Here is a 284409-nt window from a genome sequence, read left to right on the forward strand (position 1 = left end):
AGTTCTTTGTTCTGAGTTCTTAAGCCTAGAGGTAAACCATGACCACTTCCTTTGAAAATTCATGATTTTAGCTTGCTTAAGTCACTAAAAGAGAGAAATTTGATTGTTCAAGTTAAAATTTGTTAATCCATGTATGATAAGTATTATTGAACCTTTGTTTTGATGAAAAATCGGACCTTGGACCTTGGGGAACCTTTGGGGTCGCGGATTATGCAGAAAAATTCTGCAGAATTCTGTTATGTCCGCGTGGTAATCGATTACCTTTCGTATGTTAATCGATTACCATGTTCAGTAATTGATTACTCTATTTTGGAAAATCGGTTACCATGTGGAGTAATCGATTACCGCCTGTCAGAATGACCAGAAACCAGTTTTAATGCGTGGAAAAGTTCCCATTTGGGCATGATGTCCTAGGAAGTCAGTGTTACTATTGGGAAACATTAATACCTAAATAGTGAGGCTTAATACTTGATAGTTATGAATTAGAAAGGATGTAAACGAAAAAGAAAACGTTGCATAATGATTATGAAATTGAGAATTCTGAATATTAATATGTGTATTCATACGAACAGATTACAATTGACGTGTGGTGAGACTATTGGGTTGTCTGTGTTTACCGAGCCTTTGGATAGGGATTTTGGCACTGCAGGTAAGCTTCGTGACCTCGGTTTTGTCCATTGTTGGTTCCACCATACCTCATGGAGGGATGGTTTATATGCATGTTGTGTTTTGGTATGAAAATATGAGATGATTATTGATATGCTATTGAGCTGTTTATGAGTGCTAATATCATATGATATGTATGTGATGTTCCACCTAGACTGTAATCCCTGAGTATGTGGAGACATACAAGATGGTAACTCTGTGGGTGAGGTACAAGCGAGAGGCTTGTATTGTAGGTTGTAGACGTATGTAAACCCTACCTTTATTCTCTGGCCAGTAGGATGCTTACACACATGACATGGATATATGCTACAAAGTTTTTGGAAATTTTATTGTTGTTATTGTTTTAGAACTTATATTGCACATGTAAGTGAGCTTGGGGTGGAGAGATCCTTGAGGACCCCTTGTCTTTCTCACATGTATTGAATGCCACTTACCTCGGGGGTTGATACCTCTAGCAGCAGGAAGCCAGAGTTGAGTTGAGCTGATTATACATGCTGTTTTACTGCCATGTTCAGATAGTGAATATGTTTTATGTTCAGTATAATGTCATATGATCTGAGACTTTGTTTGGCTATGTTTCCTTATTTGACGAGTATGGGGTTGTCCATGCCACATTGATGTTCAGTATAATGTCATACTATCGTATTAAGCTGCGCTTAATTAAAAATGCGGAATATCTTTTTCTTCTCAATTATGAAGTCATTATCATTACCAACTTGCTTATTAATCAATTAATAAAATATCGCTTGTATGCAATTGCAATAAAACAGCTAACTAAAATACCTCATTAATTAAAACAACAATAATGTATGGCTCTAGTCACGGAACTACAACACGTAGACCGGACCAACTATCAGATTATACAACTCAACTCAAGAGTACTAACAACATAGTGGCATGGACAACTCTCATGCTCACCCCAAATAAGGCAACAAAGCCCAACATAAGTCTCAACATCAACAACATATAATAGTGCGGAAAACATAAACAGCATCCAATCCAATCATGCTAGCAAATAAGCAGTAATATCTTAATCAGCTAAGCTCTGACCTCTTGCCGTCAGAGGTATCAGTCCCCATACTACCTGAACCTGAAATAAGCATTTCCCAAACGTGGGGTGAGATCTCTAAACAAGAAATCTTAGTAAGGCAAGGGGTCCTCAAGGATCTTCCACCCCAAGCTCACTTACATGTGCAATATAAGTTTAAAAGCAGTTCATCAATATCATTTCTGAAACAGTGTAATGCAGCAGATAATCATGTCATGTGTGTCAATACTATTCTACTGGCCAGAGAAATGCAGTATTTATATACGCCAAATACCCACACATAGTGCAAGACGCCACTTGCATCCACCCCGGACCACCGTATCGTATGACGCCACATACTCAGGCTCCCCGTCAAGATGGAACAACACATACATATTAAAAGTCATTACACATAAAGTTCAACAGCATTTCAAATATATCCAAAGCATGTAACACAGCATGCATACAACCATACCCCCATGGAACATGGTGGAACCACAACATGGCTAAACCGAGGACACGAAAGCTTATCTTGCAAGCTAACACCCAAAGCCAAGAGTCCACAGCTCAAAGTCCAAACACAGCAGATTCACAATCTGTCATGGACCAATAATATATCAATAAACATGCACCGCAAGCATACAATATTAAGACAATGCCGTTCCATTGCGTTTTACGTCTTAAGGCTTCACACAAGCCATAAGCCCTTAATCATATGATTCTGACTTACACTAATTAATTACAAAAGTTCAACTTCCTCAAACTAGGGTCCACAAACCCATAGATCAGTTCTGGATATACAGTACGCTATTGTTCCTCGCAAACCCAGAATATCTGGATATTCCTCGGGTACATATCCGGATATCCAATATCCGGATATCACTCTGGAAATATCCGGATATTTCGCGACAGAATGCAGTTTCTGTATTTCGCGAAGATATCCTTCCAAGGTTCCATTTTTAACACTTTCAAACGTTAAAGCATGCATCTTTAGGTTCATTGAGGTTCATACAACTGTTGGTTATTTATTTAACACATTAAACATGCAAAGACACCTCTTTTACTCATCAAAACATATGATCAAAGTTGGTACAACTTACCAAAGTCCAAAACAGAGCAACAATGGCTCTTGGAGCTCACCACACTGCCTCTACAGGTCTGACCTTCAAGGCACACGAAAATGACAACACAAGCAAGGTCTTTTGTGCCAAAAGGTGGCTTCTTGAAGCTCAAGAAGCCAAGAACAAGGTCACACAAGCCCAAACTCCACAAAACAGCCCCAAGGTCAGCAATTTCACCTTACCACAAGGCCACAAACTCAGAATGAAGCTCTCAACACACTCACTCAAGTATTTCCCACTCACCCAAGGTGTTTTGGTGAAGAAACTAGAGGAAAAGATGACAACTTGGTTGAGTTTCAAAGGAAACAAGGCAAGGCATAAAGGAGGCTGGTCACCAGCTCCAAGGCACCAACTTTCATGTTCAAATGGCTAAGTATCAGCCTAGGTTAGTGTGCAAAAGTTGTATTTATAGCCCACTTAAAGGAAAACACACAGTATTAGATTTAAATGCTACGCTTAGCATTTTAATCCCAAACTTTGGATTCTTAACCTACTTAATTTTACAAGAATTATCATATTTTTCTTATAATTTTCGGAGAACCTTTCCGGTACGCGCTTTTCATAGCCAATATCAGTTTCTGGCACCAGTTCTCATTATTTGGACTTGAAACTCGTTTTACAAGTCCTATATATTATTCTTGTAATTATCAAGCACTTATTATAATTTTATGGGATACTTTTTCGGTACGCATTTATACCGACTAGTAGAACCGGTATCTGCATTTTTCTTCCGAAAAGCGACTTTCAGCATTCTTACTCACTTACTATAATTATTAGAGCCTCATAATAATTATTAGGGTCAATTATGGAATTATTTCCTAATTTCACATAAATAATTAATTAAATCCCTTAATTAACGGTTTAGGTTCTTACACAATATGTACTACATCTCTCTTCATGAATGCATTTAAAAATAAATAAATTGCCCCAACGGATTCTAATTCATTTCAAAAATTAAATTTGATTGATGTCAAATGATTTGTAACTGCCTTTTTTAACACAAAATTAATAACATATAAATGAAAAAATTAATTGCACATATTATAATACGATGTTATATTATATTTCTAAGAATTATTAAATACATTTTGTTGGGAGAGAGATGAATTTGCAACTATATGAAAATGTATTCCTTTGCCTTCTAATCATTAAGAAAACCCCATAATTTCAAAATTATGTTGTTTGTTGAACCAATAAAAACTATAAAAATGCAATTGTTATATGTTATGGCTAAAGCTTCAAAAACATGAGAGTTCAAAAGCTTAGGCAACCCCAAAAACTAAACCAGATTTTGTACTTTCATCATTATTTGTTAATGAAAATAGGTTGTAAGTATAATCTTTTTCTCTCTCTCTATATATATATATATATGAGGTAGGATCCTTTGACACCGGTGTTGAAATTTGATACCTCATCTGATAGCCGTTAGATTAAATAAGATCAATGGTTCACATGCTTACAAATCAGAGTCGTTGATGTTTTTTGATCTAAGGGCTCTTAGATGAGGTGTCAAACTTCAAATATATATATATGAGAAAAATATTTCTAAAGCAGCTTGAGATATATTTATCTCCGTCTACCCAAAAATTACATCGCTTTGTTTATTTATTTTCTTATATTAATTGATTCACCTTTGAATGGTTATGATTTATTGTTTCTCTCTCACTTCCTTTATCACCATTGATCCATCTTTGTACGGTCAAGATTTAGTAGCCGAAGATAACGTTCTAAAGTAACTTGAGAAACAACAAGCCCTATATATATAGGGATAGATAAATTCTGCCTACTCTTATTTTGCCTACCTTTGCCTATCTCTCTGAACACCATTATATTAGAATGTCATCCAATGATGGAGATTTACGGCATAAAATCAACCCTTTACCCCTTCTTCTCTCCCACTGCCCCTCACCCTTTCTCTCCCATCCCTTTTTTCTCTTCCTCGCTGCGGCATCAAAATATTGAAACAATTTTACAATTTCTATTCACAAAAGCGGTTCTGAAGGGCGTCAAGCTTCGCTAATTCAATCACAATTTACTTGTAATTGACAATCTGTTGTTAATTGAATTTTTATAAAATATTATGTTGTATACAAAATAAGGATCAGATTCATGGCTTCATCCCATATCATTACTTTTTGTGAGCATTACTTTTTGTGAGGGTATGAATTAATAGAACTAAACAATTATGAATAAATATATATTGATATGTTTCATTTATGAACCATAAGAAAGGATCGTCCAATTTATTCACACAAAAAAAAGGATCGTCCAAATCCAGATTTGAGGTTCCAAACTGTTCTCAGTGATTCATACCCCAATCTAATTTATCGTGTTGTCTTCTGATTTTGAATATGTCAATTACAAGTGTATCAAGAAGGATGATTGCCGCAGCCGAGGAAGAGGGAAAATGGAGGAGAGAGAAATGATGAGGGGCAATGGGAAAGAAGAAGGGGTAAAAGGGTTGATTTTATCCAACAAATCTCCATCATTGGATGAGATTATAATCTAACGGTGTTGAGAGAGGTAGATAAAAATAGGCAAAATAAGAGTAGCCAGAATAATCTATCTCATATATATATATATATATATATATATATATATATATATATATATATATATATATATATAGGAAAATGTTATATTTACAAACTTTTATTTACAAACTACATTATGTCTGACCGGTAAGACACTCTTGAGTAAAGTCTTACCGGTCAGACATAGTGTAATTTGTAAGTTTGTAAAAAAAAAATTGTCAATATAGCCCTTCTCATATATATATAAATTAATATATCGAAAAAATATTTGTCACACACTATGTACTTCCCTGAGTACATAGTGTAACTTTTGAAATGAACACTATTTTTATGGGATCCACTACTTCTTTTGTGGTTCCACTCCTTATTTTGTGAGAGTGTCGGCAACCTTTTTTTGCAGTAACTGCAGAAAATTAAAAACACACACACACACACACATATATATATATATGGATAGGATCCTTTGATATCAGTGTCAAATTTAAAGTTTGACACGTCATCTGCGAACCATTAGATCAAAAAAGATCAACGACTCTGATTTGTAAGCATGTGACACCATTGATCTTTTTTTATCTAACGGCTCTCAGATGAGGTGTCAAACTTTAAATTTGACACCAGTGTCAAATGATCCTATTGTAAAAACCTGCATCGATAAATTAAGAATTTAAATGATTAATTATGAGTTTAGGAAATAAATTCCATAATTGACCTTGAATAATTATGAGTGAGATTAAATAATTAATATAAGGGCTTAGGAACGTTGAGAGTCGCTTTTCTGACGAAAAGTACAGATACTGGTTCTGCTTCGCGGTATAAGTGCGTACCGGTGAAGTATCCCGAAAAATTATAAAAAGTATGTATATATTCCTAGAATAATATTTAGGACTGGAATATCAAGTTTGAAGTAGAAATAATGAGAACTGATGTCAGAACTAATACCGACTGCGTGAAAATGCGTACTGAAAAAGTGTTGTGAAAAATTATAATAAAAATATGACAACTCTTAGAAAAATGGTTAGGTTCAGGATATGAATTTTGAGATTAAAATGATAAGCGTGGCTATTAGCGCTAATACTAACGAATTAAACTTAAGCGTACTATAAATACTAAATGCACACTTCCCTAGGTCAGATTTCTCTCCTCCTACATGACATTTTCTGAGCTTTTGGTGGCAGCCACCTTCCTCCACCTTCTTCCCTCCAAAGAAGCTCCAAGAGACCATATTTTCTCTTGCTTCCTTCACAAAAAGTCCTTGGGAGGTTGAAAGGTGCTCCATTTCTGAGTTGAGCTTTTGAGTTTGGTGAGGCTTTGGGGTTGAGTTTCTGAGTTCTTGGGGAGGAGGCCATTTACTTGGCATTTGAAGCTTCAAGGTTCCATTTTGGTTGAGAAAGAACCAAACTTTGATCATCCATTTTTGTGGCCTTGTGTAAATCTGATTTTTGGGACTGTTTTGAGAGCTCTGAGAGCACATTGTTCTGCTATTTTTGAGACTCCATAGATATACCATCATCATTCATCTTGAAATCCATGATTTAGCTTAATTAAGTCACTAAAAGAGGGAACTTTGGTTAATCAAGTTAAAGGTTGTTAATTTATGCATGTTTAGTGTTGTTGAACATCCGTTTTTGAGAAAAACCGAACCTTGAACCTCAATGTTTGGAAATTGTAACGCCCAGCCGCTTCAAGAATCAATGACTATCCCCACATACTAATACGAGACTTTTCAGTGTGCTTTTTTCTCACTCGTACACTTCCCGGGAAAACTTCCCAGGAGGTCACCCATCCCAGAATTGCCCCAAGTCAAGCACGCTTAACTATGGAGTTCTTCCTTTCTGGGCTACCGAAAAGTAGATGCATCTTGTTAGTATAGGTAGTACCAATTAATTCTTATAAGTTATCCCAAACTGTGCACTCTCATACTTGCACAGTCTTTGGAATCCCTCTCTTTCGGGTGTCGATTCGATTCATTCATGCATGTAACCCCTTCGCTGGAAGCCTGTCAGGAGCCGCTCCTTGTTCGTGCCTCTTTGCACCGGCGATCACTCCCCGCCTTCGTCAGCGCTCGGGATGTTACATGCCCACCAGCTTTCGCCTGGTTCGTCCTCGAACCATACCGTACTGGATGAGAGGCCTTGCTCTGATACCACTTGTAACGCCCGGCCGCTTCAAGAATCAATGACTATCCCCACATACTAACACAAGAGTTTCCAGTAAGCTTTTTCCTCACTCGCACACTTCCCGGAAAAACTTCCCAGGAGGTCACCTATCCCAGAATTGCCCTAAGTCAAGCACGCTTAACTATGGAGTTCTTCCTTTCTAGGTTACCGAAAAATAGATGCATCTTGTTAGTATAGGTAGTACCAATTAATTCTTATAAGCTATCCCAAACTGTGCACTCTCATACTTGCACAGTCTTTGGAATCCCTCTCTTTCGGGTGTCGATTCGATTTTTTCACGCATGTAACCCCCCGCTGGAATCCTGTCAGGAGCCGCTCCTTGTTCGTGCCTCTTTGCACCGGCGATCACTCCCCACCCTCGTCAGCGCTCGGGATGTTACAGAAATCGATTCCTACCTGTTAGAATGACCAGAAACCAGTTTTTATTGCGTGGGAAAGTCCCCATTTGGGCATGAGGCCCTAGGAAGTCAATGTTACTGTTGGAAAACATTAATACCTTTAATTGTGGGACTTAATGCGTGATAATTATGAATTAGAAAGGATGAAAACGAAAGAGAAGACCTTGTTTAATGGTTACGAAATTAAGATTTCGGAATATTAAATTGTGTATTCATAACGAACAGATTGCAATTGACTTGTGGTGAGACTGTTGGGTTGCTTGTTTTTACCGAGCCTTTGGATAGAGATTTTGGCACTACAGGTAAGCTTTCGTGTCCTCGATTTTTTCCATTGTTGGTTCCACCATACCTCATGGAGGGATGGTTATATGGATGCTGTGCATTTGTGAAAATATGAAATGATTATTGATATGCTATTGAGCTGTGATATTGAATGCAAGTGTCATATGATATGTATGTGGTGTTCCACCTAGACTGTAAGCCTGAGTATGTGGCGACATACAAGATGGTGATTCTGTGGGTGAGGTACAAGCGGGGTCCTTGTACTGTAGGTTGTAGACGTATGTAATCCCTATATTTTGTTCTCTGGCCAGTAGAATGTTGACACACATGACATGGATATATGCTGCATTGCACAAAATTTTGGAACTTATACTGTTTTACTGTTTTAGAACTTATATTGCACATGTAAGTGAGCTTGGGGTGGAGAGATCCTTGAGGACCCCTTGTCTTACTGAGAATTTTTTTTAGAGATTTCACCCCGTGTTGGGGCACATTTTCAGGTTTAGGTACCTAGGGGTTGAGACCTCGGGCGGCAGGAGGTCGGAGTTGAGTTGACTGATGCATGCTTATGATTTAGCTATTTTGCATGATTATGCCTAATTCTCCTCTTATACTATTGTATTGAGCTTGATGTTATGCTTTTTATTTGGAGAGCATGGGGGTTGTCCATGCCACGTTGATTTCAGACTTGTTGGTTTATGTTGGAGTTGTATAATGTATCAGGATATTGCTCGGTCTACGTGTTGTAGTACCGTGATTAGATACATAGTTATATTTTGAGGTTATTCAGCTAGTTGTTTAATTGCAATTTATATACAGGTAATGTTTTGAAAAAGAAATAAGTAATCAACTCGGTTAATAATAATGACGTCATAATTGAAAAGAACAAGTTAGCTTCGCATTTATTTAACTGCGCTTAATACCGTAACATGATAACAATCCGGGTATACACGAGGTGTTAAACCTATCCCATACATATTTAGGGTTCGGTGGATGTCCTTTAAAAGGACATAAACTTAAGTCCTTTCAGTGACTTACACAAAGTCTTACTTGTAAGATTTTGTGTAAATATGAAAAGTTACTCTTTTTTTCACTTTACAAGTCAGCAATGTGACTAAGTAGAAAAAAAAATAACTTTTCAAATATAAAAACTATAAGTTATTATAAATTATACAATAATATAGATAATTCCAATATCATTTATGCAAAATTGTGAGCAATTCACACTGCAGCAATCGTAATACCCGTACCGCAACTTAAAACTTTGGTATCATCAACGTTAGGTGCCATCTGCCAGCAGGTTGAGGCAAAAGGGAAATACTACTTTCACACATTTTCTCCATTTTATTTTGCTAAGTAATATCCAAATACAGAAGCTGCAGACAGTGGCAGATGAAGTACACCTGTTCTGATCTTCACTTTCTGCCTCAGAAAACATGATATTTAGCTTCAGAATGAAGCTATTCCTGGATCAGTTTTTCTCTCTTGCTCAACTGTGAAGTCTCTGAAGTTCTCTTGTAAGAGATCCACACGTTCTTGCACTCAATTTATTCTATGGGAACAAAGTCAAATGTTTTTTTATTTTTTTATTTTTCTTTAATAATACCTGATTATTTTTTCTTCTCTCTACATGGAGCTAACAAGGTTTGGACTGAAAAAAACAACAATACATAAAGAAAGCTCCATGGAAGGAAACTATCTGAACCGAAACACTCATAGAGAAGATAGCTTTGGCTTTGAGGAGCATTCATGGGGAACTTCATGGCCAGCAAGAAACTATGCCTGCAGCTTTTGCAAGAGAGAGTTCAGGTCTGCTCAAGCTTTGGGTGGACACATGAATGTTCATAGAAGGGATAGGGCAAGATTGAGATCATCTTTATCTTCATGGGTTTCTGAGTGCCCTAAACCTAACCCTAGCACTAACCCTAATAACCCAACTCTTCTTTCACCCTCTTCACAATCTCCTTTATCTGATCATGAGTTTTTGAATAACACACATCCTTCTCCACTTTATAGTCCATGTCTGACTTTGTCTTCTTCTTCTTCACCCTCTCCAGCTTCTACCAGTGGAGATAAGAAACCAAGACTCACATCTTCTCACCAGTTTCCTCTTTTGTGTCCTCAAAGCAAGGAAATAATTAAGATGAGTAAGAACACAAGAAGTACTTTCGGTGTTGAGGAAATGAGTCAGGGTTATGTTGATGAGGACGAGCACAAGGTTTTCAAGAGTAATGAGCAAAACATTACGTTGGAATTAGGAATAGGGTTGTTTAAACACCAAGAGGAGAAGATAGATTTGGAGCTTCGACTCGGGAATTTCTAGCTATATACCTAGCCAGGTGCAATTTATAAAACAAATATATGGCAAGCATTGCAAGTCAGAAGCTCCATATTTGTTTTAATTATTTATATTAATTCTGCATTTTAAGGATCTTATCTCATTTTGTGTGTTTTTGTAATTTGGCATTGAAGTTTGATAGCTATCTTATTTCTTGATTATTCTAGGTATTGAATGGTTGATCCAATGTGCGTAACAAACTAATTTGCAAGTGTTAAAAGCCATAAATCACAAAAAAGAAGGTGATAAATCTTCAAGATATATGCCAAATTTTCATAATATTGTATAGTTCTTGTTAACTGGCTCCGATTTTTGCTCTTGTTCTTCACTCTTTCTTACCTGAAAGCCAATGAGCAGAGTTCTTTTTTAGTTTGAGTGAATGTGATTTCCTATATATCAAAATTTCCTCAGCCAGTCTCTCTAGTTAGATGAACATGTGACTCAAATAAAAATATTCCTCATAACACCTAGGTAAATGCACCCGTAGCCTTTAGGTTTCTTGGGGGTATTTTCTGTCATGTTCTTTCTTGGAAACACACTACCACATTGAATCAGAGATCAGTATGAGCAAAAATTTATCATAAAATTCTCAATAATATTGATTATATGTGTTTATATATATATATATATACACACAGGGAGCATCTAATATATGTTGTAGGAAATACTCCTCTCATGTCATAGACTCAACACATGGTGGTCCCACCATGTGTTAAAAAATAAAAAATAAATAAATAAAAGACACATTTATCGATGTATCTACAACATAAGATAACTCTCTCCTATTACATGAGAGAATAATTTTTCATATATATATATATATATATATATATAAACAAATATAATAAATTAACAGAACATTTTCGTTTCAAAACCAAATGTTCAATCAAATACTTGAATGCTTGGACCAAAACAACCTACTACTGTATTTTCTTAGACACCAATGCTAATCTTTTCCTTTATATATAGACATCATAGAATAAAATAACAAGTTCAAACTACTCTCTCTAATTTTCCCTTCTTATATGTATGTGTGTGTAGCATGTATTTAATGCTCTTGCTTTTGGTATGTGATGATAGAAGACCAAAAAATATACGAACAAGAAACAATCATATATACGATTACGTAAGCATAATATAAATAGGAGTAGAATGAAAAGGAAGAGCCAGAAATGATGTCAGGATGAGGGACATTCAACAAGTTATGAAATTGATGTCTTTTTCAGATAGAAATGTTAAACAGAACAAAGAGGATAGAGAAAGCAAGGCGAGAGAGAGAGAGAGAGAGAGAGATGAATGCGTTGCTACGAAGTATAGTTGTAGCTAATTATTCATAGAAGGATAGATGGGAAACTCAACAACTGAATTTTTTCCTTGTCCAATTTATTAAAAGTGGTAGTTTTGGTGTCTAACGTGAGCCTTGTGTTTCCCAGGATTAGATATTATATTGCATGTTCCCTATGTGATGTGGTTCCATACCATGATGACCTTTCCCTAAAAAGAAACTCATTGTTTTTGGCAGTACCAATCAAAACAAGAAATGCTTCTTTCTCTCTCTTGATTGGTATGTGAAATTCAGTACCCGAAGATTAAATTAAATTAATTTCATGTCATTGTAAATTTGTAATTGTGTAAGAAGAAGTTTGAAACCGTAAGGGAAAGGGGTTTTAGTTTGAAGAAATAGAAGTGTAGATAGTGCAATGATGTCACTAAAGTATGAATGAGGAATGAAGGTGGGGAAGATGGAGATATATATATGTGTACAACAAACACTGCTAAAGTGCAGTTCTAGTGAAAGAAGAAAGAATGGGATAAAGTAACCTAGTCGGCGCACGTCACTATCCTCTACCATTATTCATCCTCATTTACTTTTCCTTCACCCAAACTACCTTTGCCATTCAACGAGTACCTCTCTACCTTTTCCTAAACCAGGTAAGGATTTTTTTTTTTTTTTTTTATATATATATAATATAAAATCATTCAGGACCATTACTTACCAGCTTTAATTATCACTTTTCGACTAGTTAGGTCAAAATATTGTCAATTGTACACGGTTTTACCCTTTGAATCCTTGATCTTCTAGTTATAAACAATAATTTTATCGCCCCTTCAAGATTTTTCCTCACCTTTCCCCCAAGAAAGGGGGAAAATAAAAAATAAAAACTACCTTTGTCTCTTTTAAATAATGAATCATATACACCCAAATGTACATCGTGTTTTTCTCTCACCAATTTGCAGTTAAAATTCTTCTAGACTTGGGAGATTTGATTTTATGCTGCCTTGTGATCACATTATGGTGGCTTGTGGCACAACTAATTGGTATGGACCAAGTAGCTTGCACATTTCTAATTTGGGCCTCGTGACATTGGGGTTTTGATCTTCACCAAAAATGAAAGTCCATCTAGGCTATTGTAATTTGTGAAAGAAGTCTCTTAAGGGAAAAATATTAAGGAGTATATTCATACATCAATTTGTTAAAAATGTTGTTACACTATAGTGGTCTCTTTTTTCTCATGTTGCAGGAATTTTTGTAAAAAAAAAAAAAAAACTATATATTACAGGTAATACATAGTTATAAGGAGTATGCATTTTTTTTTAATATTATAACTATGTACTACCCGTAGTACATAATTAATTGTTTTTTACAGAAATTTATAACTATATATTACTCGTAGTACATAATTATTTATTTATTGCAGGAATTTCTGCAACACGAGAATTTTTTTTGCCATAGACTTTTTACATTCATTATGATTGAACAATTTTACTTTCCAATTTTTTTTAATAACTAAAATTATCATTATTCATCAAACTTAAAAAATTTTAATCATCTATCATCAACGGGGAGCTTATTTACTTTCTCGTATGTAAAAATATTTTATTTGATAATACATTTTGATTTGTTAAATCTAAACAATATATTATTCTAAGTTTTTTCTGGGCACAAAACTATCTCAAAATCATAAATGAAAATGTGCATATATAGGAAATAGGCAAAAATATATATTAAAATATTACTATTTTAAGAAATAATTATGAATATATAGTTATTTTGAAACTATTTACGGATCTATAGCACTTTTTCACGCCTAATTTGGACTTGAATGGTCACGCCTAACTTAGGCGTGACTCAGGAGACATTCACACCTAATTTAGGCGTGACTCATGTAACACCATGTGTGCACCCAACGTATTAAACATATATATGGTAATGGCGCAGCTAAATAAATACGGAAGCTAACTTTTTCTTTTCAATTATGAAATCATCATTAATTAACCAAGTGGATTACTGATTCTTTTTCAAAATATTGCCTGTATGTAAATTGCAATAATAACTACACTGAATATACTCATAACATAAATAGTATCAAGTCACGGAACTACAACACGTAGACCGAACCATATCCTGATATATTATACAACTCAACATAAACAAACGTGTCTGATAACAGTGTGGCATGGACAACCCCCATGCTCACCAAATAAACCAAAAAGATCATCAAGTCTCAAATACAATAGTCATAAAATGTAAAGCAGACATAGTCATGTGATATAGAGAGAAACAGTAAGCATGCATCAATCAGCTCAACTCCGGCCTCCTGCCACCAAAGGTCTCAACCTCAGAGGTACCTATACCTGAAAATGTGTCCCAACACGGGGTGAGATTTCTAACAAGAAATCTCAATAAGACAAAGGGTCCTACAAGACTCTTCCGCCCCAAGCTCACTTACAAGTATATATATAAGTTCAAAAGCAGTAATTGCAATGCATGTTCATGTTAAGGGCAGTTAAATCATGACAACATATCTTATGCTCAACGAGCCAAATACTACAACTCATATCTCATGTGATGTATACAAGTGTGGTCCAACTGGCTAGGGAACAAGATAGGGTTTTGTAACACTCCGTGTATACCTAGTTTGTTAACATGCCATCTTATTAAGCCACGCTTAATTAAAAATGCGAAATATTCTTTTTCTTTTCAATTATGACGTCATTATCATTATCAAGTTGAATTACTTAATTCATTTCCAAAACATTGCCTGTATGTAAATGCAAAAGCTAGATATCTATACTAAATAACAACATATCATAAATAAGATCATTAACTGAGTCTCTAGTCACGGCACTACAACACGTAAGCCGGACAACCCTGATAGTTTATACAACTCAAATCTAAACAATGATACATAATCAAATGTGGCATGGACAATCCTCATGCTCACCAAATAAGGAAACAAGGCCCAACAAAGTCTCAATTCAATAATATAACATGAAACTAAAAGCATAATAGCAACAGGAATAATCCTAGCGAGTGGTGATGTCTCCGTGTGATTCCACAGCCAGATCCTCGCCTTATATATCTTTTTACAGGCAAGGAGAGCCTTGAGTGCAGGGGCATTCAGATATGTCTGTTGGGAGGTTGGGTGAGTGGGACACAGGAGGATCTCACTGGCAGTCCTGTGGTGAAGGAATTCCTCGAGGTGTGTCCTGAGGAGATTCCTGAGTTCTGCCATAGAGGGAGATAGAATTCTCCATTGAATTGTTGCCTGGTGTGGGGCTTTGTTATTAGCTCCCAACCAGATGTCGCCACCAGAGTTGGCTGAGTTGAAGTAGCATTCTGAGGGTCTTTCGGCGAAAGACTTTTATCGACCTAGCGTGTCTCCTAGGGAACACCGGTCATTTTTGTTGTAAGGTAAGATGCCTTACGCCATTACTTAAACGTGATGGTGCTCTGTTTGAGGATGTGAAATTCTCTTCAAGAAACTGAGTGTGTAACACTTGGAATTTGTGGCAAGGCCACGCGCGTTCTTGTATATGCAAGTTTTGTGCATGTTCAAGTAGATTATGAGTTGAGTGGTCTCCATGACTCTAGGTTCGTATGTTGATTATTGATATGCTTAATAAGTAGTTGGCGTGTTAACACCATGGGCAGTGTAAAGCATGAAATAAGTACGATAAATTATGGTAATGTATCAATGTCATTTCACCTTTATATGACTTCGATTTTGCAGATGCCGTGGAGAGTGAGGTATAATATTGCATAGAGTACTTGATTTATTGTGTTATTAAAATTAAAATTTTGCAGGTGTACGTGAACTAAGGTACGTTACTATGTGAATGAGAATGTTAACTGACATGTATTGGTTGAAATGAACATGATTATGATTTCGGACTATGAAATGAATATGAATTTACTTCGAGGACATTGATTTTATATTGTAAGTCTTGTCGAGGTTAGAGTCATGGAATAGGACCAAACTCACTCAAGTCTTGTGTGGATTAGAGTTTGTGGGGTTAGGTCACCTCTTTTGAGAGAGTGACTAGGAATCCCAGTGAATCGAATGACGTTTTGATGTCATTGTGAAGTTTTGAGTTCTGTCGGTGACCTCCTTGTTTGGGGGTGCACTTGTAATACCCCATATTTTCTTTTAATAAAATAATAATAATAATAATATAATAATAAATATTTTTGGATAATAATGATATTTAGTATTTTGTAATTAATAATATTGGTATTTAATATTTTTAATTAATGAGTTAATAATAGTTAAAATAATAAGAGGTAAGATAATAATAGTAATATTATTTGATTTATGTGATAATATATAATTATATATATATATATATATTAGATGATAAATTATGATTAATTGATTTATTAATTGATTGATGATTTATGTATTTATGTTTGATTAGTAATGATTGATTAGTAAATTGTTTAGATATGATGAGTCAACAAACATAAATTGTTTAGATATGATGAGCCAACAAACATAAATTGTTTAGATATGATGAGTCAGCATTGAGTCAGTAATGTGTAAGCCCTAAACTTCAACTATAAATAGAGGTCTAGCCTAACCAAACCAATTCAGTCTTCAACATTTCTCCTCTACTTTTCTCTCTTCTTAGTTCAAAAACTTAGTTTATTTTATTTTATATTCTTCTGGTTACCAACCGGTTTTCTGCCCCAAATTACTCTTTTCTTCTAGAAGTTAGCAAAAACGGAGACCAGGTAATCCTAATATCCTTAGGTTATAATTTTGTTTGAAGTTTATTAATAGTAATCTTAATCCCTAGAGAGTCATAGGTTATATTGATATGAATTTTGATATATGTAATCCTAATCTCTAGGTGTTCTTAGGTTAGTTTTATATGATATTATTTATATCACGATTCTTAAATTCGAATTATTACATGTGATATTTAGGAAATTTTTATTGGAAAAATAATAGAATTTTTATTTTGAGAATAAATGGATATGATTGAATTTTCATATTTTTATGATTGAATAATTATGATAATTGATGTGGTGTGATTGTATGAATGACGATGATTAGATTTGGGTTTTACTATGATAGATGTTGAAGATTTGAATTGTTATATCCTTGAATAAATATGAAAGTTATGATGACCTTGAGTAATGGATATATTGAAAGAAGAAATTTTCAAATGTGATATGATGATTGAGTGTGATTGTAAATAATTAAATAGTGGGAGGATAGCTTTGGGATGGTACCTCCCAAGGTGATGAACACAACTTTTGGGCTTTATGCCTCCGATTTGAAACTGATGTGAAAAAGATTATATCTGTTCTTCCCAAAGTGGTGTCTGGCAGGGTTTCCCGGGATACTAGTAGCAACTTTGGGAAGAGGTGTGCACACTAGGAAGATGTGAATTGATTATGGCCAATGTGATTTGATTGTGACTAGCAGGGTTTCCCGGGTCTACCATGGTTCTCTTGCCACTAAGTACAATGAGCTTAAACATGATTAATAATGAAATGTTATTTGATTTGATTATGATGAATGTCATTGAGTTGTGAATATTACCATTTATGTAATATTATGATTAATGTTGTGCTGAATATGTTAATTGATAATTACTAAATACATTAAATGAACTTAATAAAGATAAATATTATATAATGGAATTTTGATTATTATATTGATATTTGATTTGATTAATGTGGAATTAATTTGAACACTATTTGATATTTGATTTAATTTGTTATTAATTACATTAATTGTATTTTGATTGGGATTACCAGCTTTGCTGACTTTTGTGTTTGTTTGACTGCAATGATCCAGCGACTGCGGGGGAGCAGATTTTCAGTGAAGCATGTTGCAAAGGATGGGGCTAGCTGTGGGCAGTGAGGATCACGACTCAGGATTTCTAGCTGTCATAAATATTATGTATATAAAAAAAACTGTAGTCTTAGATTTTTATTTGAATGTAATAGAGTTAGCCTTGCACTTGTCCCTGTACAGGTGCGGCGGTAACACTTCCCAAATTTGATTATTTTGAACTTCCGCTGTTATTTATAAAATTATTGAATTTATTTATGCTATTATAAATTGTTAGAATTTGGGGTGTTACAGCACTTCTCGAATGGAAACCGTGAGAGTCGAGATGAGCTTGTGGAGAAACCAGGACAGTGTATCTTGGAATGAGTTGGAACTTTGTTGTGAGTGCCCAGTCGTTGTGATGCCCGAAGGTGAAGATCGAACATCAGAAGCCGTTGATGAGCTTCAACCTCTTGATGTACCGCAGTGGAAGTGGAAAAGTATTTCCATGGACTTCGTTGTGGGTTTGCCGAAGACTCAGACTGGCTGTGACTCTTTTTGTTTGGGTCTTTGTGGACGGATTGTCAAAGTCTGCCCACTTTCTTTCAGTAAGGGTGAGCACGTATTGGTGAAACTTTCACTGTCACCGGTGTTGTTCGGGAACTCGGAGCGAGGAAACTGTGGACTTGACTTGGATTGATTGCTTAAGAGGTAAGCTTTTGTGTCCTTGGTTTAGCCATTGTTGGTTCCACCATTTCCCATGGAGGGATGGTTGTATGCATGATGTGTTTTCATGTACTGTTTTATTGAAATGCTATGGAGCTGTTAAGTGCAATTGCTTATGATATGTATGTAGTGTTACGCCTACAGGAGGCCAGGGGGCGATCCTGTGGGTGGGTGCAGCGAATGGCTAGTACCGTGTGGGTTTATGGATTCCTACACTTCTCTGATCAGTAGAATAGTTAACACACATGTCTTGATTATATGTTGCATTGCACTATTTTGGAAATTATATTGTTAAACTGCTTTTGAACTTATATTGAACATGTAAGTGAGCTTGGGGTGGAAGATCCTTGAGGACCCCTTATCTTACTGAGATTTCTTGTTTAAAGATCTCACCCCACGTTTGGGACACTTATTTCAGGTTCAGGTAATTTGGGAGCTGATGCCTCTGGCGGCAAGAGGCCGGAGCTTAGTTGATGATTATTGTTGTTATTATTATATTGCTGGATGCTGGATTTGGATGCTGTTTATGTTTTCCGCCTTATTATTATGTGGTTTGTTAGAACCTGCACCGTTAATTAAGGAATTTAATTAATTAATTATGCAAAAATAGGAAATGATTCCATAATTGACCCTAATAATTATTATAAGGCTTATATAATTATAGTAAGTGATTAAGAATGCTGAAAGTCGCTTTTCGGAGGAAAAGTGCCGATACCGGTTCTGCTAGTCGGTATAAATGTGTACCGAAAAAGTATCCCGGAAAATTATGAAAAGTGCATGATAATTACTAGAATATTATATAGGACTTGTAAAACGAGTTTCAAGTTAATATAATGAGAACTGGTGCCAGAAACTGATACTGGCTATGAAAAGCGCGTTCCGGAAAGGTGCTCGGAGAAATATAATAAAAATATGATTATTCTTGGAAAAATGAGTAGTTTCATAATCCTAAGTTTGAGATTAAAATGCTAAGCGTAGCAATTAAAGTTAATACTGTATGTTTAACCTTTAAGTGACTATAAATAGAGATTGGCACAAAGACCTAGGTTAATTCCTTTGGTCCTCTACGTGGTGGCTGGTCAGCAGCTGGTGCTCCTCCATTTCTTCTCTGTTTTGTTAGCTTTTCTTCACCTTAACCCTTCAAGACACCTCTTTTATGTGAGATTAGTCACCTCTATCCTTGTATACCTTGTGTGGTTGGCTTGTGAGTGAGTGGGGTGTTGCTTTCTGATAGTTTTAGCTGCTGTGTGGGGGTTTCTAGTGCTGAGTTTGAGAGTTTGGGGTGAGGGTAATCTTGTTCTTGGCTTGAAAGGCTTCAAGAAGCCATTTTGATGGTGAAAGGTCAAAGCTTCTTGTTGATTTTCGTAGTCTTGATGGATCATAACCTATGTGCTGTGTAGAGGACCCCTTGTGTGCCTCATTTTCGGAGTTGTGGTGCATTAGAGGTATACTTGATCATAACTCTTGTCATTTTGATGTTTTAAGCTTGTTTAAGCAATTAAAAATCGTAATTTGAACCATTTGATAAAAGGAATGTGTTTCTAGGTTCATAGCATGTTAATAAACATCTGTTTAAGTAGTTCTTGAACTCCAGATCGAGTTTGGATCATTAGAGGTTGATTTTACCTTTAAAACTCAGTTTTGTGCATTCTTTCGAAGAAGTATTCAAATACTTTTTGGGTAGTATTCGAATACTTTTCTGGGAAAATGCAGTAATCGAATACTTCGCGAGTCAGCAGCGACCTAGTTTAGTAAAATTGCGATATCTTGAGCTACAGAGCTCTAAATTGAGTGAGGTTTATACCTATGTGAAGCTAACACATAGGGCTACAAACTTGTAAATTTTCAGATCCATTGGATAAGTTTATTTATCTCAGCGTATGTTTGAAGTCGAGACCCTATTGCTGGAAATTCAGCTTGTTGTAGGAACTTTGCAAAGATCATAACCGGAGTTATACAACTCCGATTGAGGCATAAGATATGTATTTGGAAAGCTTGAGATGTCTAGTTTAACATAGTAAAATCTTAGAGTATTTGGTAAAGAGATGCAAAGGTAGTTTTAATCTGGTAGTCGAATACTCCTTGTAGGAGTATTGGAATACTTTTCTGGGAAGAAAAGTATTCGGATACCTTTGAAGAAGTATTCGAATATTGGAAAGTATTTGAATACAGCGGGGTTTGGTATTCGAATACTGTGGTATTCGGATACTGGGGGAAAAGTATTCGGATACTTGGTAGTATTCGAATACTTAAATGAAAGTAATCGAATACTTTCTGGAGACAGGGAGTATTCGAATACCTCCTGCAGAAAATGCATAAAATGACTTATAATGAGATGGAAAGCCTTAATCACTTAATGTAACCTTGACAGATTATTATTGATGATTACTTATTGTATAAACAGATTGTGATTGTACTGTTTGCGGGCTTTGAGCTAGTGTGGACTCTTGGCTTGGATAGTTAGCTTGCAAGGTAAGCTTTCGTGTCCTCGGTTTAGCCATGTTGTGGTTCCACTATGTCTCATGGGGATATGGTTATATGCATGCTGTGTTACATGCTTTTGATGTTTTGGAAATGCTGTTGAGCTATTGTATGTTAGTGCTTTGTTGATATGCATGGAGGTGTTCCACCTATACGGTAAGCCTGAGTATGTAGAACATACAATAGGGTGAGGCTGTGGGTGATGTGCAAGCGGTGTTCCTTGTACTACATGTAGGTATAGACGTATTCCTACATTCCTCTGGCCAGTAGATAATGATAAACACACATGCCATAGATATCTGTTGCACTACATTCCTCTGGCCAGTAGATAGTGATAATGATATAAATGTTTTTATAACTTATATTGCACATGTAAGTGAGCTTGGGGTGGAAGATCCTTGAGGACCCCTTGTCTTACTGAGATTTCTAGTTTAGAGATCTCACCCACGTTTGGGGCGCTTATTTCAGGTTCAAGTAATGTTGAGACCTCAGGCGGCAGGAGGCCGGAGCTGAGTTAGATTTGCTGTTATTTAAGCTGACATGTTGGATGCTGGATTTGCATGCTAATTATATGTTTATAGCTTTAGTTTATGTTTATGGAGTTTTATGTTGAGACTTGTTGTTTACGCTGTTTATTTGGTGGCATGGGGATTGTCCATGACACCTAGTATTGTTTATGTCTTGAGTCTGTTGGGAGTTGTAATAATGTATCAGGATATTGTCCGGATTACGAGATGTAATGCCGTGATTTAGATACACACTTTATTTATATATTGAGTAATTTCAGTAGATGTCTTATTGCAATTTAAATACAGGTGATATTTTATGAAATTGATTAAGTAATCAACTTGGCTAAGTTTAATGACGTCATAATTGAAAAGAAAAAGAATATTCCGCAATTTTAATTAAGCACCGCATAATACGATGTAATGTTAATATTCTGGGTATACACGGGGTGTTACATGGTTGATGTTGAGACTTATGTTGGGCTTTGTTGCCGTATTTGGGTGAGCATGGGGTTTGTCCATGCCAGTTGTTGTTAGCTCTTTTTAGTTTGAGTTGTATAAACTATTAGTTGTCCGGTCTACGTGTTGTAATTCCGTGACTAGAGACATATTTATGTTGTTTAATTAATGAGGTTTTCTAGTTAGTTGTCTATTTGTAATTTACATACAGACAATGTTTTATTAATTGGTCAAGTAAGCAAGTTGGTAATGATTAATGACATCATAATTGAAAAGAAAAAGATATTCCGTATTTTTAATTAAGCGTAGCTTAATACAATGATATGTTAACAAACCGGGTTAACACGGGGTGTTACAGGTATTTGCACTTTTCGTCATAAAAGCGACTTTCAGTGTTATTAAGCCCTTACTGTAATTATTTAAGTCTTCCCATATTTATTTGACGTCAATTATGGAATTATTCCCTTAACTCACAATTAAATTATTAAAATTCTTAATTTAACGGTGCAGGTTCTTACAACTCGTCTGGTGTTGATTCGTGGTACAAAAAAGTCAACTTACGAATCATAAAACTTTGGAAGGCCATAACTTTTGATTCGGGTATCCGAATCAAGTAAATTTTTTGTTTGATTCCACATGACTTTTCGATATTTACGCAACGACATCTCAATTGACATATTTTATCTCTCACAAACACAGTGTAAATTTACAACTATAGTATTATATAATAGCGTTTAATCTCAGAAGCCTCTGAGTTCTTTTTGAACCAATACCAAACATAATATTCTTTTTAAAAATATTGAAATTGTAAAAAATAGTACAAAAAACAAACATCTAACTTTGTTTCATAGGTATTGCATGAAGAATGACCTGATTTTTTCTTGCAAGCTCCACCACATCCATTGAAGAGAGATAGGAGCTCTATGACATAGTGAGAGAGTGTTTGTATTCTTTATCATTGTTGAGAACAACAATGGAAGTGGAAGAGAGCACGAGCGGGGTGTAGTTTTTTAAAAGGGTTTCTCTTTTCTCATGTCACATGAGGTAACATCTCTCATGTCATAGACATAACAAGTGATGGGCCCTGTAAGAACCCGCACCGCTAAATAATTAGTTAAATAAGATTATCGATGCTAGTGCATGTGATTGATAAAGAGTTGCATGATTATGGTAAGAAAAATATTTAGAAAGACGAATAATGCTTAAAGTCGTTTTTCAGACGAAAAATGAAGATATATAAATGTGTACCGGTGAAGTATGCCAAAAAAATATAATAAGTACATGAATATTCCTAGAAAAATACCTAGGTCAAATATATCAATTTTGGAGTCATAATAATGAGTGCTGATGTCAGAACTTATACCGGCTACGTATAAAACGCGTACTGGCAAAGTGCTGCGAAAATCATAATAAAAATATGATAATTCCAAGAAAAATGGTTAGGTTCAAAATATGAAATTTGAGATTAAAAAGATTAGCGGAGCTATTATAGCTAATACTTATGGATTAATTTAATGCACCTATAAATACTAAATGAGCACAAAACCCTAGGCAGATTATTGAACTCTAGGTGAGTGCATTTGACTGCCACCTTCCTCTCTTCTTGGAGACTTGAGTGTATGCATGAAACTTAGGCAAAAACTTCACCTTCCCCATTGATTCTTCCCGTTCCATTTTGTAAACACTTGAGAATATGCATTGTGAGGGAGAAAAGCAATCTTTTTCTAAGTGGTAGTTGTTGTTTGTTGAGGTTTGGGACTGTTCATCTTTGTTGAGGGGTGTGGGAGCCATTTACTTGACATTTGGAGCTTCAAGGAGCTATTTGGTAAAACAAAGGACCAACCTTGTAGCTCATTTTTGTGGCCTTATACTTGCAGTACTGTAGAGTGTTATAGAAACCATCAAGACACCTTATTTGTTATCTCCTATTGTATGAGAAAATGATTTCCCTTTTCAAAAAAGGTTTTTAAAAAATGATAATATAATATAATGTGGTTTCGTTCTAGTGGTCCCTTTCTAAAACAAAAATTAATAGGTGATTTTTTTGGCTCAAAAGTTCGAATCAAGTGTTTTTTTTGTTCTACATAACTTTTCGATATTTACACATTGAAAAATTTTCGGAGAATTATTTGTTAATGTTGGGAAGTAAAAAATTAAATAACATCATTCACAATATTATACACTATTTTTTTTCAAACACTTGGTAGAAAATATTTTTTTAATATTATATTAAGTATCCTTATTTATAGATGGACTAATCCACTTTGGTGTCATCTTTAATTTAAGACCACGACTTAAAAGATAAAGTCTCAATTCACAGTCATAAGAATACAGCCAATAGGATAGGGATAAGGAGGTTCTAGTAGGCAGAATACTGTGTTTGGTGTTGATTCGGAAAGAATTCAGAGGCTTCTGGGTTTAAATACTCTTATGGTACCATTGTTGCAAATTCCAACTGTGTTTGCGAGAGAGATAAAATATGCCAAATTAGGTGTCATTGCATATATCTCAAAAAGTTATATGGAATAAAAAAATTATCTGATTCGGATATTTGAGTCAAAAGTTATGATATTTCGAAGTTTTATAGATAAAATGTTAAATTTTTGTGCCACGTGTCAATACTAGACGAGTCACGCCTAAATTAGGCGTGAATACCTCATGAGTCACACCTAACTTAGGCGTGACCATTCACATCCAATTTGGACGTGAATGAGTGCTATAGATCCGTAAATAATTTCAAAATAACTATATATTCGTAATTATTTATTAAAAAAATAATATTTTAATTTTTTTGTCATAGGAAACATGGAGGAGGATCTGTTTACAAATTTTTTTTATAAATTTTTGCAAATTACACTATGTACTCTCGGGAGAATATAGTGTAACCTAGTGTTCTCCTAAAAGAACATAGTATACTTTGTAAGAGTTTGTAAATAAAAAATTTGTAAATATAACTCTCCCAAAAAACATATATACCTTGTATTGTGGACCGGGAACCGACCCGGTTCCGTGAGACCCGCTCGATTTTCTTTGGATCCAAATATCTTATAAACAATTTATCATATAATAATTGTAAGTTGCTAAAAAATAAACAATTGTGGGACCTCTTTATTGACATTTTTCGTTTTTTTTTTTTATGTTGTCTTCTTGGACTTTTGGTTGGTCTTTCCTCAACATAAAAAAGTGAAATATCTTTATATTTTGTTAGCACGAGAGAAAATATATAAATAATTGTACATCGTTGATCGATTCTATTTCTTACTGATTCAATGGATATAGAACTTAGAAGCCAGTCGGGTAGTATTTTGACCGTTGACCATGACCATGTGCTCTAGATCTTCTGTTCTCTCCCATCGTTGAAAGAACTTACCTTGTTTTATGACTTAAAAAATTGACGACCTGTGAAACTTCATATACTTGTCATTGCGAAGATATAAATCATTAAAAAAAACTTTCAATCAACACCTTAAGGTTTTTCGTTAAAATAGTTTTTTATATGGTATTAGAGTTTTAGTGAGCTCAAGATCACGAGTTCGATCATCGCAGTCTCCTACTTGTGAAATTAATTAAGCATAAGGTAAAAAAAAAATTGGGCTCATGAAATATCCACGTTTCAAGTCCAAATGGCTCTTACACTAAGAGGTATGGTAGAGAATAATATAAAACCATTAAAATATTTTCACTCAACACCTTAAGATTTTAGATTAAAGTGGTTCTTCATAATGTAAATTTACTATAGTTGTAGAATTTGTTTACAAATAATTATAGCATGGCATCAATTATATATGTGTGTGTGTGAGACATGAAATATACATAGTCCAATATGGAAAAGATTGAGAATCATACCATCCCAATTTCACTTAACCTATGTGTGTGTGACATAAAATATACATAGTCCAATAAGGAAAAGATTGAGGATCATACCATCCCAATTTTACTTAACCTGTGTTTTTACTAGTAATGCCAAGCAAGCAAAGAAAGTGCTTGATAAATTAAACATCAAGGTTATAAAAGTAAAAATCAAAAATTATTTACCAAAAAAAAAATTAAAAATTAAAAATTAGAAAGGGGAGAATTTGGTAGAGAAATCCATGAGACTCACGTTGTTGTCATTCATTTTCTTGTCATTGTCATTGTCTTACATCCCATCTCTTCCTCTTATAAGTTTCTTGTTGATTTTTTTTTTTTGGAAGTTAAGTTTCTTGTTGATTAAGTCAGAAGACTAATATCTAATTGATACCCAATTAAATTAACTCACCATAAGTTTGTATATACTCAGTCTCAATTGCACCATAAGTCTATAATGCACGGGTTGATTCTTAACAATGCCATTAATCACGCATGTACGGACCAATTATGAAATAGAAATCAAAATATACCTAGCTCAAGGCTCAAGCAACTAACTAGAGTAATATACTAAATATACCTGCAACTAATTAATTAATTAACAAAATATTGATGCATTAAGAATTTTGAAGGTCAATTCAATAATTGTTGGCTTTCTTAAAGTTAATAATTTATAACATGGAAGTGTCTGCAAGTTACAGTCGTATTAAACTGTTTTCTTACTATTTGTTATTAAATCTATGACTTGAACTAATTGTGATGTTTGTAAATAATTGCAGGCCAACATAGAAAACCTGTCGCCTATGCCTGAAATGAAAAGCAACTTTGTCTTTTAATATTGATAAATGCGAAAAAAAAAATTGATTTTGAACTGAAAAGAAAAGGAAATTGAACGCAGACCACATGGAATTTTTTAGGGTTGCTATAACTGATCATGCGGTGATACCCCATAAGTAAAGTTAAATAATCCAATCAATAGTATTTGACTTTGCACTTAATCGATCATGTACCCGTTGTAAATAAATTATTTTTGCTCCTCAAATTAAGTGATATAAATATAAATAGAAAAAGAACACTACTACTAAAGAGATTGGTTCAAGTAGTACATGTTTGATTTCACTTATCACCTCGCGTAAAAGATACATGTGATTTATTAAAAAAGAAAAAGAAAAAGGACTACTACACTATGCATATCAATTGGGGGATTTTATGATATTCCTAAAGGGGATTTGGTACCTAACGTACTGTGACATAAAATAAAGTATATCTCACCGCGGGAGTTATAGCAACGCAGGACACGCAACCGCAAACATTACTGGATACACATATACATGATCAATCAGCTAGCGTAAGCATTTTTTGCTACACACGCGCATGAAGAAATAAATGACTAATAATTCAGTTTGGTAATTGGTTAATAATGTATATTACCTCATCCTCAAAGTCAAAATACATGGTAGAGTAGTGCAACCCCTGAGGTGAATTCCCGTGAAAAAGAAGGGAAATGACTGTTATTACATATCACTTTTCTTCTATGTCCTTCACCTCCCGCCCCCCGGGTTAGTAATGAATAAGTTTGTAGATAACAACAAATATTGTTTAATTAAAAAAATAATAATCAATTATTATTATTTCTTAAACCAAATAACACATGTTATTAACTATATATTTATAATTACCAACCGATGTAAAAATAATTTAAAAAAAGTGGTGTGTAAATATATATTTATTAAAAAGAAAATTAATTAAGAGGAGAGTACTTTCATTATCCAAAACGTCATAGGGAAAATATACATATATATGTGTGTATTAAATATGCAATAATATATAATTCAATTGCAAAACTGACATAGACAGGCATCATAAATATAATTAGAGGAACTAGCTTAGGTTGTGGGCTTTTTTTTTTTTTTTCTAACCCCTTGATTAATGATGTTGATTGTGATGACATAATGACGGTGTGCTGACATATTACGAAAGTTTATACCTAAAGACAAGTACAAGCTACAAATGGGCGCATGTTCTCTCTTAATTAGTCTCTTCCACTTGTATGTCAGGAAGGTTCCTTCATGTTTCCGAGCAAATACAACTATATATGGTGAGTGAAGCTCTTCCATATAGCATATAATTTGCTGTACTTTTGAATCTGTTTCATCACAGGATCATAGTTATCATATAGTAAACCAATTAATTAAGTGTCATCTCAATGAGCAGAGTCATGCTGCGTCATACCTAGGAAAAGTCTATGTGGCATCCTTTTCGACAGTGTGTTAATTGGCCCCTCAAGAGGCAAAAGAAGGAAAAAAAAAAATTAACATCTGATTGCTTGGTACAAATAGAGATTGGACATGTAAAATATAAGTTACCACAGTTCAATTTTTCCAGCTTGCTTAGGGGCCTTTGCACGTAATCCTTTCGGTACATGTCGGGGCTGTAACTCTTTTGATGGATACATTTGCTTTTGTTCAAAAATATAGGGTCGCTTATCATGTTAATTACAATGATTACCTATTTCTATTCCTCAATATAATATTTAAGAATTTTACTTTCCTTATGCATGCAGCCAAACTAATTATCAAAAAATACACATGAAAATCTAAAGGATCCATTATAATAGATATAAAACTACTATTGAGGATTCACCTTTTGTCATGGTATCAAAGCATCATTGATCAAGTATATGTAAGATATATCATTTTCATTCCAGTCTTATAAATTAAAATGTTAAACTTAAGTATAAGGAGGATGAAAAGACGTGCTCGACATATAAAATCAAACAACTTAAAATTTTAGAAGAGTTAGTTACCAAATCATAAAAGTTTCAGTTATTAACTAAAAATTTATGAATTATTTAGTTTAATTAAAGTAAAGCAATATTTAGTCCTTAGAGTTTCTTACAATTAGATTTTGATCTCTATAGGTTTTTTCTTTTTACTTTTTGGATAATGTCTTTATATTTCCACTCGTTTAGATTTTGATTTTTAAAAGACCGATATTTTTTTAATAATTTGAGAAACTATAACAACTAAATTTTAATAAAAAAATCTTTATTTTTGGAAACATCAGGAAAGAAAAACAAAACAAAACAAAAACAAACTTGGCATAAAACCTAGGTCAGTGTACTCCCATATTGTCATGCAGAATGACTGACATAATGAGTTAAAATTGTTAGATGCAAGTATAACCAACGACTATTAATTAACGGATGTAAGACTTACATCCATATAAATTCGACATTTTTTATTGTTGGGATATTCAAGTGTGATGAAGTTTCATATTGGTTACTAATGAGTTAAGTGAAGTCGATATAAGTGGGAGGATCCATAAACTCAATACTATAAGATTTTAGGTTAAGACGTGATGTCGGATCAACTTGACGTGACTGATGTAACTTAGTCCATTAATGATTGTCTCCTGCCATGGACTTGGACTAGTCAAGTGTTTGGCGAGAGGCGGATTGAGTACTTGAGTCTGAAGGACTTAGAGAGGCTTCCATTGATCAAGGAGAGCACATCAAATGTGTTAGGGTTGATATGTATCTTAATCTTTAAGATTTTGAGTTGAGACGAAGTATCAGACTCACATGCTATGATTGATGTATCTTAGCACATTGATGGTTGTCTCTCGCTTGACTCGCCTAACACCCATTTATGTATAAAAATATATATGTTTGATAGATTTTTCGGTGTAAGTTAGCTTTAGGCATCTTTGGAGATATATACAAGAAATCACGATATCCATTTACTTCCAGAAAAAGCCATCCGTTTGTGAAAAGTTATATAGTATAGGGGGAAAAAATATTTAATGTTACTTTAAATAATTTTGTTTAGTATTTATCAAAACGATGTTGTTTTGTGGTTGAAAAATTAAAAAATTAAAATGATAAAGACTATTATAACTCTAAAATAAATTAAAATTATAAATATATCATGATTTCTGCATCAAAACGACATCATTTCGGTGAACATTAGACAAAGTTGTCTAAAGTAACTTAAAAAAAAACCAACCCATAGTATATATACTAAAGTAAAAGCTATCAACGTGATTTTGGTTTATTCACAAAGGATTTCGTCATGACAGTTTAGATTTCAATTTAATTTCTATCGATTTAGAAATGCGTGAATCAAAGATATTTAGAAATAGCCAGGTTTCAAAATCACTAAACCCACTCCACCTGCCCCCAGCCTCCAGCTCCCAGGCAATAAGGTTAGGTTGTTTTGATATATAATACAAACTTAATAAAGTAATTAACATGAGGAAGTGGCCAAACATTTTGGTGAAAAACATATTGTTTGATATTAAGGATTATTATATACCTAGAAAAGAGAAGAACTAATCCAATTCGCACGTCCTTCACCTTTGATGGAAGCCTCTCAAGTGGCATGTCTTGGCTTATCTAATTTGCGTGTCCCGCACCTTTTTTGAGAATTAATTCTTCTATGTATGTTCATTCCTCGCCTATTTAACATCCCTGTTCATGTAGAAAGAAGCACTAAAATGATAATTAAATATGTTCCTATTAAAGAATTAGCTAGACGAAAAGCACAAGAGTCCAAATGGCAGACAAATCAATCATAATAAAGAATAATTATCATTAAAAAAATAACCCCACAAAAAAAAAAAAAATTTAATAATAAAAAAAGAAATATTCCTATCTGCTGCTAGCTATAGATGAAACCATAGCCGGCTAACAGAATAAATCTCTAAGCAAACTTCTAAGACTTTTCCACTTTACACCATATTCACTTGACTATCTTTAGGTAATGCCTATGTCCTTAATTTGTCATGTTCTTCAAACCTTCTCCACCTTCTCCTTTCTATAATAACCTTCCCTCTAAGACTCTATTTCTCATATAGATCCCAATTATCATTGTTTGCCATGGAATTCAGCTACCAAGAAGACTCCAAGAGCTCCAGTGAAGAAATTGATCGATCATCTGAACAGAATGATGACATGGGAACTGGAAGATCCTATGAGTGTGTCTTTTGCAAGAGAGGCTTCACCACTGCACAAGCTTTAGGTGGACACATGAACATACATAGAAAAGATAGAGCCAATAACAAGACCAAACCTAATTTCCCTCCTTCAAGTTCAAGCAATAAGGTTGATGTGGACAACTATGCAGATCTAGGGTTCTATTCAGCAATTCCAAGCAATCTTGGAAGAGGGAATTACTATTCCACTGGTCCTGATCATCGTGAGGTAGACATTAATAACAATTACCATCAAATATATTTTCCTGCATACGCATGTGGTACTAGATCACCTTCACATGTACACTATAGTACTGAGGTCTTGTGTGGAGAAAACCAAAGGGATCATCGGGTGCACCTCTTTGGACAAGATTGGAGGAAAAGTGATTTGAGTTTGTACACTAATCCATTATGTGAACATGAAAATAAAGACAAGATTGAAAACAACAGTGAAGAGGATGAACTCGATTTGGAGCTTAGACTTGGTCATCACCCTTAATTAGCAATAGTCCATATATATTCTACTATTTACCTACTAAGTATATATATAATATATATATATATATATATATATATAAGCATGTCTGGTTTTTAGGCCTATATTTTTGGCATGCAATTTTACAGAAAGATGGCTTGCAAGTTGGAAACAGTGGGAAGAAAGATTTCTATAGCATGGGGACTTCTTCAAGGAAGAAGAAAATTAGGGGAGTTATTCGAGTTTCTGATGAGGAAGGTACTCAGTATATACGTTTTCTCCAGAAAATATTTACCCCTCTATTGTCTAGGGTTCTACTTGAAGTTTTTTAATTATGCGAAATGTTTCTTTTGCTACGATCTTTCTTGTTTTAATTTCTGTATGTATCTTCCTATGCTTTTGTTGCAATGAAAACTAGGTTACTTAATGTATATGCGTATGCTATTTTATTTTTATAATAAATTCATAAGCCTCTAATAACTCTAAGCATATATATAATTCCCAAACGTGTTTCCATGATATGAAGGTTCTATCGTTTCTGGTCCATCTTATTTGTATTGTTTGAACTATTTACAAAATCAAAGACAAATGATAATGGAATTAATAAGGAGGGTGTAAAGAACCTTGGGATACACCACCCCAAAAGCTAGCTCAAAGAGTGGGAGTGCCCAAGACCTTATAAACTCCATATTAGTTGCACATACAACCAATGTTGGACTATATATCTCAACATGCCCCCTCACACGAGAGCCCTTTGGGCTTGAAGAGTGGATAATGCAACAGGCTCAGCCTACCTGTGCTAAGAAATTCTACGAGAGAAAGTGGGGGATGGCGAGGCTCTGATACCATGTAAAGAACCTTGGGATACACCACCCCAAAAGCTAGCTCAAAGAGTGGGAGTGCCCAAGACCTTATAAACTCTATATTAGTTGCACATACAACCAATGTGGGACTATATATCTCAACAGAGGGAGTGAATACGATTATTATAGACTCACAATGAGTAATTGCTCAAACCGAAAAACGGTCTAGCTATGTAGTCATCAGTAGGAGATATAGCTCTGTAAAGCTGTTTCTTTATCTACCAAAAAAAAAAAAGTTGTTTCTTTAAATGCAATTTAAGACCATATTCTAGTAGATATGGTTTAAGCCGTTTGGATGTGAACGTATATCTATGTTTACTTAGAATCGAAGCAATAAAGAAAATGATTTATCTTGATTAGCATGCATTTTAGCTCGTAGGATCTTGCACTCATGAAAATTACACAAATATAAATGTTTGTTGCTCACCATTTTTTCCCCCTACAATTTATTTGCCCTTTTTGTTTTGCGAAAAATGAGAAATAACATTTTGTTACAACAATGAGTGGAAATGATATTTATGTTATTGTGTAGGAGTACAATAGTTGCAATAATCTATTGATCTCTTTTTTTTTTTTTTGGATAATATAATCTATTCATCTCTATATCTAAGAAAACATCATTTTGTGTGTGGTCTTTTTCTTGGGGAGTGGGGAGAGAGTGATGTGAGTTGAAGCCTTTGAAACAAGCCCCTCTTAGAATTTTTTCCCCCCCAGGTTGATATCCTTTTCTTTCCCAGGCTGTTTAATAGATTCGGTGAAGCTCTAAATTTCTTTAAAGAAAGAAGATATAACTCCTCGTATAATAATGAAGTTATATTTATGTTCACACACCCAAAATAAATGGCATCTCATACGCGTTATGAAGCACCGATACTCCGAAAAAAAAAATTCAACGTATCCGATACGCGTATCGGAAACGTATTGTATCGTATCAACGAATTAACGGTTGTATCGAGAACGTATCGAAAACGCCGTGTCTGAGTCGGTGCTTCGTAGCTTCACACTGCAAAGTGAATATGCTTGCGGTAAATGCTTTCCTTGGATTTATACATAGAACCTTTTTCAAGTGATAGTTATGTCTTTTTTTCCTCATATCATTCTTTTCTCCATATTTTGTCATATATCAAGGAATTATGTGATTTGAACTATTTAGGTTTATTTTTGATTGAGTATTCTAGCTGGCTTCTATTTGAAAGAGTTATTGTTTAAAGGTGAATAGTGATTATGAATTTGGATTGATCAGCCGCGCGATTACTCAACCAATTCAATCCAAATCCATCTTTAAAAATCTATAAAATATAAATTAGGTTGATAGATAAATTTATTTTTATTTAATTAAAACCAACTCAACCTTAATCGGTTCAAAGATCAAATTTAAAATTTTCTTATCAAATAAAACCATCATCAATACAATCGCCATAAATTTTATATCGAAAAATATTTAAATAAAAGCTAATATTATTGTGATTGTTTTCAAAAAAATATATAAAATAATGTAATTTATTAGAATTTAATTATATAAAAAAAAGGCAGGAAAACGTCAACAACTCAACATGATTATTTGACTCGAACCAACCTAACCAATCTAACCATAATCAGGATTGATCATAGTGGTTTGAGTTGAGAAAAGAAATTTCCTATCCTTGCTGTTTTTTGTAACGAGATTATTTTTTAACTTTGTACGTATCACAAATGGACAGTTATATTAATACTCCAGGATTCCCTCGTAATGAAGTTAAGTTGTATAGTATATTCTTCTTTCAGCATATCCATTTTATTTCACAGAATTCTTTTCATCTCAACTTTTGAGGAGGTTTAAACACGAGTCTTACAGAAAAACAAAATTGGTTTAAATAAGATGTTTAGATAAGGTACAATACTTAATGCAGCTACAAGAGCACAATATTAGAGCTATTATATGGCACATCTTTGCGCGTGTCCTACATAATAGGTAGTATTCATGAAACAACTTCCGTGTACATTAATCAAACTTTCAAAGGATATGAATAATGAAGATGCAAATTATAGAACAAAAGAGAAAAGAAAGTTGAAAGAGAAGGGAGCAAATAGAAGGCGTATATATTTGGAAATTTGAGCAGGCCATGGACGGATCTCTGCTTGACTTGGACTACAAATGTACATTAGTTGTTGCTTGTTTTTAAGTGTATGTCATGCCCGTTTTGGTCATGCTCGTTATTGTGCGTCATTTCTTATATCAGATGCATCATCATGCGTTATTTATTGCCCCGCAATTCTCCCAATCTACCCGTTTATCGTTTGACATCTTTTCGTTAATGTTGGCCTCTCAATTAATTGTAAGAAATGCATTTATTTTTATTTTTTTTTAAATCCTCTATCGTTGTCCCATTTTTGCTGATGTGGTTGGAAAATCTATGGCTGGAATTAGCGAAGTTAAATTTATGGGCATGTACTAACACTGGGAACGTACATAAACATGATCAAATAAATAAGAGTTAGTATTCACGAGGGTTGGACATAAAGGTAAATCAATTATACTTTTTAAAAAAAGCTCTATGTCTTAAAAATGTCACCTGTAATTATTCTATATATGCCTAAAAAACAGTAGGGGTGTAAAGATACTTAAGGGTGGGGTAGGGGAATACATTTGTGAAAGATATTATATTATTTAATTAAAACGACGTTGCTATAGCCGCACCAGTGGTCTAGTGGTAGAATAGTACCCTGCCACGGTACAGACCCGGGTTCGATTCCCGGCTGGTGCATTTTTTCTATTTCGATTGGACTTTTCTATTTTCATTCATATGATCACATCTATTTGTAGAACAAACAAACAAATGGACCCATACGAGTGGGTGGAGATAAAAGACAATTTTTATTTTTTATAGCAAGATAAAAGCAACGCTTATTTACCGTAATGGGAAGCAATAAGTTTCCGCGACTAATGGACCCAAGGATGAAGACAACCTCCAGCTAGAAAAGATGTGATGTGAGTGCTTGGGTTAGTATACCAGTACCATTGTATCTGTACCAAATGACGTAACCTGGCATTAGAATTAAAAACGAATGCAAGTCTAGCTGGCAAGATGAAGCAACATTCATGAGTTTGGCCAAAAAGACTATGTGACTCTTGGTATTGAGCACCAAAAAGACGAAAAGAAAAAACAAGGAATCATCCTCAACATCAAGTACAGACCCCCATTATGACAAAGTAAATATGCCGTTCGGCTAAGGAAGGGAACATGGTCAAGGTTTTGTTTGAATTATTTATGTTGAGTGGAGCGAAATGATATAGAATAGAATGGAAAAGTATATAATATAATAAAGTTTATATATCATTATTTAGATGTTCATTGATGAAATTTGAAAGAAATTTTCAATTGCATGTTTGGGAAATTCTAGTAGAAATGAATAGAATGATAACTATTATAAGTTTATTTTATTCCCGTATTAATCTTATCTCAAACATACTAAATAATAAAACTATGATTTCAATCTATTATTCCGAATTTAGAGAAGGCAAATGGAAAAATCTGTACGGAGTAAGAGAAATTTCTCAAACATTCGTTTCCGTCTCCTTTTTAAGGCTTTTTTCTTTTTTTTAAGCATGTCTTAAAACTGTAATTTTTATGTTCTTATTTGGGTAATTGTTGAACGACTACGTACGAGCATAGCTAAACATGAGACAACAGCTAAACCAAAGATTGAACTAGATTATTCCAGCAAGAAAAAAGAAGAAGATTGAACTAGATTATAAGCTCTCATTTTTTCGATATAACTCGAACAAGTGAAACAATTTGTATTCATCTTTGTATAGTTGTTCACAAATTTGATAAAGTCTTATTTATTTAATGACCGTTGCAAATTTCACCTTCGAGCTTCATTGCCTTAATAATGTCAATGAGCAACTTCGGACGGCTCGCTAAGGAGACTATAGTCAGGAGAGACTTAATACTTTTTAATCAACACATGGACTAAATTCGAATTTTTTTTTTTTTTTTTAAAATTCAAAAGAATGAAAAATACTCGGGGTGAAGGTCTTTAGTCTCCGAAAAATTGAGGAAAAAAAAGTCGGATTCCGTGGGATCAAATCGAGTTTAATCAGGATGAAATTTCAGAACCTGCAGCCCAACCCAAACTAGAGATTTTCAGACCCAAATCGATACGGGTTAAGATGAACAGCGCTGTTCTTTTTTCAGTTTAGTTTTCAAAAAAAAGAACAGCCCTATCACTAAGGGTTCTTACTTCTTACTGCTTTTTTACCCTTATAACCTTTAATTAATAATTAATTACCAATTTGACCTTCATATGAAACTAATTCGAAAATTTAACCCTTTCAGAAAACATAACACCAATCTGCCCTTGTTTGACCGTTGACCATGAAGCCCACCCGGGTACACCCCTCCCTACCCTGGTATTTTTTGAAATTTTTTATCTACCCGGGTAGAGAGGGGTGTACCCGGGTAGAGTTCTTGAATCTGGAAAAATGGTTGAATTAGTTACCCGGGTAAGAAGGGTTGTACCCGGGTAAACATCCAGAGTAGCGTTTTTATATAACCGAGATGCTAAAAAGTTTCTTTTTCCAATTCATATTCTCCTCGGATTTATATTTCTATCAGGTTAATGAAAACGCAAAAAATTGAAGCACCTTCTGATTACAGAAAACAAAATGAAATTAGTAAAAAATTAATACAACATTACCATGTAATTGTATCCCCTAGTTTCTCTAATCTTCCTCAACATCATTTGGATTCAGCTTCCAGTATAAGAGTCCCAATTCTGCAAAACTCACCATTTTTCTGCAACGTCACAACTAAGTAAAACTATAGATAGATAGAGAGAGTAATGACCTGCTAATTGGTTGATGGAAATAAATTCATTAGGGCTGCCATGGCGAGGAAGCCTTGGATCTTCGTTGCTATCGTCCATGAACCATGCCTGTCACAGTTTTTTTCATTTATATAAAAACGCTACTCTGGATGTTTACCCGGGTACAACCCTTATTACCCGGGTAACGAATTCAACCATTTTTCCAGATTCAAGAACTCTACCCGGGTACACCCCTCTCTACCCGGGTAGATAAAAAATTTCAAAAAATACCAGGGTAGGGAGGAGTGTACCCGGGTAGGCTTCGTGGTCAACGGTCAAACAAGGGCAGATTGGTGTTATGTTTGTTGGGGAGGGTAAATTTTTGAAATAGTTTTGAATGAAGGGCAATTTGGTAATTAATTATTAATTAAGGATCATAAGGGTCAAAAAGCCTACTTCTTACCATTCATTGATTTTGGACTAGCGAGTCTTTTAATTTAGGTTCAACAAGTTTGACCACTTGAATTGACTGATCGGATCTGAACACATCAAAAAAATAAGTCATGTGTAATATAAAAATACGTAAAAAAAATTATGAAATATAAAAAGTTCAACGGAGTTTTAATTGATTTGTAGTGACCTGAGAATCAACTTGGTTGAGACAAAGTCATAACCAAATGAGTGTCTAATTCATATTTAGACAAGTAAGACACTAAGGTCTGGTTTTGATAACAATCATGTACATGAATGTTGACACTGGCGGTTGTTCAGTCTCCGCTTCTGGAGGCGGGAGACCTTGGTCGCTGGCGTTTTCTTTTCCTCTATTAATATAATATGTTTGTGTCAGCCCTGATATTGGTTAGTCTTAACATTTATGAGCTGGTTGCTGGACAGAGATGGATGTAAAGTATAAATGAAACATGCATAACTTAAACCAAAGGGAATGAAGAAATATACACAAACTAGATATGGACATTACTTATTGTGTTAAATACCTGTTTAAAAAGTTAAAATCTTTATACAAACATAACGTAACATCTTACAAGTAGCAGAAACATTAATTACAGTAATAGAGAAAGTAGCCTCCCTCCGGATCTAACATAAAGCTGACAGTTGAATGAAAGACCAATCACCTAGTTAAATAGTATATTATAAGAAAAATCACCACAAAAGATGCTACAAGCGAAAACATTCTTCGGCTGGATTTTGTTTCAAATACCTGAAAGTTGATCATCAAAACAGACATGGAAAAATAAAAAAAATTAATCCTGAGAAGGAAGACACAACTCTACCCCCACCCCATCTGTTGTTATTCTTCCCAACTAAAAAGGAAAGCAGAAGATGACGAATAAATAGAATAATGAAAAACTAAATGGAGACAATCCTTAAAAGGGCATACAGGATTAAAGTCTACATACCATTTTGAATTTGTCCATAGTGCCTGAGAGGACTCCTCTTGAAGAATCCATATCATTGCCCTATATGAATACCAACAGATTATTAAAGCAGAATGATACAATCCCCTTAAAAGTGTACTATAGGAAAAGCCGTAGGGAATTATTTAGAGGTGATGACTCAACTGAAAAAGAGAATATTCTAGAGGCTGGGTTGTTGGAGGGAAACTCCCAATTCTGTTAGAAATGCTAAGGTGGCAGTAGAAGGGAGGTAAGCAATTAAAAGGCAGAAGATATGTGAAGGGAGGCTTTGCTGGATTTAGGAGAGATCAGCACCTCTCGAAAGTGTTGAACCAGTCTTTATGTCTTGCATTTGCTAATAGATTTCTGTAATTCGAGTAGTATAGTTTCATCTACTGTAATCTCTGTTTTCAATTGTAATTTGTTTCTCTGTACTCTTCCATTTGGTATTGCCTTTTAGTGAAATATCAGAAAATCCAGTTTATTGGGACCTCTCGAAAGTGTTGAACCAGTCTTATGTCTTGCATTTGCTAATAGATTTCTGTAATTCGAGTAGTATAGTTTCATCTACTGTAATCTCTGTTTTCAATTGTAATTTGTTTCTCTGTACTCTTCCATTTGGTATTGCCTTTTAGTGAAATATCAGAAAATCCAGTTTATTGGGCCCAAAAAGTGTGTTCAGATCCTTTTAATATCCATTCTAAAACCAATTTCACTCTGATCCTAGGAGTGCTTTGAATGGTATTAACCTGCAATATGGACGCTGGATTCAAACCCATAGTAGAACGCTTCCGTCGGAATGACGAAATTGCATAAGAGAGAAGTCGTAGAATTGATCAGAAGTTGATGGAAATCTTACATATCCTTCAGCAGCAGCAGCAAGACGGGGTGGGAAGACGAAGAAGACAAGACAAGCACTATCATGGTGGTCATTCTCGCAAGAGGAGTCGAGATTCCTCTGAATCGGAATCTAGGTCTGAAGCAGATAAAGGCCACAATCACAAAATATTGCAGAGTGAGCGATGTAACAGAGCATGGGTGCATGATCGATTTGAGGTTGGAGGAAACTCTAAATGGGTTAGATTAGGCAAAAATGGCCCACCAGGGTTGACGCATTCAGCTAGCACAACCCAAAATGTTGTTAATGGGAGGCACGTGACTCACTTATCCTGTGCGGCCCATTCAGGTGATGAAATAAAGGCCACACATACTACCTTTGGGACTGACAAGTAGCTCGCCCCCAATGTGGGTGTTAATCAAGTTGTTTATCCTATTTGTTTTGAGAACAGCAAAGGGTGGGGCTTCCAACGGAGCCGAGGGTGAGGAGCATGGGTGTCCGACCCATCGCTGTACTATCTCACAACTCAACCTCTTGGAGATCGACGAAGAAAAGGAAGCAACGGACACTGATGGCACTGGTGATCCCACAACTCAACAACTCGTTGCTAAACATTTGGGGTTACTGATAGAAGATGTTGGAAGATGTTTTTGACAATCAGGTCAGATTGGGACTTGAGCGGATGCAATGTGAGGGATATTTCTGGTTTGGATTACCGAGGTACCCTTGTATTAGTGGTAGGGTTCGACCCATTGCAGGATTGGCAAAGGAGACACTACGAATGGTTAAAAAAATGTGGGAAGGAGGCTAAGGTAATAAAATATCCAAACATGGTTAATACTGTTTACTTCTTTTTAGATTTCATCACCAAGCGAAAGTCAAAGATGGAGTGGGGTAGATTTGTGGACCAAGCCCAAATTACTATCAATTCAGCCCAACTCAATGACAGAGGTTCCTTGGTCTCTGTTTTATGTTATGAATGGGTTTGTGAGAGCCCATCAGTCCATCTGGACCAGAAAATCCTGCATCCAAAAAGTGGGTTAAGCAAGGAAAATTTGCTCGAGAGAATATGAACAAAGGGAAGGTACACCCATGTCAGACAATCTTTTATTACGACTTCAATTTGGTTTAGCGAGCAATGCTCTCAATACATTACATTTTTTTCTTGTGGACGATAGAGCTACTGCAATATGGGAATGGGATCCAGGTGGAGCTCATCATGCACTACATATAAGTTGGCTCTTGCATTTCAAGCAATGGGATCCTGGCATAAGGTTCTTGAGGACTGAAGTTCACCTTATTTTTTTATTTATTTTTTGGCCTAGGGAGGGGAATATTGATACAATCCCCTTCAAAGTGTACTATAGGAAAAGCCATAGGGAATTATTTAAAGGTGATGACTCAGCTGAAAAAGGGAATATTCAAGAGGCTAGGTTGTTGGAGGGAAACTCCATTTCTATTAGAAGTGCTGAGGTGGCAGTAGAAGGGAGATAAGTGGTTAAAAGGCAGAAGATACGTGAAGGGAGGCTAGGATGGAATTGGGAGAGATCAGCACCTCTCGAAAGTGCTGAACCAGTCTTTATGTCTTCCATTTGCTAATAGATTTCTGTAATTCGAGTAATATAGTTTCATCTACTGTAATCTGTCTTTTCAATTGTAATTTATTTCTCTGTACTTTTCCATTTGGTATTGTCTTTTAGTGAAATATCAGAAAATCGAGTTTACTGCACCCAAAAAGTGTGTTAAGATCCTTTAAATATCCATTCTAAAACCAGTTTCTATCACAGAACAAATAAATAGCAGAGCAAATACTTTCAAAAATTGCAGTAGACAGTACACACCATACGATCCAGCATGCGGTTATGACTATCCACCTCCTCATGTATATCACCTGACAACTGTTGCAATCACACCCATTAAAACTTCAATTCTAGTGGATACGGCAAAAAAATTTAAACCATCACAAAACTTCACACCTGTTTACATCTTTACGAGACACATTTACAAACATTCAAGATCTTCAAACACACTACAAGAAAAAGGGTTTCAAGAACCAAATAGATATTATAATACACCAAAAAAAGTGAACAGCACCAGTTACACCATTATAGAAGTGAGATTATAAATAAATCTGGTCAAACAGCGAAGAAGATGGACCCTAATAACAAGATTTGAAAATTAAAATTAATCAAAGCAAATTTCCAATTTTGAAGTCCAGAAGGTTGCAATTCTTGTAGTATAATTTACGTTTAACTTCTGAACAAAAAAAATATAGTTGAAACAAAATGAAGAAATGATTACAAGGTGCATCAATTATTTATGTACAGGAAGAGCTAACTGGGAGTCTAGGGCATGTTGCGAGCGGTAGTGCACTTACTCTTTTCAGCAGATTGACTCTGTCTTGCAATCCATCCACTGCTTGTTCATTATCATGTTCATCAATCTCATGTGAAGAAGTTGATGAGTAAAGAGATGATGCTCTGATGCCACCCTCCTCAATACCATCAAAAAGAGCAACTCTGTTGTTACGGATGTCTCTGTAACAGAAAAAAATAATTTATATTTGATATAGAAAATAATAATAAGAGTGAAAATGGTCAGATAATAAACACAAGCAAGATAATATTCAATTCTAGACATTTGAACAGTTTAGACTTATCAGAGTCATTTAACATCTCCACAATTGCATAAGATATCCGAGTTAGATTAATTTAATATTAAGTAAAAAAAGGCTGTCTCAGCATTTCTAGTATCGGGGGAAAAAGATACATACGCTTCAGCATTTCTAAACAATAACCTTATGAACTGATGAATAGAGACCAAATAACCCCTAACAACTGATCAAAACAAAAAAAAAGAACTAGTGCAGCAGAACCCATTTTCCACCAAATAATCTACTGTACTAGCATGTGTGTTTCTGAAAGAAAGGGAGATAGTAGAAAGAGAAAAAGAAGTTAAGTTTTGGATTTGAGTACAAAATCACTCCTCGCCTCGATCTCGGGGAGCAAAACCCTACAAATCTACATCAAGTAACTCGATATTTGCTAAACAAAGTTAGCAACAAACCAACTTTTATTATGTTACGCACTCGCGTATCCAACCACAACTTCATCAAAGCCTCTTGAGTACAGGAGAATACATGCATAAACTTATTTCCTGATGAACATCAACCACATTGTCATTTTTGGTAGTCATGGCAACAGACTTGTTCTGTCAAGCTAATGTTAGTATGTTTCTTGAATGTTGTCACACAAGTGTTTGATAGGTACCCCAAGCCCATCACCAGTGAACTGATTTTGTAAATTTTCCCTCACATTCAGAGAATAATCTCTCTACTAATGTCCACTCAAAGCCTCCAATGCGTCTATTGACATGGATAGACAAGAGTAAAGGGTTTAACCGCCTGATGGGTCATGCAAGGAAGAAGGGAATCAATTAATTACTAAGAATCGACTGCATCGTGTTATAAAACACCTCACCTCATATTAGGTACAGGAACCTACATGGCACCAATAACTCAAGTCATCATTCATCAAATGATCAAAGCTATTCTTATTCCAATTGGAAGATGCAAGGGATAATTGAATAGAGGAACTTAAGATCAATAAGAGCATTGACGCTCTACCTATAAATCACAGGTATCACCGGTTCACCAACCTCCTTCCACGCAATACCATTTTCACAAAAACAGACTCATGCCAAAATGAAACACAACCAGAGCTAGAATCCGCAATTCACCAATAAATCATACTTATCAAGTCATCAAGAGATAGAAAATCCAAAACCCTCCAACTACGCCGTATACACGGATCTGGAGCAACAAACAACTATCTCCTAGCGTGATCGAATCGAATAACAACCGACACGATTTTTACAGAACTTGAAAGAACAGATTAATCGGAAAGAGTATTTATTAATCCACACGAACCTTCTAGCATTCATGGCTCGCCAGATCACAGATTCTACAAAACCGTTTCGCGAGTTCTCGATCGTGTTTCCTAGCCAAAAAAAAGAAGGAAAAAAAAACACAATCAATTAAATGAAAAGCATCACAAAATGAATAAACGGAAATCAGATCTGAAGATGAAAGGGAGAGGAAGAGGAAGATTCCAGAAGTTACCAGAACCTCTCGGTTTAAAATTTGGATGTGGAACAGAGAAAAAGAGAGGTAGAAGGAGAAAGGAGTGAATCAGAGGTTTATATAGAGTGCGAGCTTACCGAGTGTTACACTACCCGTTTAAGACTATAAAAGAAGCAATGAAGATCGAATTGCATAGGGCCCACTCCTCATGCTCATGTTTATCTGCTTCTCTCTTTTTTTAATTACAAGCCATTATAAATTTATAACACACAGATTTTGTTCATTTCCTAGGGATGCCAAACCCCATCTAGTGTTGTTTTGTTTTGTGATGAAATTGTGACCTTCCTGTACACTTTTTTTTTTTTTTTTTGATAACAATAATTAGGAGAAGAGAGTAAAAGAGAATATTGTAAAGGAGAAAAAAAGAGTAAAAATCCCCCAAAATACAATAATTTCATTTAAAATGACATAATAATGTATCCTTTAAAATAATAAATATTTTTTCCATAAATAAATAAATATGAATCGTTATTTCTCCCATTAGCTCATCCACTTTTACTTTTTCTAAACAAAAGCCTCAGATGTTAGACACTACATGGTTGCATTTGATAGATTAGGAGACACTATATGGTTGCATAATGAAAGGTATGAGTCTGTGAGATTTTTTTTTATTTTAATAAAATCTTGTAACATGTAGAAATATGGGTCGTCTCATGAGTTTTCTCACGGTACTTATTATATTTGAACAATCATAGTAAATTTTTTTTTTTTTTTTTTGGGGTATTATGCTATCCTTATTTTGTTTAGCAAATCAATCGTATACAAGAGAAACGAAAAAGCATATTCTCAAGAAAAATCAGTTTTAGACCTTGGTAAGAACATTTTCATTTTATAAATAACACATTGCATTAGAGTTAGACAAATTATATATCAATATAGTAATTGATAATTTTTTTTTTTCAATTGTTAGAGTAATTTTCAATTATTATTTTTTTGACCTAGACCAAGTTAATTTGCAGATTCTTTCTTTCACATGGCAAATAGCATGTGAATGCTTTTTGTCACGCAATCTTATTGCCCCGTAGTGAATAACGTGTTTATGATGGTCACTCAACCAAAGTTTCCTATTTGAATGGGGTTTGTCTTTAATGTCGGTCTTTTACATTTACATTTACTGATATTATAAGAATGAACAATTATATCAAAAGGTATATTATAGGACATTCCAGTAAGTTCAGAAAAGCAAAATAGAATGCCATAAACGTAGCAGGAAGAATCCATAAACGTGGACTAACACTAGCAGTAACATGAACATGGAAGCCTAAACACAGATTAAACGTTGGTGTTAATCAAGCTCATTGACTTCCTTTATTTGGTGAAACAATGGTTTTTGTAATGTGCAAACAATGAGGAATGTATACATCAGACATCTTAGGTTGCTGTCGGCCCAGACACAGCAAAAGCCCTTCACACTGTTACATTCTAACTAAAGAGTGGAGAAGCCTTGGAAATTTGGTCAATAAGCCATGTATGCATTCAACATGGAATCAGATTGCTAAATCCGAAATAGACAGTTCTTTTTTGAAAGTCATTGATGGCATAATCAACATTTATTTCTGCCCACTGGGTGTTGAACCGAATGCCATACCCAAACCCAAACCCAGATCCCGGTTTACCCTGCCTACGTCCTGGATTTCCTGCAATTCTCATTGGATGAAAATGTTAAAGCAAACTATTAAGATACCACTACAATTCAGCACATATTCAGAGTTTAAAACAAGAGATACTATAAAGGGGATGTCATGGTTTATGGATTAAAGAAATCAGAAGCATGCAATCATGTGTAGTGATATCAAAGCCAGCAATGTTGAAGATATCTAGCCTATTTCAAGGCTGAGGCTACTATTTGTGTTAGTAGTGTGAGACGGGTCCACGTGACGTCTGTGGCGGAAGACTATCACTAATGGGCTAAGTTACGCCAACTGTAACAAATGGATCTGACATCATGTCACAACTCAAAATTTGTAAGGCATTGGGTTTAATGGGTCCATCCACTTATATTTACTTCACTTAGCCCATTACAACCAATGTGAGACTCATCACACTTGAATATATCAACATCTAGTCCCTACAACCATCCTGCCCAAGGCTAAGTACTCACAGACCTTGATTCTTTAACACAACGCTAGGTTAACAATTTGTATATAGCTAAGAACCCCACCTATTGAGAATAAGGCTTGGTTACTGTTGTTATAGATAGCTCCTACTTCGCAATGGCAAAAAAAAAGGTTAATTTAAATTACACACTGCCTATTAAGGTAAGAAATATTTTCTAATGTTGTTTAGGATAATAATTTGTAACTAGATTTCTGAGTGATTCAATGAAACTCACCAGGAACTAGACGACTAGTCCTCAGGTCAGATCCCAAGTCCAGGAAGATAACACCTGTCAGTTTCTTGTTCTGTAAGTAGAGTAAGAAAGGCGGTCAGCAACAATGATTGGTATAAATTATAAATGCTACAAATGCTTAGAAATGAATTACAGTGGATATGTATGGAGATTTCCATCAGTATCATGGGCCAATAGCCAAAAATATTCAAGTACTAGAAATTTTATTTAGAACATTAGAATGTGTTTTATTCTTGACAAGATGATCGTTGATTATCTGACTTTCATGATATATAATGAAGGCCATGCTTCCCGTCACTAACAGTAAAACTTGAAGCAAAGATATTTTCATCCGTGTTTGCTAGCTTTTCTGTAGATTAAGAGAATGATATAAGAAAAAGTCAAACTGAAATTAAATCAAGGATGGAATGTAGCTAATATTTTGGTAATGATTTAAACTCTTGAATATGTAACCTCTCAATGCAAGATTTTTAACTTCTTGCCAAAGGTATAAGGAAAGAGCGGTTTTGACATTAAGTAATGAGGAAGATAATGTTGAGACTTTGAAGTAGGAAGGTGAAGAATGATGCTACATCTGAACAAACAGAACCAGTGACAGAAGGCAAGTATACTCATGAAGACAAGTTGTCTTTGCAAACAATGCTACAAATAGTGTCTGATACTTGCCCCAAGTTGATATCCAAGGTTCCAAAACAATCAATCTAGGACTCCAAATCGGAGGCCATGATTTCTCCAACTGTATGGATAATGACTGATATAACCCAAATCCAACTCGGGAAAATAAAAGCTAAGAACATTTACTAGATAAATACCAATAAATTATAACCTTAGTAAAAGAGCATTCATAATTTTCAGCATGAACTGCCTACATCGTGTACATGGATATCACATAGGGAACAAAATCGGAAAGATAAAAAATAAGGACAAACAATTGGTAGTACTTATTCTTTGTAAAACATGCAAAGTAACCAGCATTTTACCAATGGGATTGCCAATTCACTTGTAGATACTAAACATGATTGTCCAGTAGCAACAGCACCTTCACCATAACCTCGCACGCTACTGGGACCACCGATTGCAAATGCATGATGTGGAGCAAAGGATCCTACAATTGAACCACCAGTACACCTGCCAGATAAGATTGGAAAACTGATATGGGTAATACAAGGAAAGAAACATGGATTTATGTACTCAAATAAGAAGATAAGAAAATTGGAAGTGAATACTATCTCAAGTTGTGATCTGCAGTCATGCTATGGGCTGTTAGCTTCCAGAAGTAACAACTAAATACAAGTGATAAGTTGAAGAGATAAGAGATAGGATTCAGGGATAAGCGAGAAGATTACTTATCCTATTCCCCAACAATTTGACTCCTATAAGGACTCTTCACCTAGAGGTTACTCCTTCTATAAATAAAGAGTTAAACCCATCATGTACACACTATTAACCCCATACTCTCTTAGCTCTTCTTGTACATGCACCCCATACCTTCGCCTATATGCCATTGTTATTGTGCACAGTTATCTGTTCTTGCATAAACTTCCAAAGCGTACTGATCCAAAATACAGATACTAACCTCCAGTTAGACATTCTCCATCCTTCCGGATCAAGATTTTTTTTGGCCCTTCACTTATAATGGTATTGTTTACTTATCACTTCTTATAGTTCACTCAATTGCTTCCATTTCTCACCATTATCAAACCTAAGAGCCTGAGACATTTATCAAACCCCACCCCTCCCTTAATGCTTGAGCAGTGCCCTAGTGGCTAAGGCAGTAATGCATGATAAGCCCTGAACGTGGACATAGAACTCACCTGTAGGAGAGAAGTGCTGGTCCAAGTTTGGTTCCTTCTGAAGCAAAAAATTTAAACCGAAGGAAGGATAGCAAGTTTGGATGAAGTGTAAACCCTTGTTCCACCTGTAAATTGAACTGAATATAGACTAACTTGTAGTTAGTAAATTACTTGTACACAAGGGATGGTTACAATTTTGCATCAGGAGTATCTCTCACTCTTGGATAACCAATGAACATAACTTACGTGAGTAAAATGGCGATCTTTTGCTTCTGCAAATCGAGACTCATGCTTAAGCACTATCGTGCTCTCAAATGGAGTTCCACTATATGGAATTCAAAACTATATGATAAGTAAAAATTATTCAAACGGATTGTCTCAGGAATGAGTATAACAAATTTCATCAACCTGCGAGTCATTGGGAAACCATCCATATCTAAGCTTCTAAGGCTGCCTCCGTCATCCATAAAATGAATAGTCTACACAATTGATCGTGCCAATTCATTAATTCTCATCCCAACAATAATGACCAAGAATCGAAATGCATGGTAATATTTAATGAAAACCAACATTAATTGCACCAACCTTCAAGGATGCAGAGGTTGTATCGATCCAATTAGGGAATGAAGCCTCAGCATTCATATGCAACCCGATTGACAAATTAAACAACCTTAAATCTTGACTTACGGAATGGGAGAAATTGTTCACGGGCATTCCATGGATCCTAACCTCGGGTGAAACTGAATACTGTAAAGGGAAAAAAATTTCAATGCCATGAGTTCCTTGCTATGATGCTATCTTTCTTCCTACAAATGAATACACAATCAAGTTTGAACCCAAATGTAACACAAACCTGAATGGTAAGACACCGCATTCTATCAAATTTGGCTATAGGGAACCTATAAGCAATCAAGATGTTTAAATCATCCAGCCCGTCATCATGCCACCATACATCAAAAATATCACTCTTACCAAACAAGCCAGGGTGTTTCAAGTGAAGGCTGCAATGAATGAATGAAATTGAAAAAAAAATAAAAAAAAAACTTGGTTATGCACTTACACCTCATTATTGATGGAAATACAAGAACCCAATTTGATGTCACTTTCAATAGAAATCAAACCAAATCGCGCACCTGTTACTAGCCAGAGAAAGCAGAGTACTAGATATCCTGTTGGAAAGTTCATGAAAAACATCGTCAGAGAATTATACAAACAAAACATATACAAACAAAACATTCTCAACGTAGTTTTTTTTTTGAATCATGGAGTTGTCATAAACCTGCGATGTGAGAGCATGTAAGAACTGCATAGCTTTGAAAACAAATTAAATCCAAACCTGATCTTCGCTGCCATGCACAAAATTCAGAGTCAAAAGAATTACTTGGTAACGATGTTATGTACGCAAAATCCTAGAAGAAAATGAGAAATAATAAAATAACAACTTTGAAAAAATTGAAGCTTTTCAATGAACCTTTGCCAACATGGATACTTTGATAAGCTCCCATTCCTGAGGGGCACTAGTCTACATTCAAGAACTGCAAGAATGAATTTGGGTAATGATGAAGGTGAAGAGAAGTGGAAAACAGAGAGTTTGTTATGTTGGCGCCAAAATGTATGAATTGGAAAAGGTAAACAGTTACAAAGCTTTGACATTCTTTGTTTTACGTAGTTTACAAGTTTGTCACCTCGTTGCTTACGTGGAGGCCAACAAAAGTGTAACAACATACGTCACCATGAAACTGCATCAACATTATACATCTTTCTTTCTTTTAACATTAAAGATCATTCCCTGTTCTAATATAAGATCCGTTCCCTGGCTACCCAAAATCTCTATCTGATAAATTTGTTTTTAATTAACTTTGAGGTTATTCAAAACAACAATAAATGTGCATAACTTTTTTTCATAAATAAATGTTATTAAGTAAACTAGTCAAAATATATTTGTAGTTGTATAAAGTATGTAAAGTCGAGTCACATAATAATTAAATCTATTTAGATATTTTTTTTGTAAAGACAAAAATATTTTATAAATTTTTTTAATTTTATAATATAAAATAATTTTATCACTCAATTTTAATTATATTTACATATTTTTTTGCATGTGCTAAATTTGATTTCTATTTATTATGTTATTTATATGCATTTGTATATAAATATTATTACAAAGTAGCATAAAAATATATTATCAAAAAAATATGCACAAAATCAAATAAAATTATAATATTATTTTGAATTTTCTTATCATTAGATTTTGAAAATTAAAAATTGAAAGATAATATATATTTATAAATATGTACAATATTTAAATGGAACTTTATTAATATAAAAAATACATTTTTATATATTAAAAATGAATTAACTTTAATTATTAGTTTTAAAAAATAGAAATGAAAATTTTGAAAAGTCAAAAAAGATAATAAAAAGTTTGAAAGAAATGAAAAGAATTATAAAGAATTAAAATTTCAGAAAAAAAATGACATATACTGATTGTAATAAAACAAATATAGAGCATAAACGAAAAAAGAATTAAAAAAAGTTATAAAAAGAATTTGAAAATTAAAACTTTAAAAATGTCACATAAAAATTATAATTAAAAACATATATATATATATATATATATATATATATATATATATATATACCAAAAAAAAAAAACATATATATAAACCCTCGAGGGTAACTCAGTTGGTAACTGAGCTCCCAAGGGTTTGCTTGAGTAAGGGATTCAAACCCTGTCTCAAGCAAATTCTTGAAAAATCTTTGTGGGTCAGAGGATGTGCCTCTTTCCTCGAATGGGAGATTAGTCTCATCCTTTTTAATGAGGGGCTAGCCTACATGGCCGTACCCCGATAATAAGGTGACCGGAAACGAATCGTGTTGGGCTCAATGTAGATAAGTTATCTACATTGATTATAGAAAAAGCAAACTCATATATAATTTACTAAAAAAAAAACATATATATATATATAGCAATATAATAGATAATAGAAAGCTATTGCAATAGAAAAGATTAAAAACTAAACTAAACGATTTTCTAAATTAAAAATGAAAAATAAAATAAAAAAATACACTGAATACTCCTGAGTTCTTTTCTCGTTTGGATACATGGCTAATTGATAATTGTTGCAACCACAGTGGGGTGGGTGAAAGTGAAATTTTTCCTTGATTTTACCAGTAATAATAACCACATCATATTTTTGATATGTCAAAGTTGTTGAACGACGGCTCGCATTCGCACTGTTAATGGATTCGACCTAACAAATCATTCTTCTTCTATCATCGTTAACATGATTTAGTTTGGCTATAATTGCATAGGCATCCAAAGCGTTTGTTGCAGATGATAATGTTCCTCCGTTGAAGAATAGATCACTAGATGCATCCGCATGAACCATCACGAGGATGCAGGGGACTGTACTTTTTATCTCCGATAACCTGTGTATTTTAAACTACACAAGCAATCTCTCTTCGTTGGAACAGAACAACCATGTAACTGACATGGAAAAAGTAGTTGTTGGATCAGTATTTTACCACTTGCTCAAGAACCTTTCGTACCAGGAGAGCCAGAGAAAAGATCCAGCTAGCGTAAAAAAAAACCCAATTAGCAAAATTCAGTTAGTGTCAATGTTGTATCATTTTTAAAAATCTAACCAATGCGAACACTATACTATAATTTTTGAAAATATATAATATTTTTGAAAATCGACTGGTGTCAACACACCAGCTAGCCACCAAATGGCTTTGCCATTGCTTTGGATGCAATTTCTTTTACTTATTTTTACCGGCCCAAATTTCATGGTTCAATTTAACTCTGACCCTGGCATGGGTTTTGTGAAGCCAAGATATTGGGCTCTCTAACAGTAGTCACTTGTCAATTGGTTAGATATGAATCTGCTGAAGTTCTTGGTTTGGTTCAATTACAGGTATTGCCACCAAATATTACTAAATGGTGCGGTCTCTCTTTCTCTCTCAAAGTAATATAATGTGTAATCTATTAAAGACGAAAATGTTGAATCAAATGATATTGAACATATTTCTCATCTCTTCTTGAGAAACAAGCGGTCGTTAGTTCTTTTTATTTTTGGCCTATTCTATTTTCATTTGGTAGTTCGACCGTGGAATTTCTTTGTTTCTTTATTTCCGGAATATGAGTGTGTGATTTGTTATAATTGATCTTGTTCATAGTACAGAGCATAAAATGGATCTGTCGTCTTTTTTCTAGTATCTGGAGCACGGAATATATAAAATTTCTTTTAAAATAAAAATATTAGAACTATGATTCATACCTCATTTCATATTTAGACCTCGCAACCGGACTTAAAAAATGTTACAAGCGGGCTATTTCTTTGCAAAGTTGTGCTCAATTTCATATGTGGCAATTCTGCCAAGATCTCTTCGTTAGTTGGGGGAAGAATCTGCATGAATCGGATCCTCTCATATGAAAAAAAAAAATAAAATGGTCATGTGAAAATATCACAACCATACAAAGATAAATCAACGGTTATGATTTCGTAATTACCTATTTTAACATTTTTTTTCTCTCCTCCTTTATTACCATTGATCCACATTTGTATGATTATGATTCTCCACATGACATGATCATGTGAATTTTCACATGACAAGATCCAGATCCATTAAAGAAAGTTATGTTTTGTGTTGACAAAAGTTTATTAAAGGAGAAGCAAATATTTAGGGTGTTCGCAGTCTAGATTGGATTGGTTTTGGAAGCAAAAATCATCTGATCCAATCCCTTTGGTTTGATAATATAATCATACATTCGGTTTGAATTTTTTTCAAATCTGATCCGGGCCAATTCAATTTTTTCGGTTTGTATTGGATCGATTTTCGATTTTTTGAAAATTCTAAAATTTATTTCATGATTATTGTGCAAATAACATCTTTTGTACAAAAAAAAAATTGAAATACAAAAGCATGAGTAAAGTATAATATAGTTTTTTTTTCTCGTTGCATTCAAGTTTGAACCAAGTAGCTCACTGATTCTCTCAACAACCAAATCTGATTTGAGCTTGTTGGTTTGACAAGATGACAATCATCTCCCACCAAAATGGCGCCCCAAATCAGCCCTTGGAGATCTCCATAGATCTTCTCTTGATACAAGGGATTTGTTCCAACAAGATCTCATCTTATCCTTTTGTTATGGAACAACTTTTCATAGCCAATTCAAATTCGAATTCAAATAAATGGTTAATGGGTCTTGAGTTTAGAAATTTTTGGACTATGATTGAGGAAAGACCCGAGTAGGTAGAGGGGAATTAATATATTGGATCTGTTTGGATTGAATCAGTTTTCATTAACTCATCTAAAAATCGATCCAATCTAATTAAAATTTGCGATTTTTTTTGGTTTTCGATTTTTCGTTTTTCGATTTATTTGGTTATCTTTTTTTCGGTTCAGTCACCGCAGTTTGAATCGGTTTGGATCGGTTGATCAACATCCCTACAAATAATATTAAATAATGTACGAAACTCTTAAAGTGTTCATATGCAACTAAAGGGTTAGTCCCCAGCATTTATATGGAAGTATGAAGATATTAAATTTGTGTTGTTACTATTAGTAAATGAATGAAATCAATGTCTTTCACTTTGATTCTTAAATATATGTTTGTGACCAAAATCTCATTATTCTTGTTTTAATATTGATGAGCTCTGTTTCCTGGTAATCTGTTGTGAGATTTATTTTCAGAGTTTTTGGCTCGTGCCCTTATCTTTCTCACATTTTAGAGCAAATGAACGACATATTCTCTCTCGTCATCTGGAGTAGAGTAGAAATAGTACCTTTCTGTCAATCTAAGTCCATAATGTATGCTAAGCTCCAATTCAATTTACAGAGTTCTGATGAAAAGCTTCATTTATTTTCTTGGTTGTTACAAAGTTGTTTTTGTTCTGCTGACTTACTTGGCTGATAGTAGTTGGCTCCTTGACCATTTATCACTAACTCTACTTATGCACAGTATTTATATTCTACTCATTTACTTTTTGAAGTAGTTACATAAGTTCTTATGTTGTATGCTCTCATTCTTATGTTATAGAGAATCTCTTTTTTTTTCAGAAGAACTACTTTACAGCCTGACTGAAGAACACCCAGAAATATGGTGATCTTATAATTTTTGTTTTCTTTAACCTTTTGAGAAATCAGAACCCTAAGTGCATAAAAGTGTCTTTAGTTAGACAGGTGGTAAGGCAAAAATTAAAATAATAATAATAATAATAAAATTAAATTAAAAAAGCTTTCCTGTTGATGGGGGAAAACACTAATGTGTACTATCCTGTAGTATATAAAAATTGGTTGGTGATGGGGCATGTGGTGTGTAACATCCCGCAAATTTAGGAAATTATATAATTGTTGGTTAGGAACATAGAAGCTTACTTTGAACTCAAAAAATATATATTAATTCGGAGTGGGCTTAACTAAACCACGAAAATTATGCCAATTGTAAACTATGGGAGAGTAGGTGTTTTAGGAATTGAAGCTTTAAGCCAAGAGAATACTATGGACATAATTATGATATATAAATTCTAATTAATAATTAGGAGATACATGAAAACAAAATTTTAGTTACCACACGTAATAAAATCATAGAGGATTCTAGTTAAGAGGATGGAATTAATTTAAACTAGGGAATTACCTCAATTACAATTGGGGGTGAGTATCTATTTTAGACATGTGAAACCCTAGATAAAAGTATAGGGATAATTTAAATGTAGCGTATAGGAATTTTAATGATACTTAGAAGATGTGGGAACTAATGACCTAGTGGGCTAGTTCATAAAATGGTAGAACCTTGGACTTGAATTATTGGACCCAACCACTCATGCAACCGACGGCCCAAAGGCCTTAAGAGGGATATTGGTTCAACCCTTGTTTATTCTAGTTTATCTTGAGAAATCCTACAAGGTGGCCTTTGATTGGCAAGAGAGCAACACATGGCAATACTCACTTTCTTATCCAGCCACATGTGCGCATAGGGCTGCCAAAATTCTGATTACTTGTGAAGATAATTTATCTTTAAAACATGCAACCAATAGGTATGAATTAAACAGGTTGCATGTAAATCTATTGGATAGAAATCCTTCTCCACCCTTCCTTTGTTTTGGGACGCTCGAAAGAGTGAGCTGGCCCTTCAATCAGCCTTCCAGCCCCATTGTTCCTCTCATCCAAGCACGGTTGCAGAGTCTTAAGTGGGGAGTAAATTATCGTGTCCAAACAAAATTAAAGAATTCACCTCTTAAGCTCCTAAAGAGTAACACAACCATTTTTTTTCCACTTCAAGACCGTAGACCTCAAGGAGGGCTTGCAAAGAGTGCATGTCCTTGTTTCTCATTTTGGATTCTCCAAATCGTAACCTGCATACGAAGAAGAACCATCCCCTTGCCCACTCATACTTTCATTTTCCTCCCCCATCTTCGGCCAAACATTCTGTGTTCTAGCAAACTTCCCTGGTTCCCTTCTAAGCCGCAAACTCCATGTGAGAATAGCAATCTAATTAGAAATCTTCCTGCCTAGTTCGGTCCAGCCACATCCGTCTAGGGGCTGTGAAGTCAATTTTAAGGCTTAATAGTTTCCTTGCGTGCAACCGCGACGGTGGGCTTAGGAGAGTAGTAGGGTACGGACCCTTGCACCACTCTTGGAGATACCTATCGAACCGATTGAAGACCCTGTTCTCTTGCAAAGAGGTAACCGTAGAAACTCAAACTTTTTCTTTCCTCGGTTCCAGCCGCTGCTGGTCTTGACAAATCCTTGCTGTGTTTTCATTCTTTTACTGCATGCTTGTAACCATCCATGAGGGAGCCACTCTCTTGCATTGCATGCGATTGGATGCAAGTTTTTGAAGCTGAAGAAACAAAAAGGGCTAGGCTGGGTTCGATTGGAAAGCAGGAGTGTGTAGTCTACAAGGTATCAATAAACCGATTTCTTGTTTCTTTTTCCCTTCTCTGTTCGGCATGCTGTGATACACTAGGTGAGGCATACATTCTGTTATTCCTGGTTTTCTCTGTTCGGCCTTCCTTAGTAAATTAGGAGTGGCTATGAAAATAGATAAATTAAGAGTGCTTATGTAAACGGATAAACTAGGAGTGCCTAGTGACAACCGACACGAAGCTGTATGCTGTTGAAGGCCTAGCATTTGTGTTAAATGTGATGCAAATAAATTAAATTGGTGCCAATAAATTCTGGTTAAAAGTCGAACTTGCATGTGGATATAATTTATGTAAGTAGCAAAGAAATTAAATGACCTGTTAGCTTAAGTATATGTGAGTTAAGCAGTGCATTGTTTAAGGGAAAATTATCAACCTTTAGTAATACTTGTAAACCAGACATGCATGTATGGGATATCCTAGACTTTTTGTAAATTAAGGGTCGTTGGCAAATAGATATCACGACAGAAAATGGTGATGCACAAGAAGCATGGTAAATCGAATGAAATACAAGAATAAAGAAGCATATGAATTTCGTGTAAATAGTAGGTAGTATGAATAAAGTTCTGACTGATTGTACCATTAATTAGGTGCACGTAACTCGTATTGAGTAAGCTGAATTTTGGTGCTGTTGATTTTTGCTTGGACACAAGGTATGTGTAGGCGGTATTACCTAATGTGACTATTGGCTAGTGTATGGAATTGTGATGTGTTGCTCACATTTGTTCTATGTATGTTATGATGATGATGAGCCAATGGTAAGAATATGAAACAATGATATGATATATGCATGCATTTTACATCATAATACATTTTTCTGTTGGGTGCGATTGCATAACATGGCATGTATACTTGATTCATGACATCTTGAATATATATATTTGTATTGAGGACATGTGACTGAGCATGCATCATATAGGCATGCCTGGTACCAGGAGAGGGGACACTTGGCTTCAGTCCGCATAGGTTCCACAGTGGGATTCACCTTCATGGGAGCCATTAGGAATACCCACTGTGATGCTACGCGCACGACGGTGCTACGAGCGTAAAGGAAAAAGGGCGTTATATACGCGTTATGATATATGATGAAAAGGATTAAATGTTTGAAGTGACTATTTATGATTTTGTGCCTAGTTAATATTGTTGCATTATGGTTTTGTTGCCACACTACTGAGATTTTCTCTCACCCCTTTGGGCTGCTATTTTTACAAAATGGCAGGAGGACGTAAAAGCTTTTGAGGATTTGGATATTTGCTGTTAGCTTCTACTGTTTTGGGCATGCTGCTCTTGATGTGATATTTTATGGATGACTGTATGAAATTGAGAAGCTTTTATTACTGTGAACTATGATTTTATTATTGCATTATGATTTTATGACCAGCAAGTATTTTGGAAACAGATGTTGAAACGTTTGCGAAAAGGATTTTGACATGTGATTTAAATGCTGAGTTTTGAAAAGTCTTTGCGAGCACTTTGTAAGTTGTCGTACTGGGGCTACGGACCTCCGATTTTCTTATAATTTATATGCACGTGTAGCCCCAGGTGTCTAGTTTCATTATATATAAACCTTGCAAATAAATTCTGAAATATCGATTTATTATGAATTTTACCAGCCAGGACATTTTGGATATTTCCACTATTTTCTCTCTTATTTTGCGAGTTATGTTTCGAGGGGCAAACGAACTCCAAATCACTATTATTTTATATGAACGTGAAGCCCCAGATGTCTAGTTTCCAGATTACAAAGAATATATTTTTGAATCATTGAAATGGATTTTATACTAATTTTTAAAGACAGCAAGGTCTATCAGGAAATTTATATTTTTAATAAGTTCAAGAAATTTTGTGTACTCTGCTTTTTGTAATTAACCAGATCCCCTCTTTAGTTTTAATTGGCAATGTAAAAGCGAAATTTTTTTCAGTCTCTAAAATACTATTAAAGATCTCTAATTCCGCTTAGCAAACAACTCTCTTGGAGGCCTACAAGAGAGGGTGTTACATGGTGGTTGTGGGAAATCTATCAGTTAACAAGATAGTACATTTGGGTTGCATGTGTGTCATGAGCAAAAGTGATGCTGTTAGATGATGCTTCCAGCAGTCCATATATGTTGATTGTTACACCAAGGTTGGGTGAAATTAAAACTTCTTCATGGTACTCCCTGCCTAAGAATTAAGCTCCATGAGCACTATATGCTATGGTGGTGAGAACCTAAAGTCAGGCATCTCTTAGGTAAGAACTAAGAACCATACTACATGTTAGAAATATCACAGGAGATAAATTAGGGGATTTGATTGATTGTAATCATGTATCAAATATAGCTCATAAAAAGGGAAACAAATCATGTGATTTTTCTGATTGTGGGCAAAATAATTTGGCCCAATTATTGTATCACTTATTATTTATATTGAAGGGAACTCCCCTCTAAAATTATCACTGAAAGAAGAAGAAATATCATCAGTATGGACGTAGGCCTTCTAGCTGAACAACGATAAATCTTTTTTATTTTTACATGGTATCAAGAGCAGGTTTTATTTGAAAATTATATACATATTCTTCCGTACCAAAAATCTTTTTGTTTGAAAAAAAAAGCAAAAAAAAGCATCCTTTTTTCAAAACACAAAAACCAATCCCTCCCCAGTGAATCTAATCGTGTTTCAATTCACGAAAATCAACAATGCCTTCTAATTCTCTTCCCTCCAATGGTAGTCATTTTTTTTCATTTAACATTGCCACGCCTTGGTCGTAGTACAGTGAGGCGATAAACTCACAGTCGTAGTCTCTTGTTCGCGGTCATCTGCAAGCGCGTGCTATCGTTGACCACTGTCCTGCGGCTGCGCCATCACCCTGCTGGCCATTGAATGTGTGCTGTTCAATCCTACTGCCCATGTTCGTGTGTTATCTCTGCCATTGTGTGTGGATTATTTGTCCTTGTGGTCCTATTAGGTTCCTAATTTATTTGGAATTTTTTCTCTCTCTCTCTCTCTCTCCTTTTGTGGTTTGTTTTTTTTGGTCTGCATTTGGTTTCATGGCTGCTTCCGACAAGACCAATACTTCTGATACCGGACGACTCACTGTCATCCTTCTTAATGGCCGAAATTATATGCCATGGAAGCACGCCGTCACAGTTGCACTAGGTGAAGGATCCAAAGAATCTCACCTGACTGATCGAGCTCCAGCCAAGACAGATGCTTCCTACACGATTTGGAAAGCATCCGACAATCAAGTACTAACTTGGCTGTTCAACTCAATGGAACCTGATGTTTATGAACTCTTTGCATATTCCGATACTGCTAGAGATCTGTGGAAGTCGGTGGCACAACACTTCGGGCATGAACACAATGCCTCTCGTATTTTTGAGCTCCAACAAGAAATCCACACGACCCACCAGCTTTCTTCCCAGTCGTTCACTGATTACCTTGGCCAATTAAAGAAAAAATGGGATGAACTTCGACAGTATCGTCCCACAGCAGCGACAACGAATGACTATGTGACCCGAGAAGAGCAAGATCGGGTATTTACTCTCCTTGCCGGCATCCGACCAGAATATGATTCTCTCAAGCGTCAAATTTTAATGACTTCGCCCTTTCCCTCCTTCACATCTGTTTGCAACATTATTCATCAAGAAGAGACACGTTGTCATGCCATGAGGCCGATGTCCCCTGCTACCAGTGATCGCGTTGACCATTCTGCACACCACTTGCCTGCCCGGGAGATTCTGTTACCCAATGCAAGTCCTTCCTCATCCTCTAATTCTATTTTTACACCTACATGTCACCTGGGACGTTCTGGTCCTAAAGGAAGAGGGAAAGGGTGTGGTAGCAACAGATACAACTGTGATCACTGCAATAAAGATGGTCACTCCCGTGAAAGATGTTGGCTATTGCACCCACACTTAAAAAATGAGCGCTTTATTGGTGCAAATAATATTACATCACAACCATCTTCAGTGGAATTACCTGGCGATCTCCAATCTACATTGGGAAAACTTGCCGCTCATCTACAGGAATACCTTAACCTTGTCACCACTGGAAAATCTTCTGATGCTAGTCACTTCGTCTATGGTGGTATGTCCTTAGCACTCACTAGTTTTTTTCCTCGATCCTTTATTATTGATTCAGGTGCTACAGAACATATGTGCCATGATTCCTCCTTATTATGTGATATATCTGATACTGATCGCATTGCTCCTATAACTGTTGTAAATGGAAATAAAGTCCCGGTTATGGGTTTGGGAAAACTTAATCTATTTGACAGACAATCAGATACATTGTTCGTTCTATCTTTATCTGCTAATCTATTATCAGTTGCTAAACTTACACAAGATCTACATTGCAATGTTATATTTTCAGCCAAAAAGGTGATATTTCAGGACACTCGCACCGGGAGGAAGATTGGTGAAGGCTTTTGTCAGAATGGTCTCTACGTGCTTCCCATGTCAACTTTGGGTCTTTCAGCTGCTTGTAAGGCAAGAGAATCCCAACTATGGCACTGGCGCATGGGTCACCCTTCTGATAATATTTTGAACCATGTTGATTCTAAATTTATCCTTGATTCCAGCACTTGTGATACATGCCGTTTTTCTAAAGTTCATAGGTTGCCCTTCGGTAATAGTGATCATGTTTCTTCTACTAGTTTTAAACTTGTTCACTCTGATGTATGGGGGCCTGCCCCAGTTGACTCTAGTGATGGTTTTCGATGGTTTATTACTTTTATTGATGACAAATCTCGTTGCATGTGGCTTTACTTGTTGCGCTCCAAGTCAGAAGTGTGTGATATTTTTCAGGAATTTTATCAAATGATCAAAAATCAATTTAGAGTTAGTATTAAAATTTTACGTAGTGACAATGGTATCGAATATGTTAATCACTCCATGCAAACGTTTCTTAAATCCATGGGAATTGTTCATCAGTTATCCTGTGTCGGTACCCCTCAGCAAAATGGCATTGCCGAGAGAAAGAATTGACATCTAATAGAGGTCACTCGGTCCTTGCTTCTTCATGGCAATGTTCCCTCCAATTTTTGGTCCTATGCAGTACTCACAAGTTGTTACCTCATCAACCGAACACCCAGCAAACAACTTCAGTACAAATCTCCATTGGCAGTACTCTATGGTCGAGATATTAATCTTTCTCATCTACGAGTCTTTGGTTGTGTGTGTTTTGTTCACCTGCAAAATACCAACAAACTTGAGCCTCGTGCCACTAAGTGCATTTTCTTAGGGTACTCGCCTATCAAAAAGGGCTACAAGTGTTATGATTTTGTTACCAGGAAGTTATATATTTCTCGCGATGTTTATTTCGATGAAAAGTCCATGTACTTCTCTTCCAGGGATAAAAATCAGGGGGAGATTGAAATCGTAACTCAACTTGATTTTTCTCCCAGGCCGACTTCTTGTGAAATAACAGATATAGTTGATGCAATACCACCAACAAATATGGCACCAAACGTTGTCCCACCAGAAAATGTGGAATTAGATGAAGTACCACTAGCAGATGTTGTACCAGATGTAGCATCGCCCCTTCTTGATTCGCCTGAAGTTGAGACATCCACCTTTAATCCACCAGTAATGCAAGATCAACCCGTGCGTAGGTCCACCAGAACTGTCAGACCATCAACCAAATTCAAGGACTATGTCTCTACGGCTGTTGCTTACCCTATTCAAGATTATGTTTGTTTTGACCATGTTTCTAATGGACATAAGGCTTTCCTGACTGCCATTGACAAGCATCATGAACCGGCCACTTTTAAAGAAGCAAAACTAATTCCAGAATGGCAAGCTGCTATGAATGACGAACTTGGTGCTCTTGATAAAAATCACACTTGGGAAATAGTTTCTCTTCCCAAAGACAAACACATTGTTGGTTGTAAGTGGACTTATAAAATAAAATATCAAAGTGACGGGTCCATTGAGCGACACAAAGCTCAGCTTGTTACTAAAGGGTACACTCAGACTTATGGTGTAGATTACACAGAGACCTTTGCACCGGTAGCAAAAATGAACACTGTGAGGGTCCTTATGTCAGTTGCTGTCAATCACGGATGGCCACTCTTCCAAATGGATGTTAAAAATGCCTTCTTGCATGGAGAACTTGAAGAGGAGATCTATATGGATCTACCTCCAGGTCACCTTCTTGAAACTCAACCTGGTAAGGTGTGCAAACTAAAGCGAGCAATATATGGCCTAAAGCAATCTCCTCACGCCTGGTATGAAAAGTTGAGCAAGGCACTCACTGCATTTGGGTTCTTCAAAAGTAAGTCAGATTATACCTTGTTTATCAAACATTGGGGCGGAAATACTATTGTGGTCCTTATTTATGTAAATGATATAGTTATTTCCGGGAATAATGTGACCGAGATAGATAAATTGAAGAAACATCTCAACATGACATTTGACATTAAAGACTTGGGGCGTTTAAAGTATTTTCTCGGTATTGAAATTGCTGAATCTAATAAAAGCTTATTCATCTCACAAAGGAAATATGTTTTGGATCTCTTGAAGGAGACCGGTAAGTTGGCATCCAAATCAGTTGATACTCCTATTGAATATAAGGGTGTAACACCCCGTATATATCCGGTAAAGTTATCATACTATCGTATTAAGCTGCGCTTAATTAAAAATTGTGGAATATCTTTTTCTTTTCAATTATGATGTCATTAATCATTATCAACTTGATTACTTAATCATTTTCAAAACATCGCCTGTATGCAATTGCAATAAAACAGCTAACTGAAATTCCTCATTAATTAAAATAACATAAGTATGTCTCTAGTCACGGAGCTACAACACGTAGACCGGACCAACTAGCAGTTTATACAACTCAAACTAACAGTACCAACAACATAATGGCATGGACAACTCCCATGCTCACCCAAATAAGGCAACAAAGCCCACTAGAAAGTCTCAACTCAAAACATAAAGAGCAGAAAACATAAACAACATCCAATCCAGTCATGCCAGCAATACAGCATAAACATCATAATCAGCTAAGCTCTGGCCTGCTGTCGCTAGAGGCATCAGTCACCATACTACCTGAACCTGAAATAAGCATTCCCCAAACATGGGGTGAGATCTCTAAACAAGAAATCTCAGTAAGACAAGGGGTCCTCAAGGATCTTCCACCCCAAGCTCACTTACATGTGCAATATAAGTTCAAAAGCAGTTTATCATCATCAGTTCTAAAATATTGCAATGCAGCAGATAATCATGTCATGTGTGTCAATACTATTCTACTTATCAGAGAAATGCAGGAATACGTCTATTACCCACATAATATGCAAGACGATACTTGCACCCATCCACAGACTCACCATCTTGTATGACGCCACATACTCAGGCTTACCGACTAAGTGGAAACAACACATACATATTATAAGCCATTGCACATATCAGCTTAAAAGCATTTCAAAATATCCAAAGCATGTAACACAACATGCATATAACCATACCCCCATTGGACATGGTGGAACCACAACATGGCTAAACCGAGGACACAAAAGCTTACCTTGCAAGCTATCACCCAAAGCCAAGAGTCCACAGCTCAAGCCCAAACACAGCAGAGTCACAATCTGATATGGACCAACAATACATCAACAATCATACTCTACAAGTATACAACATAAAGACAACGCCTTTCCATTACGTTTTATGTCTTAAGGATTTACACAAGCCATAAGCCCTTAATCACTTGATTCTGATTTACATTAATTAATTACAGAAGTTCAACTTCCTCAAACTAGGGTCCACAAACCCATAGATCAGTTCTGGATGAACAGTACGCTACTGTTCCTCTTAAACCCAGAATATCCGGATATTCCTCGGGGGCATATCCGGATATGCAATATCCAGATATCTCTCTGGCAATATCCGGATATCAATATCCGGATATCCAGATCCCCATATCCAGATATCCAATATCCGGATATTTTACGAGCAGATATCCGGATATTTCGTGACAGAATGCAGTTTCTGCATTTCGCAAAGATATCCTTCCAAGGTTCCATTTTTAACACTTAAACACGTTAAAGCATGCATTTTTATACCCTATTAGGTTTACATACCAATTGGTTACTTGCTTAACCCATTAACATACCAAGACATCAACTTTAACCTATTAAACTCATGAACAAGGTTGGTACAACTTACCAAAAGCTTAAACTCAGCAAAAGGGGTGTCCTTGGAGCTCACTACCAACTCCAAAGGTTCTGACTTCAAGGGTGCACGAAAATGCACAACAAGGTGGGTCCTTTCTTCACAAAGGTGACCACTTGGAGCTCCCACCAACAAGAAAAAGCTCCAACCACCCCAAACAAGGAAATCAGCCCCAAAAATCCTCCCCAAACAGTTCCTTAACTCATCAAAACTGAACCTCACCCCGACAAGACACTCACTCAAGTGTTTACAAGGTGAAAGAGGAGAAGAAGCAAGTAAAAAGGTGACAACTTGGCCTCCAAATGGTTAAGAGAAGGAAAGGAAGCACCAAGTCAGCAAGGTGGCTCAATATTCAGAGGGAGACTCACGTAGAGGCAGCAATTAAAGACCTAGGATCATGTACACTAAGCTTATATAGTCACGTAACCAATTAACACACAATATTAACTTTAATTGTTATGCTTAGAAATTTAATCCCAAACTCAGGATTCTTAACCTAATCAATTTTACAAGAATTATCATATTTTTCTTATATTTTTCGGAGCACCTTTCCGGTACGCGCTTTTCATAGCCAGTACCAGTTTCTGGCACCAGTTCTCATTATTTCAACTTGAAACTCATTTTACAAGTCCTACATGTTATTCTGGTAATTATCATGCACTTATTATAATTTTCTGGGATACTTTTTCGATACGCATTTATACCGACTAGCAGAACCGGTATCTGCACTTTTCGTCAGAAAAACGACTTTCAACATTATTACTCACTTACTATAATTATTAGAGCCTCATAATAATTATTAGGGTCAATTATGGAATTATTTTCTAATTTTACATAATTAATTAATTAACTTCCTTAATTAACGGAGCGGGTTCTTACAAAGGGTAAGTTTGAAAGTGACTCCACTCCTCTACCTGACCCAAGACAATTTCAGAGACTTATTGGCAAGCTAATATATCTCACCATAACCAGACCAGATATCTCTTATCCGGTGAGCTACGTTAGTCAATTCCTACATAAACCAACACAAGATCACATAAATCTAGCATATCGGATACTTAATTACTTGAAGTCATGTCCAGGAAAAGGTATATGGTTGAAAAAGAATAGCCACACTGATATTATTGGGGGTATGTTGATGCTGATTGGGCTGGTAGCCCTTATGACAGACGATCTACCTCTGGTTTCTGCACCTTTGTAGGAGGTAACTTTGTTACTTGGAAAAGTAAAAAACAGAGTGTAGTAACTCGTTCCAGTGCAGAAGCTGAATATCGTGCTATGGCCTCAGCCACCAGTGAGCTCATTTGGCTCAAAGATCTCCTGTACGACCTCACCTTGAAGAAAATGGAGTTCCCTATTAAGTTGTACTGTGATAATCAAGCAGCTATTCATATCGCATCCAATCCTGTGTTTCACGAGAGAACCTAACACATTGAAGTGGATTGCCATTTTATTCGAGTAAAAGTTCAAGCTAAGATAATTGAGACACCATATATCCGAAGTGAAGATCAACTTGCAAATATGTTCACAAAGGCTCTTCCTAAAAGCTCCTTTCAAAACATCATTACCAAGTTGGGCTTGATTGACATCTTTGCCTCAACTTGGAGGGGGAGTGATAGAAATATCAGAGGAGATAAAGTAGGGGATTTGATTGATTGTAATCATGTATCAAATATAGCTCATAAAAAGGAAAACAAATCATGTGATTTCTCTAATTGTGGCCAAAATAATTTGGCCCAATTATTGTATCACTTATTATTTATATTGAAGGGAACCCCCCTCCAAAATTATCACTGAGAGGGGGAGAAATATCATCAGTGTGGACGTAGGCCTTCTGGCTGAACCACGATAAATCTCTGTATCTTTTTATTTTTACACTATATTTTGTATACAAACAACCGTTTCTCATTGTCACGGATGACGAACTGCTTTTATGTTTCAGTTTTATTCTGTTTATTTATATGGAGAAGGATCCGTTTATAAATTTTTTGAATTTTTTTTACAAATTACACTATGTTCTCCCGGGAGAACATAGTGAAACGAGTGTTCTTCCATAAAAACATAGTGTAGTTTGTAAGAGTTTGTAAATAAAAAAATTTATAAATATAACCTGCCTCATTTATATTGTTCTTCCTGTCATGGGTACTTGCTAGTTGCACCACTAGTGCCCACTAGCTACCCACAATATACAGTTAGTCCTTAGTGTGACGAATTAATGTATATCTGAGCATATATTTATTTTTTTCTTTTGTTCATTTTTAAGTTAATTTAATTGTTTGTTTTGGCCCGTTCTGTTGACAATGTTAATTGAATCTGATCGATTTGTTTGATTTTACCTATTCATAATGGTTGATTTGAAAAGTGAATGACTCTTGACATGTTTGTGGTGCACCATTTCAATTCAAGACATTCCAGTCCCTGCCGACGGGATCACTAAATGTGGATCTTATACAAGACTGTGGATCTTATACAAGACTTAATCTCTAAATATAAATGTTCTGAAAAAATTGACGTAAGAGGAAGGATGTGCAATACTCATTTCTCTAAAATGAAACTATTTGTGAATTATTACCGTGTTCAATGTTGACATTTACTTATAGTTAGACCCCATTTTTACATTGTCACGCATACCTCTATTAATAAAATACAAATCTTTGGGACTGTTTTTTCAGACCAAAACATAGAAGGTAAATCTTGAAGAACCCTATACAGCAGTGAATAAATTATATATAGTTCCAACTCACAAACAGTTAAACGCATGGTACTCGTTTGTGTTTTTAATCATATCTTTTAAGAATCTAGCTTCCAAGCCAAAAAGTTTGAAGAGTTTATCACTGCTGCAAGTATGTAATTATATTATTCAACTTATGAAAACAAACTTTTGTCTTAGCAGAAAATATAGACAAACTTTGATTAAAATAATGAGTTAGGCTAAGCTTAAAACAATACTATAAAAACTTAAAAAGCCTCCGCCGCGTTCATAGTCACATAATTTTGAAAAGTGGACGTTTCACGTTTCTTATTTTCTAGAAGAACGCTTTTCTAAGCATGTATAAGAAAAATCTGAACAGTTTTGGAGAAAAAAGACTGACAAACGTAATGTTTAGTTTGTGTTTATCTATTTCTTCATTAATATTAATAAACTATAATCAGATCTCATCTATTATTCTATTCAATACTTGTAAAAAGAGAAATAGGTATAAAATTTTTATATGATCAGATCATGTGATTTTTAATATAAGAGAATTCATTATCAAAAAAAGATATAATACAACTAGGCTTATTTTATTTTTTGTCCTCATTAATCTGACAAATATAAAATTTTATGTTTAAAGATATCGAGATTATATTATGAATTATTTCTGCAAACCATCGAAAAAATATTAATTTAAAGAAAGAATGCAGTCAGTCAGATAACATATTTTGACCTTGCAGTGCAATTTCAAAAGCTAAAAAATAACTAATGTTATTAGTATATGAGGTAAGATTCTTTGATACTAGTGTTAAATTTAAAATTTGACATCTCATTTAATAGTCGTTAGATAAAAAAATCAATGGTATCACATACTTATAAATTAAAGTCGTTAATCTTGTTATCAAAAAAAAAAAAAAAAGTCGTTAATCTTTTTTTATCTAACGACGCTCAGATGATATGTCAAATTTCAAATTTGACACTAGTGTCAAAGATTCTACCTCTTGATCCATATTGTTATATTATTTTATACAATCATTACTTTTTTTTATTATTTATTATTACTTTAGTCTAGTTAATATTAATTTTAGTATGCAACTAACTTTTTAAAAAAAAAATCTTATCTTTAGTTGACAAGTAACATAAATAAATATTGAATGAACACTAAATCAGTAGAAAGCTGTCGGTAGAGTTTACCGGCAGGTGGCAGCGTCAAAAAGCGACAAAGAACTGCAGTTCCTAGGTGCGGCGTTCGGCGGAAAAATAAAAAAATAAAAACTAATTAAACAATTAATCAACTCGTCAATAAGAATTACAAAATATAAGTAAACCAACTAACCCCATAATGCAGAGGCACACGAATGAAACAATACCAAATTGTTATAAGTAAGATTTGGTAAACCAAATCATTGGAAAGATGAACCTAAATAAAACAAAACAAGCATCAATAACAATAACAAAGAGGAAAAAAAACTTAATGAAGGAGCTATTATCTAAGGCAAAATTATTTCTCAGAATGTGGCAGAAATAATTTATCTCCTGCATATAAATATGGGGAAGGATTCGTTTATAAACTTTTTTGAAAACTTTTACAAATTACACTATGTTCTTTCGGGAGAACATAGTGTAATGAGTGTTCTCTCGGGAGAAGATGGTGTAGTTTGTAAACAAAAAAATTTGTAAATATAATCTGTCCCAATAAATATTTGGAAAAAATAAATCTTATGTTGTAAGAGAATTTTAGTCTCATGTTATAAATACATTAAATATGAAGTCCATCTATTTTTAAAAAATAAAAAATAAAATAATGAGTAGCACACTTTTTTATGATGCAGGTAAGAAAGATTTGTTTTCTTATGTAACATGAGAAAAACAAACCCTTATATATTTATTAGGATACGATATTGAATTCTAATAAAAAAAAATTATTTATAAGTATTTGCTTTCTGCAGCTATGGCAGAAAAATCGAACCCTACTTTTGATATGACTTTCAAAACATCTCATGTTTTTTTTTTTTTTTGATAATTACAAAAACATCTCATGTTTTTAATGCTAAATGAATTGTAGTGCTTATAAAGAAATTCTCTGAAAAAGAGTCAAAATTACATTAACTTGGCTTTAGGGTCTAACCCCATTGCCATTTGAAAAACCAGTCCCTTATTGCATCTACCATTAATTAATGTCCCCTTAGAACCCTACACATGTGCCTTCCATGTCGAGCATTCACATCTATTATAAGACACTTCCCTCCCTTTCTGTCCCTTATTCCCAATGTCCCACTTCCCTTAACCATAACCATTTCCATCTCACTCCCTCCCTCTTACACCCTATTTGATATTCCTAGGATTTTTGCACCATTTTCTAGTGTACCCGTGTGCCTCAAAATTTTATTCACTTCTTTTAGTTTCACACGTAATTAATATACACAACAAAACACTTTCTCTCTCTTTCTCTCTAGATTAGACTATGGCTTCTGGCTCTGGCTCTGGATCTCCATGTGGGGCATGCAAGTTCCTCAGACGAAAGTGTTCAGCTGAGTGCATCTTCGCTCCTTACTTTTGCTCCGAACATGGACCAGCTAGATTTGCAGCCATCCATAAAGTGTTTGGTGCTAGCAACGTTTCCAAGTTGCTCTTGCATATACCCGCTCATGATCGTTGTGAGGCTGTGGTTACAATTGCTTATGAAGCCCAAGCTCGTATCAGAGACCCTGTCTACGGTTGTGTCTCCCATATTTTAGCCTTACAGCAACAGGTACGGTTACAAAACTCATCACAAGTTCGACACTCTCTCTCTCTTTCTAGTATACATACATATTTATGATAAAGGAGAAGCTCATGGCTAAATTGTTTTGCAAATGAGTGGAAGACTATTTTTATATATATATATTCATTAATTCATCGGTTACTTAATTAGTCTAATTTGAACACTACTGGGTACATTATACGGGCTGTTGTGCAAGACTATTTTTTTTATTCTCAAACTTGAAACCTCTGGTCATGGAAAATAAGTTCTTTAGCACTTGAACCAATAGTAATTGGTGTCAAATTTGTTTATGAAACCATAATTTTTTCCTTCGACATCCTCCGCTTATTTCTTAATATTATATATATGCGAGACATGATTATTTTTTACTCTGTTATAATTATATTCTTAATCTTAATTATTTATATCGCCCGCATCTAACACTAACTAAGGTGAATAATAAATTAGAGTTATAAAGAAGTAATTCAGCCCAAAAGCTTAAGTTGTTGAGTGAGGTTACATTAATGATTTTATATATATCTAACATGTTCCCTCGTACGAGAACCCATTGAACTTGAAGGGTAGAAAATATACACGCTTACTTATCTGTGCACAAGACTTAATTAATTATTAATTAAATGGGGCGGTGAAAATTGACATCGAGTCTCTGATACCATTTAAATAATTAATTCATCAAAAGTTTAAATTATTGGCTGATGTTACATAATGGTATTATATATCTCTAATAAAATTGTGCAATGCAAATAAGATCAACGGTTAATAAATTATTATTATCATTTGGTTTCTATGAATCTTCAAGAGTTAGTCCAAATTTTTTTTTTAATGACTATAAATATATGATAGTCAGTTATCAATATACAAACAAATTTTCCCGTCATGTTATTAATTGATCATGGTTCTTCTTCTCTAACACAGTTTATGTCTTTTGGTTTAAATGTAGGTAGCGAGCTTGCAGGCACAACTGATGCAAGTGAAGGAACAACTGGCTCAGAACCTGATGGAGTCAAGGAAAGTGGAGAATCATTGGTCAGGGAATGTAGCTGGACGATTCAATCCATTTTGTTCCACTAACATGAACCCTATATCTCCTCAGAGCTCGGTTGACTCAATTGATTATAGCAGCATCAATGATGGAATGAGCATGCAAGATATGCAAAGCAGAGAGGATTTCTCATTCCAAGCTTGTTATAAGAAAAGATCATACAACACTGACTTGGGTGAGCTGCAAGAGCTGGCACGTAGGATGATGAGAAACTATAACTAGGCTAGTTATGGAAATGGATTATCTCATGTGTTATTTAACATGACCATGTTATGTAAGAAGATCTTAATCATTAATAATCAAATCAACGATGATAATTTTGTAACTTTCTATTTTTGTATTTTTTTTCTCTTTTTCCTTTCATCACCATTAATCCATCTTTATATAGTTATAATCTTTTCACATGACATGATTATATAATTAATTAACACATAAGAGGATGCACTCCCGCCTGTTACATAACTAGTCTTCGTCTTTGTTTTCTTGAAACATATGCCCTTGATGTTGAGGGGTGCTCTTTGCCTAGTGTTGTATATATACTGAGTGTCAAGAAATTTTTTGCCATAAATGATAGACCTAAACTATGCATTAGGCTTTTCTGTTTGTGGATTCAATCCAAAAGAAATTAATTTTTTGCAGACTAGCAAAGTCTTTGTCTCTCTGATGAATTACTGTGTTTACTCAAATTAGTATAGTGGTTAACTTAAAAAGTGTATAAATAATGTAGTTTACAAAAAAGGAGAGACCGGTAAACTACAAATAGGAAGCCTACAAAATAGGGTTTTGTCTTGAATTATTATGCGTTCTTTGCATTTCAAAGTTCAATAATGATGCCTAACTTTAAATTATGAGGTGTCCTTTGTCTCCTTCTCCGTCCTCGCTAAATAGGAGTTTTTTTCTAGCATAATCACAAGCTTTACTTTTACAGATGACCATCTGGAAACTTTTTTTTTCTTTTTCTTTTTTATTTCTTGAGGGAATCCCTATCTAGAGTAATTTGGACTTGTTTTTCTTAAAAGACAAGCATATATATATATTGGTCTCATCTGTCCTAATCCTATTTTAGAGAATAATTGCATTCACGTTTACGCAAAAATATGAACAAAATTCTTAGACACTCCCTTCTATATATTATGTATGATGAATTCTGTTTTTTTTTTAAACAAAGGAAAAATAAAAGAAAAAAGAAGCAACCAAGGGGACCAAAAAGAGATCATGCATGAGCCCTAATCATAGCATATCAGTCCATATGTCTATGAATAAGAGTTTTTCTCTTTTTTATGCTGCAAAAAATTGGAAACGACTAACTCAAAAATGATCAAGTCACTTCATTTTATAACATGTTTAAATCCAAATTATGCAATGTTCCCTTGGTTGTACTTGTTGAGATATATAGTCTCACATTGATTGTATGGGCAACTAATGTGGAATTTATAAGACCTTGGACACTCTCACCCTTTGAACTAGCTTTTGGGGTGATGTATCCCAAGGTTCTTTACACTAGTGATGATTCACTTTTAAGATTTTGTTTTGGCAAGGCAGAGGCTAAAGAGGACTTGGATGGTATCATTATATAGTTAAAGGCAAGCATAACCTTGGGTAACTTAATGGACCCCACCTGACTCAGTTTGTATATTTTAACAGGTAGGTTTACCTAACATTAGTGTGCTAATTTAATTATAGACCTATAAACTGATGATTTTGTATTCATACAAGTAGACAAAGTGTCTCCTGGATTGAATACATAGGCTACATCAAAAGTTTTGACTCTCCCCATTCTATAGTAACATGAAATAAAGAGACACCTACCCTATGGATGGATGCTTGGCCTAGTCAATTTATTCGTTGATGCTTGAGTGTTGAAGGAAAGCTTGCATATGTAACAGAAATTACATGTTAATTAATTAAATTAAACACCATTTGCTTTTACAAGCTACAGTTAATTTCTGGTGTTGAGTGTTAAGCCAAACTTTCTTCATCTTAATTTACTCAAAAATATCTCAACATTTTGATATTGTTCATCTCATTAAAGGTTGAAGACTAATGCTATTAGCAGCCATGGAAGCTCAAAAATTGTTAGAGAAATATAAAAGTTATTTATATAGTCTTATCCAACAGGTTGACTCAAACTGTGAGGTGAAATTGTTCTTTATCATGATATCATGATAAATTAAGTCAAAGTAGATTAGGTGTTATGTTCTCGTGTGAGAAGACGTATTAGAAAAACATAAAAGTTATTAATACGAAGCTTCATCCAACATATTATTTAGTAAAATGGTTCTTTAGAGAAAAATATTCATTTTGATCCGGACATATTTTTGAAAGCATTATTTTTATTTGGTACGTACATGGAGCCATTTTTATTTTTATTTTGGTGTGGACATGGAGCCATTTATTGGGGGTGAGGGTGACTAACTACTACGGTGATGATCAAATAATAAAAGAGTTTTGTGATGATATATAAACGAGCAGAAACAGAGAAACTGTACTATAACGAATTGATTCGTCCTTGCGTATAGTGCTATTCTTGTGATCATAACCGTGCTCCTAGATGCACTTTAAGTTGACTTAATCATGAAACTGTTTTATGATTTCCTTGCACACAACTGAAATATTATTGGCGAATTTCATAATAATTTGATCGATAAAAAAACCAAGCATGCATTTTACAACTTATAAATTATTTAAAAATAGCAAAAATATAATTTGGTCTAAGAATTCTGCATACATTAAAACTGAAGGGCGACAAGAGAATGCCACAGATATCAATATGCCGTGGGAATGTTCTTTCACAACATTTTCATTGTGAAAGTATATGGGGACCATATGTAGAAACCAGTAAGCCAACTAAGCACAAAACATCAATTGTAAAGCAAGAGAAAGCAACGTCTAATTATACTTAGGGCATATGGAGTCACAAAGCTCCCTATGAGATTTGAATCTGAAATTTCCAACCATTGAAAGAACTTTTTTGCGAATGAGTTTAATATTCTTAATACTCAGTTAGAGCAACTATAGAACTTGCTTGTTTAAAAGAATAACTTATCAAGCATGTAGAAAAGTTATGATTCTCTCAGAAGAATTAGAATTAGCATAAAGATCCCCTTAAGGGTTATAGGAAGGGAGAAAGTTTTAAACGAAAATTAAGTGAAGGCTATTGTATTGAACTGGCCACACTGACCCAATCTATTGAGGTGGTGCATTAACACTCATATTAAGGTATAGAATATCTAAAATGAGACTGGCCACACTGATTCAATCCATTGGCCTGGTCATTAAGACTTATATTAGGGGTTAGTATCTCTAAATTGAGACTTTTAGACTCTCATGGTAGATGATCTCACTTCCTTTAATTTACATAGCACGAGCAAAACTATTATGGCTGATCATTGAGAAAATTAGTCCATCTATTTATACCCATCTTCAGCAATTGAAGAGGCACATTTCACGCACTCATCATTGCTAAGTTGTTATGTCATAGAGTTGCCACCACAAAATCATAGTGCCGGTGACATTCCTCCTTTGCTCTTGCCCCTTGTTATGACTCTCGCTTAAATTTATTCCTCTACTTCATTGATTATTGTTACATTGATATACTGTACCCCATTAAGAAAAAGAGTTGTAATTCTGGCACCCAGTTCAGCTATTTTAAATTTAAAGTATTGATAGTGCCTTTCAAAACCTAGGATGAATTGAAAAAAAAAAGGAAAAAAAATAGAAGCAACCTCAGTCAAGCAACGTTCGATTTAATAAAATACATTCAAGCCCATTACATAAAAATGTATAATCAATCAAGTCATGCAGCTAGCTATTTAATAATTTGTCTACATTGAAGAAAGGCAAAGCAAAAAAATGAAATTAAAAACTAAAAAACTTTTGGCTGTGGACTCCGATTGGTAGATATCCCCCAATGGATTCCATTACTTGCACCTGAAAAAGTAAATATTCCAAAGAACCAATAGTTTAATTGGATATGAGTGACGATGATTAGCTGAACGTGACAGGAAAAGTTGTCCCAAAAAAGTGGAATGGAACCAACACAAAGCAAATATAAGAAATTGTAACAGCCTTTACTTAATTAATGAGTTGCTAGCCACACATAATAAAGAAAAATAATGGAGAAGCGTGCGTGGTATCCTTCTTGTCTACTTTGCAAGTTCTATTTTCATATACATAGATACCTTTCGTTCTATCAGACAAAGTTCACCATACCATGATTTTGTCAGGGCGGAAAATATACTGACTTTTATGTAGAGCATGAAATAATTAATGTGGTAAGGGTTCGATATTCGCCATAGATGATCGATTATTGGCTGTTTAAGGAGAAAATTTAATTTGAGTACTGACAAATATTTTGTACATGAATTTAAAATTAAAATTGATATACAAAAGGTTTAATGAAGATAATATAATAAACGTTACTAAGAGCTTGTTTGGATGAGCTTTTAAAAAATGATTTTTTATGCATTGTTTTTTTTTTAAATGATTTTTTATAAAAGGTAAAGTTATTTTACGTTTGGATGTATGATCTGAAAATTACTTTTACATAAAAAAATTGTTTGGATGTTAAAATAAATAAAAAATCACTTTTTATATATAAAATTACAATAAAGGAGAGATAAAATAGCATGATCATGGGATAATGAGAGATAAAATAGATATGATAGGATAAGGTTAAAATTGTATTTTAAAATTTATATTATCTTTTTCCAAAAAAAAATTATATTATCTTTTAATTTCTGTTTTTTTTCAAAAAAAAAAGCCAACAACTGACTATAAAAAAAAGCAGCATTTTAACTTTTGTTTTTTCAAAAAGTTGTTATCCAAATATCTAAAATTTCTTAAAAGGACTTTTATTTTAAAAAAAAACAACTCTTTAGGAATAAAATCCCATCCAAAATGAGTACTAAATAGAGTTTTTTCTTCTTTGTTTCCCTTTCTAGAAGTATGTCCCTATTTTTATGTGAAATCGATCCTCCTTATTACTCTATTTAAGGTTTTTTCAATATGATGTATTTTAATTAATTGTGGCAATTATTGGTTATGTTTGGATAATCTTTGAAAAAAAAGTAATTTTATTATATAACTTTATTTTAGAAAAAAATTTCTAGAAGCTACTGTTTTTAAATTCTGAAAAATAGTAAAATATTTTTTTTTGAGGTTTTTCATTTTGACAAAGTTTTCTAATTATTATAATTTTTAAATCATTTTTTAGTTAACAAAAACTGAAAAATGAAGAAAAAACATTTGCAAGTGTGGCAATCCCAGGCCCAGCCTTCACGGTCGGCTTTGGTTTGTTGAGCTGGCCCAGTATTACACATACAACAAACACCGATGTGGGCTAATCGGTCAAACTTTACTTTTTGGGTGTGTTTGGTACAGGAGAAATTTTTTGGTGATCGGGAATCATGATTAATGGGAATTCAGTAGAAATTGAGTTTACTTGAAATCTTACGAAAGATGTGTTTGGTTCGCCAAAATATTACCGGGAATACTGGGTAAAAATTACTGATTCCATATTTGGTTTATAACGAAATATGACTTGGAATATGAGGTTATTTTACAAAAATAACCCCAAACTATTTTTACTTTTGTAATTGATAGATTGGGTCTAGATTTTTATGTGTATTGGGGTATTTTTGTCTCAAAATTTATTGTTGTGCTTTCCCTTTACTTGGTATTCTGATTGGTATTCCGAATTACCATATTATTTTTGGTAATTTGAATAGTGACTTTTCTTTATAAATCAAATTACCGGTAATCCTTGGATATCCGGGAATCGTAATTTATTCTTTCTACCAAACGTGGTAATTACATTTACCAAAGAAGAATTACCGGTAATCCTCTCCAAAAACTTGAACCAAACACCCCCTTTGGGTAATAGCCTATTAATCAAACATTGTAACAAACAAATTCTATGACGAGCTTGGTTGTTGGTTCAATGCACATATAAGTACCACGTTTAAACTTTGGGAAATAGTAGTCACATATTATAGTAGACTATTATCTTACGTCATAGACACTGGTTTTTTCACTCTTTTGCCCCTTATTAATTAATTAATAACCATTTTGCCCCTGATTCGAAACTATCTACCAATCTGCCCATCTTTAATCGACTACCTTGCATTTTTAATCGACTAAACGGTTGTTGGGAGATTTAATCGACTAAATCTCTCTACTTAATCGATTAAAATCATACTGACTTTTTTTTTTTTGTAAAATATGAAGATTTAGTCGACTAAATCTCCCAGCAGTCACTTTTTGTCTGTTTTGGCCATTTAGTCGATTAAAAATGCAAGGTAGTCGACTAAAGAGGGACAGATTGATAAATAGTTTCGAATCAGGGCAAAATGGTTATTAATTAATTAATAAGGGGTAAAAGGGTGAAAAAGCCCATAGACACTTCAATAACTATGTTGTTATATTTTATTTTTTATTTTTAGTGATGGGTCCCACCACTTTGTATCTTAGCATAAGATATATTTTCTCCTACAACATAAGAGCAGAGAAGCGCTTAAAATTTTCAAATAATATTTAGTACAATAATTGCTATTTTTATATTTAAGTAAAATATAATATATAATTTAAAAACTAAAAATATTACAAAAATTTAAAATTTTAAAGATATGTATATAATTGATAAAAATAGTTAAAAAGCATAGACTAAAAAATTATTTAAAATTATAAAATTTATGAATAGTGAATTCAAAAAATTTGAATTTACAATTAAAAAATTAAATTAATTACGAATAACATGTCTTATTCTTTAAAAGAAAATGTTCTACGGAATTCAAGCACCCTCAAGTGAATAGGCTATAATTTAATATGTATGAGTAGATAAAATATTTTATTAATTTAAAGAATTACATGTGATGAAATTATATTTTCACTCCACTAATTTAAAGCAATTAATATCTTCTTGGTTTTTCAAAGTGATAAATAAACTTAAAATAAACTGAAATTTTTAAAATGTCCATTATCTTTTTGAAGAGATAGGATGTTGTTACTCCCATTTTGTTTCACCGTTAGATCAATTATGTGGATTCAACGGTTCTGATTTAACTTTCTATAAACTTTTTTTCTTCTCCCTATATTTAATACTATATATTTATTTCTATCTTTGTATGTTTATGATTCCTCATATTTGATGCTTTCAAATGAAATATGGAAAATCATAACCATACAAAGGTGAAAATAAATATAACCGTTGAATCAATATAATCAATCTAACGGTGAAACAAACTGATGGTAAAATGGGTAGTAATACTAATTTGTAGTAATAATATCTTATTCCTATTTTGAAATAGAAGGAAGTAGTATAATAGAACATTATAATTTGATATGAAATTAATACACAATACCTTATAAAAGACAATTCTATTTTGAATGAAATATTTAAGTTGGAAAATGAAATAAATATTAGTGTTTAGTTCCGGTTCTTAAAAAGCAATATTAATCATTTTTGCCTCCAATTGGATGAAATATAACATTGATTAGTGTTACGATTATGACAAGTATATCGTTCATACAAATAATAAAGTGAATGAGTAGAGTATATTTCCCACGAGAATTGATTTATCAAGCAATAATTTATCTATCTTATCAAAGTTGGATCGGTCTTAAGAGTTTTTGAGAATATGATTTGAATTATAAAAAGCAAACTAAAACTAACAATTAATTAACAAGAACAATAATCAAGAACGATATGAAATCAAATAATGCAAGCGTAGCTAAGGTGTTGATTTCTCCAATTTCTTCCTAATGAATCTATCATTTCCTATAACTAATATTCAGTTCATATTATTGACAATTCTTTCTAAATTAATGAAACCACAAACCCTTAGTTATTCAAGCCTTTACCATATTCAAAATCTTAATCCCTTAGTGATCTCTGTAACACCCCGTGTATACCCGGTTTGTTAACATATCATCGTATTAAGCTGCGCTTAATTAAAAATGCGGAATATCTTTTTCTTTTCAATTATGACGTCATTATACTTAGCCAAGTTGATTACTTAATCAATTTCATAAAATATCGCTTGTATATAAATTGCAAATAAATATCTAACTGAAATACCTCAGAATATAAATAAAGTGAGTATCTATGTCACGGATCCATTACACGTGGTCCGGACAAGAATCCTGATACATTAATACAACTCCAAGTAAAACAAGATATAAACAAGTCTAAGTGGCATAGACAATCCACATGCTCACCAAATCAACAACATAACCAAAAGAGTCTCGACATTTAAATCCATAAACTGAAGCTAAAAGCATAAGACAGTAAACAGGATCCAACATCCAATCATAACAGCATAACAACATATCAGCAAAAACATGCAACATCTATCAGCTAAGCTCTGGCCTCTTGTCACTAGAGGTCTCAACCCCCGCATTACCTGAACCTGAAATAAGTTTTCCCCAAACGTGGGGTGAGATCTCTAAACCAGAAATCTCAGTAAGACAAGGGGTCCTTAAGGATCTTCCACCCCAAGCTCACTTACATGTGCAATATAAGTTCAAAAGCAGTAATTTCCAATATAAGTTCCAAACTCAATGCAGTGCAACATATATTCATGCCATGTGTGTTTAAACTAATCTACTGGCCAGAGAAATGCAGGAATACGTCTATTACCCACACGTAGTACAAGGAACACCGCTTGCACCTCACCCACAGCCTCACCATCTTGTATGTACCACATACTCAGGCTTATCGTATAGGTGGAACACCACATGCATATCATAAAAGGCACTAGCATATAACAGCTCACTAGCATTTCCAAAACATCAAAAGCATGTAACACAACATGCATATAACCATACCCCCATGGGACATGGTGGAACCACAACATGACTAAACTGAGGATACGAAAGCTTACCTTGCAAGCTCATTATCCAATGCCAAGAGTCCACACAGCTCAAGTCCAACACACAGCAGATCACAATCTGATTAGGACCAGCAAGCATATCAACAACAAAGCTCAAAAGCATAACATAAAGACTACGTTTTCCTCTTACGATTTATGTCTTAAGGCTTCACACAAAGCCATAAGCCCTTAATCACATGATTTTGACTTAGTTTGATAATTACAGAAGTTCAACTTCATCACTCTAGGGTCCACAAACCCCTAATAGCCTACTGTATGAACAGTGCAGCTACTGTTCTTCGAAATCCCATAATATCCGGATATATGTCGGGGGCATATCCGGATATCAATATCCGGATATCCAAATCCCCATATCCGGATACCATATCCGGATATCAATATCCAGATATTCACAACAAAATATCTGGATATTTCGCGACAGAACCCAGATTCTGCATTTCGCGAAAATCCAAACCAAAGGTCCAACTTTTTCCGATTACAAAAGCTTAAACATGCATTTCTAAGTGTGTTAAGCATTACCCAACGTTAGGTTATCATCTTTAGTCCATTACATGCATCAAGGTTCCATTTTTAACCAATTAGACTCATGATCAAAGGTGATGAAGCTTACCCAAGCTTAAACTCAGTAAAAGGAAGGGAAATGAAGCTTCCTACACCACTCCACTGTGCAGCAACCAAAGAGTCACGAAAATGTACAACAAGATCACTCTTTTCTTCACAAAGGTGACACTTTGAAGCTCAAAATGTCAAGACCAAGGCTTTCACCACTCAACCTCCAAACTCAGCCCTCAAAACTGACTCACACAGTGGCAAGGACTCAGAAAATGCACCCTCACAAGGATAACTCTCAAGTGTAAACAAGCTCAAAGATGAAGAACCCAAGCAAATGTGACAACTTGAGCTCAAAAATGGTGAAAGGAGGAAATGGAACAGTGTTAGAAGAACTGGTCATCAACCCTTCTCGTAAGAAAATGCTGAGTGCCTAGGGTTTTGGGCCAAGTGTGCCTATTTATAGCGGTTTAACACTAAAACACACAGTATTAACTTTAAATGCTACGCTTAGCATTTTAATCCCAAACTCAGGATTCTTAATCTATTCATTTTTCTAATATTTATCATATTTTTCTTATATTTTTCGCAGCACCTTTCCGGTACGCGCTTTTCATAGCAAGTATCAGTTTCTGGCACCAGTTCTCATTATTTAAACTTGAAACTCGTTTTACAAGTCCTATATATTATTTTAGGAATTATCATACACTTATTATAATTTTCCGGGATACGTTTTTGGTACGCATTTATACCGACTAGCAGAACCGGTATCTGCACTTTTCTTCCGAAAAGCGACTTTCAGCATTCTTAACCACTTTCTATAATTATATAAGCCTCATAATAATTATTAGGGTCAATTGTAGAATCATTTCCTAATTTTGCATATTTAATTAATTAATTTCCTTAATTAACGGTGCGGGTTCTTACAATCTCTCCTAGAGCAAACATTAAGAACAAGAACTAACGTCATAGATTTCATAAGTCTATCCCTAGATCATACAAAACCTAGCAATTAACCAATCGAAATCCTACACCAACATCTATATTGTCATGCAAGATTCATGTGTTTATCTGTGAGTGATCAATACATAAACAAAGCTAGGAATGAGAAAACAAATTAATTGCATTACATGAAATTGAATATGAATTACAAGAAAGCATAAATATCAAAAAGAATCAATTGGTTCCATTTAACCCTAACTACAAAGAAACCTAACCTGATATAGTAAGGAAAACTAGGAAAAAAAATGAAAAGAAACTAAAGAAAAGCATAAAAGAATGAAGTAAATGGTCATTATGGCGAAGCCTTGACCGTTCCTCCGCCTTCTCCTCACCCCAAAACTGCTGTTCTGCCCCCAAAGTCGTCCAAGAATGATTATAAAAACCCTAAACGGTGTCTTTTATAACAAAAGATCCATGGGCCTTCAAAAATGACGCTGCTTGCTAACTTAAACAACAAAAATATGGTTTCATATTTTGAGCATAACTTGAGCTATACTCATCTAATTGATGTGATCTTTGTTAGGCTTCCTCCTTCAATGCTAAGCCCAAGCCCATTGAGAGATTTTCTAAAAATCCTAAACCCTAGATCTCACATCCTCTATATATTCATTAGTTGTGGGTGGAGGCTAGGTTAGATTGAGAGAAAATTATTTGAGAGATTTGTGAGCAAAGCTTTGAGCTTTGTATTTTAAGAGATTTCGAGAGAGAGTTTGAGTGAAACATCTCTAGGGAAGTTTGATTATCACCATTGTTGGAGAGGTTGAGTTAACCACCACTTTGGTGAATCTTGATTCTTTGTACCCATTATTTTCATAGTGGATGTTTAAACTAGACTAGGTCCCGTGGATTTTTACTTATTTATTGGAGAAGGTTTTTCCACGTTAAAACTGCTTGTGTTCTCTTTCTCTCTCTCCCCTTTATATTTTATTTTTTCCGCTGCGCTGCCCGACCTGGTGAAGTTCAGGCTAAAGTAAGATTGTCGAGATCCGAGATTGACTGACTTCTGCAAAAAGGCTTCTGAGCCGAGTTGAGGGAACCGAGTTCCCAACAATCTTGATCTCGTTGAAAATATAAAAGAGAAATCTACAACTTTTATGAAGAAAACAAGATCCAAATCCATCATCTTCGATATGAAAAATTGGCTAAAAGACAGCTTCAAGAAGGTTTGCACTAAATTATTGCTCCTCATTTATCGTTTTAAGTTCTTCTAGCTTAACCGTTACTCCAATGCTCCATAATAGCAATTTAAACTTAAAACCAATATATTTTTAAGTCATATCATATCAAACATTAGAAATTCCAAAGTCTTTTGCATTTAATAATACACACCATGTCTTTAACCATATTCATCAATATTTAGTATACTTTTGACCCTAAAGATATGATATAATTGACACTTAACAATTAGTTACATGGTTTTATATTACTACATGAAAATTTTGAAGGATTAATGTTTTCATATTATTAAAAATAATTTTATCTTCTACACACGCATAAAAATAGATGGAGTCTATGTGAAGTTATATAAATAAAAGAGAGAAAAAAAATGAGCATCATACACTTTTATATAGATAAAATTATTTCTTAGAAGAAAAAAAATACTAATCCCAAATTTTAAACCAAGAGAACTCTATATTTTTTCTAGGTGCGCATTGAACTTTGTGAAAGTTTGTGGGGACAAGGGCAGAGCATGCATGTTGCTTAATCCGTTGCGGTTGCTTTAATGTTTAAGTGCCTAGTAAACTATGGACCCTCAACTTATTTTTTCTTTTGTGTTTCTTGGGTTTGAAGCTCTCCAGTAATACCAAAATAAAAAAAAAAAGTCACCTTAATAAAGACCGCTTGCTTTTTCCACAAATATTAAGCTGTTGTATTAAATTCTCAATAGAAAGCTGTTCTGTACAACACATGAATTCATTTTTTATGTGGAGTTCATAATAAAGTATATGTAATTTTAAATGACACAAGTTAATTATGTCATTTCATAGATTTGGTGATATTTACATTTTTATTTTGTCGTTTTAAATGATATAAGTTAAAAAAATATAAATATAAATCTCATTTCTTTATGTATATGAAATGACACAATTTGTATCATTTAAAATGACATACATTTTCTTGTTAATAGATAAATAGATAGATAGAGAGAGAAGGGATAAACTTATATCAGTGTAAGAATAATAACTCTTATACTCAATCTTAAGCGTTGATTTCTATTCATCAAATGATTGAAATTAATTAAATTATTTCCTTAATTAATTATTGATTACAACCGTTAAATATGTGAAAATCAACTGTTAAGATCGAGAGTAAAAGTTGTTACTCCTACACCGGTGTGTAGGGGTGTAAATGGGCTAAGTCGGCCTACATTGGCCTATGACCTAGCCTATATTAGGTCAGATTTGGCCTACTATAAATAGTAAAATAGAACAAGCCTAGGCTTTTAAAAAAACCTATTTAGAAAACAGGTCATTGACTTTTTTTGTACATGTCGGGCCTATAAGCCTACAGGCCGACCTATATCATATTATTTATTTAAGATATAATAAATAAAATTATTATTTTAATAATTTTGAATAATAAAATAATATTATTTTAGTTATTCTTTTAATTGTTGAATATTTAATAGGTTTAAACAGGCTAACATGCCTAGGCCAAAGTTTTTATTTTTTAAATATAGGCTTGACCATACTATTAATTTGAAGCTTACACGGGCTAATAGGCCAGGCCATACATAATATTTTTTATATAGACCCGGCCTATTTAAGCCAAAGCCTAACCTATTTAGAGCCTAGGTGTGTGGTTCTATATGTAAAGGCAATAACTTTTTATTCTGGTATTTCTTTCAGAGCAAAAGCCACAAATTTGTCTTTCGTGATACATTTTTACAGATTCAGATGTTTTTGTAAGTCATGTATTCCTTTGAAAAGTGCTTCAGAAAATACTTTTCAAAGCTTTTACCAGCCATTTTATGAACCAACATAAAAGATATAATAACTTTATTCACATTTTACCTAACAATAATTAAATGTTCTTCTACAACAATTTTTCACAAAATCTGTAACTCACACCTTTCAAAAAGTGGAAGTATTTATATTACTATAAACCCTTCTGGTAACTGAAAGCATTTGAATAAAGTATAGGGGAAGAGGAGAGCTTCTAAATTACAACAAAACTACTAATTAATTAAGATAGCAATTAAGGACCATTATTAAGTAGAAGCTGAAACCAATGAAAAGGGCATCCCAATATATTTGATAATCATGGTGAGCGACAGTGACTCAAGTGTCATCATGATAACAAAGAAAACAGTTTTCTATTCCTCTCACAGTCTCATATGCACAAGTCCACTAGGATTGCAGAAGATAAAACGGATGCAAGCGAGATGGACTTGCATCCCACACTATTATAACTGGAACAAGTGAATGAACTCTATAATTATATACTATATCTTAGAATTATTACAATTATTGTGTGCTGCAATTAATTATAATTTTTTATTTTAATAAAAATATGCTAAATCATTATCTATATAGGATGCAATATAAAATCCACTTAAGTGATTTTATATTTTTTGTTGGGGTTTGAATATTACTAATATTGAATAGTCATCACAACTTGCCCCATTTATATTTGTGAACAATAAGTGATGTGAAGTTCAACGTTTTTTCAAAGACCTTACATAAATATCAAAATAAATACGAATAACCTTATAAGATATCTAGAATCATGTCTATAGGCCTAAACCTTTGATGTTCTAATGATACATAATCATAATTCTATTTTTTCCTACATTAACCATTTATTTATTTATTTGGTAACACTCAACAATCCATTGAATATGTAAATATATCATATAATCACACTAGTTTGCTTATAAAAAATTTAACATTTAATGTTGTAATTTATTCAGCATGAAGTTCAAGTATTTCTCCAACTGGATAAGGAAGTACTTTTAGATCATATCTTTTTCGTTTTCCTTAATTGTATCTCTGTGTGCTGTCTGGCGTTAATTCAAGTGCAAACTTAATTAAATTTAACCAATAAATTTCTCTCAATTGTTAATTACTCCATTACACAGGTCAGGACAGGATACAAGTTTCAGAAAACTTTATTTGGCTACATGAAAAAGATGTGCCAACGAAGAACCACAGGGTATAGCAGGCATATTCCTTCTTATATGGATTGAAGGAACTCACGTTGAACCAATCCTCCATTCAGCTTGTTCGATTGTCAAACCGACACGCAAATGGAAAAGATTCTTTTAAACTGATATTGTTTTTAAAGTGAATAAGTAAAAGACTGTATCATTATACACTTCAAATCAAGGGAAAAATATAAATACCTTGACTTTGTCTATATTTTAGAGAGATGATCACTTAAAAAAATTCTTATCTCAAGCATATACCTTAAATCTTAAAGGAGTGTTCTAGAAGTCTAGACTCATTCTATAAGACTGTTGTTTTGAATGTTACATTCCTTACAATTAAGAGGCACTATATATATATAGTCTTGTTATTAACATCCGGACTTGGAAATTAAATAGAAACCAATAAGTATATATACCTTATAATTACACAAGGTTCAATATTTTCATGTGAAGTGTCTTGAAATATAAAAATGTCGACAAACATTAACACAATCGTAAATATGTAAATTAGACAAGCAAGCGACATTGGTAAAGGAAAATCTCTATCAGTACGATGTAAAAAAGACCAAGTTACGTTGGCTTAATTTTCCACTGACCAAATAGCTGAGAAAGTATAACTATAAATTCCTTCATGACTTTATCTACTAAACCAAGACATTTGTACTTTTTACATGGAGATCTATTCAACATATGTATAACATTTTTTGTTACATGTGTTTATCATATATAATATCCGTAAACTAAAGGTGTAATGGGGGAAATGAAGAAATGCAACATGTGTTATCATTGAGCAACCAAAGTAGCCTGCCCAGAAAACTCATGTAATCTCTCTCTGTGCTTTTGCCTTTAAGTGAATATTATTTATTTCAGAGAATTAAGGGAGTAAATCTCTATGGGGTTTCTGAATCAAATTTATCTGTTACTTTGGGATTTTTTTGGCACATTCAGTTACTTTGGGATTCCCATTACTGAGTAACATTCCAAATATTCCATAACAAATTAAACCTGTTGTATTTAAGAAAGGAAACTAAGATATCATTGAAGTATCTAGGGACTGTATTTAATAAGTCAAATTTTTTAGGATCTTTGCTAGGTCCATAAACAAATTAAACCAATTTAGCTCATAGACTCGTACAAAACCAGAGTTACAATACTTTTCCATCAGAATTTCACTATTATTCTACTACTTACTCTGATTACACTAGATTAAACAAAACAATAAGAGGATGGGTTTCCATTTCCAATTATATAATATCAACATTTCTATGCTTCCTAGCTTATTTATGGGAACAGAATAGTGCATATGCTTCACAATATGCAGCATATCAATTCAAAATTGATAAAACTTGTCTTCACCAATTCTTTCATGCAGAATCTGTTCTTTCATGAATCTGATCGACTGTATCCAAAAGCCACTGAATGTAGGTCCTCCACTTCATGAAAGGCCCACGATCTCATGTTTGTTTGGAAGTCATAGGACATTGAGTTATTAGAACTCTCCTCAAAGCTAGAAAATGAGCTACTCTCTTCCTTGACTCCTGAACATTCATAATCCCCAATAGGGTTTAGATCCATGAAAGCATTGTTCCCATAATATTGTGTTGCTGATGAATTATTAGACAAGTTAGGAAGAAATTCTGGCCCCAGGTTGGAATTTTCCCCATGGAACCAACTTTGAAGATCTTGGGGAAAAGCATTAGATCTTTCAAAGTGTTTTTCATTAGGGTTTTTATTGGTAGATGCATTGAAACAACTCTGAGCTGCTTGTTCTTTGAGATAAGCTAGCTGTGCTTGTAAATTTACCACCTACAAAAGATCAAAGCAAAAGTGCACCTATTAAATTACAAAGCACAAATTGGCTAGGGTTTTCAATTACATACTAATTAATTAAGATTTCCTTTAACTCTTGAGAGGGAAACCAAACCTGCTGCTGGAGTGCAAAAATATGGGAAACACAGCCATAAATTGGATCCTGAAGTCTAGCTTGAGCTTCATATGAGATTGTGACTGCAGCTTCACAACGATCAGTTACAGGGAGATGAGCTAGGAGCTTTGAGACATTGCTTGCACCAAAGACCTTATGAATGGCTGAAAAATGAGTAGCACCCTGCTCGTGGCAAAAGTAAGGTGCAAAAACACAACCTTTCAAACATTTCCTTCTCAAGAATTTGCAGGCTCCACAAGGAGAACCAGAACCAGAACTAGAACCAGAACCTGAACCTGAACTATTCATCTTGGCCTTTTGGGGTTTGATATCAGTTCTTTGAGGATTTTGATTGTTTTAGCTCTCTTCAGCTTTGTGCAAATCATAATCATTTATCACCATCTTTATATACACCGGAGCAAGAGGAAGGGATGGATTAGAATAAGGAATAATTAATAACATTTGGTTCCCTTAATGGCCTACAGTATTCATTATTTTTTCCCCCTCATACAATATACTCTATCATCCCCCATTCTAAATGTTTATTTATCTTAAAAATGAGCTAGCATTAACCAAACCCATTTTGTTTGATGATTGAATATTCTTCTACTGCTCTTGTCCTTTCTTTTCTGAATAATATATGTAAAGAACCAATTCAACCTAAAAGCTTAAGTTCTTGGATGAGACTATATTAATGATTTTATATATGGTGGAAGTGTCCAAGGCCTTGTAAAGGCCACATTAGTTGCCCATCCCACAATCAATGTGAGACTATATATCTCAATACGCTCCCTCACACGAGAGTCCATTGGGCTTGGTTTTATATATGGTGGGAGTGCCCAAGGCCTTATAAATGCCACATTAGTTGCCCATACAATTAATGTGAGACTATATATCTCAACACGCCTCTTCATACTAGAGTCCATTGTGCTTGAAGCGTGGATTATGCATATTTAATTCCACTTTAAAGTGGGGGCGGTGAGGATCGAACTCGTGACCTTACAGTCACTCGAGCTCTGATACCACGTAAAGAACCAATTCAACCTAAAAACTTAAGCTGTTGAATGATGCTACATTAATGATTTTATATATCACAAGAATATGCATCGCTAACTTTAAGTGATAACGCAAGTACATATTTATTGGATTACTTATGTATATATACTTGACCCAAAGATCGAATATGAGAATAGAATCAGAACTGCAGGGTTAATAATTGTTTACTAATTAAAAAACTTGTTACAGCTTTATCGTAAGTTAGTTACTTATGTATTAATTAATGCAGTTGATGATTTCTGTCTACAGGAACAACTGATTGAAACTTGGAAGCTAGGATTATCTACCATTATACGACAAAAGAATTAATTATTCTAATAATGGCCAACTGTTACCCAACACTTTTTTTTTTTTAAATAAAAATTTTCCATACGTGCATAATTTTGAAGTTCGTATCATAGTGATTAAAACTGATGGACCTGACCGGGTCGATCTGGGAATCGATAAATCGATCATATAACCGGTTTGGTTGAAGCAACGGACTGATCATGCATCAAAATCGGTGTGACCCGGTCCGACCCAATCGGTTTTCATAAAAATAGGTGACTCGGTCGGTTAACCGGTGACCCGGCTCGGTCCAAAAAAAAAAAAAAATATTCCAAATTTTTGTTTTTAAAAAAAAATATCATAATAGCCATATTTGAATATTTTTTTACTTATTGACTTACATAAGTTATGTACCTACAATACTAATATTATCTCAATTATGTACTATGCATAAAATTTTGAATTAATTTATAGTTAGAGATGTCATTTTCTGAACCTAAAGCCCTGTATCATGATCATTATATTTTTTGTTTGATTTTTTATTTGATAATAATATGTGATTTATTATTTTTTGTATTAAAATATTTGAATTTTTTTTATCATTTTTTAGATATTTGAGTATGTTTATAATTTTTTAATATAAATTATAAAATTGCATATAATTACCGGGTCATGCGGTTGAACCAGTGACCACTGTTTGAACCAGTAACCCGGTACCTCGATCGGGTTAATGACCGGGTCGGTTTTAATTAATAACATTGGTTCGTATTATAATTTTTATTCCTAATCATTTATTTCTATGAGTTAAGAAAACTGAATATCATACTTTTAGCTAGAACGTACAACCTAGAGAAAACACTATTGTTTGGGTAGTTTTTTCGATATCAAGACCAGGGTTTTTGTCTAAATGTTTCCCATTAGGGTATTATAACTCTACTGCATAGTTAGCACATTGGATCATTAACCCAAATTGGAATGCGAGAAAAAGACTGAAAGGCGCGCTTAGTTTAATTTATCCATGATGGCACAAATTTCTATGACATGTAGTTGTAAATTTGTAGTGGCATATAGAAAAATATTTTCACTAATCACTTAATGAAAATGGGAAAAATAATTAATTTAACACTATTTATCTTACCCTATGATTAATGCCACGTGAATTTTATTTTTTATATTTATTTTAGATAAAGAGAAAATCTATTGAGAGAAAATATTTTTGGTACTCCAGGAATACTGATTATTAAGTGTTTCCTTTACCAAGCAACATTTTTATATTACCCTTATTTTTATATTTATTTTCACTCATATCCCATTTTTCCCCCCTTTTTTGGATAAAGATCATATGCTGCTGGAGCACAGAAAAATTTATTCTACTAAGAAGCACTGAAATTATGCTAGGCACATAGAGAGTATGAACATTTAGGGCTATAACTTCACCATGCCATTTGCATTCAATACAAGTTTAAACCAATAATTATCTAATTAACGTATGTATACTAGCTAGTGGGGATAATTGGTGTGTTTGAACAGGCACTCATTATTGTTTGTAATAAGAATGATCGATTAGACATTAAATATGAAACAAATGTCAACATTTGCTGGTGGATTCTTGTTGCGAGAGTAATAATTGTCCTGTAAGTACAGGTAATCTAAGCGTAAAGAAGCCCTGAACAAAATATATAAAAGAGAGAAGATTCCAAACAATGAGTGAAACAAAAATTAGTGACACTAGTCTAGAACACAAAAGAAGCTATTAAGAGAGAGAGGGAAGTGGCGAGGGAGAGAAGATTTTGTTGCCCTTTCTACACTTGGGAATTGTTTAAGCTTTGGAGGTCAGGTTTGTCTAGCAATACCGTATAAATTATCATTTAACAAATATTGCACATATTCATTCATAACTTTCAATCACTTTCTTCTGTCTAGTATAGGCACCAACATGTAGACCTCACCCAAATGTATAATGAGGCCCCACACTGAAACATAGCTAATTATAACACCCCAACAAAAAGCTACAAAATAAAATAAAATAATCGTGCATTATTTATTTATTTTTTCAGGGGAGGGGGAAGTTGGACAAATAAATGGTCCTAATCTTCTTTTCAGGTTTGTGAATTCTTGATCAATTTGAAAATTAATGTAACCAAACAAGGGAATTGGTATTTGCAAGAAAAAACATTTCTGTTCCATGAAAATGGCATGTGTGTCTTTCCAGATTTGAAACCCAAATGGAGTGCATAGGCTTTCTAAATCTCCCCCGATAATTTTGGGTCACCCTTAAACCCTTAAGGGTAGGGTATACAAACTGATTTAATCTAATTAATGTCAAACTGGTTAACAACAAATTCATTAATTATTTATCTAACGAATGAAAATTACTTAAAAAATGATATAATTAATTATTTCTCTAACTAAATTAATCATATTTAATTTTATGTGAAATCACCTAAAGGTAAGAGTGTCAATTCGGATACATGAATACATTAATACAAACACGACACGAATTTTTATTTGTGCCAAAACTTTCAACATGAACACGATTCATAAATTCTGCAGGTTGACACGACACGAATAATACACAAATTAAAAATTATGAGTTCTTGACACTAATACATATCACTTTTTGTATGAATTGACACAAGAAGACAAAAATTGGTCAAAACGGCAAATAGCTAAAAAAACATGGGTCAAATACGTGTTTTTGTCTTGACATGTGATAAGACACGAATTTTTGTATGTCATATTTTGTCAATATAAACGCGACACAAATTTAAATGTGGGTCAATTCAAACGCAATTTTCTTGTTGTATTTGTGTTGTGTCAGCATGTCAGATCAAAAATTGACACCCCACTTAAGGTACTAAAATTTCTCAGCAGTAAGTTAGAATACTCCAACAAATTTTAGCATATATAAATAGGGTTTACAAGGCTACACTATGGCTGCCATTGGATGAAACAGATCCATTTGTACCCACCAACCAGGACTTTTAGCCCTGCAGGGTCCTCATTGAATGCCATTATCATCCCGCAAAGATGAATGGTTTTGTGTCATCCGTATAATTGTTTGCCACTTACAAATAGCAGCAACGAGTGCTGTAGGAGACAAAAGGCATATGTACACCAATGGCTCCGGGTTTATTTAATTAAGTTATAATCCCCATTAGATATGATTGTTTAAGGAGGACTCTGCTAACTATATTATCACACAATAGGAAGAGAGCAGTACTGGTATATATACACACACCCATTTTCCTTATAATTAGACATTTGTACCAGTTAACTCTCTAAAAGTTAATTTAGGTTGATAAGCAAAGTTACATGAATAATTTTTATATTATATTTTTAATTATAGTAAAAATTTATATTATAACTTAACACATCCCGTAGCGCAAGAGTCATTTTTTGTGCTGGCTGAAAGCGTGAATATTATACAAATTCATGCCAAAAGTTTTGTTGTCGAGCATCTTTCTTATGCTGAAATTCCATTCTTTTATTAAAAGAACGGAGCGGCCAGCAATAACTTGGTTAGAGAGAATCTGATATATATTCTGAACCAACTCTCTCAAAAACTTAAATGGTTAAACAAAAGTACATAAATAATTTGTATATTATATCTCTAACCATGTTAAACAATTTCTCACTCTGATTACCCCCAAAAACTTTGTCTTGAATCAATTCTCCCAAAAATTTAAATGAAAAAATATAAACACTTTTTATATTATATCTCTTACCATAGTGAAAATAATTTTAATCACACCAACTTTATTACTTTATCATTTTGTATAAATGATCTAATTATAGAACGCACGTGAATTCAAAATGATTGACTTAACACTGTACTTTTCAACTGATGTTTCTTTCTCTCCTTCAGTCCAGGTCACATGACCCTAAAGTGGATCACTATCAAACTCATTGTTTTGAATATTAGGTGATGCCATAAACCACTCTTTAAGTTCTCGTTGGTATAATTTAATTAGGTATAATTTAATTAGTTCATTGTAGTGATCATAAACAACACCGAACAGAGGAGAAAAGAAAAAAGGAACAGCAGAGTGGTTTTTTAAAAAAAAAACAAACAAAAAATTGCTTAATATCCGTTGCACAAAAATTAATTGCCAGTGAACATCTTAACATGCAATTATAAAAGAGAAGGTTTTTTAAATCCGATATTAATTATCTACTTCTTCCTGTACGAGTTTGTCGGTATTGTTTGGAAAAAGAAAATTAAGAAAGAAGACATTCTTCATTGATCAGTTCTTCTTTAAACGCATACATATGTTTTTAGTTGATACATAATGCCCCACCACCACATTTTTCTTCCGATGCTAAATTAAACTTAGACAAAGTGCAATGCATGTTCTGCCCAACCGTTAAAGGTTTAATATTTCTTTTATTATAGTGGGATAAATTTATCTCTTGCACACGTATAAAAATGTATGAAGCTCATGTAAGGAGAGGAGACAGAAAGAAAGAATACAGGTCTCGTAAACTTTTATTTGTATAGAAGATAAATTTATATTTTATAATACGAAAAACGTTAAATCCAAAAATAAAATAATAATAACGTACGGATATTTGCATTTTGAGCGCGTGCTAAGCGCGAATCTGTTTGTGTTCTTTTCTTTTGTGTCAGCATAATATAGTAGAAACTAGAAAGGAATAAAATGGATACCCTTTACAGGTGAGAGATGTCTTCCAACGAATGTTCTTGGGAATTGGAAGAGGAAGCCTTTTCTATAGTGTCCAGAGAGGAGTCATATATCCTCAGTTGCCTTCCCCTAATTCTTAATTTCCTCTCTTGAAGATAATAATGCACTTCATATTTCTTAATTTCTGATATTTGGTAGGGAAGTTTATATTCAATTATTTCCGTGCACTTTTCAATTTCTATTTAGTTTTCTTTTCTTTGTTCAACGTGGCTAGATGCACAGAATCTACTTCTCTAGTAAATTATTTTTAATATTACATCTATGACATATTCCTTCATTCAAAACTCCTTTGATTTTGAAATGAGAACAGTAACGATGAAATTTTTAAACCATTTGATTATTATAAAGATTTTAATATCATATCATACATCAATTATATTAAAAGCTTAGGTTTTAAGAAGACGACATATAAATTGTTATTAATATTATATCTAACTATAATTAATTAAGGATGCTCAACACCAATCTGTTAAGAATTCGAATGTAAGTGCTAGCTTTGCGGTAAAGTGTCACATAAATAATGAATTATTGTGTTTACGTCACATTGACATCATCCTGCAAGCGTACAATTATGGTAACAATAGCTTATGACTCTACAGCCATCCTAATAGCCAATTGCTAAGGGACAAGCTATGAAGCACCGACACTTCAAAAATCCTGACGTGTCGTGCCCGACACTTCAACATGCGTTATAGAAATTCAAAAAAAGTTCAAAGGTTTCGTTGTGTTGAGTTTTTAGTTCCAACTATTAGATTCGTTGGATTACAATTAACATTTTATTGAATTTAATATAAATATTTGAGATATCTTATGTTTCTTTGCAAAATTGATGAATATTATAAGTTTAGTTTCATTTTTTGTTAAATTATTAAATATTAAATATAATATATACTATATAAATTAAAAATATTATTTAATATCAAAACGTGTCATAACGTGTCGAAATCTAACATTTTTTAGAATTAACGTGTCGGAGTGTCGTGTCGTGTCGCGTCACGTGTCCCGTATCAGTATCGGTGCTACATAGGAGACAAGCACATGTTTTCAGCTACACCTAAAGTATAGCCCAATAATAGGCATCCCAGGCACATGTAGGCTGCAGAAACCATTTCAGCCCACCAATGAGGTTAAATACCATCATACTAAAGCGGCATAAGCATGACAACCAACTACTATACAATAGAGCCTTGAAGCCCAGGTAATCAGATAGGATTTCCATCTTTACTAAAGCTCATTGATCAAATATTAACTTGAGCGTCAGAACGCCTTACAAGTACTTTCACATTTGTTCCAACCAAACAAGATCAATCAGCACCATTCATCTATCTCGGGAAGTATCCTGCTCCGACGTCCATCTCACAGAAGACTCAAACTGCTATTGTACTAGACTTAGCCTTGATCATTTACAATTGAGAAATTATTATGTACTTTAAAAATCTAGTAAAAAATTAATGCACGGTTTGTAAACAAAATACATTCATATAAAATAAATGTTATTGGATTAATTAATCAATAATGTTATATAGCAATACTATATGGGGAAGAATCTGTTTACAAACTTTTTTTTTACAAACTTAAAAAACTACACTATGTCTGACCGGTAATACTCTACTCAAGAGTGCATTACCGGTCAGATATAATATAATTTGAAAGAGTTTATAAACAAAAAATTTATAAATATAACATTCCCATACTATATAACAAATTTAGATACGATATTTACCGTGATAATAATAGTGTCTCAGAGTAGGTTAGTTTTTTTTTTTCCTACCACACTCTTTCGATAATAATTCAATGATAATATGAAAAAGTAACTACATAAAACCAATAATAATACTCGAATATTATATTGTACAGTTTCATCACCATACCCCTTATTCTTTATTTTTTATAATGTTGTGAAGCCCCTCGCCTAGCCATTTCCACGTCAGCAACAACCCTGTTGTGTTTCGTGTCGTACTAAATTTCACGTGGTTATGCCTAAAAAAAAACATCTAGTGGATCAAACAAGCAACCAAATGCACGAATACAGATATATAAAAAATAACAAATGAGATCAGAAATTAGAACGTAGAATAATCGCAAAATGATAAAATAAGGGCCAGGCTTTCTTAAGGTCTTGCATTGTTGAAGACAGACCAAACCAAAGATGACAAGACTCATAATATATATTGAAGACTCGAAGCAAAGCTTTGAATATGTTCAATCAGTGACAATGAACGTGAAAATGAATTTACTCGTGGTACATTTTTAGTGATGGATTATAATTAGATCTATTAATTAAAGCCTGTACAAATTATGACGCTATATTTCTTATTAAGTAGACTTATCAATTGAGGTGATCTTATCTTGATTTTGAGTTTACCATATTACTATAACATTGAGGTTTAAATTGATCCAAATTATGATTCCACAAATAATAAAAAAATCTCAAGTCATTGATAAATGATATATAGGACAACCAATATAATGCATACATATGAGACAAAATGATGCACGTGTTGGTTAGAACTTAGGATTAGCCCTGAACTCAAAAATATCATATATGGAAATACCTAGGGGTCTAGCTAGCTAGGAAGCTATATGTGTATCTGGCTAGGTTAAATAAGATTACAAGATATTCATTCAATCATATATGTTTGCTTAGCCAGGTTATGAAAAATGTTGTCTGGTCTGATTTGCACTGTGTGGCAGGTGAGGGTGAAGGGTATAGCCATGATTGTTGTATGGACAACGATGGTGTTGGAAATGATGCTGACAAGTGTCTTAGCAAGACCAGTCAATCCGACAATGGGGGTTCAATATGGGGCCATAGAGCACGTTTATGGATGATTGCCACATATCTAGGGTTTGGATGTTCCTCTTATTCTGCTCAATCTAGAACAAGACTATAAGTAACTTCCATGTATTACTTGTTCTTACTTATAGCACTATAAATTAATAAATATTATGCATACCAAAAAAAAAAAAATATATATATTATTTCATATTATTGAAATTAATTAATTATAAGATGAGTCATTTTTTATTTTTTTGGTAAAAACAGTTTTTTTATACATAGATGAGTCAGTTAACTAATTTATTTTTATACAATTAATCTAATTTATTTTTTTAAATTTATTCTTTCCTTCTTCTTTTTCTTTCAATCGTTTTTTCTCTTATTTATTTATTTATTTATTTTCTTTTTCTTTATTTTACTCCCTCTCTTTTTCCCTCTATTTCTTTATTTTTATTTTTTATTTTTTATTTTCTTAATCTTTTTTGTCCTCTTTATATTTTTATTTTTCTTTTAATTATTTACTAGTATTTTTTGTGGATAATGTTATATATATTATTTTTATTTTTTCTCAATCTTTTCGTACTTTTTATTCGTGTTCATTTATTACCACCAGTTTGGGATAAAAGTGTTGTTGATGTTGAATCTTATGTGCAACATGGTTACGGAGACTTCAAATGTGGTATTATATCTAAACTAATTAATCCCTATCTCAAAGATAATCCATGATGATGCAACTTAGAAGCGACTACCTCTAGATGTTCAACCAATGGGCTTTGAGATCTAAATATTGCCAACTACAAAAGAACATGGTGTTGCTTATTGATTGAGAAACATCTGAAGAAAGCTTCGTTATCAAGAGGTTATATAAACAAATATTGGAAATACATTAATATAGCTAGTTTGCGGCACTTTACACACACTAGCTTATTCACAATAGGCTTTCCAATTTAAAATAAAATTAAATGTAGTTTGAATAGGGGGCAGTTATTCAAAGCTATGCCATGAAATATGGACATGTTTAATCTTATATTAATTCCAATAATTAACTACACAAGCAAAGGAAGCTAGATAGCATGTCATTGCAAACGTAAGGTAACATAGAAAACTCGTGAGAGAGATGGGAGTTTGTTATGGTTGATAATATATGCTTTTTTGTTCTTGCTTGTAAGGATGCAGTGAATTGAAGAGAATGAAGTTTCTATGACGAAGCCATGTGATCACAGGTGGAGACAACCAGGAAAAAACAACGATATAGTTAACCTCATTTAGAAGGTGATTATTTGACTGAAACGAATGACATTTTTATGCATACATATGTAATGTGAAAGAAAAAGGTTGGTCCTACAAATTTTGTCCTGAAAGTCTAAGAATAAAACCATGCCTTTCCCTCGTTTATGCTATGTTTCAAACAAGTTACCTAAAATATTGGTGCCGACCCACTTAGAAAATAAAGTTAATTCTTACGTTACTGCCGTGCCTGCCAACATACAAATATATATATATATATATATATATATATATATATATGGAAAAATATTTCTGCAGCCACTTTAGATAAGGTTGTCTACAGCTACCTTTTTTAACTAAGTATGACAGGTCGTACATTAAAAGTGCATTTTCTCTCTCCGTCACGTCAGCCAACATTGTCTGAGGAGAGAGAAAAAAAGAACAGAGTTTATTGTTATAACTAAGTACGACCGGTCGTACTTAGTTAAAAAAAAGTAGATGTAAATAACCTCATCTAAAGTGATTGTAAAAATACTTTTTTCATATATATATATATATATATATATATATATATATATATATATATATATTACTGACCTAGACTTAAAATTCCATCTTATTAGAGCTGGAAGACATTAGTTCCTTGATTTAGTGACGAGGTGGTAATTTAATTAAAAGGGTAATACTGAAGTGTTATCTCTGGAGAGGCCAAATGTCACCTCAATTTTATGTCCCTACTCTTAATTTTGCATTGGTCTCAATTGGTTTTCACCTTCCACCTGACCTAACTGCATGCTTTGCGCCTTTCCGCATCTTTCTTACCTCGAGTCCAATGTCATAAGGAGTCTGTCTATTCATGCACAAAAGTGATATGTCCAAATACAAAATTTAATTAGTCTTGGTTTTTTTCTTTTGTAACATTAATTTATTAATTATATTTACATAAGCTTCCACATCAATCATAGCTAAGCCTGTTTTTAAAGACCCACCGGGCCTTTAATTGAGATGCCGTGAAAGAACGTGCATTGCAAAGTAGCATGCTAACGCACCTTAATGGTGAGAAAAAATTAAGCTGAAATATACTTTTCATCCTTATTACATTTATTTTTTATGTACGTAGTCCATATAATACAATGTGTTGTAACTCGAGATGATGTCATACTTATAGTAAATTAATAATAATTGATGATAACGATCAAATTAAAAATGATTGTACAAATAAAATAAAATTAAAAATTAAGTATAAGGATCAAAAATATATTTTAATCATATTTTAAAACAACCAGGAAGTCACTTATAAGTGTATTTAAAAAGACTAATTTCTGTCTACCAAAAAAAAAGACTAATTTCTGAAAATGCTCATATTTAAAGTTGAAATCTGTAAGCGCAATTGGATCTGCAGAAGCATTTAGACCATTGTGATTTGGGATGTGACAGATCATCATCGTTTTATGTTTACCTCTTGTCATGCAGATTTGAGCAGTATCTCCTCGTGTTTGATTCCCTGCTCTCCTCTACACGAAAAATCTCCTTGAGGCTAGCTAGTGGTAGATCTTCTAGATTATCTCTTAACAGAGAATAGGGTTGATATGTGGGAACTCTCTCACTATTAAGGAGATAACTGTACCTCAGCCTCTGCAATCACAAAATGAAGATTAGGAGGCTGATGACTATAAGTATAGAATATATATGGGTTCCAAGAAACCCTAACCCTAAACTGAATAAACTCAAGATTTTTTGGGCTCTTTTACACACTAGACCTAATTCAGCTTTTGTGAAAGAGCAAAACCCAACAATATTCCACTTGCTCCTGAGTATTAACTTGAGCCCAAAGCCCAAGACCATGTAACTCACTAGTCATCATCACCTGAAAATGCCACATCTCTTATCTCGACCTAGCCTGAGGATATACCAGTAATTAGTAATTAAAGCTCCTGATAAGTGAGAGTCAACGAATGATTATCTAATCGGTGCTACTCCATTAAAAGCCCGAACTTGAACTCCAAGATTAATAACACATATGACATGAATATGCACCGCCCCTTTGTAGAATTTCAATAATTGATTGATGAGTTTTCTGTTACTTAATCAATTATTTATTTCCTTTATTGTGATAGTTTCTCTAATGGATTACATGCACTAGCCAGTGTCTTCAATATCCAATTACCGAAACATATCAAGCGGACATATCCTACAAATTTCATATTGTTTATCTCATAAATACCAATAATCAAATAATCTCACTCCTGAAATACCGAGTTATTGGTCGTCAATAGATCGGACCACACTCGTTCGTAAATCAAAGAATGAAAACTATTCAATTACGTATTTATAATTAACTAGGGATTAAGAGCAATCACATAATTATAGTTAATTAGAGATTTGATACCTTATGATAGAAGAATAAATTTAATCAAACTTTCATTGATCCCTTCAATGTGAATGTTAATTCATACCAATATTTTATAATGATTCGGACAAAACCATTTCATAAAACATTGTAGCCTAAATAAAGCGCCCAACTTTATTTAATAATTGTGAACCACTTCATCAATCGTGAGAACCTATGATCATGTCTCTATGAACGTATCCAAATAATCATATACTCAATTGATCCGGACCTTAATGTTTGTAAATTGTGTGCACAAAATAATGAATAATACCTCATTTGTGAAATTCAGAAAAAAATGATTACATTATTTTATTGTCTTACTCCAAGAGCACAATGAACATAATATCTCTCACTCGCTTAATGCAAGTATGAGATCCTTCTAAGCTCCAAAGAAGTACCACGCCTCTCGAACACAAGTTCAGACAAATTCTTAGTAACTGGGTCTACAGGATCTGTAAGAACCCGCACCGTTAATTAAGGAAGTGAATTAATTAATTATGTAAAATTAGGAAATAATTCCATAATTGACCCTAATAATTATTATGAGGCTCTAATAATTATAGTAAGTGATTAAGAATGCTGAAAGTCGCTTTTCGGAAGAAAAGTGCAGATACCGATTCTGCTAGTCGGTATAAATACGTACCGAAAAAGTATCCCGGAAAAATATAATAAGTGCATGATAATTACTAGAATAATATGTAGGACTTGTAAAACGAGTTTCAAGTTAAAATAATGAGAATTGGTGCCAGAAACTGATACTAGCTATGAAAAACGCACACCGAAAAGATGCTCCGAAAATTATAAGAAAAATATGATAATTCTTGTAAAATTGAGTAGGTTAAGAATCCTGAGTTTGGGATTAAAATGCTAAGCGTAGCAATTAAAGTTAATATTGTGTGTTATGTGGTTAAATGGCTATATATATGACTTATGCACAAAACCCTAGGTTGATTCATCATTTTTTGTGCGTGACTGCTGCTGAGTGTGGGTCTCCTTGCTGACTTGGTGTCTCCTTCACTTTCCTTCACCATTTCTTGAGCTTTGAGGCCATTTTCCTTCACAAATTATTCTCCTAAACACTTGGTGTGAGTGAGAGTCATCTTGGAAAGTGAGTAGGGGCTTGTGTTCTGAGTTGTGTTGCTGTTTGAGGGAGAGTTTTGGGGCTGAGTTCCTTGTTTGGGTGGTTGGAGCCTTGTTCTTGGCTTGTGAAGCTCCAAGTAGCTTCCTTGTGAAGAAAGAACTCTTCTTGTTGGTCCATTTTCGTTTGGTGTTCAAGTCAGAACCTTGGGAGCTTGTTGTGAGCTCCAAGAGCAGCCCTTTGCCTTTGTTTTGAACCTTTGGTGAGTTGTACAACCTTGATCATGGGTTTTTATGGGTTAAAGGTGATGTCTTTGCATGTTAATGGGTTAAGCAAGTAACCAACTGGTATGTAAACCTAAGAGGGTATAAAAATGCATGCTTTAACGTGTTTAAGTGTTAAAAATGGAACCTTGGAAGGATATCTTCGCGAAATGCAGAAACTGCATTCTGTCGCGAAATATCCGGATATCTGCTCGTAAAATATCCGGATATTGGATATCCGGATATGGGGATCTGGATATCCGGATATTGGATATCCGGATATTGGGATCTGGATATCCGGATATGCCCCCGAGGAATATCCGGATATTCTGGATTTGCGAGGAACAGTAGCGTATTGTTCATCCAGAACTGTTGTAAATAGTAATTATGTAATCATGTATAGCTCATAATCCAGATCAACATGATCGGACTAAACATATTGAGGTCGACCGCCATTTCATCAAAGAGAAACTTGATAGCGGGTTGATTACCACTCCATACATTCTCACTGGGCGTCAATTAGCTGATCTATTGACAAAGGGGCTTCCTTCAGATAGATTTCAAGAACTTGCTAGCAAGCTGGGAATGATAAATATCTATTCCTCAGCTTGAGGGGGAGTGTTGTAAATAGTAATTATGTAATCATTTATTAGTAATTATGTAGTCATTTATTTGTATTAAATAGTAATTATGTAGTCATTTATTTGTATTTATTTAGTCCGTTACTTGTATATTGGGCCAAGCCCATTAGGTCAAAATTAGTTCAAGAAGTCTCTATAAATAGAGACCCTTATGTACAGATTCAAATACGATTCAATAATATTTCAAATACCCTTTTATTTCAAGTTGGTATCAGAGCTCTCGATCCTGAGGGCTCTGCTTCCGCGCCTATTGTCTTTAGAACAAGAACCTTTTATTCTTTTTGTCTCTCGCTGCCATCAGCCGCCACCGGATTTTTTTTCCGGGGACCTCTTGGACTGAGAAGATCTCTGTTATACTGGATCTCTGTTACTGTTCATCGTCTCCATTATTCTTCATCACAAGACAGCATCTGTTCATCACAATTGGACCCGTTCCCGGTGGTTTTTCAACTCCGAACAGACCCAGAAAGAACCGCGCTCATCGGACGACGTTGCTCCAGAAATTTCAGACCGGACGGCCACCGCACGCGCCCACACGCGCCGCCCCTTCAACCGCGAGTGAAGCCCACGCGCAGCCAATCTCACCGGCGCGTGGAGGCGCGTGAGATCATTTTTCCGGATCGGACCACCGCGATCTTGATCGTCCCTTCATCCTCTTTCTGGATCTGTGCTCCTCTCTTTGATCAGACATCGTTTGGTATTTATTTGTGATTTTTTGGCTTCTTGGAGCTTTTCTTTGACCATTTTCTGTGCAGTATGGCCTCTTCTCAAAGGAGTTCTTTTTCAAAATTTTATGATGTACCTCTTCTAGATCTAAGAGAGATGATCGATGATGTTCTTATTGTAAAAGAACAGGTCATATCAAGGATTTATGCTTTCGCCTTTATGGAAAGCAATCTGTCTTAGAAAAGATGGCAAAGTTGCGTGGTCAAGCGCATTTTACTTCCTCTGAAATAACTCCTACACCTAATAAGACCCAACCTGCATTTCGTCCAAATGAGTTGGAACGGCTCCGAACCATTCTTGATTCTATGAGTAAGCCATCTGATACTAGTGCTTTGACTATGACTGGTATGAGCTCCACTTATTCTTTCCTTTCTTCATGTAATGATTTTAAACATTCTTGGGTTGTTGATTCTGGTGCTACTGATCATATGGCTTGTTGTGCTGACTCCTTTACCTCTTATCATCCTACCATTGAAACTCATACAATAGCCGTAGCTGATGGCTCTCATACATCAGTTGCGGGATCTGGTGACATAAACTTACAGCAGTCCTTACATCTTAAGGATGTTCTTCATGTTCCTAAACTCTCCACGAATCTTCTTTCTATTCATAAAATTACAAAAGATTTGAATTGTATTGTAACCTTCTATCCTACCCATTGTGTTTTTCAAGATCTCGCCACGGGGAAGACGATTGGTAGTGCTAAAGAGCAAGGTGGGCTGTACTATCTGGTGTCACAATATCCTGCAAATAAAGTAACAAATCACATCTTGATGTCTCATGGTCAATCAACTGCTGATTCTTTGATTTGGCTTCATCATAAGCGCTTAGGTCATCCTCCATTTAGTTTACTCAAATCTTTATTTCCGTCATTGTTTTTGTCTAAATCTGTTGAGTCTTTTCATTGTGATGTTTGTGAATTTGCTAAGCATCATCGTGTGTCTTTTCCTTCTAGTATTACTAAGAGTGTTGAACCTTTTGATCTTATTCATTCTGATGTTTGGGGTCCCTCTAAAGTCCCTCATGGTTCTGGAAATAGATGGTTTGTTTCTTTTATTGACGATTGCACTCGTGTAACTTGGGTGTACTTAATGTGTGAAAAGTCTGAGGTACCACAACTGTTCTTTCAATTTTATAAAATGATTGAGACCCAGTTTGGTAAAAAAACTCAAGAGACTAAGAACAGATAATGGTACTGAATATGTTAATCATAGCTTTTCCCAATTTATAAGAAATAACGGTATGATTCATGAACTTACTTGTGTTGACACCCCCCAACAGAATGGGGTTGCTGAAAGAAAAAATCGTCACCTTCTTGAAGTGGCTCGTGCATTAATGTTTCAGACACATGTACCCAAATACTATTGGGGAGATGCTATTCTTACTGCAGCATTCTTGATTAACCGTTTACCCACTCGGGTACTTGACCATGTAAGTCCTATTCACTCTATGACTTCTTTTTTCCCTTCTATTCCAACAATGATGAGTCTTCCTCCACGAGTGTTTGGGTGTGTTGCTTTTGTTCATGTTCATAAACATCATCGCAGTAAGTTGGACCCTAGGGCTATTAAATGTGTTTTTCTTGGTTATGTTCCTGATAAGAAGGGCTACAAGTGCTATCACCCTAGTAGTAGGAAATTTTTTGTTTCTATGGATGTTACATTTCAGGAATCTGAGTCCTTTTTCCAAGATCCTCATCTTCAGGGGAAGAATCCTTCACCAGAAATCTCATCACCTCCCTTCTTTGAGTTTGAATCATCAGTGTCTACTCCTTTACCTATGTCAGTGTATCCTCCACCTGGTCCTTTTCCTCCTGTGTCTGTTTCTCCTTTGTCTGTTCCTCCTGTGTCTGATCCTCTTGTGAGTAATCCTCCTGTGACTGATTCTCCTATGATTGATACATCAAGTACACCAGAGATACGAAAGATTATGACACCTGAAAGAAGGAAACAGCCCACATTGTCTCAGCAGCAACCTTAATCGTCTGAACCACTGGTAAGTCCTGAATCTCATATTTCTGATCATGATGTTAATACTTCTGATGACTTACCCATTACTACTGATTCTGATGATTTACCCATTGCTCTTAGAAAAGGAAAAAGAGCTTGTCTCAAGAAATCTTGTCCCTCATGTCCCTCTTGTACTCAATACCCTATCTCCCAGTTTGTTTCCTCTGCTAATCTTTCTGTGCAGCACAAAAGCTTTGTTTCAGCACTAGACTCTATTGCAATCCCAAAATCAGTACATGAAGCCTTGAAAGATAGGAATTGGGCTCAAGCCATGCAAGAGGAGATGAATGCATTGGAGAAAAATAAAACATGGGAGGTTATTGATAGACCTACTGGAAAGAAAGCAGTAGGGTGCAGATGGGTTTATGCCCTGAAATATAATTCTGATGGAACTCTTGAGAGATACAAAGCTCGATTAGTTGCCAAAGGTTACTCTCAAACCTATGGCATTGATTATGAAGAAACATTTGCTCCAGTTGCAAAGATGAATACGGTGAGAGTTTTGTTATCCCTTGCTGCCCATTACAATTGGGATATAAACCAATTTGATGTGAAGAATGTTTTCCTCAATGGTGAGTTAGAAGAAGAAGTCTACATGGAAATTCCGCCTGGTTTTGATTCTGTGAAGGGAGAAAATAAAGTTTGTAAATTAAAAAAGGCCTTGTATGGATTGAAGTAGTCACCTCGTGCCTGGTTTGGAAAGTTTACTAAGGTTATGATGACCTTAGGATATAAACAAAGTCAAGGAGATCACACTCTTTTTTACAAGCACTCCCAAAATGGGAAGCTTACTGTGCTCCTTGTATATGTTGATGATATTATTATCACAGGTGATGATTTTGTGGAGAGACAGATTCTGCAAACACGGCTTGCCTCTGAGTTTGAAGTCAAGACCTTGGGAAACTGAGATATTTCCTAGGGATTGAAGTAGCTCATTCGAGCAAAGGAATCTTTATCAGCCAGAGGAAATATGTTCTTGATCTTCTCAAAGAAGCAGGAAAGCTCGGGTGTAAACCCTCTAATACTCCTATTGAGCAGAATCACAAGATGGGTTATGAAGAGGAGAGTCCTCAAGTTGATAAAGGACAATATCAACGGCTAGTTGGGAAATTGATATATTTGGCCCATACTAGACCAGACTTAGCTTATGCTGTTAGTGTTGTCAGTCAGTTTATGCACGATCCAAAGGAGAAACATATGCAGGCAGTAGAGAGAATTCTTCAGTATCTGAAAGGTACTCCTGGTAAAGGGTTGTTAATCCGACGTGATGGCAATCTATCTTTAGAAGTCTACACAGATGCTGATTATGCTGGATCCGTGACTGAGCGTCGTTCTACCACTGGTTATTGCATGTTTCTTTGTGGTAACTTGGTGACATGGAGAAGTAAGAAACAAGATGTGGTCGCCAGATCAAGTGCAGAAGCTGAATTTCGAGCTATGGCTCAAGGCATTTGTGAGTTACTGTGGCTGAAAATTGTACTTGATGATCTAAAAATAAAATGTGAGGGACCTATGAAACTGCTATGTGATAATAAGTCCGCTATTTGTATAGCTCATAATCCAGTTCAACATGATCGGACTAAACATATTGAGGTCGACCGCCATTTCATCAAAGAGAAACTTGATAGCGGGTTGATTACCACTCCATACATTCCCACTGGGCGTCAATTAGCTGATCTATTGACAAAGGGGCTTCCTTCAGATAGATTTCAAGAACTTGCTAGCAAGCTGGGAATGATAAATATATATTCCTCAGCTTGAGGGGGAGTGTTGTAAATAGTAATTATGTAATCATTTATTAGTAATTATGTAGTCATTTATTTGTATTAAATAGTAATTATGTAGTCATTTATTTGTATTTATTTAGTCCGTTACTTGTATATTGGGCCAAGCCCATTATGTCAAAATTAGGTCAAGAAGTCTCTATAAATAGATACCCCTATGTACATATTCAAATACGATTCAATAATATTTCAAATACCCTTTTATTTCAAGTAGAACTGATCTATGAGTTTGTGGACCCTAATTTGAGGAAGTTGAACTTTTGTAATTAATTAATGTAAGTCAGAATCATGGGATTAAGGGATTATGGCTTGGTGAGGAGCCTTAAGACGTAAAACGTAATGAAAAGGCGTTGTCTTTATGTTGTATACTTGTAGAGTATGATTGTTGACGTATTATTGGTCCATATCATATTGTGATTCTGCTGTGTTCGGACTTTGAGCTGTGGACTCTTGGCTTTGGGTGTTAGATTGCAAGGTAAGCTTTCGCGTCCTCGGTTTAGCCATATTGTGGTTCCACCATGTCCCATGGGGGTATGGTTATATGCATGCTGTGTTACATGCTTTGGATATTTTGAAATGCTTTTGAGCTGATATGTGCAATGGCTTATAATATGTATGTGTTGTTTCCACTTAGTCGGTAAGCCTGAGTATATGGCGTCATACAAGATGGTGAGTCCGTGGGTGGGTGCAAGTAGTGTCTTGCATATTGTGTGGGTAATAGACGTATTCTTGTATTTCTTTGATCAGTAGAATAGAACTGACACACATGACATGATTATCTGTTGCATTGCACTATTTTGGAACTGATGATGATAAACTGCTTTTGAACTTATATTGCACATGTAAGTGAGCTTGGGGTGGAAGATCCTTGAGGACCCCTTGTCTTACTGAGATTTCTTGTTTAGAGATCTCACCCCACGTTTGGGGAATGCTTATTTCAGGTTCAGGTAGTATGGTTCCGGTAGTATGGTGACTGATGCCTCTGGCGGCAGGAGGCCAGAGCTTAGCTGATGATTATTGCTGTTATATGTTATATGCTGGCATTACTGAATTGGATGCTGTTTATGTTTTCCGCCTTTATCTTTATGTTGTTGTTGAGTTGAGACTTATGTAGGCTTTGTTGCCTTATTTGGGTGAGCATGGGAGTTGTCCATGCCACTGTGTTGTTAGTACTTTTGAGTTGAGTTGTATTAACTGTTAGATGGCCCGGTCTACGTATTGTAGTTCCGTGACTAGAGACTCACACTTATGTTATTTAATCAATGTGGTATTTCAGTTAGCTGTTTATTGCAATATACATACAGGCGATGTTTTGAAAATGGTTAAGTAATCAAGTTGATAATGATTAATGACATCATAATTGAAAAGAAAAAGATATTCCGTATTTTTAATTAAGCGCAGCTTAATACGATAGTATGATAACATTACCAGATATATATGGGGTGTTACAGGATCTACCTCTAATACTATCTTAGTTTAGCCAAAAAAAACTCAAAGCTCGAGGTCGATTTTCTTGAAGGATTTAGGAACAGATTTTAGAAACAATATTTCGTCCCTAATAGGGACGGATTATAGAAATTGAAAATATTTCATCCCTAAGTTCGTCCCAAATAGGGACAAAATATTTTTCCATCTCAAAATCCGTCCCTATTAGAGATAGAATTTATTTCATCGCTAATTTTGTCACAAATAGGGATGAATTGTTTTTTCTGTCTCTAATTCCATCCGTAAAATTCATCTCATCCCTAATTCATATATTTTTAGTAGTGTTGGTCATAATTAACTAACAAATGAACCTTTCCGGTGAAAATTTAACATTTCATTGAGTTATTACGGGCACAATCATGAATTGAGTTTTTGTCTTAAGAATTGACAAAACTTAATTGAAGTATGCTTAAAGTATGTTTAGACCGGCCCTATAATCAGGTCCAGTCAATCAGCAAAATAAAGTCTTACTTTGCTTTTCATTCAGGGCTCTTATTCACACCGTTAAATCCAGCCCAAGCAATATATCCTATATGTTAATTCTATCAAGTAAAATAAATCATCATGCGTATCCTCAGCCAAGAACGATCACAACATTACACTATAGCTAAAATACATGAAAAGTTTACAAGAATTAAATATCTAATGGAAAATCAAACAGTGACACCTAGTTCTAGCAATTCAGAGCTCACATGATAATATTATATTAGGTCTAGCATATGTTCGGTACAAAGAAAACCTTGAGTTTAAGTTGTGCACTTGTGCAATAGAATATAAACATGTTTTTTATGCCACGGGAGAGCATGCTTTTGATGGCAACTAAAAATTAAAACAAAAACAAAACAAAAACAAAAATTTCCGGATTTTACCTTAGATGCTGACATGATACCCGCACCCAAGTGCCTGGTTTTGCCAACACTACAAAAAAATTTATGTAGACATCTTTCTGAGATTAAGAAAAAAACGCCACATATGATGCATATAGGTTGGTCCCCATGCTCTCTCAAAAAAAAAAAGGTTGGTAATAATGGGGGGAAATTAATAATACCAACAAGATTACACATTTATCAGAGAACGCACTCTTCCTTTGCTTTATGCTTTGGCCGAGGTAGATAATTATTGTCAAAACAAATTCTAACCCAAAGGAAAAAAGTGGTCCTTGCGCAGATTGGCATAAGCAGAAGTTACAGCACGACAAATAACTAAAAGACATATATGAGTATATTCCAATTATTTTAAAAGGAGCATGTGAGTGTAGTTTTCCATTTGACATCACAAAGCACAATCAATAAAAGCTCTTCAATCATTTTGAGTTAAAAAATGTAAATTTATGCATTCAGTTTACTCCATGACTAAAACAAGGTGAATTGAAATCACGGTCCCACTCAAAAAAAATAAAAATAAAAATAAAAGGAAATGAAATCATGATCAGTTGATCACTTAAGCTACGCGAGTCATGATGGAGTATGATTATCCAATCCCCAACTGCTGATGTATCCACTGAAAACGTGTCTCATCAAATATAAAAATGTATGCCAACAAGTATTTCCTAAAAATCTAGGTCGAGGTTTTTTGTCTCATTTTCTTTGAGTTATATAAAAGGAGCGAACTGGAACAATGGTAAAATTATTTTTTCATGACCGAAAGATCATGAGTTCAAATCTAGAAAACAGTCTCTTTGCAATTATGCAAGGGTAAATTTGTGTATAAGGATTACTTCCATTCCACACTCGCTAATCGAGTTTAACAGAAAGTGATTTTTTTTCTTTTTTTCTTTGTGCTATATCTTATTCTATACTTCATGGGTTTGAACATTTGACGCTTGATTTTTAAGAGGGTATAAATAGTTTAGCTAATGAAAAAAAAATTAAGCACTTAATACACAAAATAAGATAATAAGATAGGGATGAAAAAAATTCAAAGACACCTGCACAAAATCACTAGTTCAATCTAAAACATGAGCATAAACAATTTCAAAACATGAACCACAATGTATTGGCCCTCAAGGAAACACACATCAACAATTGAATGTTTGACTCAGAACTAATGCAAAGTTTATTTTGAGGATAGGAACAACTATCCATATTTTTTATTCTATTTTACACAAATTGCTCAACTTGTAATCTACTATGCTGTTCCTGACACCTCTGCAAAGACTACGGAGCTGTAAGGCACCCTCTAAATGCAGAAAACAAGTTACAAAATGCACAGTTTTATTCCAATCAAATAGTATCCTGAAAAAACTAAAAAATAATGAAAAAATTTGCTATCTAAAAATATCTTCCTGGCCGCACCATGGCAAACCTTTAAGGACATCTCTCAAAGCATAATAATGGCTATCACTTCTGTGGTCTGTGATCAAATTGCCTGAAAGGATTATCCTCTGGAAATGCTCACCAGGTTGCCTCTTCAAAAGGGTGTAAAAATCATTTCCAACATCATTTTGCGATCCCAAGTTCCTTTTCAGATAGTAAACAGTCCCAGGTATAAATAACTCATCAGAAACTGCAGGTTTAGTTCCCTTTACTTTCATGACAACTGAATTCTCCTTTGCTGCTTTCGCGGACAGAGGAGCTTCTGTAGACTCTGGCAACTCCTTACTGATGGGACCAACTGTTCACACACACCAAAACAGCTGATGTTAGAAAGATCACACATAACTGGGTTTTTTATTTTCTAAGTACAAATGCAATGCAATATCTACACTATCAAATAACTGGTTTTTTTATGTTCAAAGAAGCCAAATGTTGATGTTTATACATTCAAATATCCTTTTCTTGCTTCTTAAATACTGCATGCAATCATGCACCATATATTTTATCTTGAGCACAAGAAAGAAGTTTGATTGGTTCTTCAACATAATTACTGGCAACTCCATACAATTGGGAAGGGGGTTGAAATGCAGTTCCGCCACTGTACATGGCCTAACAGGTATGAGAAAAGTACTCTCCAAAGAAGTGAAACAATGAAGGATAGCATGATAAAGAAACAAAATAAGGTAGTGATGTCCACTCAACATTTTTTTCATTATTATTTATATATTTTCAGAAGACAGGGTTTGTTAAAGATTGGGAAAGCCACCAATAACACAAATTCTCTGATGCATTGCTCTCTGACAAGAAAAACTATAATTATACCCAAAAGAATCATTTATAGGAAGGCCACTGGTCTTTAGGCTATTTGGTATTTGAAAAAGGCTTGAAATGGTGAACCAGTATAATGAGAATCTAATTTCACTTTTTCAGAGAAAATTAAGCTTTGAACCAGTCAGAAAAAGCTTACCATATGAACTTTTGTTTCTCCTGAAATTTGCATAATCAGCAAGTTTGAGAGCTACATCTTGCACCGAAGACACAAACTGCTTCGCATTTGTAACCAAATCTATAAAGCTTTTCCATTCTTCTTTCTGAATTACACTCATCCTGAAGAAAATATCATATTTGATCAAACCTTTTGTTAGCTAACTACCAAATGCATATAAAGCTTAAGAAGCCATCAATATCTCCTAGATATTAGATATTTAAGCTCTACAGTGTTACAGAAATTCTCTGTTGGAATACTCAGTCACCATCCACACATTTTCAACTCCGTATCTTGCTTAGCCAATACCAACTTCCAAAACAAAATTGATATGCATGAGGAAGATTATTACAAGACTAATGCAATTGGTTCCTGAGTGCTTTCCTGCATGTCCTATACTCTTAAGGGACAGGAAGGGGACGGCGCTCAGTTCAAAATTATAAATTAAATGTCACTCACCAATCAGTTTGAAGAATTTCATTTCTGAGCCTTGTTAGGGAAGCTACACTCAATCTAGGTATAACATCATCCTGTACATACACAAAAACAAGAAGTCAAATGGGAAACACAATAGATAAATGCAGACAAAACTTGGGAAAAGAATCTGACTCATCTCAGGAACTCCATAGATATAATTACTTTCCTTCAGATCAAATATTGTCATGCAGACACTGTCAAATGCAATCACACACCTGCATCACTACTGTTGTTACATAGCCAGAGCAGCTTTCAGCAAGTTCTCTGGAAACACATGGTGGAGTTCCATATCCAACAGCAGATACAATGTCAGGGCTAAAACCCAGTTCCTTTGATGATTTTCTATGGATCATTATTGCTAATAAAGAAGCTATAGCACCTCCCAGAGAATGACCCACAAGTCTTAACCTAAATCCCTGTTAATGATTTAGCAACACTTCACACTCACACTCTGACTTAAAAAAACAGGTAAACTATGAAATGGAAACCAAAATAGATAAAGTAAGACCATCCCCACCTCATGTTTCTCCAAACATTTTCTTATGATTTCAATCTCATGATGAAGAAACCAACGAGCAGATTCAGCAGTGCCAAAGTGGGTTGAATAGCCTTCAAAGGTGACTTCACCATCACTTGATGAAAGAATATCAGTGATAAGGTCATATACAGCACGAGTTCCACGAATTCCCAAAATTACAAGCTTTTTACGGGTATCAACCCCTATATAATACGCAGGCCTCATTATACTGGAGTTCCTAACAAATTTTATGACATTACTTTCTCTGAGCATGCTGTTTCTTGAAAGAACTACAGGATTATCCTTATAAGCACCTTTAGCCAACTCCAGATGATAAATGAGATCTTGAACCTGAAATCCAATAAGATATGTTCATAAGAATCAAGCATGTAGTGGACCACAATAATTTACAGCAATATGTTAAAATTAACAATATAAGATCACAATATCACATGAACATATATGCCCTCTGCCTCTAAAATACAGTTTCAGAAGTTACTATTGATTCTGACGAAATCTGAATGCCTTTGATATCTTCAAATGGATGTGTAGAAGCTTGACGAAGATATATCAGATACAAGCCAATCGTAAGGTCACTCAAGCTCCAATCCTGGATTCCAATCTTGCTTCGTTGAATGCAGGCAATTATTTCCATAAGGGAACGACTGGTTGGTGGGGGTTTGTTTTCAATTCCATCTCCTACATAACATGGAAAACAGAGTCAGCTTTGTGTTATTATCAAGCAAACTGGAACATTGTATGCTCAAGTTTTTATGAAGCACAAGAAAAACATATATTTATGATACAAATAAATATGGGTTTGATGTTTCTTATGCTGTAGGAGATAATTTTATCTCCTACATACACATAAAAGTGTGTGAGGTCCATGTGGGGTCATGTGAAGAGAAGAGAGAGAAAAAAAAAATGAACCTCACACACTTTTATGTGTGTAGAAGATAATTTTATCTCCCACAACATGAGAGATATTAAACCCGATAAATATTACAATATATCAGATAATGTAACTGAGTCATCTGTGACTCATAGCTTGTTTATAACATAAATTTTTTTAGAAAGAGTTGAAATTTGAAATTCTGAATCTGAAAATCATTTACTAAAATGCTCATGTACAAATGTTTACAATTTATAGACTAATGTGAATAATAGCTTTCCTAATACAATGTTCATTCTAGGGAAAGAAATAACGAGTAAGTCAGGCCTATCACGTGTCACATATCTTCCCTATAATCTGCCCTATCATAATCTGTCTAATAAATGGAGAAAAATAAATCTATAATAATTACATAATTATACATTCTATGTTTAAAACAGAAAAGTACTTGCAAGTTGCAGTCATTCCGCTGTCTAAATTCATCAGATGAAACGTGCTTTAAAGTTAACACTTAACCGACCTGTTGGCAGAGCCCGCCTACAAAATTGCAGAGCTGGTTCAAGTGCCTTTGTGAGCCAAGCCAGCTCTAACTTCCACTTATTATCCGAGGGAACTTCATCATCAGAACTGTATTTGCTAATCACATAACTGTCGTCTGCCTTCTTCTTAACTTCAGACTTGAAAGATATTTGACGTTTTTCTTGCTCTTCTTTTAGCTTATCATCTTCCGCCTTGTCTGCACTTGACCTTGGCAATTGAAGCCGGTTGAAAACACTATGAATATAGTTCCGATATGGTTCTTCTCTATTCAGAAAAAATTTGGTAGAATCTGCGCATTGAATAAAAAAATAGATGTGAATATTTAGCTAGTATTTATTAGCAAGAAAATTGTATTAAGTAAATGACAAAACTTAAATACTAGGCTATAGACACTTAGGATCCATTCTGATAAGACATTTGGGGATATCAGTTCTTCATGAATCTTGCAGCAAGATAGTACTGCATCCACCCCTAACCAGATTGATAACACACAATACAGGCCATAGTGCATAGTTCAACAGTTCTCTTGCATAAATGATATATGATCTGCGAGTAAACAAGCATTCTGTAGTTCCCTTGAGACAGCTTAGTTGGTAGAGTTGTGAGTCATGTAACAAGAGTACATGAGTTCAAACTCCTCCATACACTCTATCTCTTTTCCCATCCTTTTCCCCTTCTCCTTTCTCGTAGGGCCCCATGTGGCTTCTCCAAGGTACACCCCAATAGTGGGACCTTGAACAAAAGGTGTTCTATGGTGCCCAATGACCATACGAAGTAATTGTTTGAAAGGCAAACCATGTTACATGGATACAAGTTTGAATATGTATTCAATATGATATGTCAGTACAACAATTTCTTTGAAATATACAAGTCCGCAAGTTATATTAAAAAAATATATTTAAATATGTAAATATATATATAAATATGTTACATAGTTCATCATTTGACGATTCGGGTTACAGTTCATCATTTGACAATTCGGGTTCGGGTCATGTTCCACGAATGTGGGATTTGGGTTCAGGTTCCAAAGGTACGGGCGGATTCGTTGCCATTGTTTTCATTTTTACTATTCGTGATTGAATCTTGATGTACAGAGAATGGAGAAAGGTCGGAGTCAGAGGGTGGGTTCAGGTGTGGGTGGTGGGTTGGCCACCTCCGTTGGTGGTAGTATTGGCATCACCGACACTCCTTTCTCATGTGCCTGACCTTTCATGGACAGCTCGTCTTCTTCCTTGGTTTACCTATGTGATTCTTCTTGTCTGCACATCGGAGAGATCCTCTGATCTCCTCTTTGTCAACCTTGTGCTTCTTCTCAATGTTCTGTTTCTACTTCCTCATCCCAAAGGTATAAATCTGGATCGTGCACTAGTTGAAGTCGCTTGAACAATTCCTTAAAGAGGTTCCACCAAAGGCCTTTGGATAGAACCATCTCCAACAATTGTACCGAATCTAAGCACGTTCCTTCAATGCCTTTGCAGATTTGGGAATCTTCTCAGCTTCATGTGTTCCTTCCGCTCTGAAATGATGCTCAACGTTGATCAGCCACCAATGGCTTATTCTCTTTCAAATTCTAGAATCATCTCTAAATCCAATACCACAACTCCCAATCGAGGGCTTTGATACCAATTGATAGGATCTGGGTTGAATCAAACAAGAATTAAGATGGAAACTCGTATACTATATTGAACTTCACTGAAATCAATGGGATATCAGAAATAGGTATGCGTAATAGCGAATATCAGCACTGTTCAATCCCTACAACTGTTATCCATCCCAATTTTCCTTTCCTTATCCTCCACTCCCCACAAAAAAAAAAAAAAAAAAAAAAAAAAAAAACCAACTTAGGGTCTCTCCCCCTAGTCAACAGAATGGGTTCAAAATCTTACCAATACACACACATATATGGTCATTCATCATTTATCTTTTTCCTTTAAAATATCCTCTCTCCCTATTAGCTAAACATTTTAAGGTATCCACCAAAAAAATACGAGTACGCCACCAATTTGGAGTATCAGTGCATCATAACTGACAAAGCAGCTTACTTTTAACCGAGTGTATTTCATGATTTGAATTTTCATTAATGGGTTACTCTAGTTCTTTTTCATAATTCTTCATGGACTCATCTTTAAAAGAAAAATCCAAGTCAATAATTGGGACAAAGCCGTTCAGTGGTAGCATAGCACATGCAAAAAAAATAGAGAGCAAATTCAAAACATTGATTTCTGAGGATGCTACGTATCAAATGCAGCATCAGACTGAAGTGAACCTACGACTATAAAATGAGAAAGCAGAAGAAAATGAACTCACAGATATTACGGAGCAGTTGCTTCACGTATTGGGTTTTCATCTGAACTGAAAAAGATGATAACTTGACACAAGAGAACGAAAGTGACACAGCTCTCACAGTCACAACTCGGAAGGAAGAGATGGTTCCAGACACAGCGCAGATGCTCCGCGTCGCAGGAACAAGCCACCGCTTCACGAATGTTTGGCCCCTACTCTTAAATCTTTTCCCAGGTTCGCGACAAGGGCAATAAAATTAAATAATATACAAACACATAACTGACGCAAAAAACACGAATATTAGATTTTTTATATGTAGATAATTATTAATAGCAAAATTCACTTGAGATTTTCTTTTATGGGTTTTATATCTATAATGTTACAGGAAAAAAAGTGTGTCCTGCAATTGGTGCTACGACATCGTTTTACACTTTCGTTGAAATCCCTTTGTTTTTTTTTCTTTCTTCTTCCCGCGAGAAGAGTAACTCAGTCCATAACTCAGTCCACCACAGTTTCGCTCTACCATGGTTGCGCTCCACCACCACCGTGCAATACCAACACCGCATCCCGTCATCGCCATGTAGCACCGCCACGACTCCCAGACGTAGTTAAAGACAAGGTTATGTGTCATTCTTCATCTCCACAACCAGGAAAAAAATATAATCTTGCAAAATCCCAATGTAAGTTCGACTGAATCTCTTTTTTTTTGTTGGGTGTCTGATTAAATGAGTCAAGGCATCTCATAAATTGTCTATTCACCACATAAGGGTTATGGTAGTGAAAGTAGGTTAGGATGCAAAGGGGTAGGGGTCTAACTTTCAAATAAACTCAATCCCCTTGGAGCGCTGCTATTCAACAAGCGATTTGCTGAATTTTGCAAGATTATACCTCGCTGCACCCCAACCACCAAGCGATTCAACAACCGATAACGACAGCTCTTCTCATGGGGTAACGGTTCCCTATAAGCTTCCTCCTTGGAGCGCTGCTCTCTCCCATGAATTATACCTCAAGGTTCTCAAGGACGGTTCCATCATCGACAAATTCAATGTGTTAGTCTCTCTCTGCCTCGCTTTATTTGCTGAATTTTGCATGTGCTTTCTTTAAGGTTTGTTGCTGAAATTGCAGCTTGTATTGTTTTTTTTTTTTGTTTTTTTTTTTGTTTTTTTTTTTTGCACAGGTATGAGAAAGGGGCTTTGCTGAAGGTGAATTTCATTCCTGGTGGGTTTTATTTTTTTTATTTTTTGTTATTGAGCTTCACTAAAAAATTTATTTGTTCATATGTAAAACTGACAATGCTGCACCAAACAAAAGGCCTTTTTGACATCACCACTGACACCATAATTCTAGCATCTTTCATATTCGTATAAAGCTCATCATTTGCTTTTTAAAGTATTCACTTTAAATTAATTTCTGTAGCAATCTCTGTATGGAAACATTGAGAAGCTTTTGACCTGAATTTATGTTTGATTATTTATATTCCTGATCAACTGAGCATTAAACATAGTGTTGATGATGGTCTTACAAAATGACATTGAATTTTTTTCCAGTTATTTGTTTGACTTATAAGTTCTAATCAATTGTCAAGCCATAAAAGAAAGATATGAAAAAAAAGGAAAAGAAATAAATAAAGGATTTGTAACTTCTGCTATTTTGTGTCTTGTTACCAAATACCTTTGGTAGTTGAACTATTGAAGAGAAGTCTAACAGAACTAGAATGAGTTTATTTATGTTTTTTGTTCCCTACAATTGAAAGAGTTGACTTGCCAAGAGTTAAAACTTTTTAAGACTTGGATTGGAGGATTGGAGAAACAATAAATTTTCTTTTAAGTTTTCACAGTTAGAATTTGAATGGAAAATTGAGTTAAAATTTACAACATCAAAAATATTAACCTGTGAACCCCATCTAATGACACCAATCTGCTTAATCCCCTTGAAAGCATCCGGTAGCAAATGGAACAAATCCCTCCCTCCTTTCACGATGTACTACAACAAATTAACCAAAAAATATTAATAATTAAGAAAAAAATAAAGAAATGCTTATTTCTCATAGTAAACTAAGAAACCATAAAATAAAGAACCGAGAGGTATTGAAGAGTATATTCTCATACCTCATGTTAATCTCCTTGACTGTATGTACACTATATCTAATTTGGTGAGACATATATATGCTGCACCAAACCAAAACACTTTTTATAATTTTACTATTGAAGTTGTTGAGGTTGGTGCTTTTCTCAGCATGAAATATGTTTTTCTTGTTACTCCTGGAGCTGCCCTTCTTGTCCTCTTTGGGCTGTTGATTCATGGTCAAATACAACACCTATCTAAGGTATTACAATCTTTTATATTTTTAAAAAATATTATCATTTACCAAATGACTATGATTTCATTTCTCCTTCTGATCTCATGTATGCATGTGAATATTTGCTCAGAAAAAAAAAGAGCTCCAAAAGTTGAAGTTGGGACTAAAACTACAGATGCCTCAATGGATGAGTGGCTTCAGGTTTGTGCTAATGCTTTATTTTCTGTGATACCTATTTCTATTGGATGTCATGGTGAACTTTTGTCCTCTTTCTTAAGTTTAAGATGTCTCCTATCTTTTTTCTTCTTGCCATACTTTTGGCCACACAAAAATTGACACATATCTAATTCTTGATGTAACCTATAACCTTATTGTTATTCTCATACTGCTTTTTGTGCCTTACATTGTGACACCCAGGGAACTGCATATACCCAATCTCTATCGAGCAAATCTACAAAGAAGTAGACAAATATAGTATATTATTGGCCTTCAACTGAAACAACCATGGAAGTGATAAAGTCCAAGTTTGAGAATATACAGGGCCTTTCTAATTGTTCATAAGCAATTGACAGAAGACACATGCTGATGACTTCTCCCTCTACAGACTCTCTGAATAATGGATGGCTTGATCATGAGAAGAATTGCAGCATACACTTTCCTTGATTAAAGAACAGTGGATGGGGATTGCCAATTCTGGATCATCAACCAAAGTTTTCATAGATGATTTAGAAACTTTTAATAGTTAAATGCCTTTGTTGGGCTAAACAAATAGATGAAGCTAATAGTTGCTAGATATATAGAATGGCTTTTGTAATTATTACGATATTACTCATTTTGGGATAATTGAAAGCAATTTCAATTTGAGCAATTATAATTTGAGCAACTCCATTCATTTCTAACTTTGATATATTACACTTGCTATATGCATTGAAGTTCTTTTGTACAAATCAAAAATCAGCAGTTGACTTTGCATTTGATTATCAAATCTAATCAAAGTCACAAAAAAATCATATCCTTTTACACTTGATCACAGTGATTGATATACACAAAAAAATTAATCCATATACATTTGAAACCCATAGTGTTTCTGGTAGTCACTTCGCCAGCCAATAGTGCCCTACAAAAAGATTGTGAAATTCTGGTATTAATATGTCCATATACAAATGAAACCAGCAGTGCCCCAAAATATTTCCTGAAAAATAAGTAAAAAAAAGTATTAAGTATTCAAGTACACACATACATTGAAATGTTAAAGTTAAAACTATAAGGGATAAACAAGTATTATGTTGAAGAAGATTTTCATCATGCAACCACTACCGATAAGACCAAGTCATTGAATAAAGTCATCAAAAATATGCTCTTACCAAAATAAAGTCATCAAAAATATGCTCTTACCAAAATAGAGTCATCAAAAATACGCTCTTACCAAAATAAAACCATGAAAATATGTGCATCTGACACTATTTTGTTTGCTTCTCTCTTGAAACTTCCATCTACAAATGAAACTTCACAAATTTTTCATCAAGATTAACGAGAAAATCACAAACACAAATAGCAAATTTAAAAAGAGTACCTTTAACATCTGACAACTTGTTTTATTATGACCCTTCCCTCGACAATAACTACAAGTTTTTTGTTGTTTAGTCGATAACTCCATGCTTGATTTTATTCGTGAAGCAACCTTTGGACGCCCTTTGGTTTTGATTGGTTGAGTGGGATCACGCACATCATTAATGAGTGAAGCTTGTGGAATCATTTCAGTAATTAGTTCATCTTCACCTCTTTTTCTTTTTCTTTCCAACTGTCGTTGCAAAAATTCAGCAACCATAGCATCAAACATTTTAATCTCAAAAATAGAATCTCTTGCTTCAGAAATAGCCATAGTGCACTTCGAATGAATCGACCACAAATACAATGCACTAATTTCATTAAGATTTGTTTCATCTTGAATGGATACAATATTTTCAGCCTTATAGCTTGCATTCATAGTCCATCTAGACAAGATATATTTCTCGGGAAGGGTCATTATTTGTTTCTTCTTCATAATGTATAGAATATGTTTACACAAAATCCCCATAGTCTCAAACTTTGCACAGGAACATTGAGCTGTGAAGCTTTCTGTCAAATGGTACTTGACAATTGCCCACCACTCTTTATCAACTTCAGGAGACCCCACTCGGTACATGATAAGGTTTTCATTCATTGCAATCTTTTCATGAAAATAATCAAGTATGGCAGCCTTCCACTCCTTTTTGAAAATTTCAAATAATTTTCTTGTGTACCGTTCTCCAGCTATTGCTTCAATAGGATGATTAGTCTCCAAAACTGCTTTTGTATTTCTAGTTTTGAAATCCTCATCTTCCTCCGCATCCCTCCTAGATTTGATTGCTTTGTCATACTGGATAACAAAATCATTTAACATTGTGTTAGAGTTGACATATCCATCAAAAAATGCATTGATGCTTTCACTTCGGCCACTTGTGGTCATTCCGGCAAAAAATATATCTTTCAAGTATGCTTTTGCCCAATGGTGACGTGAAGCATACATGTTAGCCAACCAACTACCTGCTTTTTTTTTTTGGATACAAAATATATGTTAGCATACAAAATATATGTTAACATGGTGACGTCAAGCATACATGTTAGCATACAAAATATACCTGCTTTAATATCAAATTTAGTCCTCAATACTTCCCATTTGTCTTCAAACTCATCTATGTTTCGACTTTTATACCATGAACGGAAGTCATCATCAAAACTATCCTTAAATTGTGCGCGTAGTGCTTGACTATGCTCCATAACATGTTTCTTTATATGCCAAGCGCAAAAACGATGTCGTGATCCTGGAAATATCTTGGCTATTGCTTTTCCCATAGCTTTATCTTGATCAGTAATAATAGCAATAGGAGACTTGCCAAACATACATGTCCGAAATTGTTCAAACAACCACGTAAATGTTGCCTCTGTTTCATCTTCTAACAAAGCGGCAGCAAATAAAATTGTCTGCCCATGGTGATTAACCCCCACAAAAGGAGCAAAAGGAAACCTGAACTTGTTTGTTTTGTAAGTCACATCAAAGACAAGGACTTCACCAAAATGAGCATATGCAGTTCTTGACCTACCATCTGCCCAGAATACGCTTCTTAATGTTCCATCTTCTGCCAAATCCATATCAAAATAAAAAGCTCCATCAACCATGGACTTCTTTTGAAAATGTTTGATGATGCCCTGACATTCTCGCCCCACATTATTCTTTCGCTGGCTAGATATAATACTATTGATTTGAACTGGAGTAAGATTAACCTCTTTGTTCATAGCACTCACAACCTTTGAGATTTTCGAAGATGTTAAACCCTCTTGATATAGCTTAGAAACAACAGATTTTGTCAAATCTGAGCGTCTCAATTCATTCTGAGAAAGAAACTTCTTCACCTTTGTTGGAGTGTTAATCATTGGATGATTGTGTATATCATTGAATTTCTCCACTTTCCATATGCCATCCACCAACTTTACTTGCAACATTGCCAAACAATTAGTCCTTGTATCCCTTTGCCTTTTGACATTGTCAACATCAGCTTTTTTATCATGTAGTCTCTTGACACCTTGCTTCGAGCACACATAATTCCACCTATATATTTGTTTTGTAATTGTACTCTTGTTATGGTATTGCTTGCGTATTCCGAACCCCTTGCCTTTTGCATAAGCATTATAAAAAGCATAAGCATCTTCTGATGTCTCAAAAACTCTAGTTAAAATTGGGGTCTTGTTTAATTCAGTATCAACATCTTCCACAATTTCATGTGCATTAACTTCCCCGCATTCACCATCGTTGTTTGCCATGATTTCACAAAGATCATCTTCTCCAAATTCATCCGTATCTTTTTCCAAATCAACAATATCATCTACACATACTAAACTGTCACTCATGTCAATATCTTCAATAGTTAGAATTTGAGAGTGATCCATCATGGAGAAAAATTAAAACTGCAAAATATTATAAATTAAGAGTTACCTTGGATTTTGATGCATGAAAAATCATAAATTTTATAATTTTGTATTATGATTCCTCAGTTTTACATATGAACAAATAACTTTTTAGTGAAGCTCAATAATAAATTTAAAATTTAAAAACGTAGGATACCAAAAAATAAAATAAAAAATAAAACCCACTAGGAATGAAATTCACCTTAAGCAAAGAGCAAGTTCTGGGTTGTAAATTTGCTGCTAATGCTCCAACAGTGGGGTGCTCAAGCACAAAGTCACAGAGATCCAATCGCCCAAACATGTAAGCCCCTTTCTCATACCTGTGCAAAAAAAAAAAACAAAAAAAAAACAAAAAAAAAACAATACAAGCTGCAATTTCAGCAACAAACCTTAAAGAAAGCACATGCAAAATTAAGCAAATAAAGCGAGGCAGAGAGAGACTAACACATTGAATTTGTCGATGATGGAACCGTCCTTGAGAACCTTGAGGTATAATTCATGGGAGAGAGCAGCGCTCCAAGGAGGAAGCTTATAGGGAACCGTTACCCCATGAGAAGAGCTGTCGTTATCGGTTGTTGAATCGCTTGGTGGTTGGGGTGCAGCGAGGTATAATCTTGCAAAATTCAGCAAATCGCTTGTTGAATAGCAGCGCTCCAAGGGGATTGAGTTTATTTGAAAGTTAGACCCCTACCCCTTTGCATCCTAACCTACTTTCACTACCATAACCCTTATGTGGTGAATAGACAATTTATGAGATGCCTTGACTCATTTAATCAGACACCCAACAAAAAAAAAGAGATTCAGTCGAACTTACATTGGGATTTTGCAAGATTATATTTTTTTCCTGGTTGTGGAGATGAAGAATGACACATAACCTTGTCTTTAACTACGTCTGGGAGTCGTGGCGGTGCTACATGGCGATGACGGGATGCGGTGTTGGTATTGCACGGTGGTGGTGGAGCGCAACCATGGTAGAGCGAAACTGTGGTGGACTGAGTTATGGACTGAGTTACTCTTCTCGCGGGAAGAAGAAAGAAAAAAAAACAAAGGGATTTCAACGAAAGTGTAAAACGATGTCGTAGCACCAATTGCAGGACACACTTTTTTTCCTGTAACATTATAGATATAAAACCCTTCTTTTATATATATAAATCACATATATAATATGTCGGAATATTTAGTTATTGATAATATTTTCTTGATTGCAAACCTTCATAGACATTCTTGGCATGAAAGATGTTTATTGTTGTTTATATCTATGTTGCACCAACACCGACATATGATACGGGATAGGACACGACACTATACACTGCACTGACATGTTAATTTTAAAATTTTGACATATTATGACATGTTTAGATGATAAATAATATTTGTAATATATATAATACAGTTTACACTTAATACATATAGCAGCTCATAATAGGTCATAAACTTAATCAAATATTAAAATTTCATAACATAAATATAAACTAAAAATAATTTTTTATGCATAATTAATTTTTTATGTCAAATTTCATAACAGAAAATATTTGATTTATAAATTAACTTTTCATATTTAGTTAAAAAGATAAAATAAAATTTAGATCTTAAAAAAATGTGTTGAAAAATATTGATCAAGTGTCAGAGCGTTGACTGCTTGTCAGATGCGTGTCAGTGTCTGACCAGTATTTTTTTACCCAAAAAAATTGTATCGGTGCTTCCTTAGTTTATGTCACACATGAAATAATAATTTTACTTGTTAAAAATTAGTGAAAAAGAAACATTTTGGCTTAAAGATTAAAAACCCTAATTTTAGTACATCCGGCCTTATCTCCTATTGTTCCGAACTTATATGGGTGTTTACACAATTCACTTCAATTATTTTTCCCATTTTTTCATACAATTATATTTCACTTGTAATAATTATTTACTCCATTGCATGTGCTTTACAATTACACTGTTCTCCACAATTATCCTTTACAATTACAATGTTCTCCACAATTATCCTTATATGTAAGGCTCTTGTCCTAAGGTATTCATCTTCTCATTTTTGTATTACTCCATCTATTGCAAATATTGCCTTGAGTGTGGAATTCTTAAGGGTGAACCATCAGCTCTTGTTCCACCATAAAACACAGAATTATCTTATCAAGTACCTCGAACAACTATCAAAGGGAGGCCACATTTAACAATTACTCAGTTCATCTGTCTAGGAGACTCAACACTTATAAATAAAAAATTGAATTTAAAAAATAAAAATCAACCGTGACCGAAAAGAAAGAGGTTGGAAACTTGGTGAAATCAAATCTGAGGAAGAAATTCAGTTAGCTATTTCATTTGTTAATGATTTGGTTTCTAATTCATGCTTATGAAGGGTTGAGAATGTGAAAATGAGTCCAAAGAATTATCTAAACACAAGAATTTACGAGGAAATCCATCAAGAAAACCACAAAGAATAAGGAAAATTAACTTATTCTAAAGAAGTAAGTTATATTTACAAACTATAATATGTATTTTAGGGAGTGCACTCACAAGTTAATATATTTTCCGAAATACATAGTATAGTATAGTTTGTAAGAGTTTATAAACAAAAAAAAAACTTATAAACATAACTCTCTCCTATTCTAAATTGGAAATGACTATCAGATTAATCAAACCTCGCTCAAAATATTTCTCACAACACTCCCTTCCTTTGGAGAAATAGAAGAGAAATATGGGTTTTTTTTTTTTTTGGGGGGGGGGACCCCAGAGTAGTGTTGTCATCATGAGTTTTCCTTCTTCTTTTTTACAAACACGCCGTTATCTTACTTCTTTGTTGGTTATTCAACTAATTTATAGCCCCTAACTTCATTTTTCCATTTGTTTACTAAATAATGATATCTCCACTATTCAATATCATGGCTCCTCCTTATTTTAATTAATTTAGGCACTTTGATAAATATGACTCTAGTTACTATTTCTTTTCAGTTGGCCAATTACGTAAGTTTGTAAAATAAGTCATCTATCATCCACATAGTTCAATAAATATGCAAGAAAACCAACTTGTCATCCATAATAATTTAAGGCATTTATATTTTTGTATTTTTTGTGGAAGAAGGCATTTTTATTTTTAACACGGAGGGTTGTGGTTTGCAAGGTTATGGAGAATTCCAACTTAACATGTTAGCAAGGTTGACGCAAAGAATATGGATATTTGGACATTGTGAATGATGTTAATCAATGGTTGAAGATATTGGATGTGGAATTGAGTTTCCATTCAACGTTGAAGATTGAAGAAAATAAACATGTTATTAGCATTCAATCAGTTGCACCCATGAGAAGAATCCAAATTTCTTTTTTCTACGTGTATAATACAACCTATTTGTATCACTATTGGTGCTTGATGCTTTGATCATTGCACTTGTTCCATAGTCGTTCATAAGTCTTGTTGGAGTATTTAAGCCTAATTCCACTTTCACTTTCATTAACACCGAAAGACATTATAATCCTAAGCACAAAACAAGGATTCAAGTATAGGTTTTTTTTTTTTTTTTTTTTTTTGCTGTTACTGCAAATAAGTTATATGTAGTAAGCTCAATACGATGTCGTTTTGGGGTGAAAATCATGATATTTTTAGAATTTTAATTTATTTCAGGATTATTATAGTCTTTTTAATTATAATTTTTTAATCTTTCAATCCAAAACAACGTTATTTTGGAAGTAAATGCAAATAACTTGTCTGCAGTAACTGTAAAAATATTTTTTTGTTGAAGTATATATCAAAATTAAATTTGACATTTCATCAAACACATGTTATGACTTTGTTTAATGATGCACATTTAAAATAGGGACCAAGAATCAATGAAACTAATTGGGAGAGGTGGAAACAATAACTTACTCGATCAAATTAACAGCTTATAAATCCTCCATGCACATAAAAAAAATGGCCAATCCACACTATTTGGTGGTGATTGAGCATGTAGAGGGCTAAACATTCATATGTAGGAGGGGTAAAAATGTTGTTTCATGTAAAGTGGTGAGAAAATTACAATTCAGCCATTGATAATCGCGTGCAAAAAAGAAATCTCTCATATATTGTTGTGACAACTCCAATATCACTGTAACTAGGAGATCTTTCTAAAAATTGTTTTTCTTAGGATTTGAACTTTAATTCTCTCATTAAGAATGCAACTTGTTTATCACCGAAACTTATCTAATAGAAATTAGCTAGCCCTAAAAAATGTGTGCATAAAAAATGTAGAATTTTGTTTTAATATCTTTACCCAATTAATTAAGTCAATTTATATTAATTTTTAGAGTTTTATTATACTCACCACTGGGTAAGTATACCGCCACTTACATACTACTATTTTATTATGGTCGGATCAATAGAATGAATCAGTTGCAATAATAATGATTAAAGGTTGTTCAAATCAAATTCAAATGTAGTACATTTTCCCTAATGGTTGAATTTGGGATTTCATAAATTCAAGTGACTTGCTCAATCAATTGCAGCAAAAATGGAATTATAATATAACAAAACCCATATAATAATTGTGGATAATTCAAGTTTACTTTCATATGATGAACTCTAGAACTTCAATTATAAGTTTTCTTAGAAATTCTAATGAAAATGTGTACGAGATATATAGTATACGGTTGCTGGGATTGAAACCCCTAGTTGCTTTGGTTGTTTTGGTGACGCGTCTCATATAGAGATAATGGATTGTGAAATTTCCCATAAGTATAGGGATGATAATTATGTAGCTAACTGGCTGGCTTCTCATGTTCCAATATAGGATTGGAATCTAATGGTCTTGGATTAAGTGCCTGTTTGGATCCTCTTATTTTTAAGCTAGAAGCTACTTATAAGCATAAGCTAGGCCAAACAGGTTTTGGAAAAAGCTCTTATAACGAAAAGCTCTTTTTTTTATAATGAAGAAAAAGCTGAAAATTAAAAGCTCCAAGGAGGAGCTTTTTTTTAGCTCTTATCTGTTTTTCTTGAATTGTGTGCTTTTTTTTTAAAATGAAGAATGATAAAGATAGAGAGAGAGAGATAATTTTCTTGAAATATGTGCTTTTAAGTAATTTTTAAGCTAAATTTTTTATGTAATTTCCAAACAGCTTTTAGCTTCTTTTTTTAAGCTCTTTTTTTTAGCTTTAGCTTATAAGTAGCTTCTAGCTTAAAAATAAGAGGATCCAAACAGGCTCTAAGTCCCTAGCCGCAAACATTTCCTTCACATAGACTTGTTGGACCTTAGTTTGCCCGATAGTTTGTAATTTCTGTTATTTTTCTTTTCCTTCCTTTTCTGAAGAAAAACGCCAAGGTTTCTTGTTCAATATTCAAAGTGGATAATCACTTGAATTCAAAATAACGATATTTGAAACCACTAGCTTTGGTCTAGTGATGAAGGGTTTGAGTAAGTTATATTAAGTTATTTGTTTAATTCTCACTTGTATTTGAAAAAATAAAAATAATGATATTTGGCTCCAATCAGCTTATTTTAAATTCAAAGATCAAAAGATTCATAATCATATATGTTAATGTCATGCTTTGATATTCGCTCGAGATTAAAGTTGAAGATAAGAGAGAAGTTATCATGACAATGAGGTCATGATCGTTAGAGAAGGTGAGACACGAGAGAAAGAAAGAAAAAATAAAATGAAATGAGGTTTTTTATGTGTTTCTTCTCACCATTGGCAACAATTGAGAGACGTTGATTTGAAATTAATCTATTAATAAATAATAATGAGGTAGTATACTTACTTAGTCCTGTTGAAATATCTTGAATATTAAAGGCACTCTCATAAAAAAGAACAGATACAGAAAATTTTATTTATGTATACACACTAAGTCTGAATATTTAATGGAAGGAGTTCAGGGGCAGTGCCTACGAAAAAAAAATTCAACAAGTTTTAAATGCATTAAAAAATAAAAATATATAAACAAAAAGAAATTTATATCACTCATGTTACAGAACCAAATTTTTTGTCATGTTAAGAAAAGACAAGACCAAATCATTGAATAACGTGTCATCTCACTTTCTTTAATATTATATAACTTGTCTTTTTCTTAACATGACGAAAAATTTCGTTCATATAATATGAAGGATATAATCCTCAAACAACGAAAGAAAAGAAAACTTCGACTTAACATAAAAAAATAGTAATCAACTTAATCATATAAAACCACTAAAACATAAACAGTAAATAAGATGTGTTTCTTTTTTAGTACATGTGCTTGTATTCCTCAACATGCAACAACTAAAATTGCTCTCTGAGTGACATTCCTAATTAATTAAAAATATATATATCTTCTTTACTAAAAAAAATATATGACCAAATTTATGTGTGCACTTGCACACACTGACAACCAAATAGATCTGCCTATGAAAAAGAGGCAAGAGATTTTTGAACTTTAAAGAATATAGTTGTTATATAAAATTCATTCCTAAAATATTTATCAAGATTTTTTTCTTTAAAAAAAATTATCATCATTTTTTAAGGGTCACTAAACTGAGTATTAAGACCAGTTATTTTGTTAAGTAGCTAGTTCCATTAAGGTACTCTTATAAAAAAAATTATTTACTACTTTCCATAAATAATGTCATTTAATAAATACTTTTTTTATTACTTAAAATAAAAGTATTAAAATATTTTGATATTAAAAACTACGTAGGCATTCTCTTAAAAAAGCTGCAAAAGACTTTAATGAATATAATATTTATAGTCATATTTTTATATAAAATTCACACCCTAAAATTTTTATTAATATAAATTTTTTGATGAAACATTTTTTGTATCAATACGTTCGAAGGTCACCACACTATAAAAAGTAAGCATTTAGTGCCTTTAGAGCTTGTTTGGAGCACTTGATAAAGAAGATAGAATATGATAACTTATCGTATCTTATTTTTATCTCTTGTTTGGTGGGTCAACAGTATATGATTAGTTTATCATATTATCTCATTTTATCTTATCCAATACATGATTTCTTATCCTATGGGGGGAGCTGAGTTAGAATTCAATAGGATAGGATACAAATATTGGATACCCAATATATCTCCACGCTACCCAATATATTTGTATTTATTGCATTATATTTTGTTTTTTCTTTCTTCTTTCTCCTTCTACATAATCTTATCATATTGCTGATCAAGTGCTCACTAAACACATGACATGATATAGGCTTATTAGCCCCATATCATATCCTAATCCTACCCTTATCATATCCTACTTTTATCCTATCATGTCCACCAAACGAAAAACGAGCCCTTAAAGTACTAGTTAAGACTTAAGAGACATTTGATACGTTTACAAAAAAAAAAAAAAGATTTAATACTACTCTTAATATAGGTTTTGTTAATGTATATTTAGGACATAAATGAATGAATTAAAAATAAAAATCATAACATGAAAAGTAGAAGCCTTTTTTTTTTTTGGTAATCAGTAAAAGCCTTTGATATATGAGAATCTATAAAAAAAACAAAAAAGGAAAAACTTCATTTTCATTGTGGTTTTCTGATTTATCATTTGATCTTTCATGATTTTAAATTTATCACTTAGACTTATTGTGCTGAAATAATTTATCATTTAAACCCCTATGCTTTTAAATTTTCACTTAGAACCTTTGTGATTACAAAAATTTCACTTAAACTCTTTGTGGTTTAAAAAATAAATATTTCAAAAACATATTTAAAATAAATTTTCTCTCTTTTTTATTTTATATCCTCATGTAATGCATTTAGGGTTTGAAAAATATTTCAATTTATTTATTCAAGTGTTAATTTATAAATTATCTTAATTTTTTTATTTTAAAAATATATTTGAAATTAAAAAAATTATTTAAGATGAAATTAAAAAATATTATTTATGATAAATTAAATATGTATTATCAAAATAAGATTTTATTTTCTTTAAATAGAAAAAATAAAAATATTTGATTTGAATTTATTTTCTTGATAAAAATATGTGAATTTTTTTAGAATTTATTTTTATTTTTTAAACCTTAAATGCATTAGTTGGGATATAAAATAAAAAAGAGGGAAAATTAATTTTCCTCTTATTTATTTTTTTAAATTTTTATTTTTGTAACAAGGGATCTAAATGATTTTTTTTTGTAACCTATTTAAGCACAAATTTAAAACTACGGGAGTTTAAATGATAAACTATTTAAGCACAATGAGTCTAAGTGATAAATTTAAAATCACGAGCGGTCAAATGAGAAATCACAAAATCACAATAAGTAAAAATTGAGTTTTTTGTTATCAAAAAAAAAAAAATTGAGTTTTTCCTAATTTTTTTTTAACATTTCATGTATTAAATAGATGCGATGAGTTAATGAAAGGTAATAATGCTTCTCAACAAACGTTCCAAAGACACACATTAAAAAATTAATAATACTTATTATCTACCAAAAAAATAATACTTATTAAATGAATAAATTATTATAATAACAAATGAATTGCTTGTAATTCCTTATCTTAATTCGTTTTTATTTTTGATAAAAAAACGAAAGCAAAAAATAAAATTATATAAGAAAGTACAACATCCCAATGTCTCACTAGTGTTGCCGCAAGTTCTCTTTGGAAAACGAACCACTGCATTGTCTGCGTCAAGGACGAAGCTAAAGCTAAAAGGACGTGACTCACACACCTCTTGAGAATGACCTTTCCAAGCTATGTCAAGTACCATAAACACAGTTGTTAACGTCTCCTAAAGAATAAAGACCAGAATTTCTCTGCAAGTAGTTTTATTAAGCTGTGTTTCAATCTTTGTCGTGTCATAAGAGTTGTCTCAAAATCCCAAACAATTTTGAGTTTGTGATGTCTTTCGAAATTCTTTATCCCAAACTCCATCGAGAGTTTTTGTTCGTTTCAAACGCGTTATCATCTTTCTTTTGTTTTTGTCCCGCAAACTAATATCTCTCGTATAACTCTTACATGTAAAAAAAATGTGTGAAGTCTATACGAAAATAAAAGAAAAGAAAATGTAGTAGGACATAAATTTATCTAAATATTAAACTTCTACTTTTTATCACAAAATTCAATCTTTGCCATAAAAAAAAATAAAAATGAGTGGAACGTTAAATGCGGGCCGTTGGGCCTGTCGGGGCCTAAAGGAGCCCAAATATCAGTGAAAGAGATCTGGATCTAGCGAAAGGACTATATCACCCTTCCTATTTCTCTCTCTCTTTCTTTCTTGTTTTCAAATCTTTCTCTTTCTCTCTTCCTCTGTTTAGAAAAGAAATAGAAAAACCACAGCATTTTCAGGGCGCCCTAGATTTTCTCTCTTCTCTCTCTCTCTCTCTCTAAAAGCTCTTTGCTTCGGAAGGAAGAGAAACAACGCAAACGCAATGGCCTTCGCTTCTTTCCTTGGCAGAGTCCTCTTCGCTTCCGTTTTCATACTCTCTGCTTACCAAGAGTTAGTGTTTTTTTTTTTTTTTTTTTTGGCACTCTATTTTGCTGATTTGTAGCATACGATATTGTTTCGAGATATATTTATTTATTTTTTAAAAAAAGTAGAGGAAGTTTCTGGATTCCTAGTAAGTTAGTTTCTCTGGGTTCGGTTGTTGTTGACTTGTTGCTGTAGTTGGATCCGTTGAGTTTAAGGTTTGAAACTGTTTGTCTGAGTAAAACAATCATTTAGATCTATGTTTTTTTTTTTTTATTACTTTTTTCTCCGCTAAGATTTCGAAATCACTGCTAAATTAGGTGTTAAATAGCTTCCATTTGAACAAGTTTGCTTTAAATATGTGTAGTCTTTTTGTGTTGAATTGGTTCTGTTATTGTTTTTGAGGGAGGCATATGAACATTTTATGCTATGACTTGGTTGAAGTGCAAGGAACTATATTCTCTTCATTTTTATTTTCTTTTTTTCTTTTTTTTTTGGGACTATGTTTAAGTGTGAAATGAACTATGCAGGGGAATTTGTGTATTGCTTTTGTAATATTATGGAATCAAGCGATTTATATGCGTGATTTCATTTCCTTGATTATGGTATTATTGTTCAGGTATTCTCCGTGCACGCCTCCAAGTATTGTAGTAGGATGAGAATGAAAAAAAAAAAAAAGAGATCTCATAACATCATGTTTGGAGCTGAACAGTTACTGTTTCCATGGGTTGTTAGAGAATCATTTTCATGTATTGAATGAAAATATGCTGGCTGCGGTGGTTCTTGTTTGAGTATGGTATGCGGTTTTGTTACAGTGACTATATGTTGTGGTGATGCCATGCATAATACAAAAGAATGGGTGACATTGAATTCAGGAGTGGTTGTTAAATGCATGTTTCCTTTGTCATTTATGCCATTCTATAACCATAATAGTAATTTTATTTTTTTAATAATTCTTTTTGGCATATAATTAAAAGATAATTCCCTTATTTGGAATAACTCTTTAATTTAAGAAGCACTGCTTTTGCATGGTTTTTTTTTTTTTTTTTCTGTCTTTGATTCATTGTATGTAAAACTCCCTTACCATTTAGGGTGTGTTTTGGAGTTAGGAGGGAAAGAGAAGGGATCAAAGGGAGAAGGAAGGAAAATGAAGGATGAATCCTTACCTTACCCTCTTTGGATGTCACAAATTACAAGGGGAGCAAAACGAAGGGTTACTTCAATTATAATATAGATTTATGACTTTACCCATTTTTTTAAAAAGACAATACTTTTTCCTTTCATACTTTTTTTTTTAAATTAAAAAGTTCTGTCTAAAAGCATTACCCTAAAAATTTTTCTCTCTCTAGAAGTTTTTTCTCTTTCTGAATAACTTGCAAATAGGATTAAATTGTGATTTTAAATTTGAATAGGGCTTAATAAGTAAATTGAGTTGCTATGAATGCTTACCATATCCATTCTGTGTGATGTGCAGTTGTGCATTGATTATATTCTGGATTGACTTGGCCATGTTTTCATTCCTAGTGAATTGGACTTCTCTTTGAATTCTTGTCTGTAAACGCCTTCATGATTATGACATTCAATTATACTTGATTTAATAATTATTCATTGTGGGTTTGGAAGAGTTGATGGTGTTGCTTGCTTTTGCTTACTTTTTATACTAAGTTTGAGACTAGAAGCTAATAGTTCTTACAATTTTTCATTTTGACTGTGCAAGCACTCTTTCTTTTCTTTTCTTTTCTTTTCTTTTTAATTCTTCATACCCTCTTTTTTATGCTGTAGTGAAATTTCTTGTTTATTGTGTCTTGTGTTCTTTACTATAGACTTAATGAGTTTGGAGTTGACGGGGGACCTGCAGTGAAAGCACTCAGACCAAAGTTTGATGCCTTTACATATCGAGTGCATTCTCAAGTTGGCTTTCAAATTCCAGAGATTGATGTTAGTCCTCTCTCTCTCTCTCTGTGTGTGTGTGTGTGTGTGTATCAATCTTTCAGGAAAACTAGATTTGTACCAGGGTAAACACTGTCTTTTCATTTTAAAGTAATTGAAGAATTTACCTATTCAATAATAAATATTTATGTAATGCGCAATCCCATAGAAATTGAAATGTATGGTGAAAGTTGACTGTACCCTTTTATTAAAATAAAAAGAATGTGCCTGGGTAGAAATAGAAGAATGAGAACAAGTGGTTTAAGTTAAACCGAATACAACTGTTAGAGAAATATGATATAAAACCATTAATGTGACCTTCACATAATAACTTAAGTTTTTGGGTTTGAAATGATGTTTTACAACAATAATAAATATTTATTTAATACACAATCTGATAGAAATTGAAATGTATGGTGAAAGATGACTGTACCCTTTTATTAAAATAAAAAGAATGTGCCTGGTTAGAAATAGAAGAATGAGGACAAGTGGTTAAGTTAAACAGAATAGTCTGGTATGGAAGTTGAGATTGTGTGCAAGTTTAATTATCTTTTTGAGTGCGAGGCTTGGAACGGTTGCTCCTTTGTGACCAGAAGGTTATATATTCAAGTCTAAAAAACAACTTCTTTGCAAAAAACGAAAAAAAAAGAAAAAAAAGAAAGAAAACGGGTAAGGTGGCTGTGTACAATCGATCTTTACTCCTACCCTATCAAAGTTGGAGAGCCTTTGTCCACTGGCGTTTAATGGTTTATGAAATATCTAATTTGTATTAAATAATACTTTTACAGTTTTACCTTTGTTACTCCACTGGTTTAAACTTCAAATGGGATATATGTTGTTATATGGACAAAGTATTTGCTGATATTAGACTTGTCCTATCCTTGAGGCGTATTGGTGCTAGCCCATACCGAATTTTGGGTTCTCAACAGGCAAGGTTATTGTGTTTATGTTGGCCATAAATGATAAATTTGAGTAGAAGAAAAAATAAATTTGTAGATCCGTTATATAATATGAAAATGTTGGGGGTGGCCATGCGCTGGGGTTGGGAAGTTATGAGCATCACTATTCAAAATAACTTATTTTCATGCATTAAACTGTTATGCAAATAGCCTATACTTAGTTCCTTAAGTCAAAATGTACATAAATTGATTTTTCCTCCCTTTTTGCATGCATGTTATATTCTCTGTATGCTAGAATGTTCCCTGATATAATTGTTGTCATCAACAGTTGAAATTTGTAATTGCTGGGGCTATTGCTCTGAAGGGCATTGGAGGGGTTCTTTTCATATTTGGCAGCTCTTTTGGAGCTTTCCTTCTGGTTTGTAGTCAGACTTTCTCTATGAATATAATAGATTTCTGTTCATCTCATGTGCTCAGTTTTTCAAGTTATGGCCCCCATTTTTTCTTGGCTGTAGCTCCTGCATCAGATGATTGCTACTCCAATCCATTATGATTTTTACAATTATGAAAATGACGACAAAGAATTTACTCAACTTTTCATCAAATTTACACAGGTAAGGAGTGAGTTATTTATTTAATTTCATTTCCATGTCTGTGTGCCCAAATTCAAGCCGTTGTTACAATGTTGCTGGATGTATTGTTGCAATTATTTATCAAATATAATTACTCCTTGCAGAATATGGCTCTTTTTGGGGCTCTGTTGTTTTTTATTGGGATGAAAAATTCCATTCCCAAAAGGCAACCCAAGAAGGCTCCCAAAACAAAAACCTATTAGTAGCTGCATTGGAGGACCCTCTTTTCAAGGATTGTCTCGGGTTGTTTCCGGGTTCTTCATTTTATCCTTTTGATCTGCCAGGATTTGGCTCGGGTACTCTCTGGTTCAGAATCAATCTTTCCCTGTTGAGTTTTTGTAATTTTGGTTTCACTCTCAGATGGATTAAATTATTGCCTATTATTATTGTTATTATTTTTGTATGATCTGTTAGAACGGTGTTAGGAACTATCTTTCAATTGCTAAACCTGTATCAAGAGGGAAAAACAACAGTAGCGAAGCCTTTGCGCTAAAACTTGAGTGCCAATTTCCTCATGTTCTTGTGATCTTCATGTTAAGGTCCTCAAATCCTGGCACTTTAAGTTACTACTTAATTGGAGTTCTGTGCGTTGGCACATGGATTAATAGAGCCCTTTTGATTTTTATGTATCCGTATTTTACTTACCAGTTGGTTTCTCTACATGCAAAACTTGTGTATGAATGGATAAACTCCTTTGGGATGTGGTGCATTTGTTTGCAATTTTTTTTTTATTGAAATGATAAAATATGAAAATAATGGTTGGATAAGCTGTTTTAAGACTAGCGGTTATATGTGCCTTCAATGTAAATGGCTACGTATCAGAATGTATGCAGAACGTTAATGAAATAATTATGGTTAATATTTAGAAACTAACGCAGCGGTATATGGGATTACCACTCTTACTGCAAATGAGGTATACGCTATAAATATTCTAACATGATATTATGGTTTTTTTTTACTTCGTGTTTTGGTAGTTTTGGTAGAAGAGTTTGGGTTTTACCCTAGTTTGATTTCTGCCTTTATGATCTGCATGCATGCACTAAGGAGAATTAAAATTTTGTACTCTATATTTATTGAATATGAAAAATTATGAAACTGCAAATTAGTAAATTACTGATTACTAATGTTTGGGTTGACCTCAAATAATTGAATTTCTGTTACGGTAAGATTTATAAACTGAAGATACAACGTGGATCTGGATCACATAAAAAAGATAGAGAATAGTAGTTTATTCAAAATCTTTATATAATAAAGTAAACTAAAATAAAATTTTAATAAATAAAACTCAAGATGTGTACGATTTTGTAATACATGCATTTTGACTAGTGGAGCTTGTGAACATTGGCTGATTTACACAAGCCGTTAATTGATCTTTTTATGTATTAATTAATATGGTTATGTTATATTGGAGGATTATAATCATGCAAGGGTAAATTAAAGTTGATGATTTTGTAATTATTTATTTTAATATATTTTTCTTTCTTATTTTGTCATTATTAATTTATTTTTGTATGATTATGATTTTTTTGTATGACACGATTATGTTAATTAACACAGAAAATCTATTCCCATACGAGCCAAGTAAGGTAGATTTTGCACAATCGGAAAAGAGAGAAACTGACTTTGGTCTAGGTTTCATTGGCCAGAATTTATCAAAATCAACTCGATTATAAAAGATAATTGCTGAAAATTGAAATATAGCGAAAATGAGTATACCAAATAAAGAGTTTCGATTTTGTTATGGAACTAGTATTCAACCCAGATCCGAATGGAATGACCTGACAATGATTTTATAAAAAACACAAATAATTAAATATAAAAAAATATAAAAAATTACTCTGATAATATTTAAGGTATTCTACAATAATACAAGATTCAATAACAATGTAATGAGTTATTTTTTTAAGTATCGGAACAGCTTATACACTTGTGTCAATATCGTCAGAGACACCATTGGCAGATACGTAGTTTGCATTCATAGATTGGTATTGTAACAACCTAAAATTTGCTAGAGTACTATGAACTGCTAGTGATAAATAATTCAATTATTCAATTTTCATGTACTAAGACTTCTCGACGCTTTATCAATGGTGTATTGGTAGGTTTGTTTACTTGTTCTTTTATGAATCATAGGCACACCGTGGTATTTGCCCAAGTTGCGTGACTGAAGCAGTTGGAGAAAAGGAATATGACCTAATTCAGGGACATAGGGTTCAAGAAAAAGGCTTCCTTCACCTTCAAATGGTAACTAATATATTGACGAATAATTAAACCTTAATTAATCTTACCCCACCTAACCCTAAAAAGAACTTAATTGGGGTATCAATTAATTTCATCATAGAGGTATACAGGTTCTTGTAGAGAGAAATTGACCAAGATGGACTAAAAAGAGGATCGTGGTTTAAAACTTAATTCAGATTATGACAATTTAACTAAGTACATTTGAGTTAAGTATTGAGCTATATTATAGGGAAAGTATAGTCAAAATATGACTTCTTAAATTTTGATCTACGGTTGGCTCTCATCAAAGGATTAGAAAGTGACGTTGATAAGGTTTTATAGGAATGAAAACTATGCTTGTCGGTTTAGGACATTGTTTTTCTTGTATGTTATTGTGTGGTTGTTATGCCCAGGACCTTAAATGCAATTAAATGATAGGAAAGTGACATTGATATATTTAGAGAATGAAATAAATACTTGTTGGTTTTAGGGCAATGTTGTAAAATCGGGTTCGTAAACTTTCTTCTTCCCCTGACTCGAATTTGTTGACATTCTCCGCTCCATTGCTTTCTTTGTCCTATTCACATGATTCATATATGTCTTGAATAGCCCGCCTCTTCTTTGAAATTGGTTCCTCAAAAATATCAATTCCAATATCTTCAATCATTTGAAGACCATCACGTGTGACATTGTCATTTGCTGCTTCAAAAACTTGATGCAATTTTGATTGTTGGTGTTTATTGAAATAATGAGTGTTGAACTCCGTTATTGTTGCAAGCCCACATCGTATTTGAGTGCTGAGAAATTTCCATGAGAGAGTAAATTGGTATACTGATAGCAGAAGAATCGGTAATATCTAATAAATGCTCAAGGTTTTCAATCGATGTACTTTTTTCACCTCGCTCGTCTTCATAAGTTGATTTTGCTTCATTTCTAATTGGGCAATTTTCAAGAACCCGTATGTCATCCAAATCATCTTATGCACAACCAGATGTATCAAGAGATAACTCAGCCTTGTCATGCACTACTATTTACAAATCAAGAGTAAGACATTTTTGGACACACAGATCACTTCTATTCTCTTTACCTTTCATGTGTTTACCCTAAAACTTATTTTTGGACACCATTTAAGTAAATTAAGTTTAAGACTTGTGATTATTATTTTTTATATTATAATATTTAAAACTGATATCATTTTTGTTGATATTTTAGTATGTTTATAACTTTTTTTTTAATATAAATTATAAATTTGCATATATTTTCCAGATCATGCGGTTCAACCAGTGACCCATCGACACTGACCAGACACAACGACGAATCACCGTGATGGACGGCGGCCAAGCAGAGCGATCGGTGATCGGTTCGGTTTGAATTTAATCGGATGCACCGATTCGGTTCAAAAAATCGGCGAGAAGAAACATTTGATTTGGATAATCCGTAGGGAAGCAACGGATAGGGACAAGGGTATTTTTGGATAAAAAATTAATAAAATAATTTAATACAAAATTATTTTTATTTCACACATACGCATACAGACACACACGAACCGAACCAATCCGACCGATCGGCCGAACGGACGGCGACTGCGGCGCACGTGTGGTGGACCAAAGGCCACCTAGCTCCTCTCCCCTCCACAAAATGTGTAGTGCCCCAAGGAGCAATTTAGGAGTGTGAGGTGGGAGCTTATATACCCTCTCACCTCTTATTAGTTGTCCAATCTGGGACTTCTTAAACCACACACACCCTTTCAACTTCCCTCATTTCTTTTCTTCCTCAACCCACTTCTTATTCATAACCCAGAGGATGTATATACAAATTTCAACAATCCCCCACATGGATAAGAAGTCAATTCATCATGACTAAATGCATAAGAATATGAATGTAAAGTGTAATTTTCTCAACGAGAAACAATTGCATCGAGATAGGTAGAGTTACCTTTGAAGCTTCTATAGTGAAACCTATCGGATATCCTCGATCAATCTGTGGTCTGGGCAACTTGAACCGTCCCTTTAGTGTATACTTAGACAATAGAAGTCACATAATTGCTTCTCTAGCATTGTTGGTCCTCATTGTTGTGCCCATTTTGATCTTGGGACACATGTCTGGTTTTGTGAGTGTTCTAGAGAATCGGCCTTTAGTAAATTCTCATAGAAACAACCCTCACTTCACACTCACATAGGTGATTCCTTGTTATGTAATTCAACATACATCATCTGAACACATCAGATTAAGAAACCATTGAAAGCATAAATGCTTACCCTCATATAGACTGTATTGTCATAGGAATGAGAATGAGTTTAGAAACTCCGCAGTGTTAACAGTCGATCATCACTTAATTGTCTCTTTGAACCTAGTTCGTGGGATCTCCACTCATCAAGGTAGAGTTACTACAATGATCAACAATTGATAGGCCTTAAACCCATTGCTGTCGGTAAATTCTCATCCAATTCTCTAGGAATTCTTTTGGTTAATGATAATTGATATTTATTACACTTAATTGTTACTCTCGATTATTGATTTTTGGATTGTTTAGTGTGTAAATAATGGTTTAGGGTTTTTGGGTTAAGTTAGATGTTGGGTTTTTAATTGGATTTATTTTGAAATTCGTAATAAAAATCTAGATTTACGTTACTGTAAGATAATATGATGGTCTAAAATTGATCCCAAGTTATTCACGAGTTATTACAGTTTTAATTAGTTAATTGGATTTAAGTTTGTAATTGGGAACCCAATGTTTTTGAGGCCCAAATCCATTATTTATCTTTTATTCCCTTTCATACTAGTGAGTATTGTAGAGCCTACATAAAGGCATGTTTAGGAGGCCTTGTCATTCAATTTTAGTTTTCGTTTTGAGAGTTTATGTTTTTACAGTTTCAAGGTTCAATTGTAATTTATGTTTTCTCTCTTCTACTCTTTTGTTCTTCTTTATTTTCTTAATTTCAATTATGATTTTCTACATAGCCATGCTAGGCTAAGCGTTCTTTAATCAATCCAAGAATTAAGGATTCCGCAGTTGAATCTGGAGGACCTGCGCTTCATCTTGATCCAAATCATTTCTCTGTCTTCAACACGGATTCGAGTTCTGCGATTGCACCTAAGGTAAGTGATAAAATATTAGATTTAATATTTAGGTTGATTAACCCGATGATCTTAAGTCAAACGGGCTGATACTCCGCGATTGCGCGAGTAGATGCGCCATATTGATCAAATGCTAGGCGATCGTCTAGAGAGGGGTTCCTAAGCAATTGCAGGGATTTCGAATTGCTTAGGCTCAACCACGAAAAGTATTCGAATACTTATCAGAAAGAATGCAGAAATTCGTGCATCCTCTGCATAAGTCCATATTTAAGGGTCTAAACGTGATTTGGAGTCCAATAACTCCATCAACAGATGTTCATTAACATGTTTTAGACTTAGATTACCAGCCTTCAGCTCAAATGGTTTAAGTTTCACTTTTTAATGGATTAAAACAGCTAAAATCATGAAAATACCAAAGAGGTGATCATGGTGTACCTCAAGTGACTCAAACTCAGAAAAGACTCCTCCTTGGAGCTCCCAACACAGTCCCAAGGTGCTGACCTTGCAAGGGCACGAAAATGCACTACAAAATGGGTCCTTACACCAAAAGGTGGCTTCTTGAAGCCTTAGATGACAAGAACAAGGCTCTACTCAACCAAACTCAGAAATACAGCCTCCACTCTGAAGCTAAACTCAGAATGAGGTCTCTTACACACTCCCAAGGCAAGCCCTCACTCACACAAGTGTTTTAGTGGAAAGAACAAGGAGAAAAGTGGCACCTTTGGCTCACAAGAGGGAAAAGAAGGTGAAGGTGACAAGAGGAGGCACAAGGCTGATGAAGAATCAGAAACTCACGTAGGAACATCAAATATGGCCTAGGGTTTGGGCCAAATGGGCATTTATAGCCCACTTAAGTGTAATCGCGCAGTATTAGCATCAATAGCTATGTTTAGCACTTTAATCCCAAACTTAAGATTCAGAACCTAGCCATTTTTCTAGGATTTTTCATATTTTTATTTTATTTTTCGCAGTACTTTGCCGGTACGCATTTTTACGAAGCCAGTATCAGTTCTGACACCAGTTCTCATTATTTGGACTTGAAACTTGTTATGCTAGTCCTATATATTATTCTAGTGACATATAAATACTTTTCATAATTTTTCGGGATACTTCATCAGTACGCATTTATACCGTGGAGCAGAACCGGTATTTGCACTTTTCGTCAGAAAAATGACTTTCCACATTATTAATCACTTACCATGATTATTTAAGCCTTCTCATAATTATTAAGGTCAATTATAGAATTATCACATTATTATCATAATTAATTAATTAGATTCCTAATTTAGCGGTGCAAGTTCTTACATTCACATTACCTATATCTTTTTACCACAAGCTTAGCTTTATATTTATCAATAATGTCATTTTCTTTCATTTTTCTTTTGAAGACCCACTTACTTCCTAAAGGCTTAATGCCAGGAGGAAGGTTTACCAATTCCCAAGTGTGGTTTGACAAGATAGACTCTATTTCACTATTGATAGCCTCTTCCCAGAATGGTGCTTCCGGGGACGTTACAGCTTCTTTATACGTCTGAGATTTGTTTTCTAACAGATATGTCATAAAATCAGGTCCAAAGGATGTGGCTGTCCTTTTCCTCTTGCTACGTCTAGGTTCATCGTCTGCAGGATCAATATTAGGCGTAGCATCCCGAGGTATCACAATGTTATTATCATTATTACCACTTGATTCATGTTCTTTGTTATACGGAAATACGTCTTCAAAGAACGTAACTTCCATTAACTCAATAACCGTATTAACATGTATATTCGAGACATCAGATTTATAAACTAGAAATCGATAGGCACTACTATTAAGTGCATAACCGATAAATACACAATCCACGGTTTTATGTTCGATTTTCAACCTTTTTAGATTTAGGAACAACAACCTTAGCCAAGAACCCCCACACTCTAAAGTATTTCAAGGATGGTTTCTTTCCTTTCCATACGTCGTATGGTATGCTCTTTGTCTTTTTGTGAGGCACTCTATTAATAATATAGTTAGCCGTCAAAATGGCTTCCCCCCACAAGTTCTGTGGTAAACCAGACATGATTAACATAGCGTTCATCATTTCTTTCAACGTTCGATTTTTCCTTTCTGCAATCCCATTTGATTGCGGTGAATATGGAGTTGTTGTCTGGTGTATAATACCAGACTCCATACAGAATTCCTCGAAGGGGCCATCATATTCTCCCCCACGATCGCTCTTTACTATTTTAATTTTTTTGTTAAGTTGATTTTCAACTTCACTTTTATAGTGTCTAAAAGCTACACTAGCCTCATCCTTACTATTAAGTAAATAAATATAACAATATCTACTGCAATCATCACATATGTAAGTATGTATTAAATCTAACAACTCGGTTGATCTTTCAATTGATGAAAAATGTAATTTCAAATTTTTTGATTCAACACACATGACATTTATTATTTACACATTCAAATTTAGGCAATAAATCTAAATGAATTAAATTCTTAATTGATTTTAAATTAACATGTCTTAATCTATTATGCCATAAATTAGAAGACTCAAGCAAGTAAATAGAAGGAATAATATTATTAATATTATTGTTATCGGTTATAGTCATCACATTCAGTTTGAAAAGGCCCTCACTAAGGTAACCCTTTTCCTACATACACATCATTCTTAGTAAGTACAAACTTATCAGAAACAAGTACAAGTTTAAAACCATTCTTGCTCAACAAAGATCCAAAAACAGTTTTTGCGAATATCAAGTACACGAAGCACATCATTGAGTGTCACTATCTTGCCAGATGTCATCTTCAAAGCCACTTTCCCCATATCTTCAACTTTCGAAGCAGATGAATTACCCATATAAAGTTTCTCATCATTATTTGTAGGAGTATACGAGGAGAACATCCACTTGTTTGAACAGACATATCTGGTGGCACTAGTGTCCACCTACCATTTCTTAATATCTCCCACCAGATTGCACTCCATCACCACCGCTGCCAGATTCAGATCTTCAACCTTTTCCGCAATATCAACCATGTTGGCTTCGGTGGTCTTCTTCTTCTTGAATTTTTGTGGCTTCTTCTGATCTTTCTTTTGTTTCTTCTTACAGTCCCTTGCACGGTGGCCAAAATTCCCGCAATTGTAATAATAGCCCTTGAACTTTTTGCCTTTTCCTTGCTTAGCATTTCCTTCTTCAAAATATTTTTGCTTCTTTGACCTTGATCCCTCTTCAACAATATTAGCCTTGGAGACCATAGGACTGTTGCCATTTTTCTTTTCAAAAATCTTATTATCTTCCTCTATCCTTAATCGCATGATCAGATCTTCATGTGGCAATTCCTTGCGCTTATGGTTGAGATAATTCTTGAAATCTTTTCAAGAATTTGGTAATTTTTTTATGAAAGCAGCAACTTGGAAAAACTCACTAAGAGACATTTCTTCATCATGAATTTTATACACAATCACTTGAAGTTCTTCAACTTGACTCACAACAGATTTAGAGTCTTATATCTTGAAGTCCAAGAATTTGCCAACTATAAATTTCTTTAAGGCAGCGTCCTCGATTTTATACTTCTTGTCCAGACTATCTTATAGTTCCTTACTGGTCTTCAAGGTACTATACACATTGTACAGTGTGTCGTCTAGACCATTGACAATATAATTTCGGCAAAGAAAATCAGAATGCTTCCAAGCATTAATGGCAGCAACCTTTTCCTTGTCAAGTTGTTCTCCCTCATCCAACTTAGGAGTATCTTCTTGGAGGAAACGTGCCAGATTGAGAGTTGTCAAATAGAACAACGTCTTCTGTTGCCAACACTTGAAATTTCTCCTATTAAATTTTCAGGTTTGTCAGCATGCATTGGAATAGAAGCAGTAGGGTTGATCAAGTTTGTACTTGCACTAGCCATTTCTGTTACACAAACAGTCGAATTAATCACACAAATTATATGAATTGCACAGTAAACAGTATATTACAACAAAAATAAAAAAATACTGAAAAACAAATTCAAATCACAAATTGACTTAAGATTGTCGTAAAAGACAATGGGTGAAAGATCACCAAAAGACTTGAATCTGAATGTAACAGAGAAATTTAAAATGAAATTATCAATCACAGTGCAATAAAGTAAATAAGAACAGATTCACAGTACTGAAAATGAATGAACAAAGTATGCAGAATAGTGGAAGAAATTCGAGTTCACAAAAAGTGTCTCATTAAGACAATTTGTTCCCTTACTGATGTCGAAGGTTGATGAACACTTGTCTCCCAAGATAGAATGGATTGCGTCTGAAGAATAATGGCATTATCAGTCAACAACCCGAACGAACACAACTGAATGCCTGAGGAATTACACCGGAAAGAATGGAGGAATGCATGCACGGATGAAGAAAAAATCTGGCAGATTAACAATGCAAAAAATCGAATGGATTTCTGAAGGGGTTAGGGTCTGTATACAGACACTGACCAGACACGATGAATCGCCGCCAACGAACCGCGGTAAAGCAGAGCGACCGGTTCGGTTCAAAAAACTTCGGGAAGAAACGTTTCGTTTGGATAATTCGGAGGGAAGCAACGGATAGGGACAGATGTATTTTTGGACAAAAAATTATTTTTATTTCACGCACGCACGAACCAAACTGAGCCGGCCGAAGGCGGCAGCGCGCGCGCGGTGGACCAAAGGCCACCTATCTCCTCTTCCTTTCACAAAATATGTAGTGTCCCAAAGGACAATTTAGGATTATAAGATGAGAGTTTATATACCCTCTTACTTCTTAATAATTGTCCAATACGTGACTTCATAAATTCTATACACCCTTTCAACATCTCTTTTTCCTTTTTTCCCTCAACCAACTTTTGATTTATAATCCATTGGATATATATACAAATTCCAACATATTTTGCATATAATCATAGTAGACTACTAGAGTCCAAGTGTCTCAATTTTGTGGAACTACATTTTGTCCCAGTCACATGCTTCAGCACTCTGCATAAGTTACTGCGAAGGACAAATAGGAAAAAACAAAACAAGAAATTAATTTCAACGCAAAATTTTAATATGTTGGATGAGGCTAAGTTATGATGTAATGTAAAAAAATATTTTAACTTAAAATTTAAGATATTGGGTGAGGTTTTATTAATAATTTTACATTTATCTATTATATTAATGTTATATATATTGTGACACCAAAGGAAAAAATAAAATAAAATAATAAAATCAAAGGGATAGTTATTCTATTTACTATTTTTTTTTATTTATCTCTGTCTACTACCCTCCAACACCATCAGATCAGAATCTGAAGAAGAGAGAAAAAGATAAATGTTAGTTAAGATGCTGATCCAATGATGTTGGAGAGTGATAGATAAAGGTAGGCATAAAAAATGATAGGTAGAATAATCTATCCCAAAATAAAATATGTACGGTCTCCACAATAAAAACATGTACAGTTGCCACTTAAAATATACTACAATAACACCGTTAAAATCACGTTTCGAATTTTAAAGAGCTGTAAGCAAATAAGCTTTTTAAGATTTAATAATTTAATTTTGCATACATTTCATATAAGAGAGTATTATATTTACAAATTTTTATTTACAAATTCTTATAAATTATATTATGTACTTCCAGAAGTACACTAGGTTATACTATATATTTTTCGAAGTATATAATATAATTTGTAAAAATTTATAAAAAATATTTGTAAAGAAATCTTTTCACTGTACTAAATATTAAAGTTAGCTGATCATTCACGTGGGTTGAATCGATAATATTAATGAAAGACATGACAATGCGAGATTGAAACATTTGCCATAGCTTTTAACATAAAAAAATGTATAATGATTCCAGCTGGTTGAGGTGAAATGCCATTAGCATCTTTGGATGGTACAGACTCAGAACTGGCAAAATCTTTCAAAAGCATCTCCATACAATCTTGGGGAAACAAACATTGATGCTTGGGCTATTCTATTGTGTAGTAACGTACTAACGTCCAAAGTTCATCATGGTTTGAGACACACCACAAGTGGGTATCGCATCATATTGGCCTTTCTATGCATCTTTTATTGCACTTACACCCCATCATTTTATATTTTTTAATTCATTATATAGGCATCTCATCTGGTTTGCCATTGTCATATTTTTTTTTTCTACACTCAAAAAAGTTTGGCATCTTGTAACATAAACCATTCTCCATTTAATGGTGTCACCAAGTCTCAAATTGGAAGCAAATCCATTCTCAGTAACTATCTGAAGAACCTATATGTCTAGCATGGAAGTGATGCCCTTTGATGAAGAGGGTGCAGGCTATGACAGAGCCAAGGAAGTGAAGGAATTTGAAGAGACCAAAGGTGGAGTGAAAGGACTATTAGACTCTGGTATTGTCAAGCTACCAAGGTTCCTTATACATCCACCAGAGTCTCTCCCAAGGTTATCATCTGGTGCTGGTGCTGCAGCCACTACTACAACTTCATGCTACCATGTTCCTGTGATAGATTTTTCAGGATATGAAAGGTGTCGCAGGTCAGAGATAATCAGTGAGATTCGTGAAGCATCAGAGACATGGGGCTTCTTTCAAATGGTAAATCATGGAGTTCCAGTTGTTGTTATGGATGACATGCTAAAGGTCATCAGAAAATTCCATGAGCAACCAAGGGAGGTGAAGAAGGAGTGGTATTCCCGTGATAATAAGGTACCGGTGAGGTATTTTTGCAACGGTGATCTCCTTGTAGCAAAAGCAGCAAATTGGAGAGACACCATAATCTTTGACTTCAAAGATGGTCCTCTGAATCCAGAGGCCTATCCCAAAGTATGCAGGTACTGTGAAAGTCTTACTGTTATGTGTAAGTGAGAGAGTTAATACAAAACCCTTTATGTGTTCACCAAACACCTCAAGTGTTTTTTTGAGTAGTTGGTTCACGATATGTTATTGTATATAAAACCATTCATCTGTTCAAGATTTTGAGATAGTTCATCCACAAAATTGGATATAAAAAAACTAAATTGTTGGATATAATACTCATGAAAGTTATTTTTTCCATGCAGGGAAGCAGTGAGCCAATACATTGAACATATTCTAAAACTAAGGGAGATATTATCACAACTACTGTCAGAGTCCTTGGGGCTCAAGAGTGACTATCTCACAAGCATAGAATGCATGAAAAGTGAAGCAATGTTGTGCCACTATTACCCAGCTTGTCCGGAACCAGACCTCACATTTGGTGCCACACAGCACTCAGACCCATCATCCCTGACAATTCTGCTGCAAGATACCATAGGAGGCCTCCAGGTTCTCCATCAAAACAAGTGGGTTGACATAAATCCCATGCATGGAGCATTGGTGGCAAACATTGGTGACTTCATGCAGGTAACATGGACTTTCTATATGCATAAACAAATGAGAATCTGAATTTCCAACACAAGAATCTTTCATGTTCTTTGTGGAGTAAGTGACAGGGTCAAGTATCTATAGCAATGGCATAAAGTAACTTATTCCATTTTGTCCTTTCTTTGTGTTATGTAGCTAATCACCAATGACAAGTTCAAAAGCGTTGAGCATCGAGTGCTAGCTGGACGAGTTGGGCCAAGGGCATCAGTTGCTTGCCATATTTATCCCAGTGCAAGCCATAAATATAGACCAATAGATGAGTTAACATCCAATGAAAACCCACCTAAATACAAGGAGACCCATATTAGTGATTATCTTGGTTACTATAGGTCCAAAGGGCTTGATGGCTCCAAAGCCCTACCTTACTTTAGGCTATAACATGTTGCTAATGGTATGTATAATGAGGTGCCTACACAACTTTCAGTTTGAGCCTCCTTGAGCACACTCAACAGGCCTTTGTAGTATGTTAAAAATAAAATAGGACCTTCACGCCTTTCCCATTAAGCACTGATCATGTGCTATATTTTAACTGATCATTATAATATATAGTGATTAAACTTGGTAAAGACTTGTGCAGTAAACATTATGCTTGGAATATAACAAGTAAAACAAAGTATTATGTTATTTTTGATATCAAGCATTTAAACAAATGACAATCCCGGAAACATTTCAACCTGAACACGAGAAAAAAAAAAAAAAAAGCAAGTCTTGACACACTATAAAGTCTCTTATGATAGATAAAGGTCCCAACAATTGTAAGGGTAGTTTCCTTTTCTTCAAGCTACTATTTGCTTTGTTGGGACAAGCGGGGAGGAGGGGAGGAAACATAACAAATTGAGCATATCATTTCAAAAATCGAGTTACAGCAGTCAATGCAGAAGCTTAGAAGTTTCCAAGAATCAAACAATTACTATGAAAACTTTGTGCCCTTGGATTGCAGTAATTGAACAAGCGGCCACAAGATATCCAACCTGTGTAAATTTCTGTTGTTTTGGCCCTGTGACAGACAATTCACTGATCAATATCAATCGCTTAATACTTAAATATAAAGAAAATTTTCTAGTTACAAACTGTTGCAAACTTCGAAGATGCCAAATAATTAGACTTTCAGTACATGGCTCTCATGGAATGTACATGGTTTATATGAAGTTGCTGTCAAATTCAAAGTAATTATCAAAGAGATAACTCTACTGAAGCTCAAAACTATCAATTAAGATATAAAAAACTTGCAAAAGTTACAACAGCTTCAATTACCATAGTTCTTACGTAAACATTATGAATCAGGTGGCTTCATATGTAAGGGCCATTCCATAGAATTGAGCAGTGTGTACAAAATGGAAAATTGCAACTAGAATTTTCTGTGGTCATAGAACACCTTTCTAGGTGAAATTTTAGAGTCATTGTGTCTCTTAAGTATCTAATCAGGAAACAATCATTAGAACTTTTCAACCTTCAATCATCATGATATACAATAGTTTTTACAACATATTTTAATTAACTACAGAACATGTGCAGTAATTCTACGTTATATCTTCAGTCCTACGAATAAGAAAACAATGTAGTAAGTTTGTTTAGCAGACATCAAAATCATTAACATCAACATCACCTGGGATCGCTGACAAAATAAACCCAAATGAAAAATATGAGGAAAAAAAAGGGGATAAAAAAAAAATACTAGAAATGAAAACAGCAATAAACAATTAGGAAGAAAGTAAGTTTGTTTAACAGAATAAGAAATAAATCTTACTTCTGATCCTACCTCGACCACAAAACATATACATGTCTTCTCACCATGATCTTCTGTTGTACCATTCAAAATTGTCAGACCCAAGCTTCTTATGGCTTCTGCTATCTCAAGAAAATGGCTGCATTCCTCACACAACATCTGCAGCATAAGTCATAATTAGCATAAATAGGACATAATCAGAGGCTGATGTTGAGTAAGGAGCACTATCTTTGAAGGGCCTCCAATCACTTGCCCACTAACCTCCATTTCTCATAGGAGTTTTTCTCTTGCTCTTGTATTCAAAAAAAATATAAAAAGGTTATAATTTTCAACTCCTACATACCTCAACAAGCATCTGCCCGTTCTTACTAAGATTCTCCACTAGTATTGAACGAACTTTTAGATGGCCTCCTACCTCCATTGCCCAACTTGAACCCTGTTGATAGCTAGAGGAACCAAGATTGTCTTTTTCCATGTGCTGCAACTGCACATTTGATATGGACCAAGTGGTATTAAACAGATGGAGATAATAATAATAATAATAAAAAGTTCATACTAAAAAATTGTTGCTAGTCTTCAAATCAACAGATTATCTGAAATGGGTCATTTGAAACAAAAAACTTGGTATCTTTAATAGCAATGAAAGAAGTAAAAATCTTAGGGACTTGTTAAGGTGTCCTCAATGGAAAATGTTAAGGAGAACTTAATGTCAATGTTTTCATTAAAATACATTTTCTTTTTGAGGAAAAATAAATGTAACTTAAAAAATCAATGCACAAATCAATACAAAAGTAAATAACGAATATTTTTTAAAATATTCAAAATTAATTTTAATTTATAAAACCAACGTTTTAGTATAAACACAATTGATTGTTTCTTAAAAAATAACAAAATATTATTATGGGAAGACATTCTTAATGTGTAATCCTGATCATGAAACCAGTTAATTTGTAGTTAACCGAAACCATCTAAGTAAGCATATCTTCAAGTTCAAATATCAATACCTATTACTTAATTAATCAGTAGTATAGTCAGTTAACATCTTTATAGCCCATGAACAAGAGGATGTAGACTTCTTAAATATCATTAAGCCTTACCTTTGTCTTTGTATCAGAAAATTTATTTAGCTTGTCAGCATGCTTAGTTATGCTCTGGAGAAAGAGCATGTGCTTTATTGTGCACTCCAGTAGTGAATCAATGCTGCACTGTTGAAGTTATCATAAAAATTTTAGCCATGTGAGTAGGAATTACAACCATCACAAAATCAAAACTTACTGAGACAAGATTTTAAAATATATATTACAGCAAGATACCTTTGCTCCATTTGGCACCAGTTCTCTCAACTCCTTGATACGGTCTTGGATCAATTGTCTGTCCCTTGGTCTAGGCCTACAACTTTCCCCAGGCCTAGCCCTCTTCTTGCTGTTCTTAGCTGGTTCAGAAGATCTCTCAAACTGTTCACTACATGAACTAGGACATGCAGAAGAAAAACCTTTGGAGGATAGCACACCACATATCCCTGATGAACTCAAACTATGGTGTTTATCCTCTCTGACATCAGAGGTCTGATCTATTGAATAGCCTTCTGAATTAATAGTGTGCACAGAGGCTTCAGGATTTCTTCTTGATGCCATTGCAGACTGCATTGATGTAGAAAAAGATAACTCGTTAACATTATCATTACTATGGCAAACATTAGCCAGCATGGCTTCCAAAAGATGCTCCGGACGAGATTCAGAAGTCAATTGGCTACAGCTAATCTCGTCTGACATCTCAACAGTTTTAACATCTTGATTTGCCTGTGCCGCCCAATCAAAATATTTACTCCCTTTCAGAAAACCTGGTCCAAGAGCTTCATGTAGCTCATAGCCAGCAGGGAACTTCAACGTGTACGAGGTATCCTTGTAACAAGGCTCAGTCTGAAGCTTTGACTTCTGAGTATCTTTTTGGGAGTTTGCATCTGAAGGTCTGGGCACATTCAACACCCCTATATGGTTGATATCTACATGATGTAACTTATCACTTTCACAAACAACTGCATCAAGAAAGTCTGAAGGGAAGTATGCAGATGTAGTTCCAACTTTTTCTGACGGACTTATTAAAGCATTGATGCTATTATTATCCATAGTCAAATTGTGTAGAAATGATGAGACACTTTTTTCTGATTCCAAACTTGTATCTTTCCAGCCACTATTGTTCCCTCCAAATTTCTGATGTTCCATGCTCATCATGTTTGACATCGGCTGAAGCAAAATGGAACTTCTGTCACTGTTAAATTCCGGCCCCTCATGCTTGGCCACATCAGCAGTCATTTTCTGATAAACAGCATGAGGTGGATAGTTCTTCCCAGAAAATTGAACGGGCATTAAAATATCCAGTGTTTCACTCGTCATGGTTTTCTCTGTATCATGTAAGCAAGTAGGCATAACTTCTGACGACAAAGTTTTCATGGATACATCCAGCTGAAAAAGAAAATGAAATCTAAACCTCATGATAATGTTCAACGCATCTGGATTAAAAATAATTATGTATAGCATCACTTGCTCTATTAGTGTGTGAAAAGATGTAAATGCCAATGGTCACACAACCCCTACCCCACTTATCACACAAGCACATTCAAGCAGAGTGAAGACACATACACAGAGAGAAGTGGAGGCAAAGGTTACCAGAGATGATGAATTCCTGACACTATTTTGTACGTGACTAGGAACATAGCCTATTGTGTAATCTTGAGTAGACAAAAAAAGACTTTTGATATGAGTTACAACCCCTATATCTTCAATAACCTGCTATCAGGGATGACAGAAGAGCAAATTATTAAATATTTCAATAATAAATGGACTTCCATACAAAAGGTTCAACATATATTTGGGAAATAGTCCACAACCCATCAACCATATCCAAACTAAATTTTAAAGAGAAAATTAAGCGCCAGACCTACAAACTTACGAAACACTAGCATGCAACATATTAGAATAGGTCATAAAACTAATTTGAAAAAAAAGAGAGCAATTAGGCATAAAGTCTGTAATCAAAACTAATAAGCTTTCTCCAGATTAAGCAATCAACTTTTCTGCCAATTTATGTACCAATTTTGATAACAAAGAAAACAAAAGGACTCCAAAAGCTGGGTATTCACTGTTATCTAAACTTTCTACCGGTTTGGTCAGCATTTCCCCAAGAATATTACCTACTTCAACATGTTTGTAAGCAAACACTTGCATAGATAATGTTTCATACTAGTAACATCAGGGTTATCATAGTGAAAATGTATCTGCAAAATCAGCACTAAAAAATGCCTTTTATTTTATGCCAAATATTATAGTTTTGGTGGCTAGTTTTGTAGATTAAAATTAATACACTGGCAGCCAAACATGGACTATTAAGTTCTCCTTGATTTCCCTAAGAGCTTTTCACAAAATGGAATATATATTTACCTATTCAGTATAGTTAAGACTTAGGATTGACAAGTATTTAACCAACATTTCAATCACCACCTAAGCAATTACTACAAGGCAAGTCACATTATCAGAAAAGTTATGTTATGATAGCAAAAAAGTGCAAATAAAGTTTAAAATGCTGAAAATAAAGAAGTAATGCAAAGCATTATAAGGGATAACGTATGCCTTCTAGAACCACATTCACCAGTAACATGGAATTTAACCAACACAAAAAAAGGAGAAGACTATAGTCATCTTACTTTATTTAAAGAGCCAAGCTGAACAACTCCAAGTGGGACTACCGCTACAACAACAATGGTCTACAATGCAAAGAAAAGCTCTGTTAATGAAAAAATTTTAAGAAAAAGAAGGGGGCATCCTAGTAGTAGTATCATAAAGGACCCCACTATGCACAAGGTCCTAGGAAGTTTCAGACCCATAGTTTGGGTCTATAGTAGTAGTCTTACCTTACATTTACCTAAGGTTGATTACATGAAGCAAACCTATGACCTTGGGGTCACATTACAATAACACCAATCATTGTGCCAAGGTTCCCCTTCGTTAATAAATAATCTTAATGCAAACAAATCATCTTCTAGAAGTGAACCATTAGTTTTCTAACAGAATACATCAGAAGTCCAGATTCCAGAACCTAAATTTTATCAACACCACGACTTTTTCTTCCTTCATTACTCTGCAACAATCCATCTATTATAACACAGAAAAATCTAAGTCCATATACTTTATTTTAACAAAATATAACTCTAATAAAGACTCTAATGTAGCATCAACTGGAGTACTTTTACGTGAAAAGATAATATTGTTACAAACTAATTGATACAATGCAGCATATATGACTAATCATAGTATTTAAATATCAGCATCTGATATAACTCTGGCATTTGGATCACCAAAGCATAATTCAATCTTCAACAGGGTAATACCAGACCATGCACATATTTTCATCTGAGTCTACAAGCTTCTGCAAATGCCCTACTAAGTAAAAAGTATATCCGAGTCTGTTAGAGTGAGTGAAATAGGAATAATGACCCAGGGTCCTTCAATGGCTAGATAATTCATCATATTAAGCCAATTACCGTATTAACCACAATTTTTCAAATGCATTGATCAAAGTAAATCATCCATTATCCTTAGTAATGTGAGGCAATTCCAATTTCTGGGTAAATATAGAAATTTCTCTCTAGCAGTTTTCATTGAGAGTGAATTTTGTAATTTAACAATTAACTTACCCTAATTCCAGCAGAAAACTGAGATTGCCACCCATCAGCAAACTGAAAATTAAACCAAAGAGGGAATGAAAAGAGATTGATTGGAAGATTAGTTATATAAACTATACATCATACACATCCAGTACCAATTAGAGACCTTCAAATCTTACAAAGAGGAGAGAACATTAGTGGCTAGAGGCAACATAGGAGAAGAAGGATTCTCACCTCAAAAGATGGGCCAGAACTTGTAACTTGAGTATCTGCACAGATCCATCTATGCTTTCCGGTAACAGCTACCTGTCCGACAATACTGTAAAAAGAGGGACATTAGGCTAAGAACTACATAAAAGAAAAATCTAATCCTAAATAGCATATATGGTCATTAGATTACTCATACCCTTCCCCTAACGAATATACATGATATGACATCTTTGCCACAGCTAACCGTAGAGGGTCATGCGAAAAATCCCCACTGCCAATCTGCTCCAAGGTCTTCTGGCAGCACTTATTTTTGAAAGAGTCATAATTATCAGGATGATCATAGTAAGCATCCTCCCATGTCAAGGTCCTGCAAGGAAATACCACCACCTAAAAAGTAATTAAGGGAACACATGGAATTTAACTCTTTGGGCTAAGTAAATGCAAAACCCCAAATCAATAGATGACTACTAAGTAATGTGTTATATGACCAACTACATTTAAGACAGAACAATAATATCACTAACAAACGCAAGCCTTAGCACATTGCTGGCACGCAACAACCACAGTAACATAAAGCACTCTGACTAGATAGAAAGATTATAATCCATCAAACAAGATGCTTTTAGAACACAGTAGTTTTCCTTTAAGCCAAAATAGAGAGTTACACATATGCCCTTTTTAGTTCAAAATAAAAAATTGGTTATTGTAATAAGTATAACATATATGCTTTAATCTAATCACCTACAAACCATTATAATGAAGAAATTCAGCATAAGCACGGAAATCACCAAACTTGGAAGAAGAAGAAAAAAAAAAACATAGAGGGTAGGGACGAAAAAATTTCATACTAAAAAGATGCAATTCATAAACAAAGCTAAAAAAGAAGGACAAGTAAAAATGAAAACATAAACCGTACATCCGAGCACAATGTTTGAGCTTCCAAAAGATGGCATACTTCCAATCAGTATCCAAACAAAGGCTTCTAAGTAGTTGGTGCAAGTTGGTACTCATCTTCTTCTTCTTCTTCTTCTTCACAAAATCAAAACATAAACACCCTGAAGAAAGGGTTGTTAACCACTCCTCCCAAATAAAAACCAACAACAACAACAACAAAAACCCTCCAATTCCCACAACACCACCGTTGCCTTAGCTTCCCCTATAAGACCCTCTTCCAGCCTGCTTCCTCCGCATCCCTGCTCGCCGTTTTAATGGCGGTCCAACCGTCTGCAATAGCAACCGATCCCTACCCATCACCACCATCTTCCACTTCAACCCAAGCTTCCAACTTTTCTTCTTCACAAGTTTCTCAAATGATTGACAATTGTTGCAAAACCAGAATCCACCAAACCCATGACACGAACGTTGCAAATTTTCATGAAACATGCAGGGAAGGGAAGCACCTCAGCTGTTCTAGCCTATATCCGAAGACATGGATGTTGCTAAAAGAATGAAACTGTGTGTGTCTGAGTGAATTTCTCTGAAAATAAAAATAAAAAATAAAAATAAAAAAAGGTGTCAACTGAGAAAAAGGGGTGTGCTGAAAATGGAAAAGAGACCACAAAGTTCAAAGCTTTATGAGAACTGAAACCATAAATTTCTAATCTTTGAGCTACATTTGTCGAAGAAAAGAAAAACTCACTGTTTTGCTTCTTTTTCTTTTTCACGGTTAGAGAGAGAGAGAGAGAGAAACAGTTTCTCTTTGTTGCTTGCTTTCAGAAGAGAGAGTGTGTGTTTTTGTCAATGGTGGAAATACAAAAGTGGAAGTGGGAGAAGAGTGTTTTATGTTGGAGTTAACATGCGCACTATGTTTCCTTATAGCTTATGGTGCGCATTTTAGCAAAGGGCAAAGGCATGATGGGCACATGCCCTTGAGAAGGAACAATAATGAAGGGTTATTAAGATCTTAACTTAAGCTTATATTTAAACTAAACAAGTAACAAGTAACAAGTAACAACTCTCCATGAAGACAAAACTTTGGGAAGGGGAAGAGAGAAAATAATGAAGATTTGGAACAATCCAACTAAGTTATGAGTACGCTTTATGGTGGTGTCTATTGATATGGCCAACAACATCATACCAAATTGAGGAAATGCATCCTTATCTTCCCCTCAAGATTTTCAATCCATTTTTTTTTTTTTTTTGAATCACTCCGTGAAGTTACTCGCTCTTAAGAATTAAGGTCCTTTTCAACAATGATCTTATTGCCCTAAAGTTGTGACACTCCCAACACCCCATTTTTCATCACTTCTAACTTTTCCAACTTTATACCTCATTATAATTAATATTCCTTCCGGATTCTAGGTCCTAATAATACGAATTTAATAAGGTTTCTTATTGGGCCAACCCATGTTTCATTGAATGGAAGCCATGCCTTATGATATCATATCATATCATGCATCGGTTTACCCGGGTGACTTCAATTTGATCCTGTTTCAAATGGAAAAGTCAAGCATGTCTATGATTTCATTGCATAAGTTTTATTCTAAGATGTTTCTTGTCCTACCACCACCTTAGAATATGTACGTTACCTTGTCCCGCACCAACTCAGCATCATTTTTGGAATCCCATCATTTGTTTTAACACTGCTATATTCGAGAGTGATTATTGCAATTGATTTTTAATCATTTTATCTTCTTTTTTATTACACCATTTTTGTAAGAGTAGTACTAGTAGATGTGCTGAATTTAGACATTAATTGTTCATAAAGGACAAAATACAAACTACGGTTAAAAGATAAGTGATCCCATTGTTCCACTTAACAATCAAATGCTGTTGCTTTGGTAATGTAAAGATTCAATCTGTCGAAAGTAGTTAACAACGCTTTACCTGGTTTCCTAGCAATATTAAGGCACAATCAAGCAACTTTGTGTTTTGTTGCTTAAACATCTCACTAGACACTTCAAGTTTCCTGAATTATCGATCACCGATCATAATAATGGCCCATCATCTATCATCCCAAATTTGACTGCAAGAGGATGGATGTTGCTGGTAATCAAATGGGTCTCTAGATATTGCTTCAAAATTTTATCTTGGTCAAAACCCACAAACAAAATAATTATATTGGTCTATAAAATATAGAACAAATGCAGATAAAAATAAAATGGATCATTACTATTATTCTTCAATCGCCGAATGAATAAAAACTCTGAACAGCTGTTATTATTATTACTTTGCAATAAATTTAATACTATTGTGATCAAAAAGCTTGCTCGGTTTATGGTCATTGGAAAAAAGTCAACTAGGCTATATGCATGAATACGCTAAGTTAGTGATAAGGAATGACTATTATCATGAATGCAAAGAGACAAACAACAATGATTTCTCTCGTGTTAATATTTTCCTAGTTTTTATCAAGAAATTGAGTTTTCTACTTTCCTCACATTCGGTATCCGGTAGTTAATTGCAACAATTAATCCGGATTTGAGCAGGATATTAACATACGACTGCAAAATTCTATCTGCCATATTTTAACATGGAGTAGGATTCTTTAATATCGGTATTAAATAAAAAGTTTGACACTTCATCTGAGGGTCATTAGATCAAAGCAAATCAATGATACCACATGTTTGTAAATCAAAGTCGTTAGTAGACAAGATCAATAACTTTCAGATGAAGTGTCAAATTTTTTTCCTTTGACACCCCTGCCCTTTTTAACATCACTACATACTCAAAATTCAAATTTCATATCATTGTTATGTTGTAAAAACTCTCCAACAATTGATAGTATTTTCCTCACTCTTTTGTTCAGTGAATTACATCATTGGTCCAATATTTGTGGATTTAACATATCAAGGTAATGTTGTGATAATATTTGTATTACGTTTTTAATTTGCATTTAGATTTCAAAGGTCACCTTTTATCATGTCTGTGATCTTCCTTTTTCTTGCTTTCCCTTTTTCTCCAAACATGTTTGGGAGCCAAAATAATCCCAAGGAGATCTTGTACCTGAGCTTTAATAACACGTAATTTAAGGATGAATCCTTAGCCTCCAAAGTCATGAGTAGTAGTTTGATCTACCCGCTTTCTCTCCTAGTCAATATTGATGGGCGTGAAAACAGAACACCCATATGAATCCCAATTTTAAATATGATGAATAAGTGACATTAGTGGCCACTACCTAAATGAATTATCTTATAGCTAGAAGTTAAGCAACCAGAAGATTTGTTTTTACTGAAACTTGCTTGGGAATCTACCAAGATAAATATCTTAATTAGTATCTAAGAACAGGCATAAGGAATCCAAAGATGATTACTAGCCTTAAACTCTTTTTAATTACCCTTTCTTCAATAATTTCATTTGCTGAAGTCACAATATTTACTGTCTTTGAGTGTAAAAAAAGAAACTGGTGTTCTTGTCAACTTGTTATTTACTATTAGAAAGAATTCAATTTGAATGTGTTATGATATAAAAAAAGTTTACATTATCATTTGATGATATATTATTATTATTATTAAATGACGTGACAGACATTGATATTAAATTTTATTAAAAAATTACATTTCTAATTTCAATAAGGAGTATCATTATCATATTTGCAAAATGTTGTAGTCCATTCCTCGACCACTTAATAATTAATGTTCTATGATGATAACTACAACTGTTAATATGGTCCAAAATCGAGTTGTCACTTTCGGCAAAGGTACATTTCAGGTAGAATAATAAAGTTACTGTTGATTTCTATTGGGGTATGCACAAAGCAGATATTGACCATATCCAACAGCATGAAATCTTAAATGATACCGTTGCTAGGAAAGTCAAGCATTATGCGTTTTAAAATTGATAAACTTTGTGCTAAAAAGGGTTATTCCTACCACCATGAAAGCTACAAATCCTTTTGTAACCACACGTAATTTTAGCAAGATAAAGGGCATACTCCAAAATGTGTCCTTCGAAGATAAGGTAGGTTTAGTGGCATTTATGATTTAGTAGAGCTCTTACCGATATTGTATACATAAATTCTTCTTTGTTTTGTTTTTATTTTTAATTTTATTTTGTTGATTTTGGGTACCTACTTCATTCTGTTCTAATTCTTATATATAAACAATTGTTTTAACCAAAAAATTTAAGTTATTAGATGAATATTCCATTAATAATTTTATATTATATTTTTTTTAAAACGTCTCCTCGTATAAGAGGATTTGAAGGATAGATAATACAAAAAATAAATTATTTATACTTGGATTGACTTCGTGACTACTTGATCACAAAATCTCTAATAACATGTAAATAATTATTTCAATCTAAAAGCTTAAATTATTAAATAAATGACACATTAATAATTTAATATTATATTTCTCTAATATTCACCATTTAAATTGAAATATTCAACAATGATCGTGAAAAATAATCTATATCGAGAACATCCAAAATATAAAACTTATATGAGATGAAAAGATTGATCTTTGACTATCACGAGTAATTCCTTTTTAATAAAATTCCGTGATTCACGAATCACGACCACATTTTCAGTGTTAAAGGAGTAGGTACTTAATATTTCTAACACTACTTTTCTAAAAAAAAAAAAAAAAAAAAACCTCATATTGAATGAAATAACCACAAAATAGGAATAGTATAAATATATTATTTTTTCATATTTAGCAAAAGATGTAGTACGAAAATATTGTGTGATTCGCAGCACTAGGTAACAACAACAACAATTGGAGGTTTGAAGAAAGCCACTAATCAAATCTTTCTTTTTTTTTGGTCAATCTAATCAAATCTTTTAAATCCTAGAGAATCTAATCTATTGGATTTAAATTAAATTAGTTAAGGAAGTCCACAGTTTTGAAGGGTTTGTAACCATTCAAAGGATTCTTAGTAGCTATCATCAAGACATATTAAAATAAAGAGAGAAAGGCATTGGTTTATAAGTGCATACACTTTGTTGTTAAGCAAAAATGAGATTTGTCTTCATCCTGAAGGGTAGCTTTCAACCAATAAAATGACAGTGTTGCCATCGCTTTTATAGGAGTGAAAATGGAAGGAATGAAGAGAGACGTAGAGTTAAACTGACCATTGATCCAAAGGCGATGCATAATATGATAAGCCTTTAATCTTTAATGTAAATAAGTTATTTATACTCCTAAAAAGATATTGTTTTGGATCGAAAGATTAAAAAATTATAATGATACAGACTGTTATATTATAATTACAAAAATATATTGATTTCGTCTCAAAATAACATTATCTTGGGCTCAATATAGATAATTTATCTACATTAATTGCAGGAAAAAAAAAAACGAACCCATGTAATAAATACGGAAATATTTAATATGGTCCAAGATCATTTATGATTCAGTGATCCGAATCAATGAAAAATAAGTATTTTCTGACTCGCTTACATGGAGGAGAGAGAAATTTTGTTTTTTTCTCCAAGTGACAGCTCCTCAATGGAAGGAGTAGGTGTGCGTGTGCCGGGACTACTATAAATACTCTCCATAAATACCAATTTTCAATCACTTTTTTCTCAACTTATTCATTAAACAAAAACACTACAAGATGGCTTACACTCTGATGTATATCAAACTTTCTTCTTGCTGATGAAGTGAAAAAGTTGAATATACAAGAATAGTCACTTCACAATTAGATTTTCCTTCAAAGCAGGGAAACTATCTTCTGTACCAAACCAAAGGAATGGAAGATTAGAGGGACAACTGCTATATACTTTTGACCCTCTTCCTTCATGTGGGGACATGACATGATTATTGACAAAAAAATTATACCTTATAAAGTCATTGGTGTTGTATCTAAGTCCAATTTTCTTCCTATTTTGGATGCTGGGTTCGTTATCCTTATTGCTTGGACAAAACTTACAAGTCACAAGGATCATCAGCTTGATTCTGAAACATTGCTTATCACTTTGTTAATTCAGTGGATGTGAGTCAGTGAACTGTTCATTGAGAGGATCAAGTTCTTGTTCTGTCGTTAAACTATTCAACATTCTTAGCCGTATGTAATCATGTAAATGGGAAAATTTTGAAGACTCTACAGCAAACTTTTCCAAGCACTAGCCGCAAAGATAGGATATGGAGATTCAGCTTGTGATTATTTTTTTTTGCTAGCTTTGAGAATCAATAGTGAAGTTCATTGAATCTTACCAACCCAAAAAAAAAAAGTAAGTGGCGCTGCTGAATGCAAAATTGTAAAAAATATTGCTGAATATAAAAGCAGTGGTTTGTTTTTTTTAGGCCAAGTTGCCCAATTATTCTCTAATTGAACAAACTAGCATCCTTCAATTTATGTATGTACACATGTTGAAGACAAAAGATGATGATGTTATTGAAGCTTGTATCGCTCAAGTGGTGGCACTCTGGCATGAGTATCTGCTACGTAAGTACTAAGGAAGTCTTTGAATTCAAAAGATTTGTAAAGAGAAGGAACACAGTCACCAACAACAAGTGCTTTTGCAGGCTCAATATGGCAATTGTGGGATGGAAGGATGAAGCAACCAACTGTTGTTCGTGCAAGTCCTTTGCTTGTCACCACTCTGTGATCAGCGCTCATCAACTTCCCATTGCTGATAATCTACAATCATATCAATGAACCAGTAATTTGAGATTCAATCCAAGAATAACTCACCAAGTTGCTATACAATATAATGAACACTTAGAAACATAAGAAAAAAAGTGAACAGAAATAAAAAATCACTCTCCGTTAAATCTGAAGGAAAATAATAATATAAAAGATACTCAACCTAAAATTGGGTAAGGATTGATTGAAGAAATTTCTATTACCGAACCTATGGATGAAATTGTTTTAAGGATTGTTAAACTATATTTTTTTTAAAAGTAAACTTGAGAATTGATGTTTGGTACAAGTTTTTAAAAATATTTCTGGAAATTATTGATTTCTAATGAAGTGACATTCTCATACAATATTCCATTTTTATATGAGGTAAGGTGGGGTATGTTATTTTCCAATCATATAGCAGTGTAACTGAATGCGGGTCAATGTGGATCTGCATGATAAAAAAGTAGCAGTGTACCAGTTTAACCTGGTTTCTATAGTTAAGTGTATGTGTCTAGCACTTAGAACTCATCCTCACCACACAAACCGACTTTAAACTAAGATAATTGCACACAAACAGCCTATCAATTTGAGCCATCTATTTTTCGCTTAACTCTTTTGCATGTGAACTTGTTAGAGGGTAAGCGGTTGTTTTTCTTTTAGATGAAGTATCTCAATGTAACGGTTGAGCAGTTACTTTGAAGTATGTGTCGGGAACTCGGTTCTCTCAAGCTCGGCTAAGGAGCCTTTGTGCGGAAGTCAATCAACAAGATCCTGATCTCGGATCTCGGCAATACCTCGGCCTGAACTTCACCAGGTCAGGCAGCGCAGCGGAAAAATCAAAAACGAAAAATCACAAAATAGGAGAGAGAGAGAGAAGAAGAACACAACCAGATTTAACGTGAGAAAACCTTCTTCAATGAAGAAGTAAAAACCCACGGGACCTAGTCCAGATCAAAAATTCATTATGAAAATAATGGTTACAACGAATCAAATACACTAATGTGGTGGCTAACTCAACCTCTCCAACAATGGTGATAATCAAACTACCCTAGAGATGTTTCACTCAAACTCTCTCTAGAGATCTCTCAAATGCAAAGCATAAACTTTGCTCAAACAATCAAATAATTTTTCTCTCAAATTTGTTTTCTCAAAATCTGACCTGGCCTCCACCCTCAACTAATGAGTATATATAGGGGAGGTGGAAATTAGGGTTAGGGTTTTTAGGAAACCCCTCAAATGGGCTTGGGCTTAGCATTGAAGGAGGAAGCCCAACAAATCTCCCCCTCCGACTTCAATGCGTCGGCTTCAGCATCAACCCGGCTCCTTCACAACAGTCTTCAAATTTTCTTGCTGGAACCGGCTTTGTCATCATGTCGAACCAATTTTGGTCAATGTGTACCTTGACGAGTTCGAGCTCACCACCTTCCACCACATCCCGGATCCAGTGATACCTCACATCAATATGCTTAGCGCGGGAGTGATAGGTTGAATTCTTCGCAAGATGGATTGCGCTATGATTGTCACAACCCAGCTCGTACTTGTCTTGATCATGGCTGAGTTCCATAAGGAACTTCTTCATCCACAACACTTCTTTGCTTGCCTCAGTAGCGGCAATGTACTCAGCCTCAGTTGTCGATAATGCAACACATTTCTGAAGTCTTGATTGCCAAGAGACAGCTCCTCCGGCAAATCTCATCAAATATCCTGTAGTCGACTTCCTCGAGTCGGCGTCTCCCCTCAAATCAGAATCTGAGTAGCCTTGCAACTCGGCTTTGCCTTCTCCAAATCGGAGACATAAGTCGGTCGTACCTCGGAGGTACTTGAAGATCCGCTTCACTGCTTCCCAGTGTTCTTTGCCGGGTTTGACAAATACCGGCTTACCATTCCAACAGCATACACCAAGTCGGGTCTAGTGCAAACCATTGCATACATCAAGCTTCCGACGAGAGATTGGTACGGGACCTTCATCATTTCATCTTTGTCTTCATCAGATCTCGGACATTGCTTCTGATTCAGCTTTATGTGTCCGGCTAGGGGGGTGCTCACTGTTTTGGCTTTGTCCATGCTAAATCTCTTCAAAATCTTCTCAATATATTTCTCTTGACTCAGCCACAGTAGCTTCTTTTGTCTATCTCGGATGATCTTGATTCCGAGAATCTGCTTTGCAGGGCCAAGGTCCTTCATTGCAAATGACGAGCACAACGCCTTTTTCAGGGCGACTATCCTCGATTTGTCTTTCCCTACAATAAGCATGTCGTCAACATATAACAACAAGATCATAAAGTCTCCTGCCTCATACCTCTTCACAAATATGCAGTGGTCGGCTTCAGTCTTCTCAAACTTATGATCAATCATGAATGATTCAAATTTCTTGTATCACTGCTGAGGTGCTTGCTTCAAGCCATAGAGGCTCTTCTTCAATCGACATACCAAGTCTTCTTGGTCTGGAGCTTGGAATCCTTCAGGTTGCTCCATATATATTTCTTCTTCTAAATCACCGTGAAGAAATGTCGTCTTCACGTCCATTTGTTCTACCTCGAGGTCCATCGAAGCCGCCATGACTAACACGGTTCGGACCGAGGTCATTTTCACCACAGGAGAAAAAATCTCCTCAAAATCAACTCCTTTCTTTTGATTGCAGCCTTTCACTACAATTCAGGCTTTGTATCTCGGCTTTTGCCCGTTTTCTTCATTCTTAATCTTGTAGACCCATTTATTTTTCAGAGCTCGTCTTCCTTCTGGCAATTCGGTCAGCTCATAAGTCTGATTCTCGTGCAGAGACTTCATCTCGTCTTGCATTGCCTTTTCCCATTCTTCTTTCTCTGAGCTCGTCACAGCCTCATCATAACTCTGAGGCTCACCGTCTTCAGCAACAACGATGTATTCATCAGATGGTATCTTGTAGAGGGTCTTCTTTCTCGAGTTGGATATCTCGGCTGTTCTTCAGCTTGAGAACCCGGTTCATCATTCTCATCCCGGATCTCATCATCAACTCGGACCTCAGTGTCTTGGTCATCTTCAGCTTGTTGTTGATCGTCAATTTCTTCATTCTCTTGATTTTCTCCCCCTGCTTCAGCTCGGACAGAAGGGATGGGTTCTTCACGTCTGACAGTAACCCGGACTTTGGGCTTCGAGATGTCATGAATGTTCTCATGCTCATGAAAGATCACATCTCGGCTTCTCACGATCTTCTTATTGATTGGATCCCAAAGTCGAAACCCGAACTCACATCTCGGCGAACCAAGATAAATGCATTTTTTAGTCTTTGCATCAAGTTTGGCCCTTTCATCTTTAGGGATATGCACGAAAGCTCGGCATCCAAACACCTTCAATTGATTATAGGCCGCTTTCCGACCTGTCCAGACTTCTTCTGGGATTTCTCCTTCAAGTGGCCGTGATGGTGAGAGGTTGATCAAGTCAACAGCTGTTTTGACGGCTTCTCCCCAGAATGATTTCGGCAATCCGGCATTGGATAACATGCTTCGGACCTTCTCTTCAATAGTTCTGTTCATCCGCTCAGCCAGTCCATTCAACTGTGGAGTCTTGAGGGGCGTCTTCTCAAGTCGGATCCCGGCCGCTCTGCAGTATGCATCGAAAGGGCCGCAATACTCACCACCATTATCAGATCGGACCACCTTCAATTTCTTGTCAGTCTCCCTTTCAACCATAGCATGGAATTCTTTAAAGGATTGGAGTACCTGGTCTTTAGACTTCAACAAATATACCCACACTTTACGGGAATGGTCATCAATAAATGAAACAAAGTACTGAGCTCCTCCAAGGGATCTTTCCAACATGGAGCAGACATCAGTATGGACGAGGTCAAGAATATACCTGCGTCGTCTTGGTTGATCCGGTCTCACAAAAGAAACTCGGTGCTGCTTTCCAGCTAGGCAATGCGTGCAACTCTCCAACGCTTGGCCTTTCAACCCGGTCAGTAATCCTTTCTTGTTCAGGATCTGTAACCCTTTCTCGCTCATATGGCCGAGGCGCTTGTGCCATAGCTCCAAGCTAGGTTCATCTCGAACAGAATTGGCTTCTCCGCCATTGATCTTTCCTTGCATCACGTACAAGGAGACTTCTTTCTTACCTCGGGCCACGACCAAGTTTCCCTTGGCCAGCTTCCATCTAACACTACCGAAGTAGTTCACTAACCCGGCATCATCAAGTTTGCCTACCGAGATTAGGTTCAAACGCATGTCAGGAACATGCCTCACATCCTTCAACACAAGTCGGCACCTGACATCCGTGGTCATAGTTACATCACCGACACCAACAATCTTGCTGGTCACTTGATTTCCTATCTTCACGACTCCAAAATAACCACCTCGATAAGAGGAGAAAAAACCTTTGTGTGGAGTAACGTGGAAGGAGGCACCGGAGTCAACAATCCAGGTGCAGTCATCATACGCAACATTCAAATAATTATCCTCACCTAGGAGGAATATATCGGCATCAGGGTTTGCAGCCACCGCAGTGGTGCTCTTGTCTTCCCTCTTCTTGGGAATAATCTGATCCGGCTTCACAGAGTCGTTCTTCTCATCATTTTGTAGGGTCCAGCAGTCTGACTTCTTATGGCATGTCTTTCCACAGTAAAAGCACTTCAACTCATATTTCGGCTTTGACCGACCTCTGGACTTGTCTCGTCTGTCACGACCTCTACCCCGGCTTTTGCTTCTACCCCGGGAGTCGGATTTTCCTTTGTTCTTAGCAACGTTGGCCTCAGACCTACTCGAAGTACCTCGTTCTCTTCTCCTGGATTCTTCGCCCAGGAGGTTGTCTATCATGACATCCATCTTCAATTTTCCATCTGGAGTCGAGTTATTCAGGGTCACCACCAGAGTATCCCAGCTTTCTGGCAGCGAGCTCAACAGCAGCAATGCCTGCAATTCTTCATCAATTTTCATATCAGCCTTTGACAACTGATTCACAATACTTTTGTAGGTGTTCAGGTGTTCAATCATGCTCATGTCGTCCTTGTATTCAAGCTTAACAAGTCGGCGAACCAGGTGTGCGTTGTTCCTGGGAGTCTTCTGTATCATGGACTCCAGCTTCGTCCACAACTCATACGCGTTCGTGAATTCGGACACGTGCTCAAAGAGGCTTTTATCAATATATTTCCTGATCGTGGCTACCGCCTTCCGACTCAGGATTTCCCACTCCTTATCAGTTTTGCCTGCCGGTCTCTCATCAAGGATAATGGGCTCATGTAAATCTTTGCAGTAGAGATGATCTTCCATCATCGGTCTCCAATAAGTGAAGTTGTCTGCGGTCAACTTGAACATATCTCCACCATGAGTTATGCCACTGGTCTCCATCTCGTCTCCCTCAGAACCCGTCGAACTCGGGCTCTGATACCACTGTTGGGAACTCGGTTCCCTCAAGCTCGGCTAAGCAGCCTTTGTGCGGAAGTCAATCAACAAGATCCTGATCTCGGATCTCGGCAATACCTCGGCCTGAACTTCACCAGGTCAAGCAACGCAGCAGAAAAATCAAAAACGAAAAATCACAAAATAGGAGAGAGAGAGAGAGAGAGAGAGAGAAGAAGAACACAACCAGATTTAACGTGGGAAAACCTTCTTCAATGAAGAAGTAAAAACCCACGGGACCTAGTCCAGATCAAAAATCCACTATGAAAATAATGGTTACAACGAATCAAATACACCAATGTGGTGGTTAACTCAACCTCTCCAACATTGGTGATAATCAAACTACCCTAGAGATGTTTCACTCAAACTCTCTCTAGAGATCTCTCAAATGCAAAGCATAAAACTTTGCTCAAACAATCAAATAATTTTTCTCTCAAATTTGTTTTCTCAAAATCTGACCTAGCCTCCACCCTCAACTAATGAGTATATATAGAGGAGGTGGAAATTAGGGTTAGGGTTTTTAGGAAACCCCTCAAATGGGCCTGGGCTTAGCATTGAAGGAGGAAGCCCAACAGTATGAACTATGAAGAATGTAAAAGGGCATGTTTGGTAGCGAGAAATCTAGTATATTATAGGAGTAAGTACAGTGAATTTATAGGAGCATGCTACGTCAGTATTAGAAAAAGAAAAATAATAACTTCTGTATTTTACGTTATGTACTACCGGTAATACATAATGTAAATACACCGTTTCATCGTGATTGGTGCGCTTGTGGCACAGAAGAAGCGCTCGTTTGGTAGGGAATTTTTTTGAGATTCTCGGAAAAGTGATAGTGATAATCCTATTTACCCACGTTTGATATAAGTTTTCTGATTTTTTTTCTTCAGAAATATGATTTTCACGCGATTTTGTTTTGTGTACAATTTTTCTTCCAAAATGCCACCCAAAAATACCACCAAAAGAGTGGTACTCTTGGAATCCTAGGTATTGGAAAAAATTTACACTTTTTTTGGGACAAAATTTTAGTAATATTTTGGCTTACCAAACAGCTTTTTAGTAACATTACAGAAAAGTGACTTTCCCACCATATTCCTTAGAATCATGATTTTTGGACACGAAAAAATTTATCCTCTTCCAAACTTCCCTTTACGGAGGTGTCTGGTATGAGAGAAAAAAAAAATTTACCCGAGAATCATGATTTCTGGCAATATGGTAGGAATTTTTTTCTGGGAATGTTGGGTTATTTTTCTGATGCTATGTTTGGTTGATTGTAAAATATTGTTGGGAATGTTGCATAGAATTATAAAAATACCCATTTGTTTGAATACATCATCTGTTTAATCGTTTCCCAATCCAGACCAATTTCATCCAACAATTTGCTTTATCGTTTCCCAAGGGGTGGGAAAAAAATTACACCATAGGTCAGAGGGTATTTTTCTTTGGGAAAGTATAGTATTAAAATAAATGATGAAAAAAAAGTAGCTGAGAATATTTTCAAAATATGCATATCAAATATTGACAATTTTTTTCCCACCCCCAATTCTCGTGAATCCACGCAAAATCTGCGTACTAAAAGCAGAGTGACAGTACTATTTTTATAATATTTAACAATGTTGTGAAAACCGGACCGGCCGGGTCGATCCGAAATCTAGTAAACTGGTCATCTGACCGGTCCTGTTATCACATTGGATCGGTCAAGTATCAGACCCGGTACGACCCGATCGGTTTTGGTAAAAAACCGGCGACCCGGTCCGGGTTTTTTAAAAAATATTTTAAAAAAAAAGTTTTCCAAAAAAAAATCATGATTGACATATTTGAGTGATCTGTTACTTATTTACTTACATAAGTTATGTACCTACAATCTTAATATTATTTCAGTTATGCACTATGCAGAGAATTTTGATTTGATAGTTAGAGATGTCATTTACCGAACCTGAAACACCAATATAACAAGCATTATGTGTTTGTTTGATCCTTTATTGGACAATAATGTATAATTTGTTATTTTTTATATTAAAATATTTAGAATTTGTATTATTTTTTTCAGTTATTTGAGTATATTTATAAATTTTTTAATATAAATTATAGATTTATATATAATCACCGGGTCATGCGGTTCAACCAGTGACCTAGTACCTCGATCGAATCATTGACCGAACCGGTTTTAATAACATTGATATTTAGATTAGTTAGTTGCTTTATAGATTTTTATAGTTTTATTATTTTTTTAAGGGAGATTATTTTCTCTTGAAAAATCATCTCCTGTTGTCTCATATTATTTTAATTTTTTTAAGTTTTTTTTTTAATTGATAGGACCCATCATAGGAATATTTTTATGACATAAAGAGGAAAAACTTTCTGCAACATAAAAAAAATATTTCGTCGTTTTTTAAATAAGTTCATATAGTTTAAAGATTTATTATGAGATCTTAAAATTTTAAATAAATATATAAGACTCTTCCAAATTCCAATCATTATTAAACTATTAACACAGTAATCTATTCCGATCCAGCACTAAGGCATGGTTTGGTACCAGGATAAGAATAAGAATAAAAAAAAGCTCATAGATAAGTTCTTATAAGTAAAAGTGTATTGAATCAAATCGAATTCATAAATTTTGTAATCTTATGTTTACCCCCAAACCAAACTAAACAGAACCTTAGAAGATAAAATTGGACTTTGATGGAATGATATATTCAATTAGAAGGACATAAATTATGCAACACAATTGACTTTAGTTATATGGTAAATGTTGACTAACATTTTTCTCTAAAATTATGCAAACTAATTTTATGGGAAAGAGAGTAGATGACAAAATTGAGGAATAGGAATAGGGATGAACCTGCAACATGTGTCCAATATTAACCACTAGTGCATTGGGAAGAGGCTCAACTGCAAACCATTGTCCATCCTTCCAGACTTGCAGCCCATTCATTTCACCTTGAAAAAGAAGAGTTATGAGAAAAACATCACCATGTTTAGGCAAACCCAAAGTTAAACTTGGGTCTGGACAAGGTGGGTAATGATTTATAGCCATTAATTGAACACTGCTAAGTTCATTATTGAAATATCCAGATTCAAGTCCCAATCCTTTGCAAATCATATCCAAAAGCTGCAAACTGAGCTTCCTCACTTTCACTGAATAGCTCCCCATCACATCCCTGCCCAACCAAGCAACCAATTAATATTTAGAATCATTTTTGCTAGAATCAAATTCTTCACAACTAAAAGGTTCTGCACACATGTACTAATAAGATATAATATTGAAAATTTCATGGACTCATTGCATGAACCTGTACATACTGATATCTAGTTGGCTTATTAGGCCAGTTTTGGATGTGTTCCTGTAAAGGATGACAAGGATGCTTTAGAGAATCTCTCCAGTAGTGTACATCCTCATTAGCATAGTCAATGCTTGTATATAATCGACAACCTTGCTTAGGGTCCTCTGAGTATAACCTTGCCTTGTCCTCAATAGGTAATTCAAAGAACTCCTTGGCTACTTGCGTTGCATCATCCAATAGCTTATTGGGAATGCCATGATTCACCAACTGCGTTTTGTTTTCAATTCATGAATATTTGAACAATATGAGATTTAGTCAAATATAAAGCAAAAACTATTGGGTAAAACTAAAAGTGGCAAACCGAAGCAGTAGTAAAATTGTTCCTTCGTGACTGAAAGATCATGAGTTCGAATCCAGGAAACAGTCTCTTTGCAATTATGCAAGAGTAAGGCTGCGAACAAAGATTTCCTTCACTCTACACTCGCTAGTCGGGTTTAACGGAGAGTGAAAATAAAGTAAAAACTAAACAACACTAAGATTGTTCCTTGTGATAAGATGTAGGGGAGCCTTGTGCATTTGGGTTCACACTTTTATAATGCAAAAGCTAAATACATGCTCCAATTGGATGGGACTAAAAATAACAATCAATTTACTTGAATTTCAACAAGTAGGGGTTAAGAGTAAATGCTGGACCTGAAAGAATCCAAATTCTTGGCTAGCCTTCATAATTTGCTGAGTTAGAGTTGAATTATCATGACATAATTCTCCACCTAGATCAATTACTGGTACCATGTTGCAGAGAGGAGCTTCTTTCCCAGGTCTGCTTTCTGGTGGTAGTATGTAAGACTCTGGAACATATTGCAAGTTGCATCTGCTAGAGATGAGCTTCTCCATGCTATTTTGATTGATATTAGGGAATGGTAACTACCATAAACAGATTATAGCTTAGTTGACTTCATTAAGCATATTCCAAACTTTATGCCGTAAACCATTTTCCTTTTTTGATTAAATACTAATAGCAATGCTCAATAAAATATAATAAATGCAAATAATGACAATCAATGTTAGTTAGTATAAGCAATTGTGAAGAATGAATTTGCCGCATCACATCACATGGAGTCCTAAGATAACGCCAAATCACTTCTGCTTGAGAACAGAACGAATATGTTTTCCTTCCCGCAAGCGATATACTGGGTGTTGTGTGTCTTTAGTTTTTATCAACTTTTATAATTTTTGTATTCTTTGTATTTTTTAAAAAAAATACAAAATAAATTAACTTAGATATAAGCTAATTCAGTAAATTATGGTAGCTTGATTGGCGCCAAAGAACTGAGCAGGTAAAGTTGAGAGAATGTATTCAATCCTTCTCAGTATTATCTTTAGGAGAGGTTTAAAACCTTAATTCCGAGATTCGCCACGAATCGGACTAGTCGCAAACCATGAACCGATTGGAATATCTCGAAAAAAATATATAAGCTAAATCATCAAGTTTTATAAAATATAGGATAAATTTATATTACGCAAGTTATTCAATCATGTTTTATATAATTCTTAATGCTTACATTATCAAGATAATAATGTTACAAATAATATAAAAATAAAATGCTACTAGTGAATACAAAGACATGTTAGAATATTGTCTTAGGTTGAACATCTTATAATTCAAGTCACATTTTCTAATCATAAGGCAATACCAGCAAATCTGAACTTAAAAGAGTGTCCCAATTGTTGGAACAATCAACACCACCCTTGTGGCAACCTATTTTGAGAATCCAATCTAGGAAGCCATCTTCTTTTCCTTGAACTCCAACCCAAAACATTAGTCTTCATTTTTCGCAGAAACAGAAGCTTCAACAGAATTCATCTTTCCTCTGTTACATTTCTTGGAACTATGTTCATGATTGGATTTGGATTCTTCAGCTGGAAAATGTTGGGTTTTTCTCTTTCACTAAAGCCCAATAGGACCTAGTGTGCAAGAATAGCACAAGAAACCTAAAATTCATTCAGCTTGGGGCTAAGGTTTCTTGAAACCCATATATATTCTACACTTATAGTCATCAGTCTATCTAGTCTTCACGAGGCTGACGTAAAGTCATTTCTCTAAAAGTGAGAGGGTGCCCACACATTTCCTATTTCCTCTTGAGACATAGTCTGGAAGATCTGCCATTGTCCAGCTTCAAGGAGGTTATTCGCGCTGCGGTGCTGAGGTGAGCAGTTCGTGAAGAGAAATCCTACATGGGAAGATTCTACACGAGATTTGCGCACCAAGAGGTAAATCAGTAAAATGATGATGATTCGTTTGCATCCCAAATCGCAATGGTCTAAAATGCTTCCGCTGATCCAATAATTCCTACAATTGGTATTAGAGCCAGATTGCGTGTTTGGATGTGGATCTAGTTTTGATTTACAATTTTTATGTAATTAGTTAGCATCGTGAAATATGGCACCTAGGTTTCTATATTTGTTATTATATATTGGTATGTGTATCCTTTATAATTCTTTTTATAAAAATCAATGCTTTTATTTGGTTTTTGGCTTTAATCCATGGTAGAGATTTGGTTGCATTTTCTTGGGTTGTAACAAGGAGGCTAATCCCTTATGATTAGGTTTCCTTCTTGGATTTTTATTTCAATTTTTTTATATATTTTCGTTGTATTACAAAATTATAATGAAAGAAGACCAAGAAGATGCAAAAAGAAGACATTCACGGCTATTTTGTACTTGTTCGTGATGAATATGACCTCCGATCAAAAATCCGAGATCGTTAAAAGATTCAGAATGGAAAATTGAGTCAAACGAATGTTAAATCGCGCAAAACAGAGGCCGAACACTCCCTCACTATCCACCGGAAGTCTCTGCGAGTGGGTTTCACTCTCCGGGGAAGATAAGGCGCGTGGGAGTGCATGCCAGCTCCGTTTTAGGTGATTTTGGTGGTCATGGCTTAGTCTCATCAAGGTGGTCTTGCCTGTAAAATTTGGATGAATCGGACGTCATACAGAGGCGCAATAGTCATAACGGCTAGGGTTTCCAAGAAAGAGGTTAGGTTTTCTTACCAGTTTTTGGTATTTTGGGCCTTTAAGCCCATGGTTGCCAGAAAGGTTTGAACCAAAACCTTATGGACCCAGAAAGAAGAAGAAAAATAATAGTGCAAGTCAAAGAATATTTTGGCCATCAAATATTGGCTTGTAATTTATTTTATTTTTTCTCTAAGAAACCATGATTTAAAGTTCATTTTATAATTGTTTTATTTTAATGAACGGGTGAATTGTATTGATAATATGCTTGATGTGATAACATGCGAGTATATGGTGACATATTGTTGCATAACTTGTTAAATGATTGTTATTTTGTACGACTAGATTAATAATCATTATGGTAATTAATGCATAACGAATTTAATAATTTAATCATTGTTATAATAATTATTTTGATTTCAAATTATCCTTATAAATGATAATTATTATGATTGCTGAAATCTAGATTAATAAATTAAGTCAATTATTTGGATGATTTAAATCTACAAAATAATTAAGAAAATTTCCTAAAAGAATAGTTTATTTTGTGAGTAATTTGTGGATCTTCTAAAATGGTCATATGTTAAACACACACTGCATACCACAATCATGTATCATGATTGTATGAAGCACAATCTGCCTATTATGATCGGAATTTAGGACCTTAGTGTTTTTAAAATTTCGATAAGCTAAGCGATGCACGTTCATTGGCGCACGTGCTTACATAGTTTTTAAAATAAAACAAAGGTTACTTTAACACCCCGTGTATACCCGGTTTGTTAACATGTCATCGTATTAAGCAACGCTTAATTTAAAATGCGGAATATCTTTTTCTTTCATTCAATTATGAAGTCATTACCATTACCAAGTTGGATTACTTAATTCATCTCCAAAACATTGCATGTATGTAATTTGCAAAAGACAGCTAACTGAAATACCTCAATAGATAAATAAGTGAGTATCTAAGTCAAGGATCTACAACATGTAGTCCGGACAATATCCTGATACATTAATACAACTCCAAACTAAAAACATAAAGTCAAGACAATGTGGCGTGGACAAACCTCATGCTTACCAAGTAACAACATAACCAACAGAGTCTCAACACAGTAATACATAAAGCTAATGACATAAACGCTACATGCATAATCCAGCATCCAAGCATAGACAACATACATAAGTAGATAAACATCAATCAACTAAGCTCCGGCCTCCTGCCGCTAGAGGTCTCAACCCCTGGGTTACCTGAACCTGAAATAAGCACCCAGACGTGGGGTGAGATCTCTAAACAGAAATCTCAGTAAGACAAGGGGTACTCAAGGATCTTCCACCCCAAGCTCACTTACATGTGCAATATAAGTTCAAAAGCAGGTATATGATATAAGTTCCAAAGTCAGTGTAATGCAACAGATAACCATGTCATGTGTGTCAAGATAGTCTACTGGCCAGAGAAATGCAGGATATACGTCTATTTCCTACAATCAGTGCAAGACGCCACTTGCACCCACCCACATAATCACAGTATTGTATGACGCCACATACTCAGGCTTACCGTCTAGATAGAACAACACATGCATATTATAAGGCCCTTACACTTAACAGTTCAAAAGCATTCCAATCATCAAAGCATGAAAACACATCATGCATATAAACCATTCCCTCATGGGGTATGGTGGAACCACGCAATGGCTAAACCGAGGACACAAAAGCTTACCTTTCAAGCTAACTATCCAAACCAAGAATCCAACCAAGCTCAAAGTCCACACACAGCACAATCATAATCTGTTTGGACCAGCAATCATATCAATAATCATACTCAACAAGCATAAGACACAAAGACAACGTCTTTCCTTTACGTTTCATGTCTTAAGGCTTCTCACAAAGCCACAAGCCCTTAATCACTTCATTCTGACTTAGGTTAATTACTACAGAAGTCCCACTTCATCAATCTAGGGTCCACAAACCCAAAACAGCCTTCTGTATGAACAGTGCAGCTACTATCCTTCGAAAACCTAGAATATCCGGATATATGTCGGGGGCATATCCGGATATCCATATTCGAATATCCATATCCGGATATCAATATCCGGATATTTCGCGACAGAATAAAGTTTCTGCATTTCGCGAGATATCACTTCCAAGGTTCCATTTTTAACACTTCTAAACATTAAAGCATGCATAATTACTCTCTTTTAAGTTCATATACTGATTGGTTACTAGTTTAACCCATTTACATGCCAAGACTCAACCTTTAATCCATTAAAGCTCATGATCAAGTTAAGGAACATACCTAAGGCTTCAAAACAAAAGCAAGAGGTGCTCTTGGAGCTCATTTGAAGCTCCCAAAGTTCTGACTTCTCAAGAAACGAAAATGATAAACAAATGTGGTTTCTTTCTCACCCAAGATGACTCCTTCAAGCTCAAAAAGCTAAGGTCATAGCTCCCTCAACAAGGTGCATGCACTCATCCCTAAGACTCCTTCACAACAATGACCAACACTCAGAAACAAATCACAAACACACTCACAATGCTCACTCTCACTCACATCAAGTGTTTGGGTGAAGATTTCATAGAAAAAAAGACCTCTTGGCTCAAGAACTGGAAAAGAGACAATGGAACAGTGTAAAGAGAAGCTGGTCAGTGTTGTGCAATTGTGTACCCCTTTATCAATCACACATTACGCAAGTGCACGTGTCAACAAGTAATAAAGTGGATGTGTGAGTCCAGATATCGTTCCCACGAAGAAAACTATAAAGTTGGGATCAATGTGAAGGCAATCAAGGTAACAAAGATAATTTGGAAGAGGTTAATGACTAATTAAACAATAAAACTAATAATTAACTAAAAGAATGCAATAATAAAATGGGCTTTCCAAGTATTAAAGATAGATTGGGATCAATTTCCTTATTATTGCAACTTCACCAGAATGCAGTAACCATGCTACAACAATTATCCATTCAGTAACCAGAACACTAATGCATGTAAGGGCTCTCACCAACTCTACATGTATACTAAGTCCCACATCTCTATGGCCAACATAGTTATACTTGAAAAAGGGTATTCTAATATATTATAGAATTGTAAATAATGTGTACAAAGGGTTCTCTATTTATAGAGAATATTTGACCTACTTTTAACCTAATGGGCTTGGCCCAATACAACAAAGGGCTTGGCCCAATACAACAATAAATGACTAAATAAAAACTAAATAATCAATATTATTTACAACACTCCCCCTCAAGCTGAGGAATAGATATTTATCATTCCCAGCTTGCTAGTAAGTTCTTGAAATCTGTCTGAAGGAAGCCCCTTTGTTAATAGATCAGCTAATTGACGCCCAGTGGGAATGTATGGAGTGGTAATCAACCCGCTATCAAGTTTCTCTTTGATGAAATGGCGGTCGACCTCAATATGTTTAGTCCGATCATGTTGAACTGGATTATGAGCTATACAAATAGCGGACTTATTATCACATAGCAGCTTCATAGGTCCCTCACATTTTATTTTGAGATCATCAAGTACAATTTTCAGCCACAGTAACTCACAAATGCCTTGAGCCATAGCTCGAAATTCAGCTTCTGCACTTGATCTGGCAACCACATCTAGTTTCTTACTTCTCCATGTCACCAAGTTACCGCAAAGAAACATGCAATAACCAGTGGTAGAACGACGGTCAGTCACGGATCCAGCATAATCAGCATCTGTGTAGACTTCTAAAGATAGATTGCCATCACGTCGGAATAACAATCCTTTACCAGGAGTACCTTTAAGATACTGAAGAATTCTCTCTACTGCTTGCATGTGTTTTTCCTTTGGATCGTGCATAAACTGACTGACAACACTAACAGCATAAGCTAGGTCTGGTCTAGTATGGGCCAGATATATCAATTTCCCAACTAGCCGTTGATATTGTCCTTTATCAACTGGAGGACTCTCTTCTTCATAGCCCATCTTGTGATTCTTCTCAATAGGAGTATTAGAGGGTTTACACCCGAGCTTTCCTGCTTCTTTGAGAAGATCAAGAACATATTTCCTCTGGCTGATAAAAATTCCTTTGCTTGAATAAGCTACTTCTATCCCTAGGAAATATCTCAGTTTCCCAAGGTCTTTGATTTCAAACTCAGAGGCAAGCCGTGTTTGCAGAATCTGTCTCTCCATAAAATCATCACCTGTGATAATAATATCATCAACATATACAAGGAGCACAGTAAGCTTCCCAATTTGGGAGTGCTTGAAGAAAAGAGTGTGATCTCCTTGGCTCTGTCTGTATCCTAAGGTCATCATAACCTTAGTAAATCTTCCAAACCAAGCACGAGGTGACTGCTTCAATCCATACAAGGCCTTTTTTAATCTACAAACTTTATTTTCCCCTTCACAGAATCAAAACCAGGCGGGATTTCCATGTAGACTTCTTCTTCTAACTCACCATTGAGGAAAGCATTTTTCACATCAAATTGATTTATATCCCAATTGTAATGGGCAGCAAGGGATAACAAGATTCTCACTGTATTCATCTTTGCAACTGGAGCAAAGGTTTCTTCATAATCAATGCCATAGGTTTGAGTGTAACCTTTGGCCACTAATCGAGCCTTATATCTCTCAAGAGTGCCATCAGAATTATATTTCAGGGCATAAACCCATCTGCACCCTACTGCTTTCTTTCCGTTGGGTCTATCAATAACCTCCCATGTTTTATTTTTCTCCAAAGCATTCATCTCCTCTTGCATGGCTTGAGCCCAATTCCTATCTTTCAAGGCTTCATGTACTGATTTTGGGATTGTAATAGAATCTAGTGCTGAAACAAAGCTTTTGTGCTGCACAGAAAGATTAGCAGAGGAAACAAAGTGGGAGATAGGGTATTGAGTACAAGAGGGACAAGAGGAACAAGTTTTCTTGTGACAAGATCTTTTTCCTTTTCTAAGAGCAATAGGTAAGTCATCAGAAGTAGAAGCAATGGGTAAGTCATTAGAGATATCAGAAGAAATAGACAAATCATGAGAGGAAATAATATTAGAATCAGAAACAGAAGATTCAGGAGACTCAGAAGAAATAGGAGATTCAGGACTTACCAGTGGTTCAGACGATTGAGGTTGCTGGTGAGACAGTATGGGTTGTATCTCAGGTGTATTTGAAGGTTCTGACACACCAGGAGCAGACACACTAGGAAGAGAGAAGATTGATCCAGACTCAAAGAAGGAAGGGGACAAGTCTTCTGAAGAACTATTCTCCCCCTGACGATGAGGACCCAGGAAATAAGATTCAGATTCTTGAAAGGTGACATCCATAGAAACAAAAAATTTCCGACTTGGTGGATGATAACACTTGTACCCTTTTTTATAAGGGTTATAACCAAGGAAGACACACTTAAGAGCCCTAGGATCCAACTTACTCCGATGTTGTTTATGAACATGGACAAAGGCAACACATCCAAACACTCTTGGTGGAAGGCTCTGCAATATGGGAACAGAAGGAAAGAAGGAAGTCATGGAATGAATAGGACTGATATTGTTAAGGACCCGTGAAGGTAAACGGTTGATCAAAAAAGTTGCAGCTAATACTGCTTCTCCCCCAATAAGAACTAGGAACAGATGTCTGAAAAAGTAGTGCTCTAGCAACTTCAAGAAGATGACGATTTTTCCTTTCAGCAACCCCATTTTGTTGAGGGGTATCAACACATGTGAGCTCATGAATCATACCTTTGTCTGAAATGAATTGTGACAGGCGTCGATTGACGTACTCAGTACCATTATCAGATCTGAGTCTTTTAATACCCTTACCAAACTGAGTCTCAACCATGTGATGAAACCGAATAAATATCTCTGGTACTTCAGACTTGTCTTTCATCAAGTATATCCATGTTATCCGAGTACAATCGTTAATAAAAGAAACAAACCACCTTGCACCTGAAACACTGTGCACTTTAGAAGGGCCCCAAACATCAGAAGGGATAAGAGAAAAAGGTTCCCTGCTTTTAATAGTGCTAGAAGGAAATGACACTCGATGGTGTTTTGCAAATTCACAAACATCATAATGAAAGGTCTCAACCGACTTATTGAGAAACAGAGAGGGGAACATAGACTTCAAAAGACTAAATGGTGGATGCCCCAGACGCTTGTGATGGAGCCAAATCGTAGACTCTGCAGTAGAAGGATGACGTGTCATTAATAACTGATTTTTGCTAGCATGGTCTGGAAGGAGATGATACAACCCATCATGTTCATTAGCAACTCCAATTGTCTTCTTTGTGGTAAGATCCTGAATAAGACAATGAGAAGGAAAAAATGTGATAGAATAATTCAAATCAGTTGTAAGTTTTTGAGTGGAGATAAGATTAGTAGAAAGCTGAGGAACATAAAGAACATTTTTAAGAAACAAGGAAGGTTGAATTTGAATGTTACCAGAACCAATAACTGATTTATGGGATCCATCAGCTACGGATATAGTATGACTACCAACAGTAGGATGATAAGAACAAAACAACTCAGTACGACAAGCCATATGATCAGTTGCACCAGAATCCAAAATCCATGAGGTTTTAAAATCAGTGCAAGAAGCAAGAAGAGATATAGAACGTGTGCTCTTACCAGATAAGATCGAAGAACTATCATGCTCGGCCCTTCTTTAACAAAAAAAGTTAACAACCAGCGATAAAATCAACCAAACAAAATATCAAATGACCTCTGATAAGAAAAATAATTACAGATCCAGACAGAAGACAAGAAGACGAGAAGAATGGTGGTGGTCCGGTCCAAAAACACGGCCGTACGCGCCTCCACGCAGCGGAGAAAGGAGCTGCGCGTGGGATTCACTCGCCGGGAAAGGGGCGGCGCGTGAGAGCGCGTGGAAGGGCTTCGCCGGCTGAGATTTTTCTGGCTTGGTCGTCCAGTGAGCGCGCACCTGTCTGTGGGTGGTCGCTGTTGAAAAGTCGCCGAAAAGTGGTCCAAACAGTGAAGACAGATCTGATTGGAGGCGATCGGAGGTGTTTCAGTCGTTTGTGGCGGAGGAACAATGCATAGAATGATAGATCGGAGGAAAAATAAGGTCAACAATGGTCCCCTTGGTCCAAAAGGTCCCCGGAAAAATTTTCCGGTGGCGGCTGATGGCGGCAAGAGGCAAAGAAATTAGGGTTTTGTTAAAAAAGAAGATAATATGTGCGGAAGCAAAGCCCTCAGATCGAGAGCTCTGATACCAACTTGAAAAAGGGTATTCTAATATATTATAGAATTGTAAATAATGTGTACAAAGAGTTCTCTATTTATAGAGAATATTTGACCTACTTTTAACCTAATGGGCTTGGCCCAATACAACAAAGGGCTTGGCCCAATACAACAATAAATGACTAAATAAAAACTAAATAATCAATATTATTTACAACAGTTATGAATCATTAAGTGCAAGTTCCATTTGATTTGGTGGTGTGAATGATCTCTCTACCCACAATTAACTAATAAATCAGTTAAACCACAATGCTTAGTAACTTTCTGAGTTCACCTATATCTCTATAACCCAAACCCTAATTATCTTGCAGCTCTCTCTCGATAAGTCAACAAGAATAAAAATAAGCACTTTATTAAGCAACTGAAAAGAAAATCATGTTACAAAGTTTAAGCAAACTGATTACATCAAAATAAGGGTACTTTATCACCCAATCCTAACAATTTAGCTCATACTTGGGTGGGAAGAAACAACAAAGAAAGAATAAGATTCCATTAAACTAAACTAAAGAAAACAGGGACGTTGCTGTAGCATTGCTCCCGCAGCTACCGTAGGCTCCACCACCATCAACCTTGCTTCAGCCGCCGGAATAGTGCAGGGATCCACCGGATTTGATGATCTCTCTACCAAACCCTAGCCTCACCCTTTGATTCCTTGGATCTCTCTCAACGAACCCTCAAATTCTCTCTATGTGTTTCCCTCACTTTCTCTCTCTAGGATCTGATTGAATGTGTAAAGCATGTGTAGCGTTCCTAGCCTCCTTTCTGTGTGTAGGGTTCGTTCCTTTATATACTTGATATTCTTGGCCTCAAACAGCTCTTTAGGTCCATGTAAATCTTCATTCAAATCTGTCGTGTGAGTGGATAAGGATGACACTCTGTTTTGTTGTAATGCTGACAAAGCATTCTTTCCTTATTTGTTGCAGCTATGATTGAAGATACAGTTGTGTTTTGCTACAGCGCTGATTGGAGATTCTTTCCTTATTTGTTGCAGCGCTAATCAGGGACAGCGCATAATGTTGCAGCATATCTCATCAGATTCTTTCCATTTCGTGTTTCAGGTCTGAATTTGGAAATGTAATCGCTGATTTAATGAAGCTTTAATGGTGATCCTTTGAATGTTTTAAAGCGCGTAGCCAGCTCAGGACTCTGATTACACTTTCAGAAACTTCTTCTAGCTAATTGGGCTTAGATCCATAGCTTGCTGGTGATGATGCATTGCTGACCTCATCTGCACTGCTACAGCACCGCTTTTCAATGCTACAGCATTGACCTGCAGTAAAATAAAAAGTGCATTTAAATGTTTCCAATGCTCATTTATATCCAAATACACATAATTAACATAATTCTCAATTAATTCATGAAATCATAGAATTCATGCATTAATCATATAAAATCAAGAGAATTATATGCAATCATGGTACCAAAATATCACAATTAAGTCCAAAAATAACTCTCTTTTGGAGAGTTATCAGTCAGCCACCCAAGCCACGTAGAAAAAATAGGGAATGCTTAGGGTTTAGTGCAAAAGTTGTATTTATAGAGGTTTAAGTCATAAGCACACAGTATTAGCATTAATAGATACGCTTAGCATTTTAGTCCCAAACTTTGGAATCTGAACCTACTCATTTTTCTAAGATTTATCATATTTTTATTTTATTTTTTGCAGCACCTTTCCGGTACGCGATTTTCCATAGCCAGTATCAGTTCTGGCACCGGTTCTCATTATTTTGACCTGGAACTTGTTTTACAAGTCCTATATAATATTCTAGTGACATATACATACTTTTCATAATTTTTCCGGAATACTTCACCGGTACGCATTTATATTGAGTAACAGAACCGCTATCTGCACTTTTCGTCAAAAAAGCGACTTTCAACATTATTAATTACTTCCTATAATTAATTAAGCCTTCTCATAATTATTAGGGTTAATTATGGAATTATTTCTTAATTTCACATAATTAATTAATTAACTTCCTTAATTAACGGTGTGGGTTCTTACAGTTACTCTAAATTAATCAATTCTTGGAAATTAAAAAAAAATTCTTATATTGAATGGGAGAAGATTTAAATTAAGAAATTAATTTAACCTCCAAGCGCACCATAAGACCATTAATAAAATAATCATATGAAGTCCCATCGGATAAGCATGATTGAATTTTATTATATTGTACCTAAATAATCATGGGAGCAGATTTAAATTAAGAAATTAATTTAACCACCAGTCGCATCGTGGGCCTATCAATAAAATAATCATGTGATTTCCCGACAGATAAGCATGATTGGATTTTATTGGGCGTTAATAATTTCAAAATTTTAATAAAGCATTGTTCGACCCGGCGTCAGCAATACTGAGTTATTAAAGACAATTTTTGAAATTAAACAATGAATTTTTACATTCAACAAAGCTAATCAAAATTCTCAATAAAAATATTGAATGGCTGAAGGTTTTAAAATTAATTAATTAATTTTAAAACTTGGGGGTTCCATATGTGGATTTATTAGTGAAATGATTATCGCTGAAGCCCCATTGGATAAAGATAATCAAATTTCACTAGATTAAATCTTAATAATTTCAAAATTTTAGTGAAGAGTTGTACGACCCATCTTCGACAATGCTTGGATACTAAGGATAATTTGAAAATTAAACAATGGTTAAATACATTCAAATTTAGTAAAATTGTTAAGCTTCCCATCGAGGCTCTGGCAATGGCACCGAAGGCCCAAATAACAATTTTAGTTTCTACAAATGACTTGCCTATCATAAGTCTTATTAAGAAAACTGAAGGATTGTTAACAATAAACAAGAGTGGTTATGAAAATCTACTTGCACTTCGTTTGTTTATAATTATGTGCCATGTATGTTTATTCAGAAAATGACTTCCTTCAATCCTTTAGCCATGATTTTGAGTCAAAAACCTCAAGTTGGTACCAATTACGAAGAATGGAAAACGAACCTTGATGTTGTTCTTAAACATGAAAAGCTGAATTTTGTCCTTACCGTACCAAAGCCATAGCCACTTGTAGAGGGTGAGTTTGAGGAAACTGAGATGCATTACTCAGATTGGGAGAGGGCAGATATGGTAATTCACTGCTATATTATTGTCAGTCTTTCCAAATACTTGCAAAAGTAAGTGTACATGATTAAGAATGGAGCAAATATGCTTGAGACTCTTAATGTCATGTTTGTTGCGTCTAGCAGCTCTGATAGACATAATACAGTCAGTGCAGGTTTTACTAAGAGTCTTGTTAAATCCAAAGGGAAACCTAAGGGTGATAACAAGAACAAAATGACTTGGTTATCAGTTGTCAAACCAGTTGCAATGACAAAGTCGAAAGGCAAGTGATTCAAGTGGGGACTAGGCTTTGTTTGGGAGTTGATTTTAGGAGTGGAAGGAAAGGAAAGGGAGGGTTTTAGTAAGTTTTCCCTTTGTTTATGAGTTTAAAAAAATGAGGGGAAGGAACTGAGGATTTTTACTAAACCCTCCAAAACCCTCATTCTTCTTAAAATTAAAGTTCCCTCAATTTGTTCACTGAAAAAAAAATTTCCCTCAATTTGGGGGATTTGAGGAAAAAAATATGAAAAATTACTTATCTACCCTTAGCATTAAAATGTGAAAATTGCATAAATGTGAATCATTTTTAAACGTGATATTATTAGAATAGTCTCAAATACCGACATAATTTATCGACGAAAAATATTTCGCTAAAGAAGTGATGAATTTTTTTATGAAAATCATACACGTCAAAAAATTTACGTAAAAACTAAAACAGAAATTAGAGACAGAACCAGATTTTGTCATAATCACTCACATAACTTTTTTACGGAAAAGAATTCAGTCAAAACTATTGATAACGAAAATATTTCTGTCCAAAATTTTGACGAAACATATTTCCATCGAAAAGTTTCGACGTAAAACAATTACGTCAAATTTTTTTACGGAAAACATTTCTATCAAAATCAAATTTTCGACGAATAATATTTCTATCAAAATTTGTGTCTAAAAACATTTCTCTAAAAATTTTGACGGAAATTTTTTTTTTGTCAAAATTCTTTACGGAATCTAAATTTCGTCAAAATATTTCAATAAAAAACATATTCATCGAAATTTTTGACGAAAAATATTTTTCTCAAAGTTTTCAACGAAACACATTTCCGTCAAAAAAAATTTACGGAAAAAATTTCATCAAAATTCTTTTCAGAATTTAAATTCCGTCTAAAGTTTTCGACCGAAATATTTTCGTTAAAATTTTTGACAAAAAAAATTCAAAAATTGATCATAAGCATAAATTACGAATACACATTTACAATTAGGGCGACTCAATCAATCCAATATGTTTAGCTAGCAGATCTACTATCTCGTCTGTATTAGGAAACTCTTTCAATGAGGAGTTTCTTTCTCAACCATTAGCCAATAATTTTTGACAATTTGCATCAAGTTTATCAAATCAAGTGGTGCAATATACTAGAAACAAAAGAAGGAAGGAAGAATCAGATACCGATCTTCAATTGCGATTTTCAAGTGGTTATTATAATAGTAATTTTTATATTAAGTATGTAATGAATTTCAAGTACTTTTGTTTAAAATATAGTATTTTATATTTTCGCCCCCGTCACCCAAATTACTGGCTCCACCGCTGGTGGGGCCGCATATTAAAAAAAACAAAAGAAAATGCTACACGAAAATCCAAGAGTCATACTTAGTGTAGTTTCTAAACAAAAAGTTTGTAAATATAACATTCCCTATATATATATATATATATATATATATATATATATATTGTGCAGGATATTCTTACACCGGTGTAAGAGTTAGAAGTCTTACACCCAATCTTGACCATTGATCCACTTGTATCTAATGGCTCACTTTACTAAAAAATTAGTATAAAACCTCGTATTTCTAAAATGTATAATTATATATGAAAATAAGGATTAAAAGGTAGGATTAATGAAAATTCTGAAATTAAGGCCAAAATACAAAGGAAGGGTAAAACGGTAATTAGCCAAACACGTAACCCTAGGAAGGTAAAATTGAGTAGGAGGTATCAAATGATAAAAATAACCCTGGAAATGGATTCAAAATGAAAAATTGAGTGGTTAGGCAAGTTTTTGAAAATTCGGTGAATAGTATTTTTATCGAGTACATGCTTAGTGGAAAAGCTAAGACGTCAATGAAATTGTAAGACTAGCATCATTAGTGGAAAAGACTGGTATGTTGGGGTATTGTTGAAACAGTATTGACAGCGAAGGAATTGAACCACTATAGAAAAGAGAGTTAAAATGTTCAGGAAATGACCGATAAATATACTTGGGGACCGTCTGATGTTGTTACGTATGATCTTGGGTTAGATAAATAGATAGAGATGAAAATGAAGTGAGGTTAGGCAGACAAATTTGTAATATAGCTATATTATTACCTATAAATTAGTGAAACTGCAACCGTGGCCTATGAAAAATTTAAATATAGTAAATTAGTCTTATCACCAGAATTAACAAGTATTTGTGCAGGATTGAGGAACGATGGATACCACAAAAATGAGGTTATGTCTGTGACGAAAGTAAATTGGTAGAGACGCACACTTGAGGAGGCTACTTGAGAGCGGAATGACGAGATTCTCCGACTAAATTCCGAGTTAGTGGACCGGTACGTTGCTAATTTTGCGGACAAAATTTCAAAAAGGAGGGGTGAATATAACACCTCGTATTTCTAAAACGTATAATTATATATGAAATTAAGGATTAAAGGGTAGGATTAGTGAAAATTCTAAAATTAAGGCCAAAATACAAAGGAAGGGTAAAACGGTAATTAACCAAACACGTAATCCTAGGAAGGTAAAATTGAGTAGGAGGTATCAAATGATAAAAATAACCCTGGAAATGGATTCAGAACGAAAAATTGAGTGGTTAGGCAAGTTTCTGAAAATTCGGTGAATAGTGTTTTTACCAGGTAAAAATATCGCGGTACAGTTGCACCGTAAAGCGTGCCGATTGAATTTTTGAGCTCTAGGTTTGGATATAAGTTATAAAAGGTATATAGGACAAGGAAATATGATTTCTGGTGAAAATTGATGGAAATTAGTAAGTTCGGGAAAGCATGCCCACGACGCGCATAACAGCTTAAAACTGCAATTTCTCCGAACGACCAGAAAACTCCGGATTCATCTGATCAAGGGTAATTAAAGGACAATGGTTAATGTTAAAAATTAGAGTTTCTAAATAGGTTATGAAATTACGGACGTTTAGCGAAATAGCGAGAGATTTGAATTAGTTTGAATCGTGTGAGGTGGCGGTGGGACACACCCCACTTAAGTGACTTAAGCCACTTGTCCCTATTACTATTCATTCTCTCATTCTCTTCTCCCTCACTCATCAAACACGCAGCCCCCCATTGGAAGACAAAGTTTGAGCTTCAAAACTTCTTCCTCTCATAACTCATTCAATACTAACCCGAATCAAGAAAAGTTTGTGAGCAAAGTTGTTGGAAATCATCATCCGAACACATCCCACTGATTAGTTTCCTTTGAAAACCTCTCATTTGTGAGAAAAGGGCAAAGTCAGCCACGAAAATTTGAGGAATTTTGGGAATTTTGGAGTTGTTTGTTCAAGCCATTGCTTGGGGATCACTTGGAGGGGTCCTAGGCCAAGCTTGTAAGTATATTTCAACACTTTTTATGGCTTGATTCATGAATCTAAATTTTTAAAACCTAGAGCTAAATTGTGTGATTGATGTAGTTAGAGAGCTCAAATGAAAATTTTGTATTAGACAATTGTGGCTTAGAATGATGTTTTAGAGTGATAAATGTCATAAAAATTATCGATGAAATTGGGATTTTAACTCAGTAATTTTTGGTTAAGGTTTCATGACTTTTTGATTTTGATTGGTTGAATGATTGTGTAATTGAGTTGTGAAATGGTTGTATGAGTTAATAATAGGATTGTATGACGTGTGAGAATGTTGAATTGGATTGAATAACCCTTGGTGTAAGGCTATGAGCATTTCGGCCATGTAGGGTAATAGGGAAGTTGATGTTGTAAAATTATGTGGTTGATGTGTTGTGTGGTTAAATGGTATTTGGATGGATTGTATGTTGAGTGAATGCATTGGAAGTTAAGGAAAAATAATTGGATTGTGTGTGATGTGCATTTGGACCTAGAGTGGAATAATTGGGGAAAATGATGTTGTGATGGTGTAGGATGGAAAGTGAGATCTAAAATGGTGTTGTGGTAGCTTTAGGATGCTAAAGAAAAATAAAAACAAAATTTAGTAAAATACTTTGGGATTTAAGCCTATGTTGGCCGAACCTACCATGTGTAGGGGAGGATTTCTGATGTTTTGTAATCTTGGTGGATTTCACCTTGTATTGATGATCCTTGTGTGATCATTGTAGGTTGCCTTCCGCGGAATTGAACTCAGAACCGTGACCTTGGTGGGTTGCCTTTGGTCTCGGACCAAAGGGAATTTGGCATTTCTATTTTTACCAAGCTCGGGAACGTATTGAATTGAGCTGGAAGAAGAAGATTATTCAGGTAATCCCTTGGTACTGGGGTTTGATCCCCGTGTGTGCTCCACCATACCTGTTGAGGTTAATGGTTGGAGTGTATGTGAATAATGTAGTATAACATGATCATGCATATTGTATGTTTAGTGGTACATAGGATGTACCGAGTCTCTGGCCAGTAGACAGTTGCCTTCGGGCGTTACGGACTTCCACTGGATAAGTCTCCATGAGGGAGTTCCAGTTGACCTGGGGTCGTGGTGTGTCATCCGGAGAAGAGCACACTAGGAAGTCTCGGGTGTATATGGATGGAGGGTGCCTTGGTTGACGTTCTGGGAACACTCCTTGGTTTGGAAACCCGTAGGCTATATGCCGAGGCCAATAGGCTGGACGTTGCGTGGTTTTGTCATTGACCATTCCAGCTTCGTCGTATTTTGTTTCCTATGCTTCCCTACTTCACTAAATCCCTTGCTTTGTCCTGTTTTAAATGTTATATTATATTGTTGATATGCATCGAAGTGAGCCATTAGGCAAAGTATTCTCTAGAACCTCTGAGTTACTGAGATATATTCGTATATCTCACCCCGTTTTGGAGACTTTATTTCAGGTAGTGCCAGTGGGGTTGGAGCGGCGAGCAAGAGGCCCGTGAGTTGAGCTTGGATATAGAGCCATTGTGTATTTTGTGGCCATTGGGCCTTGGCTAGAGTTAGGACATGAACAATGCATGTGATTCATGATTATTGTTGTCATCTTTATTCATGTTGTATTTTTTCTAAGTTTAGTCTTTCATTGTCATGATTTATTTTGGAGGAATTGTTATGTATATTTGAAGGATAATTGTAATAGTTGTAAAGAGGTTGTAATTTGTAATTCGAAGACCCTATGTAATAGTGATGCATGTATATGATGAAAGGACAATAGGCCTATTATATGATGTGAGTTATGTTTTATGTCAAGGAAAATGTATGCAAAGGAATTAAAGTGATTGTAAAGTAAGTCAAATGATAAAATTTGTGAAGGGTTGTAAGAGCACTGTAACACCCCGTGTATACCCGGTAATGTTATCATACTATCGTATTAAGCTGCGCTTAATTAAAAATGCGGAAAATCTTTTTTTTTTCAATTATGACGTCATTATACTTAGTCAAGTTGATTACTTAAATCAATTTCATAAAAACAATGTCTGTATGTAAATTGCAAGACAACTAACTGAAATACCTCAATATAAAATGTAAAGTGAGTATCTAAGTCCCAGCATTACATTACGTAATCCGAAAAATATTCTGATACATTAATACAACTCTAAATAAAACAAGACATAACCCAGTCTAAGTGGCATGAACAATCTCCGTGCTCACCAAATCAACAACATAACGACAGAGTCTCAACAAGATAATCCAAAATCATAAAATGAAGCTAAAAGCATAAAAGCAGCAAGCATATCCAGCATCCAACATGTCAGCATATAATATCATCAATATCTAACTCAGCTCCGGCCTCCTACCGCCTGGGGCCTCAACCCCCACATTACCTGATCCTGAAATAAGCATTCCCCAAACGTGGAGTGAGATCTCTAAACTAGAAATCTCAGTAAGACAAGGGGTCCTCAAGGATCTTCCACCCTAAGCTCACTTACATGTGCAATATAAGTTCTAAAAGCATTTATATCAATATAAGTTCCAAAACTATGCAGTGCAACAGATATTCATGCCATGTGTGTCAATACTATTCTACTGGCCAGAAAAATGCAGGAATACGTCTATACCTACATGTAGTACAAGGAACACCGCTTGCACCTCACCCACAGCCTCACCATGTTGTATGTACTACATACTCAGGCTTACCGTATAGGTGGAACACCACATGCATATCATAAAGGCACTAGCATATAACAGCTCAATAGCATTTCCAAAACATCAAAAGCATGTAACACAGCATGCATATAACCATACCCCCATGGGACATGGTGGAACCACAACATGGCTAAACCGATGACACGAAAGCTTACCTTGCAGGCTAGCTATCCCAGCCAAGAGTCCACAATCTCAAAGCCCAACACAGTAGTATCACAATCTGTTATGGACCAATAATACATCATTAATCAAACTCTACAACATACACTTAAAGACAACGTCTTTCCTTTACGTTTTACGTCTTAAGGCTTCAACAAAGCCACAAGCCCTTAATCACATGATTCTGACTTAGTTCATTAATTACAGAAGTTCAACTTCATCAATCCAGGGTCCACAAACCCTCAATAACCTATTGTACACACAACACAGCTACTGTTCTACGAAATCCTAGAATATTCGGATATTCCTCGGGGCATATCCGGATATCTCACTGTCCATATCCGGATATCACATATCCGGATATCCAGATCCCAATATCCGGATATCAATATCCGGATATTTCGCGACAGAATGCAGTTTCTGCATTTCGCGAAGATATCCTTCATAGGTTCCATTTTTACCGATTACAGAAGCCTAAACATGCATTTCTAGGTGTGTTTGACATTACCCCATGTTAGGTTATCATCTTAAGCCCATTACATGCATCAAGGTTCCCCTTTTAAGCATAAAAACTCAAGTTCAAGGTTGATGGTCATACCACAAGCTAAAACTCAGAAAATGGAGATGCTCTTGGAGCTCTAACACAGCCCCTCAAGTCTGACTCAGAGATGTGGACGAAAATAGCACCACAAAGGTTGGTTCTTTAACACCAAAGGCCACCTCTTGCACCTCCAAGTGCCATGACAAGGCTTCTCTCAACCCAAAACCACCAAGTCAGAACCAAAGCTTCCTCACAAAGCCCCTCTAACTCAAAAAACGACCAACAATACAGTCCCCAAGGCTAACTCTCACCCTCACCAAGTGTTTAGAATGATGAAACAAGCATCAAAGGTGAATACTTGCTCAAGAAATGGTAAATAAGGTCAAGGAGAGCATTTCTGGTCAGCCACCACAAAGAACTCACGCTCAAAGTCTGTTTTCTAGGGTTGTGTGCCCTTAAGAAGAGTATTTATAACGGTTTAACAATAAAACACACAGTATTAACTTTAATTGCTACGCTTAGCATTTTAATCCCAAACTTTGGATTCTTAACCTACACAATTTTACAAGAATTATCATATTTTTATTATATTTTTCGGAGCACCTTTTTGGTACACGCTTTTCATAGCCAGTATCAGTTTCTGGCACCAATTCTCATTATTTGGACTTGAAACTCGTTTTACAAGTCCTATGTATTATTCTAGTAATTATCATGCACTTACATTAATTTTCCGGGATACTTTTTTGGTACGCATTTATACCGACTAGCAGAACCGGTATCTGCACTTTTCTTCCGAAAAGTGACTTTTAGCATTCTTAATCACTTATCGTAATTATTAAAGCCTCTTAATAATTATTAGGGTCAATTATGGAATTATTTCCTAATTTAACATAATTAATTACTAAATTTCCTTAATTAACGGTACGGGTTCTTACAAGCACCAAGACATTGCTGGTCCTTGAGTTCCACCCATGATTATTAGGTACAAAATTGAGGTTAGATAATACACCTTCAAAGGTGGGATTTATTAGAAAAAATAAAGAAACTCTGGCGAAATTTCTAGAAATTGGCAGAATTTAGGCGAACTCTGGGAGAGCATATATCCCTCCACAGAAGTCGGATAGGGACGTGCCATATGCCATTTTAAATCTTGAGATGTCCTCTAAATTTTGTTAAAATTTGAGAATTTTCTGGGTTGCACGTCGGCCTGTAGAAGGCTGAGAGCACGGACTGCTCATATGGCCACTGCACTGGTGACTGTTCTGGTGCGAGTTTGAGAAATTTATTCCCGCTTCGTTTCTCGGTCAAATTAAGTGTATGATATGTAAAATTGAAGCTTGAGGTGTCTAGTTTACTTTATACAAATTTGAGAGAATTTTGTTTAGTGGATTTTCCAGAATAATTGATTGAGTGAAGGCTGTTTGGAGTCGGTTTGAGGTTGGTTGGCAGATTTGCTTGTCCAACTTCAAACGGCGATATCCGGAGCAAACGAGAACTTTATGACTTGTGTGTTAGCTTTCTAGAAAGGTAAATAAGTCTAGTATAACATACTAAAAGATGAGAGGTTTGAGACATGCGGTTTTTCCGCGGATATTAAAAGACCGAACCATGTTCGGATTGGTAGAAAACGTAAAAGTGAGATTTTGGCTAAGTAGGTTTATGGGAACCCCTTAGTGACCATTGAGGAGTATTATATGATATTTAGACAGTTTAAATAATTATTTTACAAAGAGTTTACAGTTACGGTCACAGCTTTTATTTATTACGCTTTATTACTGTTTTAAATACTTGTGTAATAAAACGGAAAAAGTTTACTCGCATTTTTATAAATGAATTGCTGTGATTGTAACTGTGCTTAATATCATAATCAATGTTAACAATACCGGTATGTAACAAGTTGTTTGAGAAATATGTATATATGGCAAGATCCTTTGTCATTTGATGTTAAATTAAAAAGTTTGACATCAAATCTTAACCATTGATTTTGTAAATCTAACTTTTATAATTTATTGAGTCACACTTATTAATTAATTATTAATTTCCAATAATATATAACTTTTAGATTGACAGAAATCAACGGTTAAAATTTGGTTCAAAATTTTTAGTTTGACACCGGTGTCAAATGATCTTGTCTCTATGTAGGGAATGATCATTTGACACCGGTGTTAAACTTTAAAATTTGACACCAAATCCTAACCATTAATTTTCGCCAATCAAACTTATTAATTTCCAATAAATGATAATCGTTGATTGACGAAAATCAACAGTTAGAATTTTGTGTCAAATTTTAAAGTTTGACACCGATGTCAAATGATCCAATCTTATATATATACAGGGTTCATCTGATTTCCAATAACTCGATATAAGGTTTTGTCATGTTACCCCTTATAGCTATGTACTCTGGGGAATACATGGTTATAAAATTAAAGTTATTTTTTTCACTCTCTTCGCGTCAGCCGACTTATTTCTAAAAGGTCTCTGAAGAGAGAGATTTTTTTTTTAATATTATAAATATGTACTTCCCTAAGTACATAGTTATAAGTGAGTGACATGACAAATCCTTATATCATGTCACAAGACAAACAATAAACTCATATATGTGTGTGTGTGTGTGTGTGTGTGTGTGTGTGTGTGTGTGTGTGTGTGTATAGGATAGGATCCTTTGACATCAGTGTCAAACTTTGAAATTTGACACCAAATCCTAATCGTTAATTTCTGCCAATCAATGGTTATCATTTATTGGGAATCAAACTTATTAATTAACTATTAATTTCCAATAAATGATAATCGTTGATTGAGGAAAATCAATGGTTAAGATTTGATGTTAAATTTCAAAGTTTGACACTGGTGTCAAAGGATCTTGCCTTACATATATATATATATATATATATATATATATATATATAATATATATAGGGGAAGATTATATTTACAATTTTTTTCTTTACAAACTCTTATCTTACAAACTGCACTATGTCTGACCGGTCATACTTCAATCAAGAGTGTATGACTGGTCAGACTTAGTGTAATTTGTAAAAAAAATATGTAAATAGATCCTTTCTATATATATATATATATATATATATATATATATATATATATATATATATATATATATATATATACGGTTTAATAATTTATCTCCTACACATTCATAAAGTGTGTGGGGCCCATGAGAGGAGAAGAGAAAGAAAGAGAAAATATGAGTCACACACACTTTTATATGTGTATATGAGATGAATTTATCTTTTATAACATGAGAAACAATAAACTCATATATGAAAAAAATATTTGTCCTTTTAAAGGACAATTATTTTAATTAAAATGACTATTTTTATTTAATATTTAAATAAAAAAATCTCTCACTTTCTCTTGCCATGTTTTGTATTGTGTAACTCTTTCTTTTACCAAAAAACACTATAAAATGACTCAATTCTATGTTTATTAAAGGGGTTTGTTTTTCTCATATTGCATGAGAAAACAAACCCTTCCTACAAACACCATAAAAAGGTGTGTCATCTTTTATTGTTTTTTGATTTTTTTAAATAGATGGGTCTCACACTTAATGTATCTATGACATTAGATTAGGATTTTCCTACAACATAAGATTTATTTTTCCGTTTATTAAAAGGACAAATGCTAATCCAAATATATATGTGTGTGTGTTACATTAGCATATTATTTATATCTACTTTTCTAATTTATTAAATATGTTTGTGTGTGTGTGTGTTACATTAGCATATTATTTATATTTACTTTTCTAATTTATTAAATATATGAACCGTTGAATATAAGCGAATCAAATGCCAAAATTTATAATTTCTCTAAAATAAAAATGTTGGAAATCGACAATCACACAAAATCAAGAAAACAGAGAAAGAGATAAGAGTAGAGAGATTGACACGGTGATTTACCCTGGTTCACCCAATTAAGCCTACGTCCAGCTTGTCTGTACTATATTCTCCTCACCGTCATTCGTTACAAGTCACTCGGTTTACAAAGAAAATATAAATAGGATTAGAAAATTCTAACAGTAGCTATTCATGGGCCCAAGCCCAAACTGCTAAGAAAATTACAATAAAACAGAGACTCACAACAGTACCCAGTCTCTACGGGCCTGGAGGTGATGCCTTTCTGCTGACCCCGACAACTAGGACCATCATCAATATGTGAAGTATGAGCCATACCAAATAAAAAAACTTATGCTAGAGTATGTAGATTGTGACACAAAGCGATATGGACATGAAAAAAACACAACATTTGATACATCAATATGCATTTTGAAGTGTTGGGTCGTGTTTGTAACAAAGCGTCTATACATGTAGAACGTGAAGATAATATTTTTTGTTCTTTCCTTTATATCCAAAAAAAAAAAAAGATAACATTTTTTGCACTTCTAATACTCTGTGAATATGTCACTAACCACGGTCCATGGCCAGCTCCCAGCAGCAATGAAGTGAAATGACAGAATTTAGTGTGAATAACAAGCTATGTGATCTATTTCTAGCAAGACAAATCAAACTGCACAATTTTAAAGGAATGCCATTTGAGTGAGTTGTTCCACTTTGAGGTATCTAGCTAGAAGTGGGGAAGGAGATGAGAATTTTAGATTTTCAGTAAGATCTACTTATTGGAGACAGAGGGGAATACTTCAACAGCTGGATGATGTAAACGTCCATTTGTCTTAGGTGAAAAAAATAAGGTAAGATGCCAACTTCATGGAACAAAATTCTTACATAATTTATGTTCCTTCGTTTATTTTGGTAAACTAACCATCCACTTGCCTGTAATTATAACAAATAATAACAATGATCTTTTCCTTGAACCACAGATTTGTAGTTTGTTGAATTTGAACTCTTCCATTTTTGAGTACAAGATAACAACACGAATTTCCTTTAAATGGGAGAAATTTCTTAGATTAACCAAGACATAATGAACTATAATAAGCTCTAGAGAATAAAAATGGGTAGCAAAGGAAACATGGAATATATCCTAGTGAATCTTCTTGGAAAAAAAGGATGGAGTGCAGAGTTAGGAGCAAAAGCAAGAGGAAGGAAGGGACATGAAACAAAAAGCAAAGAAGAAAGAGTGGAGGATACAAATTAAAATTTAGTTACATGAAAATATGTACATATATGTACATAAAGAAAAAATCCATTTTCCTTCTTAGTTCTATAGCCTAGATATTTCTAGTGGGTGAAAAGAAATTATTCCTGCCAAGAAGAAGTATCAGATGTCAAAATTTGAAAGAGCTACGTACATACCATGAAATAAATCTCTTGCGTTGTTTTGCATCCATTGGAGACACATTCAACCATCATAGTTTAACTTCTACTTCTACCCGTGCATATCTAATATCTGCTGATCAGGAAAGTGCATGGCACCTTGAGTCTGCTCTTGTTTTCGGTATCGTGAGTTCCTCTGCCGCGTCTCTACCATGGGCTTAGAAATAAGTAATAAACTTAGAGGAATGATCCATTTATAAATTTTTTTGATAAATTTTTACAAATTACATTATCTTCTTCCGAGAGAACATAGTGAAATTAGTGTTCTCCCGGGAGAAGATAATGTAGTTTGTAAACAAAAAAATTTGTAAATATAACATGCCCCATAAATTTAAGATAAAAGATATTTTGCTTCACTTGAGTTAAAATACGATTCAATTTAATCTCGAGCGGTGGCACAAGTCACAAGTGGTAAGCTAGTTGTGCTTAAGGTGTTTTCTTCTGACTAAACATGCACTCTATTTATTGGTACATAACTCAATGTCTGAATAATAAATCCAATAAATGTTATCCATCTAATTATTAGAGAAGATTCTAGAAAGAGGAAAAGAGTTTCACCTCTATATAAGCAATTGAAATTTTTTTGTTAAAGTTTACCGGACGAAAAAATTCCTTCGAACAAAAGTTTGAATGAGTGACCACTTTAGATAAAACTTTAATTACTATCATTGTAGGTGAAGCTTAGTGAGAACCTCTACTATTACTAGGGAAGATCAACTCTTTATAATCCCATTATTTTCATAGTGGAAGATTTCCTGGAATATGTCTGATAGTTTTTATTCATTTGCATTAAAAGAGATTTTCATGTTAAATATTGTTGTGTGTATTTTCTCCAAGTCTCTCTATTTCTGCATTTTTCTGTTTCTGCGTATAGGGTCGACCTATTGACTAGGAGGCCGACCTTCAAGTGCTGAACTGGTGTTAGACTTGACGACTTCTGTTTTACTTTCACGTAGATTGAGGGACATTGTCCCAACACAAGGAACAGATTATTGGGACGGAAAGATCTTTGGTTCAAGTTTTAGGCGAAATAATTTGTGGCTAATGACAAAAATTATTGTGTTCTACCACCCATGAAAGTGATTAGTCTCGTGACTCTCGTCTAAATAGATGAAAATAACCCTAAAAATAAATTTCAATTTTTTTTCAAGTTATTGAATTATCCGTTTTTCACTTTAAAATGGAACTCATTTCATGACAAGCTTTTGCAAAGGAAGAAGGAAGGACAAAAGGAAAAAAAAGAAAAAAGAAAAATGGTGCTAAGGAAAAATTTGATATCGTTGTAGACTGGGCCCAACAAGTGACGGTTGTTATCATATCAGTATTATAGGCAAAATAATGGAAGAAGAAAAATGGTCTCTGAGATTAAATATAACCCTTCTGCTAGACGAAGAGTAAAGCTTAAGAAAATATAAAAGAGTTACTAAAACTCTCCCTCTAGTTAAATTCTCTAAATAGAATATATGTGCATAGATTTATTTTAATAATTATTAGGGAAAACTTTATAAATGCCCTAACATTTTCCTTTGAATAAAAAATGTCTCTAACATGTCTCTAACCATTTATTAATCAATAATGCTCATAACATTTAAAACATTCATATCCCTCCATTAACTTCAAATAATACGGTTAAATTTTATCACATTGTGACTATTTTACCCTCTGATTATTTAAAAACACAAAACAATGTAGTTTGGTTTCTACCTTAATTTCCCCCAATATTAGGGTTTATGTAGCAGTTTCTAAATTCCTTTTCCTCAGTTAATTGATACTCTCTGGGCTTCTACACTCGCGGAGAGTGGACAAGATGACCATGCTTTGAACTTTTAATAAAGAAGAAGAATCCGTTTACAAACTTTTTTTATAAATTTATGCGAACTGCATTATGTTTTCTCGGGAGAAGATAATGTGATTAGTGCTCTCCCAGAAAAAGATAGTGTAATTTGTAAGAGTTTGTAAACAAAAAAGTTTATAAATATAATCTACCCCTTTAATAAATACCTCATGTTTCTACCACACAATATGAAGCCCAAATAAACAAGGTTGAAGTCAAATAAAATTGATAGAGCATAAAGTGTTACATTAGATTCACAAATATCACTAGTGCAAAAGAATCTTTAAGTACAAGAAGCTTATTGGGTTAGGTATGGATTTTGTATTCTTTTTTATTTTTATTTTTGAGGGAAGGGTTGCTCAAGTTTGTAGCAGTTGATTTTGAACTCTTACTGAGAAACAATTGAAGAGCAAAGCAGTCCCAATATGATAAAATTTAACAATGTTGTTTAAAGTTAACATGGGGGTATGAATGTTCGAAATGTTACGGGGTATTATTGATTAAAAAAAAGACATATTTTATTCTAAAAAAAAATGTTTGGGGTATTTATAAAAAATTTCCTAATTATTATTCGGGTTTAATATTTTTATTTTGTTGTAGAAATATATTTTTTGCTATATTCATTGAAAAGTGAGCTGATCTCACTAATCTTTTATCTTTCTTCTCTTTGTAATGGGACCCACTCATTTTTATATGAGCGTTGCAGAAAAAAATTATGCTGTAAAAATAGAAACAATTTCCCCTTATTATTAATATTTTCCAAGTTTCCATAATTTATATTTTTGAACATTCTTTATATTTAGATAATGCATTTTAAATATTATTATATTTTAAATGATTTGTTGTAAGGATTTGCTTTTTCTGTAGTTACTGCAGATAAGTTATCTGCAGTAAGCCTAATACGACGTCATTTTGGAATGGAAATCATGGTGTTTTTGTAATTTTAATAATTTCAGGGTTATTATAGTCTTTATGATTATAATTATTTATTTTTTTAATCCAAAACGACATCATTTTAGGAGTAAATGCAGATAACTTATCTGCAGTAACTGCAAAAATATTATTCTGTTGTTGTAATTCAAAACTTATGATTTGGACGATATATTTTGAATTGTTGATAATATCTCTTTGTTTGAATTAAATTAATGGGATTCTTTGTGAGTAGGGGTATAAATGGGCTGAGTTAGGCTAGGCTTTGGCTTAAATAGGCTAGGGTATGTTCTGGTCTATTAGCCTGTGTAGGTCCCAAATTACAAGTCTGGTCTGACCTATATTTAAAAAATAAAAGCCTTGGCCTAGGCCTATTAGCCTGTTTAAGTCCATTAAACATTCAACAATTAAAAGAATAACTAAAATAATATTATTTTATTATTCAAAATTATTAAAATAATAATTTTATTTATTATATTTTAAATAAATAATATTATATAGGCTGGCCTGTAGGCTTATAGGCCCGTCATGTACAAAAAAGCCTATGACCTATTTTCTAAATAGATTTTTTTAAAAGCTTAAGCCTGTTCTATTTTACTATTTATAATAGGTCAAACCTGGCTTAATATAGGCTAGGCCGTAACCCCCTGTAGGCCGGTCTAGCCCATTTACACCCCTATTTGTAAGGTAATCCACATATTATGAATCGTTTATAATATCTCTCTTTTTTTGTAAGTGAGTTGATGGGATCATTGAGAAAGTAATCCATATATTATGAACGGTTAATAATATATTACTATATGAAATAACTAATGAAATCCTCTTTGAGGGTTTCTTTGCTTGAAAGAGTTAATGAGATTGCTCTCAAAGGTAATCTTTATATGTACATGATCGATGAATTGAGTTCCTTAAGGACTAGATCAAATTGAGGAACTAGGTTCCTTAGGCATCTCTAAGATATGTAAGGTAGAGGAACTAGGTTCCTTAGATATAATGAAGCCAAGGTACCTGGGGAGTCAAGTGTGAGTTGAAGTTTCATATTGGTTAGGAATGAATTAAGTGAGAATCATATAAATGAAATGATTATGAACTTAATGTCTTAAGATTTTTGGTTGATACTGATACTGGACCTATTTATTGTGACGAATTGTCACTTAGTCCATTGATCGTGGTCTTTTTATCACGCACTTTCTAGATAATATCAGAGCTAATGGTTCAGATAAGTCAGCCACGTGTTGGCGAATGTGTCGATTGGTAGGTGCTGGGAGGAAAATGTGTTGGACTTGAGATTCACACTTGATGAAGGAAGAATTTATCAATTCAATATTTTAAAATTTTGTGTAAAGATGTGGTATAATAACCTACTTGTTGAGGGTGGATTGTCACCTCAGTGATAATGGTCTCCCCGCCATTCGCTTCCGCTGGAACTATATAACATGATGCACTTCGATGGTATAAAGCTCTGGGAAGGAAATTCATTCTTATGATTATGAGAAGTTTGACAAAATTATGTTTTATGTGATGGCAAAAATGTGACGTGTGATTAATTTGATATATTTCAAAATTTTCGAAGAATTGTGAATTTATCATGATGTATTTGTTCTGTTTTGATTTAAACCATGAAAGTGTTTTTCTAAAAAAAAAAAAATTATATTTGTCAAAACTATTTTTAATTGTTTGATTTACTGGTGTTTTCAAATATCCATGGCAGAGATTTGAGTAATTGCTGAATATATCCGAGTTATATATCCAAGATAAAAGTTTCAAATTCAATTACCTAGATATCATAGTAATGAGTTACATAGATTTGTAACGAAAAAATATTTTTCTCTGCTGTGTAATATTTATTTTTAACAGGCATGTTGTATATTTTTTTTTGGATATTATTTTTTTTTTTTTGGATATTTCATGTTGTATATTATACCATAGAAAACAAAATTATTTAATATGATACCCTGAGTTAATTTATTGTTATATAATTTGACATGTTGGGGCAATATATTCTTACACCGGTGTAAGAGTTAGAAGTCTTACACTCAATCTTGACCATTGATCCACTTGTATCCAATAGCTCACATTACTAAAAAATTTGAGCCCTTAGATATAAGTGGGATTAACGGACAAGATTAAGAGTGTAACTTACATTGGTGTAAAATGATCCTAACCCCTAAACAATAACTATACCTATATTTTTTTCTATATTGTTTATGCTCATCGTATCTCTATAATATGCGCATAGTTATTTAATTCAGAAGCTAAACAAGACCATTGAAGTAACTTCACTCGGTGAGAATCACGAATGTTACAAATAGGATATTTGATCAAATCAACCATCAACCTTTGAAGTCAGTGTCCGATTGGAAGTGTACAATATAGGATAAATCTTCGTAATATAGTGTAAGACCTGATCGTATAAGGTTTGATTGTATAAGATCTAATTAAATTTTAATATTATTCAGCATTTGACATGATGTTGTATAAGATAATGTATTGTATAAGATAATATCATCCAGTGTTTGGTAATGTACTGTATAATATTAGATAGAATAAAAATAAATATTTTTAACAAAAATATCCTTCAATAAAGAATTTATATAATTCTTTCAAATAAATCATATAATATTAATTTTTATAGAAATATATTGATCAGTGTGTCCAAAAAATATAACAATGTTTATAAAAATAATTTTTTTAATATTTTAAAAATTAATATATTACAAAATTAATTTTATTTTAATATATTAATATTGAAATAATATAATAATTCTTGAGAATTGCACTAGTCAGCAATGTTAATACATCAACTTCTTATCAGGCCTAATCTCACTCCTTTAGGCTTGATTAAATTATACATCGTTTTGATGTATTAAAGGGTTATGTTGTATAAGCTTATAACTATGAAGCACCGACACTTCAAAAACCCTGACGTGTCGTGTCCGACACTTCCCGACACTCTCGGACACTCCGACACTCCCCGACACTCCAACACACGTTATAGAAATTCAAAAAAAGGTTTAAATGTTACATTGCGTTGAGTTTTTAGTTCCAACTATTAGATTCGTTGGATTACGATTACTATTATATTGAGTCTAATATAAATATTTGGGATATCTTATGTTTTTTTGCAAATTTTATGAATATTATAAGTTTAGATTCATTTTTTTATTAAATTATTGAATATTAAATATAATATAACCACATAAATTAAAAATATTATTTAATATCAAAAAGTGTACTAACGTGTCGGAATCTAACATTTTTTAGAATTAACGTGTCGGAGTGTCGTGTCGTATCGTGTCACGTGTCCCGTGTCAGTATCGGTGCTACATGGGCTTATACTATATTATATTCATATCAAACAGCTTAAAATATCATAATGTATATTATAAACTTATACTATCAAGCTTTATACATCACATCAAACTGGCCCAAAGCAAACATGTAAAAATAATGTAGAAAAAGATCTTTCCTCTGTATAAATAAGTAAAAATTTGCATCAACACTTCACAAATAATCAAGGAGGCCTTAAGTTTTGCACAAAATTATAAAGCTATGTCTAACAAGGAACGTGCATTTGGGGTTATGTATTGGAAATTCATGCCTCACCTTTTCATGGTTCTTGTTCAGGTGGCTCTTGCATTTCTATATGTCCTAGTAGAGGCTTCATTTAATAATGGGATGAACCCTCATGTCTTTGTTACTTATCGGTATGCGGTTGGAGGCATAGTGGTGCTTCCTTTTGCTTATTTTCTTGAAAGGTACTTCCTATATCCATCTTGTAAAAGTACTCATGCTAGAGTTAGACCTATGACATTGTATTTGTATGTTAATTAAAAGAACCTATGTTCTGATTTCCTGATTTCAGTTATATTCCTCCTGAACATAAACTTCTGTGAGACTAACCCTTTTTATCCATATCTGATTTTCTTATTTGCAGAGAAGCAAGGTCAAAGTTAACTATGGCAATGTTTATGGAGCTATTTTTTCTTTCCCTCTTCGGGTATAGTTCTCAAGTAACATTTTTTTCTTAAACAGACATACCCTAACTTGGAAGGAACTTACATTTATTTTTGGTTTACTTCACTATGAAAAACAGAATCAGTCTTGGCCCGAACATGTTTTTTGCAAGTTTGGAATATACCACTCCTTCCTTTGTGGCATCAATGATTAACACAATCTCATCTCTTACGTTTATGATTGCAGTTGCATTCAGGTGAGTAGCTGAAGTTAGAGTGTATTCAAAATTGGTCATTTTTTTATTTTCTTTCTGAAATTATCATAGTCCTGCTTCAAACAAGAGTTACTATTTTCTTTTTCATGATCCTTTTAAATAGACTAGAGGCTGTTGATGTTAAGAGCCCTCGTGGGTTGGCAAAAATCTTTGGAACTGTATTATCTTTGACTGGTGCAGTGATAATGACTTTGTATAAAGGACATACAATAGAAAGCTTACAGGGTACCCCGTTCCACATCAGAGATAAATTGGGTCATAATAACTGGATTAAAGGATCAATTTTGACGGTTGCAAGTTGCATATCATGGTCTTTATGGTACATACTGCAGGTATATTTATCTATAATCAATTTATATCATCTCAGCTTCAACTCTCCACAAACATCCACAGATAGAAAATGAAATGAAAAAAATAAAAAATAAAATAGATAGATAAAGTTATATCATGTTTATTTGCTTGCCTTGTAGGCTATTATAGTGAAGAAATACCCAGCACATTTATCACTAACAGCATGGATAAATTGCATGGGTGCAGCACAATCTGCTGCCTTTACTGTACTCGTGCAACACAAACCTAGAGCATGGTCCATTACATCCAGTTTTGAACTCTGTTGCATTTTATATGCGGTAAGTAAAGCATGGAAAGGCTGAAATTAAAATGTATGATCAATTTAAACTAAAATTCTAACTCAATCAATCATACATGAGTAATGGCAGGGAGTTATATGTGGTGGTTTGATTACCTTCATTCAAATATGGACCACGGAACACAAAGGTCCAATCTTTGTGAGTATGTTTAATCCCGTTGGAACAACTTTGGTGGCAATCATAGCATATTTTGTTTTGGGGGAACAACTTCACATGGGCAGGTAGAGTACGTTTCACTGTTCAAGCACAGTTATGTCCATGTTTCAACAGTTTTAGATTATGTTTGGCTGTTTCAGTATACTGGGAGTAGGCATTGTTATCATTGGTCTGTACTTGCTATCATGGGGAAAAGAAAGTGATCAAAATTACAAGAAGCCACAACAATCTTTTCCAACAGATGTTGAGCAGAAAGAATGTGGAACAAATATAAAGACTTCAGCTGAGGAAGAGGTACCATAAAGGAACCTAGCAAGGACACCAATTAACAAATGTTGAAAGATGCACATAAGTGGTTGGCTTCATGATGTCCAAAAGCAAAATTAGACAGCACGATCAGTTAGTGATTATAAACTGCAACTTATAATGAATTATATGTACTTGTAGAAAGATTATGGCCCAGAGTATAGTGGGGTAAAATTAAATTATTATCATTCAATTAGTCGTAAATTGTCTTGTCAAATTGTGTGGGCTTTGATACGTCTGGCTTCTACTATTTCCTTCCAATTATCAGCTCCAGAGAAAAGGAGTCTTGAGAACACATTCCGGTACATACAGCATTGTCCGCATCTGAGTTAGATAAAAGAACTTCAATATGATCTGTTGGTCCTTGTGACCAGCTGTGGCTAAAGTGTTGTGAAAGCAACATTACTCAAGATAAGAAATTCCTCATTCCTATCTCCCCCAAAAGTTAAGAAATCTTTTTAATACATTTCGAAGGAAGTTAAGAACGAGAAAATAGCAAAAACAAACACTTACGCCATAATCTAGTAAGAAACAGGTACCCTTTTTTTGGTAATAAGAAATGGATAATTGATCAGCTCAAAATAGGAAGCATGATCTTTTGTACATGATAGATTGCCAATCCACCCTAAGTAAATGAAGAGGAGAGTGTTTCCTTTGATCTATTACAAGGTCTCGCTATATTGTGACACACACCATTTACGAAGAAAGTTTCATTGACCTACCAATTTTACCTCTCATGAATACTGTACTCAAGAGACAATAGATAGAATATTTACAAGCAGCGCAGAAGAAGATTACAATATATATCACAGCCTTTGTAAACCTTCCATGTACTTCAAAGAATTGTCTCCTTGCTCACTTTGCTTCTTCAAGTGATGCTCGTATTGTATCAGGGTTCAACATTTTATTAATGCTACAAAAAGACATACACTAGCATCAAAACAATGGACAAGGTAAATTGATAAAATTATAATTTCAGAATAGAAAGCATGTTTAAACCAAAGAAACTTACCAGAATAGGAGATCCCCACTAGAGGCGGACTTCTCAGAAATCCATTCTGGTACTAGTTCTAGCAACAAATTCAGCTGTTCTTCAACTTCACCTGAGAATACAAACCAGAACAATTTAGAGTTTCAAAAATTATGACATCATCATCATTTTTGCGTAGAACAGTGCCTTACCTCTGCCAACAATATCACAATGGCCTGAGATTATCTTACTCACAAGCTCCTCTTTCGTGATGACAGAGTGGTTTATTGAATGAAATAATAGGTGGATCATGTTAAAGAGCTTAGGGAGTCTGGCAATCATTTTTTGCCGCCTCTTTGCTTGTGAGACAGCTGGATCTCTTTCCTCCATTGCCACTCTTTCCTTTTCCCTAATCTGCAGAAGGAACAGTTAATCTTGATCCTAATCATGCAAAGGGTTAAAGTAAGCCTATACAGATGTTGGGTCCAATACTCATGAAATAAACAAATTCATAAAAGCGGGATTGTATGTGTATGTGCATTAAACCTGACTTATACACAAGCACCCTTTAATAAGCCATACACACAATTTACTCACTGGCTACAAATATACAGAACATAAGCCATACTTGATAGGACAATAAAAATAAAAAAAATCATTATTTCAATTATTAGCTACTAACAAGTAAATTCATATATGTTTAGTCAGTTTACTTTCAATATTTGAGAAGATTTCAACAATAATAAACAATTTTTCCCAGTGAATAATGTCCAATGTTAAATGGATGCCATGGCTGCAAAAATTTTAGCATCACAACAAGATGATTTAGCATTTAAGCTAATTAACCTATAGTTGAATACCGACTATAAACTAAATACCAATTTACCAAAACAAATAAATAAAAAGATCTTGTCAACGAAGGGCATACCGATTGGAGAAGATTCTCTGGGAGGATATCAAAAATATCATCATCAATTGATAAGCCACCATTATCAGCTTCACTCTCTGTCTGCTTGTTTTTCACTGGAGTGTCAAATTTCAATGACCTTGAACGCGGTGGACGCCTAACCAACTTGTTTGTACTGGCAGAGTTGTCATTGGGGCACATATGTCTTTTAGGTGTAGACAATGCAGGTGTGGCAGACATCAGCCTTAACGGAGTAGAAACTAGTTTAGCTGGCGTTGACATGGCATCAATGCTCTCGAGAGGCACATCTTTGCATGGAGTAGCAGGTGGATCACTCAGGCAATCTTGAGAAGCACAAATTGTTGTACACATTTCACTACTAGCTGCTTCTGAAGCCAACTTATCTGTGAATGTTCTGGAATGAGATTTAGTGCCCACAATGGGATGTTTTTTCTTCAGGCTTGACGCTGAAGCTGTAAAAGCCAGGGGTTGGGATGAATCTGATGGAAATTCTTGTGGTGCATCATCTTCTCCATTTTCCTTAGATTTCTGAGAAAAGCTCCTTCTAAAAGATTGAGACATATGAGAGGCTGGTGTTGGTCGCTGGTCAAGTGCTTCAATTGATGTCTTGACAGAAACTGTTTTTTCTATGTTAGCATGCTCTGTATTATCTACTATGTCATTATTCAGCATGCATGCTGACAATATTTTGGGAGGATGAGCTGCACATGCATCAAATAATGTCCCTGTAGTGAATGATGGGGAGGGAGTTATCAATATGTCTGGAATACGGCCTTGCTTTGGGTGATTGAATGGCTCAGGCAATGTTTCCTCTGGAATTTCATCACCCTATATGTACAAAGGGTGTTTTAGATCAAATTGCATGCATGATTTAAAAAGTAACAAATATGATTGCAGTAGCACTGCTCATAATCAAAAGTAAAACTGGATTCATTAAAACAATCATCATTCTTTAAGAATTGTGAATTTCAAAACTGTGGACAAGACCAAGTTGCTTCAGTAGCTGTTGAAGCGTTTCTGTCCAGAATTAAGCATTGAAGCTCATCAACAGAAAAATTTCCAATAGCAAGTGTTATACCCTAAGCATCTCATAGTGACAAAGTCAATGAATAAAGGGATTGCATATATATCAAAAGTAAATTGATGTGAGCAGACCAATCTAGTAATTTATCTTGTACCACAATCATGATACAAAGCTAGATGCTCACTAAGCAATGCTTGGCAGAGAATAAAAATGAAGGGAAAATTGCAAATATCCTAGTATGAATTGTCTGTACCTCAGGATGGGATTCACAAAAATCTCTGAGCCGCGAGCGAAATAACTTCCTGAGAGGCACACTCCCACAATCACGATCAGACTCCAGAGCATCAAGATCTATAGTAACATGTAGATCTGGCTTCATGCAACTTGTCCCTTCATCAAACACAAGTAATCTTTTTACAACAATTGCCTCAGGCAAGATAAATTTCAACTTGGCCAGATGACTATGTGTAAACCTCCTAAACAAGTCACAAAATCACAATCAGAAAACATGAATCAATTAAAAAAATTGGTTCAATATAAAACATTTAAAAAATAAATAAATAGAATTTGTGTTACAAAGAGTACCTGTCAGTTAAACATTCAACCTTACGGCTAATATTTGTGAAGGAAGTCTTAGAGCCTTTCAAGCGCAATAATCGAATCGAACTATCTAAGCCATCAAAGAACTCAGCCAGAATTTCATACCTGCACACAAACCCCAATACCTAAAAAATTAAAAAAATAATTAATTTTTCAAATTAAAAAAATATGCGAAACATTGGAATGCTTACTTCTCCGGAAGCTTAAAGGGTTCATTAGGAGCAGTCATGTGTTTAAGAGGGGAAGGCAATGCGATCTTCCTCCTTACAGTTTTGGCCTGAGACGATGTCGTATCATGGCGTTGAAGGCCCTCAGCGACCTTCCTGACGTCGGTGACGGAGAGCGCCACGCCACGGTTGCGCGTGCGCGGTGGATTGGTTTTCTGTGGGGTCTTGGAACTCAATTCAATGGGGTCTGGCGAATGGTCTTTCGACGATTTTCGGAGATGGGGCTTCTCGGATTTGCTGGTTTTTCCCATGGCTGCTTTCGATCTGTTAACACAGTGACAAAGATCGGGGTGTGGATTCTTATAAACTAGGGTTTTTAGCGCGGGAAAATTGATGCGGTTCTCCCGTGGCTCGATGACACGTGTGTTCCCGCCAAAATGATCCGTTGGTTCCCGCAGTAAAAGATTCCAACCAATGCGAGTATGATTAAAATAGGCCCAAGATAATAGATAATGGGCCTTCTCCAACGATCTGAGCCCACTTGGATTTTAACGTAGCCCAAGATAATGGAATGATGGAAGAGGATATTCCTTCTTAGTTACTGCGTCTACGCTAAAAGCAAGAGGCGAAAACTTGTGGGATAAGTATACCGATTGCGAAAACTTGCATTGCAATGGCATCGCCACCTCTAACAATATTATACTATTATATGAAATAATATAAATATAGAAGAGTGAAATTTCAAAGGATTTAAAAAAAGAATTAATTAAACAAAATATACTCCCTTTTCTCCTTCAGAGTTGGCTCGATGGAATTATCCTTCAACTAAAATTCACCATATTTTTAAAGTTGAATGTGTAGTGTGTATTATAAAGAATAATAACCTTATAAATAAATGCTAACGAACTTGCTCATCACAAACTCAGCACTTTATTTCAGAATCCATGCTAACCCAGCCATATTAAATAAATTATTAAATTTCGCATGTCATATTCATAAATTAGATGAGTATATTATATAAATACAATTAATTAATAATTCACATTAATATATTATTATAAAAATAATATTGCATTTTTACTGTTTTTATCCTGTAATAATATTGGCATGGGATATTTTATCTATTTTTTTTTTCTTTCATGCCTACCTTCTATACTTATCTTAAACACTGTTAGATTAGAATTTCAACTAATATTCACTCTTTCTCTTTTCTTTTGAGATTGTGATCCAATGATGTTGGAGATAAACAAGTAGAATATGAATGAAAAAAGTAGACATAATGTCACATCCCAATAATATTGGAGCAAGTTTATGGTTATAATTCAATCTTTCTTTTTTCTCTTGAGATTCTGATCCAATGATGTTGAAGATGCATATATAAGCTAAGCATGAAAAAGAGATAGATAGAATATGATAGAAATTAATTCCTTAATCTTTATGGTGAAAATCATCATCCAATAAAGCTCAGATACATTATATTAAAGGGATTTAGTTTTGTCAAGTAACATAATGCAATTGGATTTTCCTGCACAAACATATTTTTGCGGGTCCCACCATTTTTGTAAAAAAAAATAATTAGAAAGAATAGGCTCGCGAGTCGATGGCTCTGCAGGAATGGATTCTCCTATTATGTAACATAACAGTTATATTACCCTATATTAAATCATCAAGAAATATAAAACAAACAAGGCGTACCTGTCTCCATTGTAGCAACGATGCATCTCTAATCATCTCGAGTCTCTAGCTTTGCCTTTTGAGCTTTGGTCTTCCTCAGTCAAATCACTTATTAGAAGAGGACATTCTCTATAGATAAAAAAAAGAAAGAAACTGAAATTGATTTGAGTTGTCGGAGACCATAACCTTAGGTTTAGTTTCTATAATATTGTTCCATTAAGCACTCTTTGCACCTAATTGTGCCAATATTAGGTATCTACTCATTAGGCTCGTATCGAATTAGAAATTCGATTGAGATCTATTATATTGATAACTTATTTACCCATTAATTAAATAACATGATATAATTATTAATTGATATTTAAATGTGTAGCCCGCAATTATATTAAGAAATAAATTTTTTTAACAAAATATTCTATCCCATATATATATGGGTCAAAATTATTTTGCACCAATGTAAGTTATACTCTCAATCTTGATTGTTGATTCTATTTAAATCTAATATTTTTGATTTATTAAATATTTGAACCATTAGATGGAAGCAAGTCAATGATCAAAATTTGATGTACATAAAAATATCTTGACCTCTCTCTCTATATATAATTGTTTCATGATACAAAAAAGGTTATATATATAATTATTTCATGATACAAAAAAGGAAAATATGTGTTTATACTTCGAATAGTTGATTTTAAATGAGTTTTATTAGTCTCATTTAACATAAGATAGTTATCTTATGTTGTAGAAAGAAAATAGGTGAGTTCCACCATTACAAGAAAAAAAAAATGAAGTACGAATATCGAAATGAGAGAACATAAGAAAAAATATCTTATGAAAAAGGAGAGTAATATTTCCCTTTTAAAATTAAAAGCTGAAGTAGCAGAAGTCAGAAATCACTAGATTGTAAAACGATGGAGAGAGAGAGAGAAATGTTTAGGTAATTACTTTTTATTCTTAGAGAGAGAGAAAGTATCTCTATTTGAATTTTGGTCGTTTAACTAAAAATTATGAAAATTAAATTTTAAAAAAGTTGAAGATTTATCATGATCTTAAAATGAGGTGGTTTAAAACAAAAAAAATTAAACAAAAAATACCTAGTCCTCCGCAGTAGTTTCTTGTTTCTTGATAAATCCTAATCCAATTATAGAAGAAATTAAAGAAACAAGAAAGGAGAAAGGGAAGTGGAAGCAGAGAAAAGAAAAAGAGTATAAACAAAGTTTTTTTTTTTCAAAAAAAAAAATCCCATATTTTTCATATGAAATAATTGTGACTGGAATTTCCTCTTCGTCCACGCAACCAAAAACAACAAAACCCTCTTCTTCTCTTTCTTTTCCTTCGTTGTCTTCTCCGCTTATTCAATCACTTTCTCATAACTTGTCTCGTTCTTAAATTCTTCAACTTTCTCTTCCTTATTCCCCCCCAAATTCTCTTTCTGGGTATCCTCAACTTGCCTCTTTCCATGTTTTCTGCTTAGTCCAAGGTATCTTTTATCTCTTTCCATCTATATTTTGTTTTTTTCCTACAAAAAAGAAACCATCTTTTAATGCTTAAATTCTTATATTTTCTGTTATTTTTCTTGATACTGAACATCGGGTTTGTGGGGGGGTTTCAAGAAGCGATTTTTTTCTCTCTTTTTTAAATTCTTTTATGCTTGTTGTTTTACGGAATTTGTTTTGTCGCCAGGACTGGTTTTTTACTTATCTAATTGTGGTTACAAGTGTCAATAAGTATGTAATGTTGCGGTTGTCTCGTAATGCAGTTGTACTTTGATGTCTATCTGGATTATTCTGATCAATTAGATACACTATGCCACAGCTTCTTCCCATTCTTCATTTTTTTTTCTGTGGGCAACCCAAAAAGCTCATTGCTTTTTCACTTGCCCCTCCAAATGAAATAAAAGTGTGGGGGTGGGGCAGGGGGAATCTTCTTGTGCTTACACTTGGCTAGTGAAACTGAAATTTGAAACCTTTATCTGACCCTTGAAGTTTGGTGTGGATATGATATGATCCAATTGGTTTAGGCCTTATTTGTGACATCATTGGCACGTTATGTAGTCATGTCCTCTGCAGTGTGTTCCATTATAGATGTGTTAGACCAGCATGATGGCTATTCCATTTGCTTGTTAGTGAGGACTCCCCTCCTCTTCTAACTCCTTATGAGATGCCAGGATTGGAGTGAGATAGATAGTGGTGATGGGGTATGATGTGCATTCTTTGGTAGAAATCATTGTCAATATGTTTTATGGGGGCTGATTCCAACCATGTGATATAATACCTTACTGAGCTGACCATATTTTTATTGGTGATTTGCAAATATTAAAGTTGTAAATTTTATGGTCCTTGTTTAATTTGATAGCTCATGAGGCTAAAGTATGACATACTATCTCTTTCTGTGCTGCCTCTGGCAGAAACTGATATTGATTCTGTAATGTCTGTAGAACCTTTTCATAACCGTTTAGGTCTTTGGGGCATGGACTGGCTGTTTATGCCCACTGTCAGTGTCTGTGAACAATGTTTATCAGGCCAAGAGATGCAAATGCTTTTAGTATATTCAAATGGAAACGTCAAGGTGAATCATCAGTGACAACAGGTTTACTTCAGGATGTTCCGCCAGAGGTTGAATTGTCTGATTATAGAAGGATCCCAAGTCCAGGTAGTGAGAGCCCTTCAGGGCTTCTTAACGGTGAGAGCCTAAATGTAGAACCAATTGCCGATTTGGATCTCTTCTTTGAAAGGCTTTACAGCTACTACTGTGAGAAAGGGCTTTGGTGCATCGTCATAAAGTGGATTGTTGAACTTCTGAGTCTAGGGTTCACCATATGTTTTTCAGGATTTTTTTTACTATATGTTGATTGGAATGGGCTACGTAATGCAAAGTGTGGGATGGATGCAGTTGAATCTGGAATGAAGCCCTGTGATCTTGCTAAAGAAGCTCTTCATCAACACCCTTTAACTCCATTAACACTTAACAAAGCTATTATTGTTGGATACTTGGGAATATTTTCCATCTATTGGATATTTTGCTTCTTGAGATTCTTTGCTCAACTAAAGGATACTCTGGAAATCCGACAGTTTTACTACAATAGGTAAGTATGAATGTTAAACAATTAAAATGTATTGAAGGGATTGATAAATTTTGCATGAATCAAGTGTTTTTGCCATAATTTACGATGATCTTCTTGCAGTCTCCATGTTACCGACAATGAAATTCAAACCATGCCCTGGGCTAAAATTCTTGAAAAGGTCGATCTGGTGCAAAGCTCACGACAACTATGTGTGGTAAAGGATCTTTCTCCTCATGACATGGTGATGAGGTTGATGCGGAAGGAGAACTACTTGATTGGAATGATCAACAAGGGTGTGCTTGCTTTCCCCATTTCTCAGTGGATCCCAGGTGCTGGTCCTACTGTGAAATCTGGTACTAATGGAATACAATACCGTCTAATACTAACCAAGACCCTTGAGTGGACATTGAATTGGTGCATCCTGCAGAGCATGTTTGATCGGTATGTTAATTATTGTACATATACCTTTTCATGTACAATCATGGTATTCAATATCATTTGGTCCTGTAACTTGTAAATATATGGCCTTTTATCATCTAAGACTCAGTTGTAAAATTTCCAGTTTAAACCATTTTGAGAAAATGATGTGTTAGTTTGAAGGATGCGATGACCATTTAGGTGTAGGATGGTGACTCATAGAAGGTTACACTTGATACATAACTATCTATTTGTTTATGCACTTAACTATTAAGAGACATATTTCTTGTTAATCTGGATGTTATGCTTGAAAATTGTTGGGTGGCTGGATCGCCTTGAACAACTTTTTGAATATCTTAACTCCATTTTTATGTAAAGCTGCAAATTGCCATACACTGCTGTAAGACAAGATTCAGTTAGCCTAAAAAGCAGTCCATCTTGTGTTTAGGAGATGGTTATGGTTTTATGAATGACGCAGTATTCCCTTCTTTCTTCTCCTATCGGATTAGTCATGCCACGTGATTGCTATGATTTAATCCCCTGTGGAACCTCCTTACGTATACCGTCATGGTTCTATCACGGTATTAGTAATAGTATCATCTTTCACATTCTTATATTTCAAATAAATATGTTCAATTTCTAAAGTAACAGTTTGCATTTATTTTCCTGTTTTGACAAGTAATAAAAATTATTTTGTTGTGGTGGTACTGCTACCAAATGATTGAAATTGTGAATAACTCATAATAGGGCCTGAAGTCATAGGTTTCACACTATCTTATATCTGTAAAACTGCTACAGAAACAAAGATATATATTTTTCTTTTTGTGGTTAAGATAGTGACTTAATGTTTTGAAAAGGTGAACCTAGGTCAATGAATTAGAGAACTATTTGATATTTTCTCATATGGGCTTCTTCTGAATAGACTATATGGTGCTTGCATGCTAAAATGCTATGGGGCTCAACCAAAAGTGGCACAAAATGTTGTGCTGGCTCATGCATCCATTTAATAAGGAAGAGGGAGGTTTGTTGATCCCTTTAAAATTCAAGTTGTATTTGTTTCAACTGGGAAGTAGTACAAAGAAACAGGGTTTTTTTATATAAGTTGTGACAAGATTTTATGCTTGCTTATTGTGTATAACAGTATTCTAACAAATTTTTTTATTTTAGTAGTGGGAGGAGGGGTACAGAGGCTTTGCTCATGTCTGAAGCTGTATAATATCCTTGACATTGATTGTCCCTGGACTGTGAAAAGAAGTTTCAATGAAATTGGCTGGAGATTGGACATTATCAAGCTCTTGTGGATATAATTAAGCTGAACATATGAATGATATCCCTGACTGATTTTGTGATGGATAATAGAACCACATATAGAGTCACCTGGAGATGTTGTATATATTAAATGAAATGATAAGGCTTTTACTAGTCTGGATAGCCATTCTAGGAGTGTTAGGAAGTCAGAGAGGGGGTTAAGCAGTAGCAGAGGGTAATTCGTGAACATTTATTTAGTTCAACATTTTTTAACTTGTATATGTATTCCATATGAATGCATGTAGACTGACTTATGTGGTGATTTGGTTAAGTAATTTGTATGATAATGCTAATTACACTATTCTGTTTTAAATGATGGTTTTCTCCTTTGAACATACTTTCTCTGCAGAAACTTTTGTGTCAGAAGGGATTTTGTGTCAAATCCAAAGACATTAAAGAAAAGGCTCATGGTAGTTGGGCTTGCAATGCTTTTACTCTCTCCATTTCTTGTCATATTTATGCTGGTATATCTCTTTTTGAGGCATGCTGAACAATTTTATAATCACCCAAGCACAGCATCATCTCGAAGATGGTCAAATTTGTCAAGATGGATATTTAGGGAATTCAATGAGGTATTATTATTCTTTTCTTGGTCCTTTTTTTCCAGCTCTTTCACTGCTTGAATGGGTTTCATGTTGGTACCTGAAAATAATAATTATGCAAGAATGATTTAAATTTATTAACAGTTATTGATGAATATGCTGGCTTTGCCCTTGGGCCAGTACCTTGCCCTGGCAAGTTGCAAGTTGTCAGAGACAGATTGAATTGTAGTGCTTGGTCTGGTGCAAACTTTTTCTACCCGAGTAAACCAGCCTCTGCTCCTCAATTCAATCTAACTCAATCCCATGTATGCCTTGCCCCGGCAAGATTGTATCCCAAAGCCAACAAAACAAACCTTGTTTGAAAGTAATGAAATATCACTCCTGGAAAGATGATATTATTTTAGTTACTAGGTCACTTATCCTCACATAATTTTGAATATTGTCTCTACTTCATCATTAAACATTAATGAATGAAATGACAGATTGAAAGTTCAGTGTATTTAACAGAATTTTTTTATTTGTTTAACACAAGTTATTTGAAGAAATCTATATATTAGTGAGTAACTAAATATATATGTTGCATATGAAATTTTGTAAACATGTTGTAAATGTGCTTTCTTGTAACGATAAAGTTATTCTTGTTTGTAAGTGGTATTACTTATTAACTTTCTATAGTTTGAAACTAGCACCTAGTTACCATTTTTAGCAAAATTTCACTTGTATTTCTTTTGATTTTGTGCTCAAGCTTATCAATGACTTGTGTTATATATAGGTGGACCATCTCTTCAAGCATCGGATTAATAGCAGTGTTTTACATGCTTCTGATTATCTCAAGCAATTTCCTTCACCTATCATATCTATTATTGCAAAATTCATCTCTTTTGTATCGGGTGGCTTTGCTGCAATTCTGATCATCATCGCATTTCTAGAGGAGTCTCTGCTAGAGGGTCATGTAATGGTTTTTCCATGCCTTTGCTAAAGATAATTTATGCAAAATGTCATGATAGTCATTAATAATGATTTATCTTTCTTTTTTCAAAACAAAAACCAATGCAGATATTTGGTCGGAACTTGTTTTGGTATGCTGCTGTTTTTGGAACTATAACTGCTATTAGCCGGGCTGCAATTACAGACGAGATTCTGGTCTTAGACCCTGAAGGAGCAATGTCTATGGTAGTTCAGCATACACATTATATGCCAAAGAGATGGCGTGGCAAAGAAAGTACTGAAATGGTCCGAATCGAGTTTGAAACCTTATTCCAGGTTCTCTCTCAGGGGTTGGTTTAATACATTTACTTTAAACTAGACCCATCCTTATGTGTTCTTCGTTCTTTTCATGATTGCATAGATTTGAGTACTACTTCTCATGCTCCTATGTTTTTTGTTTGGTGCAGTATACTGGGATGATGTTACTTGAGGAGATGGCCTCAATTTTCCTCACTCCATACTTGCTTTTGTTGGTTGTCCCAAAGGTCATTACTGTATTTGGTCATAACTACATTCGTATGCGATATAGTATAACTTTATTTACGCCATATAGTATGATGCTTTTAACTGTGTTCTTTTCAATATGCAGCGGGTTGATGATATCTTGCAGTTCATTGCTGATTTTACTGTGGATGTTGAAGGTGTTGGTCATGTTTGCAGGTTAGCATGGAATGTTGTAATTTTCATCTTTTATAGGTTGGATCCCCTTGTCTCTGGCAATTCTTGGGGCTTCTTATATTAAATTTTCTGTTTCCCTATTTTAATGTATTAATGGCAGGCAGACCATAATTAACTATGTTTTGTTGTATGATATTGCAGTTTTAGTGTCTTTGATTTTCAAGCTCGTGGAAACAGTAATTACGGTTCCCCATACAGTGTGCCACGCAGCCAGAGGAGTTCCCAGGGGAAGTTGGAGAAATCATTTTTGAGGTATGTTCATTGCTGAGCTCACCATAGTCATATGACTAATCTGATTGAGTTCTATTACTATTTATTTTCATTGAGGTTGTTTTGACCCTCTCGGGTCTTAGATATAGATATGTTGTGTGAATGAAGATCATGCAAGAATTAAGAAGTTAATCAAGATAATATTAGGCTGCAAAAAGCAGAGAAAGAAAGTGATGGTACCAATAAAAATCTGATCTATATTTATCTCTTAAAAGGCAAGCCCAGATACAAGTTTGTCTCTACCCTACTATCACGAATAACACTCCGTAATTAACAACCAGCAATGAAACAGTAATCCTATTACAGACTATAAAATAGAAAATAACCAAGCACTGTAAATGAACTGATAGATGACTCCCTAACCAACTCCCCCAACAAGGAAAGACAACCATTCCTTATTGAGTTCCCCTTTTCCCCCAAATTCTGAATTTGCTCATCTGATACCCCCACGATCCTCCACTCCTTCTTTTATAACTAACTCCTCATCACCTTTTCCTCCAATACCCTCCTCTCCATTAAGCGCATTCCACGTGTAATCTTTTATAACTAACTCATTATCCCTTTTTTCCTTCAATTCCTTGCCAGAATCCACATTTACAGAATCCATATTGGGCTTATCGTCTTGGGCCTTATTTTTCTTCTCGTGTCTTCACTCATATACTAACTTCAGTGGTCCAACAGAAAGTAAGGAAGTTTTATGCCATGTCATTTGGAATAAAAGTAAAATGATGTTACACTTCCCCCATGGTTGGATTTTGGTGTATACAGATAAAGCTCTTAAGGCTGAGACAACTTATCTCTTGAAAGTTCTTAACCGCTCTTACAAAATGCAGATGGAAAGTGTTGCCTATATGATTATTTCTTTTGTTTCTCTGTTCTCATTGCAGCTTTCAGAGTAGTTACCCTTCATGGGAACCAAATGCTCAGGGGAAACAGTTTTTGCTAAATCTAAGAACGTTCAGAGAGCAGAAGTTACCAGGAAATGGAAACAGACATGAATTTTCCCCTCTTAGAATGTGGAGAGGCAGTCCCAACATGGGAAGCAATGGAGATAGAAACAGGTTAATATCTGGGGAAGTGCCATATAGTACTTTGGCAACTCGCAATAACTTGGGTTCATTGTGGCTAATTGAGGCCAATCAAAATAATCATCCATATCTTCTTGACTGGTACTACACTTCCAGACCTCATGATGTGACTTCAAGAGATGTTCCAACAGATCCATTTGAAGTAACTGAGTATCATTCCAGAGATTGGATGCCCTCCAATTTGGCACAGAATGAACCTACCTATGAAGAATACTTAAATGAGTATTGTGATGATAGGGCTGTTTCTCATCTTGGGGCTTCTACATCAGCTCCCATCTTCAAGGAAAGCCTAATTCAGGATAAAAATTCCAGTGATCTGCCCCACACTACCAGGAGTCATTGGTGGGCTAGAAGTCAATTGCAAGGTGGAGATGGTCAAACAAGCTTTTTTGAGCCTCCAGATTTCAATCACCAAGCTGCATATAATAAGTACTATGATAAATTTTCTGATAGAGGGTCAGAGGATCAAGATCAGGAACAAAACTTGTACTGGAGAGATCATCAGAAATTGCCTAGTACAGCACAAACAGATGACTCAGAAGCAGGAGAATTCAATCTTCATTTTGATGATATTTATAGCAGACCTCCAGAAAATCCCACTGTAAATCCAAGCTCTTCAAGCTTTTGAATGATGGCTTTGTCCTTCATTATTTATTTGGGTGGTTCTTGCTTTCAAGGATCTGGAATACAAGAGTTTCCAAGTCATGATTGTGCCTTCTATATATACATTTATGGAAAGTGGAAACTCTATTTTTTGCTGTATATAGATTCTTTGACATGAGATTAGATTGTTATGAGGACCCAGGATGGGCTAAAAGGCTTCTGGGCCTGCCTTCCAGGTTTAAGAACCATAGTTTCTTTTTCCTTTTCTTTAATAATTCATTTTATCCACTGTTCTAATTCTTTCACCCATTTTCTAGGTACCTAATTTATGTTTCATGTTCAATTTAGTATCTTTAAAATTGGCGGACATTATCTTTTTGAAGAAAATTTCATGGAATTTTAAATCTTTAAACTTTTCACTGTCAATTTTATGGTATTGCAAACTCACGTTGAAATCTTGAGGCAAATAATTTTATCCTAAAATTTACTATTTGATTTTAAGATTTTATTACATTGGTCATATTTATAAAATATTATATTAATTTAAGACTATTTAATACTTCCTTAATAAATAATTGTTGTCATCATAATATATATTTTAAAAATATATGAAAATAAGAATCATTTAATTATATTTTATTGTTTAATTTTCATAAAATTTGACATAAATAATTAAGACATTTGATACTTAAAATTCAATGGTAGGATTGATAAAATTTCTATTTTAAATGAAATGTGATTATTTTATGGGCAAACTTTTTCTTATGCCGCAGGCAAATGAATTTGTTTTCCTGCAGTAACATAGAAAACTGTGTCTCATTTTCTACTTAATTTTTTTTTATAAAACGATGGGACCCATAGTTTCTTTCTATCAGCAGAAAATTGGACAATTTTGCTGTAAAAGGAGAAAAGCAAATCCCTTATTTTATATTAGTGTAAGACATTTAATCTTAGTCTTTCATCTTATCATGATTTAATGGCTATGAAGTTATTTTCGGATTGCAAGAGAAATATTAAACCCAATTAATTAACCTATAATTATTTATTTTTGGCTGTTATTAGCCCATGATTTTCAAATGTTAAGAATATTGTTGACTTTTAAAAGACAATAAATAAATAAATAAGAAAAAAAGAGCGAGAAGACCTGAACCAAGAAAGCTTACATTACATTTGAGAGATTAAATCTATGAAGGAAGAAGCATCGATAAACTGGAAATTAAAGTTTAAGAAAAAAAAAATTATATAAAAATAAAGTTTAAGAAAAAATATAATAATAATAAGATTGCAGAAAATGAATATCTCCTTCGAGGGTTTTGCCAAGGTTTAAAACACACAACTCAACGTCTTAACAGGAACATAAAAAAGAAACATGAGAAACCTCTGGAATTCGATCGCGTTGTTCTCTCACTTTGCTCGTCGCAGAACAAGTTCTTTGTCTCCTCTCCTTTCTAGAACCTATGCACCTCTCAATCGCTGCAACGGAATTCTCACGAGACCCACCAATTTTTCCCTCACTCCATTTCGATACATGGAGACCCTGATCGAGAAACCCTCTCAAATCCCCTCAAGGCAGCGCAAAATAAAGGAAAAATCAGACCTTGAGGAAGCTTTTGAGTCTGCAGAAACCATTGAGGAAATGCTCAAGGCTTTCAGGGTTATGGAGGAAGGAGCTTTTAATGAGAGAGAGCTTGGCTGGGCTTCATTGAAAATTGGTCTCAAACTTGACCACGAAGGTGAGGACCCTGAAAAAGCTCTTTCTTTTGCTCACAGAGCTTTGAAAGCTTTGGATAAAGATAACAAGCCTTCTTTGCCTGTTGCCATGGCTTTGCAGTTGATGGGGTCCGTTAATTATAGCTTAAAAAGGTTTAGTGATAGTTTGGGGTACCTTAATAGGGCAAATAGGGTATTGGGTAGGTTGCAGGTTGAGGGTGAGAGTGTTGATGATGTTAGGCCTGTGCTTCATGCTGTGCAACTTGAGTTGGCAAATGTTAAGACTGCCATGGGGAGGAGGGAAGAGGCACTTGAGAATCTTAAGAAGTGTTTGGAGATTAAAGAGATGACTTTTGGGGAAGATAGTGGAGAGTTAGGCAAAGCAAACCGTGACTTGGCTGAAGCTTATGTTGCGGTTTTGAACTTTAAGGAAGCCTTGCCTTATTGTTTGAAGGCGTTGGAGATACATAAAAAGCAATTGGGGCAGAATTCTGTAGAGGTTGCACATGATAGGAAACTTCTTGGAATTGTGTATAGCGGGTTGGAGGAACATGAGAAGGCGCTGGAGCAGAATGTTTTGGCGCAAAGGATTTTGAAGAATTGGAATCTTAACTCTGATTTGTTGCGCGCGGAAATTGATGCTGCAAATATGATGATTGCTCTGGGAAGATATGATGAGGCTGTTGGTACTTTGAGGAATGTTGTACAGCAGACTGATAAGGACAGTGAGACTCGAACACTTGTGCTCATATCAATGGCAAAAGCATTATGTAATCAGGAAAAGTTTGCAGACTGCAAGAGGTGTTTAGAGATTTCTCTTGGGATTCTTGACAAAAGAGAACGGATATCCCCGGTGGAAGTTGCTGAGGCATACTCGGAGATATCCATGCAGTATGAAACCATGAATGAGTTTGAAACTGCAATTTCGTTGCTGAAGAGGGCACTAGCTTTGCTTGAGAAGTTTCCACAAGAGCAGCACTCGGAGGGAAGTGTCTCTGCAAGAATAGGGTGGTTACTAATGCTGACAGGCAAGGTGCAACAGGCTATTCCTTATTTGGAAAGTGCTGCTGAAAGATTGAAAGATAGCTTTGGTCCCAAGCATTTTGGAGTGGGTTATATTTACAACAATTTGGGGGCAGCATATTTAGAGTTGGATAGACCCCAGTCAGCAGCACAGATGTTTTTAGTAGCAAAGGATATCATGGATGTATCCCTTGGTCCACATCATGCAGATACAATTGAAGCTTGTCAGAACCTGTCAAAGGCTTATGGTGAGATGGGAAGGTATGCATAGTTTTATTGGTTTTACTTCACATATTGTTTCTCTTGATTTGTTGATTCTATGAACAATTTGTGTAGGGTACATTTATTATAATATATAATGTTCTTCATCCTATGTAACTCTAGTGGTCTAAACACTTAACTTTTGAACACATACCCTACATTGTACCATCCAGATTCCGTCAGAACTATTGTGAAATTCCTGGATGGCTGAATTCTCATGCACTCTACTTTAACAATGTATTACAGAAAAAAAGGCTGTACAATGATTAATATATCTGTATGTGTTTTCTCGTTATGTTTACTGACTGCTTCCTAATAATAATTAATTATGCAAGGCTCCTAGTCCTTTTACTTTATGTGTCTCCATCTCATATTGTTCTTATCATCTCTCAAACTAAGTTTTATTGCCTCCTAAAAATGAGTTAATTTGTAAACCACTTACAAAAGATTTCTGATTTGGTGGTCGCACAGCAAAGAGTTTATTCTTCAAATATTAGATGAAATGTAATTGAGTTGAAACAGAAATCCTTGAGGGTAGGTCTTGAGTATACGGGATTATGTCCTGAGCCCATATTCACATATTGAAATGCTGCAAGTAGACAGCCATCAAAGATTTGCTTCCATTTTGAACTTTCTGTGAAACTTATTTCATGATTGAGTTCGGTCCAGTTTGAGCTCAATTGAAGATGTTATTTTATTTGCAGTCTACACAGATTTCATTTTTAAAGTTGTTATGTACATGATCCTATCCTGGGAATTTATGTTGGAGTTTTATCCTATAGTGCAGTTGCTGTTTGTTGAGCACATATGACATGTAGTTTATATCTCAAGTTCATGTTGGAGAATCTACAATTATGTTTGCCACCATCTGCATGTGTTATTTCATATTGCTGCAAATAAATACGAAGATGTTATGTTAAAGATTGATTACTTAAGATTTTTGGTAAGCTACCTCTTATGTTTAATTATTATTATTGGTGATTGAGTTGGATTTCATGATTCATTAAATTCAAACCCAAATACTCTTGATTCCGGGTTAATATTGGTAAATAGGAAAGTGACGGTTGCTATTTTTATGCTGTAGTGTCAATCATTAAGTGTGCAGATTTTCCTCACCTTTTCCTTTCTCAAATAGGAAAGAAAGGGTTGTTATTTTTAAGCTGTAATGTCAGTATTCCAGTATGCACATATTACTTTCTGCAAAACAGTATTTGACATTCTATAATGTCTCTTGCAAGAACCAAAATATGTAATATTACCTCCCTACTTTTTATCCATCTAACCTCTGGTCTACTTCTAGTTTAAGGAAGTATTTTGTTATCTTAGTTGTCTGAGATGCTTAAAATTGTTTACTTAAAATTTTCTTAATTGTTCCATTTCTCCTTTACTTGTATTAGAAAGTGAATCGAGCGATATAATATTTATTTTTTATTGCAATAAACTTTGGGAATGGGAAGAATGTGTTTATATTTGAGCCTTGGTTGTTCCCAGTTCAGAGCTTCTCTTAATAGACGAATCAAATGTAACTATACTCTCTTATTGGGTGAATGGATTGTGCAAGCATGTTTCTGTCTCTTGTTTTCCCTTCTGTCTCTCTAGGGAGATGTGCAACTATCTCTAATTGTTTAATATATTTGTCGTGGCATTGGCAAGTGATATATGTCTGGTCAAAGGGATATATTTATGTTCGATTTTTAAAAAAATTGAGTATTGGAATTGCAGTTATGCCATTGCAATTGAGTTTCAACAACAAGTTATTGATGCTTGGGAAAACCATGGAGCAAGTGCAAGAGATGAATTTAGAGAAGCACACCGGCTTCTTGAACAATTAAAGGAAAAAGCACGCGGTGCCTCTGCGAATGAGTTTCCTATGAAGGCTTTGCCCTTACCTCATACACCTACAGCATCCAGGAGCTCCGAGCCTGACATGCCATTACATCAATCAAGAACAGCTTAGCAAACTTATTGCCATTGCATATTCTCATGAATTTTTATGGTATTGATAATTGGTTGCTGGGTTGGAGATTTCTTTACGGATTTATTTAGGTAATAATAACTGAAATTAAGTTGTAGTTATATATCTCAATCATATATTTGGGGTTTGTCATTATATTACTCTGATTTGATTTTCTTAGTGGTACTTTGTCATTATTCATTATTATGGAATTTCCTCTTCAAATAATATAATAATTTCAAAATGGTAATTTGAATCGTTGGTAGTAAGACACAGAATAATTAATGTAGGAATCATTCATCAACCTATTAACCGCTGGGTTTTTGAAATTATATTCTAAATGGAAGTCCATGTGGCAGCTATGTGTAAGTCAGCCATGAAGTGCTATTTACATTTTACAGAGAAAGAGGTGCTCAAGTCCTAAATTATTTTGTATAAGCTAATCCTTAATTCATTTATGTTCTCTTGATTCTTGACAGATATCTCTATCATACATCTATTGCATGTACCCTTCATGATATATTGTGACCTCACAAAAGGTCTAATAACCCCTAGTCATGGGGAGGGTAGTGGTTTAGAGGAACATGGATAGAGGTGGAATACCAGCTACAGTATCAATATCAAGCCATATTTATTGCTGTGGTATGTAGTTGCCCAATATTCATATGATTGCGGTGAGGCAAAAAGGAACTTGTGATAAATTTCAAAATAGACATTTCTCATGCTAGTACTTATGGGTTCTTATTGTATGGGTCCCTCTGATCTGGCTTCCAACAAATAGCTTCTCCCAATCATACCTGTTTGTTTGCTCTGTCTCGCTGCATTCTCCCACCTACCTTCCCATTCCCCGGGCCCAAATCCACACACTCAAATAAAGGAATAGGAATCATGAACATGACAGCATAAGCATGAAGAAAAGATGGACACAGAAACAAAATGTTTTGACAACTTCTCTAATACTAGTACCCACTAAAAAAGAGTTATATGGAACTGATACCCTACCAACAATCATTCACAATCATTTGTGAGTAAAAACTAAACTTCAGAAAGGAAAAGACCTGCACCTTGTAATTTAAGCAATGGTACTAGAAGCATTTTATTTTTTCCCACAACAATCCTAGTGTCAAACTCACTAAGTCACTACGTTTACCACTACTAAGATTTTAAGATCTTACTTCTTTTTGATAACTGAGCCTACTTGAATTTAAAGATCTTCATTTTGATAACTGGAAATAAAGAAAACAAAATAGAAAATGAGAAGGGAAAAATAATTGAAAATCAACTGACATTAAACATCCTTCTCCAAAGGAAGGACTGCATTTTTGGATCCCTTTCCATAACAAAATGGAAAGAATGCTCTTCGACCTCTGCTATTACAATCCTCACTAGCACTAGCCTCATTCTGATGCCTATTATGCTGTATAATGGCTTGAGCATCCAAGTAAAGTTGTCTATCTTTTGCAGAATCCATTGAGAAAGATCTTCTAATAGGCTCAATACAAAACTGGTCGTCTTTCTTTCTAATATCAATACACTCATCTCCCATGATGGAAACATGGTGGCACTTCCTTGGTTTCAAGTTTCCAAGCTTCTGCTGCTCCACCTTCCTTGTAGAGTGGTTTCTACTCTGTGCTAGGCTTCCCCTTGAGTCATTTCTTTCTTGTTGCGCCTGTGGCAATACTCTCCCAAGTTCAATAACCACAAAATCTTCATCACTACCCATCATGTTAGAGGGTAATTGAGAATCCTGAGGAGAAGAACTTGGAGCTATGATATGGTCCAATGGACAGTGTGTGTTGCCTGAAATGCTTGATCTACAAAGAGGACAATTGACATTGGTCTGAAGCCAAATGTCAATGCAATCCAAGTGAAAGGCATGGCTGCAATTAGGTAGAACTTTTAGCACGTCCTGTTCTTGAAACTCAGTCAAACAAACCACGCAGCCATACACACTTTGATTCCCACCTTCTCCTTTTATGAACTGAAAAGTTGGGATTTCTCTGATGACAGATTCATCAAGCCCCCGGTTCCACATGGCAGGAGACAATGCTATGAAGGGATCCTCGTTCGGTCGAGCTCGCAGGATGGAAATCCATCTTACCGGGTTAACTTGATGCCAGTTTGAGCAGCATTTGCTCAAAAAAGTAAAGTAACTGAGGAGCAACAAAACGGTGGCCAATATGCTGAGCACAGCAATGGCAAATATGGGAAAAGCATAGTCTGAAGCAGGTTGTGGTGGGTAGTGGAGGGTTTTGATGGGTGGGAGAGCTTGATATCCAAGCTTGTAGGAGTAGTTCTTGTCCAGTGCCATAATCAAAGCTCTGAATGGGAGATATGGAATGCCTTAAAGTTTAGGTTCATGGAATAAATAGGTTTGACTAATGGGATTAGTAATGTAAAGAAAGAAATCATCTTGTCTTGGATATAAAGAAGTCATGCAATCAAACTAAATTTAATAAGATAGTAAAAGTTTTATGTTAATTAGTTAAAAGAAGTCTTGAGGAAAGTGTAAGTACCTATCAATGAAATGGATTAGTTCTAAGTAACAGACTAACAGGCACATGTGCTGATTACAAGGAAAATGAACAACTTAAAGAGAAGCACAAGGGGTCAAGATTTGACTTAATGAGGAAGGTATACAAAGTGGGAGTTTGTATTAATGTAATTGTAGCCTATTTTAAGTGTGTTAGTTACTATTGGAGTTTTCTATCTTCTCTTATCTGAACGTTGCATTTTTACCCCCCATCCTCAGCTTAGTGTCATTGATGGTCCTACTACCTTACTACGGCATGCTCCAAGCATGTGTTCAGATTGATTACATTAACAGCAAATAAAATGAAAATATGAAAAATAAAAGTACATATATACAGGGCATCTCATATATAACTAACAGTTGTTTTTGTATCAACCAGACTTCTTTTAACCCACATTAAGGCGAAAAACTTTTTACTACATATTATTTTAGATTCAATTTTGATCCAATGTTAAATATTTTACAATATTCCTTAATTATGTATTATCATATCATCAAGAAAAATTTATTCTTCTAATGACATGGTAATGCATAATTGAGTGATAATGTAAAAATATATTATAGTGATAAAACGGCACTTCCCATTGTACAAATGCTTCTCAATTATTTCTCTAACGAGGGGGAGGGGGTGTTTGGTAGGAGGTTTATGATTGAGAAAGTTGAGATGGGTTTCCTAGTTGACTATGTTTGGTAGGAAGTTTTAAAAAATTTGTCCATCATTCGAATTTGCATAGCAATATAGTTTGTGTATAATTGAAAATTTTTGCTATTTCAGAATACTATCCCGAGGGTGGTATTCTTGTTACCCCATCAAACCAAAAAGTAAGAAAAAAAGCAATGAATACAAATATTCTTTCTAAAAAAATGTGCCAAAAGAAAGTCGGAGAGAAAGAGTCTTCTTTATATTTAGTCAAGGGTTAGTTTGATAATTTCATCTCATTTTTCTATTGATATTTTACCTTCAACCAAATATAGACTCAGAAAATTTAACTCAATTTTTCCGGTAATATTTTGACCTAAGAAATAACTTTTTTTTAACTTTCCTATCAAACTCACTTTCTACCGTATTCTTAGTAATTGTATTTCCCGGTAATGTTTTATCAACATCGCCTAGAATGTATTGCTTTAAGTAAGATGAATTTCCAAACTCACTTAAGCCGCACGCTTTTGGTATTTGACGATAATGTCAAGCACTAGTTTTTGGAAGAAGATGACAAATTTTGTGGTTTCGTGGAGGTGTAATGATTCCTTGTCTGAGGTGGTGGAGAAAGTATCATAAGACCGGCCACCATTTTTTTTAATCAATATTTCATTATAAATTGTTGAGTCATTTCTATAATAATGCACAACTGTTATTGTTCTTCTCCTTTAACACAAAGACCCTTCGGCATATTTGCCTAAAGTCTCACAGGTGAAGCAGAATCAAGGTACTAAAAATTGATGGAGACTCTTATATCAAACTGGTCCAATGTCCTATCCCTCCCTGAGGACTACATATTCCCACCAGAATCAAGACCAGGGAACCTCAAAATCCCCTGCAGCAACGACATCCCAGTGATTGATCTCAGTGAAGCACAGAAAGGTGATAGAACACATACAATTCAGAAGCTTATCAAGGCTGCTGAGGAGTTTGGATTCTTTCAGGTTAATACTACTTTTTTTTTTTTCGAATAAATCTATTTTTGGTCAAACAATACGATTTCCAATGCACAAGTTGAATACTAGAATTAATATTTGTAGATGGTTGTCCATATTGAAACAGGTTATCAATCATGGGATCTCAGTGAATCTAATGAACGAAACAATGAGTGTTTTCAAGGAGTTATTTCATATGCCGGCTGAGTACAAGAAAAACTTGTGTTCTGATGATTCTTCCAAGACATGTAGGATGTTTACTAGCAGTGTGAACTATGCAACTGAAAAGGTTCATCTTTGGAGGGACAATTTTAGGCACCAATGTCATCCTTTGGAGCGGTGGCAACACTTGTGGCCTGAAAATCCCACTAGATACAGGTAAATGAATCATATCTAAGATACTTAAGGCCAATATCATAAAATCTTACAAACTATATTGAGCTCTTCCAGCATAAAGTAATAAAATGTATGGTAGATATTGCTCAACTCAGCAGATAACAGTGTGGACGTAGTTTCACTTGATAAAGATGGTAAAATGTTGGAAGTGGAACCATTTAATTTATTATTCTTATTATTTTTTATGAGGTTGGATATATTTATTATCAATATATATTTATCACGTCTTACTACCATCTCTATTATTGGACCCTAATAGAGGGGATAAGTATATCTATATCTATCTGGTACTAACACCAACCTCGTTAATGATTTATGGTGGGATTAAACAAAAACTCTAACCTGGTACATACATACACTCCTGCCAATATAAATTTAAGTCACCAGTAGTTCTAATATATTTTTTTTCACAGAGAGTGTGTTGGTGGTTGTTCAGTTGAAGTTAAAAAGTTGGCTTCGAGGATCTTGAGTTTGATTAGTGAAGGGCTTGGTCTGAAGTGTGGATATTTTGACAATGATCTTACTGGGTCAATGACCATGTCAGTTAATCATTATCCACCATGCCCTGAACCAAGTTTGACACTTGGAATAACTAAGCACTCAGATCCTAACCTCTTAACCATTTTACTGCAAGATGATGTATGCGGCCTTCAAGTATTCAAGGATGGAAAGTGGATCGCTGTTGAGCCTCTTCCTCATGCATTTGTGGTAAACATAGGCTACCAGTTGCAGGTACACTTACTGAAATCTATGAAGCACTTTCATTTCAATGAACTAAAACTAAATTAATAATAGAAAGGACAAACTATCAAAAGAGTAAGCCTTTGAGGTCAAAATTAGATATTTGTTAGGATTAGTCTCATATTTGTTTAGATTCAATTTTGTGGTGATACCATATATTGGTTCCAAATTCCAATTACTTCCAAATAGCACTACCTCCATGGAGGAAAATTTTTGTTCCTTTTTTTTTTCAATTTTTTCAGTTTGCATAAATGTACTCTGGCAAATTTTTGCTGACTTATTGTGGTGGGTTACATTGGGCTGCAGATAATTAGTAATGGTAAGTTACAGAGTGCTGAGCACCGGGCTGTGACAAATTCACGTGAAGCACGCACAAGTGCTGCATTTTTTGTAGCTCCTTCAGATGAATGTATCGTAGAGCCAGCACAAGCTCTCACTAATGAACATCACCCGCCACTTTTTAAGTCTTTCAAATACAAGGACTTCAATGCGCACTACTTTGCCAAATATGGCGACACAGATGTGGTGCTGAAAGCATTTGAGGCTCAAAAAATTAACTGAAATTTGGACAGCATATAAGGTATGAATAAGTATGATATCAATGATGTAATGATGGGAAGCCTTGGCATCTTTCTGAGCGTTAGGCTTGACTGACTTATTGGGAGAAAAGACCCTTCAAGAAATAAATGAAGTTGCTCAGTTTAGCACTATTTTAAAGCACTATTTCACCATTTCATATGCAATATGTGGATGCAAATGGTTTTCAACAACCAAAACATTGATATTGTTAATGTTTATAATTAAGCTTGCGATATTTATTAGTATTCACTTGTACAATGATCTGCATATTCTCAACACTTTCGAACATAAATCTATTTTGAAGTCACGTCTTACATTCCAATCTCGTGGTGTAAAATGTAGGATCGCTCAAATACAAAATCAACAAATAAAACAACTATTCAAGAATGTCGTGAGGACTTGTGGAGAAAGAGAACAAACTTCTGTGAAATATTTTACTAAACTTCGTTGCTTCTCAATTCTATGTTTCTCAAACAATATACTAGACTATTTATAGGCTATAGTTTTCCTTTATAAAACTGCAACACTAAATAGCCATAAACCACAATTAAAGCCAAACTTAATAACAAAACATAACGACTGACTCTTAACTTTCAAAACTCCTAAAATTAAATGCTAAACTTATGACTCATAAACTATCCATAACTGACAAATTTAAAACCATTAAAAATTAAACTGACTGTTTAATTAAACCACTGCCGACGTTACTACTGGAAAACTGCAAAAGAATGATTGGCATGAAAGATGGCAGAAGCATTTAAGTTTACGGGAGAGTTTTGTTAAGAATAAACGTTAAATGTCAGTTTAGTTTTTAATGGGTTTAAATTAAACTGACATTTAACGTTTATTCTTAACAAAACTCTCCCGTAAACTTAAATGTTTCTGCCATCTTTCATGCCAATCATTCTTTTGCAGTTTTCCAGTAGTAACGTCGGCAGTGGTTTTGTGAAAATATCTCCTACTTGGTCTTGACTTGCCACATGTAATAACTCCACATTTCCTTCCTTTACTTGATCCCGGATGAAGTGAAAACGGACGTCAATATGCTTGCTTCTTTCATGATTTTTTTTGTCCGGCGGTTCCTTCATTGGTGGAAGATAGACAATCTTGAATTTTTCTCCGTCGACCTCATCCTCCGATATACTTCCACATCCATTCTTACACGTATGATCACTATAACGTCCAATTAGTTTTACAACACCTATGCCAATTTTAATACTTTCAGATTCAACATGTGCTACATTAATAGCACGTTGGGCCTCATCAACCATAATAACCCCATCACTCATTGAGGACTCATTGAGGACCGTTGATTCCCATCATCAAGCAAATAACTCAACGCATCATTTTCTGATTCCGCCCCACGATCTTCTTCTGGTTTACGCTTGAGCCAAAATGATTCCGCCATAAAAGTAACTCTAGGCTCCTCATCGCCGAGTTCCCTATCCACAATCGCACCTTCCATTTTTCCGCTCTCAGTTTCTTCATCGCCGGGTTCTTCTTCATCGAGTCCAGCTTCCACGCGCCTCATCGATAGAATCTCAGACCACCGTCCTTCAGGGAAATGGTCTCTTTTCAGTGGTGTCGACATCTTCCACTTCCACCATGAATTTAATGCAGTCTCCGACTTCTGACTTCCAACCTGAACCGCGCCTATGCCGGTCTCCGACATCAACCTCATCACGCCGGGGTCGAGCTCTTCTCCAAAACATGAACTCGGTGATTTTGTCGGGATCTCCCCCATCCCGGTTATCAACACGGAACTCGGATTCGCGGTCTCCTCCATGTCGGTCTTCATCAAGCACCTCGGCTTCTCAATCTCCTTTCCGATTTTCGATTCGGTCTCTAGACACTCAGGTTCCACGAAGTCTTCTACCTTGACAATGGACTCGTCGTTCTCGTCCTTCTCCACTTCGATCTCGGCTCCTTCGTTCTCATCATCTTCTATCTCAGCTCCTTCGTTCTCCTCCTCTTCTATCTCGGCTCCCTTGTTCTCCTCCTCTTCTATCTCGGCTCCTTCGGCCACTGTCATCTCCATCGTCTTCTTCTCCGAGTCGTCTCTTACGCGTTCTGACACGTCAATCTCCTCTGCGGATGCGTTGCCGTTGGCAACCTCGGATTCTGCCATCTCGGTCTCTTCTTCATCCGCATCATTCTCCTCATCTTCATCATCATCATTGAAGATTTCATCTTCTTCATTAATCAGATCAAACCGTCCAGGCAAGTATTTTGTTATGAAGGCCATTAGAAAATCCTTCCACATATTATTAAAGTCGCGGCAGTTCCATGTACGGAACCATTTGATTGTGCTTCCTCTGAGTCTTCTCATGGCCACCTGCCATTTGTCCTTCGTCCAGGTTTTTTCTTTCCGAAAATGTTCCTTCAAATAGAGAAGTCAGAGAAGTCAATCTAATGCTTCATCCTTATCTCCATGGAAGAGTGGCACCACCAACTCGCTCTTTTTCTCCACGGCTCTAATACCAATTTGTAGGATCGCTCAAATACAAAATCAACAAATAAAACAACTATTCAAGAATGTCGTGAGGACTTGTGGAGAAAGAGAACAAACTTCTGTGAAATATTTTACTAAACTTCGTTGCTTCTCAATTCTATGTTTCTCAAACAATATACTAGACTATTTATAGGCTATAGTTTTCCTTTATAAAACTGCAACACTAAATAGCCATAAACCACAATTAAAGCCAAACTTAATAACAAAACATAACGACTGACTCTTAACTTTCAAAACTCCTAAAATTAAATGCTAAACTTATGACTCATAAACTATCCATAACTGACAAATTTAAAACCATTAAAAATTAAACTGACTGTTTAATTAAACCCATTAAAAACTAAACTGACATGTTTATTCTTAACATAAAATTTGTGAAGAATTTAATTTTGAAGCACCGTGATAAAACTTTATTCCAATCAAAACTCAAACCCCCACTAGCAGTAGCACCCCTACCTTAAAGGCTAAAACATGTTATTGTTTTGCAAAGGAAGTTGCACCAAAAAAGAAAGAGAGTTAAAAACAAAACTTGGGCTTAGCCCATTCATGGGTCTGAAATCATAGAGAGAATGTTGATGCCTTGGTTCAAGAAACCTGAAAATAGCAGAACTAACCGCTAACTGCTACAACTATTCACGAACTATCTATCATTCTATGTTTTGGAATGATTCTTAGAACGCTTGAAAATGAATGAGTTTTCCAATTTATAAAGTCAAAACAAAATAAATTTGGTGCTTGCTTATTTCATTGTTGAGTACCTCATTGCACTCTTCTATCTTTCCCTTACAGTTTCTTATGCCAAAAGAAGAAAAGAAAAAAAGAAAAGAAAAAGAAAGAAGAAAAGAGGGTGTGTAGAAGATGGGGTCTGTGAGAAATTGGTTGATATACTGAGAAAATGTTTTTTTTTTTTTTTTTTTTATGTTCAATCTATTGGTCCCAAGCATAAAAGAATTTTAAAATAAAAAAAATAAAAATCGCTGCTTGAAAACCCCTCACAAATCCGATGTTCAGTATCACAGAAAATATAAAGAATTTAAGCATTAAAAGATGGTTTCTTTTTTTTTTAGCAAAAACAAAATATAGATGGAAAGAGATAAAGTTAGTTACCTTTGACTAAGCAGAAAACATGGAAAGAGGGAAGTTGACGATACCCAGAAACAGAATTTGGCGGGACGACTGCTAAGAACTCGGAATTTTTCGCTTAACCATTTTAGGTTTAAACCACCTCATTTTAGGATCAGGATAAATCTTTTAATTTTTCAAAATTTAATTTTCATAATTTTTAGTTGAACAACCAAAATTCAAATAAAGATACTCTATCTCTTCCAGAATCAAGAATATCAAAAAAAGAAAAATAAAAAAAGGAAAAAGTTTATCCAGAAAATTATACCCATTAAATTCACAAATATTTTTCCCGATGAAAAATCACCAAAACAAATATTTTTTCCTCATCATTTTACAAGCTATGACACTTAGGGGTGGTAAACAAATCAGTAAGGCTATGCATGGGTCAGGTCGGGTCAGATTTTTGTCCGACTCGACCTAATTTGGTTTTTATAGGTCAGGTATTTTGACCCGACCCGCTTTAATTTGATCCAAGTTAGGTCTGACTTGGTTTGGATTTTGTTGAACTAGTTCAGAACTGGATCAGATCTGACCTGACTTGGTTTCTGAAGTGGGTCAAATCTGACCTGACCGTTTTTGACTTGGTTTCCTCACAAAATTTCGTCGAAATTTCTACGTTGCAAATGAAAAAAAAATCGTCACAAAATTATTTTTTCATCGGAAAACTTTTTGTTGAAAAGAGACGAAATCTTTTCTCTAATGAAAATTTTACAAAAATAAATTTTCTATCGAAATTTAGTTTCCGTCAAAAGTTTTGACGAAAATGATTTCTTCCATCAAATGTTTTAAACGAAAAAAGAATTCTGTCAAAAATTTTGACGGAATGTTTTTCGTTCAAAATTTCGATGGGAATGTGTTCTGACGATAATTTCGACAGAAGTTGTTTCGAGGGAAATGTTTCATTTGATACTTTCGACGAAATTTAGATTCTCTAAAGAATTTTGACAGAATATTTTTTCCGTCAAAATTTTTTATCGAAATATTTTTTGTTAAAAATTTTTACGAAATTTTTTTACAGAAATGTGTTCCGTTCAAAATTTTGATGGAAATATTTTTTATCAAAAAACTTGACGAAAATATTTAATTGAAAATTTTAAATAGAAATATGTTTCGCTAAAAATTTTGATGAATTTTTTTTTTTGTCAAAAATTTTAACGAAATTTTTTTTGTCGAAAACTTGCACCGAAATTTGTAAAGAATTTTGATGAAATTTTTTTCCGTCAAATGTTTTTGATGGAAATGTGTTTCGTCGAAATTTTCAATGGAAATTGTGTTGAGGGAAATGTTTCATTCGAAACTTTCGACGAAATTTAGATTTTCTAAAGAATTTCGACAGAATATTTTTCCGTCAAAACTTTTTATCGAAATATTTTTGTCAAAAAATATTACGATTTTTTTTTACAGAAATGTGTGAAATTTTTGATGGAAATATTTTTTATCAAAAAACTTGACGAAAATATTTAGTCAAAAATTTTCGATAGAAATGTGTTTCGCTAAAAATTTCGACGAAATTTTTTTTTGTCAAAAAGTTTAACGAAAATATTTTCATCAAAAACTTTCACCGAAATTTGAAATATGCAAAGAATTTTGATGAAATTTTTTTCGGTCAAAAAATTTCGATGGAAATGTGTTTCGTCAAAATTTTTGATGAATATATTTTTTTGTGAAATATTTTATCGAAATTTAGATTCCGTAAAAAAATTTGACAAAAAAAATATTTCGTCAAAGTTTTTTTACAGAAATGGTTTTAGTCACAAATATCGATGAAAATATTTTTTGTCAAAAATTTTTGCGAAAATATTTTGTGGAAATATTTTCCGTAAAAAATTTTGACGTCATTGTTTTACGTTAAAACTTTTCTTTTACTGTAATTGTGATTTTTTTTCATTTTTTTTCGCATAATGGGTATGGGTCAAGTTTTGGATCAATGGGTTAATTATTAAATGAGTCAGGTCTAAATCCTGACCCAAATAAAGTGAGTCTGTATTAAATCCAGTTCAAAAAAAATGGGTATTTATGGGTCAGATCAAGGGCGGGGCAAGTGAACCAATTATTTTGTGCAGCCCTACAAATCAGGACCCTTTACTTAGTATATTAATTTTTATTTTTATTTTATATTTTTGATACTACTTGTAATAGTCTTTTCTCTCTCCTCAATCCATTTCACCCTATTTTATTAGATAAACAGATTTTTTGAATGATTTTGTTCTATATTATGTTGTTTGGATATACATTGAATTTATGAATATTTATGAAATTACTAGTGTTGTTGATTGTATATTCTGTTTCAGTAAATTTTTATTGTCTTATTTTTTTTTAAATATGCTAACAGGTTAAACCAGATTATTATTTTTTTGTAAATAAGACAGGCCACACGCGGATAATTATGTTCATAACAGAGGCTTAGTCAGGCTGACACATTACATTTATACACAGACTTAATCTTTTAAGATCAAAGCTCGACTCGGCTCGGCTCATTAACACCCTAATGAGTAATGACTGGTGAGTGGTGATTGTTGGCTTTGCTACGTTAAAAGTCAACTAAATAAGGAAAAGAAAGAAAGAATGTCTCAATTTCCGCAGCAAGAGACTGGTAGTGGAGTGATGACTCACTGGACTCGGGAGTAGGACACTGCCTTCGAGGACGCCCTCGCCATATTCCCGGATGGCATGCCAGAGCCGGAGCTTTGGGAAAAAGTAGCCGCTCGTGTCCTCAGGAAATCACCGGAGGAGGTGAAGGATCATTATCAGGTGTTGGTCCATGACTTGTTGGAGTTTGAGTCTGGTCGAGTCTTGTTGCCGGCTTACTCCGATGACTTGCTGCCGGTGCATGTGAAGGCCAAACCCATTTATTTTTGGGAAAAGTGTGTGTAATTTTAAATGATGTAAAGTTGTGTCATTTTAAGAAAGAGATAGACAAAGGAGGAGAGAGAGTTGACAAAAAATAAAGGTGTGAGTTCTACCTCTTTGTGAGAGTGAAAAAATATAAGTTGTGTCATTTAAAATGATAAATAATTTTCCCTTTATTTTAAGCCGTTATTATTTGTACTTTTAGCGTGTTTGTGAGTTTGGAGGAAAGCAAGGTAAATGAGGATATTTCTTTCACCTTGGTTAAAAATCATCCTCAAACTCCCAAAATTGAGAGAATTATAATTTCAAGGTTGAGAAAGGTATTTGATGGTTTTACAAAATCTCCTCTTTTCTTTCCCATTTTTGTAAACTCATAAATAAGGGGAAGAGTCCTTCTTTTTCTTTCTCTTCCTCTGTGCTCCTAAGAGCAACTCTTAAACATATCTTGAAGTATATAAAAATGTGTTAGTCCGGTGACTCTTCTTAAAATGGATATATATATATTTTTTTTACATTTTTAATTAAAGTAGAATTATATTGACAATTTTTTTTTTACAAATTTATAAACTACACTATATCTGACGGGTAACACTATATATACTCAAGAGTGTTTTACCAAGTTTGTAAATATAATTTTCCTTCTTAATTATTATTATTAATCATGTGACTGAAAATCACGAGTACCCATTTATTTTTTTGTGATAGGTTATTTCAGGGGCTGCAGATATTTGGTAGGGGAGACTGAAGAAGCATTGCTAGATATTATGTTAAGACAAGAAATCCAAGCAAAGTTGCTAGTCATGCACAAAAATACTTCCTTCATCTCGCTCAAGGTGCCCCTAAGAAGGAAAGGAAAAGAACAAGCATCCATGACATAACCTTAAATGCTGAAATCGTGGTACCTACTCATGATGTTCATATGCTTCAGCAGTCACCAAGATTGCAGCATGTATTGCTTTAAGTCAGATGAATTTCCAAACTCACTTATGCACACCTTTGATATTTCAAGATAATGCCATGCACTAGTTTTTGGAAGAAGATGACAAATTTGTAGTTGCGTGGAGGGGTAATGATATTTTGTAAGAGGTGACGGAGAAAATAACATAACAGCCACCCCTGTTTTTTTAACCAATATTTCATTATGAATTGTTATGAGTCATTTATATAATAATGCACCGCTGTTATTGTTCTTCTCCTTTAACACAAAGACCCTTCTACATATTTGCCTAGAGTCTCACTGGTGAAGCAGAATCAAGGTACTAAAAATTGGTGGTGAAGCACAGAAAGGTGATAGTTCACATACAATTCCGAAGATAATCAAGTCTGCTGAGGAGTTTGGATTCTTTCAGGTTAATACTACTTCTTCTTCTTTTTAATAAATCTATTTTTGGTCAAACAATAAGATTTCCAATGCACTTGTTGAATACTTGAATATTTGTGTATGGTTTTGTCCCTACTGAAACAAGTTATCAATCATGGGATCTCAGTGAATTTAATGAACGACACAATTCCTCAGCTACCTTGATAATCTTCTGAATTGTATGTGAATTATCACCATATTGTGATTGAGTGTTTTCAAGCATTTATTTCAGATGCCAGCTGAGTACAAGCAAAACTTGTGTTCTGATGATCCTTGCAAGACATGTAGGATGTTTACTAGCAGTGTCCACTATGCAACTAAAAAGGTTCATCTTTGGAGGGACAATTTTAGGCACCCATGTCATCCTTTGGAGAAGTGGCACTTGTGGCCTGAAAATCCAACTAGAAATAGGTAAATGAATCATATCTGAGATATTTAAGGCCAATATCAGCACATCTTAGAAACTGTATTAAGCTCTTCCAGCATAAAGTAATCAAATGTATGGTAGATATTGCTCAACTCACTTGGTAAAGATGTCACCAATGTGGGACCACTTTTTGTAAAATGGTAAAATGTTGGAACCAATCAAGTTATTATTCTTATTATTTTTTGAGGTTGGATGTATTTATCACATCTTACTACCATCTCTATTACCGTTAAGTATAATTGGCCTCTTTATTTATCTCGTACTAACACCAACCTCGTTAATGATTTAAGGTGGGATTAAATTAAACATTAACTCTAAACAGGTACATGCGCTCCTGCCAACATAAATTTATGTCTATAGTTTGGCAACTGTAGACATAAATTTATCACAACATAAATTGTTAGGCTTGACATATTGGCAGAAAAGACCCTTCAAGAAATAAATGAAGTTGCTCAGTTTAGTAATATTTTAAAAGCACTATATCACCATTTCATATGCAATTTATGGATGCAAATGGTTTTCAACAACCAAATTATTGATATTATTAATGTTTATAATTAAGCTTGGGATATTTATTAGTATTCACTTGTACAATGAGCTGCATATTCTCAACACTTTCGATCATAATTCTATTTTGAAGTCACGTCTTACATTCCAATCTCGTGGAGTAAAGTTATTGAAGAATTTAATTTTGAAGCACTGTGATAAAACTTTTTTATTCCAGTCAACTCAAACCCCCACTAGAACCCCTACCTAAAAGGCTAAAACATATTGTTTTGCAAGGGAAGTTTCACAGCAAAAAAAAAAAAAAAACAAAGGAGCAAAAACAAAACTTGGGCTTAGTCCATTCAAGGGTCCAAAATCATGGAGAGAATGTTGAAGCCTTGGTTTAAGAAACCATAAAATAGTGTAATCCACAATAAAAAAAAAAAACCATAAAATAGTAGATCTAACGGAACAGTGACCATTTTGCCACTCTTGGCAAAAAAATTTACTAAACTGCCACGCCAACAGTAAATTTTGCCAAAATGCCACGCGGCATATTTCGCTACACTGTGTAGCGAAATATGTTTGCAAGTAATTCACTACACAGTGTAGCGAAATATGCCATGTCAGACTGCATAGTCAACAAAAATGACACGTGTCAAGCAGGCAGAAATACACTACACTGTGTAGCGAATTATGCTTGAATTCTGCCTGCTTGACACGTGTCATTTTTTGCTGACTGTGCATCCTAATATGGCATATTTCGCTACACTGTGTAGCGAATTACTTGCAAACATATTTCGCTACACAGTGTAGCAAAATATGCCGCGTGGCATTTTGACAAAATTTACTGTTGGCGTGGCAGTCTGGTAAATTTTGTTGCCAAGTGTGGCAAAATGGTCACTCTTCCAGATCTAACTGCTAACAGCTGCAACTATTCCTCGGGACTTCATCTTAGATGCAAGGCATTTTATAGAAGAAATATATATTTTTTACAAGAAAAAAAGATTTCTAAGAATATAGTAGAATTTTTTTTTTCTGAGTAAGTTACAAAAAGGTACTTGGTAGGTCCAAAATTTTTCCAAAAATGTTGGTTAATTATATTAATTCCCCACAGTTAAACTTGTTTTGCATACCAAAAAAAAATTATATTAATTCCCTAAGAAAATAAAAATATCATGTATCAGATGGTATTTTCGTTTGAGATTCTGTAGTTAAAACTGAAATAATGGGGAAAAAAGTTTCCCGAAAATATTTTTAGTTTCCTCATACCAAACGTTGGAAATTTTTTTTGCCTCACCCCACTTTCCCAGGATTTCTAAAACAATCTTCGTACCAAACAACCCCTAAGAGAGTTGTCTATCTATCTATCTTGGATTTTGATACTCTCATATGAAAAAGTGACCATATTATTTGATCATAACCACTCATTTAAAAATTATACATTTTTCTCTCTCTTATCTCATTATCAATGAGTGGTTGTGATCAAATAACATGACCACTTTTTTACATGAGAGGATCCAAATCCATCTATTTATATTAGAGAATAGTATAAACCATTAAAAAGTCACCACCCACCAACTTAAGCATGTCACGAGTTCGATACTCATCGTCACCGTCCCCATTTAATTAATACTTAATTAAGTCAGTAAATAATCAATTTAACTCAAGCTTAAATTGGTGGGTGAAGGCTTTTAATGATTTATATTATTCTCTAACATGCCCCCCATACGAGAGCTTACTAATCTTGAAGGGTGGATAATGTACAGGCGCACATATATGTGCTAATAAACTATACAAGACTTAATTAATTATTATTAACTAAATTAAATGGGGTGGTGAGGATCCCATGATACCGAGACTCTAATATCGTATAAAGAATCAATTCAACTCAAAAACTTAAGTTATTGGGTGATGGTCTTTTTCAATTGTTTATATTATTCTCTAACAATATATCATTCTATATTTTGGAATCATTCTATATTTTAATAAAACATTGTAAAAACATTAAAAAATATAATGATAAACCAAAATTTTAAGTACAATGTTCCTCTCATAAATTTGAAATCCTTTTCAAATATATTACATTTAATACGGAATCTCTTTCAGTATACTTAATTTTTTTTCCTGCAAAATATTACAGTACTAGTAAAAAATGATAATACATTAGGGACGAAATTAACGGAAAAAAGAGTAGTCAATGAAATCACATAAAATTGTGTGATAAGTTTGATTTGAGATAAATGAAAATCTATGTTTCAAAATATGAAATGATTACTTATAAAGACACGCACCATGCTTTGCTGCCCGTGTTGCTTAAGCTTAAGGGCCAGTTATTGCCGTTGAATGTTTGCATAAAGCTAGATTAATTGGTTCTAATTTGTTCCTGCGGTCTTTCCGGAGACAGCAAATATCGCAGATATTGAAAGGTGCCACCACGATCAGCACGGCTCCAGATTCAACCTATAACCATGATGTAAGGCAGCTACTGAAGTTCAATGTTTCAGCTTATAACCCACGTGGCGAATGAACTTTACTATTTTTTTTTGGTAACAATGAACTTTACTATTTTAACTTCATGGTCCCCGTCCAAATTAACCTTGTACCTTAAAAATAAGAGTAAAATATTTTTTTTGTACTCAATAAATATTACGGAATTTAATTTAATTTTAAAGGAAAAAAAATTGATCCGTGATCTTTCTGAAATTCAAAATAGATCTATATATGTTGGTCTTTTTGAGAGACTAACATGAGTCTTCTTTGAATTTCAGAGAGACTACGATTTCGAATAATTAAATCTATTTTAAATTTCAGAGGATCACAAATCGACTTTTTTCTTAAGGGATTAAAACGAGCCTTATAATTTTTGTTATAAGTATTCAAAAAATACTTTACTCTAAAAATAATATATAATAAGCTAATCAGACCTGCTCCTAAATTGATCATATGACCGTTGGATCATTAATTTATGGCAAGTAGGATAAATGGTTATTTTATATTTCCAATAATCCATTAAACTATTACCTATAGTGATTCGTTCACCATAACCCTGCAATCTATATTGTCCTCGTGACCTCACCTTCTAGTTGGTTAAGAACAAGGATATGAATATGGCGACATTAATTTATGAATAATTCCAAACAAAACTGCTCGAGGTGACTTTGTGATCCACATACGTTGAACTCTCAAAAGAATCTCCATCAATAGGTCTCAGCAAATTGATAAATTTCCATGTCCATTGAACCTATGGTGAAAATGTGCCACTACATTAGTACTAGCCATGTAGGTGCTTTTGTGTAACAAATATAAATGACAGAGTGGAGCTAAGGTTCTTGCTCAACCACACAATGGAAGAGGACTCAAAGGAGAAGACCAAGGAGGAGTCACCAAAAGAAACTCGATATAGAGGGGTGCGGCGGCGTCCATGGGGAAAGTTTGCCGCCGAGATTCGGGACCCGGCGCGGCACAGTGCCCGTGTGTGGCTGGGGACATTTCTCACGGCGGAGGAGGCTGCAAGAGCTTATGACCGTGCTGCTTTTGAGATGAGAGGTGCTTTAGCCATTCTCAATTTTCCAAATGAGTATACTTTATGCAATGCAGGTTCTACTATGAACTCCTCTTCATCATTAGCACCTTCAGCTTCTTCAATGCCATCATCTTCTTCTTCTTCAATGCTTAACACTGAGCATGGTAAACAAGTTATTGAGTTCGAGTGTTTGGATGACAAATTGTTAGAGGACCTTCTTGATTGTGATGAGAATACCATCAACAAAGACATGCATAAGTATACTTAGGATTTCAATTATACTGTACAATATGGAATTTGAATGTTCACTGTTAGATTAACTTCAAAGCAAACCTAGAGTGAATGTCTTCGTAATTTCTATTGAGGCACCACTTTACTTTAGTTTTAAGGTTTGTAAGATTAATAAAGAATGATATATATGGTACATCTTTTCAGTTTGATGTCACCTAATATACATCACTTTAGACTTTGTTTGGGAGTTGATTTTAGAAGAAAAAGGGAAGGAAGGGTTTTAGTAAGTTCTTCCCTTGTTTGTGAGTTTAAAAAAAGAAAGAAAAAAATTTGGGAATTTTTACTAAATTCTCCAAAACCTTCATTCTTCTTAAAATTAAAGTTCTCCCAATTTGAGGGGTTTGAGGGAGAAAATATTAAAAATTACTTATCTACCCTTAGCATTAAAATGTTAAAACTACATAATTGTAAATCATTTTTAAGTGCGATATTATTATAAAAGTCTCAAATACCAACAAAATTTATTGACGAAAAATATTTCGTCAAAAATAGTGATGAAATTTTTGATAAAAATCATATACGTCAAAAAATTTCCGTCAAAACTAAAGACAAAATTAGAGACGGAACTAGATTTTGCCATAATCACTAACATAAATTTTATACAGAAAAAAAATCGGTCAAAATTACTGATAGAATCTAAATTCCGTCGAAACTTTTAACGAAAATATTTTCGTCCAAAATTTTGACGCAACACATTTCTATCGAAAAGTTTCGACGTAAAACAATTACGTCAAAATTTTTTACGAAAAATATTTCCATAAAAATTTGTGACTAAAAATATTTCTGTAAACAATTTTGACGCAAATTTTTTTTTTGTCAAAATTCTTTACGAAATCTAATTTTTCAAAAATATTTCACAAAAAAACATATTCATCGAAATTTTTGACGAAAAATATTTGCATCAAAAGTTTCAACGAAACACATTTCTATCGAAAATTATTGACGAAAAAAATTTCATCAAAATTCTTAATAAAATTTAAATTCCGCACAAAGTTTTCGACGGAAATATTTTCGTTAAACTCTTTGGCAAAAAAAATTTCTGTCGAAATTTTTACGAAACATATTTCCATCGAAAATTTTCGACGAAAAATATTTCCGTCAAGTTTTTTGATAAAAAAACATTTCCATCAAAATTTTCAACGGAACGCATTTCTGTCAAAAAATTGACAGAAAATATTTTCGTAAAAAATTTTGACGAAAAATTATTCTGTCAAAATCTTTACAGAGTCTAAATTTCGTCGAAAGTTTCGAATGAAACATTTCCCTCAAAATTTCTAATAAAACAATTTCTGTCGAAATTTTCGTTAGAATATATTTCCATCGAAATTTTAAAATTTTTGACAAAATTCTTTTTCGTTTAAAACATTTGATGGAGGAAATCATTTTCGTCAAAACTTGTGATGGAAACTAAATTTCGTCGAAAATTTCGATAGAAAATTTATTTTTGTAAAAATTTTCATCGGTTGAAAATTTTCGTCGCTTTTTGACGAAAAGTATTCTAACGAAAAAAATAATTTTGTAATGAAAATTTAATCGTTTGCAACGTAGAAATTTCATCGAAAATATGATCTTTTTTGGTGTTGTGAAAAGTACATAAATAATTTCTTTTAGAAATGTTAAATTTAATTTAATTTGTAAAGTATAATAATTATATTAATTCTAAGAAAAAAGGTAAAATGGTAAAAATATCTCATTGACCCTCCATTATCCTCTCATTCCATTTTTTTGACTCCCAAACAAGAGAAGGGGATATCCTCCAATATCCTTCCTTTCCTTCCCCTCCCTCCCCCTTGAATCTCCTTCCTTCCATTCCCCTCCAAACTCCCAAACAAAGCCTTAGCGTATATGAGGAATTAATTTTGGAATAGGATCCGTTTACAAATTTTTTTTGCAAATTACACTAAGTACGACCGGTCGTACACTGCATGATTAAAGTATGACCGGTCGTACTTAGTGTAGTTTGTAAACAAAAAAATTTGTAAATATAACCTGTCCCGTTAATTTTTATTAAGAAAGTTATATAAAAAACCATCTTTAAGTAGCATAACTTTATCTTTCTTTTTTATTTTTATTTTTTATAAACCACAAACATCCTCCTGCTCAGCTTCCATGTTGGGGAGGATTATCGTTATCTTTCTTAATTTTATATTAATGAAGTTTATACATATTGTTTAGCCTAATTTATTATAGGATTTAATGTTTATACTTTTATTGTAGAAAAAGTTCCTCTGTCACACTCACATAAAATTGAGTGGGTCCAATTGTAAAGAGAAGAGAAAAAATATCAGTGAAATCCACACATTTTTATGTGTGAATGGTAAAAAAACTTTTCCTACAACAAAAATAAACTTGCATAAGTACTTTTTCAAGCGAGCAAGCCAACGAGCATACAATAACACTCTTCTTTGATTTACCAAAAAAAAAAAAAATAACACTCTTCTTTGTCTTTCTTGGCTTGAACTTGTTTCTTCTAACTTCCTCGATCCATCAATGTTGAGATTTAACATTTTAAAATAATATAACTTGAAGTCAGGATTGTGTCCAAATATTAAAACCCTAAAGTCTTTTGAATTTACTAAAGTACACTATCTGTTTAACCATTTATAACAACATTTTCATATTATTGGCCATGTTAGAATAGTGTGTTTTACACCTATCACAAAGCTCTCACGATGGATAACCTTCTGAAATCAGACATATGGATGCTTAGGGAAAGTGCATATTCACTTAGCCAAGCAAATTAGAGTATCACTGTCGCAACCATACGAAATTTGAAAAAAAAAATGAATAAAAAACTGAAAGCCACGTGCAATGCAAATCTGCAACCTTGTCTTGTATTTTTGTGCATGATGATAAAGCAGAAGAAGGTTAGAACGTAACAATCCAACCATGAAATTAATGAGGTGGAAGGAAAATAATTGAGGCCCAATACTCTAGCAATCTACAGCTCATACCCAATAATTAATAGATTGCTGGCAATGAATTTGAGATAGAAACAAGGTTTGACAAATGGATCACAAATTGGTTTGGGCGTTACAAGCTTTAACCCATATTCCATTTTGTAGTCCAGTAGTTATGGCACCTAACTTTCATCGGTTTCATACGTATATAAAGAGGGGTTTGATGTTGCATGAGAATTCAATTATCATGTTGTGACTCAACTAGTGGTGGACCCATATTTATTAAAAAAAGAAAAAAAAAGTTTTGCACGCAAATTGAAGGGTCACAACATGATAATTGAATTCTCATGCAACATAAGAAAATGTTTTCCCATATAAAGACTGACCAGTTTTGTTGCAAATTCTTTTTGTTTTAGTTTTTTAGATAATGATTACGAGATTTGAATAATTTTATTATTTTATTGAGTTTGGACCATTTTCATAAAAAAGAAAACATTTTGAGGAAAAACAATTAACTTTAAAAATATTGTTGAGGGTCCAACAAGAGCTCATCTCAATTTTCGGAAGATTTTATTTTTAAATAATTAAAATACTCTTTACCAAATGATGGTAGATGAGCTGAGCAGGTGAGCGTGAGAGTACTATTCGATCATTTTTAATATCATCTTTGGAAGGAATTTAAAGATTAGTCCATAAGAAATCTATGAAATTACCAAAGGATAATCGCCAAATAAAAAAAAACACTCTTTGTTTTTGTTCAAATCAATTTAGTTAATATTATAACATCTTAATATCAACTAAAAAGTGTTGTTGGGTAAACAAGCTCTACTTCTAAGTGGGGAACCAAAGTTCATACGTGAATTAATGCAATTATATATTTTACACAAAGCCTTGCTTCTTTTCTTTCTTCTAAGCATTTCTTTACTAAAATAGTTAGTTTTATATATTTATAAAGAACGGGATTTTAGAAGAAATTTTCAATTCAAAGTATTTGTTCAAATGCTTACATTTAAAAACACTTTTATCAAAATGCAACTTTTTGATTGATTTTTAACTAAACAGCAGAAAGCATTATATATAAGTGATTTGGACCATACTAAAAAGATGAAAGATTCAGCCCAATAATAGCCTAAAAGGACAAAGGACAAAAGACAAAGACTTGGTAAAAAAGAAGGAAAAAGTGTGTATCATTTTAAAGGAGATAAAGTTGAATCATTTTAAGTGAGAGAAAGAGATGGATAAAGAAAGAGAGAGAGTAGACAAAAAAATATAAAGGTGTGGGTCCCACCTCTTTGTAAGAGTGAAAGAATATAAGTTGTGTCATTTATAAAAATAAATATTTTTTCCAAAAAAAATCGTGTGTGTCATAATCTCACAAATGCACAATTGGATTCACAACAACTCATGACTCATGAATATCCTTAATAGCCAATGACTAAGAAATATTTAGGCGATTCCACCTAAGCCTACGCATCCCGCAAATGGAATAGACTGAGAAAGCTATTACAATCTACCAATAAAGCTACTAAGGTGTCATAAAGAGATTATTGCGAGAAGCTAAAAGCCTATCATCACTCAAATACTAACTTTAGTATTTGAGTGTCTTACAGATATTCACCCCATCTATCCTAGGCAAATAAATTTTTTCAACATGAAAATCATCATCCTGCAGATATCATCCCGTACCACCCTGCAGATATCATCCCGTACCGCAAATAAGCAGATCTCATCCCTATCAAATTCAATCACCACTTGGACTATGATCAGACACAACTCTTCTTGGACCAATCAATCCGTAATTATTTCTATGCAAAATAAATTATTTTTATATTCTCGTGTGTCACTTAAAATGGAAATTAAACTATAAAAAGGGTGTTACTCACGTATAGTTTATGCATTATGTCTTGTTGGACTAATATAAGAGGCAAGATATGGAGGGCCAATCAGAGTATTTGGTAGAGGGGATATTTGTTTTTTCTTTTACCGAAAAATATAATTAATGAGAAATTGATAGGAAAGTAAATTTGATGAAAAAATTTAAAAAAATATGTTTGGTTCACCAAAATATTATCAAACAAATTTATTTAAATTTGCAAAGTCTATATTTGGTGAATATAAAATAGTTATGAAAAAATAGGTTGAATTGATCAAAACACCCAGTTATAATTTTTTTTAAAAGAACTACCATACAAGTGGAGACTCATTTCGGTTCACAACTTGGAGCCTCTTTTTTCACTTCTCCATCTATCCTAAAATACCGCATATCACATCTGAAGTGATATTTTAGAATAGTTAATTTAACCAAAAAAACAAGTGTGAACTTGTTTACTAGGCTTCCTATTTACCTTTTTTTTTTTTTTTTTTTTTTTTTTCCAAACCTGATCTTTTTCAATTGCCACCCACACTTTTCCACGAAACCCAAATGAAAACTTGTACCAAACACATCTAAGGGTTCAAAATCTGAGAATCCGTATATCTCCCCGGTAAAGTAACCCAAACCGTCAAAGAGGAGTTCTAGTTAAGCATGCAATGCAACTCAGAGCTACATTACTGTTTCGCACTGCATCTCGGATTGAGAACAAGATGAGCACCTTAATTAGTGACCAGCCAATGACAAGATTAGCTTAGCCTAGCTAGGATCATAGCCCACATAATATATAGGCATTCCGGTCACCACATGAGGAGCCAATGGGTTGGGAAGTCAAAATTGTAAAGGTTCTCTAACATCCACTTACAAGGAGGCGATAACACAGACTTTAGAGCAAGTCTTATGCATACTTTAAATACGAATGCTTTTATGGAATATACACAACTCATCCCTTAACGCTTAAATTTGCTTGTATCAATAAGTACCTACCCCACCTCTATCCTAAGGATTTTGAAGAACAACATTGCAGCACCTTCGAAGGAGTCTTCATTGCCATTATCAGTCCAGTTCAGATTAACAAGTGAACCACCTTCAATCGTGTGTGTCCAGCTAGGGGGACTCTGCCCTTAAAAAAAAAACAACTAAATACAAAGCAAACTGGGAATTCCACCAATATATATGGCATCCTCCCTAACTAAAGAAACAATCCTCGTAGGAATCTGCTCAAATACATACATCCCCATAACCTCTGTTGATTGCCTCAGATGCATGCCAGCCTGATGAACACTGGTTTCCCTCACGGTAGGTGTGCTTCAAACAAATAAGCCAATCTTTTTGAAGCCAATACCAGATTTTGCTCACCAAATACGCTTTAGGAATGAAGTTGTGCTCTTTGGTGATGGTATTGATGACCATCTCCGAGTTACCCTCAACTACCAGCATTCTAGCTCCCAAATTTCACACATACTCCCAGTATAGCACGAGAATCTTCATTTCCAAACTCCACGAGTGTCACGAACAAGACCCCACAACCTGTCTCGTGGGAAGACCCAATAAACTTGTATTTTTTTAAATAACTTCTTTTAATAGAAAAGTCATATGGTGGAAGGAAAAAGGGAATAAATGGTAATTGAAACTGGTGAAACTTATATGAAGAATTGTGATGGTTTTGCTGACAATTTTCTTTTATTATTACTTCGTATAATGGAAACATTAAATAAGAGTACTGTTGCCAATTAATGAATTCACCAAACAACAAAAAAATCGGTTAGTGATTGATCAATCCATTCAACCCAAATTCTTATTTTATATATTTATGGAATAACATTAGGGAATCTTCTTTCATAAATTTCACTGTATACACCCTTAATAAATTATGATTAAGACTCCTATTAGAACAGCCAAAATTGATATTTGAATAACAACTGTCGGCGTTTGAAAAGCAAATAAATTATAGGCAAGAGGGGAAGATCGATGAAGAGGAAACAGAAAGCATATGCCAAAAATGACTTCCCCTTTCTTTCAGAACCCAGATTGTGAGATGTTGCAGGAGCCTTCTGAAATTTTGTTCGAATCATTTTCAAGCAATGGTGTTCGTGACTCTATCTATGATTCTCTTTCCTTCGATATGGTTGACTTCTCCATGGATTCACAGTCACCAGTCAAAGGAAACCACAACGAGCAAAAGCAATTGGTGGTTAAGTCTGAAAATAAAAAAGAGCACACTGAGGAAAGGTCGTATATAGGTGTAAGGAAAAGGCCATGGGGAAAATTTGCAGCAGAGATTAGAGACACAACGAGGAATGGCACAAGGGTTTGGCTTGGAACCTTTGATAGTGCTGAGTCTGCTGCTTTAGCTTATGACCAAGCTGCATTTTCCATGAGAGGCCATAAAGCTGCACTCAATTTTCCAGTCAAAAGGGTCAAAGAATCTTTGCAAGAAATCCAATATGGTTGCTTGGAAGGATGTTCGCCTGCACTTGCACTCAAGGAGTTGAATTGCATTCAAAGAAAATTGTCATCAAAAGCTGGAAAGTGTAAAGAGAAACAGGAATCAGATGCAACATCACCAAGTGTGGTAGTGTTTGAGGATTTGGGAGTTGAATATCTAGAACAACTTCTAAGCATATCCGATCAAGGTGCAAGCCCTAGCTACTACAAATAAATCTGTTTCACTAATAGTCCTTTTTCTTCTTACTTTCTTGTTTTGTTTTCGGCTCTTCTACAACATCGATATATGTCCTGCTAGCTAGGGCGCATTTAGCTTTTTCTTTCCAGTTTCTTCACTGTAATAATATTTGATCCACTAAGAAAGAAAATAACGAATTCAGTTTTATAATTCTCACCTAATAGTTTAGAATCATCATACCGTCAACCAGTAAAGGCTAGAGAGTTTACGGAGTTTTCTGCCTTTAGAAGTGTATCAAATTGTTGACGTTCTTCTTGAGCAGAACTTGACTTCATTCTCCCAATCTAAATTATGTGGTTTCTAGATTTTTGAGTTTTTGCGTTGGTGCTTTGAATCCATTCTTGCAGCAAACATTGTCCTTGATCCTACATAGATTTATTTTAGCTGTTGCTTCACATTCATATATACAACAATCTTTGAATAATTTCTCCCAAATAAAAGAAATTCTCATGTTAATTAAGACATACAAAAAGGGGATGAAGTTTACATCGCTTGCTACCATATTATAGCAGCATCTCTCCCGACTTATACATGTAGCAAATATAAAACCATTCTTAAACCTTTTCAAAAAATTTAAGTTCTTGTTGAGTGAATATTCAATAATGATTTTTAATCTAATATGTTTGATTAAAACTACAAATCATAACACAACACGACACATCATATAACAACGATGCAAATCAAAACATTATTATGTAAAGGGTATCACTCAAATGAGAGCCTAAAAGATTTTATCTAAATATATTTACCATAATAAGCAGCACTGTTTGTAATTCAATACATCCAAAAAGACAAACTAATAGATAACAAACTTCACTTATGCATCGTACTTATCAACAGAACAGCTAGGAGATGTAACATTACATGATCTGAAAAATGTTGAAGCCTGAAGATATATCTGGTTTTTTCCAAGAAAAAAAGGAAATTTTTTGAGAAAAACGTTATTCATGTTAACACCCATCCAACTTCCTTGCAAGCTGTATCCTATCTATTCTTCTCTTATGAGTAACTAATAAGATAAATAAGAATTAATTGATGGCATTGAGCACTAATATATAAGATTAACACGTCTATGATTTGATCTACCAAAATAATGTCTGTAAAGAACCTTGAGGTCACCACCCCAAAAGCTAGCTCAAGGGGTGGGAGTGTCCAAGGCCTTATAAAGGCCATATTAGTTGTTCATCCAATCAATGTGGGACTATATATCTCAACAATGTCAGAAACATTTAAATGATCTTGATCTCAAGTGGTAATAACACTAGCTAGCTGAATTTAACACAGGGATATTAAGAGTTCAAAACATCTATTAGACAATGAATATTAAATCTCAAGACAATAAACTTGGGGAGTAGTACACTGGTCTAACCAAAAGAACTTAAAGATGTGTGCATACATTGGTATTAAGAAATTTAAATTGGAGAAGACTTTCAATGAAGAATTACATGCAATTTTGAAGGCAAGACTTGAGAAAACAAGAGAAAAGAACATGAGCTGAATTCATTGATGTGTTTCATCCACCTTGTATAGCCGGTGTTAAACAAAAGAGGGAAGTGAGATAAACTGGTAAGGATATAAGAACCCAATTCATAGAAGAAAGTTGAAGTTAAATGCATCAAGATTAAGCACCATATTTCTCAAATTATCACACATTACCATACATTTTAAGGTAAATCTTTGGCATTCTAATATTTAATAATTTATAAATTACTCCTGAAGAAACTGTAAGGAACACATAGGAAAATCAAACCCAATAAATACACTGACGCAGCTGAAAGGGATCCTCATTTCAATCAATAGAAAATGTTCTCCCTTAGTGAACAACCAAAAATACTCCAACCTTCTCATTGTGAAGATATAAGAATTTTTCATTCAATAATGCCTCATAAGAAAATTTCTAAGAAAAAGAACCAAAAATAAAAAAAAAAAACACATCTACCTTCTATCCAGCATTGTATGAGAGAAAAGAAAAAGATAGAAGAGAAGGCTTTTGTATGGAGAAGAGAGGGGTTTAGGGGAAAGAGAGAGACTGGGGCAGTTTTCGTGTCCGAATGTGACAGTGAGAAGCGGCAATATAGTATGATTTTGTGTTTGAGATTAAGACAATGACTAAAATCCACTATGGTTATAATTTTTTTATTATTTTGTCCAATGTCACTTTCTCCATCATTTTCTATCCAGGATTCGATTGGGAATAAACTGAAGAGAAATTGACAACAGAGCAAAGATTTCTATTTGGGAAGAAAAAAAAAAAAAAGCTGCAATAACAAGAAGTTGCAAAACTGAAGATAATTATTTTGAAGCACAATTAGAAAGACAAGACAAGATCCAAATGAGGCAAGTGATACACAAGTTGGATGATGCATCACATAATAACACTCAAATTATATTATGACAAGCCATGATATATATATTGTTTTGTTATAGAAGTGTTAACAACTTGTTAAGAAGCTAGTTCTAAACAATCTATGTGCTTATTTGTGGATGAAAACAATGCATTAAGAAACGTAAGCCTTATCAAGAAGAACAAAAGCAAGGGGTAATTAATGGGTCTATAAAATCAAACGAAATAACAACAATTAATCGAAATGATATCATGCAAGATTGGTAGTTAAAGGGTATGCACAAAATTGGGATATTATCTTCAATTGTTTAACTTACCACTATCTGAGTAGTCCTAACTATGTGTTACATTCAATTCATGTAAAACTTACTTTTTTCCGTGAAGAACTTGAAGTAAAAATATACATGTCCCAACCAAGAGACCTTGAAAAACATATATTTTAAGTTTCATCTTGTTGAGGAATCCAAATAAGAGTGGGTGAAGTCCCACATTGGTTAAAAGTAGACTGAGTGAACATCATTTAAGTGGAAGGACCCATGCATCTAATGTCATAAGATTTTGAATTTTGTTGTGTTATCTAAGCCCAATTAATGATGTTTCTCATGATATGTTTGAAACTCACCATAGAGAACTACTCATACTGGAAAACCATGATGAATGATCATCTATATTGCAAGGATCTATATGACCTCACTCTGAGCGCGGACAAGGCAGAAGTGAAGAGCGATAAAGACTGATTTAGAAGAAGATGCTAACTTGTGAAGTTAGACTACAAGGACAGACATAGCATGATTAAGCATCTGATTGTCAATCAACTGAAAAAGATTAACATGAAGATAGATGACGAGTTTCAGGCCCTCTTGTTACTCAACTTGTTGGCTGAGAGCTGGGACACTTTGGTGGTGACGCTTAACAACTCAGCCCCAAAAAGAAAAGATGACCATGCACTCGATTGCAGACACTTGCAACTTTGGTATATTGAAGATGGGTAACCAAGTTACCATCAAGATAGTAGGAGTTAGAGAAGTCACGATGATGACCCCAACATGGGCTATAGATTGGTTCTGAAAGAGGTCAGACATGTTCCTGATATCCGACTCAATCTTATCTCGGCAAGCAAGCTAGATGAAACGGGGCTGATAAACTACTTTGGTGGAGGAAGATGAAAACTTGCCAAAGGTAGCTTGGTGGTAGCCCGAGGTAAAAAGGAAGGATTTTTCTATATTATGCAAGGAAAAATTGACAATGCAGAGATCATTGCTATCCAGGATTAATCAAGTCTGGAGCTATAACACAAACTACTAGGACACATGAGTGAGAAGGGTCTGCAAATTCTTTCCAAGAAGAAATTATTGCCGAACTTGAAAGGTCAACTTTTGGAGACATGCACACACTGTCCAGCCAGCAAGTAATGTTGAGTTTCATTCAGGAGACTGGACCAATGTAGAAGAAAGAGGTACGCTCTTGATCTTGACCATATTGACGTGTGTTTTATGTCAGAAAAATCTCTTGGTGGTTCATATTACTCCATCACATTCATCAATGATTACACCAGAAGAGTGTGGGTGTCTTTGTTGAATTTGAAAGATCAAGTACTTTAGGAATTCAAGGAGTTCAATGCAAGGGTTGAAAGGGAGACCGACAGAAAGCTGAAGGTTGTCCGAGCTAACAACAACGAAGAATAACGAGCCCATTTGAGATGTAATGCAGGGCGACAGGAATAAAGCTGGATAAGACACCTTAATTGAATGGTATAGTTGAAAGGATGAACCAGATCATTGAAGAACGAGTCTGAAGTGTGTTGTCACATGCCAAGCTTCCCAAGGTGTTGTGGGGAGAAGTTATTAAGATTACGGTTAACCTGATAAATTTGTCACTCTCAAGTCCTCTGAAAAGAGAGGTCCCAAAAGAAGTCTGGACGGGCAGAAAGGCAAGGTATAAGCATCTGAAGGTATTCAGATGTCGATCATTTGTGCATATTCTCAAGTATAAATGAGAAAAGCTAAATGTCAAGACCAAGGAGTGTGTTTATCTCGGCTCACCAAAGGACGAATTGGGTTATCATCTTTGGAAATCCGTCAACAAGAAGGTTGTGAGAAGTCCAAATGTAGTATTTTTGGAGAATCAGACTGTTGAGGACATCCAAAGGCCAAAGATTCGAGCCATAGTTCATAAAGAAGACCCTGTCTTCCCTATCCTAGTTAAATTAGGGGAAAATCCAATCAGCAGAACATTGAGGAGGTCAAACAACAAGAACCACCAACTGAATGTGTGATAGAATTAGAACATCCGAAAGTCCGACGTGAAACAGAGTCGGGTTTCGAGGTGTAGCCACAAACTCGACAATCAATTAGACTCCCTTCCACCAGATATCCTATAGACGAGTACACATTCGTTGTAGAAGAATGAGAGCTTCAAATTTATGAAGAGGCAGTAACCACTACTAAAAAGGAAGAGTGAGAGAAAGCCATGCAAGATGAGATAGAATCCTTGTATGAGAATAACACTTTTGATTTGGTCGAATTACTATAAGGCAGATGCACTTGAAGAATAAATAGGTATACTAACTCAAGGTGGAGGAGAATAACTCATAGCCAAGGTATAAAGCCTGAATTATGGTGAAAGAGTGCAATCAAAAGAAAGACATATACTTTGAGTAGATATTCTCACAAGAGGAGAAGATGTCAGTAATCCAAACTTATCTAGGTATAGCAGCCACTCAAGACTTGTAGGTTGAACGACTTGATGATAAGACAACCTTTTTTCATGGAGACTTGGAAGAAGAAATATACATGTAGCAACCCAAAGATTTTGAAGTTTCGGATAAAGAACATCTTGCATGCCGACTTAAGAAGAGCTTGTACAACCTATAGTAAGCATCCCAATAGTGTGCAAAAATTTTGAGTCTTTCATGACTCAACGCGACTTTAAGAAGACTCAAACAGACCATTGTGTGTTTATCAAGTGGCATCATCCTCTTGCTCTAAGTAGAAGACATACTAATAGTAGGAAAAGACATGATGACGATTAATTCTCTTAAGAAAGCCTTGGGCTAGTCATTCGCTATGAAAGATCTCGGTCCAGCAAGACAGATAGTTAGGATGGAGATTGCCTGAAATCACTCAAAAAAACTGTTGTGGCTATCTCAGGAAAAGTACATAGAGAGACTCCTAAAGAGGTTCAACATGGACCAATCGAAGATAGTCAGTATTCCTCTGGCTGGAAACTTAAAGTTGAGTCAGAAGTAAGGTCCAATCAGTGATGAAGAAAGAGATGAGATGTCAAAGGTCCCATATTAGTCAGTTGTAGGCAACTTTATCTATGCCATAATATACACAAGGCCCGAATTTGCTCATGTAGTCGGGTTTGTAAGCTGGTTTCTGTTGAACCCAGGCAAAGAACACTGGGATGGCATCAAATGGATATTCATATATCTCAAAGACACAATAAATATAAGTTTGTGCTTTGGGAGAAGAAAACCCAAGTTAGAAACGTACTCGGATGCCGACCACAAGATACCTAACTACTTTTATAGAGGGAGCTATTTCTTGGCAGTCAAAACTCCAGAAATGTGTCGCCTTATCTACTATCAAGGCCGAGTACATTGTTGGAACTGGAGCCTGTAAGGAGCTAGTATAGATGAATAGCTTTTTACAAGAGCTTAGCCATAATCAAGAGAAGTATGTGCAATAGTGTGATAAACAAAATGTTACACATTTAGCTAAGAACTCAATATTTCATGCAAGGTCAAAGCATAATGATGTGGAGTACCATTGGATCTGATATGTGATAGAAGAGAAGTTCTTACAGCTTGATAAGGTGCATACCGATCTGAACTGGTAAGACATGATGACCAAGACGGTTCCAACATGGAAGTTTGAATATTGCTGCAAAAGGTGCCGAGTTGACTACCCCAACCATATATCCTGGATGAAGGGGAGTTTGGATATCCTCCCTCATTGGCATATGTGGGAGATTTGTTCGGTTCGTGGCCTATGATGGATCCGGCCCAAATTGATGGATGCTCTAATCTCTTATTTTTAAGAGATGCTTAGATGCTGAGCTGTTAAAGCGAGAAAAAAGAAAAAAAAAATAAGAAAACACGAAGAAAGAGAAGCGCGCATCAAAAGCGCAAGCCAAAGATGAAGATTCTCCACACCAATGCTGAAGAAGAAGATGACTGTAAGAACTCACACCGCTAATTAAGAAAATTAATTAATTAAATGTAAGAATTAGAAAATAATTCCATAATTGACCCTAATAATTATTATGAGACTTTAATAATTATGGTAAGTGATTAAGAATGCTGAAAGTCGCTTTTCGGACGAAAAATGCAGATACCGATTCTGCTACTCGGTATAAATGCGTACCGATGAAGTATCCCAGAAAATTATAATAAGTGCATGAATGTTCCTAGAATATTATACAGGACTTGTAAAACAATTTTCAAGTTAAAATAATGAGAACTAGTGCCAGAACTGATCCTGTCTATGGAAAAGCGCGTACTGGTAAGGTGCTGCGAAAAATAAAATAAAAATATGATAAATCTTAGAAAAATGAGTAAGTTCAGATTCCTAAGTTTGGGATTAAAATGCTAAGCGTAGCAATTAGCAATAATACTGTGCATTTATGACTTAAGTGACTATTTATACTCATTCTTTGGGCACAAAACCCTAGACCTTCTTTTCCTACGTGACTTTGGGCGGCTGAGGTTCTCTAAATACTATTCCATTGCATTCCTCCTCCACTTCTTGAGCTTTAAGGCCATTTCCTTCACAAATTCTTCTCTTAAATACTTGGTGAGAGTGAGAGTCATCATTAGTAGAGGGTTGTGGTCTTGTTTCTGAGCTTAAGGGTCAGTGTGAGGGAGGTTTGGCTGCTGACTTGTTGGTTTGGGGGTTGTGGAGTCTTGTTCTTGGCTTGTGTAGCTTCAAGGAGCCATCTTGTGAAGTAAAAGACCACCCTTGATGCCATTTTCGTGTAGTTGTGAGGTCTGAACTGTGGAGTCAGTTTGGTGAGCTCCAAGAGCATCCTTTACTCTGTTTTGAGCCTTGGGTAAGTTGTGCAACCTTTGATCATGAGTTGTATATGCTAAAAGATGAGTCTTGGTATGTTTAATGAGTTAAACAAGTAACAAACTGGTATATGAACTTAGAGATGCATGTTTTAACGTGTTGTAGTGTTAAAAATGGAACCTTGAAGGGATATCTTCGCGAAAATGTAAAACTGCTTTCTATCATGAAATATCCTGATAATGATATCCGGATATTAATATCCGGATATGGGTTTCTGGATATCCGGATATGGGGTGTGGAAATGTCCGGATATTGATATCCGGATATGTCCCCGAAAAATATCCGGATATTCTGGGTTTTCGAAGAACAATGGCTGCACTGTTCTTTCAGAATGATATTTATGGGTTTGTGGACCCATGATGGGTTATGTTGAACCTCTGTAATAATTAACTAAGTCAGAATCTAATTGATTAAGGGCTTGTGGCTTTGTGAGGAGCCTAAAGACGTAAAACATAAGAGAAAGTCGTTGTCTTTTTTAGTATGCTTATTGAGTATGAATATTGATGTTATAATTGGTCTAAACAGATTGTGATCTTGCTGCTTGTGGACTTTGAGATTGTGTGGACTCTTGGCTTGAATAGCTAGCTTGCAAGGTAAGCTTTCGTATCCTCGGTTTAGCCATTGTTGGTTCCACCATTGTCCCATGGGGGTATGGTTATATGCATGATGTTGTTTTCATGATATATTGGTTTGTGAAATGCTGTTTAGCTGTTATATGCGAGTGCCTTTATGATATGCATGTGGTGTTCCACCTATATGGTAAGCCTGAGTATGTGGTACATACAATAGGGTGAGGTTGTGGGTGAGGTGCAAGCGGTGTTCCTTGTACTAACTGTAGGTAATAGACGTATTCCTGCATTTCTCTGGCCAGTAGAATAGTTAAAACACACATAGCATGAATATCTGTTACACTGCATAGTTTTGAAACTTATACTGTTAAATGTTTTTGAACTTATATTGCACATGTAAGTGAGCTTGGGGTGGAAGATCCTTGAGGACCCCTTATCTTACTGAGATTTCTTGTTTAGAGATCTCACCTCACGTTTGGGGACGCTTATTTCAGGTTCAGATAACTTGGGGGCTGATGCCTCTAGCGGCAGGAGGCCGGAGCTTAGCTGATATTGATGATATATGCTGACATGTTTGGATGCTGGATTTTATCTGCTGATGTTATGCTTTTAGCTTGTTATTTTTATGTTGTTGTTGTTGAGACTTTTGTGGGCTTTGTTGCCTTATTGGGTGAGCATGGGGTTTGTCCATGCCACATTGATGTTAGTACTTTTAGCTTGAGTTGTATAAAATATCAGGGTTGTCCGGTCTACGTGTTGTAGTTCTGTGACTAGAGACATATCGATGTTAATTTTATATTGAGGTATTTCAGTTAGCTGTATTTTGCAATTTACATACAGGCAATGTTTTGAAATGAATTAAGTAATTCAACTTGGTAAGGATTATGACGTCATAATTGAAAAGAAAAAGATATTCAGCAATTTTAATTAAGCATGGCTTAATACGATGACATGTTAACAAACCGGGTATACACGGGGTGTTACATTTTATGGTATCAAAGCAAAGGTTCTAGGGACAAGCCTGTATGTATTGCAATAACTAAGATGTTTGGTTGTGTCTGTCTTGTGTGTTTGCTCCGTTGGGTTTTGTTATGATAATGCATTTGTGATCACATTGCGTGGGCCTGATCAAGTCATAATTTGTGCAACTTGTGCAGAGTCATGGTAAACTTCAGGAGCACCCGCGAGACTGCTGAGGGTCAACCCGACCTGATCCTGACTGCATTAGCTGAGATGCAGGAGGCCGCTAGATTGGCCAACGTGGCAATGATGGACGCTATTAGGGAAGCGAACCGGAAGGCCTCAGAGGATGCTCTCGAGGCGAACCGTTTGGCAAACATGACCATGATGAGGGTCATGTTGGAGGAGATGAGAACTGGTCCTGCTGTTGGTCAGTTCCCACCGCCACCACCTCCACCGCCGCCTCCACCTAGTCTGCAGGACGACAGCCAGAGCCATGCTGAGGGCACTGGTCATGCTACTGGGGTGATGGAACCCTATGTTGGTCTGCGGAAGACCGTGATGTGATTGATCGCCGGCTTAATGCTTTCCGCAAGCATAAGCCACCTTCGTTTGATGGGTCTTATGACCCTATTGCTGCGGCGAGATGGCTACAGGCATTGGACAAGATCTTCCAGGTCATGCAGTGTTCAGATCCGCAGAAGTTGATGTTCGCGACCTATATGCTGGAGGGCGATGTCCATGAGTGGTGGACGAACACCTCTCATGCTTTTGAGATGCAGGGTCATGTGATGACTTGGCCATTCTTTGAGGACTGTTTCCTGGGTCGGTATTTCTCGTATGATGCTCAGGAGTGGAAGCAAGGGGAATTCGACAGGTTGGTGCAGGGCTCGTTGTCTGTTGACGAGTACCTGGCCAAGTTTAATGAGTTAGTGAAATTTGCACATTTTCGGATGAAGAGGCCTACTCCGATCTTCTTGGCTGCTAAGTTCCACAAGGGACTTAGTGAGGATATTGCTGGTTACCTGGCTGGTTCTGCTTCTAGAGACTTCGGGACACTGGTGCAGCAGTGTCGAGATATCGAGGACTTCTGCAACTCGAGTAAGGCCAAGAGGGCCAAGGTCGCTGAGACGAATGTAGCTGGTAGTTCCACTTCTTGGCGGGACAGGAAGTTTGGGAACAAAGGTAAGGGAAAGCAGATGGCGGCTCGACAAGTGCCAAATCAGTTTAAGAGGACTTCTGCTCAAGGGAGTGCAGCGAGACCTCCCGCTCCCAGATGTTCAGGATGTGGGAAAACTCATTTCGGGCGGTGTTCTTCAGGTTAGTTGATATGCTTCCAGTGTGGCAAGGAGGGCCACTTTTCCAGAGACTGTCCGTCTTCTACGGCGAGAGCTACAGCTATGCAGGCAGTTCTATTGCAGATGGTTCCCCTTCCACCACCAGTGGCACCTGCAGTGCCACCTGCTACTGGGCGAGTTTACACCCTAGATCGTCAGCAGTCGGACAGAGCTCCGAATCTTGTCAGAGGTACTGTTATCATTGGTGGATCATCAGTTGATGTTTTGTTTGATTCTGGGGCTACGCATTCTTTCATTGCTACCCCGATTGCTGTGGAGCTTGAGTTGCCCATGTCTGTGCTTTCTCCACCGTTGCGGGTGACCACCGCCAGCAGAGAAAAGTGTGATTCTACCACTGTTCACCGCGATATAGCGTTTCAGTGGGATGGCCGTGAGTTTTCGGTAGATCTGATAGGATTGCCGATGGCAAACTTGGAGATTATTCTGGGCATGGATTGGTTGTCCAGAAATTGTGTGATGATTGACTGTTGTGCAAAGCGTGTTGTGATGTCTCCGTGTGAATCCACAGTCAGTTCCTCGCCGTATATTTCATTGCTACAGGCTAGGAGAGCCTTGAGAGTAGGGGCATTTGGCTATGTCATGTTGGGAGGTTTGGTGAGTGGGGCACAGGAGGATATCGCTGGCATTCCTGTGGTGAGGGAATTCCTTGAGGTGTTTTCTGAGGAGATTCCTGAGTTTCTGCCACAGAGGGAGATAGAATTCTCCATAGATCTATTGCCTGGTGTGGGGCCTATTTCATTAGCCTTATATCAGATGTCACCACCAGAGTTGGCGGAGCTGAAGAAGCACATTGAGGATCTTTCAGGGAAAGATTTCATCCGACCGAGCGTGTCTCCTTGGGGAGCACCGGTTATCTTTGTGAAGAAGAAAGATGGGACAATGCGATTGTGCACCGACTACAGGTAGTTGAACAAGGTGACAATCAAGAACAAGTATCCCCTTCCGCGTATTGATGACTTGCTAGATCAGCTCAGGGGTGCTTGCTTGTATTCGAAGATTGATCTCCGGTCCGGATACCATCAGATTCGGGTGAAACCGGAGGATGTCCCTAAGACCGCATTTCGTTCGAGATACGGTCACTTTGAGTATTTGGTAATTTCGTTCGGACTCACCAATACACCTGCAGTGTTCATGGATTACATGAACCAGATTTTCCAGCCGTACTTGGATAAGTTCGTGATCGTCTTCATTGACGATATTTTTATTTACTCCAAGACGGAGGAGGAGCATGATGAGCATCTGAGAATTGTGCTGCAAGTGCTGAAAGAGAAGAAGCTGTATGCGAAGCCTTCCAAGTGCGAGTTTAGGCTTAGGTCCGTGAAGTTCCTTGGGTATGTAATTTCTGCTGAGGGAGTTGCAGTGGATCCCAACAAGATAGAGGCAGTGATGGATTGGGCGAGGTCCAAAACTGTTTCTGAAGTTAGGAGTTTCTTGGGTTTGGTCGGGTACTACATGAGGTTCATTGAGGGATTCTCCAAGATGGTCTTACTGTTGACTCGCCTTACTCGTAAGGAGACTCCGTTTTTGTGGACGCACGAGTGTGAGGATTGCTTTCAGGAGTTGAAGGGAGATTGACCACCGCACCTGTGTTGATCCTTCCTGATCCTGATGAGCAGTTTGAGCTCTACTGTGATGCTTCTGAAAAGGGGTTGGGCTGTGTTTTGATGCAGACTAGTAGAGTTGTTGCTTATGCTTCGAGGCAGTTGAAGCCTCATGAGGAGAACTACCCAACTCACGACTTGGAGTTGGCGGCCATTGTGTTTGCTTTCAAGATTTGGAGGCATTATCTTTTTGGTTTGAAGTTTGTGGTGTTCAGTGACCACAAGAGTTTGAAGTATCTTTTCGACCAGAAAGAGCTGAACATGAGGTAGAGGAGATGGATGGATTTCCTAAAGGATTACGACTTTGAGCTGAAGTACCATCCTGGCAAGGTTAATGTGGTAGCGGATGCTTTGAGCCGGAAATCCGGGAGCCTATTGTTGGGTGGTTTGCTGATGGTGGAAAATATAAGTTCTGATAGGGGACGTTCCTCTGTTCTTGCAGAACACAGATTTGTCCCTTAGTTCCAACCCAAGTGCGCAAGTGCACGCATCAAGTAATAAAGTGAATATTAATACCCAAATTATCGTTCCCACGAGGATAGAGTGCTAATTATTGTTTTATCACTGTTAATAAAGAGTGAAAATAAGAAGAAAAGTTAGTAAATGAACTGTCGGGTCAAACGTTCCCTATTGTCTTGACAACGTTCCTCAGGAACAGTAGGTTCAATCTGATGGCAAACAGTTGCTCGCTGCGTTATGTATGTGATCCTTCCTGTTTAGAAGAAGGTGAGATAACAATCATTGGAGTTTTTATAAGTATTAAATAAAATAAAATAAAACTACTAAAACAGAAATAACTATAATCAAGAGACAATAGGGTGGTGGTTAAAACAGTTTAACAGAAGGAACGGATTCACTGCTTCACTCTTAAAGGGGCTGTTTTCTTTGCTCAAGACGTAGCACCTTTTGGCTTTGTCCCAGTTTCTTTTCCTGCCAACTCTGATTCCTCAGCTTATGGTCTAGATGGCTCACAAGTTTCCATATTCCTATGGCTCCCTTGACTCCAACAGGTACTTAGTTCAGAACCTTAAAATGGACGAGTTGGCCCCTTATTCCTAAGGTGACCAGTAGCGTTTTTGCCATGACATCTACCTTCCCCCAATGGCTAAGCTGTCTGAAATCCCTTCCTTATGGAAGTTCCTTTCTTAGTATGTACCCAATTTCCATTGGCGCACAATGAATATAGCTTACTTAGCCAAAGAAATACAAAAAGCTTCGGTCAAGAGTTTTGAAAATAGTTCTTTAAGAGTTTCACAGTTTACCCGTTCCACAGATAGTTCAGCTCATGGCTAATAGTTTAAACATAATTATTCTCAACTGAGATCACATAGACCCGAGATTCAGGCAAGAGATAACGATAGCAACGAAGAGAAAAACACTTATATTAATTTAAAAGACAGTTTACTAAAAGAAACAGAAAATGGAGAAAGATGGGTATTTGCTCGTGAGGAGTATTGATGGTTGTTTACAGAGAAAAGAAAAGGGGTTGTCACTTAACTACAGTTACAATTGAAAATTAAACTAAGTTACTAACTACTACTACTACTAGGTGATCTTCTTCCTTCTGGACTTTAATCCCTCTAGAATCTGATGAGGTTTTTGTATTAGGGTGGTCCTATTTATAGATGGAAGGAGAGTAGCAAGCTTGTAAATCCTTTGGAGCAAGTTGCTTGAATGAGGGGAGGGGACGGTGGCAGCAGAGTATGGAAGTTGCGTAATTTGCTGGATGGAACAAGGTTTGGTGATGATTAGCCGTAGTTTGCAGGCCTTCCCATGTTTTGCTTCTGTTTTCAGCCAATGAGAACTCTTGATTCCCTGCTCTTCACGTTTCCAGCTGCTCAGTTGGTGCACCGCCTTGCTTTTTAGAAGTCTTTAACCCTACGTCAACTGCAAAGTGCACAGAAGCATTAAATGAATGGAGCAAGTGCATTAAATGCGTCTCAGTCCGTTCCCCTTTTAATATATTTTAAAGGAATACGTTACCATTCGTTCCCCCACTGTGTTTTTGTCACAAATGTGTAAAACAAGTGATTTTCATGCTGAAGTTACTCATCAGATGAGGGAACATATGGTATTTTTCCATCAAAATGGGCTTAGATGGGAACAAATTTACGTCCCATCACCTATCCATTTTGTTGCTTTGTAATTTTGATGTGGTGGAGAAGTTATGAAATCTGGCAGTGACCTCTCCGGGTAGGGGAGCACTTTTCGAGATGGAAGCAGCAGATGTTATGAATGAGCTGTTGGAAAGGATCATAGAGGCACAAGTGCAGAGAGAGTGCCTGGACTACGTGAAGAACCAAGACGGTGTGTCTTGGAATGAGGATGGACTCCTGTTGTTTCAGAAGAGGATCGTGGTTCCTCGAGGTCCGATGACCGAAGAGGTTATGGCAGAGGCCCATAAGGGCCAATTCTCTATCCACCCTGGTGCTACAAAGATGTATCAAGACCTGAAGAAGAACTTCTGGTGGTCGGGCATGAAGAAGGATGTTTCCGTTTACGTGTCCAAGTGTTTGGTTTGCCAGAAGGTGAAGATTGAACACCAGAAGCCGTCTGGTAAGCTTCAACCTCTTGAGATTCCGGAATGGAAATGGGAGAACATTTCCATGGACTTCGTTGTGGGTTTGCCGAAGACTCAAGTTGGCTGTGACTCTATATGGGTCATTGTGGACAGACTGACGAAGTCTGCCCATTTTCTTCCAGTGAAGGTAAGCTTCACTACAGAGCAGTTGGCCAAGCTTTATGTTCGCGAGATTGTGAGGCTTCACGGGGTGCCCGAGAGTATCATTAATGATAGGAACCCGAAGTTCACATCTCGGTTCTGGGAGGCGCTGCAGGAAGCTTTTGGTACTCAGTTGAGACTGAATACAACCTATCACCCTCAGACTGATGGACAGACTAAGCGGACTATCCAGACCTTGGAGGACATGTTGCGGGGCTTGCACGTTGGAGCAGGGCTCGGCATGGGATAGGTACTTTGCGTTGGTTGAGTTTTCGTATAACAACAGTTTTCATGCTAGCCTGGGAATGGCACCCTACGAGGCGTTGTACGGTAGGAGGTTTCGGAATCCTACCTGCTGTTCTGAGCTTGGAGATAAGGAGTTGTTTGGCTTAGACTTTGTCCAAGATACCACCCTGCAGATTTAGATGATCTGTGAGAAACTGAAGCAAGTGCAGAATCGCCAGAAGAGTTACTACGATGTCAAGCATCGTCCACTGGAATTCAGTGAGGGTGAGCACGTGTTTGTGAGACTTTCACCTGTCACCGGTGTTGGACGGGCACTCGGAGTGAGGAAGCTGAGCCCGCGGTTTATTGGTCCATACTAGATCCTTGGTAGAGTAGGACCTGTTGCCTACCGGCTTGCCTTGCCTCCGAACTTGGCCAACATCCACGACGTGTTTCACGTGTCTCAGCTTCGGAAGTACGTAGCAGATCCTTCGCACGTGGTGCAACCGGATGATGTGGAAGTTCAGGGGAACTTGAAAACTCTCGTCGGACCACTCAAGATTCTCGACTGTGGCGAGAAAAAGCTGATGAGCAAGATCATTCCGATGGTCAAAGTGTAGTGGACCGGAAGAACTCCTGAGGAGTGTACTTGGGAGCGAGAGGACGAGCTTCTCCGGCAGTACCCCGAGTTTCGGGACATGTATGTTTCTATTTTTTATGACAAAATCCTAAAAAGGTGGGGTGACTGTAAGAACACACACCGCTAATTAAGGAAATTAATTAATTAAATGTGAGAATTAGGAAATAATTCTATAATTGACCCTAATAATTATTATGAGGCTTTAATAATTATGGTAAGTGATTAAGAATGCTGAAAGTCGTTTTTCGGACGAAAAGTGCAGATACCGGTTCTGCTACTCGGTATAAATGCGTATCGATGAAGTATCCCAAAAAATTATAATAAGTGCATGAATATTCCTAGAATATTATATAGGACTTGTAAAACAAGTTTCAAGTTAAAATAATGAGAACTGGTGCCAGAACTGATACTGGCTATGGAAAAGCGCGTTCCGGTAAGGTGCTGCGAAAAATAAAATAAAAATATGATAAATCTTAGAAAAATGAATAGGTTCAGATTCCTAAGTTTGGGATTAAAATGCTAAGCGTAACAATTAGCGATAATACTGTGTGTTTATGACTTAAGTGACTATATATACTCATTCTTTGGGCATAAAACCCTAGACCTTCTTTTCCTACGTGACTTTGGGTGGCTGAGGTTCTCTAAATACTGTTCCATTGCATTCCTCCTCCACTTCTTGAGCTTTGAGGTCATTTCCTTCACAAATTCTTCTCCTAAATACTTGGTGAGAGTGAGAGTCATCATTGGTAGGGGGTTGTGGTCTTGTTTCTGAGCTTAAGGGTGAGTGTGAGGGAGGTTTGGCTGCTGACTTGTTGGTTTGGGGGTTGTGGAGTCTTGTTCTTGGCTTGTGTAGCTTCAGGGAGCCATTTTGTGAAGTAAAAGACCACCCTTGATGCCATTTTCGTGTAGTTGTGAGGTCTGAACTGTGGAGTCAGTTTGGTGAGCTCCAAGAGCATCCTTTACTCTGTTTTGAGCCTTGGGTAAGTTATGTGTAAGAACCCGCACCGTTAATTAAGGTATTTAATTAATTAATTATGCAAAAATAGGAAATGATTCCATAATTGACCCTAATAATTATTTATGAGGCCTAATAATCATAATAAGTGATTAAGAATGCGGAAAGTCTCTTTTCGGAAGAAAAGTGCAGATACCGGTTCTGCTAGTCGTTATAAATGCGTACCAAAAAAGTATCCCGGAAAATTAAATTAAGTGCGTGATAATTACTAGAATAATATGTAGGACCTGTAAAACGAGTTTCAAGTCCAAATAATGAGAACTGGTGCTAGAAACCGGTACTGGCTTTGAAAAGCGCGTACCGGAAAGGTGCTCAGAAAATTATAATAAAAATATGTTAATTCTTGGAAAAATGTGTAGTTTTAGGTTTCAAAGTTTGGGGATTAAAATACTCAGCGTAGCAATTAAAGTTAATACTGTGTGTTTAAGTGTGTTTGGGCTTTAAATACTCCCATTATGGGCACAAAACCCTAGGACCAGAATTCCCTACGTGACTTGGTGGCTGACTTGCACCTTATACACTGTTCCATTGCCTTCCCTTCCATTTCTTGAGCAAGATTTCACCTTTGAGGCTTGTTCTTCCATTCAAACACTTGGTGAGGGTGAAGGTTAGTCTTGGGACTGCATTGGGGTGCTGTTTCTGAGTTAGAGAACCTGTGTGAGGGAGTTTGAAGAGCTGTGTTTGCTGTTCTTGAGGGGTGTGACCTTTTTTGTTGGCATTTTGATGCTCCAAGATGCCTTCTTGTTGAGTGAAAGACCTACCTTCTTGTTCATTTTCGTGCATCTTCCTTGAGTCAGACTTGAGGGGCTGTGTTCAGCTCCAAGAGCACCTCCATTCTGAGTTTTGAGCCTTGGTATGTTGTACCAACCTTTAACTTGAGTTTTAAGGCTTAAAAATGGAAGCTTGATGCATGTTAAGGTTAAAAGATGATAACTTGTTGTTGGGTAATGTTGAACACGCCTAGAAATGCATGTTTAGATGTTTAAAATCGATAAAAAGGGAACCTTTAAGGGATATCTTCACGAAAATGCAGAAACTGCATTCTGTCGTGAAATATCCGGATATTTGTCGAACAGATATCCAGATATTGGATATCCGGATATGTGAATGTGTATATCCGGATATTGCATATCCGGATATAGACAGTGAGATATCCGGATATTGCATATCCGGATATGGTCCCGAGGAATATCCGGATATTCTGGGATTTCGCAGAACAGTAGCTGTGTTGTGCATACAGTAAGCTATTGGGGGTTTGCAGACCCTAGATTGATGAAGTTGAACTTCTGTTTTTAAAACACTAAGCCAGAATCATGGGATTAAGGGCTTGTGGCTTTATTAGAAGCTTTAAGACTTGAAAACGTAATGAAAAGACATTGTCTTTAATTTGTATGCATGTTGTACATGTAGGGCCGGCAAAATTGGCTGAGCCCGCCGGGCTGGCCCGCCCCGCCTGCCAAATGGGGCGGGCTGGGTTGAGTTTTTCAACCCACCCGCCCGCCAAACCCGCCAGCCCATATGGGCTAGCCTGCCAAGTCCTTTTTTTTTTTTTTTAGGTTACCCAATTGTTATGTAGCTCCGTATCTTAGATTTCTCTGCATGCAAGTGGCTTTTTTGAATTGTTGTGGACTGCTCATACAACACTTTGTTACTTGTTTTGTTACTCCATTTTATCCTGATATGATTTTATTTTTTTATTATTATTTTTGGAATGAAAGATGCATATTTATATGCAGATTATTAAACACTGATCTTCTTGGTTTCATAAGCACATTAGGATTTTATGCAGATTTTTATATGCTTTTATGCAGATTTTTTTATGTGATTTTATGCAGAATTTAATTTTTTGTATTTTATTTTTATATTTTTTTTATTTTAGGCGGGATGGCCCGTAGCCCGCCAGCCCACTCATAAAACGGGTCGGGTTACTCCTTTCAACCCATTTTGTCAAAACGGGCCGGGGCGGGCTGGCCCATATTGCCAGCCCTAGGTACATGTTATTGATTTATATTTGGTCCATATCAGACTGTGATCTGCTGTGATTGGACTTTGAGCTTTTGGCATTGGATAGCTAGCTTAGAGGTAAGCTTTCGTGTCCTCGGTTTAGCCATGTTGTGGTTCCACCATGTCCCATGGGGAGATGGTATATGCATGTTGTGTTACATGCTTTTGATGTTTTAGAAATGTTGTTGAGCTATTATATGTTAGTGCCTTGTTGATATGCATGGAGGTGTTCCACCTATACGGTAAGCTTGAGTATGTAGAACATACAAGAGGGTGAGGCTGTGGGTGAGGTGCAAGCGGTGTTCCTTGTACTACATGTAGGGAATAGACGTATTCCTACATTTCTCTGTCCAGTAGATAATGATTACACACATGCCATAGATATCTGTTGCACTACATAGTTTTGGAACTGATAATGATATAAATGCTTTTTGAACTTATATTGCACATGTAAATGAGCTTGGGGTGGAAGATCCTTGAGGACCCATTGTCTTACTGATATTTCTAGTTTAGAGATCTCACCCCACGTTTGGGGAATGCTTATTTCAGGGTCAGGTAATGTTGAGACCTCAGGCGGCAGGAGGCCGGAGCTGAGTTAGATTGCTGTTATATTATGATGCCTTGATTGGATGCTGGATTTGCATGCTGCTTTTATGCTTATAGCTTCAGTTTATGTTTTGGAGTTTTATGTTGAGACTTGTGGTTTATTTGGTGAGCATGGGGATTGTCCATGACACATAGTATTATTATGCCTTGATTATGTCTTGAGTCTTTTGGGGTTATAATAATGTATTAGGATATTGTCCGGATTACTTGATGTAATGCCGTGATTTAGATACACACTTTATCTATATATTGAGGTATTTCAGTAGTTGTCTTATTGCAATTTTACATACAAGCGATATTTTATGAAATTGATTAAGTAATCAAGTTGGTAATTGTTAATGACGTCATAATTGAAAAGAAAAAGAATATTCCGCATTTTTAATTAAGCACCGCTTAATACGATGTAATGTTAATATTCCGAGTATACACGGGGTGTTACATTATGCAACCTTTGATCATGAGTTATATATGCTAAAAGATGAGTCTTGGTATGTTTAATGAGTTAAACAAGTAACCAACTGGTATATGAACCTAAATGGACTTAGAGATGCATGCTTTAACATGTTGTAGTGTTAAAAATGGAACCTTGAAGGGATATCTTCGCGAAAATGTAAAACTGCTTTCTGTTGCGAAATATCCGGATATTTTGATAGAAATATCCGGATATGGGTTTTTGGATATCCGGATATGGGCTGTGGTAATATCCTGATATTGATATCCGAATATGTCCCCGAGGAATATCCAGATATTCTGGGTTTTCGAAGAACATTGGCTGCACTGTTCATTCAGAATGATATTTATGGGTTTGTGGACCCATGATGGGTTATGTTGAACCTCTGTAATAATTAACTAAGTCAGAATCTAATTGATTAAGGGCTTGTGGCTTTGTGAGGAGCCTAAAGATGTAAAACGTAAGAGAATGGCGTTGTCTTTTTGAGTATGCTTATAGAGTATGAATATTGATGTTATAATTGGTCTAAACAAATTGTGATCTTGCTGTTTGTGGACTTTGAGATTGTGTGGACTCTTGGCTTGAATAGCTAGCTTGTAAGGTGTAATGCCACAGTCGCTTCAAGAAACAACGACTATCCCCACATACTAACACGAGACTTTTCAGTGTGCTTTTTCCTCACTCGCACACTTTCCGGGAAAACTTCTCAGGAGATCACCCATCCCAGAATTGCTCCAAGTTAAGCACGCTTAACTATGGAGTTCTTCCGTTCCGGGCTACCGAAAAGAAGATGCATCTTGTTAGTATAGGTAGTACCAATTAATTCTTATAAGCTATCCCAAACTGTGCAGTTTCATACCTGCACAGTCTTTGGAATCCCTCTCTTTCGGGTGTCGATTCGATTCATTCATGCATGTAACCCCGCACTGGAAGCCTGTCAGGAGCCGCTCCTTGTCCGTGCCTCTTTGCACCAGCGATCACTCCCCGCCCTCGGGATGTTACACAAGGTAAGCTTTCGTGTCCTCGGTTTAGCCATTGTTGGTTCCACCATTGTCCCATGGGGGTATGGTTATATGCATGATGTTGTTTTCATGATATATTGGTTTGTGAAATGCTGTTGAGCTGTTATATGTGAGTGCCTTTATGATATGCATGTGGTGTTCCACCTATACGGTAAGCCTGAGTATGTGGTACATACAATAGGGTGAGGCTGTGGGTGAGGTGCAAGCGGTGTTCCTTGTACTAACTGTAGGTAATAGACGTATTCCTGCATTTCTCTGGCAGGTAGAGTAGTTAAAACACACATGGCATGAATATCCGTTGCACTGCATAGTTTTGGAACTTATACTGTTAAATGCTTTTGAACTTATATTGCACATGTAAGTGAGCTTGGGGTGGAAGATCCTTGAGGACCCATTGTCTTACTGAGATTTCTTGTTTAGAGATCTCACCTCACGTTTGGGGACGCTTATTTCAGGTTCAGGTAACTTGGGGACTGATGCCGTTAGTGGAAGGATGCTGGATTTTATCTGCTAATGTTATGCTTTTAGCTTGTTATTATTATGTTGTTGTTGTTGAGACTTTTGTGGGCTTTGTTTCCTTATTGGATGAGCATAGGATTTGTCCAGCCACATTGATGTTAGTAATTTTAGCTTGAGTTGTATAAAATATTAGGGTTGTCCGGTCTACGTGTTATAGTTCCGTGACTAGAGACATATTGATGTTAATTTTATATTGAGGTATTTCAGTTAGCTGTCTTTTGCAATTTACATACAGGAAATGTTTTGAAATGAATTAAGTAATTCAACTTGGTAAGAATTATGACGTCATAATTGAAAAGAAAAAGATATTCCGCAATTTTAATTAAGCATGGCTTAATACGATGACATGTTAACAAACCGGGTATACACGGGGAAAGTGTGTATCATTTTAAAGGATGTAAAGTTGTGTCATTTTAAGTGAGAGAAAGAGATAGATAAAGGAGGAAAGAAAGTTGACAAAAAAATATAAAGATGTGGGTCCCACTTCTTTGTGAGAGTAAAATGACATAAGTTATGTCATTTAAAAGGACAAACATATTTTCCTTACTGTAATCATATCATATTCAACATTTACAATAGCTAAATAGTGGCAGGCCAACGAGAGTGATCACCTATAGCAGAGAAATACAGGCATAAACGTATTCACAATTCACCATTAAAAAGGTAAAATAAAAGCCAAGAACATGTATTTACAACTTATAGAAGTTAATTATATATTTTGGTCAGCATTCAGATAGAGGAATTCCTGTATTGCATATGGATCAGCCTAAAAATATGGGTCAACAATCAGCATACAACTACCACATAAAAATTAATTTTGATTCCATAAAGCCTAACATTCAAATGAAATTTTCAGTCAAAACTAAACTAGTTTAATAAAAATCACATTTATGATTTACCTCGTACGTATTGGGCCTCCACCATCTTTCCTTAAAATCTTTTTCCTCTCCAAAGCAGGTAAGAAGAGGGATTGGATAACTATATGAAACAGTGTGAAATTCGCAGCATTTGTGCTGACATGGTGGGGAAATGAAGTAAAAATTTCAATTAATAAGACTAGGAGCATCCCAGGCCCTGTTATCTAGAGTCCATTCCTGAAAGCAAGAAATACAAAGCTGTGTCTTAATTATTGAAATTATTCGTCCATATGCCTAAAGAAAAAGACGCGGTCTAACAAATAAATAGCTAGAACTTAATAAGTGCACAAGGGAACCCTTTTTAAGGTTAATTAAGTAAAAATTATAAAAATAATTGCAATATGAATATTTAAGAATAGTTTGGAAAATAAGTTAGTGACTGAGTGTGGAAACTGTCAAGAATCAATTGTCTCAAGATATTTAGATATTAATTGGAAGTTAATTTATGGAAAAAATTATATCTGACACATTTTTCAATATAAGAATCATTTGAATTAAGATAATAGAGTTGAACAATTTATCTTTACCTTATATTCAAATTTAATTTTTTTCTATGAAAGAAATTCAACTTTTATTTTGAAAAATAAGAACATTAAAGATATAACTCTAGACTGCTTGATAATACAAAAGTAATTATCATAAAAACTCATAAGCACAGGTAAATACTTGTGAATGATTTTATATCTAATACATCCCTTCATACCAGAAGCATTTGGGTTAAAATTAAATATGAGAAAAGAACAAGTCAACTCTAGCTTATATTCAAATTGAACTTTTATTTAAAAGAGTATGAACAACAAAAATATAAATCCTGAAGGCTTGGTCATTTAAAATTAATTATCATAAAACTTAATTTTTAGGTGAATATAATAAATAATATTATGTATCCAACAATAGTATGCCAAATAATATCTTGTTAAATAGTACTTACATTTCATAGTTACACTGTTGCTGCTGCCCCGCGCGTCTTCATGACAAAACATTACCATTAGCTGCATAATATGATCAACATATATATGCCAGCTAGTTATATAAGAAGGAGACATAAGATCAAAAGAGCTTGCAATATCAGATTAGTGTATACCTAGCTCTTCGAGTTAGAGTGGGGGAAAATTCAAAATTCTCATATATACCACTTAATTGCTTAGATAACAGTTAAATTAATTCAGACAAATATGTAATTGTTAGTTTATGTAAGTGGTGGTCTGATATACAGTGAATTAACGAATTTGAAAACAAGAAGTGATAGACAGGTGCATGCATGCATGGATTCATGAACATTGAACAAAATGTAATATATATAAAGATGATTAAAGACTGCGCCTCCATGTGTCCAGATACATTTTGTCTCATGTAACTCGTGGACTTTGGTTTCAATCCCTCCAAAGCAATTTCTGTTTTTCTAATTTCATCCTTAAAAAGGACAGAAGGAAAAGTAGCCCCACACAAAGTGTGGGGCATCCAAATCATAGTACCATGCATGCATGTATCCAGAATCCAGTACCTGACTCCAATTCAAACACTTCTGTTTGAAACACGTGCTAATCCGCCGTTCGTTATTTCTCTTGTAATAATAATAAGAGAAAATATTATCTTATGTTGTATGAGAGTATTTTTTTCTCCTACAGATACATCGACTTTCCTGTTTTCTCTTTCCTTTTTCTTTAAGTGAGTGAGTCTTACTCATAACTATCTCTATGACATAAGAGAGCTTATGTCACATGAGATTAATAAAACCCTAATAATAATAATAATTACATGTTGGAAAGTTATTTACATTTAGTAACTTTTCAACATGCATTTTTTGAAAATTTGTCTTAGTATATTAATTAATATAAGACAAAAAAAAAAAAAAATAGATCGAAGAAGGGAATGCTTCTGGCGGAAAACCCAAAACGCGCGCACCACGTAATTTAACATATCCGCGAATTTATTATTATTATTATTTATTTTTTTGAAAATATTCCAATCGGTTCATTGTTTCGCAACTAATTCGATTTGTGGCGGATCCAAGATTAAGGCTTTAAACTCTTCTTAAAGATGGTACTTGGGAGATTCGACACATACTCTCACTCCCACTTGCTTAACTCTCATGCACCAGCTGAACTACCATCATTTGATATTATTATTATTAATTGAATATGTTATTTTAGCTATTATTTTATGCTTATTTTGCTTATCAATCTCTAATATTATTGTATCAGAATCTCAAGAGAAAAAAAATGATAAAGGTTAATTCATATTTTGATCCAACAATATTGAAGATTGGTAAATAAGATAAATATGAAAAATAGGTAAGTAAAATAACGTATCCCATTATTATTGTTGTTGTTGTATGTAAGGTAATTGTTTGTGTAATCTTTGTTTATTTTCGATTATTTTTTTTTATTTTCGATTGTTTTGTATATATATTAAGTCTTATAGACAAGCTGTAGTGTCCATTAAAATATTACGTATTAAAGGAATTTAATATTGAAAAAAAATAAAAAATTAGAAAATAACTTTAAGAAGAATATCAGTATACTAATATTTGATTTTTTTAATACTTTTGTTAGTAACTAAAATTTGATGAGACAGGTATAAAATTTCAAATAATAAGGAAAAGTAATAAAAAGAGAATATAAACAAGAGGAATGATTCGTTTACAAATTATTTTTTTACAAATTACACTAAGTATGACTGGTCATACACTCTTGATTGAAGTATAACCGGTCATACTTAGTGTAGTTTGTAAGAGTTTTTAAACAAAAAATTTATAAATATAATCTTCTCCTATAAAAAAAAATATTATTAAAATTATCTGTTATGATATTAATTTAAAGATGACAATGGTATACACGCAAGAGTGACGTAGCTAGAGAGAAAAATTAGTCTTCATTGAGAAGGCGATTTTTTGAAACAATTCATATTTTTTTAATAATAAATATTACTTATGCAACTTAAATTTGCGCTAGCCTTCATAAAACAGTTTCCGTGATGTTTATAGCATTTTGGTCAAGCAAAAAATTATCCTGACAATTAAAATAGTCATCAGGGCAAAAGCAAAAGCGCAATCAACTAGTCTCAAATATTAATTAATGTTTATGCTTTCATTTTTATTTTTTTTAAATAACGCTTCCATTTCCTTCGTTATAATTTATGGTGGGCAAAATAATCAAAAAAATTAAACTGTATTTACAAAAAATTAGTTTTTAAAAATAGTTTTAATTTGGACTGAATTGTTTTTAAAAAACAGCTCAAAAACTGAATGGTTTTTGAAAAATCAATTCACGAAATAAATTGGTTTATGAACCGAAATAGTTTTCAAAATCTATTTAAGAATTGAACTGGTTTAAAAAATAATGAACCGGGTTGCTTTTTCTTCTTCTTTTTCTCTTATGTTTTATATATTTTTTTCTCTATTTTTTTCCTTATTTATTTTGTTTATTCTTTTATTTTTATTCCTTTATTTCTTTAAATTTTTTTTTGCTGTTATGTATTTTTCTCTCATTTTATTTTTATTTTTATTTTTAATTATTTATTAATTTTTTTTTCAAATTTGTAGTATTATTCATATTTTTATTTTTTTTCAATATTTTTCATATGGTTTCAAAACTGGTTCAAAAATCAGTTTTTTTTTTTTTTTGAGTAAACCCAAGGGTATCCCCACCTAGGGGTGTAAATGGGCCAGGCTGGCCCAGCCCAGCCTACGCCCCGGCCTACATTGAGCCCAGCCCAGGTCCGACCTTTCAGAAAAATAGAGTAGACTTAGGCTTATAAAAAAGTTTTTTAATAAATAGGTCATAGGCCAATTTTGTCAAGCCCGACCTACAGCCTTGTAGGCTGGCCTATTTTATTTATTAAAATAAAATAATAAAATAATATTTATTTTATGTGGCAAAGACACAAAGTACCAAATACCAATATCTCTTACTTTTTGTGCTATTTTATTTTATGAAAGGAAAACTTGTCTAATGTCTCCAAATTTTATATGTTGTTGCAGCTTAATACCATAGAGCAATGGGTACCTTGCTGGATTATGATGTTACTGATGAAGATCTTTCAATGATACTCTTCTTTCCCTTGTCTTGATAGTGGTTTAAAGATTTTTAGATGAATGACATTCTCTTGTAGACTTTATTTCAGTATCCAGTAATTGTATTTTTCTTATTTTTCCCATTTCTTTGGGTCTATTCCCCTATGATATACATTCTAGAGCTGAGGTATTATATTGACTCTTTCTTGTTTGTCATTTTTTTTTCTTATGAGAAGTACTAGTGCATGCATGAATGGAGCTTTCTTTGCTCTATACAAATTTTTTTTTGCTTAGTATATATAGTGGGAGGCCTACAAGACCTGTATGCCATGTCAGACTTTTTTATTTTTGAAAATGAGCCGGGCTTGACCTACAAATAAAGCATTTAATAGGCCAGTAGGCCAGATAGGCTGAATTTTTTTTTACGTAAGCTTGGGCCAGGATGGCCAAAGCCCAGCCCATTTACACCCCTATCCCACCCCACATAGATGAGACTAATCCCCTATCGCGGATTGAGAGGGCAAGGGATTCTCCGCTACCCACAAAGTGTGTTTACCAGGATTGAGAGGGCAAGGGAACTCAAGCCCTTTAGACTCACAGCCCGAACCCCTAGGACTCAGCACCAAACCAACTGAGCCACACCTTGCAGGTGGTTCAAAAATCAGTTTTAGATGTGTGCAAAAGAATCACAAAAAATATTACACTTACAATAATTAAGTTTTAAAATTTAGTTCTTGAAGTAAACTGTTTTTAAAAACTAGTTCTTAAGGTAAAAACTAGTTCATGAATATCTAATCATTTTTTTTTCTCTTTTCATTTATTTTTTACTCTCTATTTCTCTTCTCTTATTTATTTATTTATTATCCTCTCTTTTTCTTTATTTTTATTTCTTTATTTATTTAGTTTTTTCTCTTATGTATATTTATTTCTTATTTCTTTTTATTTTTTAAATATTTATTACTTTTTAAATTTTCTGTATCATTTATATATATTTTACTTTTTTATATTTTTCCTTCAAACTTTTTGTGATTTTTTTTATTTTAAAAAAATTTAATTTTAAAAATCAATTCAGAACTGTGCCGAACTGATTGTGAACCAATTTAGAACTGAATTGAAAGTAATAAACTAATTCAATTCTAAGAATTAAATTATTTTTTAATTCAATTCGGTTTCAAGAAATCAAACCAAACTGAACCATACGTAATGTATAATCTCAACATCTTATCCATTAAACAATAGCATTATGATGTATTCAAAATGCTCTAGAAGGTGTGAATGAAATGCTTTGTACCAAATTAAGGAAGCTCTAATACATGCTGGTTAAGCCAAGTGGCGCGTTATTATTAACCCCAAGTTGATTAATTTCTACGCTTAAAAACCATTTGAATGCTCATGTCCGTATCCCTTTTATAATTTTTAATAATATATAGGTGCCCGAATATTCATGGAGATACATTTGCGTCACCATGTATGATAATAATAAAGTAAGGAATAAGACAACGGGAACACAACCAACAAGACATGACTAAATTCACAATATCTCTGGCTGCTGTGCTTGTAATGGTAAAAACAACACAAATATCAAAATTAACCAAAAAAGTTAGGGATACATATTCGACATGTTCATTGTACCCGTGTTGTGTTACACCTTCCTAATTTACTATCTGATTCTAATACTTGACTCGCGCGCCTAAATTTTCTTTTTCTTTTTTAGCTTCTTTAGCAATGAAAAGGTTTTTTTCTTTTAGTCGTCTACCCAAAAATTAAATAAAATAAAAAGGAAAAAAACGCCGCCAAATTAGAATGTCGAGGATTGGCCAAATTAGAACGTTGAGGATTGGCCAAATTATTTAAGAGTGCGAAAGTTCTAGAATAACAAGTCACAACTTCAAGACTAAACACAAGTCACAAATTATTAGGTCAATACACATCACCATGTATTTAAATTATGTTTAGAAAAATGTTTCCGCATTTATTGCAGATAAGTTATCTGCATTTATTCTCAAAACGACGTCATTTTGGTATTGAAATCTTAAAAAATTATAAATATAAAGACTATTATAACCCTGAAATAAATTAAAATTACAAAAATACTATGATTTTCGTCCCAAAACGACGTCGTATTAGACTTATTGCAGTCTGCAGATAACTTATATGCAGTGACTGCAGAAAAAGTGAACCCTTACTTTAATTGACAAATAAGACAAGAAATTAATTAACTTTCTTTTGACTAACTTCCTTCGGTAAGTTTGGCAACTTCCATGATGAGAGAAGGTTTTTACTTCATTCAAGCTAACTCGCACACACTAAATGAACACTAGATCTACGTACTATTCTTTGTTCTCAGTGAATTTTATAATAACCTCAACTATATTTTTAGTATTGCTCCAATGAAAATGTTAAACATAAGCAAGCGAGTTTTCCTTAAGACACAATTTATATGTGTGCGTAATTATGTGAGTTTTTATCCTTCTAATAATTTAATGTAACTTATATCTATAATTTCCATTAAGAGCTATATAGAAAAATGAAATCATTTAGTAAAGAAATATACTAATAATATATGGAAATGTTATGTTTACAAATTTTTTTATTTACAAACTCTTATAAATTACACTATATACTTGATCCGAGGAGTACACGCACACAGAAATGCATTCTTCAAACTACATAGTATAATTTATAAATAATTTTTTTATAAATATAACATGTCCTAATAACATATTAATAAATTCAAGTCGTATATATACACAGAGCTTAACTGTTTGAGCGTGAATGGTCATCATCAACGACTATCTTAATCATATGGACAGTGAATATATATATTTATATACATTTTATATGACGTTTTTATATGTTTGCATATCACGTGATGGTTAACGAAAGGCAGCGACACCAAAATTTATTATGTCAAGGTCTTTTTCCATTGGAGCCTTTCCTCAAAATTTATATGTTAGGGAAACAAGTGGCTCAGAGAGGACATGTGACTTGTACGGTTGGTTTCTTTTCTACTTAATTAGTTGTCCTTTTCTTTAAGAAATTACTGACAATGAACATCAAGACTTAATTGATTTGTCATTGTAAACCAGTAAGTAACAATTTGGGGAGAGTAACCATTTTGTCACGTTTCGACAAAAAAATTATCAGATTGTTATGTCAACAGTAAATTTTGTCAAAATGTCATACTGCATAATTCGCTACACAGTGTAGCAAAATATGCCACGTCAGAGCCAAAAATGCCACATGTCAAATTTTGTAAAATTCGCTACCCTATGTAGCGAATTTTGCAAAATTTGACATGTGGCATTTTTGATTCTGTACGTTCTGACGTGGCATATTTCGCTACACTGTGTAGTGAATTACTTGCATACATAATTCGCTATATTGTGTAGCAAATTATGTCGCGTGGCATTTTGACAAAATTTACTGTTGACGTGACAGTCTGATAAATTTTTTGTCCAAACGTAACATTTTGGTCACTGTTTCAATTTGCCAACTCACTTGGTTATATGGTTCATTAATCACAAATGATCCAGAAGAAATAAAAAAAAGCAAGTATTCAATGTTTTTTATGTTCAAAAGAAAAATATGAAATGCATCAATTTCTTATTTAACATTTTTTAAGTATTATTATTGTTTATTGGGATATATTTTTCTCATGTTGTAGTAAAAAATTATCTCATGTTGTAGAAATAAAAATATAATTGAGACTCACAGGTAAGAGGAGAGAGAAAAAAAAGTGATGTGACCCAACATCTTTTTTGTATGAGTAGACAAATTGTTTATCTCATGTAAAATGAGATAAACATAACCTTGTTTATTATGACAATGGTTTATGAAAAGTATAACATTACTCTTCAAAGAGTGTCCAGTGTATGGATATCTTAACGAAGTTCAATCATGTTGCGGCTCAATTCGTAAGCAAATTAACTTGTGTTAATAAGTTGAGGACTTTTTTAATGTCACGGTGTGTATAAAAACTTACTGTTGGGAGGGGTAACCTTCAAGTACTACAAAAAGATATCGTTGGGAGGGATTACTTTAGTACTCTAAATAAGATTAATCTCCCCTGTAAAGGGCGTTGGGAGACTAAAATAGGGACAAAGAAATATTAAAAATGTTAAATATCACCTCTAAATAAGATTATTGTTAAATATCTTCCTTTAGTTTTAAAATTTTGTATTTATGTAAAGAGAAATATTAGTCTCCTTTTACATGAGGTAATTTATCTCATTTTCTCTTCCTTCGATTTTCGCACCTTATGTTTTTTTTTTTTTCTTGTAATGATGAGACCCACCTAGTTTCTCTCTACAACATAAGATACTTATCTTATATAAAAAGAGATTAATAAAACCCTTACATAAATTGGTTTATGAATAAATTGTTGGTGTGGTAGGATTAGAATTCTTTGCCACTGGGCTAGAGAATGTCGATCTAACTATGATACAGAGAGCCAATGATATAAACCAAAGCCTTATAATGGAGTCACTGTGATTGGGTCTCGAGTGAATACTATGAATCAAGGAGATTGAAAGGGCACAGTAACTTTGTGTAGCTACATTTTAACTAAGTAACAAGAAGGCTAGTGAATATACAATATGTGCCTCTTTAGTGGAAAAATATATTTACCAGGTGTTTGGTACGGAGAATCTGATAGGAATATTGAGAAAGTAAGGTAGGTAAAATATATTAACTATGTTTGATATGTCTTGAAGTTACAAAATACTGATATATTATTTTTTCCATTCATTTTGTTTTGAACTAAGCAGTGGAAAAAAAAATCATTTGAACTATGGTATTTTTTTAATCCGAGGAATGGAAAAATGCTTTTAGCATTTGTAGACAAAAATGCTCTGAAAAAGTAAGGGTTCAATATTTTAACATACGTTTGCTAACAATTATTTCGTAATGGGTGACCGTGATTTAATATTTTAACATGATGAATTATTTCGTAATTTTATTACACAATTTCATCAATATTTCACCATCAACTAAACATAACATTAGTAAAAATAACCCAACTTTTCAAGCAAATTTTTTGTCTATCAAATACTTTTTTGTAACTTATTCGAGAAAAAAAAATACCCATCATATTTCAAGAATTTTTTTTTTCAATAATAAAAAAAATTTCCATACCAAATACTCCCTTCTAGGAAAAGAAGATTCCCTAGTATAAGAGTGGTTAGCCCCACTAGGAGCGAGACACATGTCTTACAAGGTGTTAGAGAGTATGCTCTTACATGTGTGTGTTTGAAGAAAGAGATTTGATGCAATGAGGGAACATTTGTCTCAATTTAAGAAAATTTGATACAATGTGTGCTGTGTGTGCTTGGGAAAATAATTTTTATGTTGTAGAAAAAAAAAATTCCTACAAATGAAGCATCGAATTATGTATAATAATTTTTTTAGTTTTTATTTTTTATTTTTAATGAATATTGAGGCCCATTACATTTTGTATTATAGTAAGAGAAAAAAAATCTCATATTGCATAAAAAAAATAGACCCAAGAATAGGAAAATAATTCTCATGAATAAGCCATATAAGAATTCAACCCTCGTAATGGATCTTAACGGCCAACCAATGGAATGAGCCTATGTGACGGTCCAAAACAATGATGTTCTTTTTTTTTTTATAGTACAAATGATGTTCTTTTACTTGTTAAACAATGATGTTCTATCTTATTAATAAGCCTATCTTAATTATCAAATTTTCATAAATTTATTCCTTCAGATATTACTTTTTATAAATAAATTTTAAAAAATAAAATAAAAGAATATACAATTAAGTAACACATTATTTATATTTCAAATACCAAATCGTATATATATATTACCCCCAAAATAATTCGTTTTGGGACATCTGCGAACTCAGAGGTGCAGGCCTGCAGGGACATTGTACTGTTTGGATCAAACCCTTTCTTTTTATTTTGGTCAGCATTGTCGTACAATTATTGCAAAAAGATTTGTTTCAAAAATATTTTCATCAGGATACCCAAATCATTGATTTTGGTTAAGTCGTCATTGACTCGTCATGATGATGGCAGATTTTTTTTGAAACTATGCTTCTTCTCTATATCGATAAATATTTAAAATTTACTTTGATATTTTATTTAAAAGCAATATTATATCATTCTTTATGTTATAGATTTTATATGAAATATCACAAGCTAAATAGTAAAAGTTATTGAATAATTTTCAATATGTAACCCTTATTAATCAGTTTATAATTTTTATTAATTAATATATAATTTTAATAAATAAAGTGGTATTTTTAATTTTAGAGGATGTACCTATAAAGAATGAATTCAACCCAAAAACTTAAGTTGTTAAGTGAGGTTATATTAATGATTTTATATACTTATAACACACGTCACCTGGGACACCGAGGCTCTGATACCATGTAAAGTATCAATTCATGAACCAAAAATTTAAGTTGTGGAGTGAGGTTACATTAATAATATATATATATATATATATATATATATATATATATATATATATATATATAGAGGCAGGATCCTTTAACACCGGTGTTAAATTTGAAATTTGACACCTCATCTAAAAGTCGTTAGATTGAAAAAGATCAACGACTCTGATTTGTAAGCATGTGGCATCATTGATCTTTTTTGATCTAACGACTCTGAGATGAGGTGTCAAATTTCAAATTTGACACCGGTGTAAAGGATCCTACCTATATATATATATATATATATATATATATATATATATATATATATATATATATATATATATATATATATAATAGTACATAAATATTAGTGAGATTTAATGAGTTGATTATTTTTTATAGCTTGTTATCTTCATGAAAAAGAACCGTTTATAGTTAGAGATATCAAGTTATTTGTAAAATTTGACAATTAGACTTTTAATAAGATAATCAATTTTTGCATAATGTAGAAACTTAATTAAAAGAACTTTGGTGCGAGGTGGTTTAGATACATGAAATATTTGGAAAACATCACTTTTATCATTGTGACTAAATAAATATACAGTTACAAGTATATCTCTTTTTTTTTTTGGAAATAATAGGAAATTAAAACAAAAACACAACAAAAAGAAACTAGGCACAAAGCCTAGACCAGTGAACACCTATAGTGTCACCATACAGACTATCAATATAACCTGACGGTGGACAATCAAATTCCTGGATTACCCAAGAGAAACCATAAGAGTAAGAGGCTAGAAAGTCCGCTACTCTATTTCCTTCACGGTGAATGTGAGACATATAAATCTGCCAATCTCGCTGCATCAAATTTCGAATACGATTCACCAAATTAGCCGCAGGGTAATCATGGTGGCACCCATTTGTAATGAGCTGTTGAGCTGAAAGAGAATCTCCTTCGAGCCAAACTTGCCTAAAACCTCTATCCCAAGCTAGCTCCAAACCAACCAAGCAAGCCCATAACTCAGCATGCAAAACTGTACCTGAGCCTAAATTTTTACAGAATCTGACGATCCAAGTTCCTGAGGCATCGCGAAAAACTCCTCCACACCCAGTCCTAGTACCATTAGCATCACATGCACCATCAACATTAAGCTTAACCCAATCCACAGGAGGACAACACCAAGCAACCAATCTCTCTATTCGATTCCTTGGTTGATTGCCCGCTCCAAAAACAGGGTTAGCTGCAAGAGCGACACTATCTCTGAAACCAATTGCTGAACGGATAAGTGAATAAGCATTCTGGCGATCACCTTCAAAAACCCAAGAATTCCTACATTTCCAAATTTTCCAGGCTAAGATTCCAAATAAAAGAGGCCAGTCCGACCCCATCCCCCAATCCTTTGAGCTGTCTAAATTAGAAATGATCCAATTGTGCAGGTTGAGGTTGAAAAATTCACGCTGATTTATATGAGGCATTATCATGCACCATACTTCCTTTGATTGTGGACAGTCGCGAATAGTATGAAGGATAGTTTCACTAGACTGATTACATCTAGGACACAGATCTGAAAGAGCCATATGGCGGCGGAGTCTACAAACATTAGTCATCAGCTTCTCCCCTGCCATTAACCAATGAAAAAAGCGAATTCTTTCTGGCCCCTGCCATCTCCAAACACTTTCCCAAGGAAACTGTTGGATTGTAGTATCTTTGATGGCTAATATTGCATATGCTGACTTAACAGTAAACTTGCCATCTGTCGTTCCATTCCAAATTAAATGATCCTGGCCATCTTGACTAGAAGGAGGAAGAAAATTCATAAATCGATGCAGCACAGAATCTGGAAGCAATTGTCGAAGAGAATTCCATTTCCATTGCCCCAATTCATCCACGTAGTCCACCACCTTCTGAAGAGTATCACTAATAGAAAACTGAGAACCTGCATATGAGATCAAAGGACCACAATCGGGCAGCCAGCTATCAAGCCAGAACATAGTGGACTGACCATTGCCTAACTGCACCCGACTATGATCCATTATAATATTCCAATGACGCGTAATTCCCTTCCAAAGCTGGGAGCTGTTGTTTGGAGCATGAATAATTGGTGTCATGCCTGCCTCCACATTGTACTTAGCACGTAAGAACTTTGACCACAAGGCATCTGGATGAGCTACGAGGTTGAACCCAACCTTCATGATAAATGCTGAGTTCATTTCCCTCATACTCCGCAGTCCAAGGCCTCCATTGTTTTTATCCATGCAAATCTGCTTCCAGGCCACAAGATGAGAACGTCTAGAGTGTGGAGATGAACCCCAAACAAAATTTCGAATCTTCCTATCAATCTCTTCACAGGTGACTTGCGGTAATGAACACACCTGCATTGGATATGATGGGATTGCTAATAACACTGCTTTAGATAATGTTACAAGTATATCTCTTAATCTCTTAGGTTTCAAAGTTTTTCTTAACATCATTATAGTTATAACTGTATAACCATAACGAATTTAAGTAATGAATTGTCTTAATGAAATTTTGTTGCTTAATATTTGTGGATATCAATCAAAGCAACTGTATGTCCAACCGTTTAGTTAGACAATATGGTGGTTTGATATAACTGTATACATTAATGAAGAGTTAGAGAGATAGAGAGACAAAAAAAAAAAAAAAAAGAGATAGACAGACACAAATATTTCACATGGTATGTATTTTTCTTCAATAAGACAGTTTCTGAAAACAAAATTCTTTGAATAAAACAAAATTTATATACTTCGTACATACCACTAATTTTTATAAGTATTAAGGGAAGATTATATTTACATATTTTTTGTTTATAAACTCCTACAAACTATACTGTGTCTAATCAATAAGATATTCTTGAGTAAAGTATTACCAGTCAAACATGATATAATTTGTAAGTTTATAAAAAAAAAATAAAAAATTTGTCAATATAACATTACTCAACTATCAAATATGAAACTTCAAGTCAGCGATTTATTCTATTCAACACAACCCAAATTATAGAGAAGGCTTCGAATAAGATCCACCTTAGAACAACCCAAATTCATATTTAAATAAGAACCTATGTCAGCGTTTGAGGCCAATAAATTAAGGCAAAGAGTGGAAGATGAAGAGGCCACAGAAAGCATATGCCCAAAAATGTCTTCCCCTTTCTTTCAGAACCAAGATTGTGAGATTTTGCAGGAGCCTTCTGACATTTTGTTCGAATCATGTTCAAGCAATGGTGTTCGTGACTCTATCTATGATTCTCTTTCCTTCGATATGGTTGACTTCTCCATGGATTCACAGTCACCAATCAAAGGAAACCACAACGAGCGAAAGCAATTGGTGGTTAAGTCTGAAGGTAAACAAGAGCACACTGAGAAAATGTCGTATATAGGTGTAAGGAAAAGGCCATGGGGAAAATTTGCAGCAGAGATTAGAGATACAACGAGGAATGGCACAAGGGTTTGGCTTGGAACCTTTGATAGTGCTGAGTCTGCTGCTTTAGCTTATGACCAAGCTGCATTTTCCATGAGAGGCCATAATGCTCTACTCAATTTTCTTGCAATTTTTTTGTTGTTGGTTTCAGACTTTCAGCTAATGTTGTCAACGAATTCAAGTGATAGAGACTCGTCATAGTATTTGAGAATCATGATGCTGTCAACCTGTACAGACTATAGAGTTTATGGAATTTGCTGACCAAAGAACTGCATCAAATCGGTGACGCTCTTCTCTAGTTGAACCCGAGTTCTTTCTCTAGACTAATTTATATTGTTACTCGTTTTTCTAGTTTTCGCCTTTGATGT

The 284409-nt window shown here is 34.7% G+C and overlaps 24 protein-coding genes and 1 non-coding gene across 27 annotated transcripts; 15 read left to right on the forward strand and 10 right to left on the reverse strand.

The window, feature by feature from the left end:
• Window positions 1–9889: 9889 nt before the first annotated feature.
• Window positions 9890–10528, forward strand: LOC133310071 (transcriptional regulator SUPERMAN-like). Its single transcript, XM_061510959.1, has one exon. The coding sequence runs from the start codon at window positions 9890–9892 to the stop codon at window positions 10526–10528; it is 639 nt and encodes a 212-aa protein (XP_061366943.1).
• A 19979-nt stretch (window positions 10529–30507) lies between these two features.
• On the forward strand, window positions 30508–31101 carry LOC133310068 (zinc finger protein 10-like). Its single transcript, XM_061510955.1, has one exon. The coding sequence runs from the start codon at window positions 30508–30510 to the stop codon at window positions 31099–31101; it is 594 nt and encodes a 197-aa protein (XP_061366939.1).
• A 3512-nt stretch (window positions 31102–34613) lies between these two features.
• On the forward strand, window positions 34614–34684 carry TRNAG-GCC (transfer RNA glycine (anticodon GCC)). The gene has a single exon. It is a non-coding gene; the product is annotated as a tRNA-Gly (tRNA).
• A 3005-nt stretch (window positions 34685–37689) lies between these two features.
• Window positions 37690–43203, reverse strand: LOC133310087 (bet1-like SNARE 1-1). Of its 2 annotated transcripts, none has more exons than XM_061510975.1 (6): window positions 43102–43203; window positions 42910–42979; window positions 41359–41518; window positions 40823–40879; window positions 38147–38206; window positions 37690–37947 (listed from the first exon to the last, which is right to left on the reverse strand). In XM_061510975.1, exons 2-6 carry the CDS (start codon window positions 42921–42923, stop codon window positions 37858–37860), a joined length of 381 nt encoding a protein of 126 aa, XP_061366959.1. In that variant the 5' UTR covers window positions 42924–42979; window positions 43102–43203; the 3' UTR covers window positions 37690–37857. The 2 variants fall into 2 exon arrangements, with proteins under 2 accessions (XP_061366959.1, XP_061366960.1); XM_061510976.1 differs by having other exon boundaries at window positions 43108–43183.
• A 1395-nt stretch (window positions 43204–44598) lies between these two features.
• LOC133310072 (outer envelope protein 39, chloroplastic-like) lies at window positions 44599–50657 on the reverse strand. The gene is made up of 13 exons (XM_061510960.1): window positions 50525–50657; window positions 48545–48611; window positions 48399–48434; window positions 48119–48266; window positions 47851–48012; window positions 47674–47744; window positions 47512–47590; window positions 47287–47402; window positions 46453–46600; window positions 45926–46040; window positions 45775–45821; window positions 45455–45524; window positions 44599–44759 (listed from the first exon to the last, which is right to left on the reverse strand). The coding sequence occupies exons 1-13, from the start codon at window positions 50655–50657 to the stop codon at window positions 44599–44601; spliced, it is 1353 nt and encodes a 450-aa protein (XP_061366944.1).
• A 17848-nt stretch (window positions 50658–68505) lies between these two features.
• On the forward strand, window positions 68506–70069 carry LOC133310074 (LOB domain-containing protein 16-like). Its single transcript, XM_061510961.1, has 2 exons — window positions 68506–68793; window positions 69746–70069. The coding sequence occupies exons 1-2, from the start codon at window positions 68506–68508 to the stop codon at window positions 70067–70069; spliced, it is 612 nt and encodes a 203-aa protein (XP_061366945.1).
• A 15753-nt stretch (window positions 70070–85822) lies between these two features.
• Window positions 85823–86672, reverse strand: LOC133310075 (LOB domain-containing protein 29-like). The gene is made up of 2 exons (XM_061510962.1): window positions 86364–86672; window positions 85823–86245 (listed from the first exon to the last, which is right to left on the reverse strand). Exons 1-2 carry the CDS (start codon window positions 86670–86672, stop codon window positions 85823–85825), a joined length of 732 nt encoding a protein of 243 aa, XP_061366946.1.
• A 22095-nt stretch (window positions 86673–108767) lies between these two features.
• On the reverse strand, window positions 108768–115015 carry LOC133310085 (uncharacterized). Its single transcript, XM_061510973.1, has 8 exons — window positions 114810–115015; window positions 112483–112791; window positions 111570–111769; window positions 111071–111421; window positions 110769–110969; window positions 110536–110606; window positions 110059–110198; window positions 108768–109389 (listed from the first exon to the last, which is right to left on the reverse strand). The coding sequence occupies exons 1-8, from the start codon at window positions 114847–114849 to the stop codon at window positions 109043–109045; spliced, it is 1659 nt and encodes a 552-aa protein (XP_061366957.1). The 5' UTR covers window positions 114850–115015; the 3' UTR covers window positions 108768–109042.
• A 104-nt stretch (window positions 115016–115119) lies between these two features.
• LOC133310086 (translocon-associated protein subunit alpha-like) lies at window positions 115120–117909 on the forward strand. 2 transcript variants are annotated; one of them, XR_009751397.1, is made up of 6 exons: window positions 115120–115465; window positions 115667–115834; window positions 115963–116003; window positions 117021–117111; window positions 117215–117285; window positions 117502–117909. XR_009751397.1 is itself a non-coding variant. In XM_061510974.1 (3 exons), exons 1-3 carry the CDS (start codon window positions 116917–116919, stop codon window positions 117557–117559), a joined length of 324 nt encoding a protein of 107 aa, XP_061366958.1. In that variant the 5' UTR covers window positions 116020–116916; the 3' UTR covers window positions 117560–117909. The 2 variants fall into 2 exon arrangements, 1 of the variants encoding a protein (XP_061366958.1); XM_061510974.1 differs by lacking the exons at window positions 115120–115465; window positions 115667–115834; window positions 115963–116003 and having other exon boundaries at window positions 116020–117111.
• Window positions 117910–118228: 319 nt separating this feature from the next.
• Window positions 118229–121050, reverse strand: LOC133310076 (protein FAR1-RELATED SEQUENCE 5-like). Its single transcript, XM_061510963.1, has 3 exons — window positions 119745–121050; window positions 118658–119649; window positions 118229–118276 (listed from the first exon to the last, which is right to left on the reverse strand). Exons 1-3 carry the CDS (start codon window positions 121048–121050, stop codon window positions 118229–118231), a joined length of 2346 nt encoding a protein of 781 aa, XP_061366947.1.
• A 9204-nt stretch (window positions 121051–130254) lies between these two features.
• LOC133310089 (uncharacterized) lies at window positions 130255–134584 on the forward strand. The gene is made up of 5 exons (XM_061510978.1): window positions 130255–130452; window positions 132246–132360; window positions 133579–133668; window positions 133766–133864; window positions 133987–134584. The coding sequence occupies exons 1-5, from the start codon at window positions 130385–130387 to the stop codon at window positions 134083–134085; spliced, it is 471 nt and encodes a 156-aa protein (XP_061366962.1). The 5' UTR covers window positions 130255–130384; the 3' UTR covers window positions 134086–134584.
• A 7520-nt stretch (window positions 134585–142104) lies between these two features.
• On the reverse strand, window positions 142105–143066 carry LOC133310077 (uncharacterized). Its single transcript, XM_061510965.1, has 3 exons — window positions 142958–143066; window positions 142761–142910; window positions 142105–142529 (listed from the first exon to the last, which is right to left on the reverse strand). Exons 1-3 carry the CDS (start codon window positions 143064–143066, stop codon window positions 142105–142107), a joined length of 684 nt encoding a protein of 227 aa, XP_061366949.1.
• Window positions 143067–145421: 2355 nt separating this feature from the next.
• Window positions 145422–146943, forward strand: LOC133310094 (1-aminocyclopropane-1-carboxylate oxidase homolog 1-like). Its single transcript, XM_061510982.1, has 3 exons — window positions 145422–145970; window positions 146199–146520; window positions 146677–146943. The coding sequence occupies exons 1-3, from the start codon at window positions 145426–145428 to the stop codon at window positions 146917–146919; spliced, it is 1110 nt and encodes a 369-aa protein (XP_061366966.1). The 5' UTR covers window positions 145422–145425; the 3' UTR covers window positions 146920–146943.
• A 191-nt stretch (window positions 146944–147134) lies between these two features.
• LOC133310088 (transcription factor EMB1444-like) lies at window positions 147135–154877 on the reverse strand. The gene is made up of 12 exons (XM_061510977.1): window positions 154777–154877; window positions 154054–154614; window positions 153334–153504; window positions 153162–153246; window positions 152958–152999; window positions 151968–152027; window positions 150907–151056; window positions 149581–150729; window positions 149365–149472; window positions 148611–148751; window positions 148301–148426; window positions 147135–147538 (listed from the first exon to the last, which is right to left on the reverse strand). The coding sequence occupies exons 2-12, from the start codon at window positions 154146–154148 to the stop codon at window positions 147452–147454; spliced, it is 2214 nt and encodes a 737-aa protein (XP_061366961.1). The 5' UTR covers window positions 154149–154614; window positions 154777–154877; the 3' UTR covers window positions 147135–147451.
• A 5535-nt stretch (window positions 154878–160412) lies between these two features.
• LOC133310078 (hyoscyamine 6-dioxygenase-like) lies at window positions 160413–170193 on the reverse strand. The gene is made up of 4 exons (XM_061510966.1): window positions 169993–170193; window positions 169319–169566; window positions 168858–169176; window positions 160413–160661 (listed from the first exon to the last, which is right to left on the reverse strand). The coding sequence occupies exons 1-4, from the start codon at window positions 170191–170193 to the stop codon at window positions 160413–160415; spliced, it is 1017 nt and encodes a 338-aa protein (XP_061366950.1).
• A 30988-nt stretch (window positions 170194–201181) lies between these two features.
• On the forward strand, window positions 201182–203300 carry LOC133310079 (WAT1-related protein At4g08300-like). Its single transcript, XM_061510967.1, has 9 exons — window positions 201182–201387; window positions 201567–201629; window positions 201726–201842; window positions 201964–202192; window positions 202331–202489; window positions 202580–202731; window positions 202807–202960; window positions 203114–203140; window positions 203241–203300. The coding sequence occupies exons 1-9, from the start codon at window positions 201182–201184 to the stop codon at window positions 203298–203300; spliced, it is 1167 nt and encodes a 388-aa protein (XP_061366951.1).
• A 517-nt stretch (window positions 203301–203817) lies between these two features.
• On the reverse strand, window positions 203818–206972 carry LOC133310080 (CDT1-like protein b). The gene is made up of 7 exons (XM_061510968.1): window positions 206686–206972; window positions 206480–206599; window positions 206148–206370; window positions 204871–205698; window positions 204155–204356; window positions 203985–204075; window positions 203818–203885 (listed from the first exon to the last, which is right to left on the reverse strand). Exons 1-7 carry the CDS (start codon window positions 206970–206972, stop codon window positions 203828–203830), a joined length of 1809 nt encoding a protein of 602 aa, XP_061366952.1. The 3' UTR covers window positions 203818–203827.
• A 2671-nt stretch (window positions 206973–209643) lies between these two features.
• On the forward strand, window positions 209644–217576 carry LOC133310090 (autophagy-related protein 9-like). Its single transcript, XM_061510979.1, has 10 exons — window positions 209644–209815; window positions 210773–211420; window positions 211520–211840; window positions 213474–213696; window positions 214439–214618; window positions 214723–214929; window positions 215061–215138; window positions 215243–215313; window positions 215473–215583; window positions 216489–217576. The coding sequence occupies exons 2-10, from the start codon at window positions 210846–210848 to the stop codon at window positions 217315–217317; spliced, it is 2595 nt and encodes an 864-aa protein (XP_061366963.1). The 5' UTR covers window positions 209644–209815; window positions 210773–210845; the 3' UTR covers window positions 217318–217576.
• A 957-nt stretch (window positions 217577–218533) lies between these two features.
• LOC133310092 (protein KINESIN LIGHT CHAIN-RELATED 1) lies at window positions 218534–222418 on the forward strand. The gene is made up of 2 exons (XM_061510980.1): window positions 218534–220286; window positions 222009–222418. The coding sequence occupies exons 1-2, from the start codon at window positions 218662–218664 to the stop codon at window positions 222241–222243; spliced, it is 1860 nt and encodes a 619-aa protein (XP_061366964.1). The 5' UTR covers window positions 218534–218661; the 3' UTR covers window positions 222244–222418.
• A 1110-nt stretch (window positions 222419–223528) lies between these two features.
• Window positions 223529–224551, reverse strand: LOC133310067 (RING-H2 finger protein ATL16-like). Its single transcript, XM_061510954.1, has one exon. It carries the CDS (start codon window positions 224549–224551, stop codon window positions 223529–223531), a length of 1023 nt encoding a protein of 340 aa, XP_061366938.1.
• Window positions 224552–225995: 1444 nt separating this feature from the next.
• Window positions 225996–228334, forward strand: LOC133310093 (hyoscyamine 6-dioxygenase-like). Its single transcript, XM_061510981.1, has 4 exons — window positions 225996–226417; window positions 226536–226786; window positions 227218–227536; window positions 227852–228334. The coding sequence occupies exons 1-4, from the start codon at window positions 226214–226216 to the stop codon at window positions 228104–228106; spliced, it is 1029 nt and encodes a 342-aa protein (XP_061366965.1). The 5' UTR covers window positions 225996–226213; the 3' UTR covers window positions 228107–228334.
• An 11897-nt stretch (window positions 228335–240231) lies between these two features.
• Window positions 240232–240678, forward strand: LOC133310081 (ethylene-responsive transcription factor ERF098-like). Its single transcript, XM_061510969.1, has one exon. The coding sequence runs from the start codon at window positions 240232–240234 to the stop codon at window positions 240676–240678; it is 447 nt and encodes a 148-aa protein (XP_061366953.1).
• Window positions 240679–247473: 6795 nt separating this feature from the next.
• Window positions 247474–248133, forward strand: LOC133310082 (ethylene-response factor C3-like). The gene has a single exon (XM_061510970.1). The coding sequence runs from the start codon at window positions 247474–247476 to the stop codon at window positions 248131–248133; it is 660 nt and encodes a 219-aa protein (XP_061366954.1).
• Window positions 248134–258919: 10786 nt separating this feature from the next.
• On the forward strand, window positions 258920–260038 carry LOC133310083 (uncharacterized mitochondrial protein AtMg00860-like). Its single transcript, XM_061510971.1, has 2 exons — window positions 258920–259057; window positions 259679–260038. The coding sequence occupies exons 1-2, from the start codon at window positions 258920–258922 to the stop codon at window positions 260036–260038; spliced, it is 498 nt and encodes a 165-aa protein (XP_061366955.1).
• A 23646-nt stretch (window positions 260039–283684) lies between these two features.
• Window positions 283685–284242, forward strand: LOC133310084 (ethylene-responsive transcription factor ERF098-like). The gene has a single exon (XM_061510972.1). The coding sequence runs from the start codon at window positions 283685–283687 to the stop codon at window positions 284240–284242; it is 558 nt and encodes a 185-aa protein (XP_061366956.1).
• The last annotated feature ends 167 nt before the right edge of the window (window positions 284243–284409 follow it).

Source organism: Gastrolobium bilobum, unplaced genomic scaffold (assembly GCF_033153095.1).
Source record: "Gastrolobium bilobum isolate Gb01-03AN ecotype WA unplaced genomic scaffold, APGP_CSIRO_Gbil_v1 utg20487, whole genome shotgun sequence".
NCBI lineage: Eukaryota > Viridiplantae > Streptophyta > Magnoliopsida > Fabales > Fabaceae > Gastrolobium > Gastrolobium bilobum.

What these genes read in the sequence shown, in the direction of transcription:
- LOC133310090 (XM_061510979.1), top strand. Translation starts at nt 210,846, where the DNA reads ATGTTTATCAGGCCAAGAGATGCAAATGCTTTTAGTATATTCAAATGG. An exon ending in TATTTAGGGAATTCAATGAG is followed by an intron (nt 213,697 to 214,438) that starts GTATTATTATTC and finishes TGTTATATATAG; the next exon opens with GTGGACCATCTCTTCAAGCA. An exon ending in GGTGTTGGTCATGTTTGCAG is followed by an intron (nt 215,314 to 215,472) that starts GTTAGCATGGAA and finishes ATGATATTGCAG; the next exon opens with TTTTAGTGTCTTTGATTTTC.
- LOC133310083 (XM_061510971.1), top strand. Translation starts at nt 258,920, where the DNA reads ATGATTGACTGTTGTGCAAAGCGTGTTGTGATGTCTCCGTGTGAATCC. An exon ending in ATGTCATGTTGGGAGGTTTG is followed by an intron (nt 259,058 to 259,678) that starts GTGAGTGGGGCA and finishes ATTTACTCCAAG; the next exon opens with ACGGAGGAGGAGCATGATGA.
- LOC133310068 (XM_061510955.1), top strand. Translation starts at nt 30,508, where the DNA reads ATGGAATTCAGCTACCAAGAAGACTCCAAGAGCTCCAGTGAAGAAATT.
- LOC133310084 (XM_061510972.1), top strand. Translation starts at nt 283,685, where the DNA reads ATGTCAGCGTTTGAGGCCAATAAATTAAGGCAAAGAGTGGAAGATGAA.
- LOC133310081 (XM_061510969.1), top strand. Translation starts at nt 240,232, where the DNA reads ATGGAAGAGGACTCAAAGGAGAAGACCAAGGAGGAGTCACCAAAAGAA.
- LOC133310082 (XM_061510970.1), top strand. Translation starts at nt 247,474, where the DNA reads ATGACTTCCCCTTTCTTTCAGAACCCAGATTGTGAGATGTTGCAGGAG.
- LOC133310067 (XM_061510954.1), bottom strand. Translation starts at nt 224,551, where the DNA reads ATGGCACTGGACAAGAACTACTCCTACAAGCTTGGATATCAAGCTCTC.
- LOC133310094 (XM_061510982.1), top strand. Translation starts at nt 145,426, where the DNA reads ATGGAAGTGATGCCCTTTGATGAAGAGGGTGCAGGCTATGACAGAGCC. An exon ending in GCCTATCCCAAAGTATGCAG is followed by an intron (nt 145,971 to 146,198) that starts GTACTGTGAAAG and finishes TTTTCCATGCAG; the next exon opens with GGAAGCAGTGAGCCAATACA. An exon ending in ACATTGGTGACTTCATGCAG is followed by an intron (nt 146,521 to 146,676) that starts GTAACATGGACT and finishes TGTGTTATGTAG; the next exon opens with CTAATCACCAATGACAAGTT.
- LOC133310079 (XM_061510967.1), top strand. Translation starts at nt 201,182, where the DNA reads ATGTCTAACAAGGAACGTGCATTTGGGGTTATGTATTGGAAATTCATG. An exon ending in TCTGTTGCATTTTATATGCG is followed by an intron (nt 202,490 to 202,579) that starts GTAAGTAAAGCA and finishes GAGTAATGGCAG; the next exon opens with GGAGTTATATGTGGTGGTTT. An exon ending in ATGGCCCAGAGTATAGTGGG is followed by an intron (nt 203,141 to 203,240) that starts GTAAAATTAAAT and finishes TCCAATTATCAG; the next exon opens with CTCCAGAGAAAAGGAGTCTT.
- LOC133310071 (XM_061510959.1), top strand. Translation starts at nt 9,890, where the DNA reads ATGGAAGGAAACTATCTGAACCGAAACACTCATAGAGAAGATAGCTTT.
- LOC133310087 (XM_061510975.1), bottom strand. An exon ending in GAGTCAATCTGCTGAAAAGA is followed by an intron (nt 40,880 to 41,358) that starts GTAAGTGCACTA and finishes TGATTGCAACAG; the next exon opens with TTGTCAGGTGATATACATGA. An exon ending in CTATGGACAAATTCAAAATG is followed by an intron (nt 37,948 to 38,146) that starts GTATGTAGACTT and finishes ATCAACTTTCAG; the next exon opens with GTATTTGAAACAAAATCCAG.
- LOC133310086 (XM_061510974.1), top strand. Translation starts at nt 116,917, where the DNA reads ATGTACACTATATCTAATTTGGTGAGACATATATATGCTGCACCAAAC. An exon ending in AAATACAACACCTATCTAAG is followed by an intron (nt 117,112 to 117,214) that starts GTATTACAATCT and finishes ATATTTGCTCAG; the next exon opens with AAAAAAAAAGAGCTCCAAAA. An exon ending in CAATGGATGAGTGGCTTCAG is followed by an intron (nt 117,286 to 117,501) that starts GTTTGTGCTAAT and finishes TGTGACACCCAG; the next exon opens with GGAACTGCATATACCCAATC.
- LOC133310085 (XM_061510973.1), bottom strand. Translation starts at nt 114,849, where the DNA reads ATGAAAACCCAATACGTGAAGCAACTGCTCCGTAATATCT. An exon ending in GCAACTGCTCCGTAATATCT is followed by an intron (nt 112,792 to 114,809) that starts GTGAGTTCATTT and finishes TTCAATGCGCAG; the next exon opens with ATTCTACCAAATTTTTTCTG. An exon ending in AATGTTTGGAGAAACATGAG is followed by an intron (nt 110,970 to 111,070) that starts GTGGGGATGGTC and finishes AATCATTAACAG; the next exon opens with GGATTTAGGTTAAGACTTGT.
- LOC133310076 (XM_061510963.1), bottom strand. Translation starts at nt 121,050, where the DNA reads ATGGATCACTCTCAAATTCTAACTATTGAAGATATTGACATGAGTGAC. An exon ending in TAAATTTGATATTAAAGCAG is followed by an intron (nt 119,650 to 119,744) that starts GTATATTTTGTA and finishes AAAAAAAAGCAG; the next exon opens with GTAGTTGGTTGGCTAACATG. An exon ending in CAAGTTGTCAGATGTTAAAG is followed by an intron (nt 118,277 to 118,657) that starts GTACTCTTTTTA and finishes CTTATTTTTCAG; the next exon opens with GAAATATTTTGGGGCACTGC.
- LOC133310072 (XM_061510960.1), bottom strand. Translation starts at nt 50,657, where the DNA reads ATGGTTCATGCGGATGCATCTAGTGATCTATTCTTCAACGGAGGAACA. An exon ending in AAGATCGCCATTTTACTCAC is followed by an intron (nt 47,403 to 47,511) that starts GTAAGTTATGTT and finishes GTCTATATTCAG; the next exon opens with TTCAATTTACAGGTGGAACA. An exon ending in TCTTTGCTTCAAGTTTTACT is followed by an intron (nt 45,525 to 45,774) that starts GTTAGTGACGGG and finishes CTCTACTTACAG; the next exon opens with AACAAGAAACTGACAGGTGT.
- LOC133310074 (XM_061510961.1), top strand. Translation starts at nt 68,506, where the DNA reads ATGGCTTCTGGCTCTGGCTCTGGATCTCCATGTGGGGCATGCAAGTTC. An exon ending in TTTTAGCCTTACAGCAACAG is followed by an intron (nt 68,794 to 69,745) that starts GTACGGTTACAA and finishes GTTTAAATGTAG; the next exon opens with GTAGCGAGCTTGCAGGCACA.
- LOC133310075 (XM_061510962.1), bottom strand. Translation starts at nt 86,672, where the DNA reads ATGAATAGTTCAGGTTCAGGTTCTGGTTCTAGTTCTGGTTCTGGTTCT. An exon ending in TTTTTGCACTCCAGCAGCAG is followed by an intron (nt 86,246 to 86,363) that starts GTTTGGTTTCCC and finishes GATCTTTTGTAG; the next exon opens with GTGGTAAATTTACAAGCACA.
- LOC133310078 (XM_061510966.1), bottom strand. Translation starts at nt 170,193, where the DNA reads ATGGAGAAGCTCATCTCTAGCAGATGCAACTTGCAATATGTTCCAGAG. An exon ending in AAGAATTTGGATTCTTTCAG is followed by an intron (nt 169,567 to 169,992) that starts GTCCAGCATTTA and finishes AACAAAACGCAG; the next exon opens with TTGGTGAATCATGGCATTCC. An exon ending in ATATTGGACACATGTTGCAG is followed by an intron (nt 160,662 to 168,857) that starts GTTCATCCCTAT and finishes ATATGATTGTAG; the next exon opens with ATTATCAGCAATGGGAAGTT.
- LOC133310077 (XM_061510965.1), bottom strand. Translation starts at nt 143,066, where the DNA reads ATGGCTAGTGCAAGTACAAACTTGATCAACCCTACTGCTTCTATTCCA. An exon ending in AAGTGTTGGCAACAGAAGAC is followed by an intron (nt 142,911 to 142,957) that starts GTTGTTCTATTT and finishes TCCTCCAAGAAG; the next exon opens with ATACTCCTAAGTTGGATGAG. An exon ending in GTATAGTACCTTGAAGACCA is followed by an intron (nt 142,530 to 142,760) that starts GTAAGGAACTAT and finishes ATTCTTGAAAAG; the next exon opens with ATTTCAAGAATTATCTCAAC.
- LOC133310089 (XM_061510978.1), top strand. Translation starts at nt 130,385, where the DNA reads ATGGCCTTCGCTTCTTTCCTTGGCAGAGTCCTCTTCGCTTCCGTTTTC. An exon ending in ATACTCTCTGCTTACCAAGA is followed by an intron (nt 130,453 to 132,245) that starts GTTAGTGTTTTT and finishes TCTTTACTATAG; the next exon opens with ACTTAATGAGTTTGGAGTTG. An exon ending in CTTTTGGAGCTTTCCTTCTG is followed by an intron (nt 133,669 to 133,765) that starts GTTTGTAGTCAG and finishes TCTTGGCTGTAG; the next exon opens with CTCCTGCATCAGATGATTGC.
- LOC133310080 (XM_061510968.1), bottom strand. Translation starts at nt 206,972, where the DNA reads ATGGGAAAAACCAGCAAATCCGAGAAGCCCCATCTCCGAAAATCGTCG. An exon ending in TTTGTGAATCCCATCCTGAG is followed by an intron (nt 205,699 to 206,147) that starts GTACAGACAATT and finishes TTGTACATATAG; the next exon opens with GGTGATGAAATTCCAGAGGA. An exon ending in TTGTGATATTGTTGGCAGAG is followed by an intron (nt 204,076 to 204,154) that starts GTAAGGCACTGT and finishes TTGTATTCTCAG; the next exon opens with GTGAAGTTGAAGAACAGCTG.
- LOC133310093 (XM_061510981.1), top strand. Translation starts at nt 226,214, where the DNA reads ATGGAGACTCTTATATCAAACTGGTCCAATGTCCTATCCCTCCCTGAG. An exon ending in AGGAGTTTGGATTCTTTCAG is followed by an intron (nt 226,418 to 226,535) that starts GTTAATACTACT and finishes ATATTGAAACAG; the next exon opens with GTTATCAATCATGGGATCTC. An exon ending in GAAAATCCCACTAGATACAG is followed by an intron (nt 226,787 to 227,217) that starts GTAAATGAATCA and finishes TTTTTTTCACAG; the next exon opens with AGAGTGTGTTGGTGGTTGTT.
- LOC133310088 (XM_061510977.1), bottom strand. Translation starts at nt 154,148, where the DNA reads ATGAGTACCAACTTGCACCAACTACTTAGAAGCCTTTGTTTGGATACT. An exon ending in AGTTTTCTGCTGGAATTAGG is followed by an intron (nt 152,028 to 152,957) that starts GTAAGTTAATTG and finishes TTTGCATTGTAG; the next exon opens with ACCATTGTTGTTGTAGCGGT. An exon ending in GTATATGTTTTGTGGTCGAG is followed by an intron (nt 147,539 to 148,300) that starts GTAGGATCAGAA and finishes TGTCTGTCACAG; the next exon opens with GGCCAAAACAACAGAAATTT.
- LOC133310092 (XM_061510980.1), top strand. Translation starts at nt 218,662, where the DNA reads ATGAGAAACCTCTGGAATTCGATCGCGTTGTTCTCTCACTTTGCTCGT. An exon ending in GCTTATGGTGAGATGGGAAG is followed by an intron (nt 220,287 to 222,008) that starts GTATGCATAGTT and finishes TTGGAATTGCAG; the next exon opens with TTATGCCATTGCAATTGAGT.